Here is a 277,559-nt window from a genome sequence, read left to right as displayed (position 1 = left end):
TGTATAACATTATTATTAACATTAGACATCAATTTCCATAAATCTTTCATGGTTATATTGTCTGGGGGGTTATCAGGCCATTGTTCAGGCCTTTTCCCCACCCCTTCAACATAACCTTTCTCCATAACAGTTATTTGGTTACTTATCTCTGTGCTTCCTGAAGCATTGAGTTCAGCTCCCACTCGCAAAAAACCATCTGGAATTGATGCCATCGGCTGTGGAGGCAGTGATGGTCCTTCACCAGGACTAAGGGAAGCTGAAAAAAGCTCCCCAGTCTTGTCCTCACTTGGTGATGATTCGATCCGTTTAAACACGTGATCGTCCATTGGGCCCTTAGTAGCTATTGGTGAAATTGGAAAGCTTTTCACTTTCCTTTTCCTCCCCATGGATTTAGGAGGAAAAGTACCGCTGGAGTTGGCACTAGTTCCACACAATAAAATCTTTCAAAAGTCAGTGCCGGCTTGTCCGGCTTTCCGGACTAAGCCGGACCAAGCCGCTCGCCCCTTTGGGGCTCGCGGCTTAGGTGCGCCGTCAGCGTTGATGCGCCGACAGACCGTCGTTTAAAAGGACTGGCACTGGCTGATGATGTCACCGCAACCCCGCCTCCTCTCCGGGTCTCAGCTGTTCCTCCGGTGCTGACAATTGAGGGGCAGTTCAGGTGCAGTGCTCGGGGCTACTGAGGGCGGCTCTCTCTCCTTCTCTCTTACCGCTCCCCAGTCTCTCTCCCGGCAGGACCGTTGTTTAAAAGGACTGGCACTGGCTGATGATGTCACTGCAACCCCGCCTCCTCTCCAGGTCTCAGCTGTTCCTCCGGTGCTGACAATTGAGGGGCAGTTCAGGTGCAGTGCTCGGGGCTACTGAGGGCGGCTCTCTCTCCTTCTCTCTTACCGCTCCCCAGTCTCTCTCCCGGCAGACCGTTGTTTAAAAGGACTGGCACTGGCTGATGATGTCACTGCAACCCCGCCTCCTCTCCAGGTCTCAGCTGTTCCTCCGGTGCTGACAATTGAGGGGCAGTTCAGGTGCAGTGCTCGGGGCTACTGAGGGCGGCTCTCTCTCCTTCTCTCTTACCGCTCCCCAGTCTCTCTCCCGGCAGACCGTTGTTTAAAAGGACTGGCACTGGCTGATGATGTCACTGCAACCCCGCCTCCTCTCCAGGTCTCAGCTGTTCCTCCGGTGCTGACAATTGAGGGGCAGTTCAGGTGCAGTGCTCGGGGCTACTGAGGGCAGCTCTCTCTCCTTCTCTCTTACCGCTCCCCTCAACTGCATATTTTTTAAATAACTCAATTCCTGAAAGGAAACGAGTTACTGGAAAATTCAGAAGACATAAATTATTTGACCATAAATGATTTTCAAAAGCTTCATATTTTTGGTGAATAATTATTTTGTCTTTAATGGAAGAAACAGAAGTTTGCTGCAGACTGGATATGACCCCAGACTGCAGTTTAACCTAAAGTTCTATTCTCCAATTCAGAAAATTTTAGAGATGCTTTTTCAGTATATAAAGACAACTGTTTTACAGAATTTGTCAAAACACTTATCAATTCTAGTAATTACTCTCCAAATGTCCTTAAGTGATATGGCCACTGGTTCTTGTGTTTTCACTAATAATTCTTCCTTTGCAAAGTTAAATATCACAGGCTCTGGAATAAGATGAGTAACTGGTTCTAATGAAAGTAAATTATCCGAACTCCTTTGTTCCCCAACTAATAGAACACCATCAGTAGATGTAACAGTTTTTGTTGGAGATCTAGTATATCATTTCCCCGACCACGAGAGACATTTTGAGAGATATGTAAATCAGTTATGGACACACCTGTTGTAGCTTGTGGCATGGGAGGTGGAGAACACGTTTCAGGGGATAATGAAATCCCAGCTAATTCTATACTCTGTTCCCACAGTGTTGAATTAGCTCTTGGAGGTGATGTTGCCGCTTTGGTGTGCCGGATTTTATGGTCCTCTGGGTCCTCTAGGGCAAGATGTCTCTCCAAAGTTCCCATGCTGGATTTGGAACCCTTGTTCTAGCACAGGTATTCTCCAGGTCCCCCAAATTTACTTACCTTTTTAGTATCCTGATCATAAGCTCAGTGATGGAGTGGCCTGATCCCAATAAATGCTCTCCCATGAAAGTGCCACTTTGGTTTCCTTTATGATGCATTATCTAATGTCTGTATAGATTTACTTAAACTTTTATTTTCTTATTCTCTGTAATAAATAACCAGACTTCTCAAATATTTACAGTCCCAATATCACATTTTATAAAACTCAGTCAGAATCCTCCACTGAATAGCAGTGTTCTCCTCATTGGTGTTTGTCTTGACTAGATTGTAAGGTCCAAGGAGTAGGGACTATCCATCATGGGGCACATTTTCAAAAGTGTTTATGCATATAGCAAGCTACTATAAATCAGGTTCCTGCCCCCATGAGCTTGTGTTGGAGCCTTATAATATGGACCAAGCTGTGTTTGGATGTGAGTGATGTGTTTTGGACCTGCCAAAAAGGGTTTTTCAACCCTGCAGAGACTGTAAACCGCCACAGCCAAGGTGAAGAAATATAAAAATATGTCAAAACTCCTGTGAGAATGATACATGTTCTGCAAGAACCAGCATCCAGCACTCAGTGTTAACAAGTTGGGAAAAGGGCTTTATTGTTTAACCTGTCCAAAGAAACAGCACCACATAGCCAGCAGAGGAGGAAGCCAGAGGAAGGCTGGGAGACCATTTAAGGAAGAAAAGGTGCAGTTTGACTGGCTAGGATAAGTGTGGGAAGTGCACCCCTGCTTATGGTATAAAAAAAAGAGAAAACAGGGGTCAAAAAGACAAAGTACAAAATAAAAAGTAAACGCTAGAATAGACAAGGGGATACCAGATTTCTTAACAATAAACTTAAAAGATTTTAGAGCAGAGATAGGAAATATATTGCATTTTGTATTGCATGTACATAGTTTGGCTCTTGTTAATTTAAGTTATGAGATTGATTTATATATATCATGGGTCTGAAGGATGGGCAGCGGCTGCTTCTCAGCATGACAATATAACCCCCATGACTTATTTATCTGGTACGTTTGGGTTTTCAAATTGTAAATTAAGGATTGTGGCATGTGCTGAAGCTATCTGTAAATTGCAAGCACATGTACTAGGAATTTTAATTGTTTTACATATTTCCCATGAAGTTAGAATACTTTTAGGGGATGTCCACATCTCCTTTATCTACAAGATTTGGTAAATATTCAACCATATTATTGACTTCTATAGTATCCCATTAGACAATTACAATTAATTCCACATTTAATTTTCTTCAGGTCCTGCTAGAGGGAGCATACCCAATTCCCCATATGGAGTAACTGGGCTGCCCCTACCTGATAAGGTTGTTATATCTAAGGAACCCCTAGCAGAAGGAGGTTTTTGGTTTACCAGGATCTGCTGCTGTTCAGTATAATTCTGCAGACCAAGTGCTTAGATGTAAACAGTTCTCATTACCATCAGAAATGTCTGCACAGGGAGCAGAATTCATGAATTGTGCTCTGGTTCCCCTGACAGTTTTCACTGCTTCACATTTAAATATATTTTCATCTGTTAATAAACACTTAAGAAAATGGAATAGTAAAGGCTTTGTTTCAGCTACTAGAGAACTTCTCTTACATTTGCAGACTTTGCAGCAGAAGACATTACTAAACAAGCTTGTCAATTAGCAACTAAGAAATGTATACAAACTAGAGCACAAAGGAAAGCAGGATTACAAACAGTGCAGCAGCTGCATGAATTTATAGGGAACTGGAAAGCTGCAGGCTGTACCTTTAGCAAGAAAGCAGGCTTGGGTATACCCGACTGGTACTCTGTTATGCTTTAAAGGTTTTAGATTTGATATTACATGAATTTCACTGGCCTATGCACAACAGTGCACGACCCATGTACTAGCATGTGGGTTCCAAACTTATAGACACCTTTTTCTTTGTGACCAGGGCTGGAAAATAAACTATGGTTAGAAATGTTCCTCAATATTTGTCATTATAGTGATTTGGATACGAAAGAAAAGAGTAAAGGAGCTGAAGATTAATAAACTCTCAACTAAGTTATATTGTGGGCAGATGGAGGAATTAAATAAACTGAAAGAGGGAAAAGTGATTTTAGATAGTATTTGTAATTAGAGTTAATCACACAAAAATAAATCCTGGCCAGTATTAAGTTTAAGGATTCAGAATTAACCATGACTTACAGCATTTATAGTCTCATGCATTCTACCTCACCTGACAGTTATCCCAAAAAAGTTAAGTTACTTTAGTTTGTTAATGTTCTTCTTGTATTGTCTTACCCAGTTTTGCCTAGGCCATATCGAAGTAGAGATGTTTCCTGCATTCATTAGATCTTAAAGTATTAAAAGAAAGTTTTGACATCACACTGGCAGAAAATACGAGCATCTTTTCCTCCAGTGGACCCTGTGCCTACTGAGCGTGCAACCAAGTGATTTTGTTTTTCTGAAGATTTTCCGATTAATGTACTTCTTGGCCCCCAGGTGAAGGGACCCCATCAGGTAGTTTTAACCTCACATTCTGCAGTAAATTTAGGACACCCTACCTGGGTACACCTTTCTCACTGTACAAAGGCCTACAGTCCTACAACAGCAGGAAGCTCCAGGACATAGAACTCTCTCACGAGGCTACTAGAACAGACATGATCTTGCTTTTGCTTCATTTGCACTCCGTAGAGGCATGGCCCTATCTGGGGCCCCATGTACAGACTTATCTGGCCTATACTACTCTACTGCAGAAATCCCTGAATCTTTCAGCTTGTTGGCTATGTTATCGTCTACAGCCGGATGGCTCTGGGTTTGTTCCCGTATCTTTTAATGAATCTTCCATCCTTAATAGAGATACTTATATTGTACCTACTGCTGTCTCTCTTACCCATACTAACCCTTACGCCGTACCCCTGTGCACCAAACAGGCAGGGTGCTGTTTTTCAACCGGAGGGTGTCGCACCCTGGGCAAACTGCACCGCTACAATGACCGTCAGCTACAAAAGGGGTTACTATTGTGTGGTGAAATATGTCTGCACGATGGAGCTTTGTGCATGAATGTTTTGACCATGAATTAAACATGACTGTTCACCTGTACAAGGTCTACAACAAGGTGGTGGCTCTCCCCGGGGCAAATCCTTCATACTGCGGGGACTATAAGCATAAATGCCCCAGGTATCCTCCATGCTTTAACAGGACTCTACCTCGTTGTGACCGCATGCAATTCGCCAGCTGTGCCCTATGGAGGCTGAGAAAAGGATTCGGGGAACCTGCCCTACTGGTTATGGACGCAACCTCAGGTGTACTGGCAACTATACTCATGATGAGTACACCCCTTCTCCCATGTTTCTACTTGCCAAGGCTTATATTGAAGCGCAAGGCTGCTCTGTGTTGGGCCTACCTGTTGTTACCAGAGGGAACATATCAAAAATCTACTTCATCACCTCTGAAGTAAAAGTGAATGACAGCAGACTATCAGTCTATGATACCTCAGGACTGTGGTTCTTTGCATCGTGGGGAGTAGTAAAGACTATTCTCACAGGACAAACAGGATGGTAGTCCTCACATATGGGTGACATCATCCTGGAGCACAATCACGGAAAACTTCTGTCAAAGTTTCCAGAACTTTGACTGGCCCCTACTGGGCATGCCCGGCATGGCACTAACCCTGTAGCCAGAAGGGGTCCCCCTTCAGTCTTCTTTTTTCCGCACAGCAGTAGCCTCACAGTAAAGGAGCTCTGAAAAGATTCCTGACAGGAATTTTCCTCACGGAATTACTAAAACTTAAATTGCCCCACAGGGGTTCCTCCTCTAACTTTTCTCAGTCCGCGGTACTCCGGTAAGTTTTTACCCGTTTCCTGTCGATTATGGTCTAGTTTGGCCCTTGCGACCTACTGGCCGTCGACCGTACCACGACTCGATTTTTTGCCATGGCGTCGGGGTTTCGTCGTTGCCCGGACTGTACCCGCACCATGTCTATCCCAGACCCCCATATAGTCTGTGTAATGTGTCTAGGACACGAGCACGATGTCTTGACCTGCACCAAATGTGCCCGAATGACACCTAAGGGTCGCAAGGCCAAAATGGAGAAGATGGAACTTATCTTCCATGCTCAAACCCCGACTCAGTCCTTTGCATCGACGTCAGAACCGGCACCGTCAACTTCACGCCAGCATTGACCACTGACTGCTGACCGACCGGCATCGACTACTTCTCTGCCATCGACACCCTCTACTCCCCCTCAGGATCGAGGGGATCGCAGGGAGAAACATCGCCATCGACACTGTAAGACTCGGACCATCGAGGGAGTGAAATCATCTGCCTCGCCATCGTCTGAGCTGCTGTCAAAAAAAAACCCCGTCCAGGAAAGGCACCGACCATTCCTGTGACCGGGTCACAGAGGCAACCCTCACCCAATCGGGGATCAGGAGCCGCGACTCTGCCTTTAACGGTGGTCCCTCCGGCTATGCCTCTGCCGCCTCCTGTTCCGGAGCCGGGGCTGCTTGCTCCAGGTCTCCGAGAAGAACTGGACCGGATGGTTCAGGAGGCCATCGACAAGGCGATACAATGTCTTCAGGTTCCTCTGGCACCACCTCTGGAACCGATCATCGACCCGATTCCAGCAGTGCTGGCACTGCTGCTATCCATGATGGAAGCACTTATGGCCGCTTTTCCACCGATGGATCCCGGGTCTCCAATGGCTCCAATACCCTCCCCACTGACAGCATCATCGGGAGGAGAAACACCATTTCGCATCCCTCCATCTGGAGTTCTGCCTCAGCCATCGATGCCAATATGTCCCTCGCCATCGACCCATCTATCGGTGCCGATACGTCCAGCGCCACCGAGTCATCCTTCGATGCCATCATTGGTGCCTCCAGTAATTCCTCAGATTCCTTCGGAGCCTAGACTGGGTCCTTCAGGTATCCAACCACTCTGTCCCCCTCTAGTTCCTAGTGGGAAGGGTGCGGATCCTTATGATACTTGGGGTGATGATGCCTCAACAGACACCGATGATTTACCTTCACCTACTGAGAGTAGAAAGTGTTTTCCCCCAGAGGACCTTTCCTTTATAAATTTTGTGAAGGAAATATCTGAATTGGTTCCCTTCCAATTACAGACGGAACAGGATGATAGGCACCAGATGATGGAGTTGTTCCAATTCCTGGATGCCCCTAAGATAGTCACCTCTATTCCCATTCATCAGGTCCTTCTCAATCTCCTCAAGAAGAACTGGGAACATCCTGGATCAATTGCTCCAGTACACAAGAAAGCTGACACTACCTATCTGGTACAGTCAGCCCCAGGTTTTCAAAAATCACAGCTTGATCACCACTCGGTTGTGGTAGAGTCTGCACAAAACAGGGCGAAAAGGTCAAAGCCCCACTCGTCTATTCCACCTGGAAAGGAACAGAAGTTCCTAGATAACATTGGTTGCCGAGTATTCCAAGGAGCCATGCTCATCTCCCGAATTGCCGCCTATCAGCTTTATATGACCCAATATAACAGGGTCATTTTTAAGCAGATACAGGACTTCTCAGACTCCCTGCCTCAGCAATTTCAAGAACAATTACAAACCCTAGTAAAAAAGGGTTTTAAGGCAGGCAAGCATGAGATAAGATGTTCTAATGACATTTTTGACACCTCTACTAGAGTGCAGCTGCTATTTCGGCGAGGCAGTGGGCCTGGCTCAAGTCTTCTGACCTACGCCCAGAAGTACAGGACCGGTTATCCGACCTGCCTTGTGTCGGAGATAATCTGTTTGGTGAACAGATTCAACGGACAGTAGCAGAATTAAAGGATCATCATGAGACCCTAAGACAGCTCTCTTTGATGCCTTCCGACTTCTCCTCAAAACAGCCCTTTAGAAAGGATTCTAAGAAGTCTTTCTTCCGCCCCAAGAATTCTTACCCGCCTCGAGACCTTATCAAAAACCGCAGTCTCGTCAAGCCTGTAAACAAAAACCACAGGCAGCTTCTCAACCAGGACCTGCTTCTGGTTTTTGACTTCCACTTAGAGAGAAGCAGCCAGATACCTCTGTTGCACATACCAGTGGGAGGTCGATTGTGCTACTTCCACAACACGTGGCATTAAATCACATCCGACCAATGGGTATTGGCAATCATTGCTCAGGGTTACCATCTCAACTTTCTCGCCCTGCCACCGGACTCCCCACCTCTACAGACGTGGAGAACATCCGAACACTCCATTCTTCTGAATCAAGAGGTTTCCCTCCTTCTCAAGCCAAGAGCAATAGAACCCATACCATACTCTCAGCAAGGCCTAGGGTTCTATTCCTGGTACTTCCTAATCCCCATAAAATCGGGAGGCGTCCGTCCTATCCTGGACCTCCGGGCCCTCAACAAGTACCTCCAGCGAGAAAAGTTCAAGATGGTCACCTTGGGATCGCTTCTACCTCTTATACAAAGAGGAGACTGGCTCTGCTCTCTGGACCTCCAGGTCGCATACACCTACATTGCGATAAGTCCAGCTCATCGCAAGTACCTGAGGTTCCTAGTAGGCCCCAAGCACTATCAATACAGAGTGCTTCCATTCGGCCTAGCATCTGTACCACAAGTCTTTACAAAATGCCTCATCATTGTCGCAGCCTTCCTCAGGACACAAGGTTTTCATGTCTACCCCTATCTGGACGACTGGTTAATCAGGGCTCCCACTCAGCAAACTGCTCTGTCGTCCATCAATCTAACCTTACACACGCTAATTTTGTTAGGATTTCTCGTCAATTACGACAAATCCTACTTAGTCCCATCTCAAACCTTGTCGTTCATTGGGGCAGACTTGGACACCTTGCAGGCAAAGGCTTTCCTGCCTTGACAAATGAGCACTAACTCTCGTGGCTCTTGCTCATCAGCTGCAGTCTCAGCACTCCGTGACTGCACGCCAATTTCTCGTCGTCCTGGGACACATGGCATCCTCAGTCCATGTCACACCAATGGCCCACTTGGCCATGAGACTCATGCACTGGACTCTGAGGTCTCAGTGGACTCAAGCTATTCAGCCTCTATCGATCATTGTCCACATCACAGACTCACTCCATCTGTCTCTCTTCTGGCAGAAAAATCAGACCAATCTCCTCCAGGGATTGCCCTTCCAGGTTCCAAATCCTTAAATCACTCTCACCACCGATTCTTCCAACCTCGGTTGGGGAGCCCATGTGGCCAATCTGCAGACACAAGGAACTTGGTCTCCAGAGGAAGCCAAACACCAAATAAATTTCCTGGAGCTTCGAGCAATCAGATATGCTCTCAGGGCTTTTCAGGATCACCTCTCAGATCAAGTCATCCTGATTCAGACTGATAACCAGGTGGCAATGTGGTACATCAACAAGCAGGGAGGCTTGTTGATGTACCATCTGTGTCAGGAAGCTGCGCAGATTTGGGAAGAAGCTCTCTCCCATTCGATGTACCTCAGGGCCACCTGGTTGCTGGGAGTGGACAATGTGCTGGCAGACGAGCTGAGTCGCGTCTTTCAACCGCACGAGGGGACTCTCAACCCCTCTGTAGCGAACTCCATCTTTCAACAATGGGGATATCCTCGGATAGACCTCTTTGCATCCCCACAAAACTGCAAAGTGGAGAACTACTGCTCTCTCATTCGCAGCAAACTCTCTCAACCCAGAGACACGTTCTCCCTCTCATGGGCAACCGGTCTGCTCTACGCATTCCCCCCACTTCCTCGACTCTCGTGAAGTTATGTCAGGACAAGGGAACCATGATCCTGATAGCACCTCACTGGCCGCGCCAAGTGTGGTTTCCAATACTTCAGGTTCTCTCCATCCGCAGGCACATTCCCTTGGGAAAGGACCCACTTCTGATCACTCAGAACGACAGGAGCCTACGCCATCCCAATCTTCACGCCTTATCCCAGACGGCATGGATGTTGAAAGGTTAATCCTTCAACCACTTAACCTTTCTGAACCAGTTTCCCATGCTTTAATTGCTTCATGGAAGTTTTCCATGAGAAAAGCTTACTCTTACAAATGGAACAGGTTTAAGTCATGGTGCGCTTCTCAGTCCCTTGACCTTTTTACCTGTCCAGTTACCAAGTTTATCTCTGGCACTTATCAGAGTCCAGTCTAAAAACTTCTTCTATCAGAATGCATGTCAGTGCGGTAGCCACCTTCCATAAAGGTGTCGGCGATGTCCCTATATCAGGTAGTTTTGGATTTTCATCTCAATCAATCCATCATACTACCTACCTTGTAAGATGCTTTTTGAAGGGCTTGTTCCATATCAAGCCTCCACTACATCCTCCGGCCCCTTCTTGGGACCTTAATCTGGTTCTTGGTTGGCTCATGAAACCACCATTCGAGCCTCTTCACTCTTGTGAACTTCGATATCTCACATGGAAAGTGATTTTCCTTTTGGCTATCACTTCAGCTCGCAGAGTTAGTGAATTGCAAGCCCTAGTTACCTATCCACCTTACACTAAACTTCTGCAGGACGGGGCGGTACTCTGCATTGACCCTAAATTCTTACCTAGGGTAGTTTCGGATTTTCATCTCATTCAATCCATCATACTAACTACCTTTTTTCCCAGGCCCCATGCCAATCTAGGAGAACAGGCTCTGCATACACTTGACTGTAAATGGGCTCTAGCATTCTACCTAGACCGTACAGCTGCCCACAGGGAAAGCACTCAATTGTTTGTCTCTTTCCACCCTAACACGTTGGGGAAGTCTGTGGGTAAGCAGATTCTCTCTTCCTGGTTGGCGGACTGCTTATCCTTCTGCTATCAGCAAGCGGGCATTCCATTCCAAGACCGTGTTAAAGCACACTCTGTGAGGGCCATGGCGACTTCAGTAGCACACCTACGATCGGTGCCGCTTCCTAACATTTGCAGGGCTGCTACCTGGAGTTCTCTCCACACCTTTGCAGCCCACTATTGCTTGGACAAAGCCAGCAGACAAGATTCCATCTTCGGCCAATCTGTCCTTCGTAATCTATTTACAATGTGACATACCAACACCCTTCCGCCTGCCCGGTGGGGTTCAGGATCCCCTCTACCAAATTCCACCCCAGTTGTTGTGCCTGTTGCACACCTTTTGGGTACAGTTGGTGCATGTTCGGACATCTTCAGCTCGGTACTCACCCATATGTGAGGACTACCATCCTGCTTGTCCTGTGAGAAAGCAAATGTTGCTTACCTGTAACAGGTGTTCTCACAGGACAGCAGGATGTTAGTCCTCACGAAACCCGCCCGCTGCCACGCGGTGTTGGGTTCGTAATGTTTTGTTATTTTATTTTTTGGCACTGCCTGTAGCTTTCAAATAAGACTGAAGGGGGACCGCTTCTGGCTGCAGAGTTAGTGCCATGCTGGGCATGCCCAGTAGGGGCCAGTCAAACTTCTGGAAACTTTAACAAGTTTTCCGTGATTGGGCTCCATCCTGAGATGTCACCCATAGGTGAGGACTAACAGCCTGCTGTCCTGTGAGAACACCTGTTACAGGTAAGCAACATTTGCTTTTCCTTTAATACTACTGCTCAGTTTTCCTTTGGATACATTGTACCATTGTTTTCTCTCAACAAACATAATCAGAACTGGTTTGCCCCTAAGAGAAGGCGCAGGTCACTATTCGATTTCCAGATGGACAGTGATCCCTTTCGTCGTATTTTGAGGAATGTTTTTTTCCTGGTTTAGGAGTTTTTGAACTTGAAAGTGCTTTAAAAAAATCTTTCTGCCACTATGGACAATGAAGATTATGGGACTAATGCAACTAGAGATCAAGTCTCTTAAAGAAGTAGTTTTAGATAATCGTATGGCTCTAGACATGTTGCTTGCTGACAAAGGGGAGGGGTTTGTCAATTTATTAATTCTTCTTTTTCCTATATTAATAATGATGGTAGTAAAAGAAATCACATGCAGGCTATAGATACTTTTCTGTCCCACCCACATTTTACTGACACAGAAAACCCCTCATGGGATGTCTTTGGTTTAAGAATAATATTTCTTCTTATTTTGTGTATCCGTTCAATGCATTGTCATGTTGTGAAAAAAAAAAAAAGTATTCCTAAGATAATGGTCTCACAGCACTTGCAGTGCCCCAGACCGTAGCCCCAGATGAGGAATTTAATTGGTTATGCACTATGAATGAAAATATAGTAAATATTTAAGACAAGCATTGCCCCCTGGACCAAAAGGATGGACTGTGATAATAAAATTTATGGTAGGCATCTGTTTAGTGGAACTCTAGGAGGCACTGCTTGATTTTATTTATTTATTTTATTTTTTGTTTTTTTATACCGATCTTCCTACATTAGATGCAAATCAAACCGGTTTACAAAGAACAAAAACTTGCCTGACGGCAACATGGAACAATGAACATTTAAGCAACTTTAAGTAACAGTCAAAGAGAAGAAAAACTAAGTATACAATTTAAATTACATAGTAATCAAGGTAAATAAGAATTGGATTACATAGTAATGAAGGTCATAAGTAATAAAAGTCTAACAAATGAATAATTCAAAATTTGTTGTGCTTGTACTAGGCTTAGTTAGGGAGAAGGAACTAAGAAGATATGTAGAAAAAGGAGTGGAGAATAGCGGAAGAAAAAATAGAATGGAATGAAATAAAATAAAAATAAATAAATAAAAATAATAAAATAAAAGGAAAAGTCAAAAGAGTGACTGAGGGACTCTTCAGAGGGAACCTGAATAAATGAGAGAGAATAATAACAGATCAAACCATATAAGAGAGAGAAATAAACAGAGAAGTGTAGTGAGAGATGTAGAGAAGGCTTTAAACTAACAAGAGGGTTCTGGAAAAGCAAGCTTGAATAACCAAGTTTTAAGTTTTTTCTTAAAGGAGATTGGGCAAGTCTCTTGTCTGAGGTCAGGAGGGAGAGTGTTCCAGTTAGAGGGACCAGCGGTAGAAAAGGCCCTTTTTCTTAGAGATGTTTTAGCTTGAGGGACAAAGAGGGTACCTATGTATGCTCTTCTCAAAGGTCTGGTGGAATATTTAGGGCGAACCTGGAAAGTGAGATCGAGTGGGGCAAGATTGTGTAGGTTTTTGTGCATGATGGTTAGCACCTTGTAGATAATTCTATATTTGATGGGGAGCCAGTGGAGGTGGTAAAGGATTGGAGTGATGTGATCCCTCTTATTTGTATTTGTCAAAATCCTGGCAGCTGAGTTCTGTAACATCTGTAGTGGCTTTGTAGTTACAGCAGGGAGTCCGAGCAACAAAGAGTTACAGTAATCGATTTTAGTGAGTAAGATTGATTGAAGAACCAAACGGAAATCATAGAAGTGTAGAAGGGGTTTAAGTTTTTTAAGGACTTGTAATTTGAAAAAGCATTCTTTAGTTGTATTGTTAACAAATCTTTTAAAGTTGAACTGGTTGTCCAAGAGGGTGCCTAAATCTCTTACGTACGAAGAATTTTTGAAGTTATCAGGTATTGTTGAAGGGAAGGTAGGAAGAGAGTGGTTATCAACCTGAGGTTGAGCATTAGGGTGAAAGGTTGTTTCTCTAATAAAGAGATTTGCATCATGAGAGATGATTAGGAATTCCGTCTTGTCTTTGTTGATGACTAGGTTAATCTTAAAGAGGAGAGAGCTGATTTCCTGGAAGCAACTGTCCCAAAAGATGATGGTTTTTTGTAAAGACTCCTTGATGGGGATAATAATTTGGATATCATCCGCGTATATGTAATGCTTGATTTTCATCTTGGTGAGGAGGAGGCAGAGAGGAAGTAGATAAATGTTGAAGAGGGCTGGTGAAAGGGCAGAGCCTTGTGGAACACCCAATTTGGAACTGATTGTATGTGATTGATTATTATTGATTTTCACCTTGAATATATAGAAACATAGAAACATAGAAATGACGGCAGAAGAAGACCAAACGGCCCATCCAGTCTGCCCAGCAAGCTACGCAGTTTATCCTTTTTTTTAATCTTCCCCCCACCCCTTTTTTTCTCCCCCTCCCCCGTCACTATTGGCTTCCAGCACCCTCCGGCCCCAATTCCCTTCCACCCCTCCACCAATGCAGAGAGCAGTGCCGTATCCGCATCCCAATGAACATCCAGCTCAATCAGGGGTAGCAACTGCCGCAATAAACGGCCACAACCCTGCCCCATACTCTTACCCACCTCTGTTTTGCTTGTTTGTTTTTTGTTTTTTTGTTTTTGTTTTTTTGTTTTTTGTTTTTTTGGAGATGGCAGCCCTCCAACCTTCTGCTCTGTGAAGGTGGAACACAAACCACCGGCATCCCGCTCCGTGAATGCCTCTGTGGCTACTGCCGCTCCGTGCAGTATTTTGCTGCCTGAAGGTGGAACAACTACTCGCCACTGGCATCCCGCTCCGTGAATGCCTCTGTGGCTACTGCCGCTCCGTGCAGTGTTTTACCACCTCCTCTATATTTATGCCCACTAGACTTGATGGATCCACAGTGTTTATCCCACGCCCCTTTGAAGTCTTTCACAGTTTTAGACTTCACCACTTCCTCCGGAAGGGCATTCCAGGCATCCACCACCCTTTCCGTGAAGAAATACTTCCTGACATTGGTTCTTAGTCTTCCTCCCCGGAGCCTCAGCTCGTGACCTCTGGTTCTGCTGATTTTTTTCCGTCTGAAAAGGTTTGTCGTTGTCTTTGGATCATTAAAGTTTTTCAAGTATCTGAAAGTCTGAATCATATCACCCCTGCTCCTCCTTTCCTCCAGGGTGTACATATTTAGATTCTTCAATCTCTCCTCGTACGTCATCCGATGAAGATCCTCCACCTTCTTGGTTGCCCTTCTCTGTACCGCTTCCATCTTGTCTTTGTCTCTTTGTAGATACGATCTCCAGAACTGAACACAGTACTCCAGGTGAGGCCTCACCAAGGACCTGTACAAGGGAATAATCACTTCCCTTTTCTTACTCGATATTCCTCTCTCTATGCAGCCCAGCATTCTTCTGGCTTTTGCTATCGCCTTGTCACATTGTTTCGCAGACTTCATATCATTAGACACTATCACCCCAAGGTCCCTCTCCTGCTCCGTGCACATCAGCCTTCCCCCCCCCATCGAATACAGTTCATTCGGATTTCCACTCCCCATATGCATGACTTTGCACTTCTTGGCATTGAATCTCAGCTGCCATATCTTCGACCACTCTTCCAGTTTCCTTAAATCCCGTCTCATTCTCTCCACTCCTTCCGGCGTGTCCACTCTGTTGCAGATCTTAGTGTCATCCGCAAAAAGACAAACCTTACCTTCTATCCCGTCCGCAATGTCGCTCACAAAGATATTGAACAGGACCGGTCCCAAAACCGATCCTTGTGGTACACCACTTAAAACCGCTCTCTCTTCAGAGAAAGTTCCGTTTACCATCACACATTGTCTTCTGTCCGTCAACCAATTTGCAATCCAGGTCACCACCTCGGCCCTCACTCCTAAGCTTCTCGTTTTATTCACCAGTCTCCTGTGCGGAACCATATCAAAAGCTTTGCTGAAATCCAAGTAGATGACATCGAGCGCTCTTCCTTGATCCAATTCCTTGGTTACCCAGTCAAAAAAGTCAATCAGATTTGTCTGACAGGATCTTCCCCTGGTGAATCCATGTTGCCTCTGGTCCATTAATTCTCCTGACTGTAGATAGTTCACTATTCTCTCTTTCAGCAGTGACTCCATTACTTTTCCCACCACCGAAGTGAGGCTAACCGGTCTGTAGTTGCCAGCCTCCTCCCTGTTCCCACTCTTGTGAAGTGGGACCACCACCGCTCTTCTCCAATCTCTTGGTACCACTCCTGTTTCTAGGGATCTATTGAACAGGTCACACAGCGGACCCGCCAGAACATCTCTGAGCTCCCTCAGTATCCTTGGATGAATCCCATCAGGCCCCATAGCTTTATCCACTTTCAGATTCTTTAGCTCTTCCCATACATTTTCTACTGTAAAAGGATTTTCATCTATTCCACTTCCCTCCAATTTCTTGATGTGTAGAGATGGTCCTTCTCCAGGGTCGTCTTTAGTGAACACAGAGCTGAAGTATTCGTTTAATATTTCTGCCATTTCTTCATCTCTCTCCATACATTGATCATTACCGCCTTTCAATTTCACTATACCACTTTGGACCTTTCTCTTTTCGCTGATGTATCTGAAAAATGTTTTGTCACCATTTTTTATCTCCTTGGCAATCCTCTCTTCCGCTTGACTTTTTGCCAACTTGATTAATTTCTTCGTCTCCCTCAGTTGAAACAAATATTCTTCTTTGTGCTCCTCCCTTTGGGATCTTTTGTATTTTTTGAATGCTGTTCTTTTAGCTTTAATTTTGTCAGCCACCTCCTTTGAGAACCAGATAGGTTTCAATTTTCTTTTGCTTTTCTTTACATTTCTAACATATAGAGCAGTTGCCTTGGTGATTGCTCCTTTTAGATTGGTCCACTGCTGATCCACAGCTCTTTCATTCTCCCATCCTTTTAGTTCTTCCTCCAGGTACTTCCCCATTTCCTCAAAGTCTGTGTTTTTGAACTGTAAAACTCGGGTCTTTGTGGTTCTTTTCCCTATTCTTTTAGTGATATGAAACCATATCGTTTGATGATCACTGGTGCTGAGGTGGGTGCCCACCTGGACATCGGAGACATTATCTGCATTAGTGAGCACTAAGTCGAGTATAGTTCCTTCTCTCGTGGGTTCCAACACCATTTGTTTGAACAAAGTTACTTGCATGGCATCCACTATCGCTCTACTATTTTTAGTTTCTGCAGATGGGATTTTCCAGTCTACATCTGGCATATTAAAGTCACCCACGATCACCACTTCTCCCTTCTTTCCTATCTTGAGGATGTCTTCAACCAGATCTCTGTCCAGCTCTTCCTTTTGGTTTGGAGGCCTGTAAACCACTCCAATATAAATTTATTTATTTATTTATTTCAGATTTTTATATACCGGCATTCGAGACGCTCCATCATCTTTTTTTAGGTCGACCCATATTGCTTCTTCCTTGCCCCAACTTCCTTGCAGCTCAGATGCTTGGATGTTGTTTCTGACATAAAGAGCCACACCTCCCCCTTTTCTATCCACTCTGTCCTTCCTTAACAAGTTATAGCCTGGTATTGTTGTATCCCATTCATGAGATTCTGTGAACCATGTCTCTGTGATAGCAACAATGTCCAATTCTGCCTCTGTCATTAGGGCCTGTAGATCTGGGATTTTATTTCCCAAACTATGAGCATTTGTGGTCATAGCCTTCCAGGTACTCTCTTTAAGGTTATTGCTTTTCCTGGACTCCTTATGAGACTTTAGTTGAGATTTGTTATTCCCTTCACTCTTTCCTTTTGCAGTTGTGCCACTGTTGACAGAGTTATCCATCTCAATTAGATTTTTCTTTTGGTTATGGAACTTGATATTCTGCATGCATTGTGTTTTTTTTTCTCTTTTCTGGTAACACTTCAATGTTTTTCTCAAGAACTTCATTAGTTTTTAATATAGAGAAGGCTTTTTGTTCTTTTTGCATTTGGTACATTGTGTGTCTCCTCATCACAGGTCTAATTCTACCTGAGCCCACTGTATTCCTGGATTTTAAAGAACTTAATGACCTGTTTGAGTGGGGGGGTGTATCTGTTGGCTGTCCATTCATCAAGAATGGGTGACTGTGGGTCCTACCTGAGCCTAATGAATCTCCTTTTCTTGACTCTTGGTTTTTCTGTGATATTGGGGAATTAATTTCTGAGTAATGCAATGTGGGTGTAATACTTGTAATTGAAGCTAATTGAGCTTTAACCTCAGTCAGCTCCTTTTTCAAGGAAGAGAGTTGTGCACAAATTGGGCAAGCTCTAAGTTTCCAGATGCTTTCCCTCAGAACACAGGCTCCACAGCAGTTACATTGGATAGTCCTCATTTTGGTAATTTTTTATTTGTATTTCCTTGACTGTTACCAATGTACTAATTTATCTTGCTGCTAATGTTAAGTTAGGCAGTCTTTATTAGAAAACAAGCCCCAGGGGTGGGTGGGTAGAGGGGTAGGGTGGGAGGGAGTCAAACAGTGTAATCTGGGACAAGCTGGGTAAAGCAGGGCACTTCCTGGAGCAAAAATAGTCCTCTATTAAATGATCTCTCAGTACTTATGTGCCAATGTTAAACAGATTATAAAGATAGCTCTACAATAAGAGAAATGCAGGTATACTGAATCTTAAAGCAAACGAATTAGCAAAGAACCAGACCAAATAAGGAATGGAACCAGTCCAAGGCAGAGCCTGATATGCCAATATCCATGAGTCTGTCAAGCAGAATTGAATGGTTGACCATATCAAAGGCAGCCAAAAGATCAAGTAGAATCAGGAGGTGTGATTGTTTTTTGTCCATGTTCACAATGATGGAATCGGTGAGCGAGATCAGAAGAGATTCCGTGTTTAGAGATTTACGAAAACCATATTGTGATGGTGATAGAATCTTGTGATCCTCCAGGAATTCTGTGAGTTGTTTATTAACTATTTTTTCCATGATCTTGGCGATGAAAGGCAGGTTGGCAATGGGGCGGAAATTTGCTGGGTCAGTAGTTGATAGGTTGGGTTTTTTTAGGAGAGGTTTCAAAATGGCTTGTTTTAGAGAATCGGAAACTAGTCCTTGGGTTAACGAACAGTTGATGATTTTTGCTATGGGCTTGGCAATGGTATTTGGAATAGAAATGAGGAGGTTTGATGGGATGGAATCTAGAGGATGAGATGAGGGTTTAAGTTTTTTTCAAAATATTTTCAACTTCAAGAGAGGAGGTGGTTTCAAAGGAGTCTAACCTGGCAGTCGTCTGTGGTAATGGTGTCGTCTGATGAGGGTTAGGAGGGTTGGTTGTAGTAAACTGTTTGGTGAGATTAGTAATTTTGTTTTCAAAGAAGTTGGCCAATTCATTAGCTTTGATAAGAGCATGGTCATCAGGAATAGATGGTGGCAATGGTTTTGTGAGGGCCGAGATGTAGGAAAAGAGAGCTTTAGAATCGAAAATGAAGTGGTGAATTTTTTTTGCGAAAAATTCTCTCTTGGTTTTGAAAATGGAGTTCCTGTAGGTATTGAGGGTGGACTTGTAGCATGCTAAAGTTGAGGGAGACGGATTAATATGTTCTTTATTTCTAAGGTGTAGTTTGATAGCTTTCAGTTCAGGCGTGAACCAAAGTTTTCTGTTGTCTTGGGCCTTGTGAATCACCTTAGTGGTAAGGGGGCAGGTTTGGTCTGCGACTTTGTTGATAATAGAATGCCAAGAATTGATGGCAGAGTTCGCATTTGAGAGGTCTAGCTGAGGTAGTTCCTTTTCAAGATGATTAGTTAGGACTTCTGTGGAACATGGTTTTCTGAAATGAACCGTGGTTTTAGGGAAGGATGGGGGAAGAGTGTTTGCTATCTCGAGGGCTGTGGTAATAATTTGGTGGTCCGACCAGGGAACTGGATTACATGTCGGAGAAGATGCGAGAGAGATACCTTCATTAATGAAAATCAAGTCCAAGGTGTGCCCTGCTTTATGAGTTGGGTTGTTAATGATCTGTATGAAACCCATGTTCTGAAGCGAAGATAAGAAAATTTCACAGTTGTGAGAGCGTATAGCCGAGTCGACGTGAAGATTGAAGTCACCCATTATTAAAGCAGGAGAGTCATAGTTGATGTGTTTGGCTATGTATTCAATGATGGGAGATGGCTCAGCATCAAGAATTCCAGGTGGAGCGTAGATTAGGCATATTTGTAGTTCTTTTGATTTGAAGTATGCACATTCTATATTAGCAATTAGGCTTGAGTATTGTAAGGTTATTTTTAGGCCTTTCTTAGCTGCAAGTAACAGGCCACCACCTCTTTTCTTCGGTCTGGGAATCGAGAAGAGGTCATAAGATTGTGTGGGGAGTTGGTTAATGATTACTGAGTCTGTGGATTTTAACCAAGTCTCTGTAATGGCACAGATGTCAGGATTGGTCTCTGAGAGAAAATCATTGAGTATATGAGATTTTTTTGAGAGAGATTGTGCATTGAAAAGAGATAGGGTAAAAAGGGAGAGCCCAAGGAATTGTGTGATAGGAGAAATAATGATAGGGATTAGCCTTTTCTGCTGGTAGGTGTGAAATTGAGGTATTTTCTCTTTAATTCTCTGGTGATTGTAAATAATGGGGATGTTGAAAGCATGCATTTTGAGCTTAGGTAAGAGGAGGTGAGAGAAACCGAGTAGTGGAATTCTAAAGGAGTCTGGAGTAGAGAGAAAGCAAGAAAGGCCAAGATAAATTAAAATAGTGATTGCCCTCAGTGACTGCACGAAGGGGCGCACAAAGGAGCAGGCCCCTTTGTCGCGCGCCTTCGGCGCGCTCCTTCAGCACACAACACCAGAGGGGATTAAAATTTAAAAGTCCCTCCTTTCCTTATTGGCTGAAGAAATTGTGGGGCGTGTTTTCAGGCCGAACGACAGATGGTAGGTGGTGTTTGCTGTGCGATCGCGTTCCAGGCTCGCCAGGGGGAAGAGATTAAAAGGCCTTACCCCGACGGGTCTGGGTGCCGATCGCGCAGGCCTCCCTCCAACGTGCAGCAGCGGTAGAAGTGTCAGCGGCAGCCCCGAGCAAAGAGGCATAAGAACATAAGAAATTGCCATGCTGGGTCAGACCAAGGGTCCATCAAGCCCAGCATCCTGTTTCCAACAGAGGCCAAACCAGGCCTCCTTTGGCCCTCTCCCAAGCTGTCTCATGCTTAGATAACAGAAGAAATAGTATCTCTTTGTAGTCTTAGGCACACAATGAAGAATCATAAAAAATGCATGTCTTCAAGGTTAGTTTCCCAGAACTCTTTGGAATGTCAGATGTAAGCAACTGTTTCTTTTCACCTTGTGACCTTAAATCAAAGGAGTGTTGTTTTAATTACTAGGAAAAAACTGTATTTAAGGCTAACCACTTGAATATCTAATCAAGTCAGTCTCTCAAACTTAGGAGCTGACTTCCTTATGCGCATAAGAAATAAAGGTGTTTGATCATGAGAAATACACTGCCTCTGTTGTCCTGTCCTTTGGTAAACTTTTTTCATTACACATCCTTTAAATGTATTAGTGAATTCACTTCTTGGAGGAGAAGTCCATTATGTGCAATTAATGAAGTTGACTTAGAAAATAGCCACTGCTATTACTAGCAATGGTAACATGCAATAAACTTAGTTTTTGGGTCCTTGCCAGGTTCTTGTGGCCTGGATTGGCCACTGTTGGAAACAGGATGCTGGGCTTGATGGACCCTTGGTCTGACCTAGTATAGCATGTTCTTATGTACTATATGCCTGGTAGTGGCCTAAAGGTGAATGATCAAACTCTCAATAAGGTGTGGGGAATTCATGAAGTGAAGTTAAAAGGCTGTTTTGTGTGTGTGTGTGTGTGAAAGTGGCACCTTCCTATAAATTAAATGATGAGCTAGGGGTGGGTGTGTTGGGAAATACAAACAGTTTAACTTCTGTTTATTTACTGCCTTACTGACTATTAAAAGCACAAATACACTAAATAATATTCCCCAATAGTTAACTTTGCCCCAATACTTTTAAAAAAGAAAATTTCCCAAGCAGAAAACTGACGGATTCCTTTCAGCCACCAGCAAGGTGATTCTCTCCTCTCAGTCAGCCCGCTGGTTTGTAGAAAGTGCATGAGAGCATGAAGTCCATGGTAAGATCCTAGAGAAGTAGGAGAAATAGCATTCAGCAGAGACAGAGAGGTAGAATAACACATTTGTAATGGGTAGGAGCACATGATTTCCCCACCCATTTCTTGAGTAATACAGTTATACAATGTTTGCAAAAGTAGGCAGTGAACTGGCATTTCTACTTCTACTCCAGGTCACCATGAGGTAGGTTTTTAAACATAAGTGTGATTTTATAACATACATGTGCCAGCGTGTGCATGTTATAAAATTCAGGGGGGGGGGGGGGCGGGTGAATGTTGTGACCGTTGCTGCCTGTCGTCTCCACTACACCCCCCTTAGCTCTGTGGTGACTCCCTCTTTGCTTGATGGAAGTTTGGCCGCCATAGTGTCCTCTTGCCGACCCTCCGGCGTCCCAGACCGGCTGGACGCTGCTATCCACCATGTTTTCCAGAAGCCTAAGGGCGCGTGCGCACAGCGCTGCCCCGATTCAAGTACCAACAGTGGCGCAAACCTCAGGGGCGCCCCCCTGAGATGACATCATCCTCACCAGATACTTAAGGTCTCTGAATTCGCTAACTAATCGAGTTGGCAATGGAAAGGATTCCTAGCTTCCTCCAGGTATTGCTGCGGATGGGATTCGCTCTCCGCATACCTTGTTATTCTGCCTCCTCGGACTTTACCAGAGGTACCCACTCCTCGGGGGGCCTCGCTCGCTCTCTTGTTCAATATTCTTCAATTGCAGATAATATTGGTAACGTTTGGAACAGTTTTGATGGTAAGTTTGTCGTTTTGTGTTTTACTGTACACTCTTTGGTGTCATACTTGTTATACCTGGTTTTTCTCTGTTATCAAGGAGGCTTCTGCTTGATCTGGTCACAAAGTTAAAAAAAAAAGAAAAGGAACTTTATTGGGGGCAGTAACAGAAGTGGTTAATTCATTACTTCTGCTTTGATATCACATATACTGAGGGATCGCAGGTGGCACACCAGTATATCTAGGGGGTGCTTTCAGTTTTCTCTCTGACTCCATCTGCTGGAGGGGAGGCATAACCCAGCAGTCTGGACTGATCCTTGGTACTACAGGAACGAAAATTATCAGGTAAGAAACTAATTTTCCTATATTCTTTGTTCTCTAATATATTTTATAGATGTAAAAGCCAATTATCTAAATCCTTAAACTGTATTTTCTCTCCCTTTTCCCCATGATAGGGGCAGTTGTAAGCTTCCCTCCCATAAAATTGGTGAATTATGGGTCCAATCATACCCAGATATCTCCTACCTCTTCAATAGTTTTCTTTCATATTTTCCTTTTTCCTCATTGTATCAGATAGATACTTGTATGCCTCTTCTCCCAAAATCTCCAATAGATATATGTGACCCCTTGCAGGGGTCCACTCACCTTCTTTCTTCCCTCTCTCCTTTGTTCTAGGTGTCATTATGGATAATATGTTGAAATCCTCTGCTTGGTGTGCGGCGGCAGCCAAGAATTAGGAAAGGAATCGAGAATAAAACAGAGAATATCATAATGCTTCTGTTACTCCATGGTGCAACTGCATCTTGAGTATTGTGTGTGGTTCCGGTCACTGCCTCTCAAAAAAGATATAGTAGAATTAGAAAAGGTACAGAGAAGGATAACCAAAATGATAAAGGGGATGGAGAAGAGACAGCTAAAGGGAGATATGATAGATGTCTATAAAATAATGAGTGGAGTGGAATGGGTAAAGGTGAAATGGTTGTTTACTCTTTCAAAAAGTATGAAGACAAGGGGATATTCAATGAAGTTATTAGGTGACACATTTAAGACCAATAGGTGAAAATATTTTTTTACTCACCGCATAATTAAACTCTGGAATTTGTTGCCAGAAGATGTGGTGAAAGCTGTCAGTGTAGCTGAGTTTAAAAAAGATTTAGACAAATTCCTGAAAGAAAAGTCCATAAACCATTATAAAAGTGGACTTGGGGGAAATCCACAGATTATCCCTGGAATCTATCAAGTTTTTGGGATCCTGCCAGATACTCAAGACCTGGATTGACCACTGTTGGAAACAGGATACTGGGCTTGATTGACATTTGGTTTGACCCATTATGGCAAACATATGCTTTTCTCTATGGCTATAAGTTATCCCTCCTCAGGATCCAGATGATCACAGGTTCCTTCACAGTAAGGGAACCTCTCCCTTTCTGGATGTCAAAACAAAAGGCTGAGCCCCTAGATAATGGGAACCCAGAAAAAGCATCATAAAGTCCTTTTACAGAACAGAGGGAAAAAATCCATGAATCCAGGAGGATGGAAAAACTACCAGCTCAGAAAAAGACATGTTAGAATATAAGAAATTGCCATACTGGGTCAGACCAAGGGTCCATCAAGCCCAGCATCCTGTTTCCAACTGTGGCCAATCCAGGCTACAAGAACCCAAAAACTAAGAATATCCCACGCTACTGATGCTAGAAATAGCAGTGGCTATTTTCTAAGTCAATTTGATTAATAGCAGGTAATGGACTTCTCCCCCAAGAACTTATCCAAACCTTTTTTAAACCCAGCTATACTAACTGCACTAACCACATCCCCTAGCAACAAATTCCAGAGTTTAATTGTGCGTTGAGTGAAAAAAGAATTTTCTCCGATTAGTTTTAAATGTGCTACATGCTAACTTCATGGAGTGCCCCCTAGTCCTTCTATGATCTGGAAGAGTAAATAACCGATTCATATTTACCCATTCTAGAACTCTCATGATTTTAAAGACCTCTATCATATCCCCACTCAGCCATCTCTTCTCCAAGCTGAACAGCCCTAACCTCTTTAGTCTTTCCTCATAGGGGAGCTGTTCCATCCCCTTTATCATTTTGGTCACCCTTCTCTGTACCTTCCCCATCGCAACTCTATCTTTCTTGAGATGCGATGACCAGAACTGTACACAGTATTCAAGGTGTGGTCTCACCACAGAGCAATACAGAGCATTATTATATCCTCCTTTTTATTCTCCATTCTCTTCCTAATAATCCCTAACATATTGTGTGCTTTTTTGACTGCCACAGCACACTGCTGACGATTTCAAAGTATTATCCATTATGATGTCTAGATCTCTTTCCTGGGTGGTATCTCCTAATATGGAACCTAACATGTAACTACAGCATGGGTTACTTTCCCTTATATGCATCACCTTGCATTTATCCACATTAAATTTCATCTGCCATTTGGATGCCCAACTTTCCAGTCTCACAAGGTCCTGCAATTTATCACAATCCACTTGTGATTTAACTACTCTGAATAATTTTGTATCATCTGCAAATTTGATTACCTCCCTTGTCATATTCCTTTCCATATTATTTATAAATATATTGAAAAACACGGGTCAAGTACAGATCCTTGAGGCACTCCACTGTATATCCGTTTCCACTGAGAAAATTGTGCAAGGTGATGCACATAGGGAAAAATAACCCTTGCTGTAGTTACACGATGTTAGGTTCCATGTTAGGAGCTACCACCCAGGAAAAAGATCTAGGCATCATAGTGGATAATACTTTAAAATCGTCGGCTCAGTGTGCTGCAGCAGTCAAAAAAGCAAATAGAATGTTAGGAATTATTAGGAAGGGAATGGTTAATAGAACGGAAAATGTCATAATGCCTCTGTATCGCTCCATGGTGAGACCGCACCTTGAATACTGTGTACAATTCTGGTCGCCGCATCTCAAAAAAGATATAGTTGCGATGGAGAAGGTACAGAGAAGGGCAACCAAAATGATAAAGGGGATGGAACAGCTCCCCTATGAGGAAAGGCTGAAGAGGTTAGGGCTGTTCAGCTTGGAGAAGAGACGGCTGAGGGGGGATATGATAGAGGTCTTTAAGATCATGAGAGGTCTTGAACGAGTAGATGTGACTCGGTTATTTACACTTTCGAATAATAGAAGGACTAGGGGGCATTCCATGAAGTTAGCAAGTAACACATTTAAGACTAATCGGAGAAAATTCTTTTTCACTCAACGCACAATAAAGCTCTGGAATTTGTTGCCAGAGAAGGTAGTTAGTGCAGTTAGTGTAGCTGGGTTCAAAAAAGGTTTGGATAAGTTCTTGGAGGAGAAGTCCATTAATGGCTATTAATCAATTATACTTAGGGAATAGCCACTGCTATTAATTGCATCAGTAGCATGGGTTCTTCTTAGTGTTTGGGTAATTGCCAGGTTCTTGTGGCCTGGTTTTTGGCCTCTGTTGGAAACAGGATGCTGGGCTTGATGGACCCTTGGTCTGTTCCAGCATGGCAATTTCTTATGTTCTTATTCTACTCTCTGTTTCCTGTCTTTTAACCAGTTTGTAATCCACCAAAGGAAGGCTCTCTAACTCCACATTCTTCCCAGGACTCACTTCTGAGAACCGCAGAGGCCTTTCCGCTTAACACAATTTATTTATTTATTTGTTTATTTGTTTATTGAGTTGGTTTACAAGTTTCAATGTAATTAAAAATGCTTAAAACATGGTACAAACATTGGAATAAAACTCAGATAACAATCAAAACAGGGGACAAGTAGAAGCATGCTGCTCTTGCAAGGGAAACTAAAACCTTCCATAATGTAAAATAAGAACATAAGATTCGTCATACTGAGTCAGACCAAAGGTCCATCAAGCCCAGGATAGTTTTCCAACAGTGGCCAATGCAGGTCGCAAGTACCTGGCAGGATCCCAAAAGGTTGATAAGATTCCATGCTGCTTATCCCAGGGATAAGCAGTGGATTTCCTCAAGTCCACCTTAATGATGGTGTAAGGACTTTTCTTCCAGGAACTTGTCTAAATCTTTTTTAAACCCAGGTATACTAACAGCTTTCACCTCATCCTCCAGCAATTAATTACAGAATTTAGTTATGCGGTGTGTAGAAAATATCTTCTATTTGTCTTTAAATGTATTACCTAATAACATCATTGAAAGTTTCCTAGTCTTTGTACTTTTTGAAAGAGTAAACAACTGTTTTTATTTACCTGTTCCAATTCACTCGTTAATTTATAAACCTCTATCAAATCTCCCCTCATCTGTCTCTTCTCTAAGCTGAAGAGCCCTAACCTCTTTAGCCTTTTCTCATAGGGGAATCATTCTATCCCCTTTTTTATTTTGTTCGCCATTCTCTGTAGCTTTTCTATTTCTGTTATATCTTTTTTTGAGATGCAAAAAAGAACTGCCCACAATACTGAAGATGTAGTCACACCATGGAGCAATACAGAAGCATTATGATATTTTCTGTTTATCCTTCATTCCTTTACTAATAATTCCTAGCATTCTATTTGTTTTCTTGGCTGCCACCACCCAAGTACTGGAGAGAATCATCAATTTACTAAGATGGATTTCCTTTTCTTACAAAGGAGAGCCAAGTTTTGACACCTTGCTGATAAATAGAGAATGTAGAATGCAAATACAAGCAGTTGACAATTGATAAAATGTGTTTGAAAGCTTGCTGTTGTTAACATACACATGAAAACTTGGTGTGCCACGAAAAAAATGACTTCAGAACTAGATTTTAAAAACCTAGTGGTCAGAGAAGCTTACCATTTCGCATGACCCACATGGGGGAGCTAAATACTCACACTACAACTCTATTCTTCCCCCACAATGGAATATTTCATGTGGATACTGGTAGAGATTTAATAAGATCTCTACACATTTAAAAAAGCAGCCTCTTGCTGAATGAACACATTTATTGATGGACTGATCCTTTTTTACTTCAGTTTTTAGTAGCATAATAGGAAGTTTATGTATATACATTTGTTTTTGAAAATTGTTTCAATTTGTGTTTGATAAAGTTTTTTTTAGTCTATCCTTTTGTGTGCTTTTTTTGACAATTCAATTTTTAGGATAGTTTCTTGTGTTAGTAAGTGCACTGCCTTTGATTTTTTTGCATTTAAAATAATAAATCCAGAAAAAATGAGGCATTGATTCAACTGAAATTTTTTTAAATGTATTCTTTATTGCAATTTTTCAGATACACTGTAGAAAAAGAGAAAAGAAAAAAAACATAACCAATATAGTAATCTATGATCTAACATAGTAATAATGTTTACTTCCCTCACAGTCCAAAAAATAAGCACATAAGAAAACGTTGGGGAGAGCGAGAAGGAAAACAAAGACAGAAAAATAAAAAGAGAAAAAATGAGAGTATATTATCTCTATGAATCTTATTACTAATCAACGCCATTCCTACCAAGAAATGTCTACTACTATTTACTCTTATCAGAAATAAAAATTTCAAGGTGAACAGGATCTATAAATATAAACCTATTCTTTTATCTTGCAGGGAAGCAAGATAAAAGGTCCCTCCTAAATCAAGAACTTTCTGTTGCAACAGGAGGAACTGCTTCCTCCTGACTTGTGTTGATCTACCTACATCTGGGAAGATTTGAATCCTCTTCCCACAAAAGGAAAAATCTTTACATGAAAAATATTTTTGGAAGACCCAATCTTTATTTTTCTCATTATAAAATGAGACCAACAGAGTGGCCCTCACAGGAATATCATCAACAGAGGCTTCTAAAAATGTAGATATATTTGGACTAACTACTGTTAAAGTATCCATTTCTCCTTCTTCTCTAGTTTCTTTCTTATAGCTAGGCAAATAAAAAATGTTTGAAATGGCCATTTTTTTTTATCAGGGGGATAACCTAAGATTTCATGGATATATATTTTTAAACAATTCATGGGGTGAAAGTAATCTTGTAACAGGAAAATTAAGAAAATGTACATTTTTTTGTCCTTTGAACATTTTCTAAAGCCTCAATATTATGCAAAAGAAAAAATCTTTAACAATGGAAGAGGCAGATGCCTGCCATGTAGATACTTGATTAGACAGAGTATTTGTAGTAGCCTTAAAAGAGGTATTACGAGCCTCACAGTTTGGACTGTGTTAGATAAAGTCTTAGCCATAGTTTTCCAAACATCTATTAATGTCACCTGAGTGAGTTCTTCTATATTATCCAATTAAATTAAATCAAGTTCCTGTATTGATTCTCCTTTCCCTAGATGCCATTGAATTTAGAGCAATAGGAGAATGCAGAGCAGTAGCTTGGATAGACTGACCTGGAGAATGTGGTGGTGGTAGATAGATTCTGGCCTGGGCTTAGAGAGGCTCCAGAATTAGATGAGGCTTCTCCATTCATGCCCTCTATAGGCTGCTGTACCAGTTGCTTGAGGTGGTTGTCCATTAGCCCTCGAACTTCTAAAGAAGTCGGTGAAGAAGTCCACAGCTTGCCCTTCCTTTTCCTTCCCATATGACAGAGTCTTAACCAAATCACCAGAGGAAGCAAAATTCTCCAGAAGGAGAATGTGGCTTCGGCTGCACACCGCTAGCGGCGCACTGCTGGGATGCCGCTCTTTTGCGTCCCGGTCACCGCTTGATGGTGTCAGCCCAGGGCACGGACAATGGGGCAGGAGGGAAACCTCCCACTGCTCCACCAGCTGGAAACAGTCTTCCTCTGATGGTGGTAATCTCTCTCTCTCTTCCCTGCTGTGCACAGGGCTGGGACGCCGCTCTTTTGAGTCCCAGTTACCGTTTAATGACATCAGCTCAGGGCAAGGATGACAGGGCAAGAGGGAAACCTCCCATTGCTCCACCAGCTGGAAAGAATCCTCTGATGATGGCGGTTATCTCTTTCTCTTCCCCTCCAAGTGAAATGTTTACTATTTCCAGTAAATATTTTTAAACATATCATGAGGTGTAATAAACTAATTTGAAGAAAAATAATAAAATGCAAGTTCTTATATCTAGATGAATTTCCAAGATCTTGATTTCACCGCTTAGAAAAATAGGAATTTTAATTAAAGCAGCATTAGGTACTTGTGTAACCCCACCCCCTTCACCAGGGATCACCTCAGGCATTTGCAGGTGTGGTAAAAGCCTGCCTGCAGCCCCAAATCTAGAGTTCTTTCCACTGGGGAATAGCAAAAAGCTATGGCCCAAGCAGATGCTCGCACAGAAAACAACTGTCCACACTAAAATTATGTTCCAAACAGAAAAAAATATTTTCAAAATGAAAAGACAGTTCAACCAGAAAAATCATGAAGATTGCAGTATTTACAGTCCACAGTTCTCAGAATTTTCACAGTTCTCCAACTAACATCTAACATTTTCCAGTTGTTACAAGTTTTTCCAATTTTCTACAGTTCAATCTAAACTCCTTTTTCCCTTACTATCTCCCGCTGAGATAGCTGTTGACCTTCAAGTCCCCAGAGAGAAAAATTTAAAGTGAAAACACAGACTTCTTCTCTGTTGCTTCTCAAACTAGGGCTTCTCCAGGTGGAATAGGTGCCCCCCCCCCCCTCAACTGAGGGGTCCTTATCCTCCCAGTTAGTCCCAGCCATACCAGAATAGATCCTCTTAGCCCACTCCAGGCTTTCTACCCAACTCTAGTTTTAACTTTTTTTCTCTCTCCCCCCACTCTGCCTTTGTGGGAAGCATCTTTATCTTCCCCCTCAAAACCCATCCCCTTTGGAAGAAGGCACCCACCATCACTCAACACTGGTTACACACCTCTACCACTGAAAAGTTCTACAATTTGCTGGATAGCACCTTTCTAATGAACCTAGATAGGAGTCACACTTGTAGATATCTGATCTACTACTACTTAATGTTTCTGTAGCTCCCAATACAACCAACTTGATAAAATGTTCCTCAAGCAGTAAGTCTTGAAATAGAAACCAGGCAGCTGCATCCACAGTGAACATATATAGTTGTGCTACACATCCAGAAAGGATATTCTCCATATAGGTCATCACCTTCCATATTACTTCCAGGGCACCTGTAAGCAGGTTTAGGGGTGCAGGGATCTGTCTGCTTCAAGATATTGCCAGCCGCCCTCCCACCTTACTTCCAATCCGAAGTCAGGGAAAAGGCAACGTGTATTCTCCTCAGATACAGACTTTTATTTATCAGATCTGGCAGGACATAGCATTTAAAAAAATAACAATTCCTATCTCTTACTAAGTACCAGTTTTCCCCTAGAGAAAGTTCTGTATCATGGGTAGTTTCACACATGTCATAAACCCTAGCTTGCTTAAGATATTAATACTTATGGCTAAATGACTTGCCCCTGATTCCAACTTCAGGTGATACTTCTGTTGACCTCTGAAGCAAATTCTGGCTGGAGAGATGGAGAATGTGGGCAGGGAAGAGGCTTGCTTCCTGGGCATGTTGTTGGCAGAATGAGCAGGCTGTGCAGGAAGGAGGCTAATTTCTGGCTCTGGCTGTCTGGGCTGGCTCTCACCTTCCTCATCTATGACTCTGTGTCACTCTCCGCACCTGAGCCAGGGTCTCCCCTCTCCGATCACCTGGCCACAGCTAGTCTTTTCCCTTCTCAATAGCAGAGAGGGCTGGTTTGCTTCTGGCCCCCCTTTTGCTTCCAGGGACACCTTAGCACAGGTTCTTGCTCTCTGGGTTTTCTCCCCAGGTTGGCATTCAGGATTTCTGCCTCCTCTTCTTCCAGGGGTCTGCAGCTTGCCTTTTTTCTTTCAGGGCTCACTCTCCCAGGGGATCCGTTTTTGGTTTCCGGTTCGCTCTCCCAGGGGAGTCCATCCTTTTTCTTTTTCTCTTGCTTGCCCCCCAGTCTTATACTTCCCAGCTGATAAATATGCATAAGCTCATGCATAACCTCTTGGTGGTTGGAGGGTCTTTTGCTCCATTGCAGGTCTTTTCCCACCCTCCCCATTACTTTGGGAGGGGTCCTGACACGTTACAGGTCCTTTTACTCCCTCCACATTACGTTGGGAAGGGTCCTGACACATTGCAGGTCTTTCCCCCCCTCCCCATTACTTCGGAAGAGTCCTGCCATGTTGCAGGTCCTTTCCCCCCCTCTCATTCCTTTGGGGGGAGAACGCCAAGTCTGTATGCAAAGCTGTGTGTCAGAGAGTTTTCTCTGTCTCAGGCTGCCCTCTCCCTCTAAGGGCGAGGGTCTTGCTTGCTGTCCTTGACACTTAGGATCTTCAGTCATTGCCTCTCTTTCTGCTTTATATTTGCATAGGAACTGACAAACAGACACATCTGATTGTTGTGCCTGTCAGTCGCAGATGGCTGTGCCCTCTCTGCCTTACCTCTTTTCTCTCTCTCCCCTCTCCCCTGGGAAAGATGGCTGCCTCTGCTTCAGTTTGCCGAACTCCTCGGCGTTCCCGAACCAGCATGGGCGATTGCATTCACCATGTTCCTTGAGGCCTCCTAGGGCACGCGCGTCGCCTCCCCTTATGAACACGTCATGGCGGGAACCTTGGGGGGGGGGGGGGGGGGGCGGGTCCCCACTGCATGATGTCATTACCTCCGGATACTTAGCCTTCGATCTCCAAGACTGCTACGAGTTAGCAAGGATTTTGGTCCAGTTAATTTCGACTGCTTCTGAGCCGCCTGCTCAGAACTCCTTCTCATGTAACCCTCCGGGGTTCGCTGATTCCAGGACACTCTGGGTACCCACTCCTCAGGGGCCCTGCCACTCCTCTCAACCCTCTGGGGTTTTCTCGCTCACAACGGACTCAGGACATCCGCTCCTCGGGGGTCTTGCTTTCTCCTATTCTCTCCAGGTACCCTGCTTAGAAGGACGCCTAGGTACTTGCTCCTCAAGGGCCTTGCCCGTTCCTGCCTCTCCCTGGGTTACCTGCATGTCACGGACCACGGCATCGGCATTCAGCCAGCCTCACTATCTTACTACTGTGGAAGCTATCACCTTGGCAGCATTTAACCAGCCTCGTGAGTACCTCACTCTTCAGTCTCTCTACCTTGCCTCACCATTGACCAGATTCTCAGCGTACTCCGCCCTGCGGACCACTACCGGATCTGCCTTCGCTGTCTTCGTTCCCTGGGACTGGGTTCTCGGCCTACCCCGCTCCGCGGACCACTACCAGACCCTCTGCTTCCCAGCCTCGGGTGAGATTAACTTGGCACTTGTGTTACCAGTGCTTGGACTGAATACTATCATCAGAGACTACTCCGGGGTGAAGAGAGCTGCCCACTCCTCTGGCAGTGCTACATTGCTGTACAATAAAGCTTCCTTCCTTTGTGTTTGCTTACTCAAGAGTTTAACCTATTGCTGTGGTTCCCCACGGGGCCCCTCCCCGTGAGAGGAGTCATCACCAGAGATTGCTAACTCCATGGACTCGGCTCAGCTCTCAGCCCTACAGGCCATTCCTGGCCTGACCCAGCGGATCACCGAACAACAGAAGTCTTTGGAAAATCTAGCCGCTGCCTTCAACTAGTTGAATGCCCGACTGAATACTCCGAAGGTTTCAGATAAAGACTCTTTATTTCCAGTGGTTACTATCAAGACTACAGTGCCTCTATCTACGCCTACATGCTTTTCTGGGGATGCACGGATGTGTAGGGGTTTTATTAACCAATGTAGTATGCATTTCTCTTTGCAACCTAACTACTTCCCCACAGCTATAGCCAAGACTACCTCCATCCTTTCGTTACTCGATGGAAGAGCCCTAGCCTGGGCTTCACTGCTCTGGAAACATGGTGACCCTATTCTAAATGACTTGACCAGCTTCTTGGCCCTCTTCAAGTCAGTATTTGATGACCCAGCTCATCAGATCGTCGCAGTATCTACACTGCTACACCTTCAGCAAGGTAACAAGCCCTTACCAGACTATGTGATTGAATTCAAAACTTTAGCATTCGAACTCCATTGGGACTTAGGATGCTTGCGTGCTATTTTCCTGGAGGATCTCAACTCCCGACTGAAGGACAAATTGATGGCTCGTGATTTGCCTGACACCCTAGAGTCTCTCATGGAATTGGCTGAAAGAATTGACCGCCGCATTCGAGATCGGACTCAGGAGGCTAAGAGTCCCAAGAAGCACATCTCAGGAGGTACCCATCCTAAGCTCTTGCATGTAGCACCTACTCCACAATCTTCACCCAGTGAAGAGGATGAGCCTATGCAACTAGGCCGCAGCCATTTAACCTCGAAGGAGAGACGTTTCCACAAACGCATGGGGTTAAGCATTTACTGCGATCAATCAGGCCATGCTGTCCAGACTTGTCCCATCTGTCCAGGAAACATGCAGACCTAGGATCTGCGGGAGGACTCTTCCTAGGTCAAACTACACCCACTCCTTCATTATCACTTGCTGTCTCACTCATCTGCGAAAGTCTTGAATTTCAGATACTTGCCCTTGTGGACTCAGGGGCCGGAGGGAATTTTATTTTAAAATGACTGGTGGAACATCTGCATATTCCTACTACGCCCATGGCCACGCCATTGCTGCTATCTTCTATACATGGAGAGCCACTTCTAGGAGAGGTCTCGCTTACCACCAAGGCCAAAGGCCTGTGCACTGGAGCTCTTCACTTGGAGACCATCTCTTTCCTTGTACTTGAGAAAGCCATGCACTCAGTGGTGCTCGGACTACCCTGGCTTCAGGACCACATGCCACAGTTTAACTGGGCAACACTGGAACTATCATGATGGGGACTTGGCTGTCATGACAGATGTCTTTCAAAGGTTTCTCCTGTGCCCTGTATGCCCACTATACCATCATTGCCTGGTTTACCACCTCAATATGCATCATTTCAGGATGTGTTCTTGAAACAAGTAACAGACATGTTACCACCTCACAGAGTGTTTGATTGTGCTATTAACCTGAGGCCCAACTCAGAGCCTCCCAAGGGAAGGGTATACTCCCTCTCGGCAGCAGTGACTAAGGCTATGTCAGCCTATATACAAGAAAATCTCCAAAAGATGAGAAGCATTCAAGATTGGCCTCAACCCATGGGCTTGAAGGCATTACGCCGCTTCCTGGGCTTAACGAACTACTACCGTTCATTCATTAAAAATGATTCCTCCTTGACAAGGAGACGTCTGGACATCTGGAAACAAGGAGACATCTGGACATCTGGAGACAAGGAGACGTCTGGACATCTGGAGACAAGGAGATGAGATCCAACGAGAAACCAGAATATGGAACAAGATGAAGAAGGTTCAGGAACCATGGATGAAGACAAGGAATACCAACGAAGAACAGAGTGCCTTGAAGAAGCGAGGAAGGATCACGGAGGACTCCTGGAATGAAGAGCTGAAACTGAGGATCCAGGAGCCGTCCAGCTCCATGACTGGCTCCTTGCGAAGGCAACGACGGAATGAAGGAAGGCCATCTTTATAGGGCTGAAGAGGAAACGCCTTGGAACTTCAGCAGGAGGAGCCCAGGAGGACAGCCCACTGCTGGCCCTTTAAAAGAAGAAGAGAGGCGTGGCCGCGTGCCTAGGAAGAAGCAGGACCTTGGAGAGCGGCATCCTGCCACACAGGAGGAAGCAGGCCCGACGTCGGCGGCTCCTTGCCACGAAGAAAGGAAGATTGATGGCAGTCTCTAGGCTGCATGAAGAGGAGCTCTGGGGCAGCCTCCTCACCGCGGAAGAGGACATCGGAAGCGGCCTTCAGGCTGTGAAGAATCAGCGGAGTTGGTGGTGGCCTCCAGGCTGCGAAGAGAAGGATGGCGGTGTTTCCCAGGCCGCTTGGAAGCCTGGTCAGCATCGACTCCCAGGCTGCGGCAACAGCGATGGTAGCGGTTTCCCAGCTGCGAAGATGGACGAGGGCAGCGCTCAGGCCACAGGAGAGCTGATGGCAGTGGCTCTGGGCCGCGGAAGGAGCAGCGGCAAAGTTGGGAGCGGCTGGCCCATGTGGACCACGGCAGCAGCAGCAATGGCGGTGGCCTCCAGGCCGTGAACAAGGCGAGAGGCTGCTTGTGGGCTTATCCCACAAGCAGAATCGCAACACAGATGGAATCCTGCTTTCCTGAATGGAGCCAGTGCAGCCAGCGCTAGACTAATGCAAAGGTATTAGGCAGCCTAGGCAAACCTTATAGTCTTGCACATTCACACTCTCCCAGCCCAATCTCTCTACATGCAGTTAAAAATTATGCATTTATATTAAGATTTTACATGAAAATGGACAAAAAATATCACAACATGTATATTATATTTACATGCACTACTGTGGCACGAATCAGAAAACCCTGAAAAAAAGTAAACAAGACAATTGGAACTCATATGATATTAGGCCTATTGTAATGCATGTTGGGTATAGGTTTGGCCCTCAGAAAGCCATGAGTTAACTAAATTACAAAATAGTAAACCTACCATACCAAAACATCACTAACTGCCAGCACTCAAACAGTAACAGGAGGGTATTTAAGTGTGAAAATGATCAGATGCCTGAAAAGGAAAGAACTGAGATGGAGAATTCTGAGAAACAGCAGTTAAAGAACTAGGTCAAGGCAATTTCTATGCTGTTGAATAGAGGAAGCTCAAATGTATTATGTTATGGAAGCAGCCATGCTGGTGACAAGGAGCAGCAGAGCAGAGTTAAAGTTCAAAAGGCCAAAAGTAGAGGTTAAGGCAGAAAGAGCATAGCTGGTGAATAGAGGCATTAGAGCAGATATGAAGGTCAAATTTATATGGCTCTCATTGTTTATAACTGTGTTAAAAATAAAACCTTCCATAGATCCTTAAAACACATGTGACATAGTTATTAGTTCAAATATATATATATATATATATATATATATATATATATGTGACCAGTTATTGTTTTTCTCACAGGACAAGCAGGATGGTAGTCCTCACATATGGGTGACATCATCAGGATGGAGCCCAATCACGGAACACTTTTGTCAAAGTTTGTAGAACTTTGACTGGCACCTAATGGGCATGCCCAGCATGGCACCAACCCTGCATCCAGCAGGGGACCCTCTTCAGTCTCTTTTTTTCTGTGCAGCAGTAGCCACGCGAGTTAAGGTGCTCTCTACAGATTCCTGACAGGAATTTTCCTCACGGAAATTCTTTCAAAAATTTCAAAAAATCCTACCCCATAGGAGTCCCCCTATCGATTCCGTAGTCCACGGTCGTAAGGTAAGGCTTTACTCTCATTTGCAGTCGATTCCCATCGAGTTTTTCCCGTGGCTAAATTTTTGTTGAAGCCATGGTGTCCGGTTTTCGTCGGTGCCCCAATTGTCCTCGGACAATGTCCATCGCAGACTCGCATAGGGTTTGTGTGTTGTGTTTGGGGTCGGACCATGATGTCTTAACTTGCACCAAATGTGCCCAAATGACACCGAAGGGCCGTACAGCCCGCTCAGAGAAGATGGAGTTTCTTTTTCAGGCAAAGCCACCGACTCCATCAAGTGCTTCGACATCGTCTGAGCCGGTGCCATTGACCTCTCGCCAGCAGCGGGACACCGGTGCTGCCCACCCGGCACCAACTACTCTAAACGCGTCGACTTCTTCCTCTTCGGCTCTGGAGAAGGACCCAGAAGATCATCGGGAAAAGCGTCGATACCGTCATCGGAAGGCTCAGTCCACTGATCCAGGCAAGCCCTTGGCATCGGCGTCAACAGAGCCACCGACAAAGAAATCCCGTCCAGAGAAGGCCCCATCCTCCTCTGCGACTGGGTCACAGAGGCGTTCCCCAACTTCATTGATGCCGGGAGCCACGACTCCACTTTCACCGGCTACGCCAGTGCTGCCTCCTACTCCGGAGCTGGAGTTGCACGCTCCAGGCTTCCGCGAGGAATTGGATCGGATGATCCAAGAAGCCATCAGAAAGGCACTGCAGGGCTTCCAACCTCCATCAACACCGGCACCGGTGCCAACCCCAGTCGCCGACCCGATTCCCACGGCGCTCGCACCGCTACTCGGCAGGCTGGATGTGTTGATCGGTGCCCTTTCTACCAGTGGAACCGAGGATACCGGTATGTCCAATGCCTTGCACCCTGATTCCTTTGTTATTAGAGGATGAGGAAACACCGAGGCCGGAACCTATGCCTGGGCCGTCTGGGATCTTACCACCGACTCGCCCATCGATGTCACCGATTCCATTGGTACCTATCCTGCCATCGATACCGCATCGTCCTCAATCAGTGCCACCATCGATGCCGTTAGTGCCTCCTCCGATGCCGTCGGTGCCTAGGCCTGATCCTTTAGAAATAGCACTACTACTTCCCTCTGGAGATCCTATGGGAGCTGGTGATCAACCATACGATCCTTGGACCGATGATTCTTTCCAGGATACTGATGATCTACCTTCAGAACCATCTCCCCCTGAGGAGAGAAGACGTTCTCCTCCAGAGGACCTGTCCTTTATTAATTTTATAAAGGAAATGTCTGAAGTCATACCATTCCAACTTCAGACAGAAGAGGACTCCAGGCACAAGATGCTGGAAGTGCTCTAATTTGTAGATGCACCCAAGGAGATCATGTCCATACCTATTCATGAAATCCTCCTGGACTTGCTGATGAGGAATTGGGAGCATCCAGGCTCTGTACCACTGGTGAATCAAAAAACAGATGCCACCTACCTGGTACAAACAGTCCCTGGTTTCAAAAAACCATAGCTGGATCACCATTCTGTGGTTGTAGCGTCAGTCCAGAAAAAGGCACGATGTGCCAAGCCTCATTCTTCCATACCTCCAGGGAAAGAATAGAGGTCCCTGGATGCATTTGGCCGTTGTGTTTTCCATGGCTCAATGCTTATTTCTCGCATTGCTTCCTACCAGTTATACATGACCCAGTATAATAGAGACCTCTTTAAGAAGATACAAGATCTCTCTGAGTCTTTATCTGACTAGCTTCAGGATCAACTCAATGCCCTGGCTCAAAAGGGTCTAGATGCTGGCAAGCATGAGGTCCGCACTGCCTATGACATTTTTGACACTGCTTCTAGGGTGTCCACAGCAGGGATTAGTGCATGAAGATGGGCCTGGCTGAAGTCCTCTGACTTACGACCAGAAGTACAGGACTGGTTGGCTGACCTGCCCTGCACTGGAGATAATCTCTTCGGGGACAAAATCCAGGAGACTGTAGCACAGCTCAAAGACCTCCACGAGATGCTACGCCAGCTTTCTTCGGTGCCTTCTGATTTCCCGTCCACCTCTAAAAGGACATTCCAAAGATACCCTAAGCAGCCGTCCTTCAAGCCATGGAAATATTATCCTCCTGCTACTTGAGGTCGCCCCTCCAGACCTTACCAGAAAGGTCAGGCCAGACAATCCCACCCTCAGAAAACTCAGCCAGCCCCTCCACCGGGCCCAGCTGCTGGAGTTTGACTCCTCGCTGGAGAGCATAAGCCAACCTCCTCTACCGTCCGTACCTGTTGGCGGTCGGTTGTGCCACTTCATCAACATATGGCACACGATCACTTCAGATCAGTGGGTACTTGCTGTACTGACTCAAGGTTACCACCTCAACTTCCTGACTTTCTGGCGGACTCCCCACCTCGGCTGACGTGGGGATCATCCGAACACTCCCCTCTTCTGGAGGGGAGTGCCCCTCTCCCAGCAGGGGCAGGGGTTCTATTCCCGGTATTTCCTCATTCCAAAAATGTCAGGGGGCATTCGTCCAATCCTGGACCTGTATGCCTTAACAAGTATCTATAGAAGGAAAAGTTCAGGATGGTAACTTTGGGCTCTCTACTTCCTCTTCTGCACAGAGGAGATTGGCTGTGCTCTCTGGATCTTCAGGATGCGTACACACACATCTCTATCACTCCGTCTCACCGCAAATTCCTTCGATTCCTAGTCGGCCCCCGGCACTTCCAGTACCGGGTACTGCCATTCGGCCTAGCATCTGCACCTCAAGTCTTTACCAAGTGCCTCATAGTGGTCGCGGCCTACCTGAGGTGTCAAGGCGTCCATGTCTACCCTTATCTCTACGCTGATAAGGGTTCCAACTCAAAGGGATGCACTAGCCTCCTTACATCTAACTGTCCATACATTGCTGTCTCTCGGGTTTCTGATCAACTATCCCAAGTCCAGCCTAGTTCCATCTCAAGCCCTATCCTTCATAGGAGCCAACCTGGACTCTGTGCAAGTGAAAGCATTCCTCCCTCAGGATCGAGCTCGTACTCTCATGTCCCTAGCTTAATGCCTCCAGGATCGACATTACACGACAGCTCATCATTTCTTCATTTTGCTGGGTCACATGGCATCCTCTGTACATATCATTCCAATGGCACGCCTCGCCATGAGAGTCATGCAATGGACTCTGAAGTCCCAGTGGGCTCAGGCTTATCATCCAATGTCCAGCATTGTCCACCTTACCAAGCAGCTCCACCTGTCGCTGGCCTGGTGGATGTGGCTCTCCAATCTCCGTCAAGGCCTTCCCTTTCAAGTTCCAGAGCCTCAAATTATCCTGACAACAGACGCCTCCAACCTAGGTTGGAGTGCTCATGTCGATGACCTGCAGACTCAGGGAACCTGGTCTCCAGAGGAAGCCAAACATCAGATACATTTTCTGGAGCTTTGGGCAATCAGATATGCCCTCAGAGTCTTTCAGGATTGCCTCTCAAACAAGACCATTCTGATTCAAACTGACAATCAGGTGGTGATGTGGTACATCAACAAGCAAGGGGGAACGGGCTCCTACCTTCTGTATCAGGAAGCTGCACAGATATGGGCGTGGGCTTTTTCCCACTCCATGTACCTCAGAGCAACCTACTTGGCGGGCATGGACAATGTTCTGGTGGACAGATTTAGCTGGACCTTTCATCCGCAGGAATGGTCTCTCAACCCCACGGTAGCAGACACAATCTTCCATTGTTGGGGTTATCCACAAATAGACCTCTTTGCGTCCATCCACAACCGCAAAGTAGAGAACTTCTGCTCGCTCACTCGCAGCCGCCACTCACAGCCAAGGGACACCTTTGCCCTCTCATAGTCCAGCGGTCTCCTCTACGCGTTGTTGTGTTTGTGGCATTGTGGACCCTTGGTCACCGTGGAGATGACTCCGCCCACGGGGAGGGGCCCCATGGGGAACCACAGTGATAGGCTGAAATGCAGATAGCAGACACAGTATGGATAGAGGGCTTTATTGTACTGCATGTAGATAGATGATGTAGGCAGGAAGGTAAGGCACTGATCCACGAGGTGCCAATATGTTCAACAGACTCGGATGTATAATCTCACCCAGATGTTCATGATAGGCGGGAGCCCGCAGTGTGGGTAACGCCATGGCTGGTGGGTGGAGCTGGAGCACTGGATTGTAGACATACTCACAGGAATGAAAGCGTCTTCCTGATGATGAAATGGTGGGACTGAATGTCCGTGGTGCAGGATACATAGGCCGGTAGGCCCTCGAGGAGCGAGAACCTGATAGTCCGATATCCTGAAATGGAGAAGAGAGAGAAAGACCCCCGAGGAGAGGTTGTCTTAGTTAGTGAAGGCCCCGAAGGGAAGTTGGAAGCGAGAGACCCCCGAGGAGTGGGTGTCTAGAGATCCTAGAGGAGCGAGGCCCTTGGAGTGATAGCGGCATCTAAGCGTGCAGCTTAGAGCTGTCAGGGTAGCTAAACCGAAGTCCTTGCTAACTCAATGTGGTAGCGAAAGCAGAGGCTTGATATACCCGGAGGTAATGACGTCATGCGGTGGGGCCGCCCCTGAGGTTCCCACCATGACATGTATTTGAGCGAGGAGATGTGTGCGCTCACGCCCTAAGAGGCCTCGGGAGTGAGTATGGTGGACTGGAACGCCTATGCTAGGTTGGAAACGCCGAGACCCTCAGCACTCGGCACCGGAGGCAGACATCTTGCCCAAGGAGAGAGAAGGAGGAAGAAAAGAGGTAAGGCAGAGTGGTCACAACCGTCTGCGACCGACGGACGCAACACGCGTACACCCCACTTCCACTCATATCGAAGACTCTCGTGAAGTTACATAAGAACATAAGAACATGCCATACTGGGTCAGACCAAGTGTCCATCAAGCCCAGCATCCTGTTTCCAACAGTGGCCAATCCAGGCCATAAGAACCTGGCAAGTACCCAAAAACTAAGTCTATTCCATGTTACCGTTGCTAGTAATAGCAGTGGTTATAACGAAGAGACCAGGGCTTAATGATTCTGATAGCCCCTCACTGGCCACGCCAAGTCTGGTTCCCAATCCTCCGGGACCTATCAGTTCGTCGGCGCATCCCTCTAGGGGAGGATCCACTTCTGATAACTCAGAAAGACGGGTGCCTACGCCACCCCAACCTCCAGGCCCATCCCTGATGGCCTGGATGTTGAAAGATTAATACTTCAACCCCTTAACCTTTCGAAGTCGGTATCCTGAGTCCTGGTAGCTTCACGAAAGCCTTCCACGAGATGGTCTTATCGTTCTAAGTGGAAAAGGTTTACGGTCTGGTGCACGTTCATGTCCATAGACCCCTTCACTTGTTCCACTGCGAAATTTCTGGACTATCTCTGGCATTTGTCAGAGTCAGGCCTGAAAACTTCCTCTATAAGGGTGCATGTCAGTGTGGTAGCCGCTTTCCACAACGGCGTGGGAGATGTCTCTATTTCAACACAACCCTTAGTCACATGTTTCATGAGAGGTTTGCTCCACCTGAAACCTCCATGGCACCGTCCAGCCCCCGCTTGGGACCTTAACGTGGTCTTAGGACAGCTCATGAAATCTCTGTTTGAACCTCTCCACTCCTGCGATCTCCGCTATCTCACCTGGAAAGTGTTTTTCTTCTTGCTATAACATCCCCTCGCAGTTAGTGAGTTACAGGCATTAGTCACCTACCCGCCTTACACTAAAATTCTACATGACAGAGTGGTCATCTGTACACACCCTAAGTTTTTACCAAAGGTAGTGTCGGAATTTCATCTTAATCAATCCATCATCTTACGTACTTTCTTTCCAAGGCCCCATTCAAACCCAGGAGAACAGGCTCTACATTCCCTGGACTGCAAACGTGCCCTAGCCTTTTATCTGGAGCGCACGTCAGCCCACAGGAAGTCCACGCAATTATTTGTTTCTTTCGATAACATCAAATTGGGAAATCCAGTGGGAAAACAAACCCTTTCCTCCTGGTTGGCGGACTGTTTCTCCTTTTGCTACCAGCAAGCAGGCATTCCGCTACAAGACCGTGTAAAAGCACACTCTACCTCAGTGGCACACCTTTGTTCGGTGCCACTTATTGATATTTGTAAGGCTGCGACCTGGAGCTCTCTCCATACCTTCGCTGCTCATTATTGCTTAGATAAGGCTGGCAGGCAAGATTCCATTTTTGGCCAGTCTATTCTACGCAACTTATTCTCAACTACCCAACATCCTACCAGCGACCCGTTTAGGGTTTTCAGGATGACCTCCTACCCAAATCCACCCCTGTTATTGTGCCTGTTGCACGTCTTTGGGTGCATTTGGTGCATTGCTCGGTCATCCTCAGCTCGCTACTCACCCATATGCAAGGACTACCATCCTGCTTGTCCTGTGAGAAAGCGGAGTTGCTTACCTGTAACAGGTGTTCTGACAGGACAGCAGGATGTTAGTCCTCACGGAACCCGCCTGCCACCCGTGGATTTCGGTTCGCTTGAGATTTGTAATTTTATTTTTTGCACGTACTTCTTGCTATACACGAGACTGAAGGGGGACCCCTGCTGGATGCAGGGTTGGTGCCATGCTGGGCATGCCCAGTAGGTGCCAGTCAAAGTTCTAGAAACTTTGACAAAAGTGTTCTGTGATTGGGTTCCATCCTGATGATGTCACCCATATGTGAGGACAAACATCCTGCTGTCTTGTGAGAACACCTGTTATAGGTAAGCAACTCTGCTTTCTATCGGGGTTGTGTTTGTACATGACCGCTATCACATGTTAGTTATCATGTACTTATTTCTGCATCCGGTAGTGCGTATCAGGCATGTCTATATGAACTACATGGCTTGCAATCAGCAAAGCAACCCAGTCTATATTTTCTCAATTTAAAAACATTCTTTTTGCACTGTGTAGGTGCTGTATACGTATTTGTAAAACACAATGGTCTGTATTTAAAAAAAACAAACTCAAGGCTTATTTTATTTACTTTTTGCTTATCTGACTTTCTAGCCCCCACACACCCTGCTATTCATCATACTTTTTGTATACTACAAAAGATCTCAAATTTCACATTTTATGTCTGCCAGGTAGGGTCATTGGGCATGCATATCTATAGTGAGAGGAGGAGGGAAGGGGGAAATTCCCCCTGTCACAAAACACAGAATGAGAGAGACCTTTCTGCTATGTCACAGCTAATAACTTTTAAAATAGAGGGGTTAGAAAAACCTGTTTCTGGCTCTGTCATTTTAAAAGTGTCAGAGATATTTTTTATGACGTTCTAGGGGCCGGGGTGCATTTTTTGGATGTGGGGTGGGTTTGGGTTGTTCTTCCAGTGAGATCATCAAAAACTGCCAGACTCCATTAATTCTGTCATCATTAAAAGGCGATAGGGCCTTTTCTGATGATGATCTAGGGGGCATATTTTTGGGGGTGTGGTGAGGGTTGGACCGTCAATGTTGTCATATCAGTGACATCACATGGGGTTTGGTTTGGGACAGGGCATGGAAGAGGCCACTCCACTTCTATGAAGTGGGAGGGGTGTAGGCGGAGTTAGAGGTGGGGTAGGGCATGGCCAGGGGTGGGTGGGGGTATGGTTTGGGGCAGGAGGGATGGGGTTTGGGGTGGGGGAATGGGTGTGACATCCACTCACTTCTATAGGAATGGGAGGAGAGTGGGCAGGACTTAGACCAGAAGTGAATGCTGATTGGCTGCTGTCATCCTTTTCTCACCTGTCAAGCAGTTTGATTGACAATGTACCCATAGACCACTGGCCCACCAGCAGATGGCCAATCCCCCGATAGGCCAATCCGCTCCTGGGTGAAGGAAGCATGTGTGATTGTGTCAGTGGGTGCAAGAGTGTGTGTGTGTGTGTGTGTGTGTAGGTGTCAGTGGGTACGAGGGAGCTTGTGTGTGTGTATGTGTATATAGGTGAGAGTGAGTGCAAGGGAGCATGTGTGTATAGGGTGTCAGCAGGTGCAAAGGAGCGAGTGTGTTTGTATGTGTTTGTGTCGGCATGTGTGTGAGGGAAGAGAAAGTTTGTGTACATCCTCACCCCCACTAATCTAGAACAATCTCAGGATGACTGGAAGGTATAGAAAGCAGGGGATTTTTTTTTAATTCTTATTGTTTTAATTATTGGATGTTATATGATGTGTCTGCTGTCTTAAAATATTTTATTGGTTTTTGAGAATTATTTTTTTTTATATATCTTTATTTTCAATTTTTCCAATTATCAACCAGAACATGAAAGCTATAAACATTTGCCTGTATTACAACTTACTCCCCTTCCCCCCCCCCCCCCTTCCCCCATCCCTTCTCTGGTGGGTAGTAGTGTGCCATGAGGGTTTCTGCTCCAGGGTACTACAAAGAGCCGTCAGAAAGTGATGAGAGTTTGAAATCCCTGGGAGGTGAAGTGCCAGTTATGACATATCAAGAAGTCTACTGCATGCCTTGGTGTTGAGAGATAGAAGAAACTCAGACCATCTATCCATAAACGCCTTATATTGCACTGGAGTCGACCTTTTGGTTGTAATATACTCGAAGACAGCCATACGGTGCAATTTCACTCTCCAAGCGGATATCATCGAGGCCTCCTCTTTCAGCCATGTTTCCAGAATCGATTTCTTCGCCAGCCAAAAGCTTTTTGTAGGAATATCCTCTGTCTAATTGAGATCGTGGCCGGCAATTTGAGGTGATAGACAAAAAGACATAAACACAGCTCACCCAGGATGTGCGAGTGTAACAGTCCACCAGGATAACTTAAAACATGACACCAAAACCAGTGTATTTTACAGCAAGTCCAAAATTAATGTATAAGAGTTCCAACTTCCCACTGCAGTTTGACATTTAACACAAATGTTACTATTAGTCAATTTGGCCTTACATACCCAATTATGGGATACATACATCCGTCTAAGAAATTTATATTGGGTTTCCCTCAATAATACTTTGTCAGATACTTGTTTATTGCCCACAAAACAACGCCCCAGAGTCTTGGGGGTAATTGCAGTACTCAATTCCCTGTTCCATCGCCCCGAGAGCTCCAGTAGCTGACCTGAAACTGTGAGTCCTCCTACCGCCCTCTTTAGAGAGGCACATGTCGTTGGTTGACCTGCCGGGGTGGAGAAAAATTTGACAAAAATGGGCTTATTAAATGTACTGCGTCTCCGTAATAAATCATGTTCAATAAAGTGTCTAACTTGTAAGTACATGTAGAACTCTTTATGGGAAAGGTCATATTCCTGACGCAAGGTGTCAAAAGGGAGGACCCTATCAGTTTTCTTCTGCAAAAATTGTGGAAGGAATTCCAGTCCCTTGGTCTCCCAGGTAGTTAACACCGAACACCCGCATCCTGGAGGGAATTTGGGATGGCAACGTAATGAGATAAAGGGCAATATTTCCCATGGTACTCCAAGTTTGTGGCACAAACTGCGCCATACCTTCCTGCAACTGATTAAAAATTGGTTATAGGAGACTTCTCTGGGCGTATCTGCCCCAGAGACATACAGGAAGTTCTGGAGTTTAAGGGGACCGCAACAAACCTGGAGCAGGCCAAGGAGTGTGTAGGTTTCAGAGCCCAGTAAGCAATCCCGTACATGTCGGAGGAGGCAGGCTAGGTTATACACACGCAGGTTTGGGCAATCCATCCCCCCCCCCCCCCGCCCCCCCTTGACTCAGGGTAGCTGTAAGATTGATAGTGTAGCCCTCGCTCGCTTCCTGCTCCACAGGAAAGCGCCCAGACTCCTTTCCAAATCTTTCACATGAGTCTTTAGGAGCCAGAGGGACATAAAACTATCGTGGGTGCTCTACCATTTTAAATAACTGAATTCGTCCACTTACTGACAGGGGGAGCTTTTCCCAGTGCTCTAAACGTTCCTTTGTTTTGTGGAGAAGCGGCATTATATTGCAGCGATAGATTCTGAATATTATCTATTTTTCTTAATTTTTCCATTGCATGTAAACCAAAATCTAGCATATAAACTGTGTAAATCTATCTCCAGGTCACAAGAGCACATGTTGGCAAAATATGTTTAGGTTAATAAACCCAATCTCGACGTCAGCTGACATTTCAAAGAAACTGCAGCAGGGGGGCTTGTCTTAAATTGTTGATTGCTCGATGTAGTCGCTCTCTAGTATATTATCCGATCTCCAGACATTTAAAGAAGGTCTTCTGATCCAACTGGCAAGAGGCAGCATCAAAAGGTCTTACTTGGAAATGACGTCCTCCAATGTGAGACGGCCGAGTCCGGAATTACCTCCTGTTTCTTGCGCATCTAAAATTAGAGCGAAATAAATATTTGTCCCGTAGCCCAGAGTGAAGGAAGGCTTTGAAACGTGCACTATCTGGCTAACGTCTCCCTCTTCCTTCTCCCTGATCCAACTACTGCACCACAGCACAATCCACGTTTTGAGCAGCTAAATGCCGGTGGGGATTAGCTGAGGGCAGGCAGAAATTTTCACCTTGACTAATCTACCGTAGCTGGATAATGCCAGCTAAGGGCCTGAATTACTAAGGCTTTACTCCCATTCTGTATCTATGGGAAAAATACTTAAAATATGAGGCCCTAAAGTTGTTTGAAAATCCACCCCATAGTGAACAGCACAACAGATATCAGGCACATAGGGGATAAGATAATTATCAGGTTTATTGCAACTAAGACTGAAGGATTTAATATAGACTGCTGCTGTCAGGAAACGTGCATTTCCTGGACTTCAGAGACATGAGTGGTTCATGTAGCATAGAAGGGTGAATTACAAATGAAGGGGTGAATTTTAAGATTTGCTAGCGTTAAAAGGACCATATACACGAATGTGCGTATATGCACGTGCGTGAGCAACTCAACACGTGAAAAAAGGGGCGGAATCAGGGTGTTGGGGGCATTCCAGGGCAGAGCTAATATTTACTTACGTTCCTAAATCCATATTTTAAATCTGTTACCCATGCATATTTACTTCTGCCCTTGATGCGGTGTAAGTCTACATAAAAAAACTTTGTAGACCTAAAACAACTGGATGAGGGGTCTGATTAAACTAGGGGGCGTGCGGGTTGAAGAATCAGAGAGATCTGGAAGACCTCAAGAAGGACTGGGCAAACTGGTGGAGTAATTGGTAAAACTGGGAATGTCCTTCACGCAAGCATGTTTTATAATCCACTAACCTGTGTGCATTAAAGCCGACAAAGTCCCAAGGAAGAAACGTGAACTACGCCTGCTTGAATAACCATTTAAAATTAGGAACACACATACGCACAATGGATATATTTTGTGTACACGCAATTGTTCATACGATTTAAAATTCCTGCATATGTGCACTTACGCGCTTAGACGGATACCTGAAAGCTTGTTTTAAAGTTACCGCCCCTAGTTGCTATTTTAAAAGACATGTACGTACATTTGCCAGCTTACTCGTGTAGTTTTACACCAGCTAATTATCTGGAGTAAGTGATATTAAATGTGGTTATTGTGCAGAACTGTCTGGGTGGGAGGTCTGGGTGAACTGGGAGGAGTACAGGCTGAAGACCCAGAAAGGTTTCAATAACCTGGAATAAGATTGGGTGAACTGCTGGGGTAGTTGGTTCACTGATTAATTTCATTTATGCGCACGTGTTTTAAAATTGTCTAACTACTTTTATGCGTAAAATATACGCATGCACATTTTTAAAATAGGTAGGAAAAGTATCCGTGTTCCATGCATTGATATGTAGGGAACCTTTGGTTTCCCTAACCAGAAAGGAGTATACCATTTAACTGGGGAGGTTCAAGGGCAGAAATCAGTGAAGAGAGGTTTGGACTTTTTCCCTCCATGTGGGAACTGCAGGGTGCTTCCAAAGGAATTAAGAGACTTTACTAGAAGAGTGAGGTCACAAGTATATCAATCTTTCTGCTGTCCTATTAGTTATTGACTTTATTGAAATGCTGAATTGAGTGCTGTAAATACTCTTCATTCATCTAATCAACAGTCCGTAAAAGAAGTTGGAAACCACAATGCTTATCAGTGTGCTTTTGAGATTCAAAAGACTGTGATTATTATTAGTGCTCTTTACAAGGATGGAGAGAGGCTTGTACTGGGACTGCTGCAAAAGGGCCTGGGAACTATTGCGTGACCCCAGCCTGGTGTGCCTCTCCTGCATGGGTGGGTACACAAAACTATTTGTTACTCTTTGGGGCTGGAACCTTTCCCTGGCTAGCTGTTCTGTCTCCCACACTTCCCTAGCTGTGGAGTCTTTGAACTAGGGGTAGAAAGGAGGCCTTTCCGGTCCTGCTGTGACAGGGATGATTTCTTTACGCATTCCCTGATTGATGTATGTAGTTTCCCCTGGGGAGGATGCCTGTCCTTTATGTGGGTGCAGTGAATGCAAAATAAATGCTCAGGAGTCAATTTAGTAGTGTCCAAAATAAAACTCTTTGTTGTTAACACTGATGATGAATGGCACAAAACTCAAACTGCAACACCACAGAATTATCTTGTCAATTTCTTTACTGTCTCTTCCCTCTATCTGTGCAGGACTCACTTATATTGGGAATCAGGGAAACTCCCACCCTCTTGGATTAAATAAGTGGAGCTCCCAGATGGACAGGATCTTTTAAGCTTGGCAAAACCTCTTCCAAAACCGATAACTTGCAAAAACAGTCTATGGCACAGACAGTAAATTCTCTCTTTCTCTCCCCAGGGTGGTGATCACCGGATGACTGTCCCCAGTGATGTTTCCTTTACTCACGGTTAGCAGATCTTCTGGATCTTCTCTTATTTTAGTTTCTTTAGAACTCTCTCGCAGGATCCTTGATGATAAGGAATCCTCTCAGAAACCAAAGGCTCTCTTGTTTCAAACAGGAATGAAGAGGCAGCCACACTTCCTCCTGTTCTTTCCACCAAGAGGAACAGAATCAAAATAGCAGAGTCCCCTCCTCACAGGAGGTCACCACCACTTCAAGGGTCTATCTTCCCTATTCCTGAGAAGCCTACACACATAGTTCCTCAGTCCCTGTGGGCTGCAAAAGTCCAGGTGTCCAGTGAGGCTCCTAATAAAAATCTTAAAAATCCCTTAAAGTAGACCCAGAGAGAAAAGTCCACCAGACAGGTTGTGTACTGGAAGGAGAATACCCTCCCAACCCTGGTCAGGACCCACAGGCTGGGCTGGCCTGCAAAAACAACAAAAGTTAAACTTCTCTACCCCTCCGCACGCTTTGTAAACCTAAAGGGACTGCCTCCCGAGCTCCTGTAAGAAATGGAATTTGGATGTTGCTATTACATTGATAAAGATAAATATAAAATGCTTTGTGTGACCTACCCTATGCTGCTATAAGCCTATAATCAGGATGGTGCTATAGACAGGGTGGGAAGAATTGACTGCTAGAATTGTACTCACAGCTTTGCTAAATATAGTAGATAAAGCTAAAGTGAATATCAAAAATTGTAAGCTTTATGTAGAAGCTATAAGAGAAAGCATAACCTTGCTGTTAGAAATAATGTAGCTTGTCTATGGCACAGTTACTATAAAAAGAGGAAGTTAGAAGCTGTGAAAAACTGCTGGAAGCCGGTTAACTAGAAAACTTTTATTATAAGAGAAAGATAACAGTATTAAAACCTATTCTCCAGAAATCTCCTCTTATAGAAACACAATACCTGAATAAAAACTCCTCTTGTCATTAAGACCATGAGCAGGCCTAAGTAATGAACTAAAGTGCACAATTGCCTGCACAGCTTCTGTGAAGTCAAATCTTTCTGCAGAAACCGTTAGCTGTAATATTAAGAGACATTAAGAAAGAAAATGTTGAGAGCAGCTCCCTCCTACCCCTCCTTTCTCCTCTCCCCGGGTCACAGAAAGTATCAGGTCACAGAAAAAACAAGTTAACGGCAAGACAAAAGAGGAACTAAAATTGAGTATATAAACCGCTGTATTTTAATAGCAAGCTTATGCCAGCATTGATAGCACATGCGTGTGTTGGATCTGTTGGTATCCATTTGCAAATGATATAATAAAAATACTCCTTTCGCTGAATATATTATTCGTTCACTGTTTTATCTTTCCTGAAAGGGAAACGTGTGTTGTTTTACTTCCCACACTCCTAAATAGACTTTCAGGGGGACGGCCTCCAGTCCAGACTCCACAGAAGGAGGAGCTGCATTTGAATGATACCCCCCTCCACTCTAACCTTCTCTCTATAGCTAAACTTAAGAGTTCACCCAGGTCTTATTAGTGGTGAGACTGTGGTCCCTGTCACACTTATTCCCCCTCCCCACAGGGAGCGCTGGAACTCAGAGTCTAATTGCTGTCTGTGGAGAAACTGAAAGAGCTGTGTGCAGAAAGGGCCCATCTCCTTATCTATGTGCCCCTGGGTGCCGGCTAGTTTTTATTTATTTATCTTAAAAATGTTTATATTCCGTTACATTGAAAACTCGTGCTGGGCGAATTACAGATTAAAACATATCACAACAGTTATACAAAAAAAGCAAAGTTAAAACAAGGTTTCTCTTGTTATCATTAGAACAAAACAGGGCCCACTTCACAGCTAAAGGATCCGTCCCGCCAGGGGTTACACATGTATTGCGGGGTAGAGATTTGCATATTTTATGAGTTATAAAATGCTTGTGTAGATCTGCTCGTGGCCATTTCCAGATGTATATGCCACTGTGTGAGTTTGTTTGAAAGTTATCCTCGGAGTGTAGGGATGAGGAAGTGAAGATATTTGGTTAGAGAAGCAGGCTGTGAACCAGGGAAACCAGCACTCAAACCGCACTGACACTCCTTGTGACCTTGGGCAAGTCACTTCACCCTCCATTTGTAATTTAGAGCCTGATTTACTAAGATTAGTCTCCCATTCTGTGTCTGTGGGAAAACTTGTTTGGTAAAAGGCCCTTAGATTATAAACTGTCTGGGGACAGGAAAATACAGTACCTGAACGTAATCTGATTTGAAGAGGCTGACAAGTCATGAAGGGTGGAATCTAAATCAGAAATTATAAAGGAGACATCAACTAGGCAAAATATATCCTGTGCTTGTTATCTGAACCACAACCACTGATAAATGCAAAACCACAGAGCAGTACCATTACCAAATCTATATAAAACCAAAGGACAGCAAAATATGAAAAGCATAAAATTACCTGGAGCAGTTAGGCCAAGACTGTTCCCTCTTGCTGACTTCTGAGAGCTCTAGCGGAATAAAGTATTTGACTGTATTTATAGGATACTGGCTCCTGTACTATTCTATTTGCCAATGTTTTTCTGCCAAGTCCTGGGAAAGCTACTGAGGTCTTTCTTTCATTTATCCTCCTTTGCTACATGTCAGGTTTATGGTGTAGCTACAAGATAAAGAGTATGTCTTTATTTCAATCTGGTTCTTGCTTCCTGGCCTCCTCTAACATTCGTTTAGGTAGAGATCTCCCCTTACATTCCTTTAGGGAGTTAATTACTCCAGGATGCACAGCATTTCATAACCTAGGCCAGTGATGGCGAACTCCAGTCCTCGAGTGCCACAAACAGGCCAGGTTTTCAGGATAGCCACAATGAATATGCATGAGATAGATTTGTCTGCACTTATGCATGAGATAGATTTGTCTGCACTGCCTCTATTGTATGGAACTCTATCTCATGCATATTCATTGTGGCTATCCTGAAAACCTGGCCTATTTGTGGCACTCGAGGACTGGAGTTCGCCATCACTGGCCTAGGCTGTGTCATTTCAATACAATTGCACATGCAAGCTGCAACATGCCACTCCGAATTGTGCAAGGTTATTCGCTATGGGAATATGAGGAACAAAACCCAAGGCAGAAGATGCCAGACTGTTCAGTTTTAGGTCTCTGTGCAGTGAATTTGTTTGGTATCAGTGCTAGCTTTTGGGGTGTGCAACTTGTGCAGTCGCACAGGACGTCAAGCCCAAGGGAGTACCATTCCATCGGACCCTCCTCCCTAATGCCCTACCATGTCATGTGAGTAGGGCTAAAGGAAGGGGGGGGGGGTTTGGGGTGATGATGATGCTGGGCAGAGGGTGGAGGAGGCAGAGAGAGAAAGACGGAAGTTGGGGAGAAAGAGAGGAGGGTTCTGGGCTGAGGGAGAGAGAGAGAGAAAGGGGCCGTCTATAAATTATGTCATGCTCTGATAGGGGGGAGGAGGTTACCACTTTTGTGACGAGGGGTTAGAGGGGGATTGAACATATTGTGATGTCACAAAGTCAAAGTCACAAGATTACTTTGCTATCACAGCAGCAGTGGCAATGCCTGGAGCTCAATGCATTTGTGCACTTTCCCCACTTCCCGCCCCCCCCCCCAATCAGTTTGGGGGTCCCAACTATTAGCACGAATAGAATATAAAGTGATAGCATATGCAAGACATGTCATCAATATTTTTGCTTCTACGGTGATACTGCGAAGCCACACAGCAACGCACAAACATCAGGCAGTTCCAACCAAACCTGTCAAACCACTGAGAGTGGCTGCCCGTCCACAACGTGAGCTGATGGCGATCACTGCATGCGCAGAGGATGCAGCTAAGAATGCGGAGTGGCAAGATGAAGGCAATCTAGATCTACATGGACTATCTGTTCCAGAAAACGAGGTTTCCGTCAGCAGCGCCCCTGTTTGCACAATGGCAGATCACTTTTCGTCGCCGTGGCAGGTTGAAAAGTTCTTGCAAAAAAAACAGTTCGACATCTTACTTATTTGATATTGCAGCATTGAACAGCTTTAATTATAATACAAACTGACTGCAGTGTGTGATAAATGCCTAGACTGTGTACAGTACTAATGCTACTTTGCTCAAGTTAAACATGGACTGATCATTGTTTGCAGTTCAGTATTGTAGCTTAATATAAGGGGGAGTTTCTAAGTTTGTGATGTTATAATTGAAAGGGGGTTTGGAGATTTGTGACGAAGTGTAACAAAAGGGGGGGAGTGTTTGATTTCATGCCAAAATAGTTTGACATCATTTATGGATGGCCCCAAAGAGAAACGCTTTGCTAGAGCCACAACTGCTACTAAAGGAGGGAGTGCTGGAGCTACCCCAGGGAGGGAGAAAGCAGAGTTGCTTACCTGTAACAGGTGTTCTCACAGGACAGCAGGATGTTAGTCCTCACATATGGGTGACATCATCAGGATGGAGCCCAAACACGGAACACTTTTGTCAAAGTTTCTAGAACTTTGACTGGCACTTACTGGGCATGCCCAGCAATGCACTGACCCTGCATCCAGCAGGGGTCCCCCTTCAGTCTTGTATTATAGTAAAAGTGTATGTGTGAAAAATAAAAGAAGAAAACATAAACGAAAACAACTCCGTGGGTATCGTGAGGACTAACATCCTGCTGTCCTGTGAGAACACCTGTTACAGGTAAGCAACTCTGCTTTCTCCCAGGACAAGCAGGATGGTAGTCCTCACATATGGGTGAGTACCGAGCTGAGGATGCCCGAGCAAAGCACCAAATGCATCCAAAGACAGGCAACAGACACAACAACAGAGGTGAAAATTTGGTTAGGAGGGCATCCTGAACCCTGAATGGGTCGGAGGAAGGATGTTGGGAAGTTAAACTGAAAACAAGTTGCGTAAAATGGACTGGCCAAAGATGGAATCCTGTGTGCCAGCCTTATCTAAGCAATAATGGGCTACGAAAGTATGGAGAGAACTCCAGGTAGCAGCCTTACAAATATCAGCAAGCGGTACTGACTGGAGGTGCGCTACTAATGTTGCTATGGCCCTGACAGAGTGTGCTTTTACACAGTCTTGTAGTGGAATGCCTGCTTGCTGGTAGCAAAAAGAAATGCATTCCTCCAACCAGGAGGAGAGGGTCTGCTTTCCCACAGGACTTCCCAATTTGATGGTATCAAAAGAAATAAACAGTTGAGTAGATTTCCTGTGGGTCGATGTGCAGTCTAGATAGAAAGCTAGGGCACGTTTGCAATCCAAAGAATGCAGAGCCTGTTCTTCTGGGTTCGAATGGGGCCTAGGAAAAAAAAGTTAGGTATTTATTTTTTAATTTATTTGTTTTTATATACCGACATTCAAAAATGAGTATCACATCGGTTTACATGATAACTGGTGGGATAGTGTGACAGCAGGTCATATTATCTTTACATTGTAACATTGTAAAACAACAGCAACATATTATCTTAACATTATAACTTTGAGGTTCTGGAGCCTGAAATGAAAGGCCTTGAATGAAATTGGAGTGGTGTATCCACCAGGCTAGTGACAGACGGAGCTATTTTGTAACCTGGATAATGCTGGACATTGGCTGACAAGCTTGAATCCACTGGTATTTTAAGGTCCACTGCATCACTCTCATGGCTAGGCGAGCCATCGAAGTGACATGCACCGAGGACGCCATATGACCCAGCAGTATGAGGAAGTGACAAGCAGTTGAAGATACTCGAGTCTGTAGATGATGCGCCAGAAATGCTATGGTGAAAGCGCAATCCTGGGGGAGGAAGGCTTTCGCCTGTATAGTGTTTAGGTCGGCCCCTATAAAGGATAGGGTTTGGGATGGAACTATCTTGGATTTGGGATAGTTGATTAGAAACCTTAAGGAGAACAGGGTGTGGATAGTGAGATGCAGGGAGTCTAGTGCGCCCTGCTGAGTCAGAGCCCTTATCAACCAATCGTCGAGATAAGGGTAGACATGCATGCCCTGATTCCTGAGGAAGGCTGCAACCACCACCAGGCACTTGGTGAAAACTCGTGGAGCAGACTGTTGTGGTTATGTATGTTTGGTGGATCGTTGGGTGCTGTGGGGATGAACATGCTCATGGGGAGGAGCCCCGTGAGGAACCATAGCACTGGGCTAGACTCGGAAACACACAAAAGAGTTCTTTTATTATACAGCTTTGTAGAAAGCCACCAGCAGTGGCAGTAATGAGGCAGTTGGTAGTTGCAGTCTCAGGGTCCTTGGCAGAGGGAGCCCGTCTCTCCTGGATTACGTCAGGAGGTTCCGCAGCAGGTATTCCCCAAGGAGACACTGTGGAAGAGATAGACTGATGATTAAAGTACTCACTGGATGTTAGCTGAAGGTTAGCAATTCCACCAGGTATAGTTAGAGGTACAGGCACTGCGGCAGGGATAGCAGGCCCTCGAGGAGCGAGTACCTGTTCCCTGTAAGGCACCTGAAAGAAAACAGAGGGCCCCCGAGGAGCAGGTACCCAAGTTAGCATTACCCCAAAGGGCAGAGAGGAAAGCTTCCTGTGGCAGCACGGCAGCGGCAGAGTAGCATAGACAGGAACGGATTTGAGTCCTTGCTAACTCGGTGAGCTAGCAAAATGATGAGGGTAATATACACGGCTGGCGTGACATCAGCATGAGGGAACGCCCTCAAGGTGCACGCCAATGGTGGTACAAAGACGTGGGTTGCGCGCGCGTACCCTAGTAGGTCCTAGGAGGAACAATGGCGAAAGGCAGCATCGTAGCCATTCTAGGAGGTCGGCAGGGAGATGTGGCAGTAGCCATCTTTTCCAGGAGACCGGGAGGAGCCGTAAACAAGGTGAGGCAAACGGGACGAAGCCGTCAAAAACCGACGAACGCAACAGTACCCCCTTTCAAAGGGCGTCCACGCTGTTTCCTACCAAGTCTTGGTTTGTGATGATGCAAGTGATGAAACTCCTGTAGCATCTCTTTATCCAGGATATTAGACATAGGTGTCCAAGAATTTTCTTCTGGGCCGTATCCTTCCCATGACAGGAGGTACTCCCATACTCTGCCTCGTCTTCGTACATCGAGAACGGTGTCTACTTTGTATTTGATGTCTTCTGCATTTACAGGTGTAGCCTTGGGTACCTTGTTGGAAAACTCACTAAGAATGAGTGGTTTCAATAGTGAGATGTGGAATGCATTGTGGATCTTTAAATTTGATGGTAGCTTCAGACTATAAGTGAGATTGCCCAGTCGTCGGAGAATGGGAAATGGTCCAACGAATTGAGGAGCGAAGCAAGCTGAAGGAAGTTTGAGTCTTAGGTGCATGGTGGATAGCCAGACTTTATCACCAGCCTTGAAGTCTGGAACCTTACGGTAATGAGCATCATAACCTCGCTTGGCTCGAAGTCCTGCTTTAGTAAGCATCTCTTTAGTCTGAGTCCATAGTTAATGGATGTTCTTGGCAGTAGATTGAGCTGCCGGGGTCGACACTGATAACGGAAGTGGCAATGGTGGTGGTGGTAGTCGTCTGTAGACCACTTCGAAAGGTGTTACTCCAGTGGATGTAGCTGGATGAGAATTTATGGCAAATTCTGCCCAGGGTAACAGTTCACTCCAATCATTCTGGCGAGTGTTTACATAGTCACGAATGAATTGCTTTAAAGTCCGATTCATCCTTTCAGTTTGTCCATTGGATTGTGTATGATATGCAAATGTAAAATCAAAAGCAATATCGAACTTCTTACATAGTGTCTTCCAGAAGTTAGCTGTGAATTGGGCTCCATGATCGGAGACTATGTGCTTAGGTAGCCTATGCAGGCGGAAGATGTGCTTGATGAATAGCTGGGTGAGTTCCATAGCGGTGGGTAAGCCTGGGAGAGCCACAAAATGAGCCATCTTCGAGAACCGGTCAACGGTTACCCAAATGGTGTTGTTCCCTCTGGAGGATGGTAAATCTACTACGAAGTCTGTGGCAATATGTGTCCATGGTTCTTCTGGAACTGGCAAGGGTTGGAGTAGACCCCATGGACGACCCGGCGGAGTCTTCTGTTTAGCGTAGTTTGCGCAAGAAGCAACGTAGGCAAATGTGTCTTCATGGTGGGCCACCAGTAGTAGTTCTGATGTTTAGACAGAGTTCTACGTTGGCCAGGATGACCGGAAAGTTTGGAGTTGTGGGCCCAAGCCATTAACTTTTTCCTGAGGTTCTTGGGTACAATAGTCTTTCCTGTGGGTACAACTTGGGTAGCTGCCCATATGACCAGCACCTTGTGGGTCTCCAGCGAGGAGAAATGGTGCTAATCCTGAAGGACCAGGCCTAGGCATCGATGGCGGCACTGATGGCATCGAAGGAGGCACCGATGGGGGTCGGTGACATCGATGGACAAGTCGTGGTAAAATCCCAGATGGTGGAATGGGTATTAGTGTTTCCTCATCCTCCGATGATAATGGAATTGGTGTAGAAGGCAGCGGACCCACCGGTGCTCTCGGTTCTAGGGTGGTAGGGCATCGATCAACGCATCCAGTCTACCCAGTAGCGGTGCGAGCACTACAGGAATCGGATCGGTGACTGGCTCGGGAACCGGTACTGGCATCGATGGAGGTTAGAAGTACTGAAGTGCTTTACCGATGGCCTCTTGGATCATTCGATCCAATTCCTCGTGGAAGCCTGGGGCGTGGAACCCCGGCTCCGGAGTAGGAGGCAGCACTGGCGTAGCCGGAGGGTCCACCGGTGAAGGTGGAATCACGGATCCTAGCACCACTGAAGGTGGGGAACGTCTCGGTGACCCGGTCACAGAAGAGGATGGGGCCTTTTCTGGACAGGGCTTCTTTGTCGGTGGCTCTGTCAACGTCGATGCCAAGGGCTTGCCTGGATCGGTGGACAGAGCCTTGTGATGACGGTGTCGATGTTTTTCCCGATGATCTCCTTGGTCATTTTCTTGAGGAGGTAAGGAGGGGATCGACACCTCTGGAATCGTCAACGCCGGTTGGGCAGCAGTGGTGTCCCTGTGCTGGCAAGAGGTTGATGGTGCCAGCTCGGACGAAATCGAGGCTATTGATGGAGTCGGGGTTTTTGACTGAAAGAGAAACTGCATTTTGTCTAAACAAGCCTTATGGCCCTTTGGTGTTATTTGGGCACATTTGGTACAAGTTAGGACATCGTGGTCGGACCCCAAACACATAACACAAACTCCGTGCAGGTCAGTGATAGGCATTGTTCGAGTGCAGTCGGGGCACCGACGAAAACCTGACGCCATGACTCCGTCCAAAATGTAGCTGCGGTGCGGTCGGTGGCTGGTAGGCCCCGAAGGGATAACTCAACGGGAATCGACCACAACAAGGTTAAAACTTTACCTTTCGACCGTGGGGTATGGATATCGATAGGGGGACCCCTATGGGGTATAATTATTTTGAAATTTTTGAAAGAAGTTCTATGAGGAAAATTCCTGTCAGGAATCTCAAGAGCTCCTTAACCAGCATGGCTACTGCTGCGCGAAAAAAAGAAAACTGAAGGGGGACCCCTGCTGGATGCAGGGCCAGTGCATTGCTGGGCATGCCCAGTAGGTGCCAGTCAAAGTTCTAGAAACTTTAACAAAAGTGTTCCGTGATTGGGCTGCATCCTGATGATGTCACCCGTATGTGAGGACTACCATCCTGCTTGTCCTGTGAGAATGGGGGTGCCAATTTCAGTCTTTGCGCAGGGCGCCAGTTAGCCTACAACTGGCCCTGTTTGGTCTGACCTATTATCTGAGATTAAAGTTCTCACCTTCAGAAAGGGAATAATGATCTGGCCCACGTTTTGGTGCAGGGTTCTGTTGCCTTCTCAAACTGGCCTGGGAAAGTTACTGTGGGCGCTGTGCTCCCAACACTGCATCTGCCAGATCTCTGGCAGACAGGACTGCAGCTGCGACTCCAACAAAATATTTCACGCCGCCTGCATCACTGCAATGTCGTAAGAGAGCTATTTTGGCAGGCATGAAGTGGAAAATGATTACATTTTTCATTCAAAAATAAGAACTTTCCTGAACAGGGTAAATTGAAATCTCTGCATGGATTAATATGAGTGAGCATCTCTTTTGTTTTCTTGTGCATAAGCCAGAGAGAGAGAGAGAGAGAGCACTAGGAATGTAATTTGCTGCCCTGACAGTGTGTTTTGCATTGCCTGTGTTCAGTACTCTTGCATAAGTGCAGCAGGTGGCTATAAAAAGCAGATCCTCTCTAAGCCTGGCCTTATCCTAGTACTGCTTAATTCATTTTCTTGCTTTAATTTCTTCATGGAGTTGTCTGCATTCTTCTGCCTCCCAAGCTGGTTTGCATGCTCGCTAGTCCTGGCACTAGTGCTGCGAGCCAAAAGGAAAGGGTCCTGGCACCCACGCCAGTCTTCCGAGGATCTGGCAGGGAAAACAGCCATAGTAACAGGAGCCAACACAGGTGAGTGCAAAGCATTGCCAGGGACGAATGAGCCTTTCAGTCAAGTAGCCAATATGCCAACAGACCATTGCGTAAATTCACAAAGAATTTACCTGCTGTTACCTATTACAAACTCTGGTTTGCGGCAAAGAAACTTTACTGTTGAGGAAGGATAGTGATGTATTCTCATTTATTGTATTATGATGTTTTGTTAGAAAAAACTTTAAATAAAAATTGCTTTTAATTAGTGTATTTTATATTTCTTGCACTGTCACCATTGTTGTTCCTCTAGGTGATGTACAACAAGAGACAGTGAGAAAAAAGTTAAAATAAATGAGTTGACTGTCTGTAACTCTGCAATTTGTACTTTCTTTTTTTTGTCCTCAGTTCTAGGTCCTTATAGTCATCATCCCATTGCAATTGTATTGTTCTTTGCTTTTTTTTTTTTGTTTCTCTTTGTAACTCATTCTTTCAAAAAACTCAATAAAAATGTTTATGGAAAAAAAAATATTTGGCACTAGTCTTGTAATGCGCCAGATCTTTTAAACAAATATATGAAACAGGGTGTCAGCAAGCTGGTAAAAATGTTTGCCTCAAAGACAGCCTGGTCTTCTCAGTCCTTCATGACACCCTGTTTCTTATATTTGTTTAAAAGATCTGGCGCATTACAAGAGACTAGTGCCAAGTATTTTAATGTTTTGCTGACTGTCTCTTTGGCCAGATTTGAGACTGTAAGTGGACTCTTCTCATGTGTCGATCTAATCAGTGAATAATTAAAAACAAATAGATACGGTAAGTATTACAACACCCAAATTTCAAAAGCCTACCTTAGTTTGCTCATCCTGGTTAGCTCCCTCGTTACTGTTTTTAAGTATTGGATGCAATTTTCTTACCACCCACATAAGTGGCTGCCTCCAGTGCCTGAACGTAATCTACTCTGAAGTGCAGAAAGGTGGAATAGAAATCTAATAAGTTACATATAAATATAAAAAGCTGCAAAGCCTGTAGGTTTACCCCACAGCCTTTGCACTGATTTTCAAAGTAAACATACTTTGGTACTTTCACTTTGAAAATTTCCCTCAGGCAAGAGCTCCGGCAGAGATTTGCATCTGCTTGTTTTTTCTAATCAGAAGCATGCGTATAGTTTTCTCCCTGATCTAACCCTGCCACAGTGACTTGTCTGCTACAATGAGAGTAAAAGCATGCGCCTTATAGAGCTAAGCACTTACTTTTACCTGCACACAGATGTAACTCCCTTCAGGGCACATAACTAATTTATCTCTTCTGGGGCTGTCCGGCTAGCACGTTATCCCAGGATTAACTCTTTCTCCTTAAGAGGGATTCTTTCTATGGGGAGGAGCTCACGTTTATGGCCTAGAAAATGAAAAAAGGTCACCAGTGTGCTTATCCTTTCTTAATTGTTCATGTTAGTGTTTCCCAGGAAGTGTGATGCAGTAATAAACAGGACCAGGACTGGGTGAAAAATAATAGCTTGCTGATTCATAAAGTTAAATAAAGTCCATTTGTCCAAATGATGAGTCTGCAGCTGACTTGATACAGGATTGTATTCTGCTTGGTAGGTAAGGGTCCTTATTACAGACATCTGAGCAGAGCCCATGGTGATTTTAAATGCGCATATTCTCCCAGTGGCTGTTCCCTTGCAGTCCTAGTGCTAGGCTCCCCTCTGCATTGCAAAAATCCAACCTTTAGTTATCTTCTCCCCCTTGAACACCCAGTCTGTCCTGGTCCCTTGATGGATGGAAATCTGGATGGGATCTCCTTATTCATATTCTTTCTTCCTTTGATTCAACTGTTCCTTTATCCTTGATTGTTTCTTTTTTTTTTTTTCTGGGGGAATTCTCTTAGGGAAAAGTTAGCGGGATTAGGCCTTACCACAGCACTGCGACCCAGTGGGGAAGGTGGATACAAAACCCTCCCCACTTAATTCAAAGTCCAAAAAATACTCATGTTGACACAGGTGCTTGCCACATTCTGGCTCTGAATGGGCTCAATGATCTTCAGCCCCTATACTTTGGGTACAGCCAGCGAGGATGACTTTCCCCATAGAAGCAGGGTGAACTCAGTTCCTTCCAAAAACAGGACTCTTCTAGCCTTCACACTCTCTCACAACAGGATCCATCACTGGTGCTTGCCTACCTAGGGTTTAGAATAGGCTCACAGGTCTTCAGTCCCCTGGATGAGAACCCTCTCACCCCAAGAGGATATCTGGCTCAACAATCTATCTCTCTGTAACTTGTAATGAGAAGGACCCTCTGGCAGGGATTGCACTATGAGGTATCTCACCTAAAAGAAAACTAATTTGGGCAAGGCCGGGAGGCCCTACCAGAGTACGGAAAAGTTAAATCTTTACTCTCTGACTGCTCTCTCAAACTGAATCCCTGGTTAATTAGCATGGCTGAACTAAATAGCATTGAGACACCCAATCCAAAACCTCCTGATGGGGGGGACTGAAGGGGATGGATGTCTCTTAAAAAAAAAGGTGTTAAGGACAGATCTAGTGGCCAGACTGGGAGGACAATTTTCAGACAACATATTTTACCCTCAGAAAACCCTTTGAAAATTGCTCTCTTTAAGTTTTGTTTCTTATATTTTGTAATTTTTGTTTAGAATTTGCGACCTATGCCATTTAAAAAATTTTTGCGAGCTACAGTACTGTACACGTTAGTGAAGGACTTGAAGATACAAAAGTGACCATGTTAGCTCTGGAACAGAACGAGGGATTGGTGTCCCATTCTTTAGACCAGGGATCCTGTTTGTAAGGCATACCATGTGCCTGGCTTAGTTCTCGCACTGCAGGAAGGGCATGCAATGTTCTCAAAAGCACCAAAATTCTCCTTTTGGGAGAAACAAACTGGAAAACAGAATAAGATGGGCCGCTACAGATCCCTACTCAGAAAATACAGATTAGCAGAATACCTTACCCCAGTCACAAATGCAAAAACAGACAGACCCTCACCAAATACAGAAAAAACTATGACAGACTAGAAGTAGAAAGATGCAAACAAAAACTGATCTGTATGCAATGTAACACCACAAAAATAGAAACAGAAATGCATTTCCTCCTGTGCTGTACAAAATACAAAGACATCAGAGATGCACATTTCACAAAGCTGCAGAAAAAAATCCAAGACTTTCCATAAAAGGATGCTAAAGTGTGCACGCATGCACATACACATGCACACACACACACACAGATACCAGCAGTTAGCATACAAAGTATAACATCCAAAAACTAGGAAGAAAGAAAAGAGACTAAAGAAACATGAACTATGTAAATGACTTTGATTTAATGTCTTTAATATTTATTTATTTATTTATTTGGGAGTTTTATATACCGTCATTCCAAAAGAAGATCACAGTGGTTTACAAAATCAGCATTCATATTCTTGGTCAACATTCACATACTGAGTCAACATTCATATTCTGGGTCCATACAACAGCATTACATATTCTAGTATACCACACTGCATTCCGCTTTGAAGCAGCCAAGCAGCCTTAAATGACAGAATAGAAATATTAAATTCAATTAAAGCTTAAAGAGTGACACAAAGGAAAAAACAGTAACACACAGAACCTGCTTGTCAGACAGACAAGCCATTCAAAAATGGACGCAAGCCAGCTTGCTGGATATTGATCCACATGTACAGGGAAATATTCATAAAGAAATGCAGAAATCCAAACAGAAGAAAAAACAGCAAATATGGGAAAATGGGGGGGTGGAGGGAATGAGAATTTTTATAGACATGTTAGTGATAGAAGGAAGTACAAAAGTGGCATTGTGAGACTCAAAGGTGAATGGGAGGAATATGTAGAGGCTGATGAGGAAAAAGCAACATTACTTACATATTTCTGCTCAGTATTCATTGTGGAAGGGCCTGGAGCAGGATCACATTGAACACAAATAAAACTGGAAGTGAGGCAAACCTCAAATCAATTTTTGGAACTGTGTTTGTGAGGATCTAATGAGAAATTATTACTTACCTGATAATTTCCTTTTCTTTAGGATGGTCAGGTGAGCCCAGAACCAGTGGGTTATGCACCTTTATCAGCAGATGGAGATGGAGCAAACTGACGTCACAGTATATATACTCCTGCCCAGTATTCTCTTCAAAAGCAACCGTGGACAGATGAGCAAAAACTTAATTAAAAACAAATAACCATTTCAATACTCAGCCAACATGAAACACTGAGCTAGGACAAGAAATGAATTAACACTAGTCTAGAGACTGGATTAACACTTACCAGTAATCCCTGTAACACATAATTCTCCCTGAGCCTCTAAACAGGGCTGGCACAAGTTAGCGGGCACTCCAGGCTGAGATGCCCGAATATGACAGGCAGCACAGAGGGAAAGGCGCTTAGATTTCTTAGGTATAGGTGCCATTAGGCCAACAGGGCTCTAAGTGGCGACTGAAGGCATGCATATAGCTGGGTTTTTGGGGTTTTTTTTGGCAGAAGTAGTTCTGGAGTACTGGAGACAGGTGGATGTAGTTCCTATTCATAAAAATGGAAGTTAGGAGGAGGCTGGGAACTAGAGACTAGTTAGTCTGACCTTTGTGTTGAGCAAATTAATGGAACCACTGATAAAACTGAGAATAGTGCAGTTTCTGAAATCCAGTGGATTGCAAGATCCAAGACAGAATGGTTTTACCAGAGGTAAATCTTGTCAGACAAATCTGATCAATTTATTTGATTTGTGACCAGAGAGTTGGACCAAGGAAGAGCACTAGATGTAGTATATTTAGATTTCAGCAAGACCTTTGACATGGTTTTGCCTAGCAGACTTATAAATAGATTGAATGCCCTTGGTATGGGACCTAGAGTTACTGACTAGGTTAGAAACTGGCTGAGTAGGAGGTGACAAGTGTCATGAAAAATGGAGTTCTAAGGAGGGGGATGTGCTTCAGGGATCGGTCCTGAGACTGGTTCTTTTCAACATTTTCATGAGCAACATAGAAGGATCATCAGGAAACGTTCGCCTTTTTGCAGATGATACCAAAATCTACAACAGGAAGGTGTGGAAAACATGAAGAGGGATCTAGCGAAGCTCGAAGAATGTCTAGGGGCTGGCAGCTAAGATTTAATGTTAAAAAATGCAGCGTAATGCATTTAGGATGCAAAAACCCAAAGGAGAAGTATCATATTGGAGGTGAAATTCTTCTAAGCAGGAAAGAAGAGCAGGATCTGGGATTGATTGAATCTGATGATCTTAAGGTGGCCAAACAGGTGGATAAAGTGATGGCAAAAGCAAGAAAGATGCTTGGCTACAGAGAGAAAGGAATGGTTCAGCAGAAAAAGAGAGGTGATCTTGCTCCTGTATAGGTCCCTGTGAGACCTCATTTGGAACATTGTGTACAATTCTGGAGACTGCACTATTGAAAGGATATAACAGGATGGAGTCGGTCCAGGTGGTGGCTACTAAAATGATCAATGGTCTTTGTTCTAAAACACATGGGGATAGACTTAAAGATCTAAACATTTACACCTTGGAGGAAAGGTGAGATAAGGGAGATATGATAAGAAGCATTTAAATATCTCAAAGGTTTCCAAGCATAGGAGGCCAGCCTCGTTCAATGGAAAGGAGGCTCTAGAACAAGGGATCATGGGATAAGAGTGAAAGGGAGTAGACTCAGAAGTAATTTTTCTGAACAGAGAGGGTAGTGGATGTATGGAATAGCCTCCCAGTAGAGATCATAGAGATAAAAATGGTATCTGAATTCAAGAAAGCATGGGATAAATACAGGGGATCTCTGAGTGAATGATGGGAATTGCAAGGGCTAGATAATTTGGATGGATGGGAAGACTAGATGGGCCATATGGTCTTCTTCTGCCATCATGTGTTTCTGTTTCTAGAATAGCTGGCTTACCTGAGCAGGCTGAAGGCCAAGATGTTGTTGATTTTCTTTCAAGATAGCTATCCAAACTTTTAGGCCTCATGTAAAAAATGACACTCAAAATAGATCAGGCTCATCAAGCCCTAGCACTGGCTCTGGACAAGAATGGGAAGCCAAGAGCTATTATTTTACATCCACATAATTACAGTGACAAACAAATTCTTAATGTGGCACTGCAACATGGAGATCTGTTTTACAAGGAAAAAAAATATTCATGCTCCATAACTTTTCTCAACGTGTGCAAAAACAGCAGCAGAGTTTCTCCAAAGTTAAACATCAGATTCAACAACAGGGTTTGACTTAGGTTATTGTTTACCCAGCAAAGTTGGATATGAAGACATTTTCTTTTTCAGTCTTATGGTTTATGCTTAACTATGTACAATTTGTTCCTGCTTAGTTACCAGTGTTCTTAAAAATAAAAAGTTATTTAAAAAATACAAATACTAGAGGTCTCTCCATGAAGTTACTAATTAGTATATTTAAAACAAATCAGAAAAAAAATTTTTTTTTTTTCACTCAAAGAACAATTCTACTCTGGAATTTCATTGATGGAGGATGTGGTAAAGGCAGTTAGCGTAGCTGGATTTTAAAAAGTCTGGACAATTCCAAAGGTAGACTTGGGGAAAGCGACTGCTTATCTCTGGACATAAGCAGCATGGAATCTATGTACTACTGGGGATACTGTCAAATGCTTGTGACCTGAATTGGCTACGATTAGAAACAGGATACTGGGCTTGATGAACCTTTGGTCTAACCCAGTATGACATGTTTGTATGTTCATTCATATCTATAAGATCTTCACCAAAATCCTCTTATCCATGAAAGCGTCCCTCAGTCTCTGGGTAATAAGATATCCTAGCCTCCAGGGAATGGACAGTAGGCTCCCACCATGGAAATAGGGTTTCCAAGATATAGGGGGGGGGGGGGGAGGTGAGGGGGGAGGGGGTTCCCTTCCCAAAAAAATAAATAAGGTACAGCTGTTTTCCACAGACTCCAGTGCTCTTAATTGTACTTCTCCTGGAATAGAGACTTCAGATGTGGATCTCTAGAAGAAACTCCTCTTCACTCCTAATTCTGCCCTCAGACAGTCACTGAGAACTTTCAGGATAAAAACCCAAAAAAACAGCGCAGCAAGAAAGATTGCCCTCTCCCCCACTAGGCAGGAAGGGTGAGCAAAAACATCCTCCCAAAGCTAAGAAAAATCAAAACGCAGAAATCTCCAAAAAGTTTCTCCAAACTCAGTCACCATTTCCCAACCACTGGATGTGAATTGGAATGACAGAGTTTCTCTCCTCCTATCCCTTCATGATGCAAAGCTAGAGGGGGGGGGGGGGGGGGGGGGGTGGGGGGTGGTCACAGAATTTTCAAAGTCCAAAAATCCTAAAGATAGAAATACCCTACAAGCCAGATTGTGGATTGGAAAGGTACCTTCTCCTTCCTATCTCATGCAGCCAGGGCTGAAAGTCTCAGCCCACCAGGAACAGGGCCACAAAACAAAACATCATCTCCCAACCCCAAACAAAAAAAAATGCCCCACCAATCTCCCAGGAGCCCACAACTGCAGAAACCACACAGGGGGTGCTGGAGCAAGTGGCATGCTCCAACTCCTACACTCCTCCCAGGCTTTAGACTAGGGCCAGTTTGTAGTGGAGGTCCCAAGGGGGTCTCTATACTTATGTTTTCCTGTTTCAAGTCATAAGTGTGCCACGGAGTTAAACAGCAAGCACATTTGTCTTCGTTCTGAATACACTGTGTGGCTGAATTTGAAGTCTCATTGCTTTCTGTGGTTTATCATTCTAACACAGGAATTGGCAAATACATTGCTCTGGATTTGGCTCAAAGGAATGCCCGTGTGCTGCTTGCATGTCGGAGCAGAGAGAGGGGACAGAAAGCTCTGGAGGAAATTCAGAGAGAGACAGGAAACCAAAATGTCGCTCTGCGGATTATAGACACCAGTAGCATGGCATCGGTTCGCATGTTTGCTGAACAAATCCTGCAGGAAGAGAAACGTCTCGACATTCTGGTGAACAATGCAGGAGCATCAGGTAAATGTGATCCCAGTCATGTTACATAACCAATGCTGCAATAAATTGTGCATGTGTTAGATTCCGCATTTAAGTACTTTGAGTAAGTAAGCATAATCCGCCCCCAACCCCACTCAGGGGAGGGGGCACACTTACTAGCTTCAGAGAGCAGTGAATCCCTCACACGGTTTGGAAGAGACTCGGGTTCTGTGGAATGGGGACAGGAATACTCCTGCAGGTCCACTAAGATGGTTTCACAGTCCACATAAACACACAAATAAACACGCCACTCTATAAATGTGTTCAAAAAAAAAAAAAATAAATTTCAGCATGCACAAAATTAAGTCCAAGGATATAACAGTCAGGAAAAGAGAAAACAGCTTACAGTTCTTTCAAAGAATCTCCACATCAGTCATACAGATATAGTCCTTATTTAACTATGGCTTCTCACTCACTGAAAGCACTACACCTTCTCCCACAGGCTTTTTATTGCTTAGCCCAAAGAAAAATGTATAGAGGATCATATTCAGCCGCTGCGCAACTCAGCCTGGTTTATCCAGCTATCTAGCTAACTTAGCCTATACATTCAGCAGCATGGGCACGCTGCTGAATACCCAGTTATCCGGATGTCTAGCCAGCTAACTTTAGAAAAGGTCTATGGGTTACCAGACTTAGCTGGATAAGTTATCCAGCTAACTCAGCTCCTCCCATTTGCGCCTTCAACCTGTCACAGATGTGAGCCCTTAGGCTGTGGCGTGGTTGACGCAGCCTAGCAGGCAAAAGCTACTAAGCCAACGCCGACAGTAGGTGGGCTCACTCTTACTAGGACTGAGGCCGGGATTTCTCCTATACTAACCCTGTACCTCGCAGGTTGAGCCCTTGGGTTCCAGGGGCCAGCAGGACTTAGGAGAAAGTCCTGTATGGAGTGCCAGACATAGTCAAGTCTTGAGGAGTAGTCAGGGCAGGCAGCAAGCAAACAACATCCGGGTCCAGGCCAAAGTCGTAGCAGGCAGCAAGGTTGAGGTCCAAGCTGAGGTCAGGGCAGGCGACAGTCCAGAAGAGAAGTCAATGACCAAAGCGAGGGTCAGAACCAGGAGTCAGGCAGAGATGGATAGACAAGACAATGGGGGTCCAAGACAAAAGCAGAACAGAGAGAGCAAGGTAACATCAAGGCAAGGCTTGACGAGGCAGGCAACAAGGAAACAAGGCACATGGGAAGCAGCACACACTGCAAGGCTGCAGGAAAACCTGTTGCTGAGGCAAGAATGTGGAGCGCGGCCATGGTTTAAATAGCCAGGTTGCTGACATCATCAGAAAGCGCTGGCTGATGGGTTTCCCAGTTTGGGGCCTTTAAGAGGTGCAGTGCCGTGCACGCATGCACCTAGGAGTCCTGGAAACATGGCAGGACAGCGTTTCAGCCTCATTGGCGGCATGGGTTGCTGGGGGTGAGTGCGGCCGGTTGCGGGCCGTTCTATAGCCAGCCAAAATGTTACATACCCCGCCCGCCACTTAGCCGACTAAATACTTAGCTGGATAAAAAGTTATCCAGGTGGCTGTTGATCCTGGGCACATCCTAGGCACATATTCAACTGCTACCACTTATCTGGCTAAGTGGCACTGAATATGGACCTCGTAGAGTCCTTCTTGAAATTTCCCAAAGTACTGGCACGGCTGATCCAAAACAAATCCTCCCATTGTCTTCTGGTGGTTAGAAGTTCCCCGAGTAATCCTTGCTACTCGCAGAAGAGTTCTTCCTCTTCCACAGATCCAAAACTGGAATTCCAGGATACGCCACAGCTCCTTGCTGTCCCCTTTTGGGTCCCAGAACAACACCACGCTGTATTCCAAACCCCTGAAAACTCCTGCAAAGGTTCTCGGCAGTGCCTCATGGAAAGCACTTTTATATCACCTCCCAACCCATTCCCTTTGAGGGAGGACCCCACTACACGCTATTTTCTACACACCCCTCCGGACCTCCATTGCTGGAAAGTTCCCCATAATAAAGTGTAGCTCCGTTTAGTGAATCCTGAAGAGGAAGGGGGCCACATAAAAAAAAATCAGACAGCTGCAGAACACTCTTTGTCAACATTCCAATGCCTTATTTCTTTTGAATACAAAATGTCAGTTTGTATTCAAAAAACATCATATGCAGTGGTGGCCCTAGTAACTCAAGTGGTTAAGTGCTGTACACTGTTATGCTGAGGACCTGGGTTTGATTCCCAGGCCTGGACTCTGCTCCCTGGATTGTCCAGCCCCTGGAGAAGGGAAGATTCAACAAGCAACACCTAGTGGTCACATTTTAGTATCCACATTAGCCAGGTTCCAAAGGGAGTTGAGGTTTGTGGCTGCTGGTCAAAGAAGGTCACTGCAATGGATGGGCAGATAATTTTAATTGAGCTGGAAATCCAAAGGAGCAAGAGGTCAATTTTTCACTACATAAGGGCTTTATGTGGCTACCAATAGATTATAAAGTTCAATATTTGGCACTGTTCCTCATACCACACTCTGCACACCGTAGTATTCTACAGGCAGTCTCTATCCAGGATTCTTTGCAGTTTCTGATACATTTTATTGGACCAGCCTAAGAACTGATCTGGAAAGGGGTACGATGAGTGAGGGGATCAAATCTGTGGATCACACAAAATTATTGTTACATGTGCTGGCCGCGGCAAACCCGTGGCTCGGCCCCTTCACCTATCTCAAGCAAATCCAGTGCCTGGTCCCTTGTCTCTAGCGGCGGTAGGCCGCCGGCTCCATCCTCGGGCCACCCTTGGTGCCTCCGGCTCAGCTACAGACCCTGGTACCTCTGGTTCAGCTACAGCTCCTGGTGCTCCGCGTCGGGCCTCTCCGCATGGCCTGTGGAGAGGCGCTGCTACTTGGGGCTGCGCCCCTCCCTAGGCACGCGCACATCACTGTGACTTAAGTAGGGCCCGCATCGGGAACCAAGCCGCAGCCCCGGATGATGACATCAGCAGAGCTCTGGTATATAAGCCCAGGCTTCGCTGCCTAGCTTTGCCTTTGCAACAGGTCTCCTCGCTGGGTCGAGTACTCGCTGCCTCCTGAGAGATTATTCTCATTCCTGTGTTCCAGGAACACAGGAATGAGGAAACTACCCTGGTTTCCTCATTCTTGTGTTCCTGTTCTCCAACCTACCCTTGGATTGCCTTCTTGGATTTCGACCTCTGCCTTGCCTGACCATGCCATTGACTCTCTCCAAGCCCAGACCTCTGCCTTGCCTGACCACGCCATTGACTCTCTCCAAGCCCGGACCTCTGCATTGCCTGATTACTCCGTTGCCTCTCTCCAGACCCAGACCTCTGCTTTGCCTGACTACTCCCTTGCCTCTCTCCAGACCTCTGCTTCACCTATCTACTCCTTTGACTTTCTCCAGACCCAGACATCTGGATTGCCTGACTACATTTCACTATCTTCTCACTCAGTCCTCAGCCTTGCATGCCACTGCTTCCAGATTGCCGCCAGTCCTGACTCAAGTTTGCCTTACGATGCCTCTTCAGTCTATGTTCTGGACTTTGCCTATTAAGGCTCCGGCCTGTTCTTGCTCGGGCACCCCCTGTCTGACTGTTCCTTTGGTGCCCGGGTCTCTGGAACTCTACCTCGTCCAGTACAGACTGTACCATTTCTCTGTTGCTGTCTCTAGGCTGACCTCGATCCTTCCATCGACGACGAAATACGGAGGCCCACCTAAGTCCAGCCAGCCCCGGTACCCAAAGGCTCAACCCGCAGAGAACGAGGGCTGGTATTGGTGAAGCGCCAGCCAGCCTCCGTCCATCAGCCCACTTCACGTGCTGATGGTAGGGGACCCGTAGGACCCTTCCTACAGGTTGATTCAACCCCACCTTGGCCCAAGGGTCCACCTCCGGTGCAACAGGTTGCAAAGGCCATGGACTCTGTGGAGCCACATGCCATCCAGGCCATTCCTGGCCTGGCCTCCAAAATACAAGAACAGCAGCAGTTTGAGGCACTGGCCTCTTCACTTGAGCGTCTTCATGCCTGGGTTGATGCCCTAACCAGCGACCCAGTTCCAGTACCGTCTTCTTCTCATCAACAGCCGTCTCCTTCCACCCCTAGAGCTTTGTGTTGGCCCTACCAGCTCCACCTCGTTTCAATGGTGACGCCAAGCTCTGCAGAGGGTTTTTCAACCAATGCTATATGCAATTCACTCTGCAGCCCTCCATCTTTCAAGATGAATTAACAAAGGTCACCTTTATCTTGTCTCGAAGGGAAGGCGCCAGCTTGGCCTTCTCTCTTGTGGGAGTGATCGGACTCCCTTCTACATGAACTGTGTCGATTTGTGGCTGTGTTCCGGCGGATCTTCGATGATCCTGGGCTGCATGCCAAGGTGAGCACTAGTTTGTTACACCTTCGTTAAGGTCAAACAAGTTTGACTACACAATTGAATTTCAGACTTTAGCTTCTGAACTCGCTTGGCAGGAAGACTGCCTACAAGCTATCTACCTGGATGGACTTTCCCCGCAGCTAAAGGCTGAACTGGCAGCGCGGGAGCTCCCCTCCTCTCTTGAGGAGCTTATAGATCTGACGGGCTGAATTGATCATCGTCTTCAAGAGCGTCACTGGGAGATTCGGATGCCCAAGAAGCTCTCTCGGGTTCGTTCCTGTTTGCCACCTACCACCAGCCCTGCCTCCAGTAGGGTCTCTGCCGTGGCCAAGACAGAAGAACCCATGCAGCTGGGCCGTGGGCGGCTGTCCCTGGAAGAGCGCCTCTGGCAGAGAGAAACAGGCCTATGTCCATATTGTGAAGCACCCGACCACCATCTACAGGTCTGCCCAGTCTGTCCGGGAAACTTCCCTGCCTAAGTTAAGTTGGGGGTCCTGAACTTAGGCACAATGTCACTGGCCCCTCAGTTATCCGTACCAGTCACCTTGATTTGGGACTCCTGGTCCTTTCCAGTTCTTGCTCTGGTGGATTCCGGAGCAGGAGGCAATTTTATCCTCAAGGATCTAGTTCAACTACTGGGTATAAAAACCCATCCTCTGACTGGGGATATTTCAACACATCTAGAACCCAAATTTAATCTGGAGAAAGAATCAGTCTGTTTCCTGAATTGTTCTTTTTCTTTCATATTCTGCACCAGATACTATTCCACAGAACCCGGCTTGAACTTAACTTCTGTAGGATCCCAAGGGGAAAAGGGGGGTGGGAGGGGATTTAATGAGGTAAACGGAGATAGAGTTAATATATAAGTTTATTCATCTGTTGATTGTGAACATTTGTACAATTATGGTTACATTCTGTTATTTGTTGTATTGTACACTCAGCTTGCTCTATCAAATACAGTTTAAATTACAAAAAAAAACCCCAAAAAACCCATCCTCTGGAGACTTCCATGTGCATCGCTTCCATCTATGGAAACCGTTACCCGGTCGAATATTCCTGACCACAGATCCAGTTCAACTTTGTACTGGTGCTCTTCATACTGAAGAAATTGAATTACTGGTACTGGAGAAATCCGTTCAGCCAGTAGTCTTAGGACTACCCTGGCTCCAACGTCACTCCCCTCAGTATGATTGGGGATCACTCCAGCTGGTGGAAAGGGTTCCACCTGCCATCAGTCTTGTCTATGTAAAGTGGTGCCACCACCTGTGGTTCCTCTAGCAGCCACCTCTTCAGGTATACCCGCTCCTTATGCGGATTTTGAAGACGTATTTTCTAAGCAAAAGGCAGACCTTCCATCTCTTTGGAGGTTTGACTGCCCCATTGAAATCCTACCTGGGACTACGCCTCCCTGAGGGCGTACTTATCCTCTGTTTCTTCCTGAGACTAAGGCCATGATGGAGTACATTCAAGAAACCTTGCGAAGGGGTTCATTCGTTCCTCCACATGTCCTGCTAGTGCAGGATTCTTCTTCATGAAGAAGAAGGATGGGTCTCTCAAGCCGTGTATTGACTATCGCGGCTTGAATGTGATTACCCGCAAAGACAAGTACCCTCTGCCTTTGATCTCGGAACTATTTAATCGTCTGCACGGGGCCTCCATATTCACCAAGTTGGATTTACGCGGGGCATACAACTTGGTGCGGATTCACCCTGATGACATGTAGAAGACCGCTTTCAACACCAGAGATGGCCATTGCAAATATCTGATGATGCCCTTCGCCCCCTGTAACGCATTCGCAGTATTCTAACGAATGATGAACAACATTTTCAGACATCTATTATACACCAAGGTAGTGGCATACCTTGATGATATCTTTGTCTTTTCCAAAGATATGGCTACGCACCACACCGACGTTCATACAGTCCTCCAACACCTTCATGAGAATCACTTATTCACAAAACTGGATAAGTGTTTGTTTGAGAAGTCCAATATGCCTTTCCTGAGGTACATCATTTCATAACAAGGAGTTTCTATGGATCTCGCCAAACTCAAAGGAATCCAAGACTGGCCACAGCCCGTGGGTCTTAAGGCACTACAACTATTCTTAGGATTCTCAAATTATCGTCATTTTATTCCACATTATTCAACCCTGGCAGACTACATTGACTCGTAAGGGTCAAGATACTCAAAACTGGACTCCGGAAGATATTGCAGCCTTTCACCGCCTCAAAGATGCCTTCCCAGCTGGTTTCTGTCTCCATCACCCAGACCCGAACCGCCCCTTCCTGGTTGAGGTGGATGCCTCCGCGATTGGGGCTGGGGTGGTCTTGAGCCAACGTTCCACTTCTGGATCTGTAGTCCCGTGCTCATTCTATTCTTGCAAGTTCTCTTCAGCGGAACAAAATTATAGTTTGAGATCGCAAGTTACTCAACATTAAACTGGCCCTAGAAGAATGGCGCCTGTTGTGAGAGGGCGCTCAACACAAGTTTGTTGTATTCACAGATCACAAGAATCTGGAACATTTGAGCCATGCCCAACGTCTCAACGCCCGTTAGGCCCGATGTGCTTTATTCTTTTCCAGGTTCAACTTTGAACTTCGTTATCGTCCAGCTGGGAAAAACCTCTGGGTGGATGCCCTATCATGCTCTTTTGATCCAGCAGATGCTCTGGAAGAACCCGGTCACATAATAGACCCAGCTTGTATTTGCCTGTCTGCAACTCACCCAGTCCCCACTGGGAAGACTGTTGTGTCCCGCTGACTACGTGAAAGAGTCCTCCGGTGGGCACATGACTCTAAGTTTGCTGGTCACCCAGGACAAGTGCGAACTCTGGTGCTACTCCAGCAGTTCTTCTGGTGGCCCACTATGGTCTCTGACGCTAAAGCATATGTTGATTCTTGCAACACTTGCGCTCAACAAAAACTCCCTGTCGGTCGACCCTGGGGTCTTCGTTAAGTTCTGAGCAACCTGGAAAAGTGTACAGAAAAGCAGAAAATAGTGCTTTTCTATACACTCTCCATCTTAATATCCTAGCAATATTAAGTCGGAGGAACCAAAAATTTAAAATTAAAAAAAAAATCCGCCTGCAGGTCCAGCAGATTAGAAAAAACGGAACTCAATTTTACTGACGTCCATTTTCCTAACCTGTGGCTGTCAGAAGGGTTTGAAAACCAACACCAATAAAATAGAGTCGGTTGTCGGAACCCGCTGACAGCCACTTCTATGCTAATAAGGAGGCACTAGGAATGTGCTGTTGTCCCTAGCTCCTTCTTATTAGCGTGACCCCATCATTTACATACAGAATCGCATGCCCAGAGAGGTGGGTGGGCATGTGTCAGGAGAGCGGACACTTAATACGGAGCGCTGGCTCTCCCATGATTTTTACTGTATCGGCCTGATTGCTAAGTTAGAGTTCCCTGCTTTTCTCTTTCTCTCAAGTAGTTTAGCAAAAAGGGAATTGAAAAGGGAATAAGATAGAGGTGGGAGAATTTAATGCTTCCCTATGTTGGATTTGGGAAAGTTCAAAGCTCTATTAATCTATGAAAGAGATTTGCCTTGAAGCTACTAAGAGTTCATTTGAACAGGCCAATGCAATAAAGTGCGGTTGGACGTGCGTTTTGGATACGTGTCCATAACCCCCGATGCAATAAGAGGATCACCGCGTCCAAAACAAGGCGTAGCTGATAGCGCTCATCAAATGTAAATGCCATGTAGATGAGGCTATTAGCTATTACCCTGTAATGCTAAAAAATCTCCATGTGCCTGAGGCACACTTTTTAACTCATAAAATTTTATCTCTGCCCTGGAGCAGGCATAAAATCTTCCCGCATGTCAAGGGATCAACTTAAAAACAAAAAAAAAACCTTTTCAGTGGTTCCTCCTACTTAGTATCATTCCGGGCCATGTTTATTGTGCATGTATATTGTGCCGGTAAAATAGCAGCCATGGGAAAAAATGGATGCTTGTAAATTGAGTGTCCTTCTTCCTAACCTGCACACAGCCATGTCTCCTGGGCGCACAATGCCAAGGACGCCCTAGGGATGCACAATTTATCCCTAGAGCATCCTTTTTAGCGAGGCAGCTCATTTGCTTATTGCATCAGGTGCATCAGAAAGGTGATTGTGCGTGCATTAAAAAACGTGAGCTCAAGTCTTCCGGTGATGTAGTGAGCCGAGCAGACATGCTGCGCTGACGCTCCGGGTGCCACCCTCCCTTGAAGCCTTTTTTCCTTGTTTTTCTTCACAATGTCATCAGGAATCTTGATTACAACTACAGAAGGAACAACTGCACTGCGTTCTGTGGCTTATTATGTCCACGAGAACAGCGAAGAAGGAGAAAGATAAAGCTAAAATGGTAGACTCTGACTAAGACATGGCGGCAATCGCGCCCCTCGACCAGGCTGGATGGGATGCGACGGTGATAATATGAGAAGTTTCAGCAGGAGTTATAGAGGCTGTGGAGGGTAAACTTGACAAATTGAATGCCTCCGTTATTGCCATAGACACTAAACTGTCCAATTTTGCCAAACGCTTCTCCGAAATCAAAGGGGGAATATACGATACTATGGTTAAGATACAACTTTAGACCAGCAAATGGAAGGCCTAGAAAGGTGATTCAGGTGGCTCAAGCAAAAATTGACTATTTGGAAAATCGCAGCCGCTGCAATAATTTAAAGATCCTCAACGTCTCTGAAAACATCCCCGACTTGCAATTGCTGGATCTTATGTATAACTGGCTTTTGAAAGATTTACAACTATCAGCATGATCTCCGCCAATCCGCTTTGAGCAGGCACACAGGATCGGTGCTCAAGGTGAGGTGGATGCTAAATCTCGTCCTATAATGGTTAAAGTGTTGGATTATGCGGATAAGCAAAAAATTCTATCCTCTTACTGCGCAAATAAAGAGCCACAACATGACGGTAATCGAGCCCTGATCTTCAACAACTATTCTGCCAGAGTGGCAGCGAAACTGCATGAAATGGCACCATTTTGTGAATATCATATAAAAAAGAAGGTGTGTTTCTCTATCCTTTCCAGCTATTCTATGCTTCTCCTGGGATGGACAATCTCAGAAATTTTACTTGGTGGAAGTGGCAAAGTGTTTCTTGGATCTTAAGGACCCAATGTGGTCGAATGGCTAATTTGAGACAGTATTTTGGGGTCAAATCCAGGAAGACTCCAATCTGGGCCTAGTTGGCTGTTGGTTTCTCCTTCGTTTTTGGCGTTTTTCATTATTATATTACCAGAGTCATGGCAAGTCTCCCTCAGTGTATTTTGAGGCTGTGCACTTTGTGGTGGGAACTATGTCCTAGGTCTATTGTTCGTTATGAGTCTTGGGTCATGTTGGCGATCCTTTTGCTAAATGGACATTGGCTCCACACCCTTGACTTTCATCTTTACCAAGAAAGAGAGGCCCTCTTCTATTTGTGCTTCGACTATACCCACCTATGACTCTGGGATACTTGCTAAGTTCAAGCTGTGTGCAGAAGTCCAGCTAGTTTTTCTTCGTACAAGGGTTTGCTCATATTATTTTCATTATTTAGTATGCTTATTGTTTTATTATACATTAACCTGTTTTGTGACTATACAGTCAGAAATTAATACCTGACAGTATAAGTGAGTGTATGTTGTGTGTGCATGATGGGGTTGACTTGGGGGGTGGCAACCGACTGCATCGGTATGTGTGGTTTCTGCGTGGTGAGAGGTAGTGAGTGTGAGCTGTGTGATTGGCGGGAAGATGTGAGCCTCTTAAAGGAGGATCTGGTATGTTGTTCAGGGGTTAGAACTGGTTGGGGGGGGGTGTTAGGGGGAAAGCGGCTGACTGGGAAATGCAGATTCTATTAAACAGTAGAGGAGAGTGTTTAAGATGGGGAACATTCCTTCTTCACTTCAGCTCTGTTAATTGCGTTTGGTGACTTTATCATTTCTTCTATGGCTAATGTAATAATTTCTTAGAACACGGCAGGTATCGGATCTCCTATTAAACGGAAGAAAGTTTTGTCTTCATTGCGTCAATTGCATGTTTCATAGAGTTGCTTCAAGAAAAGTACCTTTCCCCTGAAGAACATAGAAAGTTAAAAAGAGATTGGGTAGGTGTATGCTTTGCGGCCTCTGCCTCCAATACTAGGAAAATGCCACAATCAACACCTACACAATAGTACCCAATATGGTGGACCAATATAAAAAATTTGTTGATTTCACTATGTGGAATCCCTCTAAACATTTTTTTTTAGAAAGGAAGGTGATAGTTTCATATGTAATGTTATTTTAAAGGTACCATCCAGGTTACCCAAATAGACTTGTAATCATCAACATATCACCATCCACCTGTTTTTGTTTTTATTTTTCAAATGCCACCAATAAAATGAATTTTACTGTTACTTTTTCTTTTTCACCGTGGAGATCCACTACAAATTGTATAGTTGGTATACAAGAATTGTTAATTAATTAAATATATAAATAAAATAAACTGCTTATGATACCGCCCTAAACTTTTACTATCTTCCGATCATGTTCCAATCTCAATATGTGTCAGCACCATACACAAAAGAAAAATTGCTCATAAAAAACACACATTGTTGGAACAAAAAGATTCTTAGCTGCTTGTTGTTCTCAACATGGCCAAGTTTCAGATGCAATCATTCTTCAGGGGTCGCAGCATACTGTGGGGCCGGTGCAATACAGTGCGCTCACGAGTGCACTGTTTAACCCGCTGTAGGACACGGGTTAAATAGGTGCTAATCTACCCCCTAATGTAATAGGGGATTAGCGCCTATTTAACCCATGTCTAACGTGGAGTGAATGAGATAGCGCTCATCACATGCAAATGCATGTGAATGAGGCTATTACTCATTCACTCCGCATTCAAAAAAATAAATGTGCGTCTCAGACGCACATTTATCGCTCAGTTATTAACGCCTGCCTGGAGCAGGCGTTAATAGCTGAGCGCATTGAAAAGAAGTACAGAAAAGCAGAAGAAACTGCTTTTCTGTACTTCTTCAGAAAAAAAAACAAAACAAAACAAAAAATACCTCAGCAGACCGCCGACTTATGAAGACCGGTACCGAGTTTATCGGCGTCTGTTTTCATTACTGGCAGATGGCCGGTTATGAAAACCAATGCCAAGTTTACTGGCGTCGGTCTTCATAATCGGCTGCCACCGCGGGTTCGCGTTAGCAAGGAGGCGCTAAGGTCACGCAAGCGACCCTAGCGCCTCCTTGCTAGCCCGACCCCCTGATTTGCCTATTGCATGGCGCCTCCCTTGCAGACGCCATGTGTGCGTTAAGAAAGCGGGCGCTGACTTTTCAGCGCCCGCTTGCTGTAAAAATTATTGCATCAGCCCCTGTATGAATAAAGCTTATCAGTCTCTTCAACAGTGCAGCACTGCTGGCCTTGAAAGATGACCATGTTGGGAACAATGAGCAGCTAAGAATCTTTTTGTTCTAACAATGTGTGTGTTTTTTATGAGCAATTTTTCTTTTGTATATGGTGCTGACACATATTGAGATTGGAACATGATCAGAAGATAATAAAAGTTTAAGGCAGTATCACAAGCAGTTTATTCTCCACGGTGAAAAAGAAAGAGTAATAGTAAAATTCATTTTATTTGTGGCATTTGAAAAATTAAAAAAAAAAAAAGGGTGGATGGTGGTATGTTGTTGGATTACAAGAAATCTATTTAGGTAACCTGGATGTTACCTTTAAAATAGCATTACATAAGAAGCTAGCTATGACCTTCCTCTCTAAAAAAAAGTTTTTAGAGGGATTCCGCATAGTGAAATCAACCAATTTTTTATATTGGTCCACCATATTGGGTACTGTTGTGTAGGTTTTGATTGTGGTATTGAACTAGTACTAAACTACATTAGTGGTTTGGTTTGGTTTTTTGGTATCCAATACTAAGAAAGCAGGGGTGGCCATCCTTTTCCATAGATCGCTGGCTTTCACGACACAAAAGGTGTTGATGGATGAGGATGGTAGATATGTTGTTTGGTGGGGCAAATTCTGGGAGAAACTATTGGCCTATGTTCGGTGTATGCACCAAATATTTACAATCATAAATTATTTTCTACATTGGTTAATCTCTTGCTGGAATTAGGTAACATTCCGTTGATCATGGGGGGTGTCTTTAACTTTGTCTCTGATCCTCTGTTAGATAGGGATAGCTAAGCTTTAGATACTCCACTGGGTAAGCAAAAAGGTATCCCCTTTTTGACCAATATGCTGGAGCTACTGGATGTATGGCGTGTGTTACATCCCGGGGAGCACACTTATACGCATATTTCCAGAGCCCACTTATGTCGAAGTAGAATTGATTATATGCTAATCTTTGAAAAATCTTTTTCCAAAGACCAGCGGATAGATATTGGGGATTTTACTATCTCAGATCACGCCCCAGTTATCTTGTTCTATTTATTTGCTAGGAAAGACTCTACGTACAGACGGCATATGCCATCCCATTTTGTGAGCTCCGAGGACTTTAAAGGTTATATACATGATAAATGGGAAACCTATGTTTGTAATAATGCTTAACATTTAGGCACCCCTCAACTCTACTAGAAGACTGCAAAGGCAATTATGAGAGGCGAGATCATCTCCTATGCTATCTATAAGAAGCGTCAGTTGAATAAAGACCTGATTTGTTTGACTAAGCAGTTAGAAGGGGCATGTAAGAGGATGGCCAAGGAATTGACTGAGGCTATAATAGGTCAGCCTTTTTGATTCTCCAAAATCAGGGGGCCACTCTGATCCATCAAAGGACAATGCGCTACTTATTGTATCAGAAACATCAGTTTTTCCATTTTGGGAATAAGAAGTCCCCCCTCCAGGACTCCTCTCCCCTTTCTATCTCATAATGAACACAGTAATCCCCTCCCTTTGTCCGTTTCTCACAATGTACATAGTAATCTCCTCCCTTTGTCCGTTTTCCCTCGACCCTCCCTTTGTCCATTTCCCTTGACCCCCTAATCCCCAGTTGTTTGCTCCAGTCATTTACGCGTCCATGCTTAGCCCCACTCAACAGTATGTATATTTTAAAATCTATCTTGTATATTTACTTATATAATATGTTCCATTTATCCATGAATCCTTTCATGTACTCTCATGTTTCTCATGTATCCATCAATATAACATGTACATATATCGATTTTCCCTTATAACATGTATATTTATTATTTCATGTATATATATTATACTTTTTACAGTTCGCAGTTCTGTTTCTATCAATTTCGTTCCTTCTACCTATCTTTCTTGCCTTTGCTCTCTCTCCTCTCTTCTCCGTTGCTCCCGCTCCCCCATCCTGTTATTTGTATTTTCTCCACTTGTTTAAGGTTACAATGTAAACCAGCATGATGTACCCACGAATGTCGGTATAAAAAAAGCCAACAAATAAAAAAAATAAATAAAAGAAAGGGAGGAGCATGGCCAGGCTTATTAGAACTGTGGAGGGTTCTCGCTTTATATCCTGCTTGAGGGATGATAGCGGGCATCTATTTCAATCAAATCAGGAGATCTGTGAGATTCTCTGACAATTTTATGCCAAGTTATATGCTAAAGGGGATCAGGGCTTACTTACCTGGGAGGATTTTTATGCCGATGTGATGCTCCCTTGGGTTAGTGAAGATTTTAAGGTGCAGTTATCTCAGCCTATTTGGGAGGAAGAACTCCTTCAGGTCACTAAAGAGCTAAAATGTCATAAGGCTGCTGGGCCAGATGGCTTCACTTCTGAATTTTTTAAAATCCTACAATCTCAATTGATTCAACCCCTGAGAGATTTATACAATGACATGGCACAGTCGAGCACTAGCCCTCATTCTATGTGCAAAGCTGTTATAGTTTTCTACCAAAAAAGGGACATGACCTCACCAGACCAGCTGCCTACTGACCGAACTCTCTTCTTAACATGGATGTAAAAATTTATGCTAAGATTTTGGCAAATCGGCTGTCGGGTTTACTTCCACATTTGGTCTCTCCTGAACAAGTGAAATTTGTACAGGGTGCATATATGTTGGCCGGTATAGTCCATAGCCAGCGGATATTGAACAAACCTGTTCTAATCAGCTTTGATATTGAAAAGGCATTTGATCAGTTATTCTGCTCGTTCCTTTTTACTGTTTTGGTTAAATATGGTTTTCTGGATGCTTTTCTAGATCGGCTGCACATTCTGTATCAAACTCCGAGAGCAGCGATTATGACTATCGGGGTGATGTCTGCTCATTTTTCTTTAGAACGTGGTACCCGTCAAAGCTGTCCCCTTTCCCCATTTTTGTTTATTTTATATACGGAGCCCTTAGCATATCGGCTACATCAGGACCCACTCATTAAAGGTATTCATTGTGGCGGATATGAGGTTAAACTGGCCCTGTTTGCTGACGACCTTTTAGTTGCTCTAGGAGATCCCCCAAATTCCTTAATGCATCTAATATCTCTGTTACAAGATTTTGGTGCCATCTCTGGGTTGAAGCTAAATAGAGATAAATCGTTAGTGTTGGACCTGTCAGGAGAGCTGCGCCATACTTGCCAAGGGGACTTTCCTTTAGGTTGGACTGAGAAGAAGATTACCTACTTAGGCCTCCAGATCCCTAGGGATCTTTCTAAGCTGTACCAGATTAATATCACCCCCATAATGAACAGTACTAAACGTTTGTTAGAGAGCTGGCGGTTTCTTCCATTGTCATGGTTTGGCAGGGTTCAATTGGTCAAGATGGTTATTCTACCAAAATGGCTATATGTATTGCAAACACTGCTGATTTGGCTTACAAAGATATTTTATTCTGGAATGCTTTAATTTCTCAATTCATTTGGAATAAAAAATGGGCGAGGATGAAATTAGCTCAACTGCAACTGGGAATTCGGGATGGAGGTCTCAAAGTGCCCAATCTGCGTGCATATAATGTGGCATGTCTCCTTTGGGTGGTTGGTTGGGGATTGGCTCGGTGGGACTAACACAGTTACGGATGTGTCACTGGATAGAAGTTTAGTGCATCCCTTCGGGGTGAATTATCTTTTACATGGCTGTAAACGAGCTATGCCCCCTAGGCTTAGGTTGGACCTGTTGTTTTTTTCAGTTCTACAAGCTTGGACTTGAGCTTGGGTCAAATATGGGCTCTCCCCTAAAGTTTCGATTTTTTTGCCACTTCGGGGAAACGGTAATTTTTCACCTGGGATGGACCAGCCTATTTTTTGCAAATGGAAGGCAGCTGGTCTTAAAAACATTGGTCAATTATTAATGGACTCTCGTTAAGGGGGGTGGTTATTTTCCATGCACTCAAAGAAAAATATGCCTTAGAAAATAAAGATTTTTACGCCCTTTTTACAGGCATGTTACTATGTTGAATCCCTCTTGGGAGGGAATCTAATGATCTTTTCGGCAGGGAAATTTGAAGGGATGATTTTCAGAGTTCCATCTAAGTCTGGACTAATGTCCACTCTGTATAGTGGGCTGGTGGACTATTTGCCGGTTGATCCTCTTACTCCCATTACTGCAAAGTGGGCTAGGGATCTAGATATGGAACTGGAAGAAAATGATATTAGGTTTGCCTTGGCGGGGTTGGGGAAATTAATTGAGTTGTGCCAACTCGCGAGAAACACAGTTCAAGGTGATTCATCAACTTTATTTGTCTCCCGTTCTGGCTTTTTAAATCTGGTATCATTCAGAGCCCAATCTGTTTAAAATGTAGGGCGACGAGGGCACATTCTTTCACTGCTTTTGGGCCTGTGAGACTATCCAGAAATTCTGGGTAGCTGTATTTCAGCATATTTCTTTGTGGATGGGGAAGGAGGTGCCTTTAGATGCGTCCCTAGGGCTTTTAGACATTTATGATGATTATGAGATTGCTGCTAAAGCCTTGCTACTGTATATTCGTAAATCCTGCTGTTTGATTAAAAAATGTATATTAGTGCATTGGATAACTCCTGACAGTCCTTTGTTAACGCAATGGCGCATTCAGATGCATAATTTAGTGCTTATGGAAAAAATGTCTGTTCTTAAGAAAAGCTGTAGGAGACAGAAATTATTTCTACAAGTTTGGAAGCCTTATTTGGACTCTGTGTCATGCCGAATCCGCAGTTCTATTGTTAATATGCTAAAAGTACAGTAATGGTTAAGCCTAAGCTTGGTACGTGGGGGGAGGGGATGCTGTTTTTTTTCTGGAAGACACATCCTTTTTTTTTTTTTCCATATTGCTGTAACATTCTGTTCTTTGTTGCATATGTATTGGGGACGATCTCCCCCCTTGTTGGCTTTGTCAGTTGCATGTGTTTTCTGCAATTAATAAACAGATTTTAAAAACCCAAAAACCATGAACCCAGTTTAGACGCTCGTTTTTAGCGTGTCCATATTGCATTGGCCCGTGTGTTACTAAGTTCTCTATTGAGTGTTGAAAGCCAAACCCTGTAAACTTTAAACTCTGGAAAGTCGAATCCTTGCTTAAGGGCTGTGCTGGGAAGCTGCTTGAATGTTTGGCTGCAATAAGTAATTCCTGGTAAATATTAAAGCACCTGGTAAAAGCCTTTACTCCAATTAAAGCGGTGAGGGCAGCTTATGCCTCAATTGCACTACTAAAAGTTTCACATATGTGCACTTGGTATATTCGCAGTTTAAACTGTAGGTCTCTGGGGCAGTTAAAACTAGGAGAAATTAGATCCTGGAAGTTAAGCCAGGAACCTTCATAAGAATGTACTTATAGTTGGCAGAAACTTAAGATCAGGCAGGCAAGATCGTCACCAGTTAGTGAGCCCTGACAGGGGTGAATACTAAGGTGAAATACTGGGAGCAGGGAGAAGGGCTGTCTAGGGAAAAGGTTATATTATAAGCATTGGTTTGAAGATGGGAAACAAGTAACTACTAGGACCAAAGCAAAATGGTGTTTTGTTGTGTATTTGCTATTGTTTTAAACCCCTGGAATCTTACTTTCTGAAATTATAAAGTCTTATATTAAACCACAGCTTGGTTATCATGCGAGTTTTCTTTCTCTTCTACAGGAGAGAGTCTATCTTAGGCTTATCTAAGGGGTTAGGCATTTGGAGCGGGAAGCTTTATAAGGGCCATGGTTAAGCTACAGATGAGACAATAGGTCAAGTCCCTGCTACACAACACTCGCTCTACTGATAATCCCCAGCCAAGAAAAGTTTAACTATAACTACAGCCCCTGTGTTAGAAGCAGGCAGAAACAGCGTCACCAACTGACCAAGAGGCAGTGTCCATCGTTACAACACCGCAACACACAGAAGATCTGCATGCACTGCTAGAGCAGGTGTGACTTCCAGCGTGTGACCTGTGTATGTACTATAGGACTTTACTCCCTTTTTATATGTTTCTACAGCATTGCATATGTCATGTAGCGCTATAGAAATGTTAAGTACTAGCATTTTCAAAGCCATTTCATGAACATAAAATAGCTTTGAAAATTAGTGGTAATATCTGCATGTTAACAGGTATGCACAGGCTTAACGTCTGTGTGCGATGTTCTAAAATTACTCTCCCTGTATCTTCTCACTATAGGGCACAAACTTCCTGAAGCCATGGAGGTTGCAAACACCTGGACAGTGAAAGAGCTAACAGCATACAGCTGGGCTGGCTCCATGGTAGTACTGTGCTTTCTGGGTGGGCTGGGATGCTGAGGACGCAATGTTCATAGACCTGAGGGGAGGGTAAACAAGCGTGGGGGTAGCTTGCTTATTAAGGCAGTTACTATCTTAAACCAATTAAGTCTGATACATCACTTTGAATGCATATACAGCATTGCTCTCTGCTTCAATGGCAGGGGGAAATGTGGAAAAGAGGATTTGCATTCAGACAACAATCAACAAGGACAGAACTTCACAATCTGGGTAAACAAGCACGGGAGTAGCTTGCTTATTACAGTGGTTACTACCTTAAACCAATTAAGCCTGATACATCACTTTGAATGCATATACAGCGTTGCTTTCTGCTTCAACCGCAGGGGGATATGTGGAAAAGAGGATTTGCATTCAGACAACAACCAACAAGGACAGAACTTCACAATCTGGGTAAACAAATTAGCATGGGGGTAGCTTGCTTATTACGGCGGTTACTACCTTAAACCAATTAAGCCTGATACATCACTTTGAATGTATATACAGTTTTGCTCTCTGCTTCAACAGCAGGGGGAAATATGGAAAAGAGGATTTGCATTCAGACAACAACCAACAAGGACAGAACTTCACAATGTGGGTAAACAAGCGTGGGGGTAGCTTGCTTATTACGGCGTTTACTATCCTAAACCAATTAAACCTGATACATCACTTTGAATACATATACAGCGTTGCTCTCTGCTTCAATGGCAGGGGGAAATGTGGAAAACAGGATTTACATTCAGACAACATCCAACAAGGCATTGATCTGTGCAATCTGGGTAAACAAGCATCAGGGTAACTTGCTTGAGGTGGCGGTTGCTATCCTTAACCATTAAGCCTTATGCTCAACTTTGATGCAATGCCAACATTGCTCTCTGCATCAATGACAGGGGATGGCAGGAAATTTGAGTCAAACACAGTTACTAACAAGGGCCCTGAACTTGGTGGTTGATGATACAGATAAGTATGGGAAAACAAGTGTGGAAACTTGCTGGGCAGACTGGATTGGCCGATTGGTCTTTTTCTGCCGTCATATTTATGTTTCTATGGATGTCATGGTCATTGTTAAGGGTAATACCAGGGGGCTGGATTTAGAGCCCAGGATTCAAGGTTCCAGAAGGTGCCTTGGTTCGTGATTGCCACCCCCTGGCATCAGCATCATTTTCCGTCGCTTTCATCCCCCAGTATCATCAAATTCCCCTTCCCCCTACCCCCTGGCATCATCACCCTCTATCCTCTCTCCAAACCCCCTAGTACCATCATTTTCTCTTTTCTTTGCTCTCCCTCCACTCCCTGGTATTATCCTTATTCCTTACCTCTTTCCTCTCCTCTGGCACCATCACATTCTCATCTCATCCACCCCCTGGCATCATCACTTTCCTTCTCACCCATCCTCCCTGGAATAATCATCTCCCCTTACCTTCCTTCTCGCTCCACCCCACTGGCATCATCACCTTCCCTCTCCCCTCACACCTTGTGGCACATTCAGCTGTCCCTTCTCTCACCTGTTTCCTGGAACCGGAACAGTCTTGTAAGCAGCGCTTTACCTGGTGTTCATGCTTTTTCTACTCTGCCAACTTCCCCTCTGCAGTCGGAACTGCAGGGGCCCAGCAAGTCTCACAAGACTACAGATCCCCGTGCAGTTGCAGAGGGGAAAGCGGAAACAACAGCTAAGCGCTGCTCTCAGGCTCCCCCTGCTGGTGAGAGGACATGCTGCAAGCCAGGAAGGAAAGAAAATGAAGAGTAAGACCACAGCTGTGCCTCAACTCCCTTCCATCAGGCTTTTTTTTTCGCAGCGCACCTGCACTGCAGTCACGGCACACCAGTTGGGTAATACTGATGTAAAAGATAAGGAAGCTGAGAGCTACATACCATAAGTGAATGAATTACACCTGTTCAGAAATGCGCTGGAGATAGTTATAAAATTCTATATTATGCTATAGATTTCACCTTCTCCACAGATACATCCCCAAAACATGGACCCAAGATACGTTTACATCATGTTGCTTTTAGGGTAACCTGTCCTGCATACCTGTTGATGACTATACAATCCCTTCTTTCTAACAAACCTTTTTTTTTCCCCTCTCCTGCATGTCTAACACACACTAGTTAGTGCTGAGTTCTCTCAATTTTATTTTTCAGGTTTACCAGTATCTGTTACTTCAGAAGGACTGGAAATAACTTATGCCACCAATTATTTTGGACCCTTCCTCCTCACTAATCTTCTTTTGGGTAAGAGAAAAACTGCCTTTGTTCCCTTGGGTCCATCTTGTCTGATCTTCTAAGATGCTGCCCGCATAGCCCAATTAGCTGTGTAGCCTTTGCCATTGTTCTATGAACCCATAGAACAATGGCCATCAATGCTCCATTTTGTGTCTCGTTAATATATGCTTCTGCTGCAAAATAACGACTTTCCTATCACATAAACTCATAACTATAGCAGCTGTGTTTATGGAACATACATGAACACAAAATCTGAAGTGAAGTCTCATGTCAGAGGTATCTCAGAGCTGAAACAAATCAGTTTATACTCACTGAAGGTTTTTTAGCCCTGCTGAAGGTTTTTGGCCTGTTAGGATGATTTACACTCTGGCTATTCCATCTCTGCATTTCACTTATTTTTCCACTTAACCCCTCCTAGACCTCTACAGGGTGATTCCTACATTTCTGAACCTTTTAATCGTCTTCTTATCTTCTCTTTTTATTTTCCTGTCTTCAGAGACCTTACTGGGTTCTTTATTGAAATTTGTTTCATGTGACACTAGACCTGCTTTCCTCAGTAATGTGCAGGTTCTCTTCATCATCATGTGGGGCAAATGTTGTGGACACCTGCCTTAGATGATGATTCCTTTCTAGGTCTACATGAGGTCCATTTTCAGGAAGCTGGTAAGCCGTAAAGTTATCTGGATAACTTCAGCTGTGCCACTGAATATACTCAGCTGACGTTTACCCAGATAACTTTAAAGCTAACTGGCTATATGCTCAATATAACAAGAGAAAAAAAAAACACAAAAAAACCTTGCAGTTAAGCAGGCTCAATTTCCATCCCCAAAATAAATAAAGCAAGTTGCAGGCCATAGTGGCCCGTGGCACCCCCTCCCCGGGTATTAAAATAAAAGCCCTGGCTCTAGACCCCCTTCTATTCCCTTATCACTTCCCTCAACTGCTACCCACCCCCCTCCACCTTACCGCCCAATCCAGAATCCCCCCAAAGCTCCAAGGCAGAACTGGGAAGCACTAGAGTCTTCCTGTGCTCGTGGCCGTTCAGCGCGACTCTGACAGAAATGCTGGAAGTGTAAACTACCAGCGTGTAGGTCAGTAGGGTGGGGGGCAGGAGAGGGCCCCTGGCCAGGCCATTTATTTTAATATCTATAGCCCACAATTTGTTTCAGTTATTTTGGAGAGTAGGAGGTGGAGGGAAATTGGGCACTATGCTCCTATAGTTTAAAAATGGTTTTGGGGGTGGGGAGGATTGGTCCTGCATGCCTGCTAGTTTTTTTGTTGTTTTTTAAACTTAACTGGCTATACGCAACATATAGCTAAGTAGGTTACAAAAGTTTCCAGGTAAAATTACTGGAATAACTTTACCAACGTATAGTCAGTGGGATGTAAACTTTTTGGATAATTTTGTCAAATTATTGAATATGGATCTCACTGTCCCAGTTTTTTTAAAAAAAGAACTTATTGTAGGGGATTGAGCCTGCTAATTTTTTTTTTTTTTTTTACTTAACTGGTTATATTCAGTAGATAACTGGTCAGGTTTAAAATTATCCAGGTAAAATGTGTCCTCCACCACGACCAGACTTAACCATCTAAGTTGAAGTCCCACCTCCAGAATGCCCCAGCATCATCTCTTTGTTTATCCGACTAACAGGGTCATTTATCATTTTGCTTAAGGTCCCTAATGCACGCAATAATGCTGTAACATGCGTGATAAATACCACACTGCAAAATGCGTATGCAAATTTAAAATTAATATTTGAGTAGGAGGAGTAAATGGAAATGAAGGTTGGTTAGCGTGGCATGTGATAGAGTAACACACAACAATGCAGCCTGCATTACCAGTTGAAAAGGTTTTTATTACAAATGCCAGTTTGGGAGAGGGGGGAGGGAAGGAGAGAAAGAGAGCCTCTGTAGAGGCCCACTTATAAGTGGACTATTTATACCACTGTAAGAGGGGGCAATATGAACTCGGGGTGAGGTTTGGGAGGTGGGGTAGGTTTTAGGGGGCAGTTTTACATACACAGTCAGAGGGACGTACAGCACAGTTGACAGTGAAGATTTGATGTCATTTGGAGTGATGAAAGGTAAAAGTAGAGTTGATTTGTACAATGTAATCTCTACCTAACTTGAGCTCTTCATCTAGCTTGTGCTCTCTACCTAGCTTGAGATTACTGTATACACGGATCACAAAAATCTCGAGTATTTACACCATGCTCAGCGTTTAAACCATCACCAGGCCAGTTTGTCCCTCTTCTTTACCCGATTCAATTTCTTGTTGCGTTACCGCCCAGCCAGCAAAAATGGTTGTGCCAATGCACTCTCCAGATCTTTCACCACAGAGGATGTACCCAACACCCCACGGCACATAATAGACCCTGTGAAGGGTTCTCAAATGGGATCACATCTCCTTGACCTCAGGAGATCTGGGCCAATCCAGAGCTCTTGCTACACTTCAGCAGTACTATTGGTGGCCTATTATAAGAAAGGTCACGCAGATCTACATAGAGTCCTGACCTACATGTGCTTGTCATAAACCTCCTGCAGGAAGACCGTGGGGACTCTTACAACTGCTTTCCATTCCGAGCGAGCCCTGGACTCATATCGGGACGGACTTTATAGTGGTTCTGCCTGTCTCCAATGGAAACAACACCATATGGGTCACCATCGACCGCTTTTCTAAAATGGTCCACTTTGTGGCTCTGCCCGGTGTTCCCTCGGCGCCACAGCTTGCCAAGCTGTTCATCCAACATGTGTTCCGGCTCCACGGGCTCCCCAAGCATATACTCTCAGACCGTGGAGTTCAATTCACCGCATGCTTCTGGAGATCACTCTGTAAAAAATTCGACATCTCCTCAGATTTTACCTCGGCTTATCATCCCCAAGCCAATGGGCAAACTGAGAGGGCTAATCCCTATCAATTAAAAAGCAGAATGAAAATACAAACAGAAAACAAACTTTGAAATGTTTGTATGCTAATCCCAGAAGTCTAAGAAGTAAGATGGAGAATTAGAATGTATAGCAGTGAACGATTATACCAACCAAACTCCACTTAGAATCACCTCTTATAGAATAATTTCACCATAATCTTTATGCATGTAAATTCAAATTTCCTAGTCTCCCATACTGGGTTGACCACTAGTTTAGTATCTTTATTTCAATTGTTTATTCAAACATATGCACAAAACATTTTTTGAGAAGGAAGGGAAAGTTTCATACTTAATGCTCGTTTACCCCAATTACTGGGTGATGCATTTGTGTTGTAATCATTAACAATCCACCTCCAACCACATTTTTTCATTTTTTTTGTGTGTATTGTGTGAAAAATGTTTCTTTAAAAGTATTATTCTCAAAGCCACTTCAATCTTGTGTCTCTAAAATTTTATCTCTAAAGCAACCACTTCTAATGTCCCAATTTGAACTATGAAGTAAGCATTCAACCAACTTATCTGTTTAAAAATGATAGCCCAACGTGGCCGCGTTTCAGATCACAATGGATCTTTGCTCAGGGAGTGTTCACTCCTTCAAAATGTCAGTGTTTCAGTGCATCAATATTCAACGGAACTTTCTCCTAGACCGTCGGCTTATCCTCAATCTGTTCAACGTCTTCAAGTTGGCCTCCCAACAATAGTGGCAATAGTGATCATAATATGATCAAATTTGAATTAATGACTGGAAGGGGGACAATAAGCAAATCCATGGCTCTCGTGCTAAACTTTCAAAAGGGAAACTTTGATAAAATGAAAAAAATAGTTAGAAATAAAACTGAAAGGAGCAGCTACAAAGGTAAAAAGTGTGCAATAGGCATGGTCATTGTTAAAAAAATACCATCCTAGAAGCACAGTCCAGATGTATTCCACACATTAAGAAAGGTGGAAGAAAGGCAAAACGATTACCGGCATGGTTAAAAGGTGAGATGAAAGAAGCTATTTTAGCGAAAAGATCTTCATTCAAAAATTGGAAGAAGGATCCAACAGAAGAAAATAGGATAATGATAAGCATTGGAAAGTTAAATTAAGACATTGATAAGACAGGCTAAGAGAGAATTTGAAAAGAAGTTGGCCCTAGAGGCAAAAACTCACAGTAAAAACTTTTTAAAATATATCCGAAGCAGAAAGCCTGTGAGGGAGTCAGTTGGACTGTTAGATGATCGAGGGGTTAAAGGGCAATTAGAGAAGATAAGGCCATCGCGGAAAGATTAAATGATTTTTTTGCTTCAGTGTTTACTGAAGAGGATGTTGGAGAGATACCCGTATCAGAGAAGGTTTTCATGGGTAATGATTCAGATGGACTGAACCAAATAACGGTGAACCTAGAAGATGTCATAGGCCTGATTGACAAACTGAAGAGTAGTAAAATCACCTGGACTAGATGGTATACACCCCAGGGTTCTGAAGGAACTCAAAAATGAAATTTCAGATCTATTAGTAAAAATTTGTAACCTATCATTAAAATCATCCATTGTACCTGAAAACTGGAGGGTGGCTAATGTAACCCCCATATTTAAAAAGGGTTCCAGGGGAGATCCGGGAAACTACAGACCGGTCAGCCTGACTTCAGTGCCAGGAAAAATAGTGGAAAGTGTTCTAAACATCAAAATCACAGAACATATAGAAAGACATGGTTTAATGGAACAAAGTCAACATGGCTTTACCCAAGGCAAGTCTTGCCTCACAAATCTGCTTCACTTTTTTGAAGGAGTTAATAAACATGTAGATAAAGGTGAACCGGTAGATGTAGTATATTTGGATTTTCAGAAGGCGTTTGACAAAGTTCTTCATGAGAGGCTTCTAGGAAAAGTAAAAAGTCATAGGATAGGTGGTGATGTCCTTTTGTGGATTACAAACTGGCTAAAAGACAGGAAACAGAGAGTAGGATTAAATGGACAATTTTCTCATTGGAAGGGAGTGGGCAGTGGAGTGCCTCAGGGATCTGTATTGGGACCCGTACTTTTCAATATATTTATAAATGATCTGGAAAGAAATACGACAAGTAAGGTAATCAAATTTGCAGATGATACAAAATTGTTCAGAGTAGTTAAATCACAAGCAGATTGTGATAAATTGCAGGAAGACCTTCTGAGACTGGAAAATTGGGCATTCAAATGGCAGATGAAATTTAATGTGGATAAGTGCAAGGTGATGAATATAGGGAAAAATAATCCCTGCTATAGTTACACAATGTCAGGTTCCATATTAGGAGCTACCACCCAAGAAAGAGATCTAGGCATCATTGTGGATAACACATTGAAATCATCGGTTCAGTGTGCTGCGGCAGTCAAAAAAGCAAACAGAATGTTGGGAATTATTAGAAAGGGAATGGTGAATAAAACGGAAAATGTCATAATGCTCTGTATTGCTCCATGGTGAGACCGCACCTTGAATACTGTGTATAATTCTGTTCGCCGCATCTCAAAAAAGATATAGTTGCGATGGAGAAGGTACAGAGAAGGGCGACCAAAATGATAAAGGGAATGGAACAGCTCCCCTATGAGGAAAGATTAAAGAGGTTAGGATTTTTCAGCTTGGAGAAGAGATGGCTGAGGGGGTATATGATAGAGGTGTTTAAAATCATGAAAGATCTAGAATGGGTTAATGTGAATCAGTTATTTACTCTTTCAAATAATAGAAAGACTAGGGGGCACTCCATGAAGTTAGCATGTGGCACATTTAAAACTAATCGGAAAAAGTTCTTTTTTCACTCAATGCACAATTAAACTCTGGAATTTGTTGCCAGAGGATGTGGTTAGTGTAATTAGTATTGCTGTGTTTAAAAAAGGATTGGTAAGTTCTTGGAGGAGAAGTCCATTACCTGATATTAATTAAGTTGACTTAGAAAATAGCTACTGCTATTACTAGCAATAGTAGCATGGTATAGTCTTCGTTTTTGCGTACTTGCCAGGTTCTTATGGCCTGGGTTGGCCACTGTTGGAAACAGGATGCTGGGCTTGATGGACCCTTGATCTGACCCAGTATGGCATGTTTTTAAGTTCTTAATAAGACTTTGAAGCAGTTCTTGCGGGCCTACGTGAGTCTACGGCAGGACGATTGGGCCAACCTCCTCCCTTGGGCTGAATTCGCACTGAACTCTCATCAGTCCGCCTCCCCTGGCTCATCTCCTTTTCAGGTGCTCTATAGACGCCAGCCTTTGCCACCATTACCGACCCCACTGTCCATACCCTCGCCAGCAGCGTAGTCCATGGCTCAAGACTTGCACCAACTATGGCACAATGCTCAACAGCTGCTCATGCAGGCTGCCCAAATATCGATGAAGTCCTTTGATGCCCTGTCATCGTGAAGCACCCCAGTTCCAACTTGGTGATAAGTTTGGCTCAGCACCAGGTTTATCCGACTCAAGCTGCCTTCTGCTCGCTTCGCTCCCAGATACATTGGGCCCTTCGCTGTGCTCCGCCGACTGGGTCCAATTACTTATAGACTTCAGCTGCCTTCCTCACTCAAGATATACAACGCTTTCCACGTTTCTGTACGAAACCTTTTAGTGCTGTCCAGTTTCTCTAAAAAGTCACCGGAACCTCAACCACTGTCCTCGGAGGTGGACATCACTTATCAAGTCCAAGACGTCCTAGACAATAGAAAACGTGGTAAAAAATGGGACTACCTGCTTTTGTGGGAGGGTTTTTGCCCTGAGGAAAACAGTTGGGAACCTGCCGCCAATATCCTGGACAAAGACCTCATCCGGCAGTTCCATGCCACACATCCTTGCAAACCCAAATCCCTGGGGGGGGCCTTAAGAGGAGGGGTATTGTTATGATCGTTGGTCACAGACGGCTGCGACTGTGTCTACTCACATCCTGTACTGTTCTGCTTCCCTCTCTGGGCCTACTTGCAGTAGTTGCCGGCCTCTACCGCCATACATCACAAGGTTCCTTGTGGCGGCTGGGACGCTGCCACAATCCACACCAACTCTGGGCCTTCCTAGGCGCGTGCGTGTGCCACTGGGCTCTCTTTTAAAGATCCTATGGCGGGAACCTCAGGGGCGTCCCTGACTGATGATATCACTTGGACAGGGTTCTTAAGCACCGTCTTCGCCCCTTGCTAGCTGACTTGGCAATGAGTTCCATCACTACTCTACGAGCTTCTGTCTCTCCGGACCTGTGGTGTCTATTTTAACTCCTCGGACTCTGGACCCTGGCTCAGGTACCCGCTCCTCGGGGGCCTGTGTGCGCTCACTGGAGACTCGGTCTAGCCTGTGCCTCCCAGGAGTTCTACTGCCGGCTTCCCCGCTCCTCGGGGTTGCCTCCGACACGTCTTCACCACTTGGGACTTATACTCCAAAGACAACCTGTTCTTCCCCACTCCTTGGGGCATTGCCTACGTCCTACTCCAGAGATTGTCTGTGCTTCCCCGCTCCTCGGGGCAGTGTTATAAATCTGCTGCTCGGAGTTAGCAATCTGTTATCGAGCTCCTCCTGTAGAGGGAGGAGTTATCAAACTGTTATGGATCTCCTCCTGGAGAGGGAGGAGTTAGCAATCTGTTATCAATCTCTTGCTACGAGGAGTAGCAATCTGTAGAAACTGCTCCCCAGGGGGCAGAGTTAGAATCTGTAATTAATCATCCCGCCAAGGGGAGGAGTTGGCAATCAATTATAAGTCCGCCAGGGAGTTAGCAATCTGTTATGGATCACCCTGCCAAGGGGAAGAGCTAACAATTGTAATATTCCGTAGGCGGAGTTACTGATCTGTGGTGGGTTGGCTTCCCACAGAGTGGCAGTCTGTATAATACCGCTCTAGTAGTGTAAGGAATGAACACTTAAGGTAAATTGGTGAATCCCTGGGCCGATGGCAGTTGACAGCGCCCCCAGGAGGATATCCTGAGAGGGACCACCGGCTAGGCTGGAGTATGGAGACAAACAAAGATAGTTCTTTATTAGACAGGAAGTAGAACCACCAGAGGTGGCAGTAGTGAGCTGGTGTGCCTGGCAGGGCTGAAGTCCCTCAGATACTGGAATTGCGATCTCTGGGTTGCTGAGCTGTAGAGAGAGACTATAGGTAGTGATTAGCCAGGGTATGCTGGATACATAACCAGCAGTAGATGATACACTCACAATTGTAGATGTCTGTAATGGCTTCTATGCAACAGAGAGTCTTCAGTATATTCAGGAACAGGAGCCGTAGGCGAGTACTGGTTCCTATATGCAGTCTGGAATGAGAACTCACAATATCTGTGTATGGGATGGCTTCAGGAATTGAAGAGAGTCTTTGGAGGGTTTTAGGAACATAGGCCTTCATGGAGCAAGTACCGGTTCCTATCTGCAATCTATAATAGTAATTCACAAGATATAGGTATATGATAGCTTCAGATATAGAAGAGAGTTGAAAAGGGATTTAGGAACATGGGCCCTCATGGAGTGAGTACCGGTTCCTATCTGCAATCTGCAATAATGACTCACGATCTCCGTACCTGCGATAACGTCTTAGACAGAAGGGAGTCTTCGGAGATTAGGAACATAGGCCCTAGTGGAGCACGTACCGATTCCTATCTGTAATAGAACTCACAGTTTCACGTCTGTGATCACTTCCAATAGTGAATCTTCTGAGCATTCAGGGACGTAGGCCCTCGAGGAGCGAGTACCGGGTCCCATCTTAGCAATCTGAAATTAAGAAGAGAGAGCGGGGCCCCCGAGGAGCGGGTACCCCTAGGTAAGTTTGTGGAGGCAGAGCAGCGGAGAAAGAATTCCCCTTGCTAACTCGATTCGTAGTTGCAAGCAAAGACCTTTTAAGGTGAAAGTGGATGACGTCACTACGGAGGGACGCCCCCGAGGTTCGCGCCCTTGCTGGTACAAACTCTGGAGTGTGCGCGCGTGCCCTTACGTCATCAGGAACATGGTGGATCCGCAGCGTCAGGCCAGCCCAGGGATTCCACGGAGAAGCGGCGAGGAGAAGTCGCGGCAGCATCTGTCCTTCAGACCCGAAGGGAGTCACCACTAAGGTGGAGAGGGTGGAGCGAGGGTGAGAACAGGCACGAACGCAACAGGCAGTGCCTGCGTTCTAATCCGGGGACTGTCTGTGCTTCCCCGCTCCTCGGGGCAGTGCCTACGTTCTACTCCGGAGACTGCCTGTGCTTCCCCACTCCTCGGAGTAGTGCTTACATTCCACACCAATGATTACCGGTATTATCCCAGGACAAGCAGGATGATAGTCCTCACATATGGGTGACGTTACTGGACGGACCCTATCACGGAAAACTTTCTGTCAAAGTTTCTAGAAACTTTTGACTGGTACACTGAGCCCACTGAGCATGCCCAGCATGCCATGACCCCTCGAGCCACTCAGACTTTGTTTTTCCGCGCTGCGGTTAGCATTGTGGTGAAGGAGCCCTGTGTGATAGTTTCCACATAGTTTTTCCTCAGAGAAAAGTTAAAATATTTCTCAAATTCAACCCCTTCATAGGGGATCTCCCTTTCACCACTGATCGGTGAGTACTCTTTTTTTTTTTTTCCCGGTTGATACCGTTTAACAAAATTTTTCTGTCAGAAGGTTGTCGACGGCTGTCCGGCCTTCAAAATGGCAAAGGGTTTTAAAAAATGCCCGAATTGCCCTCGCACTATGTCCATCACCGATCCGCATGTCGAGTGTGTTTTGTGCTTGGGCGAGGTTCATAATGTATCCACCTGTCCACAGTGTGATGAAATGACAGCTAAAGGTAGACGGGCCCTTTCAAGAGAAGATGGAACATTTCTTCAATATTCAATTAATGCCATCGACTTCGACATCGACTCAGTCATCTCCGGCTGGAGCAGCTAAAAAGTTAGTCATTTGAAAATGTTGTCCGGCGGAACCGGTGACCGATTATCACCGACGCCATCTCAGTCATCCATAAAATCTACATCGGTGCTTGAGAAAAAGAGCACCGAGCAGTGCCAGAAACATTGCCATCGTCATCGACGGGACCCCGATGTCGGATCGATTCCCGGAATGCCCTTGATGCCCGTCGAGCCATCACTGAAGAGGTCTTGAGTGGAAGAGCCATCGATACCCTCGATGCCTCTCACTCCAAGGCGATCCCCACTGGTAACAGTGCCGGGTACCGTGCCACCACAGGGATCTGTGGAAGAGCCAGTTCCGCCTTCTCTGCCACCCCCTATAGCTGCTCTGACCTCACCAGCTGTAAGGGAGGAACTGGACAGTTTCATCCGCCAGGCAGTAAAAGACTCTCTGCGAGACCTTCAGCCATCGATGCCGATGCCTGCACTGACACCGATACCATCACCAGCACCGATGCCCACACCGATGCTGACACTGGACCTTTCACTCTTCGCACCGATATTCGCTAAGCTCGATGCCCTCATCGGTGCTCTCCCGATGCAACCATCTCCATTGGGAGCGAAGACTCTGATTCCCAACAGGGAAGATGATGCCTCGGGGGCTTCACTGATGCCTGACCCTATACCAGGACCAGTTCCCCGACCTCAGCAGGGCAGAGGATTCTACTCCCGCTATTTTCTCATTCCAAAGAAAACAGGAGGGCTATGTCCCATCTTAGACCTCTGAAATCTCAACAAATTTCTAAGAAAAGAAAAATTCAGGATGGTTTCCTTAGGCACCATGCTTCCACTTCTTCAAGCAGGAGATTGGCTCTGTTCTTTGGATCTTCAAGATGCTTACGCTCACATTCCAATATTCCCTCCTCATTGCAAGTTCCTGCGCTTCCTGGTGGGTCATCAACACTTTCAATACCGGGTTCTGCCATTCAGACTTGCCTCGGCACCCCGAGTATTCACAAAGTGCCTAGCGGTGGCAACGGCCCATTTACGCAAGGAAAGCATACATCACGGAAAACTTTCTGTCAAAGTTTCTAGAAACTTTTGACTGGCACACTGAGCCCACTGAGCATGCCCAGCATGCCATGATCCCTCAAGCCACAGGGGTCTCCCTTCAGTCTCATTTGTAGCAATAAGCGTTAGCAAAAATAAAATAATAAAACGTTTCAGACCCAACTCTGCGGGCTGGCGGGTGGGTTTCGTGAGGACTACATCCTGCTGTCCTGGGATAACACCTATTACAGGTAAGCAATTTTGCTTTATCCCAGGACAAGCAGGATGATAGTCCTCACATATGGCTGATTAGCAAGCTACAGGCTGAGTCATATTTGCATTGGACCAACAGCGTACAACTTGTGCAACAGGCACAACAACTGGTGTACTGTTGGAAAAATGAGGCAGCCTGAAATCTCAATAGGTTGGAAATGGAAGGAGTTAGGACTATACTGGAAATAAGTTCATTAAGACAGGTTGTCCAAAGGCTGAATCTTGTTGTCCTTCCTTGTCCAAGCAGTAATGGGCTGCAAATGTGTGAAGAGAGCTCCATGTTGCAGCTTTGCAGATGTCAGCAATCGGTACGGAACGATAGTGTGCTACTGAGGTAGCCATTGCTCTAACTGAGTGCGCCTTTACTCATCCTTGGAGAGAAAGGCCTGCTTTCTCATAGCAGAAAGCTATACAATTTGCTATCCAGTTAGAGAGTGTTTGTTTGCCCACTGCTTTACCCGGTTTGTTTTTATCAAAAGAAACAAAGAGCTGGGTGGAGTCCCTATAGACGTTAGTGTGTTCTAGATAATATGCTAGCGCCCGTTTACAGTCTAAGGTGTGTAAAACTCTTTCGCCCTGGTGCGAGTGAGGTCTGGGAAAGAATGTGGGCAAATTTATAGACTGATTCAAGTGGAAGTCAGTAACTACCTTGGGAAAGAATTTAGGGTGAGTAAGGAGTACCACTCGGTCATGTAGCAATCTGGTTAGGGTGAGTATGTTACAAGTGCTTGTAACTCACTAACTCTTCTAGCAGATGTAATATCTACTAGGAAGAGTACTTTCCATGTAAGAAATTTAACATCGCAGGAATCCATGGGCTCAAAGGGAGAACGCATGAGCCTTGTTAGGACTACATTAAGATCCCATTCTGTGACTGGTGGCCATAACGGGGGTTTAAGCTGAATTAAACCTCTCATAAATCTACTGACAAAGGGTTGTGCTGATATCGGTGCATCCCCTACTCCTTTATGGTAAGCTGAGATAGCACTCAAGTGCACCCTTATGGACGAAGTCTGGAGACCAGAGTCTGAAAGTTGCCAGAGCATCTGAGCTGAATCACAAAGTGGACAGATTCTGCTCCCTGCACACACAGAGAAAACAGTTGCAGGATGTAGTCCTCACAAAACCCACCCCGTGGAGTTGGGTCCGAAATCTTTTATTATTTTATTTTTTGCTAATGCTTATTGCTACAAACGAGACTGAAGGGAGACCCCTGTGGCTCGAGGGATCATGGCATGCTGGGCATGCTCAGTGGGCTCAGTGTGCCAGTCAAAAGTTTCTAGAAACTTTGACAGAAAGTTTTCCATGATAGGGCTCCGTCCAGTGACGTCACCCATATGTGAGGACTACATCCTGCTTTCCTGGGATAACACCTATTACAGGTAAGCAATTTTGATTTTCCCGCTCCTCAGGGCTACTACGTCAACACTTGGAGACCTGACTCGGGCTTCCCATCTATGCGGGGTATCCAACATCATCACATCAGTACCTCCTTCGCTACGCAGCTCTGCCCCCCCCCCCCCCCCCCCCGCCCGGGGCTGTCTCTGCAATACCTCCTGTGCTCCCTGCTCACGCTTCCTGCTCCTCGGCTTGCCTAGTGCTACCCTCTTGGCGGCTTTGCCCAGGTACTGCTTCCAGCCTACCAGATTTCTGTGGGATCTTTCATCACTGTGTTCCTCACCCTGCTCCTCAGAACCATCCCACAGACTCTCTCCCAGAGCTCCTGCTACCAGACCTCGCCTCCCGGCAGTATGGACCTGGGGGCTCCTCCCCACAGGTGGTAACAACTCCCACCTCGGGCCAAGGGCCCACGCAAACCCACAAATCATAACACCCTGATTGTCTTCCAAAAGATGATGAATAAGATTTTCCAGGATTTTCTCTATATCTGTATTGTTGTGTATCTCAATGACATCCTCATTTTTTCCAAGGATCTCAATTCCCATCGCTGTGATGTATATATGGTTCTCCAGCGACTGTGAGACAATAATTTATATGCAAACCTGGAGAAGGGCCTATTCAAAAAAGTCTCCTCTTCCTGAGATATATTGTATCCAGAAGAGGCTTCCATATGGACCCAGACAAGGTCAAGAGTATCCAGGAATGGCCCCTAACTGATAGGCTCCAGGTCCTGCAAAGATCATCATATTGCTAAGTATTCTGTTTGCCACACCTCTCATTGCCCTCATCCGCAAGGGAGCTAACACAAAGGTTTGGCATCCCAAAACCATAGCAGCCTTTCAAGAATTAAAGGATGGGGGTCACCTGATGTGGTGAAGCCGAGCGGACATTTTAGCTCGGTCTCCAGGCTCCATCCTCCCAAAACATTGGAAAATCTCTAGCATTCTGACTGAAGTTACCCCCCTTTTTGCATTAATGGCTAGACCATATGTCTATAGACAAATTTATGCAAAAATTGACTATTAGCATGCCCTTGAAAGGGGGGAAAAAGAGAGAAAGAAAAGATCAAGGACATTCCAAGACAGCCGCAAGCAATAGGCAGACGCCACCAGCCACAGAGCGCACAGAGGCGAACATGGACCTATCAACATGGGTTAACTAATGCTGTGGTCAGTGTCCTAGATGTCTGATTCAACGAACCTTTCTCAGAATTTCTAGAGCTCAAAAACGCCATCGTGGAACTACACCCCCGAATGGAAAATGCGGAAGGCTGCATAGCTTGCTTAGAAGATGAAAATTTAACGCTTGCACGGAAATTTGCTGCACTGGAAAAAGTCTCAAGTAATCAAGAAGACAAAATTGATGATTTAGAAAACAGGTTGAGGTGCAGTAATATCTGAATCATAGGTATCCCCGAATCTGTGGAAGATAAGAATCTGGAAGGCTTCCTAGAGAAATGGTTAACGGAGGCCCTGAAGCTGCCGGAGCTGGCGAGAGTGCTCCAAATAGAAAGAGCTCATAGACTGGGAGGGAAAAAAGATGGAGAAAACCGGCTCCGCATTATTATTGCGAAAGTGCTAAACTGGTGTCATAAGCAACAGATAATGCAAGCCTTCTGCTCTATGCAGCGACTCACATACCAGTCTGCAAATGTTTGGATATTTCAGGATTTCTCCTCCCAGCTGGTGCAGAGGCGTAAACATTTCAGCCCTATTTGCACGGAATTACATAAAAGAATTATCTGCTTTCAATTGCAATACCCCACAAAATTGCATGAGGGCATGAGGGCAAAAATGTTGTCTTCTCGGAAGTGGACAAGGCACAATCCTTCCTAGCTGAGATAAAGTGAGGCGGGACGATTGCAGTCCGTTGCATTTTCTCGACCCAAAAAGCTTATTGCACTCAGGATGGAGACTCTTTGTTCTAAACTTGACTTTATTTTTAATTTGACTTTGTTACCTCTGTTGATATGTGCAACTGATAACATTTTTTTCCATTTTATGTGTTGTGAGCTGCTACACCCAATATGGCAGATATGTCGGTTGGCGTCCACAGGAAAAGTTTATGATGTGCGGATCATTGAACTGCTAAGCACTTTGCATTCCTACAATTCTCTACAATGCATTTGTGGAACAGACACATTACAGCATTGTTATGCGCCGTCCACGGCAGACCTGTGGCACGGCCCCCTCACCTCTCTTCAACGATGCCAGTGCCTGGTCCCTCCTCTATGGCGGTGGTGGGCCGCCGGCTCCGTCTTCGGGCCACCCTTGATGCCTCTGGTTCAGCTACAGATCCTGGTGTTTCCAGTCCAGCTACCGCTCCGAATGTTCAGCTCCGAGTCTCTCCGCGTTGCCCGTGGAGAGATGCCGCCATTCCCTGCCGCACCACTCCCTAGGCACGTGCGCGCTTCACTGCTTCTTAAGAAGGGCCCGCAGCGGGAACCAGGCTGCAGCCCCGGATGATGCCATCAGTGGAGCACCGGTATATAAGCCCGGGCTCCGCTCCATAGCTTTGCCTTTGCAACAGGTCTCCTCACTGGTCAAGTATTCGTTGCCTCCTGAGGGTTCTTCCCTCATTCCAGTGTTTCTGTTCCTCGAGTGTTCCTTATTCCTGGTTTCCTGGTTCCTGTGCTTCTACTATTTGATCTCTCTTGGATTGACTTCACGGACTTTGACTCTGCTTCGCCTGACCACTTCGTTGCCTCTCCAGCCCGGACCTCTGCTTTGCCTGACCATGTCGTTGCCTCTCCAGACCCAGACCTCTGCATTGCCTGACTACTCTGTTGCCTCTCTCCAGACCTCTACGTTGCCTGACTACTCCGTTGCCTCTCTCCAGACCCAGACTTCTGCTTTGCCTGACTACTCCGTAGCCTCTCTCCAGACCCAGACCTCTGCATTGCCTAACCACTCCGTTGCCTCTCTCCAGTCCCAGATCTCTGCATTGTCTGACTACTCCGTTGCCTCTCTCCAGTTCCGGATCTCAGCATCGCCTGACTACGTTCGCTTGTCTCCTCACTTGGACTTCAGCCTTGCTTGCCACTGCTTCCAGGATGCTGCCAGCCTTAACTCAAGCTTGCCTCGTGACGCCACTTCAGTCCTTGTCCTAGACCTGGCCTATTCAGGCTTTGGCTTGCTCTTGCTCATGCGCCTCTTGTCAGACTGTGTTCCTTTGGTGCCCGGGTCTCTGGGACTCTACGTTGTCCAGTACAGACTGTACCTATCCCCTGTTGCTGTCTCTGGGCTGTCTCCAACTCTTTAATCTATGACAAATTACAGAGGACCACCTAAGTCCAGCCGGCCCTGGCATCTAAAGGCTCAACCCGCGGGGAACGTGGGCTGGTATTGGTGAAGCACCAGCCACCCTCCGTCCGACAGCCCACTCTGCCTGCCGATGGTGGGGTCCCGTAGGATCTTTCCTATGGGTTGCGTCAACCCCACCTAGGCTCAAGGGTCCACCTCCGGCACAACAGGTTGAAAAGGCCATGGACTTGGCGGAGCTGCATGCCCTCCAGGCCATTCCTGGCCTGGCCTCTAAGGTACAAGAACAGCAGCAATTTCTCGAGGCATTGGCCTCCTCCCTTGAGCATCTCCATGCCACCCAGCTATCTACATTTCTAATAATCAAATCACCAACTATGATGGCCAACCTAACCCTTCCCTCCTGGGTTTCTGCATAGCATGTTTCAATATAAACACAAGTCTAATTACCTGAAAGAACTTTTACAGAATAGGGGTTTCAGTTACAAGCAGACATAAACAAACAAGTCCAGTTTGCATTACTCACAGAGGTCCAGTCCAGGTTCTGAATTTCCAGGGAATCAGTTCCTTTGCTTCAACATACATACATAAGAGCATGCCATACTGGGTCAGACTAAGGGTCCAACAAGCCCAGCATCCTGTTTCCAACAGTGGCCAATCCAGGCCATAAGAACCTGGTAATTACCCAAAAACTAAGTCTATTCCATGTTACCGTTGCTAATAATAGCGGTGGTTATTATCTAATTCAACTTAATTAATAGCAGATAATGGACTTCTCCTCCAAGAACTTATCCAATCCTTTTTTAAACACAGCTATACTAACTGCACTAACCACATCTTCTGGCAACAAATTCCAGAGTTTAATTGTGCATTGAGTGAAAAAGAAGTTTCTTCGATTAGTTTTAAATGTGCTACATGCTAACTTCATGGAGTGCCCCCTAGTCTTTCTATTATCCGAAAGAGTAAAAAACCGATTCACATCTACCCGTTCTAGACCTCTCATGATTTTAAACACTTCTATCATATCCCCTCTCAGCCATCTCTTCTCCAAGCTAAAAAGTCCTAACCTCTTTAGTCTTTTCTCATAGGGGAGCTGTTCCATTCCCTTTATCATTTTGGTAGCCCTTCTCTGTACCTTCTCCATCGCAATTATATCATTTTTGAGATGCGGCGAATTGTACACAGTATTCAAGGTGCGGTCTCACCATGGAGCAATACAGAAGCATTATGACATTTTCCATTTTATTCACCATTCCCTTTCTAATAATTCCCAACATTCTGTTTGCTTTTTTGACTGCCGTAGCACACTGAACCGACGATTTCAATGTATTATCCACTATGACGCCTAGATCTCTAATATGGAACCTAATATTGTGTAACTATAGCATGGGTTATTTTTCCCTATATGCAACACCTTGCACTTGTCCACATTAAATTTCATCTGCCATTTTGATGCCCAATTTTCCAGCCTCACAAGGTCTTCCTGCAATTTATCACAATCTTCTTGTGATTTAACAACTCTGAACAATTTTGTATCATCTGCAAATTTGATTACCTCACTTGTCGTATTTCTTTCCAGATCATTTATAAATATATTAAAAAGTAAGGGTCCCAATATAGATCCCTGAGGCACTCCACTGCCCACTCCCTTCCACTGAGAAAATTGTCCATTTAATCCTACTCTCTGTTTCCTGTCTTTTAGCCAGTTTGCAATCCACGAAAGGACATCGCCACCTATCCCATGACTTTTTACTTTTCCTAGAAGCCTCTCATGAGGAACTTTGTCAAATGCCTTCTGAAAATCCAAGTACACTACATATACCAGTTCACCTTTATCCACATGTTTATTAACTCCTTCAAAAAAGTGAAGATTTGTGAGGCAAGACTTGCCCTGGGTAAAGCCATGCTGACTTTGTTCTATTAAACCATGTCTTTCTATATGTTCTGTGATTTTGATGTTTAGAACACTTTCCATTATTTTTCCTGGCACTGAAGTCAGGCTAACCGGTCTATAGTTTCCCAGATCACCCCTGGAGCCATTTTTAAATATTGGGGTTACATTTGCTATCCATGAGTCTTCACAGATCTCCCACCAGATTCTCCTGCACAGTGCAATAGTCCATGAAATGCTGGGAACAAGGTGTTGTCTCCAGAGATCCTTCTTGAAAGCTGGGAGGACCAATCCAATTCCTCATGGGGTTGGGGAAAGCAGGATTGCAGGATTTAGCCTCAGATTCTATGCAAACCCTTCTGGTTTGCTCAACTTTAAACTTACCAAGACTACCCATTGGTTCAAAGAGAGCGCAACAGACTACTAGTTTGAGGCCAACTAGAGCATTTTTGCTCTTACAGAAATCATCTTTTGTTTCAGTTTCATGTTCACCCTCCTTTTTTATCTGAAAATGTAGAAGACCACATAGACGCTAGTGAAGGTGGTAGTATAGAAGTAATCATGATATCCGGGCGATCATTAGGTGGATGCTACAGCACAAGATGGCAGTGTTGCTCAGTCCCATTCTCAGTGTATCTCATTACAACCTGTAGTTGGAAGTCAGCATCCTGAAAATATTATTTTGCAAACTAAGAACCTGTGGAGATAGATTTTCAGCAGGCCAGTGAGTGGCCAAGTTATCTGGATAACTTTACCCGGGCGGATATTCAATGGCTAAGTCTGCTGCTGAATACACCCGACTGATGTTACCTGGGTCACATTTGGAGGGGCGTTTTCTGGCCGGACTTCCCAGGCTACCCTTTAGCCGGGTAGCACTGAATCCTAGCTCTTGCCAGTTAAAAGCTAACCATGCCCCCACTTGTCCTCCAACACCGCCTCTTTTTATCCAGCTAAACTTTGTGCGGGTAATGAGTTACCTACAAAAAATTTAGCTGGGAGTGGGAGGGAATTTTCAAATCTCATTTTTTTGCCTGGTCTGCTCCACAAGTTACCCCGGACAAAGGGTTTGAATATTGGCCTCAGTGCTAGTAGGAAGAGAATGCTGCTGTGACTGATTTCCGTTTGGATTACTAATTAGAAAACTAAGTTGAAGGGACCGTGAAAAGACAGGCTTTTGGACTGCATTGCCCTCACTCTCTGTTTCACACTTGCTCCTCTCACAGATTTGATGAAGCAGTCAGCCTCTGGTCGCATTGTGAATGTTTCCTCTCTCATGCACAAGAAGGGGAAAGTGAATTTCAAGCAGCTCAAGGGAGAAGACCTGCAAAACGCTACTAGAACCTTCACGTACAGCAGCAGCAAGCTCATGAACATCCTCTTCACCAATGAGTTGGCCGGAAGGCTTCAAGGCACAGGTCAGTACTGTTAATAAACCAGAATACACAGTCGTCATTGTATGTGTGCACGTATTTGCATGGGTGTGAATTTGCAAGTGAGACTGAATGTGGGGAATGGTTGGGTGCTAGGCAGTTAAAATTCAATGTAAAAAAAAAAAAATGCAGTCAGGCATTTGGGCTGAAGACATGAAAGGCAGCAGTACACTGGGGTGGGAAAGGTAAGGTACCAATGTGCCCCAACCGGGAGAGTGACCTTGATGAGGTCGTGTCTGATGATTTCAAGGTAGCAAAACAGTGTGATAAGGCAACGGCCAGAAGCCAGATGGATGTTGGGGTGCATAGGGAGAGGCATAACCAGCAGGAAAAATAAAGTAGCTGGTAATACCTACCTACAGGTCATTGATCAGACCACATCTAGACTATTATCTTCCATTCTGGAAGCTATAGTGCAGAGGTTACTCCAAAAACCATATGAGATGAGACTTCAGGTTCTAAATATGTAAACTCTAGAGGAGAGAAAGAGAAATACAAAGATTCAAATATCTCAGAGGCTTAAATAATACACAAGATGCAAACATTTTTTCAGAGGAAAAAATACTCGAGAATAAGAAGTTCCAAGGGGATGATCTCAGAAGCAACTTCAGAACATGTTTGGTTGGGTTTTTTTTCACAGAAAGGGTGGTAGATGCAGGGGTTGGTCACAGGAATAGTAATGGAATTCAAGAAAGCCTGGACTGAGCACAGAAGATCCGTAGGGTGAAGAAGTAAGGGGAAGAAACAGAGATCAATTTGAAATTAAACTTGGGTCCTCTACACGAGAGTGCACAGCAGCAGCACTGCCATTGAGCCACCAGGCTAGCGACTATGAAACATACTTAGAAGAAGGTACTAAGTAGGGATCATTGTTGTTTATGGATCCAACATCCCACATAGATCTAGCAGATACCCTTCAAATCTGGAATCAGCTTCATAAGCGGGCAATTTTCAAACTTCCTGCCTAGTTGCAAATTCATGCACTTGTGGAACCAGCTTGCACCTAATTTTCAAAAGGTAAATTATGAGCATTCTTTCTCTTTGAAAATTGCCATAGGTACAAAGAATGCAGAGTTAAGGGCCTGTTTTTTTTGTAGAATTTCAATGGAAAATAACGTGCGTAGATTTGAAAATACGGTCTATATGCGTTTATTTCTAATTCCACCCAAAATATGCCCTCAGGAATGTATCACCTAAATGCAGCAAAACATACGTATGTTGGAACAGTGTATGTACTTTTGACCACTTAACGGGGAGGTATTTTCAGAAAGCCAATTTACCTGGGTAAATGACTTAAAAAAATGCCCTCCAAATACCTAGATTTAGATTTACCTAAATTTTGCCATTGATACCTTGTTAATTTATAAGTACTAATTTACATGTATGGTGGTAAAGGCGGCACATAATGATGATGATGATGCCAAAGTCCGTCCCTTCAATCACTTGGGAATGTCAGATTCCCAGACATGTGCTAAATTTCTATTTGCAGATTAAGGAATCACTGGATAGGCATGTGTCGTAGGCTGGACTCCACATCAACCAGAATTGTGCATTTATGATGCAGAAATCCAAGGGCCAAAATACCATTTTGAAGAGGAAGAACTAGAAGTTACAAAACAGAAATGAAACTTGAGGGTCATCATCTCTTATAAAATTATAAAATCTAGGGATGTGCAGCCCCAAAATTTTCATTATGGTTTGATTTTTTTTATTTCAGGGTTTGTTTGTTTTTTTCATTTGGCAAGGGAACTGAATAAAAAACACAAAAAAAATTAAACAAGAAAAAAAACCAAAATTAAATCCCAAACTGATTTTAAAAAAATGGGCCTCTGGTCACCCTGGCTGGGCCTTCCCAGGCCCAGCACTGAGGTCTAGGCTCAAGTTGGGCCTGGTGGTAAGGCCTAGTTCAGGTACTGTAGCCATTACATAAGAATGGCACCAGCCACACTGGAGGAAGGTGCAGAAGTGATGTCACATCGACGCCATCTTCCAAGTGAATGGAACCATTTTTAAACATTGGGACCTGTGCAGGAGCAACCGGGCATCATTTCTGCCCTTTTACAAGCAGGATCTGGGAAAGGGGATAAAATGTAGGCTAGGGTAGGCGCTCCCCTACCCTGGCACTTTTACACAGGGAAAGGGCCCTGGCACCAGTAGATTTTTGGCCAGGAAGGCCCAGCAAGGGCAGCCAGAGTCCCACTTTGTTTTTTATTTTTTTTAATGCCGCGAATACGAAAACTTCCTGGACTGGCACTATGGCCTAGGCCTGAGCCGGGCCTGGCACTATAGCCTTGACCTAGGCATTATGCCTGTATATCAAAATGGCACCAGCCGCACTGGAGGAAAGTGCAGAAGTTATGTCACTTTGGCACCACCCTCTAAGCAGATGGCATGATTTTTAAAGTTATAACCATCATAATAAGCACTACCGGTCTCATTGACCTTCATTTCTTTACATCTAATCATAGGTCCAAGTTCCCAGTTGTTTGTTTGTTTGTTTATTTTTTATAATTTTCTTTGCAAGTAAAATTCACTTATTTTGTTTCATTTTATGGATTCATTTAAACTAAGTCTAATAAGGCAACTTCCATCAAATTATAGCCCCAAATTGTACAATTTGATGGAAGTTGCCTTAATGAAGAGGAAGACAAGAAGCACAAGGGACCACAGGAGCAGGAAGGAACACTGAAGACAGACAAGGAGGAGTCTAACCACAAAGACAAGAACTCAACACAAATCAGACAGCCAAATGGAAGCAGGAACAGGACACAGGAACTCAGGAACACACAGCTGGAGTCAGGAACCAGAAATATGCAGAGGCAAAGCATTACTCCGATGGAGTCGACCTATTGCTGAGGCACTGGAGGGATCTCTGCCTCAGCCCTTTATAGGGTTGAGATGATGATGTTGTTGGGGCTGCTTCTGAGGTCTTCCCATCACTGGCTCTTTAAAAGTGGTGCAGTCAGCGTGCATGTGCCCTAAGGGAAGCAGGGGCCCGCGGGCTCAGCGGAGTCCTGCTGCACAGGAAGAGAGCGGCCACCAGGAGCATTGTGGCATGGCCTCCTGCTGTGATCAGGGGAGGCGGCCCAACATCGGGGAAGCCCAGTTGGAGTCCAGGGCAGATGTGATGGGTGACTGCATCTCACCGGAGAGGCCAGCCGCGGCATCGGGTGGCAACATGGTCGGGACCAGGCTCAAGGTAAAGGCCCCAGGCCTGTCCCACGGTCTAAAGAACGGAACCCTTAGCTCCCAATTCTTTTTCCAAACCTGGAGCTCTTGTAATAATCTGGCTATCTCAGATGACAGGCTTCTCTGAGAAACTCTCAATTTCCACTTTCTTTATTGGCATCTCCTCTGCTTCAACTTTCTCTTTCAGTGTCAGAATATCCATCTTCCCTTCAGAATTGGCTTCCTGTAATAGGTCAAGGTTTACCAACTTTCTTTCAGCTGCTTTCATCTGAGTTGTAAAATGGTCTATAACACCCGTTTGTTACTTGCGTTTTACTGGCAATGCCACCAGCAGTCTGCTCAAAGCATCTTTCATTTCTATTAGGGGCTGTTCTTCTGCACTTTCCAGCTTGGACCTTAAGGCTTCCAAAGCTTTCTCTTTTCCTTCCATGGTATCTAAATGCGTATTCTCCAGAGCATCAAACTCTTTTGCAAGAGCTGATCTCTCAGCATCTTGGCTGATTTTTAAACTATGAGCAACAAAACTTGTGGAAGGATTAAATAACAAATGTCCACAAAGCATTCATAACTACTTTATTTTAAAAGATTGAAGAGATGTCAACATAAAGCCCAAAATTTGACAAGGGAAGAAGGTCCCCTGGCACGGTCATGCAATTTTCTATAATATTTTTTGTAAGTTCTCCTATTGTATTTATGCTTTGGTTGTTGATGACCAGGATTTGGAAAATTTCTTATTGGATTATGTATTTTATTTTTATATACCGACATTCAATCTCAACTGAGATATCACATTGGTTTACATTCAGGTACTGTAGGTATTTCTCTATCCCCCAAGGGCTTACAATCTAAGTTTTGTACCTGAGGCAATGGAGGGTAAAGTGACTTGCCCAAGGTCACAAGGTGTGACAGCTGGACTTGAACCCTGGTCTCCTGGTTCATAGCCTGATGCTCTAACCACTAGGCTATTCCCCCACCAAATAACTTTATTTATATTATTTAATTGATCTTTGTTTCCATACATTTCTTTACATTTCCATACATTTGTTTCCATACACAAATTGTTTTTGCTGTTTATAATTATTGAAATGTAATAAATAAATAATTTTTAAAAAATCAAAATATCTCCTGCTGTTTGCTGAAGGGAAGTTCAAAACTGTGGGGGTGATTAAAAAATTGACCCTCTTTCATCCTTTCCTTTCCATGCTTAGTGATAAAGTATAGTCTTGTGGCCTTGGCATGCATGTCTGTATACAAATGTCATTTATTGTATCAGGTTCTCGTACTCCTTAAAGAGTTAATAGCCTTTCCTCTCTGAAAGGGAAGAGTTCATGGCCCATTTACAAAACTGTGATGCAGTGTAAATATTAACTCAAGCAGGCAAAGTCCAGCCCTAACAGAAGAGCCAGAAACTATTAGACAAGGGGAAGCTCAAGGTCTTTCCTATCAAGATAAAACACAGGTAGACAGATTTGCACCGGAGCTTCTGTAAATTGCTGGGAAGGTCATCAAACCTGCAGGATTATGTAAGGGTAAGAGTCCCAGGGTACATGCAGGGCTAGCTGCAAAGATCCCAACTGCATAAAATTGAAATAAAAGAGCAATAGTTGTGACCTGACGATTTTATCCAGATTGCTATGCAAAGCTGGAAGAAAGGATCCATAAGTAATAAGGGCTAAATACAAATGTCTGTATCTAAAGTAGATGCAAATTGTTACTAGAAAATAGCAAAATACTACAGTAATAATCCCAGCCAAAAAACATCTTCCTACTTAGATGCTTTAATTAGTAGTGCAGGAGTAGACACATACATTACGTTATATTAAATGTTCAGTGTTTTGAATATCATGTCTGGACATCTAAAGTGAAACCATGCCTTCAGAATGCCCATGTATAGTCATACTGTATGTAAACTAATGTGAGTGAAATTTTAGCTCACATTTTCTTTACTCACACAGTAAAAATTAAGTTAACTGCTAATGCAGTAAGCCAATGGTGAATTAATGATGCATCAGGAGTTTAAAAAAAGCATGCTAACCCGAAAAAGAGCACAGGAGACCTATTTAGAGTGCATAAAATCTAATTTATGCACATAAAACATGTTTTCTGCACACAAATAGCATCTTCTGTGCATAAAAGAAGATTATGCGCACAAAATTACGGTAAGTATCAAACTAGCACGGGTACACTTTGTCACATGTATGCTGGTGCACGCCCAGATATGCGGCTATTTTATAACTCGTGCACATATTATAAAATAGACTGACCACGCACACATGTGTACACAATTTTAAGTGTGCATAAATCAGGTTTCTATCGCATAAGTCAGGGTATTTTAAAACTGGTGCATGTCCATGCCGTAACCAGTTTAACCAGTTCATCCACCAGTTTGCCCAGTGTTGAGCTAGGTCCTCCAAACCCCCTTGGTTTAATAGCCTGCACTCTCCCCAGTTACCCTAAACCCTCTCTGAAATGGCTTGTTTTTTTTAATTTTTTACAGTTACACCTCCTCCATAGCAGAAATAAAGTTATGAGGCAGAGGATCTCTTGGCCACATCCCAAAATGCCCATGCACATGCCCTGCCTAGAACACACCCACAGCACTCCCCTTTTTGAAATCAAGTGAGATTTGCGCACAGCAGGAGATATGCACGCATCTGGGCGGCTTTTAAAATTTGGTCAGTGTGCACAAGCCCGACTTGTGCGCATATCCCCTAGTTGATGTCTGGGCAAGAAGGGGCAAGGCGAGGGTTGGGCCGGGACAGCACCATTCCCGCCGAAGTGCTCACCGGCAATTGGCCGGCGCGCGGAATCTACTGCTGCTCCAGAGGAGCTGCAAGGTAAAAAATTAAAAAAAAAATCTAAGAAATAGGGGATGGGGTCGGGGAGGAGAGGGGAAGAGGGAGGAAGGTTAGGAAGTGAGGTAGGGAAGTTTCCTCCCAGTCCGCTCCTTAATTGGAGCGGACTGGGTTGGAACTGGGGGAGGCCTGATTGCGTCGCCATGCATATCTAGCAAAAATTCCCACATCAAACCATGTCCATCTAAATGTTTCGTGATTTTATTCTTTATAACAGTTTCCATGATTTTTCACTGTACTGAAGTCAGGCTTACTGGTCTATAGTTTCCTGGATCACCCCTGGATCCCTTTTTAAATATAGGAGTTACATTGGCTATCTTCCAGTCTTCAGGTACATCGGATGATTTTAATGATAGGTTACAAATTAATTGAAATAGGTCTGAAATTTCATTTTTTAGTTCTTTCAGAACCTTGGGGTGTATACCGTCTGGTCCAGGTGATTTGCTACTCTTTAGTTTGTCGATCAGTCCTACCACATCTTCCAGGTTCACTGTGATTTGGTTCAGTTGATCTGAATCATCACCCATGAAAACCTCCTCCAGAACGGTATGCCTCCAACATCCTCTTCAGGGGACACCAAAACAAAGAAATCGTTTAATCTTTCCGCAATGGCCTTATCTTCTATAAGTGCCCCTTAACCCCTTGATCATCCAACGGTCCAACTGACTCCCTCGCAGGCTTTCTGCTTCAGATATATTTTAAAAGTTTTTATTGTGAGTTTTTGCCTCTATGGCCAATTTCTTTTCAAATTCTCTCTTAGCCTGTCTTATCAATGTCTTACATTTAACTTGCCAATGCTTATGCTTTATCCTATTTTCTTCTGATGGCTCCTTCTTCCAATTTTTGAATGAAGATCTTTTGGCTAAAATAGCCTCTATCACTTCACCTTTTAACCATGCCGGTAATCGTTTTGCCTTCCTTCCACCTTTCTTAATGTGTGGAATACATCTGGACTGTGCTTCTAGGATGGTATTTTTTACCAATGTCCACACCTGTTGCACACTTTTTACCTTTGTAGCTGCACCTTTCAGTTTTTTTCAAAATTTGATTTCCTCTGCATTGGGTCACTATCAGGTCTATCTTCTGAGGGAGAGATAGCACACTACAGGTCTTTTCTACCCCATGATCCAGCCTTGAACACAGGGACACCCCAAATACACTGCAGCAAAGAGTACCAGGCTGTCACAGAGAATTCTCCAAAAATGGATTAAAAGAGTAAAAAGGAAGCAGAAAGGAAGCCCAGCCTGCAAGCTGATTTTGAGGGAAATTCCATTAACTCCTTGCTTCATTATGTTACAAAAATAAAAAGACAGGAGACAAAGAGCTCCAGCAAAAGGCAAACTAAAATCCACAACCAGTCAACTCAAATTCCAACTAAAAATCCACAAGAATTGATGGTACTTGAAGATGATATACAGCTAGGTCACACCATCTGCAGCTCCCACATGGGGGAGTAAAACCCAAACCTCTCTTCCCTATTACTACACTGAACCTCCCCAGTTAAATGGTATATTCCTTTTAGTGAGGGAAACCAAAGGTTCCCTAAACACGTAAACTATATGCATGAAATATTTTCAAATAGAGAAAGTACAATTAAAATCTTTGCGTGTACTGAGACAAACATACATGCTTTCAGAGCAGAGCTACGTGGTATTTTATAAAACTATGCAGCTCCTGCTGCACAATTTATAAAATACTAGGATAAATCTATGTCCACTTGTGCACATCAATGTTCTATTGCAAATAGTTTGAAAGTTATCCTCAATCGTGGATAAACTAAGCGCACATTCCAGTGTACTTATTACACTAGGGTTTAGATTGCTATCTAAAGTTAAGGGAGACATTTTCAAAGACTTAGGGACCTCTTACATGGCTAAAAATAGTTAACTTGTGTAAGTCAGCCATATTTGGCTGTGGAAATTTTCAGCTGCCTGAAAATATGTGGGTACTTTTGGCACTGTTTTAACTCCTGTTTTAGCGTGAGTTTTTCTGGCGCTAAAACCCCTAGGGGTTAGGTTAGTGCCGAAAAACACACTCTAAAACAGAGTTTAGCTTCAGAGCAGCTTATTTCATCAGCCCCTTAGATAATACAGTTTCAACTGGCAGCACGCCAACTATGGTACAAGTCATTGTAGGCAGTAATTAAAAGAGCCTTAATCTTTTGGAGGTATCAGATAGTCACATATGGTTAGTGTTTAACTTCTGATTTATTATTGTGTGCCTGCCAAGAGGCACTAGCACGCCAATCCCTGCGTGATGTCCTAGCACAACTAGCTGGGACATCAAGGAGACTTCTAAGTCAGATGCCTTCCACACCTGCAGGGCCACTTCTTCCACTCTTTGCCCCTGTTGCACACTGACAAAGGCAGAGTTTCTCAGGAACCACCGAGAATCTAGCTTTATTTCTTGAGCTCCTCTCCTGGAAAATTCCACAGAAACTTGGGTCCTTGCCAGGTATGGAAGTCTTGCTGCTTTACAGGGCTATGCTTCCTTTGTACTCCTTCCACTGATCTGCGAGCTCCTTCAGCTGGACACTGCCTTCCCAACTATCTACGTGGAACACACAGGAAAGAAGATGGCAGTCCCAGTTTGAAAAAAATACATTGTAATGTGACCACCTCACTCTTTTAATGAGATGTTTTGAAAACAGTCTTTTCTATGTTTTCTGTGTTGCCCCCTCCCCCAATTCATTCAGTGTCTGTCCCGGGCCCATCAGATAAAGCCCAGCTCCCTCCTGCAATCTTAAAAACTGACATGCCCCCACCCCCATCCCAGAACCCATGGATAGGGAAGTGTATGAGGTACCTTCAACCTTGCACACAAGCCACCCCCCCCCCCCCACACACACACACTCCCACCCCCTTTACAGACACACACAATTAAATTATGCATTTATAACACATTTTACATTAAAAAGAACATTCAAAAGTGCAGTCTTCTGAGGCAAAAATATCACTTTGAACATGCATATTATATTTACATGCACTTCTGTGTGCCAAGCAGGAAACTCTGCCAAAAAGATTTTCGCAACTCCTATGGAATTAGATGTTTGTTTTTTTTAATGTAATCTTTTATTGACCAAAACAAGTTTATTTATTTATAATTTTTATATACCAACATTCGATAAGAGATATCACACCGGTTTACATTCAGGTACTGTAGGTATTTCCCTATCCCCAGAGGGCTTGCAATCTAAGTTTTGTACGTGAGGCTATGGAGGGTAAAGTGGCTTGCCCAAGGTCGCTAAGGGCCGTATTTAGTTGGTTACTAAGAGGGGGAAGGAGGTTAGTTCAAGTGTTGGTTTCAATATACATAGGGTTTTATACAGTGGTTATATAACAGGGGGACTATATACACAGGTTTATATACCAGGCTTGTATGTTGAGGATTATATGCAAGGGCTCTATATATATATACACCAGTGTTGTATGCTAAAGGATTATTTACAAGGGTTATCTATATACATGCCAAAAATTATACAAGAGTTATATACATAAATGCCGTTAACACAAATAACCTCACATGATGTATGCAATGCTTCAAAACAGTACTGTCAGGTCATTTTATATTAATTGTAAGATGATAATAACAGTATAATAAACATTTTCAAAAAATAACTTGTTTTTGCAATTAGCAAAAGTATAGGGACAGAGTCATCTCTAAATTCGAGATCAGTTATGTGAGGTAAGAATATCTATAACATACAACATTTAGCTGTTGAGTAACTGAGCCTACAACCATTCACTCAGAGGTGACCAAATGGCTTGAAATGACTGCAACCTATCCTGCCTGATCACTGACAAATGCGACAGTCGATAATGTGTGTGAAGTCTGTGAATCACAGCTGATAAAGAAGGAGGGTCAGGACATTTCCACGCCTTTGCCAGTTCACATCGTTCAGCTATAAAGATCTGGGTTCAAAGGATTTGGCGTGACTTGGCTAGGCCCTCTACCGGTAGGTTTAGCAAGATTTGTTGAAGTTGTAATATTATCTCTTCCCCTATTAGTGAAAATATCCACCTACAAATCTTGTCCCAAAAAGCTACCGCCTTAGGGCAGCGCCACCATATATGGATATAGGTTCCTTCTTGTCCACATTGTCTCCAACACTTACTAGATGTGGTAGGGAACATAGCGTGTAATTTAACTGGGGTCAGATGCCATCAATATAATAACTTAGAGCAATGCTCTTGAATAGATGCAGATATAGAGCTTTTTACCACCCTAAAAAATATCAAGTCCCAGTCATTCTCAGATAAGGGGGCATCAAGATCCTGAGACCAAGCAGTAAGATGAGAGAACTTGTAGGGTGAGAGAGCATTGAGAAGTGTATATATTTTTTAAATCACTCCTTTGATTTTACCAGAGTGGTCACAGTAGTTTTCGAAGAGGGATTTAGAGGGGCGTAGCACCTGACCTCCCTTTAATGCTATCAGAAAGTGGCGAACCTGAGCGAAATTCAAAAAGTGCTTTGCAATCCCTGGGTATTTACTCTGGAAATCAGCGAAAGTTATCATAGAACCCTCTTTTCGCAGGTGTCCAATGCAAACAATACCTCCCGCAGCCCATTCAGAGAAAACTGAGAAGTCTAATCCCGCTGGAAAACTAGAATTATGGAATAGTTGGGATAAATGAAAATATGTAAAGGAGCCTACTAATTTGATCCGTCACTGAGTCCAGGCTTTAAGCATATTCCCCATCACTAGGGGCAGATAGATCACGGGCCTCCATGTCGCCTTGGGCTGCCAAGGTAAGGCCTGCAACGGCATAAGAATATAAGAACTTGCCATACTGGGTCAGACCAAGGGTCCATCAAGCCCAGCATCCTGTTTCCAACAGTGGCCAATCCAGGCCATAAGAACCTGGCAAGTACCCAAAAACTAAGTCTATTCCATGCTACAGTTGCTAGTAATAGCAGTGGCTATTTTCTAAGTCAACTTAATTAATCCTGCCCACCATGGCTTGTTCCAGACTCACCCACTGTTTAACTTCTCTTTGATTATAGATATCTACCAAGGCCCTGAGTTGAGCCCCACCGAAATACCACATCAGATTAGGAACACCCCATTGTGCTTAGGAAGATATAAGACAGCTCTTGCCACGCGAGGGGGTTGCTTCTTCCAGATATAGTCAAAAATCTTTTTCTGCCACATTTTTAAAATGTTCGCAGAGATATGGATGGATATATTTGAGAAAAAGTACAAAAGCCTGGGTAATACATTCATCTTAATGACTGCTATTCGGCCTACCCAAGAAAAACGTTCCCGATTCCAGGTGTTTAAGTCCTTCTCAATTTTCCTCAATAGGGGAGCATAATTGAGGGCAAATAATTTGGATAGGTTCGTGCTTAAATTGACCCCAGGTACTTAATGGATTGTTTAGCCCACCGAAATGGGAAATCTCTAGCAATGCGTTCTATCTCCAATCCAGATAAATTAACATTTAAAATCTCAGATTTATCGTAATTTACCTTGAAGCCCGCTACCTTATGAAATTGGTCTAATTCCTCCACCAACCCCCTCAATGAGTTGTGTGGTTCAGTAAGGGTGAACAATACGTCATCAGCGAAAAGGGATAATTGTACTGAGAGGCCTCTACCTCGACACTCCGGATGCTCTCTGAGTTCCATACCCGGGTGGCAAGTGGCTCTAAAATAATAGCAGAAAGCATTGGGGAGAGGGGGCATCCTTGTCTAGTTCCTCTTTGTATATGAAAACTAGGGCCATAGTCTCCGATCACCTTTACCCGAGCTTGAGGAGAGTCGTATAACTTCGCCACCTACTTCTGAAAGTGCTCCCCAAATCCCAGTTTTTGTAATACCTTAAATAAAAACGGTCAGTGCACCAGGTCAAATGCTTTTTCAGCGTCCATTGCCAATAGAATTGAAGGGGAATGTCTGCGTTGGACCCAATTCACAAGATTGATCACTTTGCGTATATTGTCACTGGCCATATAAGCAGGCACGAAGCCTACTTGATCGGGATGTGTGAGATTAGGGAGAACAGTGTTCAGTCTCTCCGCCAAAATTCTCACCAGTAGCTTGAGATCTACATTGATCAAAGATATTGGTCTGTAGGACCCACATAGGGATGGGTTCCTCCCTGGTTTCGCCAATATTGTTATGCCTGCTACATTAGCATGGGTTGCGAGGGCGTCATCATTCCTAAGGGAGTTAAACATCTCAGTGAGAGGAGAGACTAGTATATGTGCTAATTTTTTGTAGTATGTTCCCATCAGACCATCTAACCCAGGGGATTTACCCGCTTTTAGCATTTTAATGGCCTGTAGCACCTCGGGCTCCCTTATGGGGCTATCCAGAGATGCCCGCTGTTCAGGCGTAAGCACTTCCAGGGATAAGGTAGCCAAGTAAGCGTCCATATCTGTCTCCAATATAGTCTTATCAGCTGAATACAAAGTAGAATAGATGTCTGTAAAACTGTTTCTAATTTTTATTTTATTATTTATTTTATTTAACATTTTTATATACCGACATTCGTTGGGAACATCACATCGGTTTCCAGAGAACAAATAATGCAGCATAACAGGGCTTTACAATACATTTAATTCAAACTGGGGAAGGGGGGTGTAATAGGACTATGACAGGCAAACTATAACAGGCAACCAGCAAGTTGGGGAAGGAAGTGCATAGCAAGCAATCACAATTACAATAAGTCAGGGGTCAATATAATAGTGAGGATACAGGAGGGGGGGAATGGCCGAGGAATGGAGACATGGTAGAGGTTAAGAGTTATACAAAAAGAGGTGCTGAAAAAATTTACAGGCGCTGAAACTATTTACAGGATTGTAATAGTATAACATTAGAGCAAGAAAAATATGTTGCAGGGTAGGGAGAAGGGGAAGATGGGGATAGAGAGGAGAGGTGCGGAAACAGGGGCGGATTCCCGATGACGACTGGCCCAGGGATTTGCCGCCCAGGCCGGCCCAGGAGATACCACGTGGTCTGCAGAGCGTGGCTCTGTCACAGCCACGCTCTGCAGACCACGTGACTAGAGCGACCGTCCCACCGGGGGATGCCCGATCCCCCGATAGGCCAATCCGCTCCTGCGCAGAAACTATTTACAAGGTAGGAGTGGTAAAAGAGTTGCAGGGTGGGGGGGGGGGGGGGGGGTAGAGGGGAAGAGGGGATGGAGAGGAAATGCATGGAGAGGAAAGGTGCGGAAACTATTTATAAAATTGAAATAGTATAAAATTATTGCAAGAGAAAAGAGTTGCAGGGTGAAGGGGTGAAGGGGATGGAGAGGATAGGGGGGAGAGGGGAATAAACAGAAAAGTCAAGAGGAGGGAGGGGACTGACGGAGGCAGCAGTAGGCTGGGCAGCGGGGCAAAATAAAAGGGGGACAAATAACAGAAAAGGGTGGGTGTGGAGTAGGACAGAGGGAAGAGAAAGGGGTGAAGGAGGATTGAGAGGCCTCGGCAAACAGCCCTGGAAAGGAAGGGTGGGGGGTTGGAGGGGGGGAGAGAGGGGGAGATTTACAAATGGGAGAGTGAGGGGATTAGGTGTTGCCTCTCTAGGCCTGCGTAACCTCCTCCTTCAGAGGAAGTTACAAATTGGCCACTTGCAGATCTTATTTTGGCGATATTATTTTGAGCTAGTACTGTCTTCAGACGTCTCACTAGTAGACGCCCTGCCTTATCTCCCTCCTCAAAATATTGCTGCTTATCTAGCCTTAAACACTGAAGCTATGGCTTCAGTGTTTAAGGTTTGAAGGCCTTCCCCTTCTCACTCACCCCACTTACAGTCCATCCTCTCTCTCACACTCTCCTCTCCCCTCTCATGCCATTCTCTCTCACTCACACCCCCACTTTCCCTTCCCTTCCACTCCACCCACCGGGTCTCTTCTTTTTTTTTCTGTCCGCCGGGTGTGGGCACGTCATACCGCTGTCTTTCTGCCTGTGGGGTGTGGAATCCCCGACGGCACATCTCAATTGCAGCTGCTGCCTCTGTCTTCTTCCTGTGGGGCCAGGGCTGGGGCCTGGCCCCGCCCCTGCGATTACATCATAAACCTGTGCCGCCTCTGCCGCTGTTTTCCTGCTCGTGGGCTGGGAGCCCAGCGAATATATCAGGAATCTTACCGCCGCCGCCGTTGTTGTCTTCTTCCTAACCGCAGGTCTGGGGATCCCTGTGGGTACATCATAAATATGGACCACTGCCGCTATTTTCGTCCTTCTCGCAGGGTTGGGAGCCCCGCGAGCACATGAAAAATGGCCCACCGCCTCCCCAGGTGTGCTGCCCTGTGTAAATGCACAGTATGCACACCCAGTCAGGCCGGGCCTGGTTGTAATTCAAATTTGTAATACATTGGTATTTTTCACTTGTTTTTGAAACTGGAGGTATCAGTGTGTGTGAAATGAGGTATGTCTGTATAGTTTGTGATATGATTTTATAAGCGTAAGTGTTCTGCACAGTGTATTTTAAAATCTGTTTTTTTTGTGGGGAGCTTTTAGTAATTCTATAAATATGTTATATTTAAGGGTGCGGAATATGCCCTATTAGATTTTCACTAAAAATTTGTATTGAAAAAAGAAAAAAAAATAAAGTCGTTAAGAGTATTCTTGATTTTTTTCCCTTTTTCATATTTTTGGACCACCTCGCTCATTTCATTTAGGTTTGTTCATCTATCAACAGGTAGCAAGAATGATCATCACAGTGACACTTAAACAGCAGAAAGCTTACAAAACAGCAACATAACAATAGACCTTTAATATTGTTATTAAAGTTCAGAGTTCCTCCCTAGTGTGAACAAGAGAAAACAAATGTTTGTTTTTTTAATTTGCTGACTGGGAGGCACCCATGCCCCTGGAAGTGCCCACTGGCATGGGCAAAGGCTGTCTGGCATATATTTGCTGACAAAGTTTAAGGCAGGCTGGAGGAAGGGCTTTCGTAGCACTAGTGGAGCAGCTTAGTCAGAAGCAGGGCAGAGAGCCTGACTTCTTTAAAAAAGAAAAATAAAGTTTTATTTTTTTTTCTCCTGCAGCTCACTACTCTAACAGTAGCCCATTGATCTAGCCCCACTCCCACCCCAGCACTCTGAACAGAGGGAGAGTTAATCGTATCAATCACTGTAGCTTGATGGAATAACCTTAATCCTATTAATCACAGTAGCATGATGGGTTAGCCTCAGGGAGGGTGGGGTTGGAGAAAGGCAGAAGTGCTATACTGACTGCCAAACTCCAAGAAAAAAAAGGGGGAATAGACTTAAAACATTCAGCCCCCAGTAAAAGAGGGCAGCTAGGGAAAGCAATGTAATATCAGTATTAGTGTGCTTTTAAGAGGCTTTTAATTATTGGAAGTTAATCCTGTTTCCCTGAGTCAAGGTAAGGGAACAGGACAGTTAATTGTAAGGATTTGGGAAAGGAATGTGGTTTTATTTTTACCTGTTCTTATTAGAGGGCAGGGTGGAAATTTGTGGAAATGAATGTGCTGTTTTTCTTTAAGAAAATTGAAACAGGAATATTATATTTCCTAGCTAGCTAACTAGTCCAAATAGCTTGCAGATTTCCAGTTACAGAGAGTTAGCCTCTTTTATTGATTTTTATAGCCAGGGAGTAGGTTGTTGTGGAAGGAAGAACCAACACTTGCTGTAATCTGACCCTCCATCTGCACTGCTGCTGCTACAAAGACCACTATATCTCTGGGCTTACATATCTCTGGATGCAAGTCCAGAAATAAGTGTGGCAACCCCCCCGCTACCCAGGACGTATATACTAGACCTGGCCAGGCAAGCACCATTCAATGTAAAGCAACACAAAAGAAAAAACAAACTTACAAAGATATTTACCTAGAATATATGTGCAGAGCCTGTAAAGATAGAAAACAATACAAAAAAAAATAATTTTTTAAAATGCAAACCATAGGGGGATGATGATGTATTAGGTGCTAACTTTAGTGCACATTTTTACTCCTGTTTTAGTGTACATTTTTCTTGTGTAACTTAACTCTGGTATGTAATGGGTTTTTAATTCCTAAAAAAATTCGCACCACAACAGGAATAAAAAATCAGCATTATGATTAGTGAGGGCAAATGCAAATCGCATGTAAAAGAAGGCATTAACTATTCCCACAGCAATGCAGAGATGTGCGTTAAAGGGCAAACAACTTAAAGCACATTTTCTTAACACTGTAAATTTAACTCCTGGGTCAGTCAGAGCAGGAGTCAAATTTAACTCATATTTCTGGTTGCCATGTTATACTATTGCTGTACCCAGTGAACTTCTACCACACTGGCACAACAATATGGGCAGGCCAGGACAGCGCCATGAAATCAGAGTCACCCACAAGCGCGCACCGGGATCCAACCGTGTAACTTTGCTGCTGCTATGGACTGTGGGTAAGTAGTAAAACAAAAAAATCTAGGGTAGTCAGCGGGCTTTGAGGAGTCGGGGCTAGTAAGGTAAGGGAGGCAGGTTAGGTAGGGGGTTTAGGAAGTCTACTCCTTTACAGGGACGAACTGGGAGGGAACTGGGAAATTCCCTCCTTACACACTCAAGACGGGAATCGCGCAGACATGATGCATTGATATAAAACCGTGCGCGCATGTGCGCTCTGGTAGCCGATTTTATAACATGCGTGCGCGCCGGCAAATGTGTGCACATTTGCGCATGCGCGGCAGTTTGAAAGTTATCATCCAATAGCTGGATTTTAAAAGCCTTGCGCGCGTAAAATCCGGGGTTTACGCGTGTGGCCGGGCCTTGTGAGCGCCAAGCGAATTTTCAAAGGGGCCCGGCCACGCGTGCAAAGCCCGGTACGCGTACAAGTGCTGGGCTTCTTCGAAGGAGCGGGCCGGGATAGCGCCATTGTTCGCTGTCCCGAAGACTTGCTCGCCAGCAGCTGGCCGGCGCATACAACTTGCTTCAGCTTGGGAGCTGAAGTAAGTTGCAAAACAAAGAAAAATACTAACAAAAGGTAGGGTTTAGGGGGTATGGAGGAGAGGGGAAGAAGGAGAGAGTATGGGTAAGTGGGTAGGGCAGTTCCCTCCCAGTCCACTCCTTAATTCCGCTGCACGGAAATTGCAAAAGTCCCCCCCCCCCCCTACGTGTGACACCCACACATATACGCGGGGATTATAAAATCCGGCGTGCATGTGCGTGTGGCACTCCAATTTTATAACATGCGTGCGCATGTTATAAAATTGGTTCGTCCATGTGTGCGCGCCGAGAAGCACACGCACATGGACACGTGTGTTCACATTATAAAATCTACCCCCGAGTGTATACCATTCAGCTGAAGATGACTTCCCAAGAGAGCTTATGTCTTGTTCAGCTATAGATGCAAGCCCTAGAGGGCTTTCACCTTCTTTGGTTTGAGATGGAGTAAACACATTTCTGGTGGCCACATTTATTCTGTTGCTGCACTCAGTCTGGTAGAAAGGCACTACCAGATGGGCACAGCGATAAAATATCATGGCCACCAGAAGCATGAGTTAACTTTTACTCCATCTCAGGCCAAGGAGTTAACTTGAAAACCCACATAAGTGCATTAAACCAGGAGTATGAAGGTAAACACTTGAAGCTGGAAGGAGTGTGACCAAAATGCACTTGTATGTAAGGTTGTGCCCAAGTCGGGATGCCCAGTGCCAATCTCATATGCAAGGCCATTTTGCTAGGTGAAGCTCTCCGGAACAGGCAACTACAGCCATTTGAGATGCACAGCACCAAACAGGTAAATTTTAAAAGGAGCATGCATGCACCCATACATGCACATATTGGGCAAGTGAGCAAAAATACACTCAATTTTATATTGTGTGTGCAAGTACATGCGTATCATTTAAAATATCCCTACCGTTTTTATGTGTAGCCTATATGAGAGAGAGAGAGACAAGCTGACACTAGCTCCCACTGTAAGAGGGGCATTTTGGGAGGAGCAGTGTAACAAGGATCTACAGACCCTTGCACCCTAGGCAGACTAATGTAAGACTACCCCCCCCCCCCCAAAAAAAAAAAACAACCCACCTTGAGTTGAAAGTGCCCCTCTTACAGTGGAGATATAGATTGTCTAACAGCCTCTCTCTCTCTCTCCCTCCCTCTCTCCTCTGTTCAGGATCCCTCATGTTAGCTCACTTTTTTCATTTACAACGCTTTTTAAACTCCTGTTCGATTTGCATCCTTTTAGCTTACTGCATTCCACGGGACTTCTGTTTTTATATGCAGTAAAATGTAACTCCAATTTTAGCACTGGATTTATTACATCAGTACTTTATTTAAAGGCAATATTTATCAGACTGTTGGTTGAGCATGGTATAAGGTTTCTACAAGAAAAAGAACATAATCATTAATGATGATTTAATATATTTTGCATTAAAAAGAAAATGTTTGAATTGATTGACAATTTTTTTTTGTGTTTAATCATATGTAAGCATGTATGAAAAAAGTATTTTCTGGGTTTATAGTGTTACGAGCGCGGAGGCGCGGTCGCTTCGGACTGGAGATATGAGCCCTTGGCTCGCTATGCCGCTCAGAGAGGAGCCCCGAGAGCACAGCGAAAGGTGAGCTGATGCCAGCACGGGCGAAGCAGGAACAAGGCTGGAGATAAGACAAGGCGTGGATAACCGGGGTGGGAACGAAGCGGGTTCAGACCTCCACTGGACCTTCACGCACCGATGAGATCCAGCAATGCAATGCTGATCTCGAGAGTGGTCCTCCGACTACTCGACAGCCCTTTCAGACCCGCCGCTGGGGAACGACGAATGCCTGAGGCCAGACAGTGGCTGAGGACAGGAACATGAAGACGTGGACGAAGACTTAGGTGATGACGTGGATACTTGGATGAAGACTCAGGCAACGAGTGGATACTTGGATGAAGACTCAGGCGAAGACTCAGTTACTTAGAAGTTTCAAGCAAGGATTCTTAGACGAAGTCAGGGTCGAGGTACAGAAGACGAGGAGTCAGGATCAAAGTGCTGGGTCGAGACTGCGACGCAGCGCACCCTACACAGTCCACCCATGGGGCTGGTCGCAGACCACGCTGGACTTGAAACAGACTCTAGGCGAGATAATGGAGGCTGATACTGGAACATGGTGAAGATACTGAAGAGGCCTGCACCGGGACGCGCCCTACACAGCCGCCTGTGGCTGGTCGCGGACCATGCCGGACGGAGCAGGTTCGGACAGAGTCTTAGGCATGGATGGACGCAAATGCAAGGGGCTCTGAAGACTAGAACATGTTCAGGATTCAAGATACAGGATTCTCAGACAACTCGGGATTCAATACTCAGGATTCAAGCAGAAGTCTTCCGGAGGCTTGCACTGCAGATGCGAGGAAGGTGTTTTACCATGAGGCACCCTACTCAGCCCGCCCATGGGGCTGGTCGTGGACCATGACATGGCACGCCAGGAAAGGTTGCGACGTGGGACCTGGGACCTGGATGCAGAGCTGACGAAGATGGACGAAGTCAAGATGGAACAGCAGACATCAGGGACAAGGAACATGGCACCTCAGAACTTGAAACATCAGGGCATCTGGAAATATGGACGAAGGAGTTCCACCAGAGGACAAGTCCAGGACATCAGGAACATGAAGACAGAGCCGTCAAAGCAGGAGAAGACCACGAAGGACCTGGACCGAAAAGGAGGACACAGATGACTGTGAGACTCAATCTGAAGGCCAGGAGTGACTGAAGAGGAACCCTTTTATAGGGCTGGGAGGAAGACGCCCTGGATGATGCCATCAGGTGGGGCCCGGGTCATATCCGGCCGCGGGCCCTTTAAATGGGATGAAGAGGCGCGCGCCGGCACTTAGAGGCAGGAAACAGGAAACAGCAGGACCCTGGATAGCGGCCCTGCTGACAATGCTGAGAAGAGGAGGAGCCAGGCTAGGCCCCGACGTCGGAGGCAGCTCCTGCCACTCAAAGGAGGACTGAAGGCGGCTCCTGCCGCGAGGAAAACTGAGAACTGCGGCCTACAGGCTACGGAGAAGATGAAGATGTCGGCGGCCCTGCCGCGACGGTGGGAGCGGCGACGCAGCCTCCGGGCCACTTGAGAGCGGCGCTCTAAGCCGCAGGAAAACATTGGGGATGTCGGCGGCCTGGTTGGCCGCGGGAGAAAGCAGCGCAGAAATCAGCTGAGGTCAGAGGCCTGCTCACGGGATGGGCACCACGAGTAGGAATCGTAACATATAGTTTAAAGAGAAAAAATTTGTTGAAAGAGTTCAGGTATCTGTGTAAAATCATGAGAGGTCTAGAACGGGTAGATGTGAATCGGTTATTTACTCTTTCGGATAATAGAAAGACTAGGGAGCACTCCATGAAGTTAGCATGTGGCACATTTAAAACTAATCGGAGAAAGTTCTTTTTTACTCAACGCACAATTAAACTCTGGAATTTGTTGCCAGAGGATGTGGTTAGTGCAGTTAGTATAGCTGTGTTTAAAAAAGGATTGGATAAGTTCTTGGAGGAGAAGTTCATTACCTGCTATTAATTAAGTTGACTTAGAAAATAGCCACTGCTATTATTAGCAATAGTAGCATGGAATAGACTTAGTTTTTGGGTACTTGCCAGGTTCTTATGGCCTGGATTGGCCACTGTTGGAAACAGGATGCTGGGCTTGATGGACCCTTGGTCTGACCCAGTATGGCATGTTCTTATGTTCTTATATTGTTTATTGTCAGTGTTTTAAAAAATATATTTTTTGTTTTTCTTATTAAAATAAAACTGAAACTGTTACTGTAGGAATTGCTTATTGCAGGTTGTTTATTGATCAGCCCTCCCCTCCACACCCCCCCCCCCTTTCACAGGACATTTTTCTCATTTTTGTTCCTGCTTTCTCTCCCTACCCCTGGGAGGCAGACTAGGTGGGTCACATTTGGCTGCACAAAGCCTGGCAGGAAGGAAGGGTTTTCAGAGCTTCCTCATCATGGGAACATCATGGTCCCTCCCTTCACCCCACCCTTGGCTTAGGACACCCAAATGGGAGGGACTCCACCGCGAGGCAGTGTAGACTAAGCCAAGCCAACCATTTTTACCTTCTGTAAAAAATTCACAGATCTTCCAGTGCTACTAGCGTCTCTGACGAGTAGAAGCTATCATTTGAATCTACTCACCAAGGCAAGGAAGCCAATTTAGTAATGTCAAGTAATGTAATTGCCTTAGAAAACAGAATCCCTCTGTGCACCTAACAGGCCTCTTCAATATCCTATATCCGAGGTTCCCCAAATCTGAAACCGTTCCTGGAGGACCCCCAGCCAGTCAGGCTTTCAGGATATCCACAATGAGTTTGCATGCTATGGAGGCAGTGCATACAAATTTATTTCATGCATATTCATTGTGGATACCCTGAAGGCCTGACTGGCTGGGGGGGTCCTCCAGGACAGGTGTGGGAACCACTGTCCTATATCAAAGGTATACGCATCAGCAAGGTAGGCGTAGCAGGTGGTCTGCAGTCATTTGCCTTTCTCTCAAAACTAAGCAGCTTCAAACACAAGAAGGCATGGAAGCTAGACAAAAACAGTTACAAGGCTTTGTGTCGGGGAGAAGCTGCAAATTGTAATAGGCCTTCAGATGAGGTGGTATAGGCTGCAGAGACTCTGCCTGCTTGAATGTTAAAAGGCAAAATAAAAAATGACACTTATCAGTAACATTTCTACAACTATTCCCTTTACTTACCACTGGGCTGAAAGCTCTTGGCATATTAGTATTAATTTATTCAGTTCATTCCAGGTGAAAAGACCAATGATTGGTCTCTTCATTGACTATTATAAAATGTGCTTTTTGAAGTTGCCATGCAATTCTAGACTTGTTAATTGTCTGAATGCATCCTTGCTTTGTCCAGGGTTATCTCTTCTTTATTCATTTGTTGCAGGTGTAACCGCAAATTCTGTGCATCCTGGGATTGTGAGGACGGAGGTGATGCGCTATTACGGATGGGTTTTCCGTGCCCTCTTTCATTTCTTGGGATTCTTCTTCTTCAAGGTGATCAACAATTGGGAGTAGTTAGGGGGATGTGTGGTGGGCCGCAGGAAGTGTCTTTAGGATAGATGATTGGGCAATCATACAGGTCTGAAGAAATCAGGTATTCCCTCTAAATTGTAATATTGTATGGATCTGCAGGAAGTATGCTGACATCTGGTATTTCCACAGTGCAAAATGCTATTATGATGAAACAGAAGTTTCATACGGGCAGAAGCAGCCTGAAGAGCCAGCCCAGTCAGACTGTACAGACGACAGAAGGAGCTCTAAAGGGAGTTCCAGAGAGAACATTGCTTTAAGGCAGGAAGAAAGAGTCAAAATTGGCTAGTGGATTGTAAAGCCAGAAGGAACAGGAAACACAAGCCTGCTGGGAAATGTAGTCTGGAGATCCTGTTGTAGGTCATCAAAATAAACACTTAGGGGTAGATTTTCAAAAAGGGCGCCTCGCATACTTTTGTAGGCGCATCAGGCGCAAACAAAAGTACGCTGGATTTTAGTAGATACGCGCGTAGCCGCGCGTATCTGCTAAAATCCTGGATCGGCGCGCGCAAGGCTACCGATTTCGTGTAGACGGTGCGCGCCGAGCCGCGCAGCCTTCCTCCGTTCCCTCCGAGGCCGCTCCGAAATCGGAGCGGCCTTGGAGGGAATTCACTAACGCCCTCCCCTCACCTTCCCCTCCCTTCCTCTACCTAACCCACCCCCCCGGCCCTGTCTAAACCCCCCCCCTACCTTTGTTGGGGGATTTACGCCTCCCAGAGGGAGAAGTAAATCCCCACGTGCCAGCGGGCCGCTGGCGCGCCTAGACACAACCCGGGGGCGGTTCCGGAGGGTGCGGCCACGCCCCGGACCGCCCCGGGCCGAAACCACGCCCCCGGGCCCGCCCCAAAATGCTGCGTCCTGCCCCGAAAACGGTGCACTGCTCGGCCCCGCCCCCAACACGCCCCGACACGCCCCCCTCGGAAAACCCCGGGACTTACACGAGTCCCGGGGCTCTGCGCACACCGGCAGGCCTATGTAAAATAGGCGCACCGGCGCGCAAGCCCTGCTCGCGTAAATCCAGGCGGATTTACGCGAGCAGGGCTCTTAAAATCCGCCCCTTAATACCAGCAGCTTTAAGAAAAATATTTAGATAAAGTATGGACTATTCAAGGAGAGTGTAAGGAAATTCAGAAGCAGTCTCTCAGAGCATTGTTGACACAATAAATTAAATAGATTATCACCTTCAATTGACTCACTAATGAGCTAGTTTGTCTGCATAACATTTAAATTTGAATTTATTAAAAAGGTATAGTCTATACTTTCATAATAAATATTTCAAGGCAGATTACAATAGTACATGCATAAAATAGTAAAACATGTATACAAAACAAAAACAAATATAACTACAAAAGCAGTTTAGTGAACTAATCACTAATCTGCAATAATATATCTACAGCATTTATAGACATTTATTAGACAAGCAGCCATACTATGATGGACATTTGATAAGTTAATCATTGTCCAATAATGACTATATTGACTGTTCAAGACTGTTCAAATATGTCTTTAGAGCTTTCTTAAAGGTAATGGTATTTTCAATTGTTCTGATGCTGTCAGGTCCTACTACCGAAAAAGGTCTATCCTTTATGTCCAGCTGAGCTAGTTTTACTGACAGGAATTCCAGGAGTCATTTCCCTCCAGATCTTAATATCCTGGGAGGGTATATATATTCTTAGAACAGAACTAAGCCAACAATTCAGGTCATCGTAAATCATTTTATGTATTAAATTGGCAACTTTGTAAAAGGCTCTCCATTTGATGGGTAGCCAATGTAATTGAATTTTCCTAGTTGGTTTGCATTATAAGGTTTATCTCATATGTTAATAGGGCTGGGATTCTTGTAAGTCATGTGATTTTTGTAAATTGAGCCCAGAAGGCAGGACGAAACTAAAGCTGAATTTAGGCATACTTTTCAACTTCTAGACCACATTCTAGTATTTCAGCAAATTCTGCCATGTCAGCAACTTTTTAATAGTTTTTCAAGTCTAAAAGCAATTTCATGGTGCAGTAAGGATAGCTTTATAGGAAAATAGCGGCCTGCTGCACCGTGGTAACACGTGCCTGCCTATCACAGACCAGGAGCAACACTCCTGGGGAAGCCATGGAGCCAGCAGTATCATTCCTCGCTAATGCGGCTTCCGATCTGGTGCGCACCGCAGCTAGAGGAGTGTCATCAGCTGTGGCAGCCAGGAGGCAACTCTGGCTCCGAAGCTGGTCGGCCGACGCGTCTTCCAAATCAAGGCTCACAAGGATGTCCTTCAAGGGATCCCTCCTGTTCGGCAGCGAACTAGAGAAACTGGCTGACAAATGGGCGAATCCCCACTGCTGCAGTTACCGGAGGACAGGAATAAGAGAAACCAGCGACCTTTCCCCTGATCCTCCAGGGGCAGGGGTACACAGCGCTTCAATCCATACAGAAACACTTATCAAGCGTCTCGTCCTACAGGCAGGAACCAGTCCTTTCGGAACAAGCACAACAAAAGGGGAACCAGATCGGGTCCAGGCCCCAGCCGCACCCCACAATGAGAATCAGCCGACCTGTCCAAAGGAAGAAGCTATAGGGGGCAGACTTGCCCTATTCTACCAAAGATGGGTCGAGATAACGTCGGACAAGTGAGTCCTAATCATCATTCGAGAGGGGTACTACCTGGATTTCCTCCAAACCCCTCCGGACAAGTTAGTGGAATCCCCCTGTCACGACCCCTCCAAGAGGGCGGCAGTGGAAGCTACGCTGACAAGATTACTGGCCCTTGAGGCCATAATGCCCAGTGCCGTCACAACAAATAAATACTGGGCATTATTCCATTTACTTTATCGTCCCCAAGAAAGAGGGTACGTTCAGACCCATCCTGGACCTCAAGTCGGTCAACCGCCATGTGAGGATTCCCCGCTTCCGCATGGAAACCCTACGCTCTGTAATAAGGGCGATACAACCGGGAGAGTTTCTCACATCCCTGGATCTGTCGGAAGCATACCTACACATTCCGATCCATCAAGATCATCAGCGCTTCCTACGCTTCAACATCCTGGACCGTCACTACCAGTTCCGGGCACTACCCTTCGGGTTAGCCACAGCACCCCGGACATTCACCAAGATCGTAGTGATGGTGGCGGCAACACTGAGGAAGGAAGGGATCCTCGTACACCCTTACCTAGATGACTGGCTGATCAGGGCAAAATCCTCAGAGGAAAGCCACCAGGCAACCAACAGTCAAAACTCTACTGGAGAGCCTCGGATGGGGGGTCAACACAAACAAGAGCGGTCTGCAACCCTCACAGTCTCTAGAATACTTAGGAGTCCGATTCGACACCAAAGAAGACAAGGTCATCCTAACACCGACAAGGAGATCAAAACTGAGGAAATAGTTGCAAACCCTGCTGAGCGAACCTCGCCCCACAGCATGGGATTACCTACAAGTCCTCGGTCTCATGGCATCCACCCTGGAGGTAGTACCATGGGCACAAGCTCACATGAGACCCCTACAGCACTCCCTCCTATCGCGATGGAATCCACTCTCCCAGAACTACACTGTACGTCTACAGCTCCCGGGCAGAGTTCAGACCCAAATATGATGGTGGCTACAAGACGACCACCTGAGCCAGGGAACAAGACTATCCTCACCAACCTGGATCTTGCTCACCATGGATCCCAGCCTACGAGGGTGGGGTGCACACTGCGAGGAGCTAACCGCCCAAGGGCAGTGGAACGCAGAAGAGTTGGGATGGAACATCAATCGCCTGGAAGCCCGGGCAGTCAGATTAGCCTCCTTACGGTTCGGGCACAGACTCCGAAACAAAGCGGTCAGAGCTTTGTCGGACAATGCCACATCAACCGTCAGGGAGTAACCAGAAGCCAACAAGTGTCTCTGGAAATAGACCCCCGTGGGCGGAAAGGAATCTCCAGGAGATCTCGGCCGTCTACATCGCCGGGAAAGACAACATCACGGCAGATTACCTCAACAGAGAAAGTCTAGACCCAGGAGAATGGAAACTATCGACCACAGCATTCCAACTGATAGTGAACCGTTGGGGAACACCAACTATGGACCTTCTGGCAAACTGGTCCAACGCCCAAGTGCCCAGTTACTTCAGCCACAGGCGGGAACCTCAGTCCCAGGGGATTGACACCCTGGTACAGACCTGGCCACAGGGGACTCTGTTGTATGCCTTCCCGCCGTGGCCCCTACTAGGCGCAATCATTCACAAGATTGGACTACACAGGGGACCAGTACTTCTTGTGGCCCCGGACTGGCCAAGAAGACCGTGGTACGCAGACATGCGAAGACTACTGACAGGGACTCCCCTACCACTACCTCCACACAGAGACCTGCTCCAACAAGGGCCGATCCTCCACAAGGATCCAGCTCAATTCTCTCTTACGGTCTGGCCATGAGAGGGCTCACCTGAGAAAGAGTGGAATCTCGGGGGCTGTAATCAACACCCTACTCCGAGCACACAAGTTCTCTACATCTGTAACATACATAAGGATTTGGAGAATATTCGAAGCCTGGTGCCAGGACCACGACGACATACCACGCTCAGTCAAAATTCCGGCAATCTTGGAATTCCTACATTGTGATGCTACAGAACCAAGCGCGAGGGCAACACTATAGCCTCTCACCCGGATTTTTCACACTTCCTGAAAGGAGTCAAGCTCATCCGACCCCCTCTAAAGTGGCTGGTTCCTGGTCCTGGATTTCTTAGCAGGAGCCTCTTTCAGACCTCTCCGTGGCCTGTCGCTCCGCCTACTAACATTGAAGACAGCCTTCCTGCTGGCAGTTTGTTCAGCCCGTCATATATCCGAGCTACAAGCACTGTCCTGCCGGGAGCCGTTCCTCAGACTCACCCCGGGAACCATCCAGTTATGCACAGTCCCGTCGTTCCTCCCCAAAGTGGTGTCTCACTTCCATATCAACCAAACCATCTCACTACCACTGCCAGATGAACATAAGAATTCGGAAGAGGCCCGAAGTCTATGCCACCTCAACATCGGCAGACTCCTATCCAGATATCTGGAAATGTCGGATCCCGTACGAAAAACGGACCACCTATTGGTCCTTCACAGCAGGAAGAGGCAAGGGGAAGCAGCCTCGCAAGCAACCATAGCCCGCAGGATCAAAGAAGTTATCAAGGCAGCCTATGTAGAAGCAGGCAAGCCGCCGCCTCTACAAGTCAAGGCCTATTCTACTAGAGCCCAGGCAGTGTCCTGGGCAGAAACCAAGATGTTGTCTCCCACCGAGATTTGCAGGGCGGCGACATGGTCCTCCTTTCACATCTTCTCCAGGTTTTACCGCCTGGATGTTCAGGCTCGGGAGGACACAGCATTTGCAAGGGCAGTACTAAGTGGATCACGGGCAGCCTCCCACCTGGTTCAGGAGTAGCTTTTATACATCCCATTGGTCCTGAGTCCATCTGCTACACACTAGGAAATGGAGAAATTACTTACCTGATAATTTTGTTTTCCTTAGTGTAGACAGATGGACTCAGCATCCAACCCACAGCTGCCGTTACTCATGGAATGCTCGAGTGACTCAAGGTTAAGCCATGCTTTCCTTCATCTAGGATACGTTTCCCGGTTGAGGGCACTGGCGGTCTCCAGCTATAGCCAAATTCAACCAACTCAAGTTAATCAAGTTATAAAGTTAATCAAGTTCTGCACGTTATGAAGTTACAAGTCATTCAAATTAGTCAGTCACACATATATCCACAATGCTTTTTGAGGAGAATACTGAAGAGCTGCACTTCCTGCAGGGGTATATGTACTAGGGCTGACGTCAGATTGAAATCTGATCCGTCTCCAACTGCTATCAGGAGTACACTATACCCATTGGTCCTGAGTCCATCTGTCTACACTAAGGAAAACGAAATTATCAGGTAAGTAATTTCTCCAATTTTTCCAGGTGCAAGCAATAGGTTGACCATTGTAGTTAAGTATTGGGAAATATCGTCATTGACATAGTTTAGCATCGCAATAGAACATGAAGTTTGCAGTCATGTGGGTGTGTTCATTTTTTATATAATTAACTTAATGGTATCAGCAGAAACTGGGGAAAAAGTATCCCATTGTGTAATGGGGTTGGAGTTTTCAGGAATTATAGGAATAGAAAGTTGGGAAAAGCTGTCCTAGATATTTTGATATTTTATCAAAGAAATGCTTTATTTGTTTGCAGCAATCAGAGGTAGCAGGCAAGCAGATGGTGGGATGAGTTGTGGATACTGAATAACTTGGCACGATTGTTACTAGATGAATTAATTTTTTCTGAGTAAAAGAACTTTTTTAGATGTTTATTTGTTTTGTTAAATTCTTAGATAAGTAAAATATTCAGTTTTTCTTTGTGGGATTAGATTTCGGCCCCATCGGCTTTCAAAATATCCAAGTTTCTGTTCATTTTATTTATTTATTTATTTAAAAATCTTATAGCCTGCTACATCCTATGCAGTTGTTCAGTATGGATAACACTTAAAACATTCATAAAAAAAACATATTTAAAATAAACGTATATTTGTGTACATAAATCACACAATAAATGTATAATAAAATAGAGAACTAAACATCTACATATCACCAAGCATATGCCTTTTGAAAGAAGAAAGTTTTTAGACCTTTTCTGAAGTTTTTTAGGTCTCTTTCCATTCTCAATTATTTAGGGAAAGAATTTCATAACACTGGAGCTGCATATGTCATTGCTTTTGTATGGATAAATTCTGATCTATACTCCTGACTCGACAGGAATTTTAGTTGACCAATTTCTTCAGATTGTAATGCACAAGCAGACTTATACCTCTGAAATTTGTTAATTATTGTGCATTGATTCTCTGAGTGCAGTAATTTATGCATTATTACTAGCAGTTTAAAATGCAAGAGACTCTTAACCAGTAGCCAGTGCAAATCTTTTAATACTGGAGGTTATACGATCTTGGTACACCTTCCCACCGATAGGTCTAGCGGCTGTTTACTGCAAGCTGGGACGCCCACATCAGTTTTTCCAGAAACCACTCCATATGCTATAGCAATAATCTAATTATCCTATTACGAAAGTCTAAAGAATATGTTTTTTATGAAGTATCTCAGCTCCAGAAGTTCTTGAGCACCCACACCCCAATTAGCACAGATTAGCGGTTAGAAGCATATACTTAGTTAAGACTCAGTGTACTCTCTTTTCTTTTGGATAAACAGTATAGTTTATATCTGATGGACTGCCTGATTTCTGCCATAAATAGCTTGTGGATTTCCTATAATAAGAACAGGCAATTTATTTCAGGGTAGTGGTTATTACAGAATTATGCAATTGCTTTAAATGCCTGTATTCCAATTTATAATGTAATGTTATAATATTCTAAAACCTGAATAAAAATAAAATTAAAAAACAAAAAACTATAATTACTACAAAATGCTGCAGCGAGACTCCTAACAGGATCCAGGAAATTTGATCACATCTCGCAATCACTGATAGCTCTGCACTGGCTACACATACAATCACGAATCCATTACAAAGTCTTAACATTAATACATTCCTCTCTCCATTCTGACAACATTGGCCTGGTAGGGGTGGAACTACAAACGTAGAAGCCACAGAGATCACTAAGATCTCATAATAAAGGATTACTAGCTGTGCCGTCATTACAGAATACTCATCTGACAAAAATAAGAGACCGGATGTTCTCCATAGCAGGCCCTACACTTTGGAACTCCCTCTCTGAGACTCTTCGTCTGACTACTGAAACAAAGAAATTCAGACATGACCTCAAAATGTGGTTAGTTCAAAATGCCTATAATCTAACTTAACCTTCAGAAATCATTACTTGCTCCTACATGGACATACTCAATATGATCCTATTTAAAGAACTCGTCATCACCACTTTCTTTCCAACCCAACCCAAATAAATATATCGGAAACATCTTCTCTCAACCCCCTTCTTTATATCCCTCCAGCACCTTTTGTTATTAGCACCTTTTGTTATAAGTGCTTCCTCATCCCTTTATATCTCTCCATCCCCTGTCTGCCTTAGTCAATGTATGTGTCTTTCATCTAAAATGTATGATATATGAACACATCAAGTGAATGTAATTGGTACCTATAGTATTTATGTCATGATAAAACAGTTGTGATCTTCACTTGGAATGACAGTATATAATAAAATGGCTAAATAAATAAATATATTGTCAAAGTCAGTGGACATATGGTCTTCAGATTAGAAGCAAAGGAGCATAGTGGTATCTTTTAGTGTGATTAGTTTTTAATGGTTCAACTTCCTCAATCATTGCAGCTGTGGTCTCATTGCTGTCTCAATATGATTAGACTTAGAGGACTGAAATCTGGGAAGGAGTGAGACTTTGAAAAGGTCAGGGTCAATGTGTCCCCTTCTGAGAAATTCTGATGGATATGCTGTTTTAAATATTTTAGGTGAGAGTAATGAACAATTGAGTGAAATCAGATAATGATCAGACCATGATATGATCTGAGATTTCAATACCACAGAGGAGAGGATGGCCAAATTGGGATTAAGAAATAGTAGTTTCAAGATGTGACTTCATTTATGGTTGATGAGCTGATCCTAACCCATTCCCGACATGGAGTCAATTAGGATTTCTGTTGGGAGTAGTGTGGGAACAGTATCAAGATGTAAATTAAAATCACCGAGGATAATCGTTTTACTTAAATCAACAAACAGGGTAGAAAAAATTTCAGTGAGAGAGGAAATGTCATGCAGTAGTAACCCTGATGGACAGTATGCAATGCAAACACTCAAAAGAGTGGTTGAGATCAAAAGTACTTCATATGGACAGATGGGCTCAATATGTACTTGGACAGGAGACAGTGGGTTTTTGATGATAGAAAGAAGCCCACCACCACGATGATTTGATCTGGGCTGATTGATGGTAACCAGCAGGCCATAATTGATTTAAGACAGTGTCAGAATCTACAAGGCAAGATTCAGTTATAAAAAAGCAGTCAGGGAAGTCATAGAGTACAGTATGATAGGTATGTTCTTTTTAATGCACCTCGATATATTTCCAGTATTATTGCACAAACTGGATAATGACACAGCAAAAAACAATTCTAAAACTCAATAAATAAATATAAAAATTACAAGCCTGATTTTCAGAATTACCTGATTTAAGGCGATTTAATTAGTTTCATTAAGGTGTCTATTTTCAACTGAATATAGGTGTTTAAATGAAACTTTAGGAACTTTAACTTAAAGTGCCTAAAATTAGCACAGCTCAGTAGCACAACTTAAATTAAGGTGCCTTATTTAGCTCAACATCAGCACCGAGCACCTAAATTCATTACCCTGCCCTCACTCTGCCCATATTTTAGGAACCTTAATTTAGAAGCTTTGTTGTAATTTAAGGCATCTAAATTTAGCCACTGAGTCCATCAAATTTTAAAATTCAAAAGTATAGGCATCTAAATTTTAAAGTTAGGTGCCTGCTCCATATAAATAGCAATAAATAATAAAAATACTATTTATTTATTTATTTATTTAAGAAATTTCACAGTATTAAACCATCAAGCATTATAACTATAATAAAATCTTCCCTCAAGAATTAAGTACTGTGGTAAAAAGATACGTTTTATGAATTTTTATAAAAATAGCCAAAGAATTGGCCTGCCATCCCTCAGTACCAACTGAGCTCCACATTTATGGAGCAGCTTGCATACAACAGCACTTCCAAGTTAGAGCTAACTTCACCTCCCCTGCACAAAGAATCCTCAGACGATGTTGATCTGCTGATTGGCCCTTACAAGGACATACCTCACAGGGACATACCTTTTCAGCTGAGAGCTCAGAAAGGGGGAGAGCCAGATCATTTAAAGCCTTTAATCAGGCAGCCCCAACACCCTGGATTCTATCCCGCCCCTGCCCAGCCGAGTCGTCCACCCTGCAATTACTCACAGACCCAAAGAAGAGCCTCAGTCATCGCTGGGATGCAAATTAGCCGCAGCTGTTAATTAGATGACCCGTCTAAACTTGGCACCATCCTATAACTATCTGCAGGGGCGGTGCCAATGGCTCTGCCCCCCCCCCCCCCACCTTCCTAGCGGAATCTGAAAGGGGGCGAGAGGGGAGGGTTGCTTTCCCGGTGAGCCCACCCCCACCCAGCAGCAGAGTGATGCTGTCGGAGGGACCCCCATTGGTCCCCCACACAGCAGGCCCCGCCGGGGCCCCTTGCAGATGTGCCAGGCCATCGAAAATTGTCAAGGCCCACTCTCCGAGCCCGACATGCGTCCTCGACAGCCAATATCCAAGAGGTGGCCCCTAGGCCTCTCTCATCTTTATCGGCACCTCCCTGCTTTATACGCAGCATTCATCATTACATTAATCTTCCAGGACTCAGTCGTCACCGCCATCAGAATTCCATCATGTGGGGGTCGAGAATAAACCCTTGGCACCACAGGATGGGCTCCCCCCATACCAAATGGCTATGGCCCCTGCACTATGCCTGTGAAAACCCTCTGCATGGATTGCAGAAAGAGATCGTTTCCTATAAATGCACTCGTCCAGAGCATACAATTCTGTGCAGTGCGCATCTACCCACCCGTGCCTCAGGTGATAACTGCCATGGCGCTGCAGCACCTTAGCTATCTGCCTGTTTAATTTGGCGAAGTATCTCCCCCACCATCCCAAGCCCAGCAGTTTCCGCTGGGCTTGGGATGGTGATTTCTGACCAGCATATTCTGGAAGATGGCTATGCTGTGATGATGTGGCTCAATTCATCTCTAATTGTGTACAGCAGCGAGAGGCCAGCGCCACTACCCAGGTTGTTCCCGCTGAGGTGTATGATGAGGAGGTCTGGCGGTGCACAACGAGTTCTCTTTGACTGCAGCATGGGCCAGTGCTGGTGCCAACACATGCCCCTCTGGCCCAGCCATTTGATAGTCCAGCCTTGTTCAGTCATCCCCAGGTCGAGGCCGAATTTCCCGCTCACATCCCTTCTACACGTGTGGTTGAATGAGTGGCCCACAATCCACGCAGAACCATGACGGATGGCAGCTGCAAGTGAAATTAAACTTAAGACTCGGGGCGTGCCCGGGTTACCGCAAAGGCAGGGAAGCCATCATCGTGCCCTGGACCTCCATCAGCCCATCTGTTGTATGGCCACTTGTGGCAGACCAGCGGTCGCTGCACTAGATACTGCTCCGATGCGGAACGAGTGAGTGCTGAAACATTCACTCTGGAGCCTGACTTTCTGCAGCACTTTCTTGAAGACTGCAGAGAACTGGTATCTGCTTAGGGAGGATTTATCCTGATGCAGTAAGAACAGGCCATTCATTCTTGAGCGCAAAGCTAAGTATGACATCACAGCCATCACCAGACATGTTCAACAGACCCTTGACTGCTGCCAGAGTGATGATTTGACCTTGCGCTCCTTGATCAGTTTTTGACTGCCTCTAAGTCAAGCGTAGCATGCTGCTCTAGATGCTGATATCCTCCCACAGCAGGCCACGCTTCTGAAATGCCTTTCGCGATGGCGCAGTGAATTTGCTGAGGCTCATGGTGCCAAAGAATGCAAGCGCGAACGTGGCTTGAAAGAGTGCAGTCTCAAACTCATTCGATGCTACTGAGGGCATGATGCTCCACAGCAACATCAGGTCATGGGTTAATGGCCTCCAAGTGTCATGTTGAGGCACAGACTCTCTTGCCCAGCCCAGCATCACTCTTTTAACTGCAAAGTACTTCTCTGCTCGTCCCATTTCCAGCTTTGCGAAAAATGCCCAGGTGAACCATGTTCCTGGATACCCTGCGTTGCTTGGCATGTACGATATAGCTAATCAGTATGTCCTCGGGAACCTAGCAACTGGACCAACCGCTCGCAGCAAGGAACATCTTCACTTTGTTGTAGTTGCGTATAAGGCGTTCCAGGTGGCTAGAGCAAGTGATCTTCACAGCATCTTGTACGCTGTCCTGTTCCGAAGAACCATAGCTGCTCTGGAACCTCTCTGCCAATCAGCTCCACTTATTTATTTATTTATTATATACCGCTGATACATAGCATGGTCTAAGTGGTTTACAATATGGATTGCACATATATAATTCAGAAGGTAAAAACATAGGCATTGAAGATAAAATACATTTAAATAAAGTAAAAGTAAAATAATGTTAATGTGTTAAAGAAGGCAAATAAAAATACAGTACAACGTAATACAGAGGAAAAAAATTGCATATGTGGGATGGTGATTTTAGTCTGTATGTGTTCAATTGAAAGCAGTGCAACAGAGAGATGTTTTCAGTTTTTTCTTAAATTCCTTTGGATTTGATATGGTTCTAAGAGGGGTTGAGAGGGAATTCCAAAGTATAGGACCTGCCACTGAGAAAGCACATTTCCTTGTCATTTCTAGTCTTGCGATTTTAAACTGTTGGAACCTCAAGGAGGTTTTTATCTAATGACCGTAACTGATGCTGGAGTTGATATAAAAGAAGGGTTGTACTTAGCCAAATAGCCCCCAAAATCTTCTGAGAGCCTTTTTATCACTAAAACTGCTCAGGGTCCGGGACCAGCCCCCTCACACACACACACTCCCTAGCACCAATGAGCACCAATGAGCACCAATGAGCCCTCCTCTGCTTTCCTCCCTCTCCCTCCCCCTTTCCCAAACCTAACCCTCCCACACTCCCAATACCTTTTGCAATCTCTGCCTTCTGCGGGTTTCACGGCATGCTGCCACTGTCTAAGCTACCAGCACTGCTGACATAGTTATGTTGTCATAATGTTATTGTGGCACAGCGGGAGCATTACCTAGTGAGAGTAAAGGATGAGACTTAGCTGGGTAATGAATATTATTATTATTGAATTGAATTGAATACTATTTATTTGGTAATTCTTATTGAACTTTTTAAACTGTTTATGATTTATATGTTATGAAATATAATTTTATTTTGTTGTAAACTGCTATGGGCAATCTGGAATTGACTATGGATTGGGGAGAGCAAGGGAATTAGATAGGTAATGTTGTTAAAAAATGTAAATATTTACTGGAATAACTGATGCAGATGAATAAAATCAGGGTACAGCCTGGAGCATAGAACAATCTGTACAGCAAAAACAAAAGGCAATATACAGTCAAAAAAGATATATTCTTCACACACTGGGGGTTTTCTTCCTGTACTACCCCCTATCTCTGAGGTGCTCTTAGGAGAATGCTACACCTATGGACCCTTGGGCCAAGGCGAGATTGGCTCCAGCTACAGGGAGGAGCCCTGTAGGTTCTCACTGTCAGCAGGCAGACCCAGGTGAAGCAGAGACTGATGAGGATCTTTACCTATACCAGCCCACGTTCCTCTCAGGTTGAGCCTTTGGGTGCCGGGGTCAGCAGGGCTTAGGTGGGGTCTCTGCTGGATGTGGGAAAGGAGGTCCATAGTTAGCTAGGGTTGTAGGCAGGTGGCAATCAGGTGTATCCAATGTCCAGGCAATGGTCAGAGGCAGGCAGTGGTCAAGTATATCCAAGGTCTAGGCAATGGTCAGAGGCAGGCAGTGGTCAAGTGTATCTGAGGTCCAGGCATTGGTCAGGCATATCTGAGGTCAAAACTGGGTATCTGTACATACGAGAAGAAGAGGGATGGATAGGTAGGGCAGGCAGTCAAGTATAAGAACAAGTGGGCAACGAAGAGGGAGATAAGCTGGACGAAGACTGAAGACAGGCTAGAACACAGGGAAGCAACACACACTTCTAGAGAGTAACTGGACCTGTTGCTAAGGCAAGTTGCTTCCGGGAAGATGCCCTTATATAGGGCAGCATTAGTGATGTCATCTCTAGGGGCCACAGGGACTTTCCTGCCATAGTCTCTTTAAATAGCAGGAAATGGTGCGTGCGCATGTGTAGGGGAAGGCATGGCACATGCTGTCTGGTCTCACCATGTTGAGGAGCAACGTTCTGCCATGAAGCTGGCTGGTGGCATTTGGCACATTGGAGACCAGCAGGACCAGCCCGGCTGGGGGAGGTGAGTGTGGTAGTTCATGGGAGCAACCAGCAGATCGCCAAAGCAACAGAGAATGTGGCCCTCCCAGTGTTTCCCCTTCTTGGAATCTGCTTTTTAGTGTGCAGATCTCTATTGTCCAGCCACCAAGCCAAAACTACTCCTCAACAGCTGAATTTCTGCTGATTCTTCCTAACTCTGAAAGTAGATCCCCCACTCTGGTAGTCCTTACTCTGATCCCAAACAGAAACTACTCTGTAAACCTAAAGGCAAATCTTCAGTGACATACAAGGATTAATTCCCCTTTCCCTCTTTTCTTCTCTTTTGGTTCTCTCACTCTCAGGATCTTCCTTCGACCCTAGAAATCTTCCTTCTCCTGGAAGGCCTGAGGACTCTGACCTGGACCCTCAGCCACCTTCCTAAGATGGAAGACTGGACGAAAGAAAATGAATCAAAGTTGGCTCATGAGTTCCCTTAAATCATAGTAACATAGTAAATGATTCCAGAAAATGACCCAGTGGTCCATTCAGTCTGCCCAGCAAGCTTTTTGTTTTGGGAGGGGGGGGGGGGGGAACAGTAACTGTCAATCTGTGCAGGTTACCCAGTACAGAAATGTTACACCTGTACGGGCTATTTTTTTCTTCATTAGGAATCATTTGTGTTTATCTCACACCCTTTTGAACTCCATTACCATTCTTGTCTTCACCACTTCCTCCAGGAGGTCATGCCATGCATCCAACCACCCTTTCTGTGAGGAAATATTTTCTAATGTTGCTCCTGAGTCTTCCCCTCTTGGAGTTTCTTGTACATGATTGATACTTTTCAGGTATTTAAAGTGTTATATCATATCTCCCCTGTCTCTCCTTTTCTCCAGGGTATATGTATTTAGGCCTTTCAGTCTCATTTCATAGGTTTTTCAAACCACACACCATTTTGGAGGCCTTCCATCCTGTCTCTATCCTTTTTGAGATATTGTCTCTAAAACTGGATTCGGTACTCTAGGTGAGGACTCTCCAAAGACCTGTATAGGGGCATTATCACTTCCTTTCTTTTATTGATTATGCCTCTCTCTATGGGGGCATCCCTCTGACCTTAACCACTGCCTTTTCATATTTCTTCACCGCCTTCAAATCATCAGACACTACCTCCCCAAGGTCTTTCTCTCATCTGTGAACATTAGTCTTTGCCCCCCACCCCCCATCACAAAAAGTTCCTTTGAATTTCTGCATCCCAAATTTAAGGCTGTGCACTCCTTTGCATTGAATCCTAGCTACCAAACTTTCATCCACTTTTCAAGCTTTCTTAGATCACTTCTCATTCTCTTTACTCCTTTAAATGTGCCCACTCTGTTGCAGATCTGAGTATCATCCACAGAAAGACAAACTTTTCTTTCTCACCCTTCCACAGTATCGCCCACAAAGATATTGAACAGAACTGGCCTGAGAACCAATCATTGAGACATTCCACTTATGACTTTTATTTCCTCAGAGTAACTTCTGTTTACCATTACTTACTGTGGTAAGTCATTCAACCAATTTGTAATTGTTGCGAATGCGGAGGCGTGGTCGCTTGCCCTTGGGCCATGGCTCGGCTCAGGGAGAAGCTCCAAGACACACACTGTGGGAGGTGAGAGTGTTCAGGCATGGGCTGGAGTTGGAACAAGATTGGACCAGGATCAAGGTGAGGAAATGTCCAAGAGGCATGGTCATTGTTAAAAAATACCATTCTAGAAGCACAGTCCAGATGTATTCCACACATTAAGAAAGGTGGAAAGAAGGCAAAACAATTACCGGCATGGTTAAAAGGGGAGGTGAAAGAAGCTATTTTAGCCAAAAGATCTTCATTCAAAAATTGGAAGAAGGATCCAACACAAGAAAATAGGATAAAGCATAAACATTGGCAAGTTAAATGTAAGACATTGATAAGACAGGCTAAGAGAGAATTTGAAAAGAAGTTGGCTGTAGAGGCAAAAACTCACAGTAAAAACTTTTTTAAATATATCCACAGCAGAAAGTCTGTGAGGGAGTCAGTTGGACCGTTAGATGATCGAGGGGTTAAAGGGGCACTTAGAGAAGATAAGGCCATCGCGGAAAGATTAAATGATTTCTTTGCTTCGGTGTTTACTGAAGAGGATGTTGGGGAGGTACCCATAATGGAGAAGGTTTTCATGGGTAATGATTCAGATGGACTGAATCAAATCACGGTGAACCTAGAAGATGTGGTAGGCCTGATTGACAAACTGAAGAGTAGTAAATCACCTGGACCGGATGGTATACACCCCAGAGTTCTGAAGGAACTAAAAAATGAAATTTCAGACTTATTAGTAAAAATTTGAAACTTATCATTAAAATCATCCATTGTACCTGAAGACTGGAGGATTGCAAATGTAACCCCAATATTTAAAAAGGGCTCCAGGGGCGATCCGGGAAACTACAGACCGGTTAGCCTGACTTCAGTGCCAGGAAAAATAGTGGAAAGTGTTCTAAACATCAAAATCACAGAACATATAGAAAGACATGGTTTAATGGAACAAAGTCAGCATGGCTTTACCCAGGGCAAGTCTTGCCTCACAAATCTGCTTCACTTTTTTGAAGGAGTTAATAAACATGTGGATAAAGGTGAACCGGTAGATATAGTATACTTGGATTTTCAGAAGGCGTTTGACAAAGTTCCTCATGAGAGGCTTCTAGGAAAAGTAAAAAGTCATGGGATAGGTGGCGATGTCCTTTCATGGATTGCAAACTGGCTAAAAGACAGGAAACAGAGAGTAGGATTGAATGGGCAATTTTCTCATTGGAAGGGAGTGGACAGTGGAGTGCCTCAGGGATCTGTATTGGGACCCTTACTGTTCAATATATTTATAAATGATCTGGAAAGAAATACGACGAGTGAAATAATCAAATTTGCAGATGACACAAAATTGTTCAGAGTAGTTAAATCACAAGCAGATTGTGATAAATTGCAGGAAGACCTTGTGAGACTGGAAAATTGGGCATCCAAATGGCAGATGAAATTTAATGTGGATAAGTGCAAGGTGATGCATATAGGGAAAAATAACCCATGCTATAATTACACAATGTTGGGTTCCACATTAGGTGCTACAACCCAAGAAAGAGATCTAGGTGTCATAGTGGATAACACATTGAAATCGTCGGTTCAGTGTGCTGCGGCAGTCAAAAAAGCAAACAGAATGTTGGGAATTATTAGAAAAGGAATGATGAATAAAACAGAAAATGTCATAATGTCTCTGTATCGCTCCATGGTGAGACCGCACCTTGAATACTGTGTACAATTCTGGTCGCCGCATCTCAAAAAAGATATAATTGCGATGGAGAAGGTACAGAGAAGGGCTACCAAAATGATAAGGGGAATGGAACAACTCCCCTATGAGGAAAGACTAAAGAGGTTAGGACTTTTCAGCTTGGAGAAGAGACGACTGAGGGGGGATATGATAGAGGTGTTTAAAATCATGAGAGGTCTAGAACGGGTAGATGTGAATCGGTTATTTACTCTTTCGGATAGTAGAAAGACTAGGGGACACTCCATGAAGTTAGCATGGGGCACATTTAAAACTAATCGGAGAAAGTTCTTTTTTACTCAACGCACAATTAAACTCTGGAATTTGTTGCCAGAGAATGTGGTTCGTGCAGTTAGTATAGCTGTGTTTAAAGGAGGATTGGATGAGTTCTTGGAGGAGAAGTCCATTGCCTGCTATTAAGTTCACTTAGAGAATAGCCACTGCCATTGGCAATGGTTACATGGAATGGACTTAGTTTTTGGGTACTTGCCAGGTTCTTATGACCTGGATTGGCCACTGTTGGAAACAGGATGCTGGGTTTGATGGACCCTTGGTCTGACCCAGTATGGCATTTTCTTATGTTCTTATGAACCTCAGGAACTGGAACAAGGCAGGCTCAGCCCTCCACTGGATGTGCACACACCGGTGAGACCCAGCAAAGAAATGCTGGTCTCAAGAGTAGCCCTACAGCCACTTGGGAACGACGAGTGCGTGAGGCCAGACGGAGGCTGAGGGCAGGAACAAGACAAGACATGGAACTCAGGAATTAGGAAACTCAGACGAGGTCTCAAGGAACTTGGAAGACTCAGATGAGATCTCAGGATACTTGGAAGACTCGGACAAGGACTCAAGGAACTTGGAAGACTTGGACGAGGATACGTGGAACTTGAAAGACTCAGATGAGGTTTCAGGATACTTGGAAGGCTCAGACAAGGTTTCTTGGAACTTGGAAGACTCAGGCAAGGATTCAGGGTTCAGGCACTAGTACAGGGTGAGTACTGCACCGCAGCGTGCCCTACACAGCCGCCCATGGCTGGTCGCGGACCACGCCGAAAGCGAAGCAGACACCAGACGAGAAAGTGAAGACTTGGAACTGGAAACATGTCAAAGATTCAGGAGAGGCCTGCACCAAGGCGCGCCCTACACAGCTGCACACTCCTCCTCCTTTCTCCTCACCCCATTCCTGATCCTCCTCCCTTCCTTTTCCAATTCCTGAAGTCTCCTTGTACTAATTCTTGATATCACTTTTCTTCACCCAATAAAAATTAACAGGCCGATACAGTAAAGCGCAGCCACGGTTACCCTGTTTCTAACCCGCTTCTAACTCACAATTTGGCCGCGTAAGTCCAACCCGCAATTCACTACCCCTTTAAACTCATCCTTACCGCTTCTTTAAATCAACCAGTAACCCTTTCCGCCCGCAGCATGTATATGAGATGTAAACGCTCCGATTAGCTATTCCCTCCCATACAGCAATGTGCACCCCGATTATCTCCTTTTTAACCTGTAGTTTTGCCGCACGATTAACCTGCTAACTTACCACCTACCCTTACCCCTGCGTTAGTGTGGAGCGTCGGGTCAGAGAGATGAAATTTTATGGGCAAACGACCCCCTCACCCCCCGGGACCTTTACCCTGGCGTTAGTGTGGTGTGACAGCAATAGGCAGGCTCCGGTCAAAATCCCCCCCCCTCCGGAAGCAAGGCGAAAGGGTGAAAATCAACATGTCATTAAAACAAAAGTAAATAAAGTATAATAAAAGTAAACTTACTGCATGTGAATTTTCTTTGAACAGTCCTCTCTCTCTCTCCTCCTCCTCCCGAGGCACTTACTGCGGCTCCCCTGCCTCCCGGGGGCAGCCGGCGGCGGGCGAAAGCGTACGGGCGAAAGCGAATGAATGCATGCCCGTACGTGACAGGAGCCGGCGGGCGTGCATTCACTCACCTTCGCCGGCGGGCGTGCATCCATCCAGCGGAGGAAGCCAGCGGCGAAAGCTGCTTCCAGCAGCCCCCGCCGGCGAAGGTGAATGAATGCGCGCCTGTGCATGCAATTTGGTCACTCAAGGCGTGACGTCACGACGTTTGGCGTCATGGCGTGTGACGTCGGCGTTCGCTAATGCACTGCCTTGAGCGCCCAAATTGCATTCATTCACCTTCGCCGGCGGGGGCTGCTGGAAGCCGCTTTGGCTCCCCTGCCCTGCTGGCGAAGGTGAATGAATGCACGCCTGCGTACGCCTGTGCGTGCAATTTGAAATGACAGGTACCAGCGCACCCAGCATACTGTATAGGCGCTGTATAGCGCTCTATACAGTAAAATGGATTGCACGGGCCTAACGCGTCACGAACGCTTCTTGGATGCGGCTTGCATTTGCAAGCTATTTAAATACAGTATGGAGCGGTAGGTGATCTGAACTGTGCGTGCGGCAAACGCGGGTGCGCCCGGCCGTAACGCACCTCTTCCTAACGCTCCTTACTGTATCGGCCTGTAAGAAAATAATACTAATAATTAGGGTGTAAAAATAATTTATTTTTATAATGTAATATAACAGATGGAAATGGCTGTCAATTTGCTGTAGAATTTTTTAATGTTTGCCACAGGATCTACTCCTGAGCTGCCACAGGAAACTCGGGGATTGTGTCTTAGACCTTCTGATGTCCAGCCTGGGGGAGGGGGAGGGGGGTTAGAGGGATGACGGGATGACAGCACCTATTTTATTTATTTATTTATTTATTTATTTATTTATTTATTTATTTATTTATTTATTTAAAAGTTTTATATACCGCACAATGGGAAGGTAAACTATCCGTCTAGACGGTTCACATATTCAAACATACATAATTTGGTCACATATTAAAAACATAATTACAATACTTAGTACAAACAAGATTTGAACAAATTGAAGTTATATACTGTAATGTTGTGTGAAGATTTTTAATATAGATTATATGCACTGGAGAAGAGATGAGTTTTTAGTAGTTTCTTAAATTCTGAGCGGTTAGCTGTCAGTCGGATATGTTCTGGAAGTGAGTTCCACATTATTGGGCCGGCTACAGAAAATGCTCGTTTGCGGGTTAGAGATAAGGTAGCAGATTTTATTGTTGGTATTTCTAAAATACATTTATCTAAAGAACGGAGTTGCCTAGTCGGTCTGTAAATTCTTAAAAGTGAGCATAGCCAAATAGCGTTAGTATTATAGAGCAGATTATGAATGGTGGATAGAACTTTGTAGGTTATGCGATATGGAATGGGAAGCCAATGCAAATATTGCAAAACAGGTGAAATATGGTCTCGTCGGGATACATTACACAACATTCGGGCTGCGGTATTCTGTATTAGCTGTAAAGGTTGTATGGTTGATTGTGGCAAGCCAAGATATAGTGAATTGCAATAATCTAGAGAGGATAGGATTAGAGCTTGGGTGACCGAGCGAAAATCTTTTGGAAGAAGAAGTGGTTTAAGTTTTTTTAGCATAAATATTTTGTAAAATATACTGTGCATGGGGGCAACAAAATCATAAATCTGTTACCATAGACCAGAGCTTTCCAAACTGTGTGTCGGGACACGTTAGTGTGTCGCCTGCAGTGTGCAGGTGTGTCGCGCAAGCCCGGTCAACTCTGATGCGAGTTTGGGCTTTTTTTTTTCTAGAGATTCACTTTTTTTTTTCAGTTTATGGGTTGCTTATTATTGGGTTATTTTTGCTGTCAATCGCGTTTTTTGGGGGGGCTTGGTGGGTGGAACGAGCCCAGCCATCCTTGCATTGGCTGCTGCTGCCGATGAGGCCTGGCCATGAGGAGTACTGACTGCAAGCAGCAGTGTCTGGTGATCATGGAAGGGAGTGAAGCACTTAACTGGCAACAATCAAAAAGACGAGGTACATGAGTGTGGGGGCCAGACATGTGCTGGGGGGGAGAGAGATGAGTGAGTGGGGGGCAAACGTGCTGGGGGGACAGACATGTGCTTGAGGGGGAGAGATATGAGTGTGTGGGGGCCAGACATGTGCTGGGGGGAGGAGAGAGATGAGTGTGTGGGGGACAGACAATTTGTTTTATTATTGTTTCTCATAAATTATAATAACATGAATCTTGGAATATATATTTTTAATATAAATTTAAGGTTTTCATGAGATAGGTTGTGTCGTGAAACATTTTATTTATGTATATATTTAAGGAAACATACATAAATTGTCGAAATATGTTTCGTTCGTTTAACCTTTAACCTCTGGTTTACTAGTAGACTGAATTACCGTGTTGTGAAATTATGTTTGTCTAAAAAGTGTGTCACCAACATGAAAAGTTTGGAAAGCTCTGCCATAGACAGTATAAAGTAATATTTCTTCTTTGTTTTTTTCTTTTTAAAGTCCTCCTATCGGAGGTCTAAATTTGATGTATATTTCTAATGTATATTGTATATACATGTATTTTCTTGTTTTTCACCTATTTTTCTCATGTCACGTTATCTTGTTTTATAATGTTGGAAATCCATTAGAGAAATAATAAAAAGAAAACACTGTGAGAAAGTATATGTTTTGATTCACTAAAACGATGATGATATATATATATTTATGTGTAATACCTAATCAATTATGTTTAATTCATAAAAGCACTTAATAAGTTACTGAATTTAGACAAATTAAGAAGGTTCTTTTTTCTGAGTGCAATGCTAAATAAAAATTATACTCTTTTAAGTAATCAAACTTAGAAATTGTAAGAAATTCTCTACAATCTGGACCTCAGGTATTGTCTGGGAAGGGATTCTGTCCACCTGAGATGCTTGCCATTTGATGCCCTGGAGGATGAGAACATTTTAGGATCCCAGTAGTGAGGGATACTCTCACCTGTAGAGGAGCAGTTTGGAGAGTAACTTTGGGACATGGATGTAACCAGAATTTAAATGTGTATGATGCCAAATGGTTACCATGGAAGATCTGCAGTAAAGTTCAAGTTGGAACCCCCATCCAGAATTCCCAGTCTGTTTATTCTGGTACCTACGGTACATCCAGTCAGCAATGTACACCCAAAGGAGAGTTCTTGGACTCTGCATGTCTGTCCTTCCCCCATGCCCCAAGGCTGTTGGACTGTACAGGGACTTAGCCCCGGGTCTGAGTGTGATGTTTTCTCCTCCTGGATACTATATAATGTATTTAATATGTTTAATTTCTGTGTCAAGCTATGGTTTTGATAAGTGTTGAGGGTGCCACTATAATTTAATTCTATATATTTTTTTTAATTTAAAATTGTTGATCTCTGAGAACCACATATATATTTTCTATGTGGATTCTGCACTTTCTGAAAAGCATCTATTTCTCTCCCTCTCCCACAGTCACCTGAAGAGGGAGCGGTGAGCTCCATCTACTGCGCTGTCTCGGAGGAGGTATCAGGGATCACTGGGAAGTATTTTGACAGCGAATGCAGCCTTACACTACCTACCCTGGAGGGCAGGGATTCTGCAATGGCAAGAAAATTGTGGGACGTTAGCGAACAGCTAACGGGACTCAGCAGTGCCAACGATAAATGAACCGAAGAAGAAATTAATATGATAGAATACATTCTAACCCTGGCTGGGCTGCCAGGGGAACTGTGCCATATTTCGGGGAAGCTGGGGAGATTTATGGTTAACTGTATTCAAGCATCAATAACTTAATTTTCCTGTGACACATTCACACCTATAGAATTCCCTTTTCAACACAACTTCTAGTTCATGAGTGGCCAAACTTTCACACACCAAGAACTAAGAAACCAGAATGCACAGTAGCAGAGAGCCTCACGTATAAGGGTTGTGGTAGAGGACCCTTCTCTCTCTCTCTCTCTCTCTCTCTCTCTCTCTCTCTCTCAATGTCCCCATCCTGGCCCCACTAGTCTTCCCCCTCCCCCCTCTCTTCTTTCAACCCCCTCCACCCTATCCCCACCCAGTCTCTCTCGCAAACTCCCACCCTGTCCCCTCCCAAACTTCTGACCCTATCAGATTGTCTCTCTTTTCCTTAATCCTTCCCACCCTGCCTCCACCAGTCTCTCTCTCTCAAATCCCCATATCCCCTCTCTGTTTCTCAACTCCCACCCCGTCCACACCAGTCTCTCTCTCTCTCTCTCTTTGAATCCCCCACCCTGTCCTCACCAGTCTCTGTCTCTCTCTGAATCTCTCACCCTGTCCCCATGTCTTTCTCAGTCCTCCCTACTCTGTTCTCACCTGTCTCTCTCTTTCTCAGTTCTCTCCACCCTGTCCTCACCAGTACATCTCTCTTTCTCTTTCTCAGTCCTCCCCACCCTGTCCTCCCCAGTCTCTCTCTCTCTCTAGCTCTCAATCCCTCTACCCTATCCCCACCAGTCTCTCTCAACTCCATGTCACCCCATCCTATTCTGTATTTTCTCTCTCTCTCTCTCTCTCTCTGAGGCTCCCCTCCCTGCCCATTATCTCCACCTATCCGTAAGGAAAAATTAACTAAGAGTCTGGGCTCTCTCAAGGCAATTGACTTTTGTGCCTGCCCATGCCCCAGGACTGCTTAGGGTGGAATCATCCCACTCCGCTCTTCCCTTTTCTTTCCCATGCAGCCTGCTGCCCTCCGGGTGGAGACAAGGGAAGATAGATTCAACCCCTGTCTCCCACTGACTGTGCTCCTGGGGGTCTGGATTGGCCTGCCTGCACTGTTCTGATAGATTAGGGGCAGATCCAATTATGCCACAGCTCTGCTTGTTCCTGCAGGGCCCAGACTGTCTGTACTCTAGTGGGAGAGAGGGTGATGAATCAAATCATGCTGTAGCCTCCTCCTGGGAGTCCTGCCTAGAGTGGCCTGCTCCGCAGCAGTTGAGCTTTGTTGCTGGGTGGGTGGGAGAGGGAGTGATGGCAGGCAAATTGACCAACACCACAGCCCTCCTGTATGGCCTGGCCCTCACTGGACTGCCACTTTACTCGCCGTAATAGAGGCTCAGCAGCTCCAACATATCTCTTGCCTCCAACAAAAGCAACACCTGGAGCTGAGTGACTGCAACATCACTTCCCACTCCCCACTCCCCACAAAATCAACCAGGGCTCAGCAGCCTCCAGCACAACACCTCCTATCCCCCCTCAAAAACACTGGGGGCTCAGTGGCCCCAACACAGCAGCCCCGCAAAAACAAAATCAGTATCCCCATCCCCCCTACCATCTGTCCAGCACCAGTATCCCTCTTTTCCTCAGCACATTGTGCCCAGCAGCTTCTCCCTCTCTAACCTTCTCTGCCCCTTACTCCCCACTCAACACTATATGTACTGATCCTCTGTTTCTCCTGACCCCACTCCCCTCTTTTTCCTGCCTAACACTCTTCTCCCCATTCTCTTCTTAGCACCTGTATCCCCCAATGCTGTTTCCCCCTGCACACTGTCCTGCGCTTCTCCTTCTCTCCCCTCCCCCATCCTCCTTCTGTTAACCACCCTATCATCCCGTACCCCCCTCTATTTCCCTCCTGCCCCCACCTGGCATCATTATCCTCTAATCCACTTTTCCCCCTGCATTCTGTGCCCATCAATTTCCTCCCCCCGTGCGACTTCTTCCATGCACCTTTCATCTCCTCCAGCTCTCTCCCCCTCTCTTCCCCAGGCTCAACCACCCCAGTTCTCTCCCCCACCTCCTCCCAGGTTTAACCCCCATTCCAGTGCTCTTCCCCAAGCTCAAGCCCTGCCACTTAGTCTCTCTCTCCCTTCTTTCCTCATCACAAGATTCAACCCTTTCCCCAGTTCTCTCTCCCTCCCTTCTCCCCCCACCCCCCCCAAGGTTCAATACCCTCCCCCACCACGTTCCCTTTCCCATCACTCAGGCTGAACCCACCAGCTCATTCTTCCTTCCTACCCCCCAGGCTTAACCCCTACCCCAGCTGTCTCTCTCTACCTTCTCCCAGGCTTAAACCCCCTAGCTTTCTCTCCCTCACTTCCCCCATCCATTCTTGCTCTCCTTCCCTCCCCCCAAGCAGACTTACTCTCCTCAAGGGTTCAGCTGCACACATATGCATGAAATAAATTTGCATGCACTGCCTCCATAGCATGCAAATTTTATCTCCTGCATATTCATTGGGGAGATCCTGAAAACCCGACTAGCTGAGGGTCCTTCAGGACAGGTCTGGGAACCTCTGCTCTAGTAACAAAGTCTTTCTTGCATCATTCAGGAATGGATGTATATTTTGATCAACTTTAGCTTAGAAATTCTTTGCTCACTACTGGCCACAGAAACACGGAAGGTGAAGAGGATGTGGGGAACATGAAATGTTTTGGAGACACTATCAGCTTATTTTTACATACAAAGTTCAATACATCTTGTGTTTTGCAATGTCTCATAATTCACTGCCATACAAAAACAGCACTAACTCCCAGGACTCAAGCAGCAACAACCCTACCCAGGAAAAAGCAGCATTGCAAGTAATACACTGGGTCCAGAACATTAAATGCCCTCTATTGAAAAAAATGTAAAAAAATAAGCCAGATTGCTAGAGGCGTTGTTAGGTATGGGAAAGATCTAGGCTAGGGCATGGGCCCATAAGCCCATCAAGATTTTGGTAATTAACTAGCAATCACAACCAGCAGCTTTCCCATCTTCCCTCACTCTCTCTCCCCCCCCCCACCCCCCCCCCCCCCCCCCCCCCCTCCCTCTGAGAACAATCCTGGGAAAAACACGTAGTTGGACACAGTACTTTTAAATATTAAACTTTAAATCATCTCTGACTTACATTCCAATACAGCTGTCAATAAGGAGTTATCCTACATGATCTGTGGTGGGGGAATTGCTGTTAGTCTGGTCCTGGGGGAGATCCCATGGCTTCCTCCACACCTGAGCCTTACTTAGCTCAGTCCATGTGGAGACAGAGCACCTCCGCTCATAAAACAGAAAGTACCGCTGCAAACGTTTTGCACCATTCTTGCGAGGGGCTGGGTGTGCATGTCAGTAATATCTCTACCCAGAAGGGTGCCTTATGCAGCAAAGAAACCCAGGCCAATTTCCGCCACCCAGTAAAACTCCCATTAAAATTATTTGATAGCATCATTCAATCAAGTCTTCTATATGAAGTGAGATGTGGGGTGTCTATACAGACGGGACAGAACCTGCATTTATACCCTGTACCTCGAGTTCTGTAAACATACCCTGTATTCACAACAGTTCCCTCAACAATGTGTGCAAAGCAGAACCAGGACATTTTCCCTTACTACTCATCCTACAAAAACATTCTGGTGCCATTTCAGTAACTGCCTCACAAACTCACTCTGGTGCCAAGGATACTGTGAAGTAATACAAAACCTTGCAAAGAATGCACTCAGAACCTACACAACAAACCTGCCATACCACATAGCACATTAACTGCCAGACAAACAATGAAAGATACCTACCCATGAAAAGGTATCACTGCAAATAATACAACAGGCTCTTGAATAGCAATACTCCTAGGGCTTCAGATTTTTGGTGTTTATAAATTGCACATTTAGGTGTTTATTTTCCAGCTAATTAAGGGTTCTTTGGGGTTACCAAACAGCGGTGTTTATCAGTGTTTTTGCAGCACAGGTACTATGGTTACCTTTTCCAGATGAATCAAATACATATATTTGTGCAGCTGAGGAGTCGTTAGCGTGGAAAATTCACAAAACAAAGCTGAGGATCCCTGGTAGGCAAAAGAGGAGTGAGAAAATACTAGGGAAGGTGCTGTTTTTCTAATGTTTATCTAATAAACACCTATTTTTATTTTTTTGCATTGGGGGTGTTTTATTGGTGGTTTATCGGTTAAAACCTAAAATCGGAAGTCCTAATCACTCCTCAAACTAGAAAAATAAAACAAACTGGGCTGCTCTAAATTCCTACATGGAAATTACACACTAATAATCCCTTACCTGTGTCACATACACACATCCTCATCAAATAAAGAATAAGTGACCACAAATAAATTAGAAATATACAGATTAAAGCTGAAATGGAAACCCCAAGAAGCCATGCAGTGACACACTGGAGAAACAGAAACAGAAATGCATTTCCTTCAGTCCTGAGCAAAATACAAATATACTATTATGAAAATGGACCCTTGTGCTTTAATTTGGTTGGCACGGCCAGATGAGCAAGCCCATCAGACGCACACTGACAGCTGGCAGATGTATCCCAAGCCAGGACTGACAGGAGCTTGGCCTATATCAACCATCTCCCCCACAGGTTGAGTCCTTGGGTTCTGACAGTGGGCCGGTCTTAGGAGGATACCAGGGAGATAGCAAGAGCAAGAGTCCAAGTCCAGGCGAAGGGAAGGGAAGGCAGCAAACAGCAAGAGCCAGTAGACAGGCCAGAGGTAAGGGCAGGCAGCAGACAAAGAATGATTGGATCCAAGGCAGAAGTCAGATCCAGGCAGCGATCAAGGAAGGTCAAGGTCCCAGCTACAGTCAAAATCCAAGAAGTCAAGCTGAGGGAGACATGTCAAAGATAAAGGCAAACAGGACAACAGCGGGGCAAGGCAGGCAAAACGGATAAGTCGAGAGCAAGGCAAGGGTAATGAAGGGACAAGATGAAGAGTCAGGAAGGCAGAACAACTGTAACACGCACTGGGACCAGGAGGCACACTAAGAGATCTGTTGCAGAGGCATCTGATGTTCCTTTGAAGGAGCCTTAAATGGAAGAGTGCTGTGATGTCATCAAGGGACGCCATAGCTGTCTTCCCGCCACAGGCCCTTTAAGACTAGAGGCATCAAGCTCACACACATCGAGAGAAGATCAGAGAGGAAGGAGGCACGGTAGCATCCTGAACTGCGCTGAGCGGCATATGTAGAACATGGCGTCCTGAGCATGAGACAGAGCTGGCCGCGTTGGGATGAGTGAGGCAGCTCGTGGGACCGTCCTGAGGATTTACACACTTAGGAAATACTTCCTCACGATGGAACTTATGTTCTCTATTGCTGGTAGTGATCTGCAGTGCAGGATAGGTCGGAGATAGGTGGTGGAAGTACACAAGGTAGTAGAGGTCCGGTGATAGCCCGCAGCGTGGGGTGCCCCGAGGAATACCTTCTCTTGTTGGAGCTTGTGCAGGCGATCTCTGGTAGTTGTCCGCAGTGTGGGGTAGGCCGGCCGCCGGTGGCAAGGTTGCACAAGGTGGTATGGATCCGGTAGTGGTCCACAGAGTGGGATAACCCGAGAATCCACACAGTGAATGTAGAGGAAGGTAGAAAGCAGGCTCTGTACTCACACGACACTTAAGTAGCAGGTTGAAGCGTAAGCACCAAGAAGACCTGGAGCAGAGTGAAGAAAGGTCATCCAAAAGAATGGTGCACAGACTCACTGAAAGAGATCAGAGGCAGTGAGAATGGCCCTCTGAGAAGTGGATAGCCCCGAGCGCGAACAAGGCCCCCGTGGAGCGGGTATCGAGATCACCCAGATAGGAACAGCAACTGAAGTCGCAGAATGGCGGAATTAAGCAGGACCGGAATCCTTGCTAACTTGTGGTACTGAAAGTCAGCTGAGCTTAAGTAGTGAAAGCGGGTGACGTCATGCGGTGGGAATGCCCCCCGAGGTTCCCGCCATGATGCGCTCAAGAAGGGGCCAGGCACGTGCGCACGTGCCCTAGGTCACCCCGAATGTAAGATGGCTGCCAGGAGTACTCACGCTGTCCCGGGAACGTCATGAGGATTGGCGTGGAGAAGCGGAGGCGGCTTTCCTCCCCAGACTCGGAGCAGTGGAGAGAAAGGAGGTGAGCAGCAGAGGTCGCAGCCGCCTGTGACCGACGGGCGCAACACTTTCCCAGCCAATTCCCCCCTTTCATCCAGCCCCTAGTCCCTCATTTTCCTCTGTATTCACCTCTCCCCAGCCCTCAACTACTGTACTTTCTCTGCCTCAGTCTCATCTCCTCACTAACCCCAGTTCCTTCTGTCACTCATCCACTCCCCCTTCTTTTGTTTCTTACCTCACTACTTGGCCACCTCCTCTCCTAGCTCCATTTCCACTCTCTCTCACCCCCTTCACAGACCCATACATTTTCATTGCCTCTCTCCAGCCCTCCAGATCCTTCACACCTGGGCCCCATTTGCTCATACCTGACGATGCCCCTGTGACCTGCTATAGATCTCTACACAGAAACTATATCAATCACACATCCAGAAAACAGAAAAACCCTCACCGAATTTAGAATAAGGAACTACAAATTAGAAATAGAACTATGCAGACACAAACTGAACTGCAAACCCAAAGAAGTCAGACTCTGCTGCTGCAACATTGGAAAAATTAAAACATCGGTATTCCCCAAAACCTGTCCTCTCCAGATGCTGCTGATTCTAAGCTTGGACTGGGACCATAGGTGCCTCCACCTCTCACCCAGAGGACCCCCATACCCTCTGCCCAGCCCCTCCCTGGTCCCAGCTCTCCTACCTAGCATCCCTCTGGCCACCCCTCTCCCTCCATCCTCTTCCCACCATCCCCCTGATTCCCTCTTTCTGCCCACATCCCCCTGAGCTCCCTCTCCTTCTCATCCTCTTCCTAACATCCTTCTGAGCCTGGGCAGGTCAGTCAGCCCATGGACAAGGTAGCAGCAGAAGGCAGTTTTCTATCAAGCCAGCCCAGCAAATGAAGGAGGCAGCTGTGACAGGGGCTCTATACAGATTGAGCTGCCGCTGCAAGCTCCTCTCTTTTGTTTTCTTTTTCTGCATCTATGCAGAAAAAGTGCCCGATTACTGCTGAAAGTGGACACTGTACAGAAACACTCTCAAAACCACAGCGTTGGCAACTCTGTTCGTTAGGCCTGCCCAGGCCGATAAAGCTCTTTAACTACTGCCTCTATTGGGACCGCACAAAATGTCTTATCTGCTTCTATAAGCTGACGAAGCTGCTCACTGTAGGAACCCCCCCCCCCCCCCAATTGCAAACCTGGTGCTGACAAACAAAACCAGCAGCCATGGCACTGCGTTAGGGACTGAGCTACTTGGGGATTCACGGAATCTCTATGTAAACTGCCCTGCCAGGGGAAGCCTCTTCCGCTATGGTGTCTGTCGGGCTGAGTTTATGTAAGGCAGAGACTTAGGATGGAGCTGTCAGGGGACACTCCCAGAAGCCCTTTCTCCAATTGGGTGCTGCAAATGAGGGGATAGGACCCCACCCAAAATCGTGTCCCGCAGGTAAGGAGGGAGAGCAGGGGGTAACAGAGGAAAAGAGGGGAGGGGTACTGAATGACTGGATTTCTTCTGCTGTATAGTAAACATGATTTATTAGCAAGAACAGTGTTATGCCTGTTGGTCGCAGACGGCTGTGACCGCGAGTACTCACTGCTTGTTCCACACTTCTACCCTGCCCAGGTCTGCTCGCTGCATGGGTCTGCCTGCATCGCTGCGTTCCGCGGGCCTCCTCGCGGAGGCATGGATGCCATTACTTCTTCCTCCGATGTCGGGCCCTCCTAGGTGTACGTGCGCCAGAAGTCCCGCCTTTGAAGACGCTTTGGTGGGAACCTCGGGGGCGTTCCCATTTGATGATGTAATCAGACTCCTGTATTTAAGCTCCTACTTCGCCCCTAGCAAGCCGACTTGGCAACAAGTTCCATACGAGACCTACGCCTGCATCTTGTTCCTGAGACACCGCTCCTGCCTGCTTCGTGGACCCTGTCTGGCATCCGCTCCTCAGGGGTCAGTGTGCGCTCTATGGGGACTTGCTCCCTAGCCTACCCCACTCCTTGGGCTGGCCCCGCGCCTCTTGGGTCCCATCTGGCTTCCAGCTCTATCTCTCGGCTCTCTGTGGGAACTACTGCAGTGACTTGAAGAGACAAGGGACGGATAGGCAGGGCAAGAAGGAATAACAAGAACAGATGGCTAACAAGCCTGGAGATAAGCTGGACAAAGACTGGAGACAAAATGGATGAAGACAGGAATGCTGGGAAGCAACACGCACTTCAGAAGTGTAGCTGAACCCGTTGCTGAGGCAAACTGCTGCGATTTCTCTGGAGCAAGTTGTACAGAAATATTTTAAATAAATAAAATAATGTACTCTACTAACCCCCTCAACCTAGTAATAGACCATTCTAACCCCCTAACCTACTGCCTTCCCAATCCCATTACTGCACTCAACTCTGCTAAAACCTTGGCATCCCAATGACCCCCCAATGACCACATTGACCTGCTCAACCCAATGTACCCCACTGACTCCCTCAAATCCTGTAATGCATCCCATTAACTCTCCTAACCCCAAGGATCCTCTCAGCCCTCTAAGTTTTAGCCAGCTAGAGTTAGCATGATTTTTCCAGCCAAAAATCTAGCTAGGTAGAGTCAACTGAAAATCACCTTAACTCAACTGGCCAAGTCAGGCATTCAACACCAATGCTCCCTCCAAGGAGTGATTAGTTGTGTGCAATTTTTTTGTTTGTTTGTTTGAGCAACAATTTTTTAAACCAACAATTTTTGAGCACCAGTATTAGTGTTGCATTTCTGTGTATAGCACATAGAAAAATGTATGTGAGCGGCCATGTAAAACCTGCGAGCGATGCTCCAAAATGTATGAGTAATCGCTCATGCGCGCAGCTTAGAGGGAACTATGCTCAGCAGCCTTTTGAAAACTGAGCCCTTCCTCACCATGGCCAATCCCTTAGGAGTTATGGATTACCCAGAATTCACTGTAGTTGTCCTTATTGTGCTTTCCTATTTGAACAGTCAGAAAAGTATGACCTTACTGTTATTTTAGGAAACCCTTATAGCAGCAGGGTAGTCTTGAACACTCATTTAAATCGCCATTTTGGGACAGTTCTAGGTTTACTGATCAGTCAGTAAGAAAGAAAGAAAGAACAAAAATAACACATCCATAAAAATAATTTCATGCAGGTGCCCTCAGGCTCTGCGAGGCTGTAGTACTCAGGAACTACATCTTGGTGACAAAACGGCGATAGTAAAATGAGTATAAAGAAAAAGTTGGCTTGTTAGTACAAATCTGGCAGACTGTCAGTAAAAAAAAATAATGGCTCGAGCAGCAAATCCGGGATTATTCTTCCGTTAGTCTGCTAAAAGGTTTCACAACGCACAAAAGATTCCAGTTTACCCCAGAACCAACATGGCTACTACAATTCTGCACAGCAGTGGCTCCCAAACCTTTCTGCCGAGGACTCACTTTCTAGCTGTTAATGAAATTGCAGCTCTCAGAAGATAAAAATGACCTCAAAATCCAAATGTGTGCTTCTTGGGGCTGGAGGAGAGGGGTGGATTCACGGTTTTAAATACTGGAAACATGATTTTGTATGGCTGAATGACGTGATCAACTGCCACCTTGTTCTAAGGTTTTGCTGTCCCTGGCCGAGAGAAAATAGTGCTTTATCTTGTGATCAGCAGCCCTGACTCCACTATAAAGGCCAGACCCTGAGTTTGGGAAGCCCCATCTTACAGAAATAGACGTTTACTGTCTGATTTCTGCATATTTCCCCTATGCAAACCACTGCACGTGCAAGCTTAGTTTTGCTCAGTATTTAAAACATTTTTACAAAAATGGAAACCTTATTTAAATGCTTTTGATTCACATTTAAGCTTAAAAGATGATGTGTGGGTAATAGAAAACAACAGAACTATCAAACATGATCCTGTTTAGTTCTTTTTAATTCAAAAACATTTTCATGTTGTGATACAAAATTAGCTTTTTGGAAAGAATATTTGTTGTGTCAGCTGAACAGTCTTGTTTTTTTTTTGTTTGTTTAAGTGCTCTTTAAGAAGATGGGTATTTTTGTTCCCATAATTACAACAATGCTATCACTTGGCATAATTTGAACAGTCTCTTTCAAAGCTTGAAGACCTGACAGATACATTCTGGCCTGAACCTGCAGCACCACCTGGTGTTCTACTACAAGATCCTACAACACTCTTTCACCGATCCTGTTATTCGACTACTGGTCACAAAACAGCACTGCCAGGGCACTGAATTTTACCACATCTCCTAACCTCTTCTACAGTTCTGCCTTAGAGGATAATTTTAAAGGAAGTGCGTGTGAACTCACATACTCGGATATATGGGCGAGTGTGCGCGGGTACCATTGCATATTTTATATCACGCACACAATCGCTCGCATAAATCTACCCAACAACATATTGTGTATCTAAAAGATACGCGGCATGTAATGTAGAAATAGCCGGATAAGTTAACACTTATCCGCCTATCTTACTTAGCCGAATAAGTAGCAGTTTTTCAGACTTATCCAGCTAAGTGACAGCAAAGTCGCCACTTAGCCAGAGAAGTCAAAAATGTGTCTGGATAAGGGGCAAAAAATATGCTCTGTGCATGTAGCTGGGATCCTGAGTTTAATCATTTATACGAGAAAATTTAACTCGCGTATTTTTCTTATCAACTGTCAGCTTTTACATGCGTCATTCCTCAAATTTTGTAAGATGCGTGTGACAAGGAAATTATCAGCTTCACCAATTAGTCCGCCAGTTTGCCTGGTTTATGTGCAGCTCGGGGACACCCTCCTGACTCTTCAGCCTAAAGACCTCCCCCATGTCCTCACTCAGTCATTTTTGTACTTTTAAGATGTTTACAATCACTTACACCAGATACAGAGCAGAAGTAAATATATAGGCAGGTAAAAGACTGGCGCCCATCACTTTGGCAGCTTTTAAAATAGCAACGTATGCGCCTACACGTTGGGCCCTCCCTGGAACATCCCCTGACCTGCCCCTTTTTTTTCATGCGCCAATGTATGCGCAGTCCCTGTTTTATGCACGCATGTAGTGGTTTTTAAAATTGTGCGTGCCATTTCACGCGTGCGCATTCTATTTTTTTATGCGCTCATCACCTGTTAGTGGTTTTTTTTTTTTTTTTTCAAAAGCAGCTTGAACATGCAGTGGGGGCTGCAGAACCCATCACAGTCCACCAATCTTTCCTACTGCCAGGTAATGTCGAGATCAAGGTTTCTTTGTTTTACTGTTTTTAAGAACTCGTCATAATCCTTGCGGTAGATGTCTGGACACTGCTCCAGATTCATGGTGCCCAGCTGGTTGTCAGTGCTCAGGAGCAGGTGGATGGTGCTGCTGGACACGTGGCTCTGGCACAGAGAGACCTTTTTCAACTTCAGCAAAGCTCCACTTGCCGGCTGTTCCAGCACTATTTGGAATATATGGTCCATAGACACGGGCAGAGAAATGAGGGATAATGTTTCCAAGACAGGGGAAGCCTTAAGCAGACACGCCAGTGTGGCCCCAAGAACAGTTGCGTACTGGGGTGGCAAAGGGCCACAAGTGTTCATTATCAGGCTGAAATGACTCAAGAGTGGGAATGCATGGTGGATCAGCTGGAGATCCCAGTTCTGTGGCTCTGCCTCCAAATCTCCACTGCCTATCCTCAAAGGTCCTGACAGGGGGTTAAGCAGGCTCTGGAAGGCTCTGAGGTTTGGACATAAGTTCAGAATAGCGCAGAATGAGAATTTTTCATCGTACAAGAAGTCACTGAGAGAGAGGTGCTTCAGCTGAGACCCTAGCACTTCCAGGACAGGAATGAGTTTTGTTAGGGGTCTCCCCTTGGGTCCAGTGCAGTGCATGGTGAGGTGAGTGAGGTGGCTCCATGACATGCTACTCCAGCCTGTCACAGGACAGTCAGTGAGAAAAATGGTTACTTCCACAACATCTCTGCAAAGAGAGGAGAATGTGCCCAGAAGCTGCTCCTCTACCTCATTCACACGTTTTAGATTAAGGGTGACAGGGGACAGGCAGCAATTGACACCAGTACTCTTTCTGGTCTGGACAAGTTCTTCCAATGAAGGAAATCCTTCTACACGCCTGATCCCTTCAAAATGATAGGCATGGATCAGGCACAGGGCCTCCATTACACAGCTGCTGTCCAGATACTCCAGGCTGGGTACAGCCAACAGCACAAAGGCGATGGCTCCAATGAAATTCTCCACCTGGGATCTGGGCTCGTTCCCAGTGACTACCAGAACCCGCAGCTTGGAGCAGCAGAATGTTCCTTGCGCTGGATCATAGACCAGGTGAAGCAGAGACTCTGCTGATACTTTCTTGCAATTCGAGATGTCCAGCTCTCTCAGCACTCTGCAGGAGGAGCCAATGGCCGAGAGCACCTGGGTGTTGGATTGTGTCTCTGACAGCACTAATCTGAGCAGCTGTGGCAAGCATTCTAAAAGATCCACCAGAGCAGCTGATGGGACACGGTTACACCCATGAAGGTCCAGGGAAGACAGGTTCTGTAATGAGAGAAGGAAAGAAGACTTTTTTTTTAATACTAAAGAAAAACACTCAGGTGTGGGAAGGGAACGCTATCAAATACAGAGAGGAGCTTGAAAGCATCGTTAATACAATCCTTCCATTAGTAAGCAGTAAAAAATGAAGACAAGCATTACTGGGGTCTGCATCAAGACTTTTCTGCCTGATGCATATTCCAATTTGGGTCTCTACTAATTGTTTACAAAAAAAAAAAAAAAGATGGTTTTATTGGCAGGTTCCTACTGGCCACCATATGGAATATTCTCTTCGCTTTTTTAAAGAACATTTTTGTTGTTTCTGGATATCTGAGGGCTGCACTCCCGGAGGAGAAGCTGAGATGTTAGACCACCTGAAGGCCGTGAAAAGATTGCCTAACCGTACTAGCTCAGGGAAGGATCAGGGGAACACGGAGGGGCAGAGGAGGCCTGTACGGTCTATCGAGCAGCGTCACTGAGGGGACAGTTTTCAACTGCCCACACTGGGACAAAAGGCTGCTTGTACTTTTTACCTGTGGGCCTTGCACAAGTCCTCAAAGGGGAAAGTGCCTGTTTGCTTTGAATCGTGCCGTGGGTGTAAAGTGCACGTGGCCACTTGCACCTGCTTTATCCTGCAGGCAGAATTGTGTCGGCTGAGTCTGCCCCAAGATTTGTAAAAACCATTCTGTGTGCGCACATTTCCTCCCCCACCCTAAACATATCCCTGGGAACCTCCTCCTCTCAACATGGCTGAAAGTACACACAAGTTGGGGAATAATGCAATTTTCAGTCAGAGGACCAACGTGAGTAATATACTTTTCCCATGTATATTTCTCTGAAAATTGTCCTCTGAATATAAATTTCTTTATTAATAATAATTAAAGAGGTCCATATTCAGACACTGTGCGGCTGTGCTAGTTAGTCAATTTATACAGAACCGGCTAACTAGCAGTGAATACTCAGTGGCACAGCTGAATATACCCAGCCATCTTTGTTAGCCCTATGGCCTCTCCAGAGTTAGCCAGATAAGTTAAATGGCTATCTCTAAATATCACAGTTAACTAGCTAACTTATCTGCCTAACTGCGCTCCTCCCTGACGTGCCTCCCACCCGCTCCAGGAACTCCCTTGACTATATACCTGGCTAGAATTTAGCCAGATATGGGCTGAATATGGACCTCATAGCTATCATAATGACCGGGGAGTGCATGATTTGACATCGCTGCATTCAGTCTTCCAGACTGATCAATGAAAGAAGAAGAAAATGTGGGCTCTTGTGGCTTCTCTGTCTTGGGCACATATTGAGCTGAAATAAGTTGCGACTTTCTGGTGGTGAAACCCAATGCCAGGCGCTCTGTGTGATTCTACCTGGAGTGCTTTTATAGTCACTAAGCACACAATCTAGAACAAATCAATTTCCATAATGCAATCTCCCAGTTAAACAGAATCGGGCCGATTCAGTAAAGTCCGCGGGAGAGTGGACGAACGCCCTCTCTCCCGGCGCATGCATAGGCCACTCACCTGTGTGCGCAATACAGTATTTAAATTAGGTGGTGCGGTAGAAACGGGCAAAAGGAGGCGCTAGGGACATTAGTGCATCCCTAGCGCCTCCTTTTAACCTAGAGCGGCGGCTGTCAGCGGGTTTGACAGCCGACGCTCAATTTTGCTGGCGTCGGTTCTCGAGCCTGCTGACAGCCACGGGCTCGGAAACCGAACGCCGGCAAAATTGAGCGTCCGGTTTTCGACCCGACAGCCGCCGGCCCATTTAAAATTTTTTTTTTCTTTTTTTACTTTTTTTACCCTTCGGGACCTCTGACTTAATATCTCCATGATATTAAGTCAGAGGGTGCACAGAAAAGCAATTTTTACTGCTTTTCTGTGCACTTTCCCAGTGCCGGCAGAAACCAGCGCCTACCTTTGGGTAGGCACTAATTTCTTAACGTAAAATGTGCGGCTTGGCTGCACATTTTACTTTCTGTATCGCGCGGGCATACCTAATAGGGCCATCAACATGCATTTGCATGTTGAGGGCGCTATTAGGTGCAGCGGATTGGTCGTGCATTTTCCACCCCTTACTGAATAAGGGGTAAGAGAAAATGCGCGTCCAAGGGCAGGTTAACAGTGCGCTCCGTCTGAGCGCACTGTACTGTATTGGCCTGAATGTAAGCTTGTGAACCAGCTCCAATACTGGAACCCCTCCTCGCATGCATGAGTCAGTGTCAGCTCCCACACAGTTGTGATAAGTAGAACGTTTTTGGTTTTGTATTTTTTGGGGGTTTTTTTTTTAAATTAAAAATCATGAAATGTACTTCTACATCCTATTTAAAACAATGATAATATTCTGGGGTGTCAAGGAGGAGGAAAAAAGAAGGATATGTTGAAAAAGTGGAAGATGGCCTACAAGTGGAACAGTTTTGTCAACAGGGCTGCCTGGTGGCCCTAGTGGTGTAAAGTAATACCCTCTCTGCCCTAAGCTTGCCTGCTTCCATACTTGGGTCCCTGCTTACCTTGCACCTCACTGTGATGAGCTGTGTTATGGCATTGCTGACCAGGCCGGGGCAGGTCCTCAGACTGAGCTCCGTCAGGTGAGGCACTAGTAATAGGTGAAGCATAGCTCGAGTCAGGCGCCGGCTCTCTCCCAGAAGCCTTAGCAAATCTTGGACCAGGGCACCAGCTGTGAGAAAGGAATGAATGGCCAGTCATATCTCTAGGATTCCCAGTTCCCCCCAGCCATAAAACCTCCTCTCTGCATACATGTACATTGTTCTCTCTCTAAGGAACAGCAAATTGCGGCCGTGACAAATTTCTGGGGTCTGTTTCTATTATAAGCAGGTTGGTACCTTTCCGATTCCAGCTTTTTATATTTACTCCTTCTGACCCATGCCTTGCTTGTTCTCATTTCTAAGATGTGCAGTACCCAAAACCCCAATTAGACAAAACCCATTGCTTTTTGTAAATGGGAAGATTGGAGTAGTTGTTTGTAAGGGTGGGGTCCCCTGGACAGAAATGGGAAGCTCCCCAGAAGCTTCATCGTGACATCCAGAGCTTGTCTCCATTTCACCACTCGCTTATCTGAAACAAATGAACATAGTGCCCTCTAGTGACCCTAAAAGCCAGAGGGAGTCCAGATGGCCTGCCTGTAACTGCTCCAGTGTTGCCCACAAACACAAAACACCTCTCTCCAAGAGGCAAGTATGTCACTATGGGCCTGATTTTCAAAAGCATTTATACATTTAAAAATGGGTTTTTCATGTGTAAATGCACTTTACTTATGTAAGTGGGGTTTAGAAAATTGCTTCAATATATGCCATTGAATTGTTCATAGGGTTTTCCTGTGCAAGTGCACTTTACGCACGTAAATGGCTTTTGAAAATTGCTAAAATAGTATGTTACATTTACATGTAACTCCTTTGAAAATTCTCCTGAGAAGGTGCACATTAAGGGTTTTCTGTACATTCATTCGACCCACAGTGAACTGTTCAACATAAAAAAAATAATGAAATATAGAAAAAAGTCAATATTCAGAGGGGCTAGTAAGTGGGAAAAACATCCAGTGAAAGTTCTGCACTTAGGGGTAAATTTTAAAAGGGGCGCGCAGATGTCCATGTATGTGTGGTTCCCAGCGCACACATGGATGTGTCAATTTTATAACATGCGTGCATGTTATAAAATCTGATACCTGCCCGCAAATGTGCACCCAATTTTATATTTCCAATAAAGGAGCGGACTGGGAGGGAACTTCCTTAACCCCTAATTAACCTTCCTCTCTTTTCCCCCTTTCTGTCCCGACCCCTAAATCCCCCCCTAACTAACCTCATTTTTTTTATTTTTTAATTTACCTGCTCTCCCGAGCAACAGTAAGTTCGACACGCGCTTCAAAGGAATAGCACCTAATAGTGTTGCCCGGCCAACCCATGCTCCAATCCCGACCTGCCCCTTTTTTGAAACCCGACTCTTCCGCACGTACCGGGAGATATGTGCGCAGCCCAGCCATGCGCATAATTCCCGGTATTGGTGTGCGCCAGGGCTTAAAAATTAGCCCATTTACTTTTCCCAGATGTTAAACAGAACTTATTTTCATAAGTCTCCTGCTGAATACTCATATACTTGCAAAAAGCACGTTAAAGACAGCAGAATAAATTAGGCATAACGTGGGTGATGTCATCTGATGGCACTGAATAGCCTATGCTCTCAGCCCAGTAAAACATTTGCTCTACTGAGCATGTGCGGGATTTCCGGTGAAAACCACTGCCTTGTGAGCCCCACAGTCAATTGTAGAGCTGAACTCTAGTGAGGCAGTCAACTGTCCAGGGAGGTGGGTGGATTTTATGTATGGCTAATTAATCTTGCCATCTACTGAGAACCTCGTTTATGGTAAGCGAACTCAATTTCTCTGTCGACAAGCAAGGCTGAATAAGTTATAACATTTGGAAAATCTCAAGCTGAGGGTGGGACCCAGGAGCATTTACTGAACAAAGCATCCCAGCTCCCATGTGGAAAGTGGACTACTAGGTGAACAGGATGCACAAAATTGCTTATTCAAAGTTACTGTCATTTCCTGAAAGATTGTCCAGACAGTAGAGAGATGTGAAGGTATGTACAAATGACCAAGCTGCAGGTTTGCAGATATCTTTGATAGAAACAGCTATTAGATGAGGGACTGAAGTAGCCTTGACAGCATCAATAATTTAAAGCACAGCTAATGCATAATAGGGCACAATGCAGTCTGCCAGTCAATTAGATATAGTTTGCCTGGCTACGGCTATACCCAAGCTGCTGGAATCATAGGAGACAAACAATTGAGACACCTGTTGATGCAGCTGAATCCTTTTCAGGAAGTACACTATGGCCCTTTTACAGTCCAATGAATGATGGGCTTTAGCAGTGAATGATGACATAGACTTAATTGGCATCTCAGAGACATGGTGGAGGGAGAATAATCAATGGGACAGTGCTATACCGGGGTACAAATGATATCGCAATGACAGAGAGGAACACACGGGAGGAGGTGTAGCGCTTTATGTCCGGGATAGCATCGAGTCCAACAGGATAAACATCCTTCATGAGATTAAATGCACAATCGAATCTTTATGGGTAGAAATTGCTTGTGTGTTGGGGAAGACTATAGTGATAGGAGTATACTACCGTCCACCTGGCCAAGATGGTGAGACGGACAGTGAAATGCTAAAAGAAATTAGGGAACCTAACCAAATTGGTAGTGCAGTAATAATGGGAGATTTCAATTTCCCCAATATTGACCAGGTAAATGTATCATCGGGACATGCTAGAGAGATAAAGTTCCTGGATGGAATAAATGACAGTTTTATGGAACAACTGGTTCAGGAACCGACGAGAGAAGAAGCAATTTTAGATCTAATTCTCAGTGGAGCACAGGATTTGGTGAGAGAGGTAATGATGGTGGGGCCGCTTGGCAATAATGATGATAATATGATCAAATTTGAATTACTGACAGAAAGGGGGACAGTAAGCAAATCCATGGCTCTCGTGCTAAACTTTCAAAAGGGAAATTTTGATAAAATGAGAAAAATAGTTAGAAAAAACCTGAAAGGAGCAGCTACAAAGGTAAAAGGTGTGCAAGAGGCATGGTCATTGTTAAAAAATACCATCCTAGAAGCACAGTCCAGATGTATTCCACACATTAAGAAAGGTGGAAGGAAGGCAAAACGATTATCGGCATGATTAAAAGGTGAGGTGAAAAGCTATTTTAGCCAAAAGATCTTCATTCAAAAATTGGAAGAAGGATCCAACAGAAGAAAATAGGATAATGCATAAGTGTCGGCAAGTTAAATGTAAGAAATTGATAAGACAGGCTAAGAGAGAATTTGAAAAGAAGTTGGCCGCAGAGGCAAAAACTCACAGTAAAATCTTTTTAAAATATATCCAAAGCAGAAAGCCTGTGAGGGAGTCCGTTGGAACGTTAGATGATCAAGGGGTTAAAGGGGCACTTAGAGGATAAGGCCATCGCAGAAAGATTAAATTATTTCTTTGCTTCGGTGTTTACTGAAGAGGATGTTTGGGAGATACCCGTTCCAGAGAAGGTTTTCATCGGTAATGATTCAGATGGACTGAACCAAATCACGGTAAACCTAGAAGATGTGGTAGGCCTGATTGACAAAACTGAAGAGTAGTAAATCACCTGGACCGGATGGTATACACCCCATGGTTCTGAAGAAACTAAAAAATGAAATTTCACACCTATTAGTAAAAATTTGTAACCTATCATTAAAATCATCCATTGTACCTGAAGACTGGAGGGTGGCTAATGTAACCCCAATATTTAAAAAGGGCTCCAGGGGCGATCCGGGAAACTACAGACCAGTTAGCCTGACTTCAGTGCCAGGAAAATCACAGAACATATAGAAAGACATGGTTTAATGGAACAAAGTCAGCATAGCTTTACCCAAGGCAAGTCTTGCCTCACAAATCTGCTTCACTTTTTTGAAGGAGTTAATAAACATGAAGATAAAGGTGAACGGGTAGATGTAGTGTAATTGGATTTTCAGAAGGCGTTTGACAAAGTTCCTCATGAGAGGCTTCTAGGAAAAGTAAAAAGTCATGGGATAGGTGGCGATGTCCTTTCGTGGATTACAAACTGGCTAAAAGACAGGAAACAGAGAGTAGGATTAAATGGACAATTTTCTCAGTGGAAGGGAGTGGGCAGTGGAGTGCCTCAGGGATCTGTATTGGGACCCGTACTTTTCAATATATTTATAAATGATCTGGAAAGAAATACGACAAGTGAGGTAATCAAATTTGCAGATGATATAAAATTATTCAGAGTAGTTAAATCACATGCAGATTCTGATAAATTACAGGAAGACCTTGTGAGACTGGAAAATTGGGCATCCAAATGGCAGATGAAATTTAATGTGGATAAGTGCAAGGTGATGCATATAGGGAAAAATAACCCATGCTAAGTTACACAATGTTAGGTTCCACATTAGGAGCTACCACCCAAGAAAGAGATCTAGGCTTTATAGTGGATAACACATTGAAATCATCAATTCAGTGTGCTGCGGCAGTCAAAAAATCAAACAGAATGTTGGGAATTATTAGAAAGGGAATGGTGAATAAAACGGAAAATGTCATAATGCCTCTATGTCGCTCCATGGTGAGACCGCACCTTGAATACTGTATACAATTCTGGTCTCCACATCTCAAAAAAGATATAGTTGAGATGGCGAAGGTACAGAGAAGGACGACCAAAATGATAAAGGGGATGGAACAGCTCCCCTAAGAGGAAAGACTAAAGAGATTAGGACTTTTCCACTTGGAGAAGAGACGGCTGAGGAGGGATATGATAGAGGTGTTTAAAATCATGAGAGGTCTAGAACGGGTAAATGTGAATCAGTTATTTATTCTTTCGGATAATAGAAGGACTAGGGGGCACTCCATGAAGTTAGCATGTGGCACATTTAAAACTAATCGCAGTTAATTCTTTTTCACTGAGCGCACAATTAAACTCTGGAATTTGTTGCCAGAGGATGTGGTTAGTGCAGTTAGTGTAGCTGTGTTTAAAAAAGGGTTGGATAAGTTCTGGGAGGAAAAGTCCATTACCTGCTATTAATTAAAATAATTTAATTTGCTAATGCTTAGAAAATAGCCACTGCTATTACTAGCAACAGTAACATGTAATAGACTTAGTTTTTCGGTACTTGCCAGGTTCTTATGGCCTGGATTGGCCACTGTTGGAAACAGGATGCTAGACTTGATGGACCCTTGGTCTGACCCAGTATGGCATGTTCTTATGTTTTTAGCAACTTTGAGAAAAATGTGGGAAGGGCAATGGCCTGATTAATGTGAAACACAGAGACCAATTTTGGTAGAAATTTCAGGTGAGTATGCAACACCACTCTATTGAGAAAAAAAACTGCAGATATGGTGAATAAGAGACTAAGGGCCTGATTTTAAAAAGCATTTACATGCATAAAACTGAGTTTTATTTAAGTAAATGCGCTTTATTCAAGTAAGTGGGATTCTGAAAATATATTCTATTGAATAGTCCAGAGGATTTACTGGTGTAAGTGCACTTTATTCGAGTAAATGGCTTTTGAAAATTGCTATGACAGTATCTTACATTTATGTGCATAACTCCTTTGAAAATCACCTCCTAAAGCTTGTAGTTCACTTACTATTCTCACCATGATTGCTACTAAAAATATACCTTCCAAGTAATGAATTTTAGTGGAACAGAGTCTAATAGTTTGAAAAGAGGTTTAATTAACTGTGCGAGGCCCATGATGAGATATCAGGGTTCTGCAGGCTTTAACACTGGGGGTTTTGCATGCCACAACCCCTTCATGAATTTTGAGACCAGAGGATGAATGGAGATTGACTTTCCCTCCTAATGAGTGTGATATGCGTAATGGCACTCAAATGCATCCTCATGGAAGACAAGCAAAGGCCTGATGACGATAGACAGAACAGATATCTGAGTAGATCCTTGAGATGGCAGGCAGATGGGTCCAAGGATGCTGAATGACACCAAGTGATAAACCTTTTCCACTTAAATGCATATGACTTCCTAAAGGATGGTTTTCTTGCCAAAATCACATATTTAGAAAGCACCTATGGAAAGATTAATGAGCGCTCAATTTGCAAGCCGTCAGTTGCAAGTGAGGTAGATTTGGATGTCATAGCTGAGGAAGGAAAGATGGCAAAGTTCCTAGCTGGACCAGAGGATGCACAGAGAGTTAGATGAGGTAGGAGTACCAAATATGTTTGGGCTGGTGCAGTGAGGATCACATTCACCTGATCTGGTATTACTTTCTGTCCTGGCTCTCAGTGGAAGTAACAGAAACACGTACAGTAGATTGGCAATTCACTGCAGCAGAAATGCATCTTGAGATAATCTGAACTCGCTTATGTTAGGATTTTGCCTTTTATACAGCCTTATCCTATCTTCATGACACCTCCCCACCAGCAGAGGCCCTCAGTATACCTCATCACAAGCCTTGTCCAGTTCCTCCTCACTGCCCTTACCACACCCAAGTCCCAGTCCTATGTAAACACTTCTTGCCATAGTAGCCTTGTCTTCTCATGGTGTCGCTTCTGGCTCCGTGACTTGACCCTTGTTCTGTCTTGCCTTGTGGCCTTCAGCCTTGCCTTGCTTTGTGGCCTGCGGGCTTACCCTGCCTTGTTCTCTGTCTTGAGGCCTTATGCACATTCTCTCTAGTGTTGTGCTTTGAGACCTTCTGAACTATTCTGTTTCTTCCAAGCCTTGCTGCCTTTGGACTTGTGTTCTTTGTTCTGTGTTTCCCTTGTCTGCCTTAATTAAATTCCTGCCCTGGTCTGCCATTGGTCTTGTCCTGTCTGTTTCAGTTTCCAGCCCTGCTTGTACTGGAGTCTTGTCCTTGCCTTGTTTCACCCTTATCTTGTCTAGTTCCAGGTTCTGTTTAGTATCCAGCCTTGCTATAAGCCTGCCCGCCATGCTTTATATGCCTGCCAAGTCTGCTTTGGTCCCTACCCGTGTTGTCCAAGCCTTGCCTCCAGCCTGTCCTGTCCAAGCCTGTGTGGACTCACTATGATGTACTGCTGCCTTAGAGATCTACTGGGGGAAGGGGCTGGCTAGGTGGAAGACCGGCCCTTGCCCTGCTCCGAGTCCTGCCTTGCAGTCCTGTGCTGCTTCCCAGGTGGGTTTCCCAGACTCCGGGGCCTATAACAGCTTGGAAGAATGGAGCAAAATTCCTTGATTTTCTGATTGGTTTCTGAAGCAAACAAGTCTATTGTTGATCAACACCTTAGGACGAACAGCTCATGTTGCAACCTCCTGATCTAACAACCATTCATGGGGTCTGAAGATCCAATTGAGGTGATCTGCCAGCATATTGGATATTCCTGGAAGGTATGTTGTCTGAAGATAGGCTCCGTGGCAGAAGGCCCACACCCAAATGTGTTGGGCCGCGCAGGAGAATATCCAGGAACTTGTTCCACCTTGCTTGCTCACGTAGAACATTGCCACCTGATTGTCAGTCTGAATTAGAATTCTTTTGCCTTGCAATAGGTGAGTAAATGCCCACAGAGCATAAAGAATCACTTAAAGCTCTAACAGGTTGATTTGACACTGGCGTTCCGACACTGATCTTGTCCCTTACATCCCTGTGTGCGTCCCCATCCTCTGCTAGAAGCATCTAATGCACCAGAGCCCATAGGGGAGATCCAGCAGTGACAGCCCTTTCATTCGCTGAGCGATCTGGATAGGATGAGACAGAGGTTGCCATAATTGATCCCATTGTGACCACAAGACCACCGGAGGGGGGGGGGGTCTCATGTGAAGGTGAGTACACCGTACCATCTGTACCGAAGCTACCATGTGTTCAAGAATGACCAAAACTGAATGGGCCATGGCGGAACTCTGGCACATCATGTCCTGCACTAGTAGTCCAATCCAGATTGCTCTGTCCTCCAGCTCGATATTGATCTCTTGGGAGGTCAATATTCAAAAAAAAAAGCTGAGCTCCTAAATTTAGAAACCTAAGGGGGTCATTCACTAAACCGCGGTATTTTTCCTCCGAGGGAATGACCAAATGGCTTGGAGAATCACCATGATGCTTAGTGAACCCTGAGGTATTTCTCTCCATAGGAAAATACTTCAGCCCACGGTATTATCCCTCAGAGAAAAATACCGCAGCAGTGAAAGGACCCCCAACCAATGCAGGACTACGAGGCTGCCATGGCTTAAAGGGGCCACTTAACCTCGGGGATGGCCCTTCCCAAGTAATAAAAAACCTGCGGGGGGTCTGCCCCAGCCCCCGCCACCCTTGCAAGTGGCCCGTCATTGTAAATTTAAAAAGAAACACTCTTTTGAGGTACAGTGACACCCCCACCCCCACCCCCAACCCTTCACAAGAAATTCCAGCCCTGGGAGGCCAGGACTCCCCCCCCCCCCCTCCCCAGACACCCTCTTTTAAGAAAAAAATGGTCTGGGTGGTCTAGCAGCCCATCCCAGTCCCGTTTCTTCCACATAAAAAGAAACGTTGGAGGTTTAGTCAACCCTAACCCCCACCCCTCAGCCTATACCACCTCCTGGACCCTCCTTACTTAAAATGTAGTAGTTGGTGGTGCGGGGGGGGTGGGGGGCCGGAGTGCTCCCTGGTTTCTGGGCCCAAGCAACGGCAGATTCCAAAATGGCACCACCCAGCCTAAATTTAGGGACTCAGCCCTAGTACATTTAGAATGTACATTCCCAGAGTTGGGCACCTAAAAGCTTTGAAAATTGACCTCATATTAATACAGTAGATGCCAGAACATAAGGACCATTTCACCTACTCAGTTTGTCTAGCTGTCCTTCGCTATACTATTCTAAATAAGGATATCTCCCAGAGATCAGCTATATGTGCTTGACTTTTCTAGCAGTGGTTAGCAAACTTCCTTACCCTTTCCCCTATCCAGTATGCTAGGGATATCCCCCATCTGTCAGCCATACAAGCTTGACTGCATGCAGGTTTTCATTCCTTCTCTCTAGTTGGAAAGTGTAGCCAACTCGATCTGCAGCTCATGCTCAAAAACTTGCCACCTTGCCTCGATTATATCTGGGAGTGCACCAAGGTTTTGCTGTCAAGTCATGTTGATTGATATTGCCGCCCCTTCTTGGGATCTTGATGCAGCTGTACCCTTGCTCCCTGAGAGTCATTTTTTTCTTATTTTCTGTTCCAGTTGATTTAGCATCTACCTTAGGTTGCCACAACTAGTTCAACACTCAGCCTCTACCCTTTTCTTTTACCTAATGCTCCACAACCTTCTTTTACCTCTGCCCCCTGTATCTGTCCTAATTGTGCTTAAAATTTGTCATGGTTTTGGTCACTATCAACTCTATTTGTAGACTTTTCCAGGCAGTAAAGAAGATTTTTTTGTTCATGTTTCCTCCTAGCACTGTCCTCTCACCAACTTCATATACACTTATGCTACTTGAATGTAATTCACTGAAAAGGTGTGAGCTAAATACACATACATAACTATGATAATCCCTTATAGCTGAATTTCTTTTTTATGGAACATGCTTCCTTCTTGTATTTTTCTGATGGCCGCTAAATATTTGAATGCTTCTGTCATATACCCCCTTTCTCTTCTTTCCTCCAGCAAGGACCCTTTGAGTGTCTTCAGCATCTCTGTACAGGGTTTGAATTGCAAGCCCTATAGCACTTTTGTTGTTCTCCTTTGAACTGCTTCTATCCTCTCAATATCCTTCAAAGGTATAGCCTGTGGAACTAGGTGGGGTCTGACTAGTAACCTATACAAGAGCAATATGGTATCTTGTTCCCTGCTTCTCCTTTTCATTCTTGGTGGATGTCTCCCTTTCTGTGGCTGGCTACTTCTCTAACTCTCTGAGCACTACCCTCAGTTTCAGCCTGTGATTGTTTTAATCTGTACCCTCCTCCGCCCCCCCCCCCCCCCCCCATCTCACCGTTTCCTTAAAATCTGTCTATACACCAGGAAAGCCTCCAGCTGTGCGAACACAAAACTGCAAGTACTGAAGGGCCTGAAAAAAATACCTCAATGTATGGCTCACCCAGTTCATTGAAGGGCCCCATGATATACAGGAAATTGTGCTCATCGATATAGTTCTCGCTGTAGTCTTTCACCCACACGGCCTGCATGTGTTGGGCAATGCTGTTCAAGCATATGGTCTTCAAGCAAGGAGCGTCCTTCTTCTTTGGCATCTTATTTCCCTCTTCTTCTCCTGTGTGAAATCAGAGTACAAATAAAAGGATCACGTGTGGTACTGAATCGGTGTGATCATGACACAAACACTCCGATATGCAGCTCTGCATGCACGCCTCTCTTCAGGAAATCCCAGTGCATGAGGCTGGGTCTCTCTCAGTCATTAGGGTACCAGAGCGGTATACCCTTGTCTGACTTAAGTATCTGTATTTCTTTTCTTTGCTGTACTTTTGAAGATAATATTTTATCCAAACTTTTTCTGTAGCTGTACAGGAAGATGATTAACACATACAGAGAGCAACTTTAAAAGGCAGTGCTTGTTATGAAACTGGCCGCCTGAAATGCTGGTAAACTTATGCGTGTTTGTCATTCATGTGCCTAAGTTTACCTGTACTGTGTTCATGCATGCTGAGAAATGGAGCTGGGGGTGGGGTTTAAATGTCTGAAAAGCAGGGGGCCGATGCAATACAGTGCGCTCAGCCCAGCGCACTGTATAACCCGCAGTTGCATTAGGCGCTAATGAATCCCCTAATGCAATAAGGGGATTTGTGCCTATTCAACGCGCATCCAACACAGAGTGAGTCTATAGCGCTAATCATATGCAAATGAATGTGATTGAGGCTATTAGCATTCACTCCAGATGCAAAAAAAAATGTGTGTCTAGGATGCACATTTAGCGCTCAGCAATTAACGCCTGCCTAGAGCAGGCGTTAATTGCTGAGCGCTCTTAAAACTAGTACAGAAAAGCAGAAAAAACTGCTTTTCTGAACTGCCTCCTACTTAATATTGTTGCGATATTAAGTAGGAGGAAAAACAAAATTAAAAAAAGTTAAAAAATAGAAATAAAAAAACCCCACTGGCAGTGGGGGGCAGGAAACAGTCACTCGAATGACAAGCATCTTTTTGCTGAACCCCCTGGCTGTGCAACTTCGCGGCATTTAGGGAAACTGATGCCAATAAACTTGGCATCGGTTTTCCTAACCGGCGGACCGCCATTGCCAATTGGGTTCGTGTTAGCAAGAAGGTGCTAGGGGCTCGCAAGCAACCCAGCGCCTCCTTACTAATCGACCCCCTAATTTAAATATTGCATGGCGCCCCCCTTGGGAGCGCTGCGGGCGCTGACTGTTTAGTGCCCGCTTTCTACGCATATTTATTGCATCGGCCCCTAGGTGTGTAAATTTTCCTGGAAAAAATATGCACACAAATTAGCAAGTGTAAACATGTGCAGTGGTTCTGATGGGTAATTTTCAAAGTGAACTTAACACGGATAAATTTAATTCACTTTGAAAGCTGGTGTAACTTATATGTGCATATAGATGTATAACTTTATGCTCTGCTTCTCGGAGAAATATCAAGTCATATTCCTTTGGCTTAGCCTTAAAAAAGGAATTAAAGCACGTGATTAATCACAAATGCTTTGATATCATAATACATGACAAAATCGGTGGGAGAACAAATATCCCACATCTTCTTTCTGTCAAACACAGAGTGCATTGTGCTACAAAGCTCTCCTCACATAGTAAATGTCACATAGAGCTAAATATCCCTCCCAAACAGTCTCCCCCTTCCACCCACATACAAACTTACAGGTCGATTTTAAAACGAGCGCGCGTACGCCCATACATGCACATATTGGCGCACGAGCAAAGATATGCTATAAAATGCACCAACCAAGCGTAAGTATGCTCCTAATTTTAAAAGGTTAATCGAGCACAGCTAGCATGCATGTGTCTTCAATAGGACCATGTTGGCTTTTACGCACATACGTCAGCAAATTTTAAAAGAAGATCGTGCGAGGCTGTTGCGTTCGTGCTTGTTCTCGTCCTCGCTCCACCCTCTCTACCTTGTGGCGCATCCCTTCGGGTCTGACGGACAGATGCTGCCAGGGCTTCTTCTCGCCATTTTCTTCCTGGAATCCCCGGGCTGGCCTGACGCTACGGATCCGCCATGTTCCTGATGACTTAAGGGCGCGCGAGCTCCAGACTTTGTACCAGCAAGGGCGCGAACCTCGGGGGCGTCCCCCCCTTAGTGACATCGTCTGCTTCCAATATAAAAGGTCTTTGATTGCTACTACGAATCGAGTTAGCAAGGGTAGGAACCCCTTCCTCGCAACTCTCAGGGAATTCTTTCTCCGCTGCTCTGCCTCTACTACTCACCCAGGGGTACCCGCTCCTCAGGGGCCCCGCTCTCTCTCTTCTTGATTTCAGATTGTTGACGGGATCCTGTACTCGCTCCTCGAGGTCCTACGTTCCCGAAGACTCAGAAGACTCCTATTGCCTGGAGGCGATCGCAGACGTGAACATAGTGAGTCCTATTACAGACAGGAACCGGTACTCGCTCCACGAGGACCCATGTTCCTAATCTCTAAGACTCCCTTCAGTCTAAGACGTTATCGCAGGTACGGAGATCGTGAGTTACCATTGCAGATTGCAGATAGGAACCGGTACTCGCTCCACGAGGACCTATGTTCCTAATACCTTTCTCAGACTCTCTTTTTCCTTAGAAGACATTGCATACCTATATCTTATGGATTATTATTACAGATTTACAGATAGGAACCGGTACTCGCTTCACGAGGGCCTATGTTCCTAAATCTCTCCTAGCCTCTCTTCTATTCCAGAAGCCATCCCATACACAGTTATTGTGAGTTCTATTTCAGACTGCTTATAAGAACCAGTATTCGCCTGCGGCTCCTGTTCCTGAATACTGAAGACTCTCTGTTGCACAGGAAGACATTACAGATATCTACAAGTGTGAGTGTATCATCTGCCACTGGTTGTATGTCCAGCATAACCTGTCTACTCACTACCTATAGTCTCTCCTTACAGCTCAGCAACTCAGAGATCCTAATTCCAGTATCAGAGGGACTTCAGCCCTGCCGGGCACAACAGCTCACTACTGCCACCTCTGGGGATTCTACTTCCAGTCCAATAAAGAATTATCTGTGTTTGTCTCAATACTCCAGCCTAGCTGGTGGTCCCTCTCAGGATCTCCACTTGAGGGCGCTGTCATCTGCCATCGGCCCAGGGATTCACTATTTCTACTAAGTGTTACTCCTTACACTAATAGAGCGGTGTCATCATCTGCCACTCTGTGGGAGCTAACCCACATCAGACCATTATTCCTCTCTCTGCGGAAGCTGATCCATATCAGAGAGCTCACTCCCCATGAGGATCATACAGGTTACTGGCTCCTCCCTTTACAGGAACGAAGCATAACCCTTTGCCAACTTTTCCCCTCTGGGGGAGCAGAGCACTAACAAGATTGCTAATTCCTCCTCCTACAGGAGCCAAGCCTATCAGATCGCTAACTCCTCCCCTTGGGAGGAGCTGATTGATAACCAGATCGCTCACTCCGCCCTCCTGGCGTGGTGAGCACTAACAGAGGCAAATTCCCAGGTTTCCAATTAGTCCACCAATTTGTCCAGTTAATAGTGAGGTCTTCCGGAACCAACTGGTTCTTCATCCTAAACGCTACTCGGTTCACTCGGACCCCTTACCCTTTCCTATAAGCCCTAAAACTTGAGATCTACAGACTTGTTCCTCATCAGGAGTAGCAGTAAAGTTATACGGATAATCGAGCGCACGCGCGCTGCGGGTTTCATTTTTAAAATTCGTGTTGCGTTCGGCGGTCTGCAGGCTACCCTTGCGCGTCCCCTCAACGTGGCAAATGCTGTCAGTCGGCAATGCAGCAGGATGCCGCTGACACTGCACACCGCGCCTCCCCCTAGGCGCACGTGTACCACCTCCTGGAATTTAAAGGGAGAGCGGCAGGAAAGTCTCCGTGGCCCCCAGAGATGACATCACCAAGCCAGCCCTATGATAAAGGGGATGGAACAGCTCCCCTATGAGGAAAGGCTGAAGAGGTTAGTACTGTTCAGCTTGGAGAAGAGACGACTGAGGGAGGATATAATAGAGGTCTTTAAAATAATGAGAGGTCTTGAACGAGTAGATGTGAATTGGTTATTTACACTTTCGGATAATAGAAGAACTAGGGGGCACTCCATGAAGTTAGCAAGTAGCACATTTAAGACTAATTGGAGAAAATTCTTTTTCACTTAATGCCCAGTTAAGCTCTGGAATTTATTGCCAGAGGATGTGGTTAGTGCAGTTAGTGTAGCTGGGTTTAAAAAAGGTTTGGATAAGTTCTTGGAGAAGTCCATTAACTGCTATTAATCAAGTTGACTTAGGAAATAGCCACTGCTATTAATTGCATCAGTAGCATGGGATCTTCTTAGTGTTTCGGTACTTGCCAGGTTCTTGTGGCCTGGTTTGGCCTCTGTTGGAAACAGGATGCTGGGCTTGATAGACCCTTGGTCTGACCCAGCATGGCAATTTCTTATGTTCTTATGTGTATTTTGCGGCTTTTTAAAATCCATGTTGCTCACATGCAGCCCACATAATGCATGTATGTGGCCAGTTTTGCATCAGCAACACTTTTAAAATTGACCTGGTAGAGCATTTATCTTCTACATAGAAGTACCTCTATAAAGTCCTAGTGCAAGAATCTGTGTAATTGTAGAGGTATGGCACAACTTCAAATCATCTCAGACAGTCCTATTTTTAATCCTCCATCCTACTGTACATATGATTTTACTGTCCTACTTTTCCTAGGCAAATCCGAACCTCGAGATCCATATTAACTGCTATTTTCTGGATAAGTGGCAGGATACAAAAACCCCATCATGCTGAATGCCTCTGAGTTAACCAGCTAAGCAGTTAGACAGCTAAAACGTAGCTGAATAACTTGGAGGCATTCCGGGGGAAGCATCACTTATCTGGGTAATTTAACTGGATAAAAGCCGATAGCATTATCCGGCTAAGACAGCCGACTGACTCTGGTTGTGCTATAGAGCAGGCCTAAACATGAGTTTGAACTTAAATGAAATTCAGGTTCCTTTCAAAGAAATTGGGGGTCTTATAAAAACATAGATAAATTCCTGTATGGGCCATGTGTCTGAAGAATTTTGGGTTAATCCGTGACAAAACAAGGCAGTCTACGAGGCAGGCATATCACCCTAAAGTAATTTTGATGTACAAGTAGTATTTTTGTTAGCATGCACGGTAAAACTGCAGTTAATGTGCCAGTTCACTAAGATAATGATATGCAGATTAAGTGATTGCTTAAAAATAAAGTAGTCAAAATTTGTAATATAAATGCCAAAAGATTATCATGCATACTAGTGGGAAACTATGATTGAGCGGTAATGTTGGCAATGCTATTTTGTGCATGTGTAGGGCAATTTGTTTCCTAGCTCTTCCCTCTATGTGCAAAAAGCGATAAAAAGGAGGCTAGCACCGCTCTCCTGCTGGGCACCCAGGAATGTTGAGACAGCAGCGCCTGGACACAGTCTACAAATACTTCAAGTCTCTGTGGAAGGATATGCGTTGGCAGACCTGTTGGACACTGGTGTTGCTAAAGTCCATGAATAACATGCTAAAGAGGTTAAGTGTTTAGATGCCATAAATGACTGCTTCATGGAACAGCTGGTCCTAGAACCAACCAGAGGGGTGGCTACTTTGGATCTAGTCCTCAGTGGCACGCACGACCTGGTGCAGGGGGTTAATTTGGTGGAACCACTAAGCATTAGCAATCATAATGCAATCAAATTTGACAGTCACTGGAGGAAGGACATTAAATAAAACTACAGCAGTAGAAATATAACTTTCCAAAGCAAGACTATGATAGAATGAGAAAGTCAGTATGAAAAAAACCCTATAATGAACAGCTGTAAAGATTAAAACTTTGCATGAGGCATGGACATTTTTACATCCCAGAAACCAGATGAAAAATACCCCATGCATTACAGAAGCTCAAGGGACGAACAAACGATTGCCAGTATGCTGAGATGAAAAAGGCAGTTAAAACCAAAAGGGCATCGTTCAAAAAACGGAAAGCAAATCCTAAAGAGAAATATAGGCAAGAACATAAGTACTGGCAAGTTAGATGTAAAACACATAGCTAGATAGGCCAAGAAAGAATTTGAGAAGAAGCTTTCCATAGAGACAAAAACTAATAACAAAAACCTTTTCAAGTACATTTGCAGCAAGAAGCCTGTGAGGGAGTCAATTGGGCTGCTAGACGACCAGGAGGTAAAAGGGATGCTCAGGGAGGACAAGGAAATAGCAGAAAAGCCGAATGAATTCTTGGCCTCAGCCTTTACTGAGGAGGATGTTGGGAACATACCCTCACCTGAAACATTCTGTAATGGTGGAGACGATGATAATGGGAGATGTAATAGGGCAAATTGACAAATTAAAGAGTAACAAATCATCGGGACTGGATGGTATAACCCCCACAGTCCTAAAAGAACACAAACATGAAATTGCCAATCTGTAACTGGTAATCTGTAACCTATCATTTAAAACAGCCACAATGCCTGAAGGCAGGAGGGTGGCCAATAGAACACCAGGGGTGATCCGGGAAACTATGAACCAGTGAGCTTGAGGTCGGGGCCAGGCAAAATGATAGAAACCATTGACAAAAGTAAAATCTCTGGCCATATAGCTAGAAGCAGCTTAACTGGGGAAAGTCAATATGGTTTAGCAAAGGGAAGTCTTTCTTTACCGATTTTTTTTTGGTGAAGGTGTAAATGAACATGTAGAGAAAGAGGAGGTGGCTGATACAGTGTACATGGATTTTTAGAAGGCATTTGACAAAGTTCTCCGTGAGAGATTCCATGGGCCGGATTTAAGATTTTGGGGCCCATATGCAGGACTGCAGGGCAAGGTCCAGGTTCATCTTGGGAGCTTGGACAGCAGGGTTTCACCACCAGAGACTGCACAGCAGTGATGGGGGGGGGGGGGGGGTTTGTTTGTCCAGAATGCCACAGGGAGGCCTCTTTGAAGTGGCAATGGGTACATGGCCTAAAACAAATGGGAGAAGGTAACTTTTAGGCCTGGACATTTGGTGCCTTCCAAATTTGGAGCCCTAGGCAGTTGCCTGTGCTGCCAGAGCCTAAATCCAGGCCTGGAGACTCCTCAGAAAACTATAGAAGTCAGTGTTCAATTGTGAATTGCTAACTGGTTAAAGGAAAAGGATGTTAGGACTAAAGGGTCAATTTTCCAGATGGAGAAATGTCATTAGTGCAGCACTGCAGGGATCAGTACTGGGATCTTTGCTGTTTAAAATATTCATAAATAATCTGGAAAAGGGAATGACGAGTGAGGTGATCAAATTTGCAGATGACATAGAATTAAGCAAAATTGTTAAAACAGCAGCGAGGTATTGCAGAGGGACCTTGAGAGTCTGGGCAAGTGAATGGCAGATGAAATTTAATATGGAAAAGTGCAAAGTGATGCACATAGAAAAAATAATACCAACTACAGATACACAATGCTGGGTTCCTTCGTGGGAGTCACCACCCAGGAAAAGGACCTTGGAGTCCTTGTGGACAGTACATTGAAATCCTTGGCTCAGTGATTAGTGGTGGACAAAAAAGCAAATAGCATGATAGGAATGATCCAAAAAGGAATGGAGAATAAAACGGAAAATGTCAATTTGCCTCTGTCTCGAGCCACTGTGCAACCGCACCTTGAATATTGTGTCTGGTCACCCCATCTCAAGAAAGGCTTAGTGGAACTAGAAAAGTTGAAGAGGAGGGCAAAAAAAACAATAAGGGGATGGAACGGCTCTCCTGTGATGACAGCCAATGCAGGTAGGGTCGCCAACTATCTTTATTTTTTCTGGACTGTACAATTTTTTGGGGTACTGTGCACAAAAAAAACAAGAGGGAGGGCTATAATGTTAGGAAATGTCCCGATTTTAGCCCTCCTGCTGCAGGTTAGCATCCGATCTTCCTCTGCAATTACACAGTACAGTGTGCATTTTGGTAGCTTCTCGATATTCAATATGTGTTGGATACATTTACTGTATTTTGTGTCACTTAAGACTTCAGGTCAGTTTAATCAGAGGCCTAAAAAGTTTGACAAAACAGAAGTTTAGCCCCTGGCCTGGTTAAAAACAAACCTTACTAGGAGTAAAAAAGTTTGAGAACCAGTGGTGATGATAAGAAGTTTCAATGGTGTAGACTTAGGAGTAAAATCAGAAAATATGTATTTATTTATTTAAAATCTTTTCTATACCGTCGTTAAGCGGCTGCCATCACAACAGTTCACAGTAGGGCACATAACTATATGTGCCCTATATGTTGAATAAAGTGTCTAGAATTCTAACAATTACACAGGTGCCATCAAAATACTGTTCATAACAAATATTATTTGGTGGGTGTTATAAGTCGTGACAAGATAAAGTACTACTTAAAAATAAAAAGAAAGAATTAGAATATACAAAAATGAGAAACACACGCATTAAGAAAAAGGGTGTGTGTGTGTGTGTGGGGGGGGTTTTGACTGACCACAACCAACATTTCCCTGGGTTCTCCTCTCAATTCTCTTTGTTGTTTGCTTGCTTAAATAGACATGTTTTTAAGCTTTTTCTGAAGGTTTTGATGTTTCTTTGCAATCTGATTTCTAAAGGCATATTGTTCCATATTTCTTCACAGAAAGTTGGTGGATGCATGGAGTAACCTCCCAGTGACGGTGGTAGAAGCAAAACCAGTATCAGTTCAGGAAAGCACAGGACAAGAACAGAGGATCATTAATTGCGATGAAGTGAGAGGAAAGTCAGAGATCAATTGGTTCTAAGGCACTGTAGCTTTAAGTAAACTGGGCAGACTGGATGAGTCCTTATCTGTTATCATATTCTATGTCTCTGTGTTTTTCTAATGCTGAAGAGTGGCAATAAAATGTTGCATGTGTATAAACCCCATCTCCAAGTGTTCAGAAATTTGACGGCTGAACTTCGGCAACCCTAGGGATCTTCTCCTTGGGAAAGAGATGGCTGAGGGGGGACACCATCGAAGTTTATAAAATCATGAGTGGGGTGGAACGGGTTAATTAAGGATGGTTATTTACCCTTTCAACTAATATCATAAAACAGGGGGACACGCCATGAAACTAACAATCAACAGATTTAAAATGGATCTTAGGAAGTCTTTTTTCACTCGGCGCACTATCAAGCTGTGGAATCTGCTGCCAGAGGATGTGATCAAGGTGCTCAGCAGAGCAGGGTTTAAAAGAGGTTTGGACAAGTTCCTGGAGGAAATGTCCCTAAAATAAAGCCATTGCTATCCCTGGGCGTGGGTAACAGGAAATACTTTTTGGGGGTCTGTCGGGTACTTGCCACTCTGACCAGATGCTGAGTGTGACAGACCTTGGGTGACCCAGCCAGGCATTTCGTATCCCAAAAATGATTCATGGAACATATTTGCTGAAATGTATATAACTTGAAAAATAAGTAATTCCCTCCCCCCCTCCCCTCCCAAGTCCAATGAAGGAAGCTTCCATCCCCAGGACTCTGACGGCCGGAAGGTCTTAAACATCTTGAGAGACTGGTTACAGGCACGGAGGAAAGAGTGGATGGAGACAAAACAGGGTAAAAAATCTTTTTGTGTCCCTCTCCTTTGGGTTGTTCCTTTTCAGTTGCTGAGAGGGGTAAAGCCTGCAGCAGCCCCTTCCCATTTTAGTTATGAATCTTCTGTGACTGGAAGGGAGAGCGGCAATGTGACTCACTCACTTTGACATTACTTGGTGTCCATGAACTTTCAAAGAAATCCCCAAAACCCCCCCTGACAAGACAGAAGAATAAAAGGGAGGGAGGCACTTACCCGGCATATGGGCAGAAGGTTTGGATCCTCATGACGATTTTTCAGCTTACAGCTAAAACTTTTCAGTATCTGCTTATTCTTAAGGGAAGGATTTCCCCCCCCCCCCCCCTCCCAAGGATGACTCAGAGAGGATAAAGTTAACAAAACTATTCCACTACTAAACTGGAGGTGGTGGGAAAAAGTTTATTTTTTACCCAAATAAAAGGAGGGAGGTCTTTGCTCCTAACAAAGGGAGAGCTGGACATGCTGGAAGAAAGCAACGCGAGATAGAAGCTCACGAGGTGAAAGCTAATAATATCCCTTTCTGTGCACTGGGGCAGAGTCATGACTTGTAAGGATAAAGACATAATGAGAGAGAAACAAATTCAGAAATTCAGCTGGAGAGCCATGGTACTTACAGCAAAAACTTCCTCACGCCCAGTGTTCCTCTTGCTTGCTCTTCTGTCAGTTTTCTTCCTGGCTCTCCTCTTCCTGGTCTGATCTCACAGGCCCCACCTTCTCCGGGGAGGAGATGAGAGCGAGCACGCAGCCTGCTGCAGTTAAGAAGAGTGATGGCAAAACAGGTTCCAGCTCGACTTACACGACTTCCAGTGCAGTGAGGGACACTAACAAAGGAGGATGCTATGATTTTACAGACAGATAGATGACAGTTTCATAGCCACATGTCCGGCACTAGAACAAATGGTGTCCTGGGTAAAAATTCTTGAGGCGCCCCCTGTCTCCTCCAGCCATTCTGTCCCCTTCTCTACAGGTATTCTTTCGCCCTCTTTCTTCCTCCCTCCATTCTCCCCCCTCGCTCCCTCTTCCAGGCCCTTTCTTCCCCTTTCCCCGCCTTCCCTCCCTCCAGACATTCTTGCCTCCTTCTCATATACATCTTCTCTTAACCCCACTCTACTATGGTCCCTTCTATAACTTTATTATTTTACAAACTGTATACAACAAAAATAGAGCAATTTATATTAATATGCAATTCAGATACTCCATCCAACTCTGATTTTTTTTTACTTTGTTTTTTATTGATCTATAAAACATTTAGAACAGAAGAAATACACAATTAAACTTCCACATGTGATGTTCAATATACATAATATACAAATTCTGGAGTCACCTCAGTAAAAACAACACAAACTCTCCATTGCTAGGTTCTTTGGAAAAACACAAAACCCAATAAAAAACACATTCAGAACCTATATAGCAAATCTATTATACCAAAATGGTCCTAACTCCCTTGAACAGCAACTACCCTATGAAAGGCAGCACTGCAAATATTATATCAGGCCCTAGAACACCAATACACCTCCTACTGGGAAAACAAAACAAGACAGACTGCTACAGATCTTATGCAGAAACTAAACACTAGTAAAATACTTCATATCCACTACACATGCAGAATACAGACAGAGGCATCCCCCACAATCCTTCCCCAAAACTACCATACAATTCAGAAAACCCTGCTCCTCTGACCACCTCAACCACCATCTCTCAAAGGAACTAATTCCGCTCGACCTCTCAGACGCAGACGCAGCCATCACATCATGGATCAATATCACCTCAAAAGTTGCAGATCAAGTTTGCCCTACCTCCACCAAAGTCATATGCCCATCCTCACAGAACAGAAAACCATGGTTCACCCCAGACCTAAAGGCCCTCAAACAAGACCTAAGGAGAAAAGAACACATCTGGCGTAAAAATCCATCCACCTCTACACCTGCAGCCTACAAATCCCTTAACGCTTACAGGATCGCCATCCTCAGAATGAAGAAAGACTTCTTTGCCAAGAAAATCCACCATTTCATCTTCGACACGAAAGCTCTCTTCGCATATGTCTCGGCACTCTCCAAGCCATCTCTCCCCCCACCATTCCTGATGACCTAGCACTCAACAAAGCCACTGAACTTGCACAATTCTTCAAGAAAAAAATCAATAACCTAACCGCATCATTTCACACGCCCCCTGAAACACCTTCTCTCGCCCTCCCCTCTTCACCGATACCAAACTCAATGCTTGAAGTGTTCGAACTATCATCACTGGAAGTAGAAAATATCCTCAAAAAACTGAAACCAGCTTCACATCCTTCGGACCCAATACCACCAAACCTGCTCTTCAACATCCCAAACACCATCTCAAAACCAATCTCAGATATCATTAACCTCTCTTTATCCCAAGGATCAGTACCAGACCCTCTTAAGCTCGCTATTCTTAAACCTATTCTAAAAAAGCCGAACTTATCTCCTACTGACCCATCTAGCTTCCGCCCAATAGCTAACCTTCCCATGATTGCAAAAATCATGGAAAAAATAGTCAACAAACAGCTATCAGATTATCTCGAGGAGCACAACATTCTCTCCCCCACACAACACGGATTTCGTATACACGAAGCACAGAAACCCTGCTCAAATCCCTTGCAGATACTATCCTATTAAACATGGAAAAAGGTCAAACTTATCTGCTCGCTCTCCTTGATCTTTCCGCCGCCTTTGACACTGTGAACCATAACATCCTTCTTGAACAACTATCAGACATTGGCGTCACAGGTCTTGCACTTTGTTGGTTCAGATCCTTCCTGTCCAACAGGTTCTACAAAGTCAGGATCAACAATAAAGAATCTCCTCCTGTCCGTTCCAACCTGGGTGTCCCACAAGGATCTTCCTTATCTCCAACACTCTTCAACATCTACCTTCTACCACTCTGCCACCTACTCACAAAGCTAAAACTACCCCACTATCTTTACGCTGACGATGTCCAAATCCTCATCCCGATCAAAGATTCTCTTCAAAATACTTTTAACCACTGGACCACTTGCTTCCAAGAAATTAACCAACTACTTTCCACTCTCAACCTGGTCCTAAACAGTGACAAAACCGAGATTCTTATCATCTCAAAGGAAATCTTCACCACACCCCCAACTCCACCGACTTCCTGCCATTCTATTAACTCAACTATTAAATCCTCTCCTTTCGTCAGAGATCTAGGCGTATTCCTAGATAACCAGTTCAACCTAAAGAACTTTGTGAACACCACTAAGAAAGATTGCTTCTTCAAATTACAAGTCCTCAGAAACTTAAAACCTCTCACTTCCAAGATTTCAGATTGGTGCTGCAATCCATCATCCTGTCAAAACTGAACTATTGTAACTCCCTCCTGCTCGGGCTCCCAAACAACACCATAAAACCTCTTCAAATGGTTCAAAACTCAGCAGCCAGGATCCTCACCAACACCAAAAAAGGGATCATATCACCCCCACTCTTCAACACCTCTACTGGCTACCCATCAAGTACAGGATCCTCTTCAAAGTCCTCACGATCATCCATAAAGCCAAACACAACCTCATATCCCTTAACACCACTATACAATTCACACCATATACCTCATCCAGACCAATTAGAAGCGCCTACAAAGACACCCTGTTTGCCCCACAAGCAAAATCATCCTTAAGAAAGAGGGCCCTATCGACAGCAGGTCCTCATCAATGGAATGCATTACCTCCGGACCTCAAGCAAGAGCTTTGCCCATCTTCTTTCAAAAAAAGACTTAAAACTTGGCTATTCAGCCTAGCCTTCCCAGACGCCTGACTCCAGCCTTCACAGACTCTTAATTCTAGCCATATCAGACTCTTAATTCCTCCTCTGACACCCCAATCAGTCAACACAGTCTGTCAATTTCGCTCCTATTATGCTTCTTAGTCAATTTCGCTCCTATTATATTTCTTAGTCATCTTTCCCACACGTTCCCTTAGATGCCATGTTATGATATGATATGTCTGGTTATGTTATGTTTTCTCAGTTACCTGTCCTAAGCGCTCTTCTAAGACGCCTTGTTTGTTACGAAATATGACGATAAGTTGAGTTATACCATATGTTAAGTTATAGTTATGATATGTTACAATATGTTAAGCTATACGATATGACAAGTTACAGTTACGATATGTTAATTTATAACGCATTCCTTATTTAATTTGCCTTCACTGTTCTATGTAACGCCCCTTAGCGAATTTTTGCTGTTATATTGTAAACCGGTGTGATTTGTATTCTTACAGGAACATCGGTATAGAAAAATTAAAAATAATAATAATAATAAGAGGCTTACCTAATACTAAGGATGTGCATTTGAAAAATGTTTATTTTGCTTTTCTTTTTGTTTCTTGTTTATTTCATTGTTTTATTTACCTAAATTAAAGAAAACAAACAAACAGAGAAACAAAACCAAAGTTCCCTCCCTTGCCCATCAAACTTGCTTAAGGAAAGTGTTATCTTTTCTGCTAAGAGTTAGCAATCTGTTGTAGGAGCTGCTAGGAATTAGCAGTCTGTTAGGGTTTGCTCCCCCAGAGGGGAGGAACTAGCAATCTGTTATGAGTTGGACTGCAGAGCAGCAATCTGTTAGCGTCTCTGCTAGGGTTAGCAATCTGTTGGCAAACTGTTATGGAGTTGCTCCCCAGAGGGGAGAGGTCAGCAACCATATAAAATCTGTTCTTCCAGAGGGGAGGAGTTAGTGTCTGTTATGGATCTCCGCACAGAGTGGCAACCTGATATTCGAGAGTTCCCCTGAAGGGAGGTGTTGGCCATCTGTATGGTTCCTGCTAAGAAGTAGCAATTGGTTATGATACAGTTCCTGAGGAAGGAGATGTTAGCAACAGTTGAGGGTTAGACTGCAAGGTAGCAGTTTGTTGTACTCAGCTCTTGAAGTGTGAGAGATGAACACTCTAATGTAGAATGGTGAATCCTTGGGCCGATGGCAGATGACAGCGCCCTCAGGACGATATCATGAGAGGGACCACTGACTAGGCTGGAGTATGGAGAAGGCACAGATAGTTCTTTATTAGACAGGTAGTAGAACCACCAGAGGTGGCATAGTGAGCGGACGTGCCCGGCAGGGCTGAAGTCCTTCAGATCCTGGAACTGCTCTCTCCGGGTTTGCTGAGCTGTAGAGAGAGACTCATAGATAGTGAGTAGACAGGGTATGCTGGATTCATAACCAGAAATAGATGATACACTCACATAGATTAATAAGAAGGCTCAGTAGCTGGAAAGAGTTAGGCTCTCGAGAAGCGAGTTCCTGGTTCCAGGGACAGCTCTGAGAGAGCGATGGTAACTCACAGTTATCTATCTCTGTAATGGTTTCTAGGCAATAGAGAATAGTTAGTATATTCAGGAACAGGAGCCTCTAGGCGAATACTGGTTCCTATATGCAAACTGAAATAAGAACTCACAATATCTGTATATGAAATAGCTTCTGAAATAGAAGAGAGTCTTCGGAGGGTTTTAGGAACATGGGCCCTCGAGTACCAGTTCCTATCTGCAATCTGTAATAATAACTCACGATCTCCGTACCTGCGATAGTGTCTTAGACAGAAGAAAATCTTCAGAGTTCTAGGAACATGGGCCCTCGAGGAGCGAGTACCGGTTCCTATATGCAAATGGAATAGAAACTCACAATGTGTTGCGTTCGTGCCTGTTTCTTGCCCTCGCTCCACCCTCTTTACCGCTGTGGCGACTCCCTCTGGACCTGATGGACGGCTTGCTGCTGCGGCGTCTCCTTGCCGCTTCTCCTCGGAGTCCCCGGGCTGGCCTGACGTTGCAGATCCGCCATGCTTCTGATGACGAAGGGCGTGCGCACTCCAGAGTTTGTACCGGCAGAGGCACGAACCTCGGGGGCATCCCCCGTAATGACGTCACACGCCTCCAACATAAAAGGTCTTCTTTCATACTTATGAATCGAGTTAGCAAGGACTTGAATCACTCTCCCTTGGATACGATTCGCCCAAGCTACTCTGCCTCCTTGTACTACCAAGGGATACCTGCTCCACGGGGGCCCCGCTCTCTCTTCTTGTTTTCAGATACCAAGTCGGGATCCGGTACTCGCTCCTCAAGGGCCTACGTTCCTGAATGCTCAGAAGACTCCCTATTGCCTGGAAGCGATCACAGAAGTGAACACTGTGAGTTCCATTACAGATAGGACCTGGTACTCGCTCCACGAGGGCCTATGTTCCTAATCTCTGAAGACTCTCTTCTGTCTAAGACGTTATCGCAGGTACGGAGATCATGAGTTATATTTTAAGATTGCAGATAGGAACCGGTACTCGCTCCACGAGGGCCTAAGTTCCTAATACCCTCCAAAGACTCTCTTCTATCCCAGAAGCCATCTCATACACAGATATTGTGAGTTCTTATTTCCAGACTGCATATAGGAACCAGTACTTGCCTACGGCTCCTGTTCCTGAATATACTGAAGACTCTCTGTTGCACAGAAGCCATTACAGATATCTACAATTGTGAGTGTATCATCTACTACTGGTTATGTATCCAGCATACCCTGTCTACTCACTACCTATAGTCTCTCTCTACTGCTCAGCAACCCAGAGAATGAAGCAGGTCGAGATGATCCCTGCAATCAATCCCTTGCTAACTCAATTCGTAAGTGTAAGCAAAGACCTTTTATGTTGGAAGTGGATGACATCACTACGGGGAGACGCCCCCGAGGTTCGCGCCCTTGCTGGTACAAACTTTGAAGCATGCGCGCGCGCGCGCCCTACGTCATCAAGAACATGGTGGATCCGCAGCGTCAGGCCAGCCCGGGGACTCCGGGAAGAAATGGTGAGGAAAAGCCGTGGCAGCAACTGTCCATCAGACCCGAAGGGAGTCGCCTCAGAGGTAGAGAGGGTGGAGTGAGGGCAAGAGCAGGCAAGAACGCAACAGAAAGGCCCCCTGACCACCTCTTACCCCACTGGCAGGTCTTGGATCTTCCAAAAGCAGGAGCGATCCACAATTGCTCCTGTCCCACAGCTCTGGCTTTTCAAAATGGACACTAGTCAACCTAAGACCGGCGCCATTATGTTGTCTGGCAGAATCCACCTCTGGAAGACCCAAGATCCGCTATTAGGTAAGGACTGGAGTGGGAGGAGGTGAGAGGGGGTTCCCGGATGCCTTTCATAAGAATATGCCATACTGGATCAGACCAAGGGTCCATCAAGCCCAGCATCCTGTTTCCAACAGTAACCAATCCAGGCCATAAGAACCTGGCAAGTACCCAAAAACTAAGTCTATTCCATGTTACCATTGCTAGTAATAGCAGTGGCTACTTTCTAAGTCAACTTAATTAATAGCAGGTAATGGACTTCTCCAAGAACTTATCCAATCCTTTTTTAAACACAGCTATACTAACTGCACTAACCACATCCTCTGGCAACAAATTCCAGAGTTTAATTGTACGTTGAGTAAAAAAGAACTTTCTCCGGTTAGTTTTAAATGTGCCACCTGCTAACTTCATGGAGTGCCCCCTAGTCTTTCTATTATCCGAAAGAGTAAATAACCGATTCACATCTACCCGTTCTAGACCTCTCATGATTTTAAACACCTCTATCATATCCCCCCTCAGCCGTCTCTTTTCCAAGCTGAAAAGTCCTAACATCTTTAGTCTTTCCTCATAGAGGAGCTATTCCATCCCCTTTATCATTTTGGTCTTCCTTCTCTGTACCTTCTCCATCGCAATTATATCTTTTTTGAGATGTGGCGACCAGAATTGTACACAATATTCAAGGTGCGGTCTCACCATGGAGCGATACAGAGGCATTATGACATTTTCCATTTTATTCACCACTCCCTTTCTAATAATTCCCAACATTCTGTTTGCTTTTTTGACTGCTGCAGCACACTGAACCGACTATTTCAATGTGTTATCCACTATGACGACTAGAGATGTGAATCGTGTCCTCGATCGTCTTAACGATCGATTTCGGCTGGGAGGGGGAGGGAATCGTATCGTATCGTGAAAAATCGTGAAAAATCGAAAAAACGTAAAATCGCAAAACCGGCACATTAAAACCCCCTAAAACCCACCCCCGACCCTTTAAATTAAATCCCCCCCCCTCCCGAACCCCCCCCCAAATGACTTAAATAACCTTCGGGTCCAGCGGCGGTCCGGAACGGCAGCGGTCCGGAACGGGCTCCTGCTACTGAATCTTGTTGTCTTCAGCCGGCGCCATTTTCCAAAATGGCGCCGAAAAATGGCGGCGGCCATAGACGAACACGATTGGACGGCAGGAGGTCCTTCTGGACCCCCGCTGGACTTTTGGCAAGTCTTGTGGGGGTCAGGAGGCCCCCCCCAAGCTGGCCAAAAGTTCCTGGAGGTCCAGCGGGGTCAGGGAGCGATTTCCCGCCGCGAATCGTTTTCGTACGGAAAATGGCGCCGGCAGGAGATCGACTGCAGGAGGTCGTTCAGCGAGGGTTCCGGCACCTCGCTGAACGACCTCCTGCAGTCGATCTCCTGCCGGCGCCATTTTCCGTACGAAAACGATTCGCGGCAGGAAATCGCTCCCTGACCCCCGCTGGACCTCCAGGAACTTTTGGTCAGCTTGGGGGGGGCCTCCTGACCCCCACAAGACTTGCCAAAAGTCCAGCGGGGGTCCGGAAGGACCTCCTGCCGTCCAATCGTGTTCGTCTATGGCCGCCGCCATTTTTCGGCGCCATTTTGGAAAATGGCGCCGGCTGAAGACAACAAGATTCAGTAGCAGGAGCCCGTTCCGGACCACTGCCATTCCGGACCGCCGCTGGACCCGCAGGTTATTTAAGTCATTTGGGGGGGGGTTCGGGAGGGTGGGGGATTTAATTTAAAGGGTCGGGGGTGGGTTTTAGGGGGTTTTAGTGTGCCGGCTCACGATTCTAACGATTTATAACGATAAATCGTTAGAATCTCTATTGTATTGTGTTCCATAACGGTTTAAGACGATATTAAAATTATCGGACGATAATTTTAATCGTCCTAAAACGATTCACATCCCTAATGACGACTAGATCTCTTTCTTGGGTGGTAGCACCTAATATGGAACCTAACATTGTGTAACTATAGCATGGGTTATTTTTCCCTATATGCATCACCTTGCACTTATCCACATTAAATTTCATGTGTCATTTTGATGCCCAATTTTCCAGTCTCACAAAGTCTTCCTGCAATTTATCACAATCTGCTTGTGATTTAACTACTCTGAACAATTTTGTATCATCTGCAAATTTAATTACCTCACTTGTCGTATTTCTTTCCAGATCATTTATAAATATATTGAAAACTAAGGGTCCTAATATAGATCCCTGAGGCACTCCACTGCCCACTCCCTTCCACTGAGAAAATTATCCATTTAATCCTATTCTCTGTTTCCTGTCTTTTAGCCAGTTTGCAATCCACGAAAGGACATCGCCACCTATCCCATGACTTTTTACTTTTCCTAGAAGCCTCTCATGTAGAACTTTATCAAACACCTTCTGAAAATCCAAATACACTACATCTCCCGGTTCACCTTTATCTACATGTTTATTAACTCCTTCAAAAAAGTGAAGCAGATTTGTGAGGCAAGACTTGCCTTGGGTAAAGCCATGCTGACTTTGTTCCATTAAACCATGCCTTTCTATATGTTCTGTGGGCAGAAGGGAGGAGGGACCCAGGGGTTTTATTTTTAATTTGGCAGCGGCTGAATCTTAAAAATAAAATGACAGAAAAATGAATGAAATTTTGTTCGGTATTCCTTCGTTCCATTTTGAAATTGAAACGAAACAAAATAGGAAATGTGGACATTTCCTATGTTGTTTTGAATGACAGCATATCCCTACCTTATACAGAAATATGTAGACAAAAACTGAACTTGAAACTCCAACAACTAAAACATCAGATTCTGTTTATAATGCAACACTTGAAAAATAGAAATGTACTTCCTCCTGTAGTGTGCAAAATACAAAGACATTAAAGATGCACATTCCCAAAGCTGATAAATTCCAAATACTATCCTTAAAATAAAATTATTTCTAACATTGTTGTCTGGGGTTTTTTTTTTTTATTTTTTCTTATCACATTGGTTCTGATCTTTATTTATCTGCTTTCAGTGCCTTCCTTTCCCATGGACTCCTTTTTATGTCCTGTTTCTTCTCTCTCTCCTCCTGTTTGGTTCACTTTCTTCCCTACATCTGTGTTAGACACTGATCTTTTCCTTTCACCTAATTTATCTGCCTCTTTGTTCACTCATAGCTAGATTTCACCCTTCCTTCCCCTCCTCCTGTCTTTTCTGCCCCAGTTTTACATCTCTCCCCTCACTGATCCTGGACATTTATTTTGTCTTTACCCCCAGCTGCTGTCTTCTTTCTGACTCAGATCCCCTGCCATTTCCAAGCTAACTCTCTCCAATAATTCTGTCATGTTCTCCCAATATCCCAATTTTCATCTTTCACATGCCTACCTAATCTCACTCCATTTCTCAGCCCTTTTTCACTTCTTTCTCACACCTCTTCCCAGTGCTTACATTCCCACATTCTCATTCCTTCTGCAGCCTCTTGCATTCCCTTTCACCAATTTCCTTGTCTCCCATTTTTGTTCACCGTACTCAGCTCCAACCCAGGCCAAATCTACTTTTTTTTGCCTCTCATCCCCTCACCAGCTCAAGCTTCTGTGGATGAGAGGTGAATTTGCCTCATTTCCAGTTGTAGTCTTTATTTTGGGGTATATAAAATCTGGAATATATGTACCGGAAAACGAAGTGAATCTGTGAATATAAATGCAAAGCTGCAAATTTTCACGTTCAAACCATGTGAAAAATATCCAAACTGGGCAAATATAGAGCTTCAAGTTGATCCATAACTTGATCTGATTTACTTGAACTAGTCTGCAGCGTTTCTCAGTTCAATTATATTGGTCTGGCTTCTGGCTCCTTGGATTGGGCAGGGAGTGGAGACAGTGGATATTGGAAATGGATGGCTCTCGGGATTTGCTGATCCAGCATTGTAGTATTCACCTTTATAAGAAAATTATTCCTTACCTGCTAATTTTCGTTCCTGTAGTACCATGGATCAGTCCAGTCGGTGGGTTATGTCCCCCGTCCAGCAGATGGAGTCAGACCAGAGCTCGAAGGCGTCACCAGATAGACCAGAACACCCTCTGCTGGAGCTCAGTATCACGAATAGCAAAGCCCAAGAAGAGCACGAGACATTTTGGATCAAAAGTCCTTAACATGAAGGAACAGTAACATATAAAGAAATATAACCAGCCAACGGGGCTACAAACAGCCAACTTGTGAGGAGCTGTGAACAAGAATAAGCACGCATTGTAGAAGAAAAGAAAGACAGAGCGACAGCTACACGTAAGAGCCCGAGCAGAGGCCAAAATCCCAGAGTGGTGGGCGTCTGGACTGATCCATGGTACTACAGGAACGAAAATTAGCAGGTAAGGAATAATTTCTTTTCCCTGTACGTACCAGGATCAGTCCAGACGGTGGGATGTACCAAAGCTTCCCTAAGTTGGGTGGGTTCCTGAGAGACCTGCTCGGAGTACCTGATCACCAAAGTGTCCCAAGGTCTCCGGTGCCAAGTGTAGCCGATAATGTCTGGAGAAGGTGTGCAGCGATTTCCACGTTGCCGCACGACAAATTTCCTGCGAAGAAACAGAACGCGACTCCACCCAGGACGCCGCCTGTGAGCGCGTGGAGTGTGCTGAAAAGCCCCGCGGCGGAGCCCGACCCACTGCGATATAAGATGCTGAAATGGCGTCTTTTATCCAGCGCGCAATGGTCGTCTTCGAGGCCGGCGACCCTTTCTTCGGGCCAGACCACAGCACAAACAAATGGTCGGAGACCCGAAAGTCATTCGTAACCTCTAGGTAATGTAGCAGAGAACGTTTGACGTCTAGATGACGGAGAGACCGTGGTTCCTCTGGAGCAAAAGCCGGGAGTTCCACCGTCTGATTCAAGTGGAAGGACGACACCACCTTCGGGATGAAGGAGGGTACCGTACGTAGGGAAACTCCTGAGTCCGAGAATCGAAGATACGGTTCCCTGCAGGATAAAGCTTGTAGCTCCAAGATGCGGCGAGTGGAACATATGGCAACGAGAAAGACCGTCTTGAGAGTCAGGTCCTTAATGGTAGCCCCACGAAGTGGTTCAAAAGGTGAGCCCGACAACATTCGTAGGACCAGGTTGAGGCTCCAGGAAGGAAAAGGGACCCTGACTGGTGGTCGCAGGTGTTTGACCCCCTTGAGAAAGCGTGCGATATCCGGCTGAAGGGGGGAGAGCGCTGTCCTTCTGCACCAGGACATTCAGGGCTGCCACCTGGACACGGAGAGAATTATAGGCGAGGCCCTTATCCAGGCCATCCTGTAGAAACTGGAGAATCATTGGCACCGTCGCCTCCGTAGGACGAGTCCTTTGATTGGAACACCAAACTTCGAAGACCTTCCAGACTCGGACATAGGCCACTGAGGTGGAAGGCTTACGGGACCGCAGCATGGTTGAGATCACTGCCTCTGGGTAGCCCCTGCGATGGAGGCGGCGCCGTTCGAAAGCCAGGCCGCAAGACAGAAGAGTTCTGCCTGCTCGAAAAATACTGGACCCTGGTGTAGCACACGAGGAAGATGACCCAGTCTCATCAGGCCGTCCACCGTCATCTGCAGAAGGTCTGCGAACCATGGCCGACGGGGCCACGAGAATCACCAGACCTCGATGGTGCTCTATTCTGCGAAGGGCCTTTCCCACCAGGGGCCAAGGTGGAAAGACGTAGAGCAGCTGATCTGACGGCCATGGCAGGACTAGGGCATCCACCCCCTCCGCGCCGCGCTCTCGCCTGCGACTGAAGAAGCGCGGCGCCTTGGTGTTGAGGGGGGTCGCCATCAGATCCAGGCACGGGGGCCCCCAACGGCGGACGAGGAGTCGCATCGCCCCGTCGGAGAGCGCCCATTCCCCGGGATCCAGCTGTTGACGACTCAGGTAGTCCGCCTGAACGTTGTCCACCCCGGCGATGTGGGAGGCTGCGATGCGAACGAGATGACTTTCTGCCCACTCCATCAGGAGTGTTGACTCGAGGGAGACATGCTTGCTCCTTGTTCCCCCTTGTCGATTGATGTAGGCCACCGTGGTTGCGTTGTCGGAGAGAATCCGTACCTCCCTGTGCCGAACCAGGGGAAGAAAACGCTGAAGGGCGAGGCGCACGGCCCTTGTTTCTAGACGATTGATCGGCCACCTTGCCTCCGTCGGCGTCCAAGTCCCCTGCGTGGCGCTTCGTTCGCAAACGGCGCCCCATCCCACGAGACTGGCATCGGTGGTCACCACCACCCAATTGGGCACCTCGAACGAAACTCCGCGAGCCAGGTGCGACGGCACCAACCACCAATCCAGACTTTCCCTGGCAATCCGTGGGAGGGGAAGAATCACCTGATACTCCTGCGAGACTGGTTTCCAACGGGACAGAAGGGACGCCTGCAATGGTCGCAGGTGTGCGAACGCCCAGGGTACCATGTCGATGGTGGAAGCCATCACTCCTAGAAGTTGTAGATAATTCCAAGCGGTGGGTTCTGCCAGAGCCGCAAACCGAAGCACATGCTCCCTCAAGGATTGGGCCTTGTCCGGGCGTAAGAACACCATGCCCAGCTGAGTGTCGAAACTCGCTCCCAAGAAGTCCAAGCGTTGCGAGGGCACTAGGGAACTCTTGGAGAGGTTCACCACCCAACCCAGGGATCGGAGAACTTGTACGACTTTGTCCACTGAAGCCTGCCCGTGAGAGAAGGACTTCGCGCGAATCAGCCAGTCGTCCAGATAGGGATGTACTAGGATTCCCTCCTTGCGAAGAGCCGCTGCCACCACGACCATAATCTTGGTGAAGGTCCGAGGCGCGGTCGCCAGGCCGAAGGGTAAAGCCCTGAATTGAAAATGCTGACCGAGGATCTTGAAACGAAGGTACCGCCGGTGAGCCGGAAGGATGGGGATGTGCAGGTACGCTTCCGTCAGGTCCAGGGAAGCAAGGAACTCCCCCTTGTGCACCGTGGCAATCACAGAGCGAAGGGTCTCCATTCGGAAACGACTGACCCTCAGGGACCGGTTTACCTCCTTCAAGTCCAGGATAGGCCGAAAGGAACCGTCTTTCTTTGGAACGACGAAGTAAATGGAATAGTGACCCAAGCCCACCTCGCCGTAAGGGACGGGGACTATGGCCCCTATGTCCTGTAACCGGTCTAGCGTTTGTTGGACGGCCATCCTCTTGAGATCTGAACCACAGGGGGAGAAGAGGAACCTGTCCCTTGGCGGACGGGCAAATTCCAAAGCGTAGCCGTCCCTTATGGTGTCCAGTACCCACTGGTCTGTGGAGATATTTACCCACTCCTCGTAGAATTGCGTGAGACGCCCCCCGATGCGGGGCGTGGAGGAGTGGGCTACTCTGGCATCATTGAGCGGATTTTGTGGGCGGGTTCCCCTGCCCCGACCCGTCTCGCGTGGGCCTACGCCCACGAAAGGAACGCGACCAGGGCTGGGCCCTGGATGGAGGTGGTCGAGAACCAGGCTGTCGGGAGGCCCTGTATCGCCTCTGCGCCCTGGCTCTAGTTCTGCCTGAGGGAAAAGATCTAAAGGAACGCTGTCTATCTTCCGGAAGCCGATGGACCGAATTTTCCCCCAGAGACTTGATGATCTGATCCAGGTCCTCCCCAAAGAGGAACTTGCCTCGGAATGGGAGAGAGCCAAGGCTCGACTTGGAGGAAGCATCCGCCGCCCAGTTACGGAGCCAGAGGAGTCGACGAGCTGCAACCACCGAGACCATGGACCTTGCCATCACTCAAAAGAGATCGTACAGAGCATCCGCCCCGTACGCTATGGCCGACTCCAGACGGTCCGCCTGGGCAGCCTCTTCGGGAGGCAGATCCTGAGACGTGAGGAGCTGTTGCACCCAGAGCAGACTGGCCCGCTGTGCCAGCGAGCTGCACATTACGGCACGCATCCCTAAGGCGGAGACTTCAAAGACACGCTTGAGAAAACCCTCCAGTTTGCGATCCTGCGTATCCCGTAAGGCCGTGCCGCCCGTGACTGGGATGGTCGTCCTCTTCGTCACCGCTGAAACTGCTGAATCCACCTTGGGAACTCTGATGAGATCCAAAAAATCCTCCGGGAGCGGATACAGTTTCTCCATGGCACGGGTGACCTTCAAAGACGCTTCAGGCGCGTCCCACTCCCTGGTGAGGAGCTGAAGGAAAGACTCATGTATGGGGAAAGCCTTCGCCCTAGGTCGGAGCACGGCAAGGACAGGATCCCCTTTTCGCGAGGACGTAATGACGGCCGGAGCCACGGGAGCCGGAGGATCCGGCGGTGGGTCGAGATCCAGCTCCTGAATTATATGGTGAATAAGCTCATCCAGTTCTTCCTTCTGAAAAATCCTTAAGGCACGTGGATCGTCCCCATCCATCTGTCCGTCCGCGTGCGATTCCGGGGGGTCATCCCCTGCCGGTGCGGCCGCCCCCGTGGTGAGCCGGGGTGGCAAGGCCGGGATCCCCGAGCCAGACCCAAGGAGGCCCTGCGGACCAGGAGCAGAAATCCTAGGAATTTTGGGGGAAGGGGGCCCCGAGGGAGACCCCCCCGGGCCCCCCCGTCCCTGAAGATACGCATTGTGCATCAATAAGATGAATTCCGGGGAGAAAAACGCCGCGGTGCTGGGAGCCCCTGAAGAGGGACCCTCCTGTGGGCTTCGATCGAGCAGAATCCCCTCCGGGGGCAGGATTGGCTGAGAAGTCTCCCTGGAGCTCCCGTCTCCTGCTGAGGGCTTAAACTCCTCAGGATGCACTCCTAAAATGGCCGCCGTTCCCGCCATTGGCGGCGACGTGGCCGGCCCGCGCCGCCCGGGCTGAGGAGCGGGGAGGGTCGCCGATGCGTCCGCAGACCACGAGGTGCCTTCCCCTTCCAGGAGGCACCGATCGCACACACCCTCTCTTGAAAAATGCACCCCCGGCTCGCCGCAGGCAGCGCAAATCGACAGTTGCGGCATAAGATTGCCGGCTGTGAGACACCTCGGGGGGCCTAGGACGCGGAGGAGTGCCGCGGGGGGCCCGGAGCGGCCTGCACAACCCGCCGGAGAAGCCTAGTTGTCGGGGAGGGGGCCCCTTCCACTGGAGCAAGAAGCGTGAGGAAAGCTGTCAGGCCGCGGGACCCTCAGAAGCCGCGTGGAGAGGCCGGTGCCACCGGCATCCACGGAACACCCAGACAGCCCGCGAGAAAACCTGTGAAGAAATAAAACCTGAAACTTACCCCCAGCACCGAAGGAGAGAGGTACGGTAGGGAAAGAGAGAGGCAGCACAAGTAGAAACACGCCTCCTCAAAAAGTGACTTTTTTTTTTTTTAAGTTAACTTTACTGATCCAAAATGCCTAAAAAACAAGCTGACAGGAACAAGTAAAAGAAAGGAGAAGAAATATTAAAACCCTGTCACACTGGGGGAGCTACTGGGTCCCCCAACTCTCATCTACTGGAGTCAGAAAGATACTGAGCTCCAGCAGAGGGTGTTCTGGTCTATCTGGTGACGCCTTCGAGCTCTGGTCTGACTCCATCTGCTGGACGGGGGACATAACCCACCGTCTGGACTGATCCTGGTACGTACAGGGAATGGGAGATAACTATGGAACAGTGGCTATAACTGCGGTAGTTTCCCTTCTACCTCTCTTTCACTCCGCAGAACCCATGTGTTTTTTCTTTTTTTTGTTAGCTCTAATAAACCATATTGTGTAACAATAAAGCTTGCGCCTTGGGCTACAGTACCTAAATATAAAATTACCCTTTAGGTGTCCAAACGTGAAATACTCAAGAGGTCTGAGGGACACTACCGGAGAAACTGAGCTCCAGTGATAGGGATTACAGAGACTAGCTACTACTTCAGGATAATGCAAAAACCAAACAGAATCCCTATATAAAGCAGGACGTATGGCCAGACATCCAGCTTTTTTTTTTTTTCATGAAATCGGTACAATCGACCTAACCCCCACCTCTTCCTCTCGTCAGCCTTATGCTTTCCGAGTCGAGCTCCTTGCCCTGGTCTTTAGGTCTCAGAGCCCTGCGCGTTTGAGCGACAAGACTCTCTAGCCATTCTGCAGCTTCTATGACGCAACCTGCAAGCTGCAGCCTCTCCCGATGAAGTGACGGCCCCGGAAGGGGCGGAGCCGCTATTTAGTTCCGGTGCTGTCTGCGGCGTTAGTCAGTATTGGAGAGGCATTGGAGCTTTGAAGATGGTGAGTGTGTGTGTTATGTCGTGGAGGTAAAGGATACACATGGGACGAGAGATGTGAATAATTAGGAAGTGGGCATCCAAGTATAAGCAGATATTTATAGCAAGGTCTGCTAGGGCGGTTTGCACCGAGTTCACCCTTTATTTTTGGGTTCTCAGATCTTCCGTTTACTTCGTTCCTGTCCCGCAGGACTTTAGTTCATATTGGGCGGGGGGCTAATTCTTACATTTGGTGGAGATGTAGCAGGAGTTCCGCTGCTGTTCGTGGACCATGCATGGGAAGGCTCGGTTTTGCGTCCTTGGGCCCTTTAGTTTTAATCAGAGCGAGCGGAATTCGTACTTTGCCGACACTAGGATGTAGTATTCCAAGGGCCTAAGTCACTAGGTTTTTGCCATAGGCCTAGGATGGGGGAATAAATCATGCCTTAATAGTTCCCGGCCTTCCTTAGGCTGATCTGATTTAGATGCGTAGGAAACTGGCGCTTGTTTGGCCTCACGGATGTGCTGCATAACCGTTCGACCACGTGGCGGCTGCTTGGCGTATAATGTGCCTGTACGCGCGCGCGCGGTCCCGAGCATGCGTGCCTTGTGCGCGCGAGAGGCGGCGCGGCACGGTATCAAATCTCCGGAGCCGCGCGTGGTTGACGAGTCATGTCGGAGGCGGTGCTCCGATGAGGCCTGCAATCCGATTTAAAAACTTGGGTAGACGTGAGATTCTGCTGCTGCAGGTCCCCCTGTACAGGTCGATACTGTAACGTGCGGTTGAAGATTTCCCGTCTGTAACGTGCTGGGAGCGCACAATACAGACGAGTAAGGCCATCCAGCGATACAGTCTCCAGTTTCACGCGTCCTTAGCGCTTCCTAAAATAGACACATAACCCTTTCCGCAGGCAGCATGTATACGATATGTAAATGAACGAATTAGCTGTATAATGAAGGAATTAGCTATTCCCCTCTGATACTGTAATGGGCGCTGATATTATCTCCTTAGTACCCCGCTGTTTTGCCGCGGCCTTAACGTGTTAGTTTACCGCCTCCCCCTAGTAGGTGTTAGGACTGTGAGTCTTGTAGCAAACCCATCGACACCACTTAAAATACTGAAACACAATAAAACACAATAAAAAAAAAAGTGATACAGAGATGATCGAGAAAATGTAATGCTATGGGACACATAAAAACCTGTCAGAAAAAAAAATAAAAATTTTTAAATACCTGTCGGAGGGCCGTGTGGGTCCAGGCGGGCGGCGGCGGGAGCCGGGGAGCGAGTGGTCGCGTGTAAAATCTAGGCCGCGGGCGGGTGGGCGCCTGTTCCAAGCGGTGGGGGCGGGTGGACGCGCGATAGTCTCAGACGGGCGGCGGATCCGGGCAGAGGGAGCCAGCGGCGAAAACTGCCTCCGGCTCCCTCGTGACTACTGAAATAGCACGGGCATCCATTCCGGCGGGGGCCGTGCATTCAACCAGGCAGAGGCTCCCTCTGCCTGGATGAATGGCCGTGCGATTTCAGCGCTCACTGCCTTGAGCGCTGAAATCGCACAGCCATTCCTTCACTGCCGTGCATTCATCCAGGCAGGCCGGCTCCCTCTGCCTGGATGAATGGCCGTGCGATTTCAGCGCTCAAGGCAGTCACGGCATGTGACTGCCTTGAGCGCTGAAATCGCACGGAGAGGAGAGGGGAGGATCGCACGGAGGGGAGGGGAGGATCGCACGGAGAGGAGGGGAGGGGAGGATCGCATGGAGGAGAATCGCACGGAGAGGAGAAGGGACTACCGTAGCAGGCCCGAGCCTTGCTACTTTTTCGGTTTTTTGTTTTTTTTTTGCTTCGGGAGGAGGGGACCGGACGGGGCCAGGGCAGGTAATCGGGGGCTGGGGGAAAGTTTGCTGAGCATTGGGGAACATCTGGTACCTGTCATTTCAAATGTCATTTGAAATGACAGGTACCAGCGCGGCCGTGAAGCGTTAGGCCCGCGAACCCAGGATACTGTATAGGCGCTCTATACAGTAAAATGGGTTGCGCGGTCCTAACGCTTGCCTAAGGCTTCGCAGCCGCGGCATGCATTTGCATGCAATTAGAAGAGAGTATCGGGCGCTAAGTGAAGAGAACTTTGCGTGCGGGGAAGAAGGGTGCGCCTGACACTGCCGCACTGTTTCTACCGCGGCCTTACAGTAGCGAGCTGATAGTTAACCAGTTACATTGGACACTTAGTCTGAACAATTTAATATGGATTTCTTATATCACTTTAAAAAAAAAAATCACCTTGTAGATTTTTTTATTCGATCATCTTTCCTTGGACTAACGCCACCTACGATACTTTATACATGTAGGGGGCTTAAAATTTTGAAAATACTAGTGTGTTTAAAAAGCAAACTTTTAAAGTAGTTTTAAAATATTTCAAATCCTCACTAACGGTACAAACTCAGAACTCTTGATGGAGACATGCAGCTGGTCGTTCCTCTAATTGGCCCTATCACATGTAATCAAGATTCAGAAATAAGAACATATTTGGAATTTATTTTTTTTTTTACAGATTCTTTTGAGATACTTTGACGTATTTGTTTCTAACTTACTGAAACCTTAAACAGTCATACTTTTCAGTTTTGGAGCAGCACGCTAAAAGTTTAGACTCCCAAAAAACAGTTTCTATATGGGATGTGATTGTGTTTGGTTTTTTTTTTTTAGAAACATAAAGGACTGGATTTAAAAAGGGGGTGCTCATAAATGAGCTCTTGGAAATAATCGTTGGGTGGGGGGGGGGGGGGGAGGTCCCTACTAGCCCCTCAGCAGCAACTTAAAAATGTGGGACTCCTTCTACATGATTTCCTGTTGCCATGGAAACCTGTGCATGTTTCAGGAAGTTACTGTGGAGCTAGTGTCAGTACTATTTTGCCAAGTGATCTGTGCTGCTTGCTGTATAATGGCAATATAGCCAAGGATTTCTGAGTTTATGCCAGCTGTGCTTGACTGCTGGCTCTCCCCTTAGTCCGGGGGGAACGGGACTGGTGCTGAAGATGACTCATTGTGGGTTATCCCCTTCTTCAATTGACCCTAGGAAGGAAACACTTTTTACCAGGCCAGGATACCACTTGCTTTTAGTGAGGAACTTGCTGTTCTTTCCCAGATATTTCAAGTTTTATGAAATAAAGGTCCATGTTATAATGCCTTACTTGTTGTAGGTGGAGTTGGTTTAATATGTTTGCTTTGATACATTATACCAATGGGTCTCAACCTTTTTTCGGCTGGGACACACCTGACAGATGGTTCTCACATGCATGACACACTGAACATGTGACTGTCACGGGGCAAAATGTAAATATACATTCTGCATTCTCAGGAACCCCCTCGACCCCCAAAAATGGGTGCAGAGCAGAACTAGGTCATTGCCTGTACAACTCACCATAGAAAAAAAGATATTCTGGATCTGATGACATCTCGGTAAAAGCAAAACAAACTCTTTACTGGCAGGCACAATACCCCTCCGTATGAAAAGACAATAATTTACCACTACAAATATTTAACCAGGCCCTAAACACTAATACACTTCCTATTAGGAAAACAGAGCAAGCCAAACTGCTATAGATAGATACCCACTTAGTATGTAAAACTATACTAATAAATGTTACAAAACAGTTAATGAACAGAATAACATCCATTCCATCTGTGAAAACAGCAAGACTAACCCAGGTTAGGGAACATGCACTGTCCCTGGCAGGTCTCATATTATGGAACATTATGATCTAAGACTTCGGAGAAGGCATAAACTTTTCAAAACACACCTCAAAACCTGGCTTTTCATACAAGCCTTCAAGAAAGAGAACGACACAAGCTAATAAATAAGGATAAGCGGACTTTGAGCACCCAACTCACAACTTCCAGATTCTACCTGGAAATTATTTTATCCCTTGGATAATTGTAGTCAAACCAGTAGGTTGAATAGCAATAAAGCATACAATCCCCCATGAGAATTTCATCAATGTAAATTCCAAGTCATAAACCACACTATTCTTAATGTCGTTTTGTTACCGAATAATAATGGCACCCTCTATTTAAAGTATGATCTATATTTTCCTTGATATATGTGCCCTATTGTAAACCGTTATGATGGTAAATAACTTAATGATGGTATATAAAAACTTAAATAAATTAAAACTCATAAAAATTATTAAAAATTGTCCAGATACCAATAAAATATTTCAAAACAAACACATCACATAATACCCAATAATTAAAATGGCAGTCAATCAAGAAAAATAAACTTAAAAAGCTGCCTTTACTTACCTTCTCCAGCAATTCTCCCACTCCTTTCCCTTGCATGTCAATAACACTCACCAGAAGCAGCAATGGCTGCTGAAGCTCTGTCCTCTTCCTTAAGGCCCACAACCAGTCTCTGTCTCACACAGACCAGTAACATCCCTAACTAGTATCTCTCTCTCATGCACGCACCAGTCACACCTCCCTGACCGGTCTCTCTCTCACGCACTCACCAGTCACACCTCCCTGACCGGTCTCTCTCTCTCTCACGCACTCACCAGTCACACCTCCCTGACCGGTCTCTCTCTCTCTCACGCACTCACCAGTCACACCTCCCTGACCGGTCTCTCTCTCTCACGCACTCACCAGTCACACCTCCCTGACCGGTCTCTCTCTCTCACGCACGCACCAGTCACACCTCCCTGACTGGGGTCTCTCTCACGCACGCACCAGTCACACCTCCCTGACCGGTCTCTGTCTCTCTCACACGCGCACGCACCAGTCACACCTCCCTGACCGGTCTCTGTCTCTCTCACACGCGCACGCACCAGTCACACCTCCCTGACCGGTCTCTGTCTCTCTCACACGCACACGCACCAGTCACACCTCCCTGACCGGTCTCTGTCTCTCTCACACGCACACACACCAGTCACACCTCCCTGACCGGTCTCTGTCTCTCTCACACGCACCTGCACCAGTCACACCTCCCTGACCGGTCTCTGTCTCTCACATGCACACGCACCAGTCACACCTCCCTGACCAGTCTGTCTCTTACACACATGCTGTCACTTACATACAAGCTCACACATGCTGTCACTTACAACTACACACACACACACTGCCACTCATGCACCCATTCTACCACACACAAATCCCTCACTCACACACCCAGGTACCCACTCTACCGCGCACACATTCTACCACACGCGCATACACACATACAAAAGCTCACTTTGAGCCTCTTCTCATTGTTCCAATAAGCCTGGCCTCCGCTTATCAGCCGCCGCTGGCCTGACCTCCGGTGGCGGTGCACAGCATCTACCTACTCTTCGGCCCTGCCGGCTTGGCCTCCAGCAGTGGCATTCAGCATCTCCATTCTTCTGCTCCGCCGGCAGCGGCGCACAGGTCTCTCTACTCTTCGGCCTGCCGGCCTGGCCTCCAGCAGTGGTGCGCAGCGTCTCTCCATTTTTCAGCCCCGCCCCTAGGGCGAAGGGAAGCACAAGCGGGGCAATGGAACACCGGGAGCCACGACACACCTGCTGGTGCTTGGCGACACACTGGTTGAGAACCGCTGCATTATACTGTTGTGCTGCACGCTTCATTGAGTCCTATAGTGATGTCAGCGAATCAGAATCTTGTCTCCATCTGCTGGTAGACAAAACCCATGCATGCTGGATTGGTCTGGTAAGACACTAGGAAAGAAAATTAGCGGGTAAGGAAGAATTAGGTTTATTAGCTATTTACTGTTATGATAAGATGTGTGCTTTCCATTAATTTATAAAACTTATTTATGTATGCTGAATGATTAAGAAATAGTTCTTTAAAAAAAAAAAAAAAAAAGTTGCTGCTCTTCATAAGAAAATTCTTGACCCCTTGGTAGGTGCTGCTCCATGTGATGTTTGAGCATGCTGCGGGATATGCCCTCTTTGCTGTAAAAGAAGTGGAGGAGATCGGCATGCTGCTGCCTCAGGTAATGGATTCAGAAATGATCAACACAAGGCTGTGTAATATAGCTTAGTAGTTGGTGTACATAGCTTACATTCTGGGTCAGAAAGCATTTTGCCATTAGCATGAAAAGCTGCAATGGTTACTACTAAAATACAAAGTTTGTTTTAGTGGTTGCCAGGAGTGGAAAAACTTAGATGCATGTCCAAACTTTTTTTTTAGGAACCAAGGAAAATGTTCTTCATTTCTTTTGGGTTTTTGTTTTTTTTATTACTGCTATTTTGTGTTTTCTTATTTTGCTCTTGTCTGTCTTATCTACATTTTATTTGCATTTTTCTTTTCTGAATTTTATGTGGCTAGGTGACTTGGCTACTGGGGTTTTACAAGCCCTGGTGGCAGCTGCATTGAAGAATTTGGGTCATTGTCAATAACTCCTGATTTCCAACAATGCCACTGCAAGAGCCACAAACTCCACCTTTTGCTGCAGGATTACAGAAACCCAGCAAATTGGGCCAAAGGCTGGATGAAGCATTTGGGGGATCTCTTTCCCTTGTGGATCCTCCCTCCCATTGACTGGTGACAAGAGAAAGAGGTTCATGCTGTCTATTGCCGGCTGGTATCAGACTTGAAGTTTAAATTGCAGTGACCTATATATCTCCACTTGACAGGGTTAGTGTGAAGATTTGGAGAGGGGAAGAAGAGGGATGAAAGGCTGAGTGGTGAGAATGGGGCATAGGCACGTAGAAAGGCAGGGAGTAGAACTGCAAGACAGGGATGAGACCAGAAGGAACAAACAGGACTGAGGGAAAAAGTCTTGTAAGAAGGTAAATGGAGGGGTGGAGGCAGGCAAGGAAAGGCTCTCTTGGAGGAAAGAAAACAAACGGTAAAGAGGAAGGATGGGAAAGAATAGTGTAGAAATGGAGAAAGGAATGAAGTGAAAAATACAGGATAAAATCTATGGATAGTGATCAGAGAACAGGGGGATACTTTTCCTGAATCCCAACGGGCAGGCGGTGGGGGCTTTGGGCTCCACTGAGAGAACCAGTCCCCTGGCTAAAATCTGGCAGTTTGAGGTTATCAAAGACTGCAGTTGACATCCCTGTACTTAGTAGAAATTGCAGATGAACTTCAGAATCATATGTATTACACTAATGCCTAAACACACAGCGTTAACTTGGTTTCAGTTGCATGCAAGTTTCCCTTCCCACTAACCCTCAAACATCTTAAGTCTACAATAACCAAGACTCTGTTTCCTCCAACATCTGTGGTAATTTCTGGAAAAGTTTCTGAAATTCTATGGCACATAGGCATATAGATTCCATTTAATAAGTAAAGTTTACATTAAAAAAGTAGTTAAGTGTCGTGCCTTTGCCTGGGATTTAGTTGCTGTGTTTCTTTAAGAGAGAAAAAAAAACAGTTTGAGAGGTTCAGCACCAGCGGCGGCTCAGACTTAGTGTCTGAGCAGCCTGTCAGGCGGCCTGCTTGGTGGGATCATAGAAGGTTGGCCCCGGAGGCATCAGGCTGTGCAGGGAGGGGGGAGGATCTGCGCCGTTTGTGGTAGGAGGGTGTCCCCTGCTGGGGGAAGTGCCTCTTTCTCGATCTTTGTGCTGTGGTGATCGCACATGTGTTTGTCCCGGGGCAGCAGCACTTTCGCGCCAGCATGAACTTTACACGGCGATGCGCCCTCTTGCTTCTGTTCCAGCGGCTGCATGGTGCCCCCCCTCTCCTCTTGTTGGTTCTTGCACCAGCTGCTCATTGATGCAATCATCTTTCATCTATGAACTTTTCTAGAATGTCCTGATGTAACATTCACCCAGTCAATAATGAGGTAATTGAAATCGCCCAATCACAGTGCGAACTTGCTCTCACAGGACAGGGGCTTCTTTCTCCACCCCATCCACTCTTCACCTCATCTCACAGAGTGGAGGTTGAAAGGATAGTATTAATCACCTGAACCTACCTCTGCACATTCAGGAAATTCTCCACCAGGAAGAACTATCAGGGCAAATGGATCAGATACTCCAATTGGTGTGGTGAGCATGGGGTGGACCCCTTCTGCTCTTCGGAACACAGTACCTGGAGTTTTATCACGACAAAGTGACTTTGCGTATGCACCCCACGGTCTTACCGAAGTCTAGTTGAGGTGGAACGCCGACACCACCTATCACCCTGCTGACCTTTTTCCCAAAGCCGCACAGGACTGATAGCGAGCAGCAGCTTCACACGTTGGACTGCAAGCGTGCCCTGACTTGTTTCAAGCGCAGAACACACTCTGAATACAGGGCTTCCCAGCTTTTGCTTCCTTTAATCCTAATGCCCTAGGACTTTACCAGTCTCCTTCGTCATGAATTTCCCACTGCATTCAGTTCTGTTACAATAAGAAATCTGAGACCCTGGCTAATTCTCCAAAGCTCCACCAGGTCCAGGCCATGGAGGCATCCGTAGCTCACCTACACAAGGTACCTATCCTGGACATTTGCAAATCTACAACAGGTCCCCACTACATACCTTCACTTCTCATTACTGCCTATCAGCAAGCTGCTGCAGGTGCTGTGATGGATAGATCCATTCTTCAATCAAGGATGGCATGAGACTGTCCGCTGATGTGGACCGGATTGAGCGCATCTCCTATTCTTTCCTGGGGGATGTACCCAGTCCCCAAGAATTTTCCATTGCACTCAAACCTTTCAGCTGGGGACCTCCCAGACAGCAGGGCTAATTCATCCCTGCTTAACTAGGGGGGGGGAAGCAAGTTTGCTTCCGTAAACACTATTTTCCATAGATTATAGGATGAATTAGCCATGCTGACTGCCTGCCTTCCCAGACAGTCTTGGTGTCTGGTTCCATGCAAGCTTTTGAGACAGACTGAGGCAAGATGGGAGCTGTGTGGGAAAGCACACGCAGGCGTACACAGACTAAAACTCTATAGGTTTGGAGAAGCTCGGCCGCCTGGAGGATGTCCCAGACAGCATGGCTAATTCATACTATCTATGGAAAATACCGTTTACGGTAATCAAACTTGCTTTTGCCCCTCTGGACCATAAGCAAAGTACATCATGCAGCAGAGTCTGAATTGAAGGCTCTTCGTCCACTAAAAATGTTGCAAGTAATTTTTTATGCATTACAAGGTTTGGGGATAACTGCCCAGAGCAGCAGTTGCTACTCTTAAGAGAGAATGTGGGTAATCTGCACAGTGTTAATTCCTACCATAAGAAGCTTGCAGGGCAGCTTGGATGTACAATGTGGTCCTTTTCTACAGTCATTACTATGCTACATATGTTACTATACACAGTAACTACATAGATTAGCTCTGGTATGCAGACTCACAAGACATCACCCATGCAGGGACTTTCACACATGTTAAGGAAAAGAAGTTGGGCATAGAGGCAAAATCTCATAATAAACTTTTCTAATATATCCGAAGTAGGGAGCCTGCGAGGGAGTCAGTCTGGTCATTAGATGATAGGGGTTAAAGGGGCATTTGGGGAAGATAAGATCATCATGGAAAGATTAAATTCTTTGCTTCGGTGTTTTCCAACAATGATGTTGGTGAGAACTCGTTCCAGAGACAGTTTTCAAGGATGGTGATTCAGATGACTGACCCAAATCATGGTAAAGATGGAAGATGTAGTAGGCCAGATTGACAAACTGAAGAGTAGCAAATCACCTGGACCAGATGGCATACCCCCCCAAGGTTCTAAAAGAACTAAAAAATGCAATTTCATACCTATCAAGTAACTTGTAACCTGTTATTAAAACCCTCTGTTGTACCTAAAGACTGGAAGGTAGCCAATATAATCCTGATATATAATAAGGGCTTTCGAGATGACCCGGGAAACTAAACTTTAGTGCTGGGAAAAATCATGGAAATTAAGAATAAAATCACAGTACATAGACATTTAATTGGACATAATCAGCATGGATTTACACAAGGGAAGTCTTGTCTCATAAATCTGCTACATCTATTTTTTTTTTTTTTTTGCATAGGTTAATAAACATTGATAAAGGCAAACAGATATTTGGATTTTCAGAAGGCGTTTGACAAAGTCCATGAGAAGCTTCTAAAAACTAAAAAGTCATGGTATAGGAGTTGTCCTTTTGTGGATTTCAAACTGGTTAAAAGGAAACAGAGTAGTATTAAATGGTCTGTTTTCACAGTGGGGAAAAAATGAACTGAATGCCTCAGGGATCTGTTCTTAGACCAGTGCTTTTTAATATATTTATAAATGATCTGGAAAGGGATACAATGAGCAAGGTGATCAGATTTGCAGATGACAATTCAGAGTAGTTAAATCTCAAGCATATTATAAATTTCAGGAGGACCTTGCAAGATTGGAACATTGGGCATCCATATGGCAGATGAAATATGTAGACAAGTGCGAGGTGATGCATATAGGAAAAAATAACCCATGCTGTAGTTACCACCCAGGAAAAACAATGTTGGTGTCATAGTTATTACATTGAAATAGGCTGTGTGCTGTGGCTGTCAAAAAAATCAATTTAAGAATTATTAGGAAGGCAATGACTTGTAAAACAGAATGTCATCATGCCTGTGTATCGCTCACTAGTTAGACCTCACCTTGAAACTGTGCAGATATAGTTGCACTGGAGAGTACAAAAGGGAAACCAAAATGATAAAGGGCATGAAATGACTCCTCTGAGGAAAGACTAAATAGGTTAAGGCATTTCAGCTTGGAGAAGATAGCTGGGTGGGGGGGGAATATAAGACAAGACGGCTACAAAATCATGAAAGGACTTGAACAGATAGATGTGAAACTTATTTCTTCGGATAATACAAGGACTAGGGAGTGTTCCATGAAGTTGGCAAGTAACATATTTAAAACTAATCTGAGAACATTTTTTCACTCGGTGCGCAATTAAGCTCTGGAATTCATTGCCAGAGGATGTGATTAAGGCGGCTAGTGTAGCTCAGTTTTAAAAAGTTTTGATAAGTTCCTGGAGAAGTCCATAAACTGCTATTAATAGGAAATAGCCACTACTTGTTGCCAGCATTAGTAGCATGGGATCTATTTAATGTTTTTATCACTTGCTAGGTAATTGTGACATGGATTGGCTGCTGTTAGACAGGATACTGGGCTTGATGGACCCTTGGGCTGACCCAGTATGGCATATCTTATGCTGTTATGTTCAAAAGCTCTACCAACTTGGAGAGATGGCATTACCTCATATAATGGCTAATTCATCCTACTATCTAAGGAAAACACTTTTTTTTTTCCACTTAACTTTTATTAGAAGTTAAGTAAACAAAAATCAATAACATGGTCGAATACATGGCTGGTTCGAATTTCGCACCCAAAACAAAAGCACATCAAGGCCAGACATATGCATTAGCCGAACACTGTACATTCAAAAATCCCTATTTGGAATTCGACTTACATAGATTCTTAACTTCCACAGTTTTAATCTCCCCCTGCCCCCCCTTCCCCTCTCGCTGTAAGTACTGAAGTCCAGATCATACTTGTAGCAAGTCCAATGATGGTAAATGTTTCAATGCATCCAGTTGCTGCCGAGCACTGACTATAGTATAGGAAAACACTTTTTTGGTAAGCTTAAGGGTCTTTAAAACATTTTTCATGTGGGGGTTATGTGTAAAAGTGTTTAATTTTTTCTTTGAGGCTAGGATTTGCATAACTTGCTGTATTCTGGAACAAGATTCAGCAGGGGTTTTGCCAGAATGGGTCCTGAGATTTTTGGGTTATAGCTACCACTTCTGCTTCTCGTGTCTTCCCCTGAACTGATGTCTTTCTCCTGTGCCAAGCCCACTCGGTCGGTTCAACAGCTGGAATTAACATCCTTTCAGTGTCTGAAGACTTTGGAGCTCTTTCTTCTCCCAGAACACAATTTCCAAGAAGTCAGGTGTGCTAAGGCCCATCCTGGATCTGCAGAGCTTGATAAAGTTGCTGGTGTGAAAGGATTATAATGAATTTGGTCCAGACAATTTTGCTGTTCATTTAGCTGAAGGCTTGGCTCTGTGCTCTGGACCCAGAAGTTGCATATATACACATTCCTGTTCACCCCACCCATCTCTCAGATTTGTGGTGGAGGAGATGCATTAAGTACAAGGTTCTTCTGTTAGGCCTTTTAACATCCCAAGAGGGTTCACAATGTGCTTGCTGGTTGTAGCGGCACAGATACAGAAGCAAAGTGTTTACATTCTTGGGTGATTGGTGGCAGGCTTCTCTCTGGGTGTGTCCTGGAGTCCCTCCACATAATTTCAGCTTCAATCCTGATTCATTCAATCCCTGGGGTTCATTGTTTCCCAAAATCAACTTGATCCCAGATGATCCTATTATAGAAATCTGGATTGACTTGCTTCAGGCGAAGGTCTTCCTGGCAATTGAGAGGGCTGAGGTCTTTGGCCTTTTGGTTTACATGGTGGCAGTCAGTGTGGTTCCTTTTGACTCACCACCTCATGCAGGGCTTTTCAGTTTGAAGATCACTTGCTCCAGCTATTCTCAACAGGTATTTAACTCCTGAGATGCAATCATTGCTGCAGGAATGGATAAACCCTGAAGTGTTTCCTTAGGATTTCCGTTAGTAGACTGTACAATTTGATGTGTTAGGAGACCTAATACTTCCATCGGTGGATGGGGGTTCACATTGGCACTTTGTAGACCCATGGTGTGTCTGAAGTGGAACATTGTCTGCAGATCAACGTTTTGGCATTGTGGGCAGTCTAGTATGTGAAAACCTTATCCCACCTCTTTTTGGACAAGAGTCTTGATCCAGATGGACAGTCAGGTAGCCACATTTAAATAAAGTGCACAAGGAGGCATGGGGGTCAATGCCATTCGCAAACAGGTTCTGAATTTGTTCATGAGCCTGTCGTAGCTCTTACCTTTAGGCGACTTACCTTCCAGTTGTCTGATCAGCTCAACAGAATCCTGCAGCCTCACAAGTGGTGGCTAGATCAGAAGATTGTGGACAATCTGCTCTCCATTGAGGAGCCTTGGTGGTTGACCGGTTTGTGCTGGAGGACAACTGGAAGGTCAGTTGGTTCTGTGCTATGAGACCTAGTAGCTGCAGATCAGCTACCATTGCTTTCATGCAAGGATGGTGGTCTGTCTACTCTGTGCACCATTCAGAAGATTCTACAGGATAGGGCAAAGACTATTCTCGAAGCCCTAGCTTGGCTGTGCCAGATGTGGTATCCTTGCCTCTAGTCAATTCAACTTCTGATCCAGCTGGAGTGTCTTACTGCCCAGAAGGGTGGCAAACTTTGCCACCTGAATTTTCCATCCTTGGCCCTCAGGCCCTGGATGTTTAATGTACAATAGTTTCTTCCATGGTTCTTTCTGTTCTTCCATGGTACTTTCTGGGGATGTGAAGGACATTTTAATCTCAGCTAGAAAATCTTCCACCAGGATGTCCTAAAATTTTAAGTGGAAGAGGGTCTGTACTTTAATGTGAGAACAGTCATCTGGACCATTTCACATGTGGTATGAGACAGTCTCAAATATCTCCTTCCTATTGTCATTGGCATCAGCACTTCAATCAAGGTGTATCTTTTGTGTTCCTTGAGGCTGTCACTTCTGCATGAAGAGTGAGCCAGTTACAGGTTCTGATCTCGTTTGCCATATCTTCAGTATTTTCACAAGAGTTCTGCATACTCACCTTTTTAGTTTCTTTCAAAATTAGTATCTGCATTCCATATCAACCAAATAATTGTGCTATCTACGGTCTTTCCAGAACCGCATGCACACAAGAATGGGCGCTTCATTCCTTGGACTGTAAGAATCTTGGTGTATAACTTGCAGAATGCACAACTTTGCTGTCAAGTTTCTCAATTCTGTCCTTTGATCCCAACAGATTGAGAAGGACAATTGTCAAAAGAAGTTATCTAGTGGACCAGTATTGCATACTGCTAGATGCTGGCTGGATTACAAATTTGATGAGGCTCAAATACAAGCCATGGCTACCTGCGTGGCTCATTTTAAGGGCCATTTCTATTGAAGACATCTGCAAAGCTGCTACTTGGTCTGCAGTTCACACATTCATGTCCTTTTACTGTCTAGACAGTTATATCCTAAAGAGACCTTTTGGTTGTGCAGTGCTGCACAGCCTGTTCACTCACTAGTACATTCTTCATTGGGTGGGTTTTGGGTTGTCTGTCAGTTGCTTTAGAAGACAATTCTCATTTTAGGAATCCCCACTGGGATAGTGCTGACTTAATTCTGCTTGTTGATGGCGAAAGCAAAGTTGCTTATCTGTAATTGGGATTCTCCGTAGACAGTAGATTGGCCATATGTATTACCCTCCTGTTCCCTGAAGATTTGACTACTATGTTTAGTCTGGGGAAAGACTGAGAGGCTCACAAGGCAGTGACTGTGCGTGAGAACTCTGTCCAAGCATAGACTCCTGAGCTCAGTGCTGGATTTGTCGGCACCGTTGCATTGTCCCACTAGTTGACTGATTATCCCACTATCTATGCCTTATTACAGGTAAGCAATTTTGCTTTATGTAGAATGGCAAGGGTACAGTTGACTGGTCAGGAAAGTTTTTATTTGCATCTACTTAATAATGGAGTGCTGCTACAAAGCAGAGACTGAAGTTCTTTATATCTGTTATGCTGGCAAAAGTCTTTTTATTATCGTGGGAAAGACTTCATTGTTTGGAAACAGCTGATGACAAACTGCCATGCATGAAACTCAGATTTCTGATTTTGAAGCCATTCCAGATGGTGAAAATGAAAAGTTGTCTTTAACTGTGGAGCAAAGCATATGTCTGTAATATTTAGAAATTGAGATGGAAGGGCCTACATGGTGGAAGGGTGTGTGGTGTGACTGAAGGCTATATGAGGGTATGGTAGGAGTATGAGTTGAGGGGGGAGAAAAGTCTGAAAGGTTATGTTGGACATATGTGGCTAATTGACAGTATTCTCTACAGTTTTATCATTGTTTTTGTTGGTATTGGTATCTCCTGCCTTGTTTTGATGTCTTATGTGACTCCAATAAACAAAGTTAACAAAACAGAATGGATGGAAGGAGGGAACCCAATCCACTGTCTTCTGGCTATATGAATTTTTGCTGCCTGGACTATAGTGTGTGCTACAGTGCCTGTTTGGTTTCTTGCCTGTCATTAAGCAATTTCTTGATCTTTACAGGTAGAAGAGAGCGTATTGAACATTGCTAAATTTAACAGCATTGTAAAGTTGGTGGCCTTTTCCCCTTTTAAATCTGCCCAGAGTGCCCTGGAGAATGTGAATGCTGTCTCAGAAGGTAAAGGGTTTTGACACATTTGGTAACATAAGTAGACTGTTTCTCCAGGGACAAGCAGGATGGTAGTCCTCGCACATGGGTGACCAGATGAAGCCGATGCAGAAAACATATGGGCACATTGAGCATGCCCAGCATGACCAGACGTCCACGTGGGGTCCTCTTCAGTGTCTCGTTCTCTGCGGAGCTGTGAGCCTCGCTGTAGATTGAGCTCCAAAAAACTTTGCTTTTGCGTTGTGGAAAACTTTTTTTCGTGTTTGCTTCAGGTTCATCGCCGAGTCTGTCTCCCTGTAGTATCCCCAATCAGGGTTTTCAGTATTCTGATAAGTTTCTTTTTGCAGTCGGTTCCCCTGTGGTGGCAGTGCCTTGGTGCCAGTCAGCCATCGATACCTGCTACCATTGTCTGTTCTTTCCCTTTTATTTTGCCTTGTCATGGCCACATTTGATTTTCGCTGGTGCCCGAGGACCTTGTCAATTCCCGATCCTCATGTTTACATCCTCTGCCTGAGGGCATTGCATGATGTCTGAGATTGCTGCTTATGTGCCCAGATGCCCCTTAAGGGATGTCATCTTCAACTCGACAAGATGGGTCAGCTTTTCGGATCGAAGAAGTTAGTCATCAGCATCGAGGGACCTTGGAGCTGCACTGATGGGCAGCATGTCGTTGACATCAGCGGGACTGGTTCTGTTGAGGTCGCAAGTGGGAATAGGCACTGGAGACCGCTATAATCCTCCAATCCAAGGACAGCGGGTTCCTTGTCCTCTGCACCGAGAGAGGGCCGAGCATTGAGGGAAGCCTAAGAAGCATCGGCACCAGTCCCAGTCTATGCACGGGGATGCATGGCTTTTGCCACGATGCCCCCAAAGCGACCCGTGGCAAGGAATGCCCATCCTCCATTTCCTAGTGTGTAGCCAGATGGATTATGTGCTCTTCTGCTAGCAGATCGGAGACTGAGTCAGATTTCAAAGCTGACGTCACCCTAGATATACCCCTGCAGTGACCTCAGCTCTTCAGTATCTCTGTCTCCTAACAGATGCGGACACTATCCCACACTAGCACAGTTGTTAGGCTGACTTAAAAACCAACTCTATCAGTTCATCTCCATGCAATTGTCGCATACAGTGTAGATGGTATGCCATCTCTGTACAGCCTGTAGTTAGTTGTAAGATTCATGCTGGACTTCAGTTGAAGCCTCCCCTAAGTCCATCTGCTGTCTTGAGACCTCAACGTGGTATTAGCTCAGCTAATGAAAGCTCCCTGCGCACCTGGTACCTGAAGAACCTGACCTGGAAGGTCATGCTTTTGGTGGCAGTCACTTCAGAGCACAGGGTCAGCAAGCTCCAGGCCTTAGTGACTTATCCACCTTATACTAAGTTTTATCATGATGGTGGTCTTGCGTATGCACCCCAAGTTCCTGCCTACGGTGGTGACAGATTTCCATCTTAACAGTCGGTCATCCTGTCAATTTTCTTTCCCAGGCCCTATTCACACCAAGGTGAACGAGCACTGCACAGTTTGGACTGCAAGTGAGCCTTAGCCTTGTCTAGAATAGACAGAAGCCCATAGACAGTCCACCTAACGTTTTGTTTCTTTTGATGATAATAGGTTGGGTGTTGGCGTTGCCAAATACACTATTCATTTAGCTAGCAGATTGCATCTCCTTCTCTTATGCCCAGGTGGGACTTAATCTAAGGGTTCATATCAAGGTTCATTCTATCAGAGCAGTGGCAGTGTCTGTGGCCCACTTGCGAACAGTTCCCATGGAGATCTGCAAGGCTGCGACATGGCGTTCTTTCCACACATTTACATTCCATTACTGACTGGATAGAGATGGCCAGTGCGGCAGTAGGTTTGGCCACTCTGTCCTCTGGAATCTATTTGAGGTGTAGCACCCAACTCTCCCTACCTAGAGTCCATTGTTTGGGTTCAGGCTGATTTACTCCCTCCGTTGCTGTTGGTAACAATGATTTTTGTGCCCATTGGCACCTGGTTAGGTGCCTGGTCCCCTTTTTATCGTAATTCTTTGAGACTGAAGAGGGTCCTCACGTAGATGCGTGTTAGGGCATTCTGGGCGTGATTAGTATGCTTAAGTCAGTTCTTGAAACTTTGACATAAATCTTCCGCATCGGGCTCCATCTGATGTCACCCATGTGTGAGGACTAACATCTTGCTGTCCTTGGAGAATACCTGTTACAAATAAGCAACTGTGCTTTTTCTGAGATGCAATGGGATGCTTTGTAGAACTTGTATCTTTTTATTTCTCTGGCTTTCAGCCTCATTGACAATTAACTGCAGAACTTTTTGAGCCATTCTAGCTATGTCTTGATGCCTGGCAGTGTAGAAGGTGTTTAAGCCATATTCATTTGGCAGCTTTGATTCCCTTCCCCCTCTAAACACACCCCTTAGTCTTGTGAACATGTTTGTGCTTTGTGGTGTTTGCCCTTGCTAGGAGTAATGGAAGGTAACATGTGGAGGTTTATTGGAGGTAAGACTTAAGTAATATAGAACCCATCACTTCTTAAGCCTGGGACACAACTATGTTAAATAACTTCCAGAAGACTGAAAGGATGGTCCTGGCATTCAACCAGGAGTTTAGTGTCTAGTCATCCCAGAAGGTACTTGTTTAAGAAAACGTTTGCTAATGAATTGGCTTTGGAATTATGCTATTCTTAGCTGCTGGGATCAACTGTCTTGTGCCTATGACCAGACTAAGTGTTTGCTTATCCCCCTCTGCTGCAGGAAGATGGATAAGCTGAAATTTGATACTGGCACGAGATGAATGCTCCCAGCAGTTAATCTGATCAGGAGATTTTTAAAAAAAAATTTTAATTTGTTTTATTGAAACGTATTTAACAGAACATGATTTTAAATTGAGTTTATTTTAGAAAATATTTAGCATCAATCTAGGAAAGTATTGGCACCAACTGATGGTGTTCTTTTAATGAACGCAATCCAACAGGTGTGTTGCAAACTCACTTGCAATGGTCTATGTAAAACAAACCAGGAAAAGTTCAGTAATTCCAAAATGCCAAATCTTTATTGAAATATCAGTCCCCTGACATGGACTGTGTTCGCAGAGGCTGCATCGGGAGGGACCAATTACATGTGGTAAAATAAAGCAGCATTACATTCTTGAGAAATGTCTGCGAAAACAATCAATAAATTGAACAATTGTTAGGACCAAAGAGAGGATGGCATGGATTGTGTTCATATTAGTGTTTGCCCATTGTTCCACCCTTCATTGTGTTCTTTTAATGAATACATGTTTGCAGGGATTTGAAAATTTAAATTGCCATATACTCTGCTGCCCCTGCCTGGCCAATCATTTTTTAGGGAGAGTGTTTAGCATGAATACAAGTGGGTTGTCTGTCCCCGTCCGTCCCCCCCCCCCCTCCTGGCAAGTATACATTCCTCCCCCTCCATCTTCTGCACATCCCCTGTTCCAGTTGTATGCCTCTTCTTTTCTTTACTTCTGCCCAATTAGCACAAAGACATTGCCGCTACCGTCACCAGGTCTCACTAGCTTTAAAAAATGAAACCCTGCATGTGTACATCAAGTGCGTCTAGTGACTGTAGATTCTTTTTTGTTGTGGTGTTTGACTCTGGCAGGTCATCTTGTGGTTTTCATGTGTACTTGTGTTATCCACTTTTATCTTTGAGCAGGGATCCTCCATGAGGACTTGAAGCTGCTCCTGGAGACACATATGCCACCTAAAAAGAAAAAGGCATTTTTAGGAGTCGGAGATGCCAAAATTGGAGCTGCAATCCAGGAGGAGCTGGGATACCCCTGCCAGACTGGAGGTGTTGTGGTAGAACTTCTGCGAGGTGAGTGACTGGCAGTGGGGTTTGATGTTAGTATAGATCCTTCACTTTAATACTTTGTTTTCCAGAGCTAACTTGGATACTCCCAGCAGCATAAAGGATGCTACTCAAGATATGTCAGCCTGCCTTTTTGGGTTGTGGGAAGTAGACAAGCAGACACTGAAGCCTGGCTTGAGGAGATTGGCATTAGGTTGAAATAACTTTAAAGTTTATATAGTAGCTTGGATCACTATATTTCCCCTTGTTAGCTGAAATATCCTTACCTGCTTGAGAATTGTTGGTACCTCAGTCATTGCACTGAAAGCCAAAGGTCAGGTAAAGAAGTTTCAGGATTTGATAGGTGGTCATAAATCTTTCATTTCTGTTCTTGTTGATTTAAATGTTTCTGCCTTGGGCCTCTCACTAGTGTGTAGTGCACCTCATTGCACTTGCATTTATGTGCAGTTTCACCTCTGGGGATCACTTGTATATGGAGTATCCCATTTGTTATTGCCTTGATATCCACAAACATCTACTTTTCTTTTTGTTTTGTTTTCAGTGACTAGTGCTAGTCTGTGGTTTAGTGCTGGGCTTATAGGTTTGGGACCTTATGTTGAGATTAGTTTGTGTCAAGTCAGGATAAGGTATAAAAACATTACCGTTTTTTAGTAAGTTTCTAAATTTTTCCACAGGAATCCGCCTGCACTTTCACAGTCTGGTGAAGGGTTTGACAGCCCAGTCAGCTTCCAAGGCTCAGTTGGGTCTAGGGCACAGCTACTCCCGAGCCAAAGTGAAGTTCAATGTTAACAGAGTAGACAACATGATCATACAGTCCATTAGCTTGCTGGATCAGCTGGACAAGGACATCAACACTTTTTCCATGCGAGTCAGGTGAAGGAATGGTATACAGATATCTGCTTAAGGAATCATCCTTTGATATATTTTTACAGTACAATGACAGCTTAAATAGTATTTAAATAAAAACATTTATGTGAACTGTAAGTCCTGGAGCAGTGGCATATGTAAGGAGCCCAATGGTCTCACTTTCACAGTGATATTGCCAATACACTTTGACACACATCTTATTCTTTAGGCACCAGTTTGTTGGAGTTCTTCCCTCCCATTGCTTACCACAGGCTGTGTCTCTCCCTGCACTGACTGTATAGAAAGTGGAGGTAAAGCATCTGTCCCTGCTTACACCACAGCTGAGAATGTAATGACTCAGTCTGTATTGTTATCAGGGAGACATACAGAAACTACTCTTTGCAGTAAGCAAAGTGTTAATTGGGCTGTCTCTGGAATTACTTCTTCAAGCCTTTGAATTTTGCGAAATTGGCCATTTGGCTGGACCATAAGGTTCTAAATTGTCTTATGAGCTGAGAGCATCCAGTTTGTGCTGTTGCACAATAAAACTAGTGATATTAGCCTGTCCTGGCCCCACTGTAGACATATCCTGACATTAGCAGCTCCTGTGGTACTGCTGAAGCAAGGATCTCTATTCAGAACTACCTCATGACTCCGGTGTCTGAAGATCTGGTATTTGCACCCTTCTGGGTAATAAATTGCGTCAATTGTGAATGAATTGCTTTGAAGTGGGTCTTGTGTGTTCAGTGATAATGTTGAAATTACTGCTGTAGATAGCATTGCACTCTATACAAAGTCTACCTTTTTTTTTTTTTCTTTTCTTTTATGGTTCCCTCTTCTGCCTACCTTTAGAGAATGGTATGGCTATCACTTCCCAGAGTTGATCAAGATAGTGAGTGATAACTTTACCTACTGCCGGATGGCCAAGTATATTGGGAACCGTAAGGAGCTGAATGAGGAGAAGCTGGAGGGGATGGAAGAGATTCTGATGGATGGCGCAAAAGCTCAGGCCATTCTGGATGCCTCACGTTCATCAATGGGTCAGTTTATGTAACTTGGATTGCACATGTTAGGTTGGTGACTCACAGGAACAGGTTATGTTCCACCTTTCTAGCATTCATTGCTGCAGCGTTTATCTAGTAGCATTGTAGAAATTTAGTAACACTTGTATTGCCTATGAAAACTGCAGAATTTGCAATTTTTGTGGGTATTTTCCAAGGTCTTGTTTCTTATGATAGTCTGAAAGTGCATAATTTTTAAATTAGCTGTTTCAATCTGAGTTTTTTTGCAAGGCTTTAATATAATGCAAAAAGAATAGTATACATTTTTTGATTCAATTGTATTACTGATTATTCTGTAGGAATGGATATTTCTCCCATTGATCTTATTAATATTGAGAGTTTCTCCAGCCGTGTGATCTCACTCTCAGAATATAGGAAGGAGCTGCAGGAGTATCTCCGTTCCAAATGAATCAGGTTGCTCCCAGTCTCTCTGCCCTCATTGGGGAAGTGGTAAGTATAGGCTGCTCACTTGCACAGTCATAGAAACCTATCCAGTATTTTTGCTTTGAGGATGGAATGTTTTTATTAAACTATTGCATATTTTGTACCCATGCCATGATTGCCTGATCAGCTTGTGGGTGATAATGCAGGATCCCTGGCACAGAAGTGATGTTTGTAGAGTAAATCTGTCAATCCACTGAGATCAACCTTGATGTAGAAACACTCTCCTGATCTGTGCTTCAGGAAAATGCATTGCCTACTGGGATAATGTATCCTGTTAACTATTCATAATGCACATATACACAGTCATTTATTGGTCATAAGTACAATGGCAGGTTTTCTTTTTAAGCAGTTAAAATAACCAGATGTTTTAGAGAGCAAGTTTCAAAAAGATTAACACTTAATGTTAATGTTTTTACCCGTATTGATCAAGTTTCCTACTATTCCACAATGTGATTAGCTACATTGAGAAGAAATGTTCCAGGAGCTATATGTAGGCCAAGGGAAGAAAAGTACATGCATAGACTGCATTTTCAAATCTACATTCATGCTTTTGAAGCAAAATTCTACCTTCACGAAAAGCACATGCAAGTGACTTCTATGTCCTTTGTACTTGACAGTTTTCAGATTACGTGTATACTTTTTGAGAATTTATGCAAAGTATACTCAGGTCTTTGTCCCATTGCAGACAGTTTGAAAATTGACCCATTCCATTCAGGCAAGCCAGTCCACACCAGTGGGTTATGCACGCCAACCAGCAGATGGAGACAGACTGAGTCTCTGATAGCTCAGCTTAGACCAGCCAGCCAGTATTTCGTCTTATTTTTATTTATTTAAAAACTTTTCTATACAGTCATTCAGTCAATTAACCATCACAATGGTTTACATAAAGGCACATATAGTAAAAGAAATTTATGATAGCTAAAACATTATAAACATGCCAAAAAAATGCAGTGAGGATTCTTTCAATATAAAATTGTTTAAATTTTGATTTTGTTAGGATGAGGTTACTATTGCAGTTCATATATAAAGAAACTAATCTTAAGTGTATTTAAAGGTGGGAAAGAAAAGGAGAATAAAATCTATGTATTCTGTGCCGTTTATGCTCTTAACTTGCTTTCTTCATTCTCTGGAATTTGTTGCCAGAGGATGTGGTTAGTGCAGTTAGTATAGCTGTGTTTAAAAAAGGATTGGATAAGTTTTTGGAGGAGAAGTCCATTAATGGCTATTAATCAATTATACTTAGGGAATAGCCACTGCTATTAATTGCATCAGTAGCATGGGTTCTTCTTAGTGTTTGGGTAATTGCCAGGTTCTTGTGGCCTAGGTTTTGGCCTCTGTTGGAAACAGAATGCTGGGCTTGATGGGCCCTTGGTCTGACCCAGCATGGCAATTTCTTATGTTCTTTGTAAAAAGCCTGTTTAAAGAGCCAGGTTTTTAGACTTACTCTGAAAAGTTTGAAATGTTTCTGCAATCTTATCGACAGAGGCATTGAATTCCATAATGTGGGTCCTGCCAAAGATGGTGCTCGCTCTTACTTGTGCGAGTCTAGCAGACTTACCAAGGGGATAGTTAGTAGTGCTTTGTTAGCTGATCTTAGGTTTCTGTGTGGAACATGTACACGTAATGCTGTTCAGCCATTCTGCTTTTTCGTCATGAATTAGTTTGTGTATAGTTCATAGCGCTTTATATTGTACTCTTTGTTCTATGGGTAGCCAATGAAGTTCAGCAAATGTTCCAGTAATATGGTCTCTCTTTTACCTGTCAATATTCTTGCGGCTGAATTTTGCAAGATTTGAAGAGGTCGTGTGGTCACCTGTGGTAGTCCTAGGAACAGGGCGTTGCAATAGTCATTGCTTGCGAAAATTAGTGCTTGTAAAACTGTATGGAAATTTGATAGTGTTAGTAATGGTTTTAACTTCCTGAGTACCATTAGTTTAGCGCAGTGATGGCTAACCTATGACATGCGTGTCAGAGGTCTGACGCCGAGACGTTTTTGCTGACATGCACGGCGTTTCATGGACTATCGGGAATTTTTTTTTTCTTTATCTGCTGCGCTGACCCTTTAAAATTTGTTTTTAGTATCACCCCCCCCGGGGCGCAGGAAGTCTCATGCAGCGCAGCGATAGGCAGGGCCGTGGTGAGGCTCACGTCACCATGGCCCGAAGAAAATGATCGCATTTAAACACGCTGATGCTCCTCCTTCCTGCCTGTGCGGCCCCGGAAGTAAACGTTGCTGGGGCCGTGTGGGCAGGAAGGAGGAGAAGCATCAGCGCGTGCAGAAGAGGAGCAGCACTTACGCTTACGGGCCGCCACGAATTCCAAGTCGCAGTGGCCCGAGAAGAGGAAGAGGCCTGGTGGTAGGGGTGCCGCGGCCCGAGAAGATCAGGGCCGCTGCAGAGCCCATCCTGCGGCGACCTGCGAAGAGGAGGCCCAGAGGTGAGAGAGGGTCTGTAGAGTGTGTGTGTGCATGTATGAGGTGAGTTGAGAGATTGTGTATGAGTGAGGACCTGAATGTTTGCAGAGACAGCAAGTGGGAGAGAGAGCGAGCCTGTGTGAGTCAGACAGCATATGAATGATTGTATGAGAGAGCACGTGACAGTGAGAGCCTGTGTGAGAGAGAAATGCATGTGAGAATGAGAACCTGTGTGTTTGAGGGAAGAAGATGGAGAGAAAAACAGAAAAAAAGACAATATAAAAGGAATTGGCAAAAAAAATAAGGGAAGGTGGGAAAAAAAAGCCTGTGACCAACCAATCTGAAAACTAAGATCAGACAGCAAAGGCAAAAAAAAAAAATTACTTTTTAGGGATTGGCACATGTAATCTTTGGGAATGTGCAAGAATAGCACTTTCTCTATGCGGATCTCACAATGTACGAGATCAGCATGGAAAAAGTGGAAGCCCACGGGGCCTGCACAGAGGAGGCAGCAGAATGGGCTTCAGTTTCAGTAGCAGCAATCGGCACCTCACCAATAGCCATGCAACAGCAGTGACAGTGGCAGCAGAGGAATGAGAGAGGTTCTGAGGTTGCTGGCAAAAGAGAGGAGGGTCTGCCTTTAGTGTGTGCATGTGTATAAATGGGACTCTGCCTGGGGGTGTATGTGAGAGAATGCATGGGTGCCTGCCTGGGGGTCTGTGTGTGAGAATGAATGTGTACATGCCTGGGGGTTGGGGAGGGAGTGAGTGAAAATGCCTGGGGGATGGGGAGGGAGGGAGTGAAAATGAATGGGAGCCAATAAAAGAAACTGACTGACAGATGAAGTTTGTAACGCTTGCTTGGGCTTGAAGTGTACGAAATACCAACCTTCAATTGAAGATTTAGCCAATGAAATTCAGCAACAAAAAAGTCACTAGGCAGGTAAGGTAAAGAATTATTTGTTATTGCTTTATTAATACAGTACATATATTAAAATTATAACTTTTTGTTATTAATTAGAGCTACAAATATCACAATTATGGATTTTTCTAGAAGTGACACACCACCCGAGTTATGCTCGTTTATTTTATGAATTTTGACACACTGAGCTCAAAAGGTTGGCCATCACTGGTTTAGCGTATCCCTCTTTTATTTTCAGTGATGTGTGTTGTTTCAGGTTTAGTTCAGAGTCTAGTATGACACCTAAGTTACGGACCTTTTCTGCTAATTCTACTTTCTGGTTATTGTTCATTGTTATTGGTGAATGGATAGGGTTTGTTTTTTTGTTCTAGGTGCAGGAATTCAGTTTTATCAGTGTTTATCACTAGCTCCATTTGGTTTAAAAGCTGTTTTGATTATGTCCAGATACATATTGGCTAGTTTTTTTGTTTTTTTTTTTTATAGTATTGTCTATTGGTAAGATTTAGCTGTATGTCATCAGCATATATATAGTGTATGATTCCAAGGCCTGCTAGCAGGTGGCATAATGGGAGGAGGTAAATGTTAGTGTTGTGGACAATGCTGATCCTTGTGGTACTCCTGTTTGTAAATTTACTTTCCCTGACATTGTGTGTTTGATTTTTACCTGAAAAAAATCTTATTTAAATGACTTAAACCAGGCTAGTGTGTCGAATGCGGAGGAAAGGTCTAATAAAACAAGGATGTAATGTGTTCCACTCTCAGAGCCTCTTAAAATAATGTCTGACAGTGGCAGTAGTAGTGTTTCGGTGCTATAATGTTTGCGGAATCCGTGTTGTGCAAGATATAGAATGTTATTGCTTTCTAGGTGTTCCGATAATTGTTTTTGGGCTGTTTTTTCTATTAGTTTTGCTGTCAGTGGTAGATTAGATACTGGTCTACAGTTCAGGCTTTGGGGGTCCAGGTTTTTTTTTCTTAATGATGGGTTTAATAATGGCTCCTTTCAAGATGTCTGGCATTGAACTTTCTCTTAGAGAGAGGTTTATGATTTTTGCTAGTGTTGGGGCAGTTATGTCAGATAATTTTTTTAAATTCCATTATAGGCAGGTTGTCGATTGCATGTGGAACGGGGTTTAAATTTTTTATCATGGTCTCTAGCAGATGGTGCACATGCATTCTTACTTGTAGACTGTAGCCTGCCAGGATTGGACAGGCCATTTTGACTTCTTGTGGGTGATAGCATTAGCGCCTTCCCTCAGTTGAGTCTGGGAAAAAAAAAATTTAAGGACAGGAATGAGGTGAAGGCTGTTGCCCTAGCCCTCCTGACAGGGGAAGAGGCCTTGGGCTTAGCCCTACTGTCTGGTCCTTCTCTTTACCCCTTGCTCTCTGCTCCCTGCTTTTATTGCTGCTGTGGACTGGTTTAGCTTTTCAGTGTGGCTGGCCAGGAAAGTTTAAAAAAAAAAAAAAAAGTGCGTCGGCCGACGCATTGTTTACAGGCCCGACTAGGTGCGAGAGAGGCAGTTGTGATCACGGCTGCGTCATGCTGCGTGGTCAAAGTGCTGTGGGGCTATTTTTGGAGCTGGCCAGATCAGCACAGTAGAGTGGGGAACATGTGGCAAGCGCCAGCTCTGTCAAGAGAGAGAGAGAGATGGTGTTAGGAGTATTGTGGGAAGAAGCTCCACATCTGCCTGCCATATGAGGGTCCTCAGTCCCAGGAGGTCCCTCAGTATTTCCAGAAGTGTGTGAAGGCCTAGGGAGATGTCTCCTCAGGGGAATTTGTCCCTGCAGGGACTTCAGGGGCTCCAACTTCACAGGAGGAAGGTATGGCAGCTACTTCTACCAGGGAGGTAGGAGTCTTTGCTGCCTCTTCTACTGATTCCCTTGGGAGTGGTGGGCTCATGGTTTTGCCTGCCCCAAGGATGGATCTTTCTGCCATTTCTTGGGTGGAATTTAAGGGCCTTATGCTTTTTGTCAGGGGCAGAAAGGACCCCAGGAGGAGGCTAAGGATCGCCTGCTTCGGAGTTCTCCCTCCTTGGGTCCTAGGAAGCAGTTCAGAGTCCTTGTCGCACCTTGGATGGGGGAAGAAAAGGGGATAGACTGAAGGAGAAGATGAAGACTAGTCTCCTTCAGGAGACTCGGGTGGAGAGCCTGTATCCCTCACTGAGAATCCCGATGAGCCATTCTTGGAGGAGGGGGGATTCCCCCAGGTGCTGAGCTTCATAAGACTATGCTTCGGCTTTTTCACAAGAGATGTCAGTTTAATTTTGCAGACCTTGAAGGCCCTTGGTTATGAGGAGACCCCAGCAGCAGCTAAAGATCTGAAGAAGAGCCCTATTGTGGTTAGCTTGCGCAAGGCATCATGGTTTTTTTCCTCTGCACAAGGCTTACCAGGAGCTGATAGATTTGGAATGGAGTGCACCGGAGTCTAATTTTAAAGGAGATTCCTCTTCAGCAGGATTGTATCGTATGGATCCTAAAGCTAGGGAGCAGCTCTGGTTTCCCAAAGTGGACACCCTGGTCTGCGCTATGATGAAGCAGACCACTATTCCGGTAGAAGGAGGTGTGGCTTTAAAGGATGCTTAAGATTGGAAGATTGAGGCAATTTTGAAGCAGGCCTTTGAAACGGTGGCAATGAATCTCCAAATATCTGCTTGCTGTTGTTTGATGGCAAGGGCCAGGTTACGGTTGGTCCAAGAAGCCCAGGATGCGCTAATAGAGCGGCCCATATCTGGAGCCGGGGAGCTATCCTTGTTGGCGGATGCAGGCTATGATTTGGCACTATGGTAGCTCATGGAGTAGCTTCAGTAATTGCAGCCCGAAGACTGCTTTGGCTGCAGAATTGGTCTGCTGATACTATTTCAAAGTCTAACCTTATCAAGCTGCCTTTTAAGGGGTGCTTATTTGGGGAGGAGTTAGAAAAGATGGCTGATTGGTGGGGCGAGTTTAAATTTCCTCAGTTACCAGCGGATATGAAGTCAACTCCCGGTTTTCTCAGGCAAGGGGGTGATTTTGGAGCTCTTGGTGTTTTTTTCCCTACCAGAGGTTCAGATAGTCAGAGGTCCTGTACGTTCGGGAGGGTCTCGGTTCTTTCGGGCAAAAAAGCCAGGTAAGGATGGCAACTCTTGGATCCTCCCAGTGAAGTGTTGGGAGTCCATCCTCTGGTTCTAGAGATAGGCAGCCGCCTGCCTCAATTTTATCTGAGATGGACCCACATCGCTTCCAACCAGTGGGTTTTTTGGAAGTGGGTGTGTGATGGGTACACCTGGGAATGTATCCATCCTTTGACGCTTTTATAGTTTCCCCTTGCAACTCCGTGGAAAAAATGTCAGCGGTCTAATCCATGTTGAGGCTCTGAAGGCAGTTGTTCCAGTGGAACAGGAAGGCACAGGACACTATTCTATTTACTTTGTGGTTCCCAAGAAAGAGGGCTTGTTTTGACCTATTCTAGATCTCAAAGGGGTCACTTGAGCCCTTTGGGTTGCCCATTTTCGGATGGAAATGTTAAAATCCATGATCAAGGCAATGCAGAAGGGAGAATTTCTCACTTCTCTGGACCTCTTGAGGCTTACCTGCATATTCCGACTTGCAATCAGCATCAGTGCTATTTGCAATATTAGTTCAGTACTACCAGTTCAAGTGTCTGTCGGTTTGACTACGACACCCAGGAACTTTTCCATGGTGTTGGTAATCATGGCATTTTCATTTAGCCATACTTGGACTGGCTAATCAGAACCAAGTTGGTAGCAGAGAGCCAGGTAGTGTCAAGCAAGGTGGTTCAGTTGTTACAGCACCTAGGATGGGTGTTGAATTTTAGCCAAGAGCAGCCTGCAGCCATCCCAGGTTCTGGAGCACCTGGGTGTCCAGGTCGATACGGCTAAAGGCAAGGTGTTTCTTCCGGAGTCCTGCATCAGATCTGGGGTCAGGTCCAGACCCAGCTGTCTGTGATTGGTGCATCTGTCTTGTCATTAGGATCAATGGCCACAACTATAGATGTACCTCGGGCGTGCACTCATGTGTCTTCTGCAGTGGTCCTTCCTGACTCAATGGAATCCCCAGTCTCAGGAGTACAATGTGACTGACCTTACCGCTGGAGGTGAGGCTGAAGTTGTTCTGGTGGTTATGAAGGGTATGGATTTGGAGACTCCTGACTAGGTGGTCATAACAGATGTGAATCTTCAGGGCTAGGGTGCTCACTATTAGGAATTGGTGGTGGAAGGATAGTGGGCTTCCGAAGAATGTTGAGCGCTAAATCACTCTTAAAGGTGCTGCCCCATGAACACAAAGGTACCATACCAAATTTAGTAGAAACAAATTTAAGTTTATTGCATATCAATAAACTTTGGGAGGCACAGAGGGACAGGACCTCTCAAGCCAGATGCTCAAGAGAAGCTTTACCCTTTGTTTTCTCTTTACAATTAGTAAAGTCTTCTTTTTATAGATAAGACAGTCTCAATCCCCAAATTGCTCTAATCCATGGAAGTGTCATGTACAGTTTCTTGTGTCAAAACAAGATGAATTAAACCTGTTACCCTGATCCCCCCTCCCAAACTGAGGCCCACTTACCTAATGTTCACATCAATCTTCTGTTAGTCCTTTGTCCTGTCAGGCATAAGCTTTCCAACTTGTCCTACATCCAGGCATTGCTGTTAGGATCATGCTTGTTTTCCCACTTCGGCATGTGTTCCTCTTAATCTTGGATTTATTTTTTTTACAGGAAGGTCTGAGTAAGGGGGAATTTTAAACCCCTTAGGCCCCCTTTGTTTCCCAGTATCTTTGTGGGGTTTGAATCTGGTCTACTTTCTGTTGGGTCCAACCTTTCGTCCTCTTTGGGGTATTTCTTGCATTTGCGGTTCCTGAGGACAGTGTTTCTGATAGCTATTTGTTTGCGAGGTGGATTTTGGAATTACAAGCCTTGTCGTGCAGAGCCTTTTTTTTTTTTTTTTTTTTTTTTTTTAATTTACACTTTATTAATTTTTTCAAAAGTATTCATAATATCATACTTCCAGGAAAATGAAATACGGATAAACATAATAGTAACAACTTTCTCATTACAACTCAAAATTTTTTCATCATCTATACATTTATGTTACCTCAAGAAAACAAAGAGTAATTGGGGCCAGGACTAAGAAAACTTAGGGGAGAAAATCATAATACCTTACTTAAGGATAATTGGCTTTAACGTTTATCAGGTGGTGTATACTTTACTGACTGTCAATATTCCCTACTATGGGGCGGCCACATTTCTCACATTCAAAAAAGATTTAAGTTGTTCGACAGCTGTAAATATAAAGTTTTCGCCTTTACCTTTAATGAAACACCTGCAAGGGTATTTCAAAAGAAACGTGTAACCTAAGGCCAAAAACTTGTGGTCTTAGTTTAATAAAATTCCTGCCTTCTTAACTGGGTGGGCCTAGAAAAATCAGGAAGATCTTTACCGATTGACCATAGAAATTTTCTGCAATGTTTTGAAAGTATGCTCGCATTACAATACTGATATCTCTTTCTGTTACAAAGGATACCAGTAAAGTACCTCTGCCTATGATTTCAATAGCAGAACTTTCTATAAATTGCGTCAAATTTTCTAACAAGCCCAATTGGTTTCCTAAGATTCTCCCTTCTATCTTAGTAAGGAAATAAGCTTTATTAACTAAAGGCAATTTACATTCTTCAAGTTTTAAATTTTCAAGAAAAAACTTTTTTAAAGTGCTTTGGACATCCTCCCCCAAAGCACGCGGGAAATTTAAAAATCTCAAGTTCAAATGTCTGGTGTAATTTTCCAATGATTCCAGTCTCTTGGACTGATTCCCAATATCTTTAATCAGCTTAACATTCACAGTTTGAACTTGAGCAGTTGTTTTCCTCTGATCTCTGTGAGCTTTTTCCTACTTCTTTATGATGACCCTCCACTTTAAGAGTCAGGGATTGCATTTCGGCTTCCACTTTTTTATATCTACAGTCTGCTTCTTTCACAAAACTGCCCAATGCCCGGCCATTAATTCCCAAAGTAGGTCCAGAGTCACCGTGGGTGGTTTGGGGGGAATAATCAACTCACCCCTCTCCTGTTCCATCGATGATCCTGGGCTGACCCCCATCTGGACTTCCAGCAACCTCTTTCCTTCCTCTCTTGGGGTTATTGGAGACAAAAAGGGCTCTGGATCTTCCATACCCGGTGTCCCTGCTGTTCCTAGCAGGCTTGAGGAGATTCTTGAGGGCAGTGCTGCTTCTCCCTCTCGGCGTCCTCCATCCGGGGACTGAGTGATGTCATCAGAAGTCGCTGCTTGCTGGAAGTCTGCCCGTGCCTCGGGTGCCGGTGGGGGTCGGCAGTCCAGGGGACTGAGAGTAACTTCCTCAGGAAGCGCTGGAGCTCCCTCTCCTGACGCTTCAGTGAGGACATCGTCGCCCGTTTTCACCACCATTGCAGCAGTGAAGTTTGTAATCCGCTTCTGGTTTAAAGGTAGGGGCGTTTCGGGGGGGAGAAAAACGCGAACCTTTCCCTTCCTCTTCGCCGGCATCTTAATGGTAATAGGAACACTTCTCAGGAGCAGCTAACCTCACGACCGCTCACGCCGCCATCTTGGCCCCTCCTATGGGCCTTTTTTAATGCAATCAATGCTTAAAATTCACCCCCGTGCAGAGCCTTTTTATCATGCCAGATAAGGTACAGATACAGCTGGTGTCTGCTTTTCTTCCGAAGGTAGTTTGACTTTCACTTGAATCAGTCTGTTTTGTTGCCATCCTTAAACAGAGATATAGATGGGGAGGAATTCAGGAAATTGCAGCTGTTTGGATGTGACAGTATTTATTGCTTTATCTGGAGGTTACAGACTATTTTCGGAAATCAGATCTGCTTTTTCACCTTCTCCAGGGGGAAGGGTGAGGTGGCTTCTTATGCCACAGTTGCTCATTGGATTAAGGAAGTAGTGACAGCAGCCTGTCATGGATTTCAGGAAGCCTCTCCCAAGGCAAGTTCTGGTGCAGGCTGTTTCCTGAGTAGAATTGCATTTGCTTTCTCTGGCAGAGATCTGTAGAGTAGCAATGTGGTCTTCCATGCATATGCTTGCCAGGTACTACCGGCTGGATGTGATGGCGTGTAGGGATGTGAATCGTTTTCCATATCGTCTTAACGATAGAAATCGTGTGGCAGGGCAAGAAAATCGTCTTAGGCACGATTTTTTAGTTAAAAAATCGTTAAAAATCGTTTTTTCCGATTAGTGCGCACTAACTCGAGTTAGTGCGCACTAACGGGAGTTAGTGCGCACTAACTGGGAGTTAGTGCGCACTAACTGAAAATGATACAATTTGACACTTTTCAGGTCAGTTAAGGTCAGTTTAGGAATGAATATGTATTCCTATTGGCTGCCCTCTTATTTATTCATGTTACCAAGTTTCCTACTGACAGTATATGGGGGATGGGAAATGGAAACAGTTGGTAGCTTGACAAAACAAGTAATGTGATCAGTCAATGTGACTAGAACTTGTGCCCTAACCCCTGATACCAGGGGTATTGTGATCTTCCTGCACACAGTGCCCTATCCCTATTAATACCAGGAGTGTTGTGATCTTCCTGCACACAGTGCCCTATCCCTAATACCAGGGGTGTTGTGATCTTCCTGCACACAGTGCCCTATTCCTGATACTGGGGGTGTTGTGATCTTCCTGCACACAGTGCCCTATTCCTGATACCGGGGGTGTTGTGATCTTCTTGCACACATCCCGATATCAGGGATAGGGCACTGCATGCAGGAAGATCACAACACTCCTGGTATTAATAGGGATAGGGCACTGCATGCAGGAAGATCACAACACTCCTGGTATTAATAGGGAGAGGGCACTGCATGCAGGAAGATCACAACACCCCTGGTATCAGGGATAGGGCACTGTGTGCAGGAAGATCACAATACCCCGGAGGAGTGAGGGTCAGGCAGCTCCCCCCTGTCTGTGAAGCCAGCCTCTCACTAGTAATGCAGGGAGGGAGCTGTCTCAGACTTCACCATCCTCCCCCCCCCCTTACCCACACACCATTCACTAGCTGGGACATGGGGGAAGTCAGGAGTGAGGGTCAGGCAGCTCCCCCCTGTCTGTGAAGCCAGCCTCTCACTAGTAATGCAGGGAGGGCGCTGTCTCAGACTTCACCATCCACCCCCCCCCCCTCACCCACACACCATTCACTAGCTGGGACATGGGGGAAGTCAGGAGTGAGGGTCAGGCAGCTCCCCCCTGTCTGTGAAGCCAGCCTCTCACTAGTAATGCAGGGAGGGAGCTGTCTCAGACTTCACCATCCACCCCCCCCCCCCCTCACCCACACACCATTCACTACTAGCTGGGACATGGGGGAAGTCAGGAGTGAGGGACAGGCAGCTCCCCCCTGTCTGTGAAGCCAGCCTCTCACTAGTAATGCAGGGAGGGAGCTGTCTCAGACTTCACCATCCACCCCCCCCCCCCCCCCCCCCCCCTCACCCCACACACCATTCACTAGCTGGGACATGGGGGAAGTCAGGAGTGAGGGACAGGCAGCTCCCCCCTGTCTGTGAAGCCAGCCTCTCACTAGTAATGCAGGGAGGGAGCTGTCTCAGACTTCACCATCCTCCCCCCCCCCCCCTCACCCACACACCATTCACTAGCTGGGACATGGGGGAAGTCAGGAGTGAGGGTCAGGCAGCTCCCCCTGTCTGCGAAGCCAGCCTCTCACTAGTAATGCAGGGAGGGAGCTGTCTCAGACTGGTATCAGGGTTAGGGGCACTGTGTGCAGGAAGATCACAACACTCCTGGTATTAATAGGGATAGGGCACTGTAAGAGATGACTGTAGTAGATTGAATAAAGATCTGATGTTTCTGCTCTCCTCACACCAAACAAAAAACAACACACAAGCAGAGAAGCCCTTCTTACAAAGCTGAGCTAGTGAGTTAAGTAGGAGGAAAAGTAAACATACTGGTGCCAGTGTGGCTACTTAAAATACACTTACCAACAATCAATTACATATATTTGAACTGTGTACAGTTCCAGCCAGGACCACCTTTCTAAAATGCACAGTGATTGGCAAATTCAACATGCACTAGCATTTCAGGTGCCTGCTAACAAAAATAATAAACAAACAAGTTCTAGTCACGTGAGTGCTGATCATTACATTACTTTTTTTGTCAAGCTTCCAACTGTTTCCATTTCACATCCCCCCAACCATATTGGTAACATTCAATAGATAAGAGCACAGCCAGCCAATAGGAATACATACATACATATTCATTCCTAAGTGACCTTTACTGACCTGGGAAGTGTGAACACTTTGTTTCATTTTCTGTTGGTGTTCGTTAGTTTCCAGTTCCATTTCCCATCCCCCCAACCATCACCTCAGTGGTAACCTTGGTAATATCAATAGATAAGAGGGCAGCCAGCCAATAGGAACACATATTCATTCCTAACTGACCTTCAGTGACCTGGAAAGTGTTTATTTGTATCATTTTCAGTTAGTGCGCACTAAATCGAGTTAGTGCGCACTAACGGGGAGTTAGTGCGCACTAACTCGAGTTAGTGCGCACTAACACGATTTAACGATTTTTAACGATAAATCGTTAGAATTTCTATTGTATCGTGTTCTATAACGATTTAAGACGATATAAACATTATCGGACGATAATTTTAATCGTTGAAAAACGATTCACATCCCTAATGGCGTGGGAAAACTTTGCCTTTGCTAGGGCAGTGCTGCCTGGACCTCAGTCAGCCTCCCATTCTTCTGGGGAGGATCTTTGTGTACATCCCACTGGTGTGAACTGGCTTGTCTGGATAAAGAGGTGAAATTACTTCTTACCTGATTTCCTCTCCTCTAAGTAGGGCAAGCCAGTCCACCATGCCACCCTGGGCTGTCTTTGGGCGGTCGACTTTCTTCTGCCTTGCAATATCCTTGTCAAGGAAAGAATGTGATTCAAAGATCGCCCATGGAGCTGGACTAGCACAAAACTGGATGAATGAGTCCCATTCTTAGGATATTGTTCTGCTCTAGGTGGCTATTGTTAGTGGAGCTGAGTCCAGTGTTCCCATTAAAAAAAAATAACCTTGTGTTTTTATTTATTTATTTTCCAACAGTGTCTTTAGAATGTAATATTTCTTGTTAATGTTTAGTGTGTCCACAGTTTGCTTTTGAAAATAAATACTGGCTGGTGACTGAGCTGTTATGAGGGTGACAGTGACTTGTTCTGTCTCCATCTGCTGGTTGGAGTGCACAACTGGCTTGCCCTACTTCTAGGAAAGGAAATTATTAAGTAAGAAGTAATTTCACCTTAAGGGTCATGAAGGACTCTGTAATTGCATAGTTTCTAGTGATAACATCTAATGTAATTACTGAGATCTGACTACATTCCTCTTTCTGATCCATATGCTTAGGTCGGTGCCCGTTTGATCTCCCATGCAGGCAGTTTAACCAGCTTGGCAAAGTACCCGGCATCAACAGTACAGATACTGGGTGCAGAGAAGGCCCTCTTCAGGTACAACTGCACAGTGGTTGTGGTGATGGCAGGTCACTGGGAGACTGGCTTGACACCTCGGTTCTGGCAGAGTATGCTGCCACTATGTGGGTGATAATGACTAGCCCCAGAATCTGAGCAACCACTGCTCTTTGCTTTTATCTCATGTTTGTGTTGGTGCCTGTATGAGATCTCACTCGCCAGAAGAAGCAGGTTAGATATCTTTTTTTATTATAGAATTGGGAATGGGCATTCTTGCCATACCAGAAGTCATAGAAAAGCAAACATTGAAGGCTGCAAGGCTCATCTAATTACCATTTCTCATTTACTGCACATCTGATGTGAATTCTGACCATAATTTTGCTTCCTTATAGCTAAAAATCATCTCTTTATTTTTTTAAATTTTAGTGCCACTTTTGCTGCTGCCTACTCAGTCTGTCCATGTGTACACCTGCTTTTACTGTGAATGAATGCTTCCTTTCATTATTCTTGATATATCAGGACTTCTTCTACAACTAATTTTTTCACCAGGATGTTTTATCACTCCCTTATTACTCTGTTTTGGTAACCTTGAGATCATCTGATCTTCCTCAGTGATCCTTTGTTTAATGATCAGCACTTTACACCTACCCACCCCACCCCTTCATGCTTCACATACATATCCTGTAGCGAGCTCTAAAGTTTGTGTGACTGTTTTATGAAAAGGAATCTTAACTGACCTACTCTTCAAACTTCCTTACACTTTTCCTTGCAAATTTAAGATGAGGCTTGTTGTAATCCCTGTACGGACTCACTATTTCTTGGCTTGGTAGATGTCATTTTTTTGTGTTCTTAATTTTGTTGTACAGTGTTCAGTGGGCTGGATTATGTTCCATCTGTTTTTCTTCCTGCTCAGCAGGTATCTCAGCAGGAGTAATTTGTGTAACACCCCCTTTTATTACAGGGCGTTGAAGACACGAGGAAACACTCCTAAATATGGTCTGATATTTCATTCCACCTTCATTGGGAGAGCAGCTGCAAAGAACAAGGGCAGGATTAGCCGTTATCTGGCAAATAAATGTACCATCGCATCAAGAATAGATTGCTTCTCTGGTAAGAGTATGGAACTGGTTTTGGGCTAAGTAGTCAAAGTTCACCCTTGACAGACTAGCATACTAGTGGTCTAATTGTGGCACTGTAGAGGAGACAATGGGTGTGTATTTATAATGGAATATGAAGTTTGGGTTCTGGAAAATGGGGCATCAATATGTACAGCTTCTGCAATGATGGAAAATATTTTTCGTCAACAGCATTTCACAAATAGTGAATGTTGACATTGTATCACTGAGCGAAGCTGGAAACGAATACCATTTTCCCGGTGGCACTGTCAGTGGACCAATGTAGCATAAGGGTCCAGTAGAAAGTGTATGCAAAGCAGATATTTTTTTTTTTTTAAATCTTATTTATGATAGTAAATATACGTAGAATACCCCACTGTTATCATAGATGGGTTTAAAAGGTTTGGACAAGATCGTGGAGGTAAAGTCCACAAAAAGTTATTGACCACGTAGACTTGGGAAAACCATTTCCTAGCGTGTAGCCAGATGGACTCAGGACCAATGGGTATTGTGCTCTCCTGATAGCAGATAAGAGAAGGAGTTAGATTTCAAAGCTGACGTCAGCCTACATATACCCGTGCAGCATGCTTAGCTCTTCAATATTTCTGTCTCCCATAGCAGATGCAGACACTATCCAAAAGAGAATAGTGTATTCCCTGTACTTACCCGGATCAATCAAGACAGTGGGTTATGTCCCCCTTCCAGCAGATGGAGTCAGAGCAAAAACTGTAAGGACGGCCCCTAAAAGGTTGGCATGCCCTCTGCATCCCTTTAGTATTTCTCTCTGTCTCCAGCAGATAAAGGTGGCACCTGCAGTTCCCCAGTAATCTTTGATAGAATTTTCTATTATCTTCTTTCTTTGGATGGATCAATTAAAAAAAAAAAAACAAAACAGGATCAGTGAAAGATCTTTGCTTTTTTGGTACTTAGCATTCAGTTTTCATGAAACTTGCAGACAGAACTTTTGGTAGTGACAGAATTCATAATTTTATCTGTCCACTGAGAAAATCCAAGGATTCTTCACAGGGTGCAGATATAACCTATCCATCGCTCTGCCGACCCTCAGAGAAGCTTCCGGAGCATTCCACTCCCTGGACAACAACTGGAGGAGCATGGAAGGGAAGGGAAAGGTCTTCGCTGGTGGGCGGAGGCTTGCCAGGACGGGGTCACCCTTTTTAGCAGACTTATCGGACCCTGCCGCATCTTGTGGGGCCTCAATATCAAATTTGGCGAGGACATGGGAGATAAGAGGATCCAATTCATCCCTCTGAAAGAGTCGCAAGACCCTGGGATCATCCCCTTTCATCTGCACAAATGGTGTGGGGTCATCCAGGTCTGGATCGATAGTAGGATCCCGAGGAAGAGGCGGAGTAGGAGTGAGGGGATGGGCAACCACCCGGACATGGGAGGAGCCTTGCAGAACCCCCGGTGTAGGGTGCCGCTGGGGGGACCCCTGCTGCTGGGACTCCTGGACCTGGCCCTTGAGAGCGTGCCATGGAGTTCCCAGTCTCGTCAAACTTGATCACCTGTACGGGGAGTAAGTTCTGTCATCTCTTGTTAAGGGGGGAGTAAGTTTTCTCACAGGAGTCCTCTTAACTAACTGCTGTCTGATAGGGGTGCATGTTGGTGGTCCAACCTCCCCCCCCCCCCCTTTACAACGACCGGCTGCCCTGAGACGCCGTCTTCAGGGCAGTTTTCGCAGAGAGGCGCCATTCTTCTTTGTAGCTGCTTTTTCACAGTGTGCAAAGGATTTCGGACTCCCACATCGCTGGAAAAGTCATCTCAGCAGATTATCTCAGCAGAGAGAGCCTAGAACCAGGGGAATGGTCGCTGGCGGACACTGCCTTCTCAGCTGATAGTGAATTGATGAGGTCCCTCAGCCATGGACCTCCTAGCAACTCGTCGCAATGCCCATGTCCCCAGATTTTTCAACCACAGGCAAGAACCACAATCTCAAGGAATAGATGCTCTCGTCCAGAACTGACCAGAGGAAGACCTCCTGTATGCCTTCCCACCCTGGCCACTACTGGGCAGGGTCATCCACAAGATAGAACACCACAGGGGACTAGTCCTAGTTGCCCTGGATTGGCCAAGAAGACCATGGTATGCAGACATGCAAAGACTATTGGCAGGGAATCCTCTGCGTCTACCGCCATACAGGTACCTTCTTCATCAGGGACCGATCTCCCACGAAGACCCGGTTCGATTCTCTTACGGTATGGCCCTTGAGAGGACTAACCTAAAGAAGCGCAGCTACTCAGAAGCCATGATTGACACCCTGCTCCGAGCACGCAAGTTCTCCACATCTGTCTTACATACGGATCTGGAGAGTATTTGAAGCCTGGTGTGAAGACCGCGCCCTCCTTCCGAGGACAGCCAAGATTCCCACGATCCTAGAATTCCTACAGGACAGCATTTAGAAGGGGTTGTCTCTCAACTCCCTCAAGGTTCAAGTCGCAGCACTGGCCTGTTTCAGGTCCAAAGTGGGTGGCATCAGACTATTAACTCATCCTGATGTGTCTCGCTTCCTGAAAGGAGTCTAACAACCCTGGCCACCAATAAAGTGGCCGGTGCCTCTATGAAACCTCAACCTAGTACTAGACTTCCTAGCAGGGGAGTCCTTCAGACCAACAAGCAGTCTGTCTCTACGCCTCTTGACCTTAAAAACAGCATTCTTGATTGCAATATGCTCAGCTCGGCGCATCTCCGAACTTCAAGCATTATCCTGTCGAACTGTTCCTCAGGTTCACCCCAGGCACCATACAGCCGCGTACGGTACCATCCTTCCTTCCGAAAGTGGTTTCCCAGTTCCATATGAACCAGACCATATCCTTACATCACTAGATGAACACAGGAATTCATGAGATTCACGCCTCCTTCGCCACTTGAATGTCGGCTGAATCCTAGTCCAATACCTGAAGAGATCGGAATCCTTGCGCAAAACTGATCACCTGTTCGCTCTTCACAGCGGGAAGAAATAAGGGGAAGCTGCATCGTGGGCGACCATAGTCCGCTGGATCAAAGAAGTAATTAATATAGCCTACATAGAGGCAGGAAAGCCACTACCTCTACAGGTCAAGGCACCTTCTACAAGGGCCCAGGCAGTCTCCTGGGCTAAAACCAGGCTGCTTTTGCCAGCAGAGATCTGTCGGGCGGTGACATGGTCCTCCCTACACACCTGCTCCAGGTTCTACCACCTGGATGTCCAGGCCAGGGAGGATACAGCCTTTGCAAGGGCCACGGGCAGCCTCCCACCCGGTAGAGGAGTAGCTTTGTACATCCCATTGGTCCTGAGTCCATCTGGCTACACGCTAGGAAATGTAGAAATTACTTACCTGATAATTTTGTTTTCCTTAGTGTAGACAGATGGACTCAGCATCCCACCCACAGCTGCTCCAGAAATAGAGAACCTCTGATATCAATCTCGAGACTGTATGGGTAAGCCACGACCTACCTCTATTAAGACACTGGCAGTCTCCAATGCAAAAAGTTCCTATATATATATAATCAGTTGAACCAGTTCAAGGTTAATCAAGTATTAAGCAACATATATCCACTCTGGCTTTTTGAAGAGAATACTGAAGAGCTAAGCGTGCTGCACAGTATATGTAGGCTGACGTCAGCTTTGAAATTTGACTCCATCTGCTATCAGGAGAGCACAATACCCATTGGTTTTGAGTCCATCTGTCTACACCAAGGAAAACGAAATTATCAGGAAAGTAATTTCTCCACTGCTTGTCCCTAGGTGTAAGCAGCACAGAATTTATTATTTCGAATCTTGCTAGGAACTTGTAATCTGGATTGGCCACAGTTAGAAACAGGATATCAGGCTTGATTGCCATACTGAGTCAGTGTCAGTTCTTATGAAAGGTTGTGATGGCTGTCATACAAATGTGTATATATTCATACATTTATACCTACGGAACGGTAGGAAGAAGTGCGTTAGTGCCGGGCGCACAGTCCGGCTCACCTACCGCTCGAAACTATATTAAAATGGCATGCAAATGCAAGCTGCGTCCATGAAGCGTTAGGCCCGGGCAATCCATTTTACTGTATAGAGCGCTATACAGCGCCTATACAGTAACCTGGGTGCGCTGGTACCTGTCACTTCAAATGACATTTGAAATGACAGGTACCAGAAAGTGGATGGTTCTCCTACGCTTGGGTCCTCTCTCCCCCCCTCCCGAAGCAAGGCGCAGAGCGAAAATTAAAACAAAAGTGAATAAAGTGTAATAAAAATAAACTTACTGCATGTGAAATTTCTTTGAACAGTCCTCTCTCTCCTCCTCCCGAGGCACGCACCGCGGCTCCCAGAGGCAGCCGGTGGGCGTGCATTCATCCGGGTGGAAGGAGCCGGCGGCGAAAGTGGCTTCCAGCAGGCCCCGCCGGCGAAGGTGAATGAATGTCGCCTGTGCATGCAATTTGGGCGCTCAAGGCGTGACGTCACGTCTGGCGTCACGGCGTGTGACGGCGTTCGCTAATGCACTGCCTTGAGCGCCCAAATTGCATTCATTCACCTTCGCCGGCGGGGGCTGCTGGAAGCCGCTTTGGCTCCCCTGCCCCCCGCCGGCGAAGGTGAATGAATGCACGCCTGCGTACGCCTGTGCGTGCAATTTGGGCGCTCAAGGCAGTGCATTAGCGAACACTGACGTCAAACGTCGTGACGCCATGCCTTGAGCGCCCAAATTGCAGGCACAGGCGTGCATTCATTCACCGCCGGCAGGGGCTGCTGGAAGCCGCTTTCACCGCCTGGCTGAATGCACGCCCGCCGGCTCTCACCCGGATGAATGCACGCCCGCCGGCGAAGGTGAGTGAATGAATGAACGCCCGCTGGCGCGTACGGGCGTGCATTCATTCACTCACCTTAGCCGGCGGGCGTGCATTCATCCACCTTCGCCGGCGGGGGCTGCTGGAAGCCGCTTTCACCGCCGGCTGCCCCCGGGAGGCAGGGGAGCCGCAGTGCGCGCCTCGGGAGGAGGGAAGAGAGGACTGTTCAAAGAAATTTCACATGCAGTAAGTTTACTTTTATTACACTTTATTTACTTTTGTTTTAATGATATGTCAAGCCGATTTTCATCCTGCGCCTTGCTTCGGGAGGGGGGGATTTTGACCGGAGCCTGCCTATTGCTGTCGCATCACACTAACGCCAGGGTAAGGGTCCCGGGGGGGTGACGGGGTCGTTTGCCCATGAAATTTTGCCTCTGACCTGACGCTCCACACTAACGCAGGGGTAAGGGTAGGCGGTAAGTTAGCAGGTTAAACGCGGCAAAACTGCAGGTTAAAAAGGCGATAGTCGGGGCGCACATTACTGTATGGGAGGGAATAGTTAATCGGAGCGTTTACATCTCATATACATGCTGCAGGCAGAAAGGGTTACCGGTTGATTTAAAGAAGCGGTAAGGATGAGTTAAAAAGGGATAGTGAATCGCAGGTTGGACTTACGCGGCCAAATTGTGGGTTAGAAGCAGGGTAACCGCGGCCGCGCTTTACTGTATCAGCCTGATAGTTTGTTATGGTATGTTTGTATCTTATTTCACCCATAGTAATTTATTAGAATACAATATAGGGCATAAAATCTTGATGTGACAAATTTCGCTGAGACAGCAAAGCCAAACAATCAAAAAAGCTGCAGCTCTGACAGCTGCATTTCTAATAGTACTGATAGTCTGAATGCATGATGTATTCCAAGTTTTGTCAAGGTTTAGGTTTTTGCAACTGGTAGTTCCTGAACATACCCAGATCAGTCCAGAAAAGTGGGTTGTGTATCCCTACCAACAGGTAGAGTTGGAGAACAATTACAACTTTGGGCACTGCTACATAACGAGTGCCACCTGCAGTCACTCAATATTTCTCTGATTCCAGCAGGTGGTATAGATGCACACCTGCAGTCTTTAGTTTTATTTTTTATTTAGTTTGAATTTAATCTTTTGGTTTACGGTCTTTTCCTGAGATGTTAGGTGCCTTCGTGGGCCATCCCTCAGTAGAAGCCGGGCGTCTGGGAAATTTGATATTCCTGTCAGGGTTTCGCCCTCCACAGTTCGGTGTCTGGTGACCAGGGGCTCCTGGCTACTCACCACAATCTCTGGTATAGCTGCACCCTGCCCGATGACCCCAGCGTGGTGCGTTTGTTCAAGCGGGATGAGTTAAGACCCCTTATTTCCCAGGTCCTTGAAGTTCTGGGACTTAAGGTTTCTCAAGAAGAGTCTGACAATGAGGGCGTCAATCCAGTCCTCGACGGCATTAGGGGGTCCCACAACATCTTTTCCTCTGCCTAAGAAGGTTCGCAAGCTAGTGACCCGGGAGTGGGAGACGCCGGATTCCGGCTTGAAGGTGGGCAGAGTTATGGCGAAACTGTACCTGTTATCGTGTGATGTTTTGGATTTACTGAATATTCCAAAAGTGGACGCCGCGGTCTCAGCAGTCACGAAAAAGACCACTATCCTGGTTGCTGAGGTGGCTGCCCTTAAAAGGATATGCAGGACCGCAAGCTGGAGATCCAGTTGAAGCGAGCATTCGAGGTTGCCGTGCTAAGCCTTCGAGCAGCGGTTTGCGCTAGCCTCATGCAGAGGGCCTTGTCTCTATTGGTTCCAGGAGTCAGCTGCCAGGGCCGATACGGGCGACAGTGGGGCTCTGCAGTCTGCCCGCCTAGAAGCAGGCATCGCTTATGTTGCAGATACTTTGTATGATCTGGTGAGGGCCTTGGCGAGAGGTATGGTGTTCTTGGTGTCAGCGCGGCATCTCCTCTGGCTGCAAAATTGGACGGCGGATTTGTCCTCCAAGTCCCAGCTTTGTAATCTACCCTTTAAAGATAAGCTCCTGTTTGGGGAGGATCTGGATCAGCTAGTAAAGCTGCTTGCTGAATCCAAGGGCAATCGATTGCCGGAAGATAAAAGATCTTCTAAGAAAGTCTTCCCTCCTCAAGCTAGTTTTCGGGACTCTCGCCACTTCAGAGCAGGTCGATACTCGCACCTCCTGTTTCTAAATCTGCTTTGGGTCGCCAGCAATCCTTTCGAGGGGGTCGCCGGCCCAGATGAGATTCGGGACATATTGGTGCAGGAAGTAATTAAAAAAAAAAAAAAAAAACCCCAATGAAGCCACGAGCACCCATTCCGTTGTCTAAGCTGTCGGAGGCAGATTAACCAACTTTTACACGGAATGCGCAAGAATTACATCAGACCGCTGGGTCTTAGAAGTGATCGCAGACGGGTATGCACTGGAGTTCTCGCGCCCGGTCGGGGAGGTTTTTGTGGAGTCCAGAGTGGCCTCAAGTGTCAAGCGAGAGGTGGTCCAGGTGACTCGACAACAACTGTTCGAGCTCAAAGCTATTGTCCCAGTTCCGGAGGCTCAACAGGGACAAGGTCAGTACTCCGTGTACTTTGTGGCCCCCAAGAAGGAGGGCATGCTTCGGCCCATCCTCTATCTGCAGAAGGTGAACTGTTGCCTTCAGGTTCCTCACTTTCGTATAGAAACCCTGAGGACAGTGAGGGCTTCAGTTTGAAAAGGGGAGTTTCTCGCTTCTCTGGACCTCACGGAGGCGTATTTACACATTCCGATCCGGCTGAATCACCAGAGGTTTCTGCGATTCAAGGTCTTGGGACTACACTTCCAATTTCGAGCCCTCACATTTGATCTCTCAACAGCTCCTCGCACGTTCACCAAGGTGATGGTGGTGATGGCGGCCTTCCTTCGTCAGGAGGGAATCTTGGTCCACCCGTACCTGGATGACTGGTTGATTCGCGCAAAGTCTCAGGTGGACTGCAAGGGATCAGTGCACATGGTGATGTTCACATTGCGATCCCTAGGTTAGGTAATCAATGTGTAGAAGTCACCTGGAACCCACTGAGAAGTTGACTTATCTCTGAGCACAATTCGATACTTGCTGGGCAAAGCGCTTCTAGCAGTGGATTGAATAAGGAAGCTGTAGGAACAAATACATTCCCCTTCAAAGAAACAATTCCACAGTGTAGCATCATTTTCAGGTCCTGGGCTCCATGGCTTCAACCTTGGACTTGGTTCCGTGGGTATTTGCTCACTTAAGACTTTTACAACGTGCGCTTTTGTCTCGCTGGAGTTCGGTGTTGGAGCAATTCAATCTACCAATGCCGCTATTTCCGGAATCCAGAGCCAGTCTGTCATGGTGGCTGTCACTGGACAATCTGGAATGAGGGGTGGATTTGGACACTCCGAATTGGCTGATAATCTCCACCGATGTCAGCCTCTCAGGTTGGGGGGGCAGTGTGTGCAGACAGGTCTGCCCAAGACCTCTGGTTGGCGATGGAAAGATCCTGGTCCATAAACCGGCTCGAGACCAGGGCTTGTACGTCTGGCTCTGCGGGCATTTCTTCCCTTGATCCAGGGCAGAATGGTGCGAGTCTTCTCGGACAATGTGACAACGGCGTACATCAACCGGCAAGGTGGGACTCGAAGTCCCGCCGTAGCACTGGAGGCACATCTTCTGTTCACTGGGCGGAGCGCCATCTTGAGGGCATTGCCACAACCCATTTATTTATTTATTTATTTATTCAATCTTATATACCGGCTTTCAAGTTCATTTCAAGGCGGTTTACATTGATTGAAGTTGCAGTAGCAACCTTCAAACACATATATACTAAAAACAAAACATGGTACATGACTAAAATACATTAAAACCAAAAGCTAGCTGACTAAAAATATATTAAACTAAACCCTTTCAAATCCCAACAATTCTACCACATCTTCCCAGGTACCCCCCTTCCCTCCACCCATCCATCTACCCTCCTCCCCTCCACCCACCCATCTCCCCTCCTTCCCTCTTAGACTCTCCTCTCCCTCCTCTCCTAGTGTCTCTGTACTACTATGGAAAACGGGGTCAACTATTCAGGCTAAAAGCCTGTTCGAATAGCCAGGTTTTTATCTGCTTCCTAAAGCTGTTAATGTCCTCCTCTGTCCGAATCTCAGCGGGTAAGGAATTCCACATTTTTGGCCCTGCTAAAGATAAGGACCTCTCTCTCACTGAACTAAGGTGAGCCAGCTTGGGCGATGGAATGGTCAACAAGGCCTGCCCAAGGGACTTCAAATTTCGTGATGGGACATGGATACGTAAGGAGGCATTCAGCCATTCCGAATTCGTGCCATATATTGCTTTATGTATTAAAGTTAGGCACTTGTATTGTATACGGAACTGAACCGGCAACCAATGTAAACCCATCAGAACTGGGGAAACATGATCAAATTTTTTTGTGTCAGATATTAGCCGTGCAGCGGCATTCTGCAACAATTGCAGCGGACGGATAGTCGATGAGGGCAAACCCAACCATAGGGCATTACAGTAATCTAACTTGGGTAGAATTAATGCCTGGACTACAATCCGGAAATCATTTGAGTGCAATAGTGGTTTTAATCTCCTTAACACTCTTAATTTGTGAAAACCGTCTTTTAGGATAGCCTTCACAGAAGATTTCATTTTAAGCTCAGAATCTAGCATACACCCTAGATCTCTTACCTCAGATTGAATTTTATATAAAGGGAGACAGTTAAGGATGTCCTTTTCTACTTTCTCTGTTACCTTGTTACCAATAAAGAGTATTTCGGTTTTTGAATTGTTTAGCGCTAATGACATATGCGTAAGAAGTTGGTTTATTGATTGATAATAGACATCCCAGAGACATCCCATGTCGCGGGAGTAGAGAATGTGTGCAAGCCGATTATCTCAGCTATCAGCAACTAGACCCAGGGAAATGAGAACTATCTCTCGAGGCGTGGAATCTCATTTGCACCAGATGGGGAACTCCTCAGCTGGATCTGATGGCAACGCAGGCAAATGCAAAAACAGTTCATTTTTTCAGCTGTCGCCGAGAACAGGGCTCTGTGGATATAGATGCTCTCATGTATCCTTGGCCCATGGGGATTCTGCTGTATGCTTTCCTGCCCTGGCCCCTCATAGCTCAGCTTCTCCGTCGCATAGAGCGGCACCCGGGAAGAGTGATTCTGGTGGCGCTGGAGTGGCCATGTCGTCCATAGTTCGCGGATCTGATAACGCTTGGCTCTAGAGGGTGCACTTCAGCTGGCTCATCTAACACATCTGCTCTGTCAGGAGCCCATATTTTCGGATCAGGAGGATCTCAAAAGCCAAGCAGCTTGGCTTTGAGAGGCGACATTTATGCTTGAGGGGTTATTCAGAACAAGTCATTTCCACCTTCCTACAGGCGAGACGTCCAACCACCTCTATGGCCTATGTGAGAGTTTGGAAGCTTTTTGAGACGTGATGTCATCAGCGTTCCTGCGACCCTTTAGCTGTGCATGTTCCTCGGGTGCTTGACTTTCTGCAACAGGGCTTCACTAAGGGCTTGGCGTTCAATTCCCTTCGTGTACAAGTTGCAGCTCTAGGTGCCTTGCGGGGAAACTGACGGCTGTTCGCTGGCAGCGCATCCAGATATTGCTGTTTTTCTTAAGAGGTCAAACATTTGCACCCTCCCACCCCACCCGTTCGGTGTGTCCAGATTGGAGTCTGAATTTAGTCCTGCAAGTTCTATGTGGCGCTCCTTTTGAGCCTCTTCGTGGACTTTCCCTGAAATATCTGACTTTGAAAAAGGTGTTTTTGGTGGCCATTTTCTCAGCCTGTCGGATCTGAGTTGCAGGCACTGTCTTGTCGGGATCCTTTTCTTCGGATTTACGACGATCTGGTATCGTTACATACGGTTCCGTCCTTTGTCCCTATGGTGGTTTCAGCCTTTCACGCCAATCAAACTGTGGAGCTTCTGGGGTTCCCTAACTGGTCCCAGGAGACTTCTCAGAACATACAGTCATCTTTTGGATGTGCGGTGTGCCTTATTACATTATCTGGAGGTTACCAGTGACATCAGACGTTCTGATCATTTGTCCGTTCTCTTTGGTGGCCCAAAGAAGGGGGGACAAAGCGTCAAAGGCAACCATATCTTGGTGGATTAAGGAAGCCATTTGTGTGGCATACATAGCCTGAGGGTGTCAGGTGCCTTTGGGTCTCGGAGCTCATTCCACTAGGGCTCAGGCTACCCTACTGGGCAGAGTGTCAGTTACTGTCGCCTCAGGAGATCTGTAGGGCGGTGGTGTGGTCATCTATTCACACTTTTACGAAACATTACCGATTGGACGTTTAAGGCTTCTGATGAACTGTCCTTCGGGTTGAGTGTGCTTTGTGCTGGTCTTTCGGGTTCCCGCCCAGTGTAGGGTGGCTTGGGTACATCCCACTTTTCTGGACTAATGAAAATTGGTTCTTACCTGCCAATTTTCATTCCTGTAATACCACAGATCTGTGGTATTACAGGAGGCCCACCCCTTTCTTTAGATATCGAAAGGCTGTCTTGGTCAGAACCTGCTTATGTTTTTTATTGTTGAAGCTCCTTTTTTGCAGACATGATTCATGGAGCAGTTTTTAGAAGTTCTGTGTGGTTTTTTGCCAGCAACGAAGTGGTAGTCCGGAAACTTAGTTGGGTGCTACCCTTCGTTATTTAGTTCTGTTAGCATGGGCTTGGGTACAGGTCAATACTGAGTAACTGCAGGTGGCACTCTCGTTATGTAGCAGTGCCCAAAGTTCTAATTGTTCTCTGACTCCCTGCTGGTAGGGATACACAACCCACTTTTCTGGACTGATCTGTGATATTACAGGAACGAAAATTAGCAGGTAAGAACCAATTTTCATATGTATAGCAGTATGTGATTCCTCATTCTTGGTATATAACTGCATTTTTGCATGGCTATAAAGCAACTCAAGAATGGGGCTGTATCAGTTCTGGGGTTGTTGAGAATTGAAATGGCAATCTCATGCTGAAGTGGCTTTCATTTTGCAGAGGTTCCTACCAGTGTTTTTGGGGACAAATTGCGGGAGCAAGTAGAAGAACGCTTGGCTTTCTATGAAACAGGAGAAGCACCTAGAAAAAATCTAGATGTCATGAAAGAAGCGTTAGTGGAGGTATGTATTTAGGAGGAATGTGGTATGGGACAATTTGTGAGCACCTTTTGATTCTAATTTTGTCAGTGATGCTAAGAACTGTCAAAGGGTACAATGGCTTCTAGAAGAAGTGTCTGGTTCCCCCTCCCACTCTTTTATGTTCTTTAGCAAGAACAAGTTATGTTTCTCTAATCCTTTCTGTTGACATATGGGTCCTGTGTAGCTTGATTGTCTGCTGGGCTGTTGGACATGATGTACACCTTACTCCTGACAAAAATACTGGAGGCAAAAACTGATTTAATGAGGCTGATCCAACAGTTGTCCAGCATTTGTACCTGCTTGTCTGCTTTTCCATGCCTGAACTTGTTGGTCCTTCCCTCAGTTGTTGGATTGGAAGATGATAATTACTACAAATGTAAGCAAGGGTACACAGATATGCCCCTGTGATTGAGGCCATCATTTGTTCAAATATTAGTTCCCTGTACGTACCAGGATCAGTCCAGACCGCTGGGTTATACCTCCCTTCCAGCAGATGGCGTCAGAGAAAAGCTGAAAAGCACCCCCAGATAACTGGTGTGCCACCTGTGATCCTTCAGTATTTCTCTGACTCCAGCAGATGGGTGACACAACCTGCAGTCCTATTCCTTTGCAAAATTCTTTGATTAATAAGTGAAGGGTGTAGCCTAACCTTAGTACCTTTTGACTAGATCAACTTGTAGCAGGTAGTTAAAAAAAATAAAAGACTGAGATCACTTTGTAATAGCAGGCAAGGCTGGGCTCCTGCCCTTGGCCTTAATACTGGGAGAATATTGACACAGGCCGGTGAGTTGGGGGGAGATTTACTGGTGGGCCGGTTCCTCACCCCCATACAGTGCCAGAGACGTCTTAATTCCTCTGGTGAGAGCTACAAATTGTATATTAAGCCCAGGGACGTACATTCCCCTGATTGAGTAGCTCTGAAAAAGAAAAAATAAATACATAAATAAAAGACAAAGGATAAGCCTTTTAAACAGCGAGCCTGCTGAAATCTCCCGGGGCTCAGCTGATTTTCTACTTATGGCTTAGATGCCATGCCACGAGGATCACGATGTGCAGCGTGTGGAGAGCCGGCAGCACTGCTCTCTCGCAAAGGCCTCTGCTCCCGCTGTATCCCCAGGGGCGAGGGGCTTTCACAGCTGCTGATTGCAGGGAAAAGATCAGGGTTGCCACGATCGTGCGGCTTAGGCCGCAGTCAGCAGTTCATAAGGAGAGCCCTACCTCGTCCCCGACAAGCGCGGGAATGGTGGCCATTTTGCCCGATTTGGGCCCCGATGCTGCTCGGGGAGGGGCTTTCCTGCCGATTTCTCTGCCTACGTTAAGCCCCCAAAGGCCTTGCGATTTGGGACATGATTCTTCTCCTCCTGCGGTGCCTCCCGGGGGGGGGGGCGGGGGGCGGCTTAAAGAGACAGCACATTTTTCTTCAGTTTATTTTACTGCTTCACAAAGCTTATATGGAGGCTGAGGCAGACTTGGATGGGCAATATTCTCCTCCTGCTAAGATCCCCAGGCCTGCGGAGGATCAAGGGGCTCCTAGGACCTGGTCTTCCCCTCCCACTCCTGATGCTGAGCTACCGGCACCTTCCACTCCTCTGGGATCCGTGCTTCCGGATCCCTTCCCCAGTGGATACGAGCGATGATGTTGGCAATGCTGCTCCGGTGGAGGGGGATGATCTGAGGTTGCTCTGGTTATTTCGTAAGGAGGAGCCTAGACCCTTTGATACCTCATGTGCTACAGGAACTAGATATTCAGGCTCCACAGCCGGTGACTGATCCTTCTTCATGGGATCCTGTTTTGTCGGGCCCATGGGCCCCTCCTACAACTTTTCCTTTCCACCCCATGCTTTTACAGCTTATGACTCGGGAATGGGATGCGCCTGAAGCCACCATAAGGATTAATAGGCCATGGAAAAACTTTACCTGCTGCCAGATGAGTTCTTGGATCTTCTCAAGATCCCTAAGGTGGACGCGGCCGTGTTGGCCATCACCAAGTGCACCATCATTCTGGTAACAGGAGGAGCAGCTCTCAAGGACCTCCAGGATAGAAAGCTGGAGGTTCTACTCAAGCGGATATTTGAATAATCAGCCCCCTGAGTTAGGGCGGCTGTCTGTAGTAGTCTCATACAGAGAGCTACCTTTAGATGGGTTCAGCAATTACTCACAACTCAAGAGCTCCCTCCGGCGGAGGCAGAACAGGCCAACCACATGAAAGCGGCGGTTGCTTATACAGCAGATGCTTTGTCCTAGGCAGTTTCGGAAAGGAGGCTTCTTTGGCTACGCAATTAGTCAGCTAATGTCTCTTCTAAGTCTCAGCTGGGCGCCTTTCTGTTTAGAGGAAAGCCATTTGGAGATGATCTGGAACAACTGGTTAAGTCCTTAGGGGACAATACGGTTTACAAGCTCCCGGAGGACAAGCCCAGGCCATCTTGCCCTTTTGGTGCGACCCGGGGTCGTTTTCGGGGTCAGCGCCGTTTCTGTATGGGTAGGGGACTCATCTTTTGCCCCTAGGCAGTCGGCAAGGTCTCAGGCTTGGGCTCATTCCTTTCGTGGTAGACTGCCTCAGCGTGATGGATCCTCCCAAGGATTTTCCTCCAACAAGGTTTCCCAATGAAGGTGCATCGGCCCATTCCTCCATTCCTGAGATCGGAGGTCGTCTTTCCCTGGTTCGCAAGGAATGGGTCAAGATTACTTTGGACCAGTGGGTTCTAGATATCATAGAACACGGTTACGCTTTGGATTTTGCTTGCCCACTTCGGGATCTGTTACTGGTGTCTCCTTGCGGGTCTCTAGCAAAGCAACAGGTCATATTCCAAATCCTGTCTTGGCTCAAGGCTCTGGGAACGGTAGTCCTGGTGCCAATGAACGAATGTCGGACCGGTAGGTACTCCATTTATTTCGTAGTCCCAAAGAAGGAGGGCTCCTTCCGGCCGATATTGGACTTAAAAAAAAAAAAAAAAAAAAAAAAAAAAAGGTCAACAGAGCACTAAGAGTCCCTCATTTTCGAATGGAGACTTTGAAGTCCATCATTGCGGCCGTCCACAAAAGCAAATTTTTGGCTTCTTTGGATCTGACGGAGGCTTACCTTCACATAGGAATCCGAGAGCATCATCGAAGGTTTCTGCAGTTCATGGTCTTGGGCGAGCATTACCAGTTTCGTGCGCTGCCGTTCGGTTTAGCGACTGCTCCCTGCATCTTCACCAAGATGATGGTAGTGGCAGCGTGTCTGCGGTGGGAGGGTATCTTAGTTCATCCCTATCTAGACGATTGGCTGATTTGGGCGAAATTGGAAGAGCTCTGCAAGGTGGCAATGCATTCTGTTTTGCATCGCCTCCATTCGCTCGGATGGGTTGTCAATTTCTCCAAGAGCCAATTGGTACCGACCCAGGTGTTGGAATTTCTGGGAGCACGTTTCGATACGTCTGTGGGCAAGTTTTCCCTGCCTTGGGAGCGAATGGGCAAACTAATGTCTGTTTCGCCTTTTGGCCCTTCTGTTGCCCAAGGTATGGGACTATTTGCAAGTTCTTGGTTCTATGGTGTCTACTCTGGAGTTGGTTCCCTGGGCATTTGCTTATATGAGGCCTTTGCAGAGGGTGTTGCTTTCCCATTGGAACCCCAAGTCCGAGGAGTTCCGCTTGCCCTTGCTCCTTCTGGATCCAATATATACTAACACAAATGGGCTATCCACAGGTATTATTCTTTCATGAATAAATATACAAACATATACCTGTGTACATTTCAACACACATTTTATTAATTAATTATTATTCAAATCCACATACATCTAAAACCTACTCACACTTGTTTGTATATTTATCCTTCTGGATCCAGCCAGGGCCAGTCTAAATGGTGGTTGATCCCCGATCACTTACATCAGGGAATGGATGTTGAGAATCCACAGTGGATGATCATGACAAAGGGGGGGGGGGGGGGGTGCAGTCTGTCAGTCACGATCAGCACAAGGTCAATGGACAGCGCAGGAGTCCAAGTGTCCATAAATCGGAGACAAGGGCGGTTCGTCTAGCGTTGCGCTGTTTTCTCCCGCTAATCCAGCATAGTTAGGTAAGGATCCTATCTGACAATGCGACAACCGTGGCTTACATAAATCGTCAAGAGGGAACAGAGGCGGACAAGTTGATGGTCTGGGCGCAATGCAATGTGCTCCGGTTGGCGGCATCACATAGCCGGAGTGGACAACGACCAGGCAGATTTTCTCAGTCAAAGGCTAGATCCCGGCGAATGGGAACTGTCCAAGGAGGTGATGTGGCTCTTGATTCGCCAGTGGGGAGTCCCCTGGCTGGATTTGATGGCGACTCGGCTGAATGCGAAAGCGGCTCATTTCTTCAGTCGCAGAAGGGAGCACGGGTCGGAAGGGGTGGATGCCCTGGTCCTTCCATGGCCTCACGACGCGCTCCTCTGTTTCCTCCTTGGAAGTTGGTGGGGGAAGGTCTTAAGGCGAATAGTCCCACCGGGGGCCGGTTATTCTCGTAGCTCCGGAGTGGCCGCGGAGGCCATGGTTCGCAGACCTGATCAACTTGGCAGTAGACGATCCCTTGCGTCTCTGTCACCTATTGAATTTACTCCAACAGGGTCCAGTATTTTTCAATGAGGTGGCTCGCTTTTGTCTAGCAGCTTGGCTTATGAGAGGAGACAGTTGAGAAAGAAGGGCTATCCGGATGTGGTGATTACCACTCTACTACGCGCACGAAAGTCCTCTACTTCGCTCACCTTCGTTCAGGTGTGGAAGGTTTTCGATTCCTGGTGCAGTGTGTTGAGGGTGTCCCCGCGCCAGGCCACTATTGTGCACGTTCTTGCAGGACGGCTTAAAGGACTGGTGTATAGCTCGCTCCAGGTTCAGGTAGCAGCGTTAGGCTGTTTAAGAGGTAATGTTGATGGTACATCCATTGCAGGACATCCAGATGTGGCACCCTTTTTGAAGGGAGCCAAACATTTACACCCGCCGGTGCGTGCAGTGTGTCCTTTGTGGAGTTTAAATTTGGTTCTCCGTGGGCTCTGCGGTCCTCCGTTTGAGCCTATCAAGCGGGCTACGTTGAAAGATTTAACACTCAAGGCGGTGTTCCTCGTGGCTATCTGTTCGACCAGACGAATATCTGAGATTCAAGCGTTGTATTGCAGAGAACCGTTCTTGCGAATCTCGGACTCTGGGATTTCACTTTGGACGGTGTCTTCGTTTCTGCTGAAGGTTATATCGGTGTTCCACGTAAATCAGTCCGTTGAGTTACCAGCTTTTCCAGATTTGGATAGGAATTCTCCTCTGGCTCAGGATTTGAGGAGACTGGACGTCTGCAGGATACTTCTGCGGTACTTGGAAGTGACTAATGCTTTTCGATTGTCAGATCATCTTTTTGTCTTATGGAGCGGTCCTAAAAAAGGGTGTAAGGCTTCAAAGACTACTATTGCCCGATGGTTGAAGGACACTATTGCTTCGGCATACATAGGTCACGGGCGGCAAGTGCCAGATGCTCATTCGATCAGATCTCAAGCAGCATCTTGGGCAGAGAGCCAATGTGTTTCGCCACAAGAGATTTGCAGGGCAGCTAATTGGAAATCTTTGCACATGTTTGCTAAGCCTTACCGTTTGGAAGTCTGGGCTCCGGATGTTGATTCTTTTGGCAGTAGTGTGCTTCGAGTGGGACTCTCCGGGTCCCACCCCATTTAGGGCAGCTTGAGTACATCCCAGCGGTCTGGACTGACCTGATACGTACAGGGAAAGGAAAATTGGTTCTTAGCTGCTAACTTTTGTTCCTGTAGTAACAAGGATCAGTCCAAACGCCTGCCCAGGGGGTTTAGTGTTCAGGAGAGTTCGCTCGGTTGGTTTTGTTTTTTTCTCTCTGCAGTTTTTAGACGAATCTGAAGATTTTCAAGCCAGCTTATCCATGGAAGCATTTCAATCCGTGCTCTTCTCCTGTACATAGTTTTCACAGGTTATTGTTCAGCTAAATTCTCTGGATCTAGGCATTGGTTGTTTAAATTTACTTCATTCTGCTTTGATATTGATTATACTGAAGAATTGCAGGTGGCACACCAGGTTATCTGGGAGTGCTTTTCAGCTTTTCTCTGACTCCATCTGCTAGAAGGGAGTCATAACCCAGCGGTCTGGACTGATCCTTAGTACTACAGGAACGAAAATTAGCAGGTAAGAACCACTTTGCCTTTTTTTCAGCACATGAAATGTATACTGCAGTAGGTTCCTTAAAAAAGGAAACAAGTAATCGGTTACCAAAGCATTAAATGTTTTCCACCTTGCCTTAAATCCCAGGCAACTGAGGTGGCAGCAGAAATCAAGAAGAAGCTGGCAAAGAGAGAGAGGAAGAAAATGAAGCGAGAAAAGAGAAAACTGGAGGCCCTGGCTGCAACTGCTTCAGGAGATGAGGCACCAGACGAACCTGCTCCCAAAAAATCCCGAAATACGATAGAGGTAAATAAAAAAAAAAAAAAAAAAAAAATACGGCTGTTGTGGACTTTGGCATGAAAACTCATTCACTAATTGTGGGCTGGCCTTGGTGGTTCAGTGGAACCTGTTATGTAAAAGGGTTTGATTCCCTGGTAATCAGTCTGTGGCTACTAGCCAAGGGCAATGGCTGGGCTGGGATTGCGGAATTGGTCAGCCTATGCAACCTCCAAGGCCAATCTTACAAAGTTACCCTTTAAAGGATCACTCTTATTTTGGAAATGAATTGGAAAAACTGGCCAGTAAATGGAGCAAATCCCCAGTCTCCCGGCTATCGGAAGATGAGGAAGCAGCTGCAGCGCCCTGCATCAGAGGGGCTGGTCCAGGGGCTCCCAATGTTTGCACCCCTACAGAAGCTAGACTCAAGTCTTGGCCCTGACTCAATCTCCATCTGCTGGCAGAGGAGCATAAACCCATTGGTCTTGAGTCCATCTGTCTATTCTAAGGAAAACGAAGTTATCAGGTAAGTAATTTCTCCATTTTAGAATAAGGCTATAGTGTAACAAAATATAGAAAACGTGAAAGGGTTGAATACTTTCTGAATGCACCACATATGTATGTATTGTGGTAAAAGCAAATGGTTATAATAAGCAAGGACTCTCATCGGTACAGGAACCAATGAGAGGGAACAATTTTAGATCTAATTCTTAGTGGAACGCAAGATTTGGTGACAGGTAATGGTGGTGGGGCCTCTTGGCAATAGTGATCATAATATGATCAAATCTGAATTAATGACTGGAAGGGGACAAAGTAAATCCACTGCTCTAGTGTGAAACTTTGATAAAAGGAGAAAAATAGTTTTAAAAAAAAACAAAACCTGAAAGGTGTAGCTACAAAGGTAAAAATTGTGCAACAGGCGTGGACATTGTTTTAAAAAAAAAAAAAAAATCCTAGAAGCACAAATGTATTCCATACATTTAAGAAAGGTGGAAGGAAGGCAAAACTTACTGGCATGGTTAAAAGGTGAGGTGAAAGAGGCTATTTTAGCCAAAAGATCTTCATTCAAAAATTGGAAGAAGGATCCATCAGAAGAAAATAGGATAAAGCATTGGCAAGTTAAATGTAAGACAAGGTAGGCTGAGATGGTTTGAAAGTAAGCTGGCCATAGAGGCAAAAACTCAAACTTTTAAAAAAATATATCCGAAGCAGAAAGCCTTCGAGGGAGTCTGTTGGATCGTTGGATGATCAATGCGTTAAAAGGGCACTTATTTATTTTATTTATTTATTTTTAATTTTTATATACCGAAGTTCTTGTAGGGACTACAAATCACTCCGGTTTACATAAAACAATGAACTGCCCAACAGAGAGCGGAGCTTTACATAGAACAGTAGAACATATGGAACAATATAACTAGATGACAATTTAACATAGTGATAAATAAATATTATAGTTTAACTAAATAAATAAATATTTAACTAAATAAATAAATATAAATAAATAAATATTATAGTTTAGAGAAGAAAAGGCCATCGTGAAAAGATTAAACAATTTGTTTGCTTTGGTGTTTACTAAAGAGGGATTTTGGAGAGAGAACCCGTTCCAGAAAAGATTTTCATGGGTGACTGTCCAGATCAACTGAACCAAATCATGGTGAACCTGGAAGATGTGGTAGGCCTGATCTTCTACTACTACTCTTCAGTTTCAGTCACCTGGACTGGATGGTATACACCCCAGGGTTCTGAAAGAACTAACAGGTTAAAAATGAAATTTCAGACCTTATCATTAAAATTATCCAATTTACCTGAAGATTGGAAGATGGCCAGTGTAACCACTATATTTAAAAAAGGATCCAGGAAACTTCAGTGCCGGGAAAAATCGTGAAACTGTTATAAAGAATAAAATCACAGTGGGGGGTGCTGACGTAACCATCGAGAATGGCTGCCTAGACTGAGAGCTCCCTGCTAACCCGATAGAATCTGATGTGAACCGCTGGCATTCGCACTTATCTTGAGCTTGTTTTAGAGAGAGTGCTGATTAATTTCATAAAGGCTACTAAGAGGAAGACTGCTGACCTTAAAACAGTTTTCCTACAATAAAACTGTGGAATTGCTAGAGGCTGGCGGGCAGGCTGCAATCAAGGCTGATGATACTGCAACAGACAATATTCTTTCTCTTGGGTTACCCGACATCCCAACTCGAGACGAATTAAGAGGGTGGTTTATGGAAATTCAAGCGGATATGAAGCAATATAAGCAAGATCTGTTATCCTCTATTTCGGAGATCCAAGAGGATCTGGTGGCCCTGGGAGTGAGGGCTGACAACCTGGATGTGTGCGTGGAGGACTCTCTAAAGAAGATCGCAAACCCTCAACAAAACTTACGGGCTGAGTAAGAGATATTGGTGGAAAAGATGGAGGACCTGGAGAATCGCACACGACGATGCAGTTTAAGGATATGTGGTGTGCTGGAAAGACTGGAACATAATGTCTGTTTTTGCAGTGTCGGCTGCGATCTATAAGTTCCTAGTAGCGACGGCATCTCCTTTGGCGGCAGCTGAACATGGGACCCCAGAGGGTCCTAGATTACCAGGCAGACTGCTGGACATAGTGATATGGCTGCATAGTTACTCTACCAGAGAGCAGATTCATGCAGCAGCCAGGAAGCAGGAGGAAGGTACTGGGAAGGCCAAAAGATTACTATCTTTAATGACTATGCACCCATCACAGTGTGCAAATGCTATGATTTGAAAGTGGTTACCACTGCACTTTGACAGGCTAATGTACGTTATCAATGGACATTTCCATTTGGACTTTGTTTCACTTTGAATGGAGTGACATATAAAGTCAAAACCTTACATGAGGCTGAAAAAGCTTTTAAACAAGGTAACTTGCTGGTGCACTTCCATGTTCAACGGACAGAAGAGGTCAAGGTTAAAGTTAATGTGCTCCCGAGGTGGCAACCAGAGGAGACTAGAGCGTCAAACATCAACAAGCATCTGTTTCCTAGCGTGTAGCAGATGGACTCTCAGGACCAATGGGTATAGTGTGCTCCTGATAGCAGTTGGGAGACTGAGTCAGATTTCAATCTGTCAGCCTACATATACCCGTGCAGGAAGTGCAGCTCTTCAGTATTTCTCAGTCTCCTAAGCAGTTTGGGACACCACACACGCACAGGATTAGAAAATCCAAACCAAAGAAGAGAAAATGTAACCTCTACAAGACGAGCCCCGCTCTCCTGCGGTGATACCTAAGGGTCCCTCCCCCAGTCGAGAATTCCTGAGGTGATTTCCGAGATCCCTCAGAGGTGAGACTCTGTCCGGTAGCCAGTTCCCGGTGTGAACTTAGCCCCCAGAATAGCTGAGAGGCAGCGGGTGCGATACAGAGAGCGGCGGTGAAGATATTTTCCCTCTCCCCCTGCAGCTGGAGACCGCCCAGCACGAGACCGGGAAGCGCCGAGACAAGGTAAGGTAGAAAACTTTCTTAAAGTCTCCGGTCTCTGAGGCTTGGATAGCCGCACAGATCGTTCTCCCAAAAACTGTTAAATCGGGTTGAGCAGCCCCGACCGGGCTAGACCCCGATCCTGTGCGAGAGTCCTCTCAAGTGGAGATCCTCCGGGGGGTCGCCATCTTGCCTGCATTGTCGTCTGCGCCATTCCCCCCCCTTGATCGCCGTATTGTCCGCACAACTGAGCCATGCACGATGACGCGTACTACTGAGGCAGGCGCACATATAGGCCTGCACGCATGACTAAGTCTCTCGGCGCACAGACGAGCTCTGAGACACTCCATGCGCACAAATCATGACACTTCTGGCCAAGAAAGCCAAGGGACAAAGCCCTCTGTCCTGCCTGCCACCTGAGAGCTGCGCAATCCGAAGCAGCCTCTGCCCTATGCCTGCAGCGCGAAGTGGCTCAAGAGGACCCGAGGCAAGGCCCTAATCAGACAGTAGAGGAGTCTGCCTCCACCAGTGATAGTACCCCGGACCTCTGTATCCTGGGCACCTCGGGGAACTCCTCCGGATTCAATATGGACCCAGGGACCTTTTCCTGGGTGGAATTCTTCAAAGGCCTGCAAACCTTTGTCCAGGCGCAAGCTGTATCACCTGTGACACAGCCACAGCCTCCACCAGAAGAGCAAAACATTCCAAGCCCTTCTCGGATCCCCCGAGACACGCCCCTTCCGGGCAAATGCCTCCCCTTAGGGGACACAGAACCTTGGGAGAAGATTCTGACTCCCTGGAGGAAGGGGAAATCCCTCCAGGGATGGAACCATACCGAGCCATGATGCGATTTTTCTCCAAAGACGAGTTAACAGATCTCATGTCTCTTGAGTCTGAAAACGCTGGCCATCCCGGGCGCAAGTACCACAGTGGAGCCAAAGACGAACCCAGTTGGCTAAGGAAGATGCAGTTTGTGGGGGCTGATGTTTTCAATGGCAGTTACATCCTCCCAGTTTAGATGGACTTTGGTACATCCCACTTCCTGGACTGGTGTAGAAGCAGGATGATGGAGGAGAAACTATATTACCTATTTTCTTTTCTTGATTCTTGCTACACCAGTCCAGGTCATTATTTGGACTTTTTCCCAGGGGCCTTTTTAAAGGAATGTTTTAAAAGAATCTTATTTTTGTCCTTTGGAAACGTTTTCAAGTTTCTATTATGGTAGTGATTTGTCGTAGATTTTCTATATGCTGCACCAAGTTAAGTAGTGGTGATGGCATCACAAAGCTGTGTGCTCTACCTCCATCTGCTGGTAGGGGAGAGAAAAACCCACCTTGTTTGAACTGGTGTGTATATAGCAGGATTCAAGGAAAGCAATTTAACAGGTAATATAATTTCCTCTTTAATGTCTGCACCTCTGCCTTTAAGGATTATCTCTGCTTATCTCATGCTTTCTTGAATTCACTTATTTTGTTCCCCACTACCCTGTTATAAAACTGTTTAAAGGTTTTAGGGCTTTGGGGGTTTTTAGCTTGGCAGCTTTTTCCTGCTCCCTTAGGCTTCCAGCTAAATTGGAACCAAATTATATTGAGCAACAGTGCCTTGAACTACCTAATAACCAAGGGTTATTCTCCCCCCCCCCCCCCCCCCCCCCGCCTAGTTTATAACAAATCACATAGCCTAGTCATAATTACAGTCCTTGGCCAGGTTCCATGGACTATGGCGTCCTGTGGAATTCAGTTCAGACAGCTGGCATAAACATTAAATCATGGCTGAGACATTAAATGCTGCCTCTGCAACATCCCTAGCCCTTGCCATGGGGAGCAGGTTCTGGGCCCTAGAATCAAACATACATCCTCTGTGTATAGCATTGCCACTGGAGTCACCACTGAAGGTTCAGGTTTAATGTATTGCTTGGTTAGGTGTGTATAGTGGAAGAACAATTTCCATGGGGGTTTCTGTGCAAGAAAAAAAACGTTTCCTCCATTTTCCTTTTTAGATCAATGATGAATCGGAACCAAAGAAGAAAAAGAAGCATCGGGTGGAGGAGGAAGTGGCTGATGCAGAGATTGAAGAAAATGGAGTAGCAGGGGTGATTTCATCCAAGAAGAAGAAAAAGAAAGCAGTTGTGGAAGATACTCCACAGCCTGAGGATGAAGTAGCAGAGGTGGTTTTACCCAAGAAGAAGAAGAAAAAATCTGTTGTGGTGGAAGATACTCCACAGCCTGAGGATATCGTAGAGGTGGTTTCACCCAAAAAGAAGAAGAAATCTGTTGTGGTGGAAGATGCTCCACAGCCTGAGGATATCGTAGAGGTGGTTTCACCCAAGAAGAAGAAAAAGAAATCTATTGGGGTGGAAGATACTCCACAGCCTGAGGATATCGTAGAGGTGGTTTCACCCAAGAAGAAGAAAAAGAAATCTATTGGGGTGGAAGATATTCCACAATCTGAGAAGAAGAAAAAAAATCAAACGGAATGATATTGCTGATGAGGGTGGATTGATTGAATGAAAAGCAACATGGGGAGAGACACATATACTGAACAGGAAAAGAGGATTGGAGCCAGCACTAAAATGTGCTCCACTTCTTTGAGTTCTGCTTTCAGGGCTGATTGTGCTGTAAATACCTCTGGTGTGACTCACATGGAGCTTTTGCTATCATATGTCAAGGATATTTTGTACTGCTTTCACATTGCTATTTTTTGGGATTTTTTTTTTTTTGTCACTCTAGAAAGTTTGATCTATAACTTTGTAAATATTTTCCTGTCAGTGGGAAAACCCATAATAAATATTTTCATTTTGTATAACTGCCATGAATTGTTTTTCTAAATGATGTATATCAGATCAGAAGTGTTTAAATTTTAGCTAAATCCAATATTGTCTCCAACAAATAAGCCCAATATGATGTAATGCCACTCTATCTCAATCAAGGTTATCAATTTGGACAAGTTGGAGGGTCCTGTCGGGCATTACAAAGGCCTGACCTCATGTGCCCCTACACTAACAATCTGCTTGCTAATTGGGTTCCCGTTTGCCGCTGGGCAAGTACCCTGCCCTGCAAGCTATCTCTGGGTGGCTTCTAAGAACATGGACTTCTTAAAACCCAGAGGGCAAACATCTCAGAAATAACATCCACAGACCGTGTAAAATCTTATTTGGGTTGTTGATCAGACACAGCTAAGTTTATTCAAAAAAAGATCATGACCTCTTTTTTTAAAGAACAAGCAAAGGAGTGAGTTCTCATTATATGGATTAAAATTAAAAGAATTAAATTGCTTTGAAGCCTAAGGCAGAAAACCACATTTTTTTATTTAAATGCACACAATCTATATCTTAGGAACTGAGTTAATAAAAGCCCTTAAAACCAGACATGTCTGGACTGATCCATGGTACTACAGGAACGAAAATTAGCAGGTAAGAACCAATTTTCCTGTCATACATATTTCAATAGAGTATAAAAACAGGCAACCAGGCAGGTGGCCACTTAGTCTCTTGGGGAAAAAAATTATTGTAAATTGTACGATCTCAAACCCATATGAATAAAAATATATCCTTAAATATTGAGCCTGATTTCAGTGCTGGGAAAAATCATAGAAACTGTTATAAAGAATAAAATCACAAAACATTAGACAGACATGGTTTAATGGGACACAGCCAGTATGGATTTACCCAAAGGAAGTCTTGACTCTCAAATCTCCTACATTTTTTGAAGGGGTGAATAACATGTGGACAAAGGTGAACCAGTAGATGTGGTGTACTTGGATTTTCAGAAGGTGTTCAACAAAGTCCGGCATGAGGCTTCTAAGGAAACTAAAAAAACAAAACATGGGTTCCTGAACATACCCAGATCAGTCCAGAGAAGAGGGTTGTGTATCCCTACCAGCAGGTAGTCAGAGAGCAAAACTTTGGGCACTGCCATATAGGAGTGCCACCTGCAGTCCCTCAGTATTTCTCTGACTCCAGCAGCTGGTAGAGATGCACACCTGCAGTCTTAGTTTTTACTTTGAATTTTTTGTATTAGTTTTGTGTTTTCCTGTCGTGGTAATCTCTTCCTGAGGTGTTAGGCACCTTCGTGGGCCATCCCTCAGTGGAAGCTGGACGCCTGGAGGATTGGACATCCCTGGCAGCGAATCGCCCACCTCAGTCAGCGTGTGAAGGCCAGGGGCTCCTGGTTTCTCACCCTTTTAACTGCTGCTGCTGCTGCTCCCTCGCCCCCAGCAGAGGTTTCTGACTCCACAAACTTAGCTTTTTTTTTTTTAATATAAGTCTAACAAACGGCTTTGGTGAGGTAAGGAGTCTGTGCAGGGGGGATCCGGCTCTCAATGGCCGTGTGGTGAGGTCAGCGGGCTCCCTCAGCTCCCGGGGTGCCATAGGAGGAGAAGGGTAAGTTTTGGTCTCGGCTCAGAGCTGTGACCGGGGATCGGGGCTGGTTCTCACGGCGCGGCTGAGCACGTATTGCAGGGCTGATTCTTTTTCTCTTCGGCCGACTTGCCCTTGTGTTTTTCCACAGCATGGTCTGCAGGGCCGGTTCTTGTTTACTCTCCAGCTTCCTTACCCTGCTTTTCCCGCGTCGCGGCTGAGTGCGTTTGTCGGGCCCGATTTTTCTGCTTCCCTCGCTCCACTTGGGGGGATGGATCCGAGCGCCAAATCGCCGGCCTGCCGCGCCTGTGGCTCATGCAGCCAGGCCCTGGATTCGGCCTCCTTGTGTTCAGCCTGCTCCCCGGGGCTAGAAGGCCCTTCAAATCTTGATGCGCTCTCCTGCGGGGAGGGACAGAGTGAATTGCCCCTCGGATGCAGGGAGGAGGATTCCCCTCCCGTTTTAGCCCCGGTGGGGGGGAATAGCGATGTGGCACCTATGGATGTCCCAGAGGGAGAAGGGGACCCAGAGGGGTTTTCCCCTGAATTTATACTTCTTATGCATTGAGCCTTCCTAGCAAGGAAGCACATGGCTTTTAAGAGGCCTGGACACCTGGGTGAAGATACGGAAACCCCGGCTAAAAGAGGTCAGGGTGCTGAGCCTCCACAGCGCCCTATGGAGCAGCCTTGCCTGTCGGATGCTTGACCCCGTGGGCCGCAGGACCCACTTCTGGGGTCAGCAACGGCCTCTGTCACGGGGGCGGATTCGGACCCATCACCTGACCAAGGAGATGATACGGATGACATGGACGATCCCGATACCCTGCTTGCAGAGGGGGATGACCCTAGTGTGGTACGTCTCTTTAAATGAGACTAGCTGCTACCCCTTATTCTGGAGGTCCTGGGGCTTACCCTGTTTCCCCGAAAATAAGACAGTGTCTTATATTAATTTTTTGCTACCAAAGATGCACTAGGCCTTATTTTCAGGGAATGTCTAATACCGTAGAGCTGCTGGCTGCCCCTGCGTCAGCCATGCCTCACCAGTGTGTTGTCAGAGAGAGGTAAGTGTGTGCAGCATTCATGGTAGTCAGCTTGGGCTGACTCTGCTGCTTTTGAACCTCTGCACACTGCTTGGAAGGGGTCCCCGACTGGTACTACCACCATCCCCAGATGTCGGTAATCTTGCTGCCACTGTCACTGCTGCCACATGGCTATTGGGGAGGCACCGATTGCTGCTACTGACACTGAAGCCCATTCTGCTGCCTCCTCTGTGCAGGCCCCGTGGGCTTCCACTTTCTCCATGCTGATCTCATACATTGAGAGATCCGCATAGAGAAAGTGCTATTCTTGCACATTCCCAAAGATTACATGTGCCAATCACTAAAAAGTAATTTTTTTTTTTTTTTTTTACCTTTGCTGGCTGATGTTACCGTAGTTTTCTAATCGGTTGGTCACAGGCTTTTTTTTTTCCACCTTCCCTTTCTTATTTTTTTGCCAATTCCTTTTATATTGTCCTTTTTTCTTCCTTATTTCTTTTCTCTCCGTCTTCTTCCCTCAAACAGTCAGGTTCTCATTCTCACATGCATTTCTCTCTCACGCACACACAGGCTCTCACTGTCACATGCTGTCTCTCATACAATCATTCATACACACAGTCTCTCACTGGCACATGCTGTCTGACTCTCACACACACAGAGGCTCTCACATGCTGCCTCTTCAAACATTCAGATCCTCACTTCCACACACAACCTCTCAACTCATCTAATGCACGCACACACCCTCAGCCTCTCTCTCACCTCTGGGCCTCCTCTTTGCGGGTCGCCGCAGGATGGGCTCTGCAGCGGCCTGAACTTCTCAGGCCTCTTCCTCTTCCTCGGCCCTGCTACCGGGCCTCTTCCTCTTCTTGGGCCGCTGCGACTTGGGATTCGCAGCAGCCCACGGCGGCTCCTCTTCAGCACGCGCTGATGCTCTTTCTCCTTCCTGCCCACGCGGCTCCAGCAACGTTTACTTCCGGGCCACACAGGCAGGAAGGAGGAAGAGCATCAGCGTGTTTGAACGCAATCTTTTTCTTCGGGCAAGGAGGCTCAGCGGCCGCATGAGCCTCCTTGCGCCCGGGGGCATTGGCTCCCCTCGGAATACCACTGCAGGCCGCCTCTTCGCGGGTCGCCGCAGGATGGGCTCTGCAGCGGCCCTGAACTTCTCGGGCCTCTTCCTTGGCCCTGCTACCAGGCCTCTTCCTCTTCTTGGGCCGCTGCGACTTGGGATTCGCAGCAGCCCACGGCGGCTCCTCTTCAGCACGCGCTGATGCTCTTTCTCCTTCCTGCCCACGCGGCTCCGGCAATGTTTACTTCCGGGGCCGCACAGGCAGGAAGGAGAAAGAGCATCAGCGCATTTGAACGCAATCTTTTTCTTTGGGCAAGGAGGCTCAGTGGCCGCATGAGCCTCCTTGCGCCCGGGGGCATTGGCTCCCCTCGGGATACCACTGCTCGTGTCTGCCCCTAATACTTTGGAAACTTTATTAAAAAAAAAAAAAAATGACGTCACAGGATTGACCGGCCCACCGGGGGAAGCCCGATCCCCCGATAGGTCAATCCGCCCCTGTTTACAAAGGATGGCTTACTTTCGGGGGAGGTCTTATATTTAAGAATTCGGCAAAATCTCTACTAGGTCTTATTTTTGGGGGATGTCTTATTTTTGGGGAAACACGGTAGTTTCCCAGGAGGAATCTGATGAGGGAGTCAATCCAGTCCTTGATGGCATACAGGGCCCTACATCATCCTTCCCGCTGCCTAAGAAAGTACGCAAACTGGTGACCCAGGAGTGGGAAGCTCCGGATGCGGGGCTAAAAGTGGGCAGAGCTATGACGAAGCTGTACCCCTTGACGGATGTGTTAGACCTTCTGAAGATTCCAAAGGTAGTTGTAGCGGTCGCAAAGAAGACCACTATCCAGGTGGCGGGGGCAACCGCCTTGAACGTGCAGGACTGCAAATTGGAGATCCAGTTGAAGCGGGCGTTTGAGGTTGTGGCCTTGAGTCTTTGGGCAGTGGTATGCGCTAGCCTTATGCAGAGGGCGTGCCTGTTCTGGGTCCAGGAATCTGCTTCTGGTTCTGTGGCCAGTGGCAGTGGAGCGCTACATTCCGCACATGTTGCAGATGCGCTGTATGATCTGGTGCGGACTTCGGCGAGAAGTATGGTAGCGGCGCGATGCCTCCTCTGGCTGAGGAATTGGTCAGCGATTTGTCTTCTAAGTCACAGCTTTGCAATCTGTCCTTTAAGGGCAAACTCCTGTTCAGGGAGGAGCTGGATCAGCTGGTGAAGCTGCTAGGTGAATCCAAGGGCCACAGGTTGCCCGAGGATAGGAGGTCCTCAAACTCTTCAATCGCGCTCATGCTTTCGGGATTCTCGACGATATAGAGCCAGCAGATATTCCATTCCAACTGCTTCTAAACCAAATTCTGGCCACCAGCAGTCCTTTCGCGGAGGTCGCCGCTCCGGTAGGGACATGGGACATCTTGGCGCTGGAAACAGTAAAACTTCCCAATGAAGCCACGAGCACCCATTCTGTTGTCGAAGCTGTCGGAGGCAGATTATCCAACTTTTACACAGAATGTGCAAGGATTACCTCAGACTGATGGGTTCTAGAAGTAATCAGAGATGGGTACATGCTGGAGTTCTCGCGTTTGGTTCAGGAGGTTTTTGTGGAGTCCCGGGTGGCCTCACGCAACAAGCAAGAAGCGGTCCAGGAAACCCTACGACTTCTCGATCTCAGAGCTATTGTCCCAGTTCCGGAGGCACAGCAGGGACGAGGTCTGTACACAGTTTACTTTGTGGTCCCCAAAAAGGAGGGCACGTTTCGTCCCATCTTGGACTTGCAGAAGGTAAACCGTTGTCTGTGTTCCTCATTTTCGTATGGGGACACTGTGGACAGTGATGACTACGGTTCGCAAGGGGGAGTCCCTGGACCTCACGGAAGCATATCTTCATATACCAATCCGGCTGAGTCACCAGATATTTCTGTGCTTCAAGGTCTTGGGTCAACACTTCCAATTTCGGGCCCTGCCGTTTGGTCTCGCGACAGCTCCTCGCATGTTCACTAAGGTGATGGTGGTAGAAGCTTTCCTGCAAAAGGAGGGGATTTTAGTCCACCCTTATATGGACAACTGGCTGATTTCGCGCAAAGTCACGGGAGGACTGCGGGAGATCGGTGCATAGGGTCCTAATCACTTTGCGGTCACTCGGGTGGGTCATCAATGTGCAGAAGAGTCATTTGGTCCCCACCCAAGAGCTGATTTACCTGGGAGCGAGATTCGATGCCTGCCGCGGAAAGGCCTCTCCACAGGGTGTCGCTGAAGGATCTGACTTTGAAGACGGTGTTTTTGGTAGCCATTTGCTCAGCTTGTCGGATTTTGGTGTTACAGGCTCTGTCGGACCGGGACCCGTTTCTTCGGATTTCCGCTGATGGGGTGTCCTTGCGTCCAGTGTCGTCCTTCCTCCCGAAGGTAGCTTCGGCCTTTCACGTAAATCAGATGGTGGAGCTACCGGGGTTCCCAGAGTGGTCTCAAAGCATCTCCAGACAAAGACCTTCATCTTTTGGACGTGCGTGTCTTATTGCGTTATTTGGAAGTTACCAATTACTTCAGACGCTCCGATCATTTGTTCATCCTCTTCAGGGGCCCAAAGAAGGGGGAAAAGACGTCTATGGCGACAATATCACGTTGGATTAAAGAAGCCATTTGTTCGACATACCTTGTCTGAGGACGCCAGGCTCCTTTGGGTCTCAGAGCCCATTCCACCAGGGCCCAAGCTACTTCCTGGGCAGAGTGTCAGCTTCTGTCGCCTCAGGAAATCTGCAGAGCGGCAGTGTGGTCCTCTTTGCACACATTTACTAAGCATTATCGCCTAGACGTTAAGGCTTCTGATGCTTCGTCCTTTAGTGAGTGTCCTGTGTGTGGGTCTTTCAGGTTCCCGCCTAGTGTAGGGTGGCTTGGGTATATCCCACTTCTCTGGACTGTTCTGGGTATGTTCAGGAAATGAAAATTGATTCTTACCTGCTAATTTTCTTTCATGTAATACCACAAATCAGTCCAGAGGCCCACCCCTTATCTCAGATACTGAAAGACTGTTTTAGCTAGACTTTGGCTATGTTTCTCTTGGAGCTCCTGTTTCTGCAGACATGTTTGGAGCAGTTTTTAAAGCAGTTATTTCGGTTTGTTTTGCTTGGGGCAAAGTGGTATACAGGGGTTTTTCGACCCTTCGCCCATTTGTGTTTCTGTGGGCTTGGGTACAGGCCAATACTGAGGGACTGCAGTTGGCACTCTTGTATATATGGCAGTGCCCAAAGTTTTGCTCTGACTCCACCTGCTGGTAGGGATACACAACCCACTTCTCTGGACTGATCTGTGGTATTACAGGAATGGAAATTAGCAGGTAACCAAATTTCATATAGGAGGCGATGTCCTTTTGTGGATTGCAAACTGGTTAAGACAGAACAGGATTAAATGGTCTATTTCTTAGCGTGTAGCAGACCAATGGGTATAGTGTGCTCCTGATAGCAGTTGGAGACGGATCAGATTTCAATCTGACGTCAGCCCTTGTACATATACCCCTGCAGGAAGTCCGTCTCCATAGCAGTTCAGGACTCTATACATGCTTGCTCAGCGTTACCACAGAAATCCAAAATAGAAGAAATCTTACCTCTACAGACAAGCCCCGCACTCCTGCGGTGATACCTACGGGTCCCTACCCCAGTCGAATTCCTGAGGTGATTTCTGTGATCCCTCACAGGTAGGCCTCAGTCTGGCAGCCGGTCCCAAGCGTGGACTTAGCTCCCGTCAACGGATACGCTGAGAGGCAGGGGGTACAACTTTGAGAGTGGCAGTGAAGGTATCGTTCCCTCTTCCCCACCAACAGCTGGAGACCGCCCGGAATGAGACTGGGAAATGCAGACAAGGTAAGTTAGAAAACATCCTAAAAGTCTGAGGCCCGAAGAGCTGCACAGATCGCCAGCCAGTGTCTGTGCTACCGGGTTTTTCCCTGTATGTACCCAGATCCGTCCAGACAGTGGGTTATGTCCCCCTTCCAGCAGATTGAATCAAAGCAAAACTCAAAGGGTTTTGGGTCCCTCAGACGGGGCTCCCCGGGGATGCAGCACCTCTCAATTTAGACCCAGCATCTTTCTACTGGGTAGAGTTCTTCAAAGGCCTACATACCTTTGTCCACATGCAACCGGTGCCTCCGATGGCACAACCACAGCCTCCCCCAGAGGACCCTAACATCCCAGGACCCTCTAAACCCAGAGAATGCCTCTCCTGCCCAAAAGCCCTGACATTGGGGAAACAGACACCTCGGACGAGGATCAAGACTCGCTGGAGGAAGGAAAAAGCCCTCCAGGAACAGAACCTTACCGAACCATGAGGCAGTTCTTCATCAAGGACGAACTTTCAGACCTCGTGACGCACAGCTTGAAAGAGCTCACTATCCTAGGCACAAGTGCCATAGGGGAACCTAAGACGAGCCGCCGCCTCCTGGAGGCACTCCGCCATTTCCCTTTGCAAGCCATCCAACAGCTGATTGACCTGGAATGGGAGGCTCTGGAGGCCACTTTCAAAGGGGGACGGACCCTGGCAGCCACATATCCCGTGGACCCCGCTGCCAAAGATCTCCTGGTATTTCCCAAAGTGGATGCCATGGTTTGCACGGTCTCAAAGTGCACTACCATCCCAGTCGGGGGGAGCAGCACTCAAGGATGCCCAGGACAGACGTCTGGAATCATAAGAACATAAGAAATTGCCATGCTGGGTCAGACCAAGGGTCCATTAAGCCCAGAATCCTGTTTCCAACAGAGGCCAAACCAGGCCACAAGAACCTGGCAATTACCCAAACACTAAGAAGATCCCATGCCACTGATGCAATTAATAACAGTGGCTATTCCCTAAGTAAATTTGATTAGTAGCTGTTAATGAACTTCTCAAAGAACTTATCCAAACTTTTTTTGAACCCACTACACTAACTGCATTAACCACATCCTCTGGCAACAAATTCCAGAGCTTTATTGTGCATTGAGTGAAAAATAATTTTCTCCAATTAGTCTTAAATGTGCTACTTGCTAACTTCATGGAGTGCCCCCTAGTCCTTCTATTATTCGAAAGTGTAAATAACAGATTCACATCTACTTGTTCAAGACCTCTATCATATCCCCCCTCAGCCGTCTCTTCTCCAAGCTGAACAGCCCTAACTTTTTCAACCTTTCCTCATAGGGGAGCTGTTCCATCCCCTTTATCATTTTGGTTGCCCTTCTCTGTATATTCTCCATCGCAACTATATCTTTTTTTAGATGCGGCAACCAGAATTGTACACAGTATTCCAGGTGCGGTCTCACCATGGAGCGATACAGAGGCATTATGACATTTTCCGTTTTATTAGCCATTCCCTCCCTAATAATTCCTAACATTCTGTTTGCTTTTTTGACTGCTGCAACACACTGAGCCGATGATTTTAAAGTATTAGCCACTATGATGCCTAGATCTTTTTCCTGGGTGGTAGCTCCTAATATGGAACCTAACCGTATAACTACAGCAAGCGTTATTTTTCCCTATATGCAACAAGTGCCACAGGGGAACCTAAGACGAACCTCCTCCCTATATGCAACACCTTGCATATAGGGAAAAATCCATCCTCAGTCATTTGACGTCTCATCTATGCCACTATAGATTGCGGCCTGCTGTGCCATGGTGACACGCCTGCTTATCAAAGATGAACGCCACCACACCTGTTGAAGCACTAGAACCAGCAGTATCATTCCTCACGGATGCGACCTCCGACGTGGTGCGCACCACAGCCAGAGGCGTTTTGTCCGTTGTTGCAGCCAGAAGACAACTCTGGCTCCGAAGCTGGTCAGCCGACACGACATCCAAGACGAGACTCACGAGAATGCCTTTTAAGGGAACCCTCCTGTTCGGAAGCGAACTGAAGTTAGCTGACAAATGGGGTGAATCCCCAGTACTGCGGTTACCAGAGGACAAGAACAAGAGAAGCCAGCACCCCTCCCCCCAAACATCTAAGGGCAGGGGATCACAGCGCTTCAAACTGTACAGAAGTACATATCAAGCATCTCGCTCTGCAGGCAGGGTCCAGTCCTTTTCGGAACAAACAAGAGAAGGGGAGCCGGCACTGGTCCAGGCCCCAGCCGACCCATCCACAGGAAGAAGCCATAGGGGGCAGGCTTGCCCTATTCTACCAAAGATGGGTCGAGAGAACTTCGGACAAGTGGGTCCTAACCATCATTTGAGAGGGATATTATCTGGAGTTCCACAACATCCCTCCAGACAAGTTTGTGAAATCTCCCTGCCATGACCCTTTCAAGAGGTCGGCAGTGGAATCCACACTGACCAAATTGCTAGACTTAAAGACCATAACGTCGGTGCCCACGCAATAACAAAATACTGGGCACTATTCCATCTATTTATTTCCAAGAAAGAGGGTACGTTCCGGCCTATCCTGGACCTCAAGTCTGTCAACTGCCACCTGAGGGCCCCTCTCTTCCGCATGGAGACCCTACGCTCGGTCATAAGCGCAATACAGCTGGGAGAATTCCTTACATCCCTGGATCTGTCAGAAGCCTACCTGCACATCCCGGTCCATCATGAGCATCAGCGTTTTCTGCGTTTTGCAAACCTAGATCACCACTACCAGTTCCGGGCATTACACCTCAGGCTAGCTTCAGCACACCGAATGTTCACTAAAATCATGGTTGTAGTGGCAGTGACACTGAGGAAAGAAGGAATCCTCGTACACCCATATCTGGACAATTGGCTGATCAAGGCAAAATCCCCAGACGAAAGCCATCAGGTGACCACCAGAATCAAAACTCTACTGGAGAACCTCGGATGGGTGGTCAACACAAACAAGAGCTGTCTGCAGCCCTCCCAATCTCTGGAATTTCTGGGAGTCCGGTTCGACACTAGACAAGACGAGGTCATTCTGACTCCTACAAGGAGAACAAAACTGATGAACCAATTGCGAAACCTTTTAAGCAGTCTTCGCCCCAAGGTTTGGGACTACCTCAAAGTCCTCAGTCTCATAACATCCACACTGGAAGTGATTCCATGGGCAAGAGCTCACATGCCCTACTGTCACGATGGAATCTGATGTCCAGCTACCGGAGGAAGTTTGAACCCAGCTACAATGGTGGCTACAAGAAGACCACCTGAGCAAGGGAGTAAGGCTTTCCCTGCTGGCCTGGATCTTGCTCACCACAGATGCGAGCCTACCTCTGGAACCTCTACTAGTCCCCTCCTTGGAAAATCCCCAGGTCGGTCCGCCACCAAGCCTCCAACACCGAAGCTCAATTCTGCTCCGGCAGAAGGAGGACTCTGCTTCCAGCGTGGGACAAGGAAGTACCCCCTCCATCTCAGTTGCTCCTACCGCGTCATCGGTCTGCAACTGAGAAGCGTCCTTGCCAGGGTCACGTTGTGCCGGAGGCGGACGAAGGTCAGGGCTGAGGGATGCCTCATCTACCGGAGATCCCTGCTCTCCCTTGCAGGGACTCCCACCGAATTCATTGGCTCCTTCATGCATGGGCTGGTTCATAAAACGCAGGATTTCGAGCTGCCTGGGAGAAGGTAAAGGTTCTGAGGGGAAAATTATGACCTTCCCCTTTCTCTTGGATGGCATGGTGAAGAAAAATAGATCAGGAAACAAAAAGCTTTAAGGCAGCCTGCGTTCAATGGCCTCTCTATGCCGCCATCTTGCCCTAGCATTCCATTTTAATATGATCTTTTTGGAAGCGTGGATAGCCACCACAGTGGTTGATGTTCCACCTTCACGGAGGGCTGCCATCTCCAAAAAAAACAAACCAAAAACAAGAAACAAACAAAGCAGGGGTGGGTAAGAGGGGCAGGGGTGTGGCCTGCTTGTTGCGGCGGTTGCTACCCCTGATTGAGCTGGATGTTCACTGGGATGCGGATATGGCGCTGCTCTCTGCATGGTGGAGGGGTGGAAGGGAGTTGGGGCTGGAGGGTGCTGGAAGCCAATAGTGATGGGTGGGAGGGAGAAAAAGGGTGGGAAAAAAAAATAAAATAAATGGATGAACTGTGTGGCTTGCTGGGCAGACTGGATGGGCCGTTTGGTCTTCTTCTGCCGTCATTTCTATGTTTCTATGTTTTGAGAAGATTTGCAGATGAGTCTCTTCCCCTTAATAAAACCTGATTGATTGAGTGATACTAATGAATGAATTACCCTTCCAAGCCTGGCAGCCAATATCACAGCCAGCAATTTAAGATCTTGGTTTAGCAGGGAGATCGGTCTTTAGATTCAGGGTAGCAAGCATCTTTGCCTGGCTTGGAGAGTAAGATGATTGTAGCTAAATTGTGACCAGTCTCCAACTCACCCTGCTCTTGAACAGCATGAAACATTTGTTTTAGTGGAGCCAGGAATGAGTCACCTAAAATTTTATAAAATTCGGAGCCAAACCCGTGTGGGCCCAGAACGTTTGCCAATGCCAGGTGCGATTATAGCTACTTTGATTTCCACCTCATGGATAGGGAAATCTAATTCCCTTTGCTGTAAATCAATCAAGCACGGGATCTGCATATTTTGAAAAAACTGACCTTGTGCATTCATAGACACAGTGCCCTCTCTGTATAAGGATGCATAAAAGTCTTCGAAGGCAGACAACATAGGAGTGGATGTATGCATTTTCCCTTTATGTTAGTGATTAAAGACTTAGAGGTAGATTTTAAAAGCGTTGCTTGTGCAAAAACTGCCACATGTGCACAGAATGAGGAGGCAAGTCTTATGCGCATAATCACAAATTTTGCACAGGAAACTAGCATAGACAGGCAACATACGCGCGTTGCCCGTGCAAAATTAGAGAGAGGGAGAGCCTCTGTATAGAGTCAGTCTGACGTGCTCTAGAGGGACACTTTGAATCAGGGTAGGTTTTCGGGAGGTGGTTTGGGGTTAAGATGGTTTTCAGAGGTATTCATAGTAACATTGACATTAATAAAGAATTATAGTCCTTATAAGTGATAAAGTCTAATGAGGAGTTAATTTGTACACTGCAGTGCTAAATTCAATGTCCCTCTAGCATGGTACATACATAGAGTATGTCAGACTGACTCTATACAGAGGCTCGCTCTCTGTCTCCCAAGCGTGCAAAATACGCATGTAAAGGCTGTAGAAGTATATGCTACGCGCATACTTATAAAAAAGAGGTGTACTTTTGCTTGTGCTACAATATGCACATTTATGGGCGCACGCACGTTCCTTTGAAAATTTACCCATTAGGTTTAGAATTGCTTATCAAATTAGCCAATAATTTGTGGCTTTTGTTACCCTATGGAAAAAGTCTTTATTTGTAATGCAATAGTTGTTTTTGTGCCTGAGAAAACAAAGACTCCAACTGGACTTTAGCTGCAAACAATTGTTGTTTATGTTCAGACAAGAGGTCCCTAATGTGCGCCCTACACAATTTAATCACTTTTTGTGAGATCAAATATTTTTTTAAATTTTATTTATGCTTATTTATTGGATAAGAAATAAGATGACCTTGTAATACAGCCTTGGCTGCTTGCCAAAACACTATTGGACCTGTGTCTGGGACTTGATTTAAATTGTTTATAATTGTACCACATCTCTCTTAGATAATGCACAAAACATCTTGTTCTTGTAAAGCCAAGGTGCCATTTTCCATATAATTGACTCTTGTCTGTCCCCCCCCCCTTCCCCAGAACAAAGCTTAAATGCATTAATACTAAAGATTGATCAGAGAATGATACCTCTGCCATTTCACTTCTGCTAAGAGTATAAAACAATTGTTAAGATATGGGAATATGATCAGAACGAGACAAGACATTGTAAACATGTGAAAAGAATGGAAATTCTCAATCTTCTTAGTGAAGCATCCTCTAGGATTCAACAAGAGCCAGTTCCTTCATCAAAAAACCAATGCCAATGTCACAGATTTTTTTTTTTTTTGGTGTTTAGCAGG

The 277,559-nt window shown here is 45.5% G+C and overlaps 3 protein-coding genes, 1 long non-coding RNA gene and 3 other non-coding genes across 11 annotated transcripts; 5 read left to right on the top strand and 2 right to left on the bottom strand.

The window, feature by feature from the left end:
* Positions 1-44,691: 44,691 nt before the first annotated feature.
* Positions 44,692-51,859, bottom strand: LOC115087736. Its single transcript, XR_003855602.1, has 5 exons — positions 51,482-51,859; positions 51,274-51,322; positions 49,096-49,234; positions 46,218-46,651; positions 44,692-45,489 (listed from the first exon to the last, which is right to left on the bottom strand). It is a non-coding gene; the product is annotated as an uncharacterized LOC115087736 (long non-coding RNA).
* A 7,267-nt stretch (positions 51,860-59,126) lies between these two features.
* LOC115087724 (retinol dehydrogenase 11-like) lies at positions 59,127-160,128 on the top strand. Of its 2 annotated transcripts, XM_029595249.1 has the most exons (7): positions 59,127-59,420; positions 67,120-67,359; positions 87,434-87,523; positions 106,333-106,524; positions 128,397-128,506; positions 151,081-151,131; positions 159,027-160,128. In XM_029595249.1, the coding sequence occupies exons 1-7, from the start codon at positions 59,264-59,266 to the stop codon at positions 159,126-159,128; spliced, it is 942 nt and encodes a 313-aa protein (XP_029451109.1). In that variant the 5' UTR covers positions 59,127-59,263; the 3' UTR covers positions 159,129-160,128. The 2 variants fall into 2 exon arrangements, with proteins under 2 accessions (XP_029451109.1, XP_029451100.1); XM_029595240.1 differs by lacking the exon at positions 159,027-160,128 and having other exon boundaries at positions 59,142-59,420; positions 151,081-155,464.
* Positions 160,129-161,279: 1,151 nt separating this feature from the next.
* Positions 161,280-203,120, bottom strand: LOC115087705. Of its 4 annotated transcripts, none has more exons than XM_029595201.1 (5): positions 202,987-203,120; positions 186,628-186,762; positions 176,411-176,581; positions 166,389-166,555; positions 161,280-163,888 (listed from the first exon to the last, which is right to left on the bottom strand). In XM_029595201.1, exons 3-5 carry the CDS (start codon positions 176,559-176,561, stop codon positions 162,575-162,577), a joined length of 1,632 nt encoding a protein of 543 aa, XP_029451061.1. In that variant the 5' UTR covers positions 176,562-176,581; positions 186,628-186,762; positions 202,987-203,120; the 3' UTR covers positions 161,280-162,574. The 4 variants fall into 4 exon arrangements, with proteins under 4 accessions (XP_029451061.1, XP_029451071.1, XP_029451080.1 ...); XM_029595211.1 differs by lacking the exon at positions 202,987-203,120 and adding an exon at positions 197,022-197,403; XM_029595220.1 differs by lacking the exon at positions 186,628-186,762 and having other exon boundaries at positions 202,987-203,110.
* Positions 203,096-264,025, top strand: NOP56 (NOP56 ribonucleoprotein). Its single transcript, XM_029595194.1, is given in 13 exon segments — positions 203,096-203,229; positions 209,072-209,161; positions 218,261-218,375; positions 222,037-222,198; positions 222,867-223,065; positions 223,891-224,078; positions 224,399-224,500; positions 224,503-224,549; positions 238,253-238,353; positions 239,276-239,424; positions 251,234-251,355; positions 257,648-257,806; positions 263,216-264,025. Coding segments are annotated over 13 exon segments (1,917 nt in total). The 5' UTR covers positions 203,096-203,226; the 3' UTR covers positions 263,696-264,025.
* On the top strand, positions 223,289-223,425 carry LOC115082806. Its single transcript, XR_003854295.1, has one exon. It is a non-coding gene; the product is annotated as a small nucleolar RNA SNORA51 (small nucleolar RNA).
* LOC115082796 lies at positions 239,590-239,663 on the top strand. Its single transcript, XR_003854285.1, has one exon. It is a non-coding gene; the product is annotated as a small nucleolar RNA SNORD56 (small nucleolar RNA).
* On the top strand, positions 251,579-251,647 carry LOC115082795. The gene has a single exon (XR_003854284.1). It is a non-coding gene; the product is annotated as a small nucleolar RNA SNORD57 (small nucleolar RNA).
* Positions 264,026-277,559: the final 13,534 nt, after the last annotated feature.

Source organism: Rhinatrema bivittatum, chromosome 1 (genome assembly GCF_901001135.1).
Source record: "Rhinatrema bivittatum chromosome 1, aRhiBiv1.1, whole genome shotgun sequence".
NCBI lineage: Eukaryota > Metazoa > Chordata > Amphibia > Gymnophiona > Rhinatrematidae > Rhinatrema > Rhinatrema bivittatum.
Note: the sequence above shows the minus strand (reverse complement) of the source record. Positions and strands in the feature narration are given on the sequence as shown.

What these genes read in the sequence shown, in the direction of transcription:
- LOC115087724 (XM_029595240.1), top strand. Translation starts at nt 59,264, where the DNA reads ATGGAGTTGTCTGCATTCTTCTGCCTCCCAAGCTGGTTTGCATGCTCG. An exon ending in AGTAACAGGAGCCAACACAG is followed by an intron (nt 59,421 to 67,119) that starts GTGAGTGCAAAG and finishes ATTCTAACACAG; the next exon opens with GAATTGGCAAATACATTGCT. An exon ending in GAACAATGCAGGAGCATCAG is followed by an intron (nt 67,360 to 87,433) that starts GTAAATGTGATC and finishes TTTATTTTTCAG; the next exon opens with GTTTACCAGTATCTGTTACT.
- LOC115087705 (XM_029595201.1), bottom strand. Translation starts at nt 176,561, where the DNA reads ATGCCAAAGAAGAAGGACGCTCCTTGCTTGAAGACCATATGCTTGAAC. An exon ending in GGGGCCCTTCAATGAACTGG is followed by an intron (nt 166,556 to 176,410) that starts GTGAGCCATACA and finishes CCTTTCTCACAG; the next exon opens with CTGGTGCCCTGGTCCAAGAT. An exon ending in TCATCACAGTGAGGTGCAAG is followed by an intron (nt 163,889 to 166,388) that starts GTAAGCAGGGAC and finishes CTCTCATTACAG; the next exon opens with AACCTGTCTTCCCTGGACCT.